This window comes from Bufo bufo, chromosome 8 (genome assembly GCF_905171765.1).
Source record: "Bufo bufo chromosome 8, aBufBuf1.1, whole genome shotgun sequence".
Classification (NCBI taxonomy): Eukaryota; Metazoa; Chordata; class Amphibia; order Anura; family Bufonidae; genus Bufo; species Bufo bufo.
In genome coordinates, this window is record NC_053396.1 from 137,825,769 (window position 1) to 138,051,106 (window position 225,338).

Consider the following 225,338-nt stretch of genomic DNA (forward strand, 5'->3'; position numbering starts at 1 on the left):
AATAGGCCCAAAAGTTTATCACAAAACAAACCTCTCTAGGAGGTAACACTCTACTGCCACCCAAAGTGATCTGCTGGAGAGTTTTAAAGCAGCCAGGAGGTGTGTTCACTGGCTCACTCAAAGAGTGAGTTAGGAATTAAAGGGATACAGTAAAAGAGGGAGACAGATGCTGGGTCTCTTCCCCTGAAGCGTCCCTATATCCTAACTATTGAAGCAACACCCCTCTCTGTCTGTCCCTAGGTGTCCCTTAAGGCTGAATGGTGACTGCCCAGCTTCGTCAGAAACAAAAGGACCAGTCACACCCTGGGGCAGACAGACAATTACAAGGCAAAGAAATGTCCCTACGCGTTTCACTGGCTGTAGGCCAGATCATCAGGGGACCAAGAGATACCCGGACTTCAAATAGAACACACAGTAAGCGCTTGTTCCAGCCTCAGTTACCGGCACTGGCAAGTAAATTACAAACTTGTAAATAAAACAGAGTGTACTTAGCTCGCCGAGTATGTTTGTTTTCTGGGTCCGCTCCTCTCCTGCGTGTGGCAGTGGGGAACGAATACTCGCGCTGGCGTTCTTTTTAAGCCGCGCGCGTCTAATTGGCTCCGCCCCTCAGGTCACATGAGCTATCACGTGAGTCGTGACGTAACTAGTCACGAGAAGACTCACGTCACTGTCTGAGATCACATGATCGGGGACGGCACTGCTGATGCCGCCCCTTTTCTGCGGCCAATCCTTCTCATTGCGAGGTTGGTCCAGCACTCTTAGGGGGCGAATCCATGATGAGCTTGTAGAGACATGGAGATGGGCTAACTCCAATTCCCACAAGCCACCAATTACTCCGGCAAAATTAGCCAGATGAAGGTGCGTCGCTACCATCCAATCACAGAGGCGCTACCTAGGGTATTTAAATAACAGATTAAATGTCATGGACCTGATGGATAACAACCAATGGTTTACACTTTTTTATATTATTGTTGTATGTTTATTGTAGACCAGTCTTGTCCGCACATATGCAAATTATGTGTGGACACTATCTAGCCAAGACGCCAAATCATGGAAAAATGAGGCCCCTAACATTTATACTAGGCCCAGGCAGAGGTGGAAAAATGAGGCCCCTAACATTTATACTAGGCCCAGGCAGAGATGTTGTCCTTCAATGCCTGGAATACGGGATTCAAGAGATATCTTTATCACTAGAGACAGATGGACAATGTTATGGGTTTTTTCAATTACATGTGTGGAGTCTAGCAGACGGAGTAAACCAGTCCCCCAAATCATCGGGTGGACCTTGTTTCCTCAATGTAGCAGCTAAACGAAAGCTGCTCATTGAGGCCAGTAGGGTGGAAGGTCTTTAACTCATATATCCACCAGGTCTCCCTCTGCAATATCCTCCTATCCCAATTACCCCTTCTCTTCACGGGAGGGATTACTTTGATGCCCATAAAGGTCATGCCCTTAGAATTTCCATTGTGGCTGGCTTCTATGTGTTTGGCTAATAGAGTGTCTCTTTTATGCCTTATATCTCCAAGGTGCTCCCCCACCCTCCTTCGAAATTCCCGGGTGGTTTTGCCCACGTACTCCTTGCCGCAATGACATGTGGCCTTGTATATTACTCCCTTAGATCTACAATTCAAGAATCCCTTGATAGAGTAGCTCTTGCCTGTTATATTGCTACAGAATTCACGGCCTTTAGTGATAAAAGGGCAGGCGACGCAACCACTGCAGCGAAAGCAACCCTCCAGTGGTTTGAGCCACCTTCCCACCTGCTCGTTGGTCTCGCTGAAGTGGCTGCATACTAGGCGATCTCGTATGCTCCGACCCCTGCGATACGTGATCTGTGCAGTAGGTGCGACAATTTCTTTAATGTCTGGGTCCAGCAGTAAAATGTTCCAATGTTTAGATAACACCTCACGCACTTCTCTTGCGGCCCAATCAAAGGTACCTATCAGGCAAATTTGCTTTTCCATTCTCTCTGTTTTATTGGGGTGGAGAAGTTCCGTTCGACTCCTCGAATGGGCTCTTTGGTAGGCTATTTTTAGAGTTGATTCCGGATAGCCTTTTTCCCTGAACCTCTCCCGTAGGTCATCAGCCTGTTGTTTGTATTCCTTTAATGTGGAGCAGTTCCTCCTCATACGTAGGTACTGTCCAGTGGGGATACCTCTTTTCAAGGGTAGAGGATGGTGGCTGTTCCAATTTAATAGGGAGTTAGTAGATGTTGGCTTTCTGTACGTTTTGGTCTGAAGTTCCCCCCGACCCCCTCTCATGATGACTATATACAGAAAGAGTAGGGTATCTTTTTGGGCTTCTGACATAAATCGCAGCCCCACATCATTGATATTAAGTCCCTCCACAAAGTGTTGCAATTGGCCAGCCTCCCCATTCCACAAGAGAAAAATATCATCAATGAATCTGACCCATGTCCCCACATGTGCGACCACATGGGCCAAAGATTCACCGAAAACAACTGTCTCCTCCCACCAGCCCAGGAACAAGTTGGCGTACGATGGGGTGCAGGGGCTCCCCATCGCCGTGCCCCTGAGCTGGTGGTAAAAGACGCCATCGAAGAGGAAATAATTACACGTGAGCGTGAATTCTAGAAGTCTTAGTACCAGACAATTGTGAGCATAATACTGGCGGCCCCTAGTCAACAGGAACGTCCCTGCTGCTCTCAGTCCCAGGTGATGTGGGATTGAGGAATATAGCGCCTCAACATCAATAGAGGCCAACCATGTGCCGTTATCCACAGAGATACCTTCCAACCGACCCAAGAGATCCCCTGTATCCCTAATGTAGGACGGTAGGATCCTAACAAAGGGGGCCAAGATGTAATCCAGGTAAATCCCCATGTTTTGTCCTAGACTGTTGACCCCGGACACTATAGGTCTTCCCTTAAGCGGGGTAGTTCCCTTGTGGACCTTAGGAAGGCTGTAAAAGGTCGGAATCGTAGGATGTTTTTTATACAGGAATTCAAATTCATCCACTGATATTAGGCCAGATATTTTTGCCTCGCAGAGAATAGTTTTCAATGCTGTTTGATAACCAATGGTCGGATCACTTTTGAGTCTCTCATATGTATCCTTGTCTCTCAGCAGATCAAGGCAAAGTTTTTTATATTTCGGTGTGCCCAAAACCACCACATTGCACCCTTTATCGGAGGATTTAATCGTGATGTTTTTATCTCGTGCCAAGATCTCAATTGCCTTGTATTCTGCTTTGGAGCAGTTGAATCTGGGTTTCTCCAGAGTCAAATGCTCCAATTCCCGAGACACTTGATTCAAGAACACATCTATACAGGAAGGGTCGCCAGCTGGTGGTATTCTGGTGCTTCTATTTTTAAGCCCAGAGAAAGGCCCTTTACCCTCCTGCATAGTGCTGTCACTCAAATGAAATAGAAGTTTGACATCCTGTAAGATATCTGATGGAATACCTAATTCTCTGCTTTCCCGTCTATTGGTCAAGGCAAAGTGTTTATGCCATTTGAGTTTCCTGGCAAATAAACTCAAATCCTTGATCCAATTAAAGAGGTTAAAAATGGATGTCGGCACAAATGATAGCCCTTAACCGAGTATTGCCATTTCTGCCTGTTCGAGTCTTCTGGACGAAAGATTTAATATCTGCCCGAACTGTTTTGGTTTGGGGTCACAATAACAGCTTTTTTAAAACAAAAAAAAATGTTTTATTGTCTCCATATTCTGAGCCATAGTTTTTTTATTTTTTGGCGATTGTCTTAGGTAGGGTCTCATTTTTTGCGGGATGAGGTGACGGTTAGATTGGTACTATTTTGGTGGGCATACGCCTTTTTGATCGCTTACTGTTGTACTTTTTGTGATGCTAGGTGACAAAAAAAATATTTATTTAGCACAGTTTTTATTTTTTATTTTTTACGGTGTTCATCGGAGGGGTTAGGTCATGTGATATGTTTATAGAGCCGGTCGATACGGACGCGGCGATACCTAATATGTCTACTCCCCCCCCCCCCCCCTATTTTTTACCAATTTTTTTTAACTTTATTTGGGGAAAATGACATTTTTGTTTATTTTTAATTTAAACTTTTATTTTTTTGGGGGGGGGAACTTTTTTTTTACTTTATTTTTTGTCCCACTTTGGGACTTCAACTTTTGGCGGTCTAATACATTTTACAATACATTCTAATACTTCTGTATTGGAATGCATTGGCTGTATGAGTAATACTGTGTGTATTACTCATACAGCTCCAGGCCTGTGAGATCCAGGGGGCTGGATCTCACAGGCTTGTCACCAGAAGGCAACGCTATGCCTTCCTTAGGCATTGCGCTGTCTTCCATGCTATCAGGTCCCCCCTACAGCTCCACGGGGACCCGATGGCACGCCCGATCACCTCCGCAACCACAGGTAAAAGCCGCAAACCGCAGGTCTGGATTGACCTGCGGTTTACGGCGATCGCCGACACGGAGGGGTCACGGGACCCCCCCGCACATTTAGCCAAGGTGCCTGATCAATGATTTGAGCAGGCACCGGGTTCCGATCACCGCCCGCTGAGCGACGGTGATCGGAAATACACAGGGCGTACAGGTATGCCCTGTGTCCTTAAGTACCAGGACATCAGGGCGTACCTGTACGCCCTGTGTCCTTAAGGGGTTAAAAGACACTGGATTAATGATATCAAGGATTTCATAAGGACCATCAAGGATATCAAGGATTTCATAAGGACCAATAAATCGAGATGCAAATTTACCAGAAGGTACTTTCAGAGAAAAATTCCTGGTAGATAACCACACCTTATCTCCTAACCCAAAATCTACCCCTCGAGAGCGCCTCTTGTCAGCATTAATTTTTTGAACCTCCTGGGCTTTTTTCAGGTTCAACTGAACCTGGACCCAGACTTCCTTACCCACTAGATCGGCTTCTGGAATCTGAGAGGAAGATGGCGAAAATGAGTTAAAACTCGGATGAAACCCAAGATTACAAAAGAAAGGAGACATACCAGTAGACGAGTTCACCTGATTATTAATGGCGAATTCAGCCAAGGACAAATGTTTCATCCAAAGATGTTGGTTGTCGGAGACGTAACACCTCAAATACTGTTCAAGAGACTGATTAAGACGTTCAGTTTGACCGTTGGTTTCCAGGTAAAAGGCCGAAAAAAAAGACAGAGAGATATTAAATTTATGACAAAAGGCCCTCCAAAACTTTAAAACGAATAGAACGCCTCTATCCGAACTACATTCTCCGGAATTCCATGTAAATGTATTACATGATCCACAAACAGGGACGTTACACTCTAAATTTTGCCAGAGGAACGAAATGAATCATTTTGCTAAATCTGTCAACGATTACCCACACAATTGATTTACCCTCCGAAACCGGTAGGTTGGTGGCAAAATCCATGGAAATATGAGACCACGGTCTACTAGGGATGGGCAGCGGTCGTAACTCACCCATCGGACGGGACCTAGGAGTCTTGGACCCGGCACAAACTTCACAGGAGGATACATATGACTGGATATCTATAGACAAAGAGGGCCACCAGTAAAACCTGGACATTAGTTTCTTGGTGGCATTAATACCTGGATGCCCACTGAAAACAAAATTGTGGCACTCACCTAGCAGCCAAAGACGCAAATGACCAAGGACAAACAACTTATCTTTAGGGGATTGTACTGGAGCCAAGTGTTGACCTGCAGTGATCTTGGTCGTCAAATCGGAGGAGACCAAAGCCACAATGATACCTGGCAAAATAAGTTCTGGAGGAGTATCAGGAGACTGAAAGGCACAAAAACTCCGGGATAAGGCATCAGCTTTAACATTTTTACTTCCTGGCCTAAAAGTAATGCAAAAATTAAGACGTGTAAAGAATAATGCCCACCTAGCCTGTCTGGGATTCAAACTTTTAGCAGATTCCAAAAATATTAAATTCTTATGATCCGTAATTACTGTAACCTGATGTTTATCCCCCTCCAAAAAATGGAGCCATTCCTCAAAATTCTCGATTACCAATGTCATAATTTCTCTCGGTAGAAAAAAATTTACGAGAAAAGAAAGCACAAGGTCTCAGGTTAGTGAGAGTTGATGACCCCTGAGAGAGTACTGCCCCAACTCCATCCTTGGAAGCATCAACCTCCACCACAAAAGGCCGCTCTTGGTGAGGTTGACTAAATACTGGGGCGTTAACGAAACACCTTTTGAGTGTTTCAAAAGCCTTTATGGCCTCTGGTAACCAATTCACTAGATCAGCTCCCTTCTTAGTTAGGTCCATGAGAGGCTTGGCAATAATAGAAAAGTTCTTAATAAATTTTCGGTAATAATTTGCGAAACTCAAGAAGCGTTGTAACGCTTTAAGAGAGGAATGTCTCACCCACTCCAAAATGGCCTGTACCTTCACTGGATTCATCTTAAAGGATTGGGGTGTGAAAATATATCCTAAAAACTACATTTCCTGTACTCCAAAAACACACTTCTCACGCTCAACGAACAATCGGTTCTCCCGAAGAACCTCCAGTACCTGTCTGTTGTGATCCACGTGAGAATCCCAGTCAGGCGAATAAATAAGGATGTCATCTAAATAAACAATTGCAAATTTTCCAATAAATTGTCTAAAGATATCATTGACGAAATTTTGGAAGACCCAAACGGCATCACCAAATATTCATAATGAGCCTCTGGGGTATTAAAGGCCGTTTTTCACTCATCCCCCTCCTTAATTTGGATAAGATTATAGGCCCCCTGAGATCAAGTTTAGTGAACCAGTGAGCTCCAAGAATTTGGTTAAACAGGTCTGGAATCAATGGCAACGAGTACTGATTCTTAATAGTAATCTTATTCAACTCTCTATAATCAATACATGGTCTCAATCCACCTTCCTTCTTAGCAACAAAGAAAAACCCACCCTCATAGGAGACACTAAGGGTCTAATATGTCCTTTTTGTAGACTCTCCTTCAAGTAGTCCCTCATAGACTTCCGTTCCGGACCTGACAAATTATAAATACGACCCCTAGCGTACTTAGATACCGGAACAAGGTCGATGGCACAGTCATAAGGTCTATGAGGGGTAAGGAAATCAGCCTCGGACATAGAAAAAACATCAGCAAAGTCACTAATGTAAGTGGGAAGAGAGTTTGACTCTGCAGAGACTCCAGCCTGAATAACAGGTAGAAATATCTCTCTAAAAGTCAACTTTTCCCATTTTTTTTATACAAAGTTGTCATTTTAGAGAGATATTTCTCTCACCCAGCATGGGTATATGTAAAAATACACCTCAAAACACATTGCCCTACTTCTCCTGAGTACGGTGATGCCACATGTGTGACACTTTTTTGCAGCCTAGGTGCGCAAAGGGGCCCAAATTCCTTTTAGGAGGGCATTTTTAGACATTTGGATTCCAGACTTCTTCACATGCTTTAGGGCCCCTAAAATGCCAGGGCAGTATAAATACCCCACATGTGACCCCATTTTGGAAAGAAGACACCCTAAGGTATTCCGTGAGGGGCATGGCGAGTTCATAGAAGTTTTTTTTTTTTGGCATAATTTAGCGGAAAATGATTTGTTTTTGTTTTTTCTCACAAAGTCTCCCTTTCCGCTAATTTGTGACAAAAAATAAAATCTCCCACAGACTCAATATGCCCCTCAGCGAATACCTTGGGGTGTCTAATTTCCAAAATGGGGTCACATGTAGGGTATTTATACTGCCCTGGCAATTTAGGGGCCCTAAAACGTGAGAAGAAGTCTGGAATATAAATGTCAAAAAAATTTTACGCATTTGGATTCCGTGAGGGGTATGGTGAGTAAATGTGAGATTTTATTTTTTGTCACAAGTTAGTGGAATATGAGACTTTGTAAGAAAAAATAAAAATAAAAAATGCCCCTCAAAAGTGAGGGGCATGCCCCTCAAAAGTGAGGGGCATGCCCCTCAAAAGTGAGGGGCATGCCCCTCAAAAGTGATCTTTTTATAGCGCCGCAGCGATTTTACGGTATTTTTGCAGTGATCAGAAAAAAAAAATGCGCACAAGATCAGCCCTGATCGGGCGAACACTGCGTTTTTTTGTAGAGCCTATAGAACATGTTTTTTGTAGAGCCTATAGAACATGTCCTATTCTTGTCCGCAATTGCGGACAAGAAAATACATTTTCTATATAGTTCTGGCAATGTGCGGATCCGCAAAATGCGGAAAGTACATTGCCGGTGTCCGTGTTTTGCGGATCTGCGGTGTCCGTGTTTTGCGGATCCGCGGATCCGCAAAACACATACGGACGTCTGAATGGAGCCTTACAGGGGGGTGATCAATGACAGGGGGGTGATCAGTGACAGGCGGGGTGATCAGGGAGTCTATATGGGGTGATCAGGGGTTAATAAGGGGTTAATAAGTGACGGGGGGGTGTAGTGTAGTGGTGTTTGGTGCTACTTTACAGAGCTGCCTGTGTCCTCTGGTGGTCGATCCAAGCAAAAGGGACCACCAGAGGACCAGGTAGCAGTTATATTAGACGCTGTTAACAAAACAGCGTCTAATATACCTTTCAGGGGTTAAAAAAATCGGATCTACAGCCTGCCAGCGAATGATCGCCGCTGGCAGGCTGTAGATCCACTAGTTTACCTGCCGATCCTGTGAACGCGCGCGCCTGTGTGCGCGCGTTCACAGGAAATCTCGCCTCTCACGAGATGACACGCCGGCGCGTCTAGAAGGAATGAATTAGCCGCCTCCGGAACGCGATCCTGCGTTAGGCGGTCCGGAGGCGGTTAATTAATGCTTAGAGCATCAGATTGTTATGTACCTGGACAGTGTCCATGAGAAGGGTTCGGGTGGCCCCCTGGGCATTTGCCCACTAGGAAATTTCCCTGTAGGGGCTATGGCCATTCCGCCTCTGGCCAGTTTCATAGGTACAAATCTGCTAACAGATGCGCTTTATGAGTTTCACATCTGTAGTCCAGAGGCACAGTGAGTATAACAGTTCTCATATAGAGGTACTAATTCTAAAAGGCAAGCAGGCTTGGATGGTGCCTCATTTTATTCTCTTCTGGGTAGTGACATGCTGGTCAGCGTTACTGCTCGTGTCATCAGTGGTGGCCAGCTCTTTGCTGTTCTGCTTTGCCTCTCCCAATGTCCAGGAGAGAGATAAATGAGAGCAGCGCCGCAGTACCATCCTTTACCACTAGTTGTGCTCTTCGGGTGCCTTTCCATGTAGTGTCTAATTAAAGGGAATCTGTCACCTCCCTGGAGCACTGATAGGAGCAGTACTACATGAACAGTATTGCTTTTGTTGAATCCGGATCGACATTCCTCCTTTCCCGTGTGTCCACAAACCGGCACTGAGATGCATGAGAGGACTAAGGCCCCTTTCACACGGGCGAGTATTCCGCGCGGATGCGTGAGTTGAACGCATTGCACCCGCACTGAATACCGACCCATTCATTTCTATGGGGCTGTTCACATGAGCGGTGATTTTCACGCATCACTTGTGCGTTGCGTGAAAATCGCAGCATGCTCTATATTCAGCGTTTTTCACGCAACGCAGGCCTCATAGAAGTGAATGGGGTTGCTTGAAAATCGCAAGCATCCGCAAGCAAGTGCGGATGCGGTGCGATTTTCACGCACGGTTGCTAGGAGACGATTGGGATGGAGACCCGATCATTATTATTTTCCCTTATTACATGGTTATAAGGGAAAATAATAGCATTCTGAATACAGAATGCATAGTAAAATAGCGCTGGAGGGGTTAAAAAAATAATAATAATAATTTAACTTACCTTAGTCCACTTGATCGCGATGCCCGGCATCTCCTTCTGTCTCCTTTACTGAACAGGACCTGTGGTGAGCATTCATTACAGGTCAAGGACCTGTGGTGACGTCACTCCGGTCATCACATGATCCATCACATGATCTTTTACCATGGTGATGGGTCATGTGATGACCAGAGTGACCTATAATTGACCTATAATGAATGCTCACCACAGGTCCTGTTCAGTAAAGGAGACCGAAGGAGATGCCGGGCATCGCGATCAAGTGGACTAAGGTGAGTTAAATTATTTATTTATTTATTTATTTTAACCCCTCCAGCGCTATTTTACTATGCATTCTGTATTCAGAATGCTATTATTTTCCCTTATAACCATGTTATAAGAGGAAATAATACAATCTACAGAACACCTAACCCAAGCCCGAACTTCTGTGAAGAAGTTCGGGTTTGGGTACCAAACATGCACGATTTTTCTCACGCGAGTGCAAAACGCATTACAATGTTTTGCACTCGTGCTGAAAAATCGCGGGTGTTCCTGTAACAGGAACACCCGCACATTTTCCCGCAACGCCCGTGTGAAAGAGGCCTAATTCCTTTCCATTATGTGCTCATGGTTCAAAAGTTCTGGCAAGGTATTATTACAGCACCAGTTTGTGGGCACACAGCAGGGGAACGGGGGAGTATATAAAATATAAAAAATTGGAGATTTGGACTAAGCAGGAGCAGTACCTCCAGGGAGGTGACAGACTCCCTGTAGCATATGACTAGATACTATTTACATATAATTACCGGGTTCAGTGTATGCATATGTCCATTTCCCATTCAGCAAACACCCTGCCCCAGGCACAGGTATATCATGCATATAGCTAAATAGGATATCCAAGCTGCATTCAAGAAGTATATGACTTTTGTAGATAATGTGGTGAATATGGTTGTTGCAGTCTTGATCAAAAGTTTAAGACCACTTAAAAAATGGCAAAAAATCATATTTTACATTGTTGGATCTTAACAAGGTTCCAAGTAGAGCTTCAACATGCAACAAGAAGAAATGAGAGTGAGACAAAACATTTTTTGAGCATTCAATTAATTGAAAATAACTAGGGATGAGCGAACCCGAACTTTCGTAAAAGTCCGGGTTCGGGTTCGGTGTTCGGCGTTTTCTTGGCGCTTTTTGAATGGCTGCAAAGCAGCCAATCAACAAGCGTCATACTACTTGCCCCAAGAGGCCATCACAGCCTTGCCTACTATTGGAATGGCTGTGATTGGCCAGTGCAGTATGTGACCCAGCCTCTATATAAGCTTGGGTCACGTAGCGCTGCACGTCACTCTGCTGATTCAAGCATAGGGAGAGGTTGCAGCTGCGACATTAGGGCGAGATTAGGCAGATTAACTCCTCCAAAAGACTTCATTCTGTGATCGATCTGCAGCTGTGGATCATTGAAGTGCTAATATCGACTTGCTCACTTTTTTGAGGCTGCCCAGAGCGTTTTTAGATCACTTTTTTCTGGGGTGATCGGCGGACATTTTGTGACTTGTGGTGCGCCAGCACAAGCTATCACCAAGTGTATTTAACCATCAATAGTGTGGTTATTTTGTGCTATATCCTACATCAGCTGCAGGCTGAGCCTGTGTCACCGAAGTGCATTTAACCATCAACAGTCTGATTATTTTTTGGCCATATACTACATCAGCTGCAAGCTGAGCCTGTGTCACCGAAGTGCATTTAACCATCAACAGTCTGGTTATTTTTTGGCCATATACTAAATCTGGTGCAGGCTGAGCCTGTGTCACCCAAGTGCATTTAACCATCAATAGTGTGGTTATTTTTTGGCCATATACTACATCAGGGGCAAGTTGAGCCTGTCACCCAGCGCCTAAAAAATAGACCTGACATTTCTATTCAACCAAATCTGTACTGTTTTAGCTGGTCAAGTTATTTGTAGTGACCGTAAAAGCACACTTTTTGGGTTGAAAAACTATTCCCAAATTTGCCATTCTCAAAATAACTAGTTTCTGCTATATGAGGCCAACTTGAAATCTATCCCAAAAAGGATATCTTACATTGAAGGTGCTGATAGTGTCATTCAGAAAAACCTAAGACACACGCTACCGTGCAGATAGAAGTCTGATTCTGTGATTAAACCTATACCTGTCACACAGCGCAAAAAAAAACAGGCCTCACATTTCTATTCAACCAAATCTGTACTGTTTTAGCTGGTCAAGTTATTTGTAGTGACCGTAAAAGCACATTTTTTTGTTCTGGGTTGAAAAACTATTCCCAAATTTGCCATTCTCAAAATAACTAGTTTCTGCTATATGAGGCCTACTTGAAATCTATCCCAAAAAGGATATCTTACATTGAAGGTGCTGATAGTGTCATTCAGAAAAACCTAAGACACACGCTACCGTGCAGATAGAAGTCTGATTCTGTGATTAAACCTATACCTGTCACACAGCGCAAAAAAAAACAGGCCTCACATTTCTATTCAACCAAATCTGTACTGTTTTAGCTGGTCAAGTTATTTGTAGTGACCGTAAAAGCACATTTTTTTGTTCTGGGTTGAAAAACTATTCCCAAATTTGCCATTCTCAAAATAACTAGTTTCTGCTATATGAGGCCTACTTGAAATCTATCCCAAAAAGGATATCTTACATTGAAGGTGCTGATAGTGTCATTCAGAAAAACCTAAGACACACGCTACCGTGCAGATAGAAGTCTGATTCTGTGATTAAACCTATACCTGTCACACAGCGCAAAAAAAAACAGGCCTCACATTTCTATTCAACCAAATCTGTACTGTTTTAGCTGGTCAAGTTATTTGTAGTGACCGTAAAAGCACACTTTTTGTTCTGGGTTGAAAAACTATTCCCAAATTTGCCATTCTCAAAATAACTAGTTTCTGCTATATGAGGCCTACTTGAAATCTATCACAAAAAGGATATCTTACATTGAAGGTGCTGATAGTGTCATTCAGAAAAACCTAAGACACACGCTACCGTGCAGATAGAAGTCTGATTCTGTGATTAAACCTATACCTGTCACACAGCGCAAAAAAAAACAGGCCTCACATTTCTATTCAACCAAATCTGTACTGTTTTAGCTGGTCAAGTTATTTGTAGTGACCGTAAAAGCACATTTTTTGTTCTGGGTTGAAAAACTATTCCCAAATTTGCCATTCTCAAAATAACTAGTTTCTGCTATATGAGGCCTACTTGAAATCTATCCCAAAAAGGATATTTTACATTGAAGGTGCTGATAGTGTCATTCAGAAAAACCTAAGACACACGCTACCGTGCAGATAGAAGTCTGATTCTGTGATTAAACCTATACCTGTCACACAGCGCAAAAAAAAAACAGGCCTCACATTTCTATTCAACCAAATCTGTACTGTTTTAGCTGGTCAAGTTATTTGTAGTGACCGTAAAAGCACATTTTTTGTTCTGGGTTGAAAAACTATTCCCAAATTTGCCATTCTCAAAATAACTAGTTTCTGCTATATGAGGCCTACTTAAAATCTATCCCAAAAAGGATATCTTACATTGAAGGTGCTGATAGTGTCATTCAGAAAAACCTAAGACACACGCTACCGTGCAGATAGAAGTCTGATTCTGTGATTAAACCTATACCTGTCACACAGCGCAAAAAAAAACAGGCCTCACATTTCTATTCAACTAAATCTGTACTGTTTTAGCTGGTCAAGTTATTTGTAGTGACCGTAAAAGCACACTTTTTGTTCTGGGTTGAAAAACTATTCCCAAATTTGCCATTCTCAAAATAACTAGTTTCTGCTATATGAGGCCTACTTAAAATCTATCCCAAAAAGGATATCTTACATTGAAGGTGCTGATAGTGTCATTCAGAAAAACCTAAGACACACGCTACCGTGCAGATAGAAGTCTGATTCTGTGATTAAACCTATACCTGTCACACAGCGCAAAAAAAAACAGGCCTCACATTTCTATTCAACTAAATCTGTACTGTTTTAGCTGGTCAAGTTATTTGTAGTGACCGTAAAAGCACACTTTTTGTTCTGGGTTGAAAAACTATTCCCAAATTTGCCATTCTCAAAATAACTAGTTTCTGCTATATGAGGCCTACTTAAAATCTATCCCAAAAAGGATATCTTACATTAAAGGTGCTGATAGTGTCATTCAGAAAAACCTAAGACACACGCTACCGTGCAGATAGAAGTCTGATTCTGTGATTAAACCTATACCTGTCACACAGCGCAAAAAAAAACAGGCCTCACATTTCTATTCAACCAAATCTGTACTGTTTTAGCTGGTCAAGTTATTTGTAGTGACCGTAAAAGCACACTTTTTGTTCTGGGTTGAAAAACTATTCCCAAATTTGCTATTCTCAAAATAACTAGTTTCTGCTATATGAGGCCTACTTAAAATCTATCCCAAAAAGGATATCTTACATTGAAGGTGCTGATAGTGTCATTCAGAAAAACCTAAGACACACGCTACCGTGCAGATAGAAGTCTGATTCTGTGATTAAACCTATACCTGTCACACAGTGCAAAAAAAACAGGCCTCACATTTCTATTCAACCAAATCTGTACTGTTTTAGCTGGTCAAGTTATTTGTAGTGACCGTAAAAGCACATTTTTTGTTCTGGGTTGAAAAACTATTCCCAAATTTGCCATTCTCAAAATAACTAGTTTCTGCTATATGAGGCCTACTTAAAATATATCCCAAAATGGATATCTTACATTGAAGTGGCTGATAGTGTCATTCAGAAAAACCTAAGACACACGCTACCGTGCAGATAGAAGTCTGATTCTGTGATTAAACCTATACCTGTCACACAGCGCAAATAAAAACAGGCCTCACATTTCTATTCAACCAAATCTGTACTGTTTTAGCTGGTCAAGTTATTTGTAGTGACCGTAAAAGCACACTTTTTGTTCTGGGTTGAAAAACTATTCCCAAATTTGCCATTCTCAAAATAACTAGTTTCTGCTATATGAGGCCTACTTAAAATCTATCCCAAAAAGGATATCTTACATTAAAGGTGCTGATAGTGTCATTCAGAAAAACCTAAGACACACGCTACCGTGCAGATAGAAGTCTGATTCTGTGATTAAACCTATACCTGTCACACAGTGCAAAAAAAACAGGCCTCACATTTCTATTCAACCAAATCTGTACTGTTTTAGCTGGTCAAGTTATTTGTAGTGACCGTAAAAGCACATTTTTTGTTCTGGGTTGAAAAACTATTCCCAAATTTGCCATTCTCAAAATAACTAGTTTCTGCTATAGGAGGCCTACTTAAAATATATCCCAAAAAGGATATCTTACATTGAATGTGCTGATAGTGTCATTCAGAAAAACCTAAGACACACGCTACTGTGCAGATAGAAGTCTGATTCTGTGATTAAACCTATACCTGTCACACAGCGCAAAAAAAAACAGGCCTCACATTTCTATTCAACCAAATCTGTACTGTTTTAGCTGGTCAAGTTATTTGTAGTGACCGTAAAAGCACACTTTTTGTTCTGGGTTGAAAAACTATTCCCAAATTTGCCATTCTCAAAATTGTGGTGAACGGGAACAATGAGGAAAACATCTAATAAGGGACGCGGACGCGGACGTGGACATGGTCGTGGTGGTGTTAGTGGACCCTCTGGTGCTGGGAGAGGACGTGGCCGTTCTGCCACAGCCACACGTCCTAGTGAACCAACTACCTCAGGTCCCAGTAGCCAGCAGAATTTACAGCGATATTTTGTGGGGCCCAATGCCGTTCTAAGGATGGTAAGGCCTGAGCAGGTACAGGCATTAGTCAATTGGGTGGCCGACAGTGGATCCAGCACGTTCACATTATCTCCCACCCAGTCTTCTGCAGAAAGCGCACAGATGGCGCATGAAAACCAAGCCCATCAGTCTGTCACATCACCCCCATGCATATCAGGGAAACTGTCTGAGCCTCAAGTTATGCAGCAGTCTCTTATGCTGTTTGAAGACTCTGCTGCCAGGGTTTCCCAAGGGCATCCACCTAGCCCTTCCCCAGGGGTGGAAGAGATAGAATGCACTAACGCACAACCACTTATGTTTCCTGATGATGAGGACATGGGAATACCACCTCAGCACGTCTCTGATGATGACGAAACACAGGTGCCAACTGCTGCGTCTTTCTGCAGTGTGCAGACTGAACAGGAGGTCAGGGATCAAGACTGGGTGGAAGACGATGCAGGGGACGATGAGGTCCTAGACCCCACATGGAATGAAGGTCGTGCCACTGACTTTCAGAGTTCGGAGGAAGAGGCAGTGGTGAGACCGAGCCAACAGCGTAGCAAAAGAGGGAGCAGTGGGCAAAATCAGAACACCCGCCGCCAAGAGACTCCGCCTGCTACTGACCGCCGCCATCTGGGACCGAGCACCCCAAAGGCAGCTTCAAGGAGTTCCCTGGCATGGCACTTCTTCAAACAATGTGCTGACAACAAGACCCGAGTGGTTTGCACGCTGTCCCATCAGAGCCTGAAGCGAGGCATTAACGTTCTGAACCTTAGCACAACCTGCATGACCAGGCACCTGCATGCAAAGCATGAACTGCAGTGGAGTAAACACCTTAAAAACAAGGAAGTCACTCAGGCTCCCCCTGCTACCTCTTCTGCTGCTGCCGCCTCGGCCTCTTCTGCTGCTGCCGCCGCCTCGGCCTCTTCTGCTGCTGCTGCCGCCGCCTCGGCCTCTTCCTCTGCCTCTGGAGGAACGTTGGCACCTGCCGCCCAGCAAACATGGGATGTACCACCAACAGCACCACCTGCGTCACCAAGCATCTCAACCATGTCACACGGCAGCGTTCAGCTCTCCATCTCACAAACATTTGAGAGAAAGCGTAAATTCCCACCTAGCCACCCTCGATCCCTGGCCCTGAATGCCAGCATTTCTAAACTACTGGCCTATGAAATGCTGTCATTTAGGCTGGTGGACACACACAGCTTCAAACAGCTCATGTCACTTGCTGTCCCACAGTATGTTGTTCCCAGCCGCCACTACTTCTCCAAGAGAGCCGTGCCTTCCCTGCACAAACAAGTGTCCGATAAAATCAAGTGTGCACTGCGCAACGCCATCTGTGGCAAGGTCCACCTAACCACAGATACGTGGACCAGTAAGCACGGCCAGGGACGCTATATCTCCCTAACTGCACACTGGGTAAATGTAGTGGCGGCTGGGCCCCAGGCGGAGAGCTGTTTGGCGCACGTCCTTCCGCCGCCAAGGATCGCAGGGCAACATTCTTTGTCTCCTGTCTCCTCCTCCTCCTACTCAGCTTCCTCCTCCTCTTCTTCCACCTGCTCATCCAGTCAGCCACACACCTTCACCACCAACTTCAGCACAGCCCGGGGTAAACGTCAGCAGGCCATTCTGAAACTCATATGTTTGGGGGACAGGCCCCACACCGCACAGGAGTTGTGGCGGGGTATAGAACAACAGACCGACGAGTGGTTGCTGCCGGTGAGCCTCAAGCCCGGCCTGGTGGTGTGCGATAATGGGCGAAATCTCGTTGCAGCTCTGGGACTAGCCGGTTTGACGCACATCCCTTGCCTGGCGCATGTGCTGAATTTGGTGGTGCAGAAGTTCATTCGCAAATACCCCGACATGTCAGAGCTGCTGCATAAAGTGCGGGCCGTCTGTTCGCGCTTCCGGCGTTCACACCCTGCCGCTGCTCGCCTGTCTGCGCTACAGCGTAACTTCGGCCTTCCCGCTCACCGCCTCATATGCGACGTACCCACCAGGTGGAACTCCACCTTGCATATGCTGGACAGACTGTGCGAGCAGCAGCAGGCCATAGTGGAGTTTCAGCTGCAGCACGCACGGGTCAGTCGCACTGCGGATCAGACACACTTCACCACCAATGACTGGGCCTCCATGCGAGACCTGTGTGCACTGTTGCGTTGTTTCGAGTACTCCACCAACATGGCCAGTGGCGATGACGCCGTTATCAGCGTTACAATACCACTTCTATGTCTCCTTGAGAAAACACTTAGGGCGATGATGGAAGAGGAGGTGGCCCAGGAGGAAGAGGAGGAAGAGGGGTCATTTTTAGCACTTTCAGGCCAGTCTCTTTGAAGTGACTCAGAGGGAGGTTTTTTGCAACACCAGAGGCCAGGTACAAATGTGGCCAGACAGGGCCCACTACTGGAGGACGAGGAGGACGAGGATGAGGAGGAGGTGGAGGAGGATGAGGATGAAGCATGTTCACAGCGGGGTGGCACCCAAAGCAGCTCGGGCCCATCACTGGTGCGTGGCTGGGGGGAAACACAGGACGATGACGATACGCCTCCCACAGAGGACAGCTTGTCCTTACCTCTGGGCAGCCTGGCACACATGAGCGACTACATGCTGCAGTGCCTGTGCAACGACAGCAGAGTTGCCCACATTTTAACGTGTGAGGACTACTGGGTTGCCACCCTGCTGGATCCCCGGTACAAAGACAATGTGCCCACCTTACTTCCTACACTGGAGCGTGATAGGAAGATGCGCGAGTACAAGCGCACGTTGGTAGACGCACTACTGAGAGCATTCCCAAATGTCACAGGGGAACCAGTGGAAGCCCAGGGCGAAGGCAGAGGAGGAGCAAGAGGTCGCCAACGCAGCTGTGTCACGGCCAGCTCCTCTGAGGGCAGGGTTAGCATGGCAGAGATGTGGAAAAGTTTTGTCACCACGCCACAGCTAACTGCACCACCACCTGATACGGAACGTGTTAGCAGGAGGCAACATTTCACTAACATGGTGGAACAGTACCTGTGCACACCCCTCCACGTACTGACTGATGGTTCGGCCCCATTCAACTTCTGGGTCTCCAAATTGTCCACGTGGCCAGAGCTAGCCTTTTATGCCTTGGAGGTGCTGGCCTGCCCGGCGGCCAGCGTTTTGTCTGAACGTGTATTCAGCACGGCAGGGGGCGTCATTACAGACAAACGCAGCCGCCTGTCTACAGCCAATGTGGACAAGCTGACGTTCATAAAAATGAACCAGGCATGGATCCCACAGGACCTGTCCATCCCTTGTGCAGATTAGATATTAACTACCTCCCCTTAACAATATATTATTCTACTCCAGGGCACTTCCTCATTCAATACTATTTTTAATTTCATTTTACCATTATATTGCGGGGCAACCCAAAGTTGAATGAACCTCTCCTCTGTCTGGGTGCCGGGGCCTAAATGTGTGACAGTGGCCTGTTTCAGTGGTGGGTGACGTGAAGCCTGATTCTCTGCTATGACATGAAGACTGATTCTGCGCTGACATAAGGCCAGATTCTCTGTTACGGGACCTCTCTCCTCTGCCTGGGTGCCTGGGCCTAAATGTGTGACAGTGGCCTGTTCCAGTGGTGGGTGACGTGAAGCCTGATTCTCTGCTATGACATGAAGACAGATTCTGTGCTGACATAAGGCCAGATTCTCTGTTACGGGACCTCTCTCCTCTGTCTGGGTGCCGGGGCCTAAATATGTGACAGTGGCCTGTTCCAGTGGTGGGTGACATGAAGCCAGATTCTCTGCTATGGCATGAAGAGACTGATTCTCTGCTGACATGAAGCCAGATTCTTTGCTATGGCATGAAGAGACTGATTCTCTGCTGACGTGAAGCCAGATTCTCTGCTATGGCATGAAGAGACTGATTCTCTGCTGACATGAAGCCAGATTCTTTGCTATGGCATGAAGAGACTGATTCTCTGCTGACGTGAAGCCAGATTCTCTGCTATGGGACCTCTGTCCAATTGATATTAGGTCATTTTTATTTTTTTTATTTTTATTTTAATTCATTTCCCTATCCACATTTTTTTTGCAGGGGATTTACCTACATGTTGCTGCCTTTTGCAGCCCTCTAGCTCTTTCCTGGGCTGTTTTACAGCCTTTTTAGTGCCCAAAAGTTCGGGTCCCCATTGACTTCAATGGGGTTCGGGTTCGGGACGAAGTTCGGTTCGGGTTCGGATCCCGAACCCGAACATTTCCGGGAAGTTCGGCCGAACTTCTCAAACCCGAACATCCAGGTGTTCGCTCAACTCTAAAAATAACGAATAAACTGAAACAGGCTGTTTTTCAGCTGATCCAAATTTTAGGACCACATGCCTTTAAAAGGCCAAATCTGTGCAAAGATGTGGATTCTTTGTCCTTTTCTGTCAGGTAGTCACACGTTGTGATGGCAAAGGCAAAAAAACTATTTTTGAACGTGGTCGGGTTGTTGAACTGCATAAGCAGGGTCTCTCACAGCGCGCCATCGCTGCTGAGGTGGGACGCAGTAAGACAGTCATTTGGAATTTCTTAACCACCTCCGGACCGCCTAACGTACGGATGCGTCCGGAAGGTGGTTGATTCATTCCTCCTGGACGCATCCGTGCGTCATCTCGCGAGACGCGAGATTTCGGTCAGAGCCGGCCTGCGCATGCGCATCGTGGGCCGGCAAAAGTTAAAGTACAAGTTCGTCACCAGCCTGCCAGCAACGATCATTGGCTGGCAGGCTGGCGATTTTCAAAAAAACGAATCACAAGCCATATAACAGATCATATTAGTAAATATGATCTGTTATATGGCTTGTCTGCTCCTCTGCTGGTCCTTTTCGTCGGTTGGATCCAGCAGAGGAGCAGAGATCACAGTGAGTAGCACCAACACTACACTTTAGCCCCAGATCACCCCCCTGCACCCCAATTAACCCTTTGATCACCCCTTTGATCGCCCCTGTCAATCACTAGTGAAAGGAAAAAAGTAATCAGTGTAAACTGTCACATTTTTTTTTCACTGGTATTGACTGTTAGGTTTTAGGGATAGTTTAGGCCCCTTGGTTAGGTAGTTTAGGGATCAGTTAGCGCCCAGCCCACCGCACCGCAGTCACTTATTCGCTGTTTAGCGTATCGCTAATCAGCATTTGTACTTTTATAGTATCTGTAAGTGATCAGAACTGATCACGGTCAGATCTATAATAGTATTAGTGTCACCTTAGCTCGCCCTCCACCCAAAACGCAGTGTTTGCCCGATCAGGCCTGATCGGTCGCCCACACGTGCGTTCACCCACGCCCGCCCCACCGCAGTGACAAAATTTTTTGTTTTTTTGATCACTGCACATTCACTTTACACGCGCTGCGGCGATAAAAAAATCAGTTTTGATAATTTTTATCAACCGCAGCGGCCTCAGGTACTTCGCTAGCCTCCCATTTGTAAGACAGGCTTGCTTTTTTTCTTGGGTAGTCTCAGGGAATACCCCTAAATTTAGTTGCCCAAATGTCAAACAGGGGGTATTCTTCTGAAGAGGCCTACAGGATTCTGACCCAGTCGGATGAGGAGTGGGAACCCTCATCTGATGAATCTAGCGGGTCAGAATATGAACCTGTAGAAAGCAGTGGCTCTCTGACCCAAAGTTCGGACGAGGAGGTGGAGGTCCCTGATAGAACCAGGCGTACCCGGCCCCGTGTCGCTAGACCACAGGTTGCGCAGGATCCGCTTCAAGAGCAGCAGAGTGGGGCTGGCGCTGCCGGATCACGTGATGAGGCATACACCAGCAGCGCAGCCCTTCCTGGACCTAGTACCAGCACTGCCATACAACATGGTGAAGTAGCGAGCACCAGAAGGGCAGTTGAAGCTGGTACGGTGGCACGTGCAGTAGTAACCCCGTCGCAGCCACCGCACAGACAGGCCCGTAGAGCCCCTAGAATCCCTGAGGTGCTGGCAAACCCTGATTGGCAGTCACCAACTTCAGCCGCACCATTAGTTCCCCCTTTCACCGCCCAGTCTGGAGTTCGCGTTGAGACGGCTCAGATCGGTTCGGCCCTGGGATTTTTTGAGCTGTTCTTGACTGCGGAGCTCTTAGACTTAGTTGTGGCAGAAACAAATCGGTATGCCACACAATTTATAACCGCCAACCCGGGAAGCTTTTATGCCCAGCCTTTCCGGTGGAAACCAGTCCAAGTTTCCGAAATTAAATTTTTTCTGGGCCTTCTCCTCAACATGGGTCTAACTAAAAAGCATGAATTGCGGTCATATTGGTCCATGAACCCAATTCATCACATGCCCATGTTCTCTGCTGCTATGTCCAGGACACGATTTGAGACCATCCTGCGTTTCCTGCATTTTAGCGACAACACCACCTCCCGTCCCAGAGGCCACCCAGCTTTTGACCGGCTCCACAAAATTCGGCCCCTCATAGACCATTTCAACCAGAAATTTGCAGATTTGTATACCCCAGAGCAAAACATCTGCATAGACGAGTCCCTAATATATTTTACCGGGCGCCTTGACTTCAAACAATACATCCCAAGCAAGCGTGCCCGGTATGGGGTCAAATTGTATAAGCTCTGTGAAAGGGCCACAGGCTATACCCACAAATTTCGTGTCTATGAGGGAAAAGATCAGACCCTGGAGCCGGTCGGTTGCCCTGACTACCTGGGGAGCAGTGGGAAGACAGTCTGGGACTTGGTGTCACCCTTATTCGGCAAGGGGTACCATCTTTATGTGGACAATTTCTACACAAGTGTGGCCCTCTTTAAACATTTGTTTCTAGAACAGATTTGCGCCTGTGGCACCGTGCGACCTAGTCGCCGGGGCTTTCCCCAACGGCTCGTTACCACCCGTCTTGCAAGGGGGGAGAGGGCTGCCTTGTGTAACGAAGAACTGCTCGCGGTGAAATGGAGAGACAAGCGTGACGTTTACATGCTCTCCTCCATTCACGCAGACACGACAATCCAAATTGAGCGAGCAACCCGTGTCATTGAAAAGCCCCTCTCAGTCCACGACTATAATGCGCTCATGGGAGGGGTGGACTTCAATGACCAGATGTTGTCTCCGTATTTAGTGTCCCACAGAACCAGACGCTGGTATAAGAAGGTGTCTGTATATTTGATTCAATTGGCTCTGTATAATAGTTTTGTTCTCTACAGTAAGGCTGGGAGAACACGATCCTTCCTAAAATTCCAGGAAGAGATCATCGAGAACCTCCTGTATCCAGAAGGTTCCGTTGCCCCATCCACCAGTGTAGTTAGCCGTCTACACGAGCGACATTTCCCCAATGTCGTTGCCGGTACCTCAACCCAACCGTCACCCCGAAAAAGATGTCGTGTCTGTAGCAGGAGTGGAATAAGGCGTGACACCCGCTATTTCTGTCCTGACTGTCCTGACCACCCTGCCCTATGCTTAGGGGAGTGTTTCCGGAAGTACCACACACAGGTACACCTAGCATAGGGATCACATCTCACCAGGACAGGCACACAGGGCTATTAGGGCCCATTCACTCACAGCTGCTGCAAACGTCTCCTTTCACATGGGACAAAGTGCATAACGTACTTCGCCACATCTTTGGGCTATTTGCGCTTTGCACATTGACCCATGGGGAAGGAGAGGTTTGTTCTATAAAGGTAAAAAAAAAAAAAAAAAACACCAGTAAGCAAAAAGGTTAATGTTCAGTTCAAAAAGTTTAAGTTTATATGTTCTGTTCCAAAGTTAATAAAATTATTGCGTTGCGGCCTGTTTTTTTATTTTTTATTTTTACCTTCCAGGTGGACCAACCGATCGACTAGCTGCAGCACTGATGTGCATTCTGACAGAAGCATTGCGCTGCTGTCAGATTACACGCAAGTCGGTGTATGCAGCGCTGCAAGACGAGATTTCTCCTCTGCAGTAAAAGATACGTTTGCCAAGGCATATGAGCTGAGGAGGTGGCGGTGTTCCTATGCTTTGGCAAACACTTTGTATATAAAAAAAAATAAAAAATCCCGGCAATGATTTATTCATCCACATCAATTGATGTGAATGGAGAAATCTGGTTTGCCAGGGCATACGAGCTAAGTGGGTATGGATGTTGGGCGGAGCTCCTATGTCCTGGCAGATGCCTTTCCCCTCCTTTTTTTTTTCTGGCAGAGATTTTTTCATCCACATTGATCGATGCGAATGAAGAAATCTGTGCCGTTCATTTTTTTTTTTTCAGCCCAGAGGCTGAACGGAAAAAAAATATCTCATTACCTGTATGCTCAATATAAGGAGAATAGCAGAAACTCCTAATGCTGGCCATACATGTAATGATTGCCGAGACCCTCAAATGCCAGGGCAGTACAAACACCCCACAACTGACCCCATTTTGGAAAGAAGACACCCCAAGGTATTCGCTGAGGGGCATATTGGGTCCATGAAAGATTTAAATTTTTGTCCCAAGTTAGCGGAAAGTGAGACTTTGTGAGAAAAAAAATAAATAATCAATTTCCGCTAACTTATGCAAAAAAAAATAATTCTATGAACTCGCCAGGCCCCTCATTGAATACCTTGGGGTGTCTTCTTTTTAAAATGGGGTCACATGTGGGGTATTTATACTGCCCTGGCTTTTTAGGGGCCCTAAAGCGTGAGAAGAAGTCTGGGATCCAAATGTCTAAAAATGCCCTCCTAAAAGGAATTTGGGCCCCTTTGCGCATCTAGGCTGCAAAAAAGTGTCACACATGTGGTATCGCCGTACTCAGGAGAAGTTGGGCAATGTGTTTTGGGGTGTCATTTTACATATACCCATGCTGGGTGAGATAAATATCTTGGTCAAATGCCAACTTTGTATAAAAAAATGGGAAAAGTTGTCTTTTGCCGAGATATTTCTTTTTTGCAGCCTAGGTGGGCAAAGGGGCCCACATTCCAAAGAGCACCTTTCGGATTTCACCGGTCATTTCTTACACATTTTGATTTCAAACTTCTTACCACACATTTGGGCCCCTAGAATGCCAGGGCAGTATAACTACCCCACAAGTGACCCCACTTTGGAAAGAAGACACCCCAAGGTATTCGCTGATGGGCATAGTGAGTTCATGGAAGTTTTTATTTTTTGTCACAAGTTAGTGGAATATGAGACTTTGTAAGAAAAAAAATCAAAAAAAAAATCATAATTTTCCGCTAACTTGTGACAAAAAATAAAAAATTCTAGGAACTCGCCATGCCCCTCACGGAATACCTTGGGGTGTCTTCTTTCCAAAATGGGGTCACTTGTGGAATGTTTGTACTGTCTGGGCATTGTAGAACCTCAGGAAACATGACAGGTGCTCAGAAAGTCAGAGCTGCTTCAAAAAGCGGAAATTCACATTTTTGTACCATAGTTTGTAAACGCTATAACTTTTACCCAAACCATTTTTTTTTTACCCAAACATTTTTTTTTTATCAAAGACATGTAGAACAATAAATTTAGAGAAAAATTTATATATGGATCTCGTTTTTTTTTGCAAAATTTTACAACTGAAAGTGAAAAATGTCATTTTTTTGCAAAAAAATCGTTAAATTTCGATTAATAACAAAAAAAGTAAAAATGTCAGCAGCAATGAAATACTACCAAATTAAAACTCTATTAGTGAGAAGAAAAGGAGGTAAAATTCATTTGGGTGGTAAGTTGCATGACCGAGCAATAAACGGTGAAAGTAGTGTAGGTCAGAAGTGTAAAAAGGGGCCTGGTCATTAAGGGTGTTTAAGCTATAGGGGCTGAGGTGGTTAAATGATCCTGAGGGTTATGGAACAAAAAAGTCAAGTAGAAGAGCCAAAAAAATTTCATCAGCACTGAGCCAGAGGATCCAATTGTCTGTCCGTCAAGACACTGGACGATCCTCGACCCAAATTAAGGCCCTTACTGGGGCTGACTGCAGCCCCATAACCATCAGACGGCATCTGAGACTGAAGGGCTTCAAAAACAAAAAACGTCTTCAAAGACCTCATCTCCTTGAACGCCACAGAACTGCTCGTTTGGACTTTGCCCGTTTGGATTTTTCAGATAAGTCTGTTTCCTTTATTTGTGTTTACATGCTGGCTTGATTGTAGGTGACCATGACTCCGTCCGTATTAAGTGCATGGAGCCGGTGGTCGTGTCCCCTCACTATTATAGGGTTTTCAGGTGTCAGATAGTATAAGGTATGTGAACATGCAATCCTCTACCATAAAGATCTTTGTATGGGCATAGCAGTCAGGGAGAGCTCTAGGGGTTTTATAGGGCTCACCCATATGCTCCTTAGTTTGGGATCAAGCCAGTCGGATGTTTATTTATAAGTTACAGCTTTCTGCAACACCATCCGTGACATTATAAACCGCCATAACCGTCTTAAGCATGGATCCGGTTTCAGCCTTGATTGACCGCATGCAAGGTCTTTCACTGGAGGTAGCAGATCTCCGTAAAACTGTGTCTCAGTTTCAGATGACCGGTTCTGCTTGCGTTCATGGAGCTTGTTCCGAGCCTAAGATCTCGCTTCTGGATACGTTCTCCGGGGGTAGTGAGAATTTTGTTCGCTTTAGAGAGGCTTGCAAACTCCATTTTCGCCTACTTCCCCATTCCTCTGGTGATGAGGAGCAGAAGGTGGGGATCATCATCTCGCTGTTCAGGGATAACGCTCAGTCTTGGGCCTTTTCGCTGCCGGTCGGGGCACGGCCCCTCCGATCGGTGGATGAATTTTTTGTAGCCCTAGGGCAGATATATGATGACTCGGATCGTATTGCTCTGGCTGAATCTAAACTGCATCTTTTATGCCAGGGTAAACAGTCCGCAGAGATATATTGTTCAGAATTTTGGAGATGGGCAGCTGATACTGGTTGGAATAATGCTGCACTCCGAAGTCAATTTTGCCATGGTCTTTCGGAAAGATTGAAAGATGCATTTGCTTTTCATGAGAGACCAGCCTCATTAGAATCTGCTATGTCTCTAGCTGTTCGTATTGACAGGCGTCTTAGAGAGAGAGAGGAGACTACTCCTTCCTGTCATATTCAGTCCAAGGACAGTGGGGCTGTCTCATTCAGTGCGAAGGGGTCTCAGTCTCTCTCAATCCCCTCTGAGGAGGAGGCCATGCAGCTGGGTTTGCTTGTCTCTGATAGTAGAGGATTCAGCTCTCAGAAGAGGGTTTGTTTCTGTTGTGGGGGTATAAATCATTTGGCTAATGTTTGCCCCTCTAGGAGATTCATGGAGTTTTCTGAGGGTAATAAAACAAAAACAAAAAGAAGAAAAAACCTCTAAAAACTTTCCATTTGCTACTATTGGCAAGCTTGATGCGGAAATTGAAGGTTTGCCATTTACAAACCGGATTCCAAAAAAGTTGGGACACTATACAAATCGTGAATAAAAACTGAATGCAATGATGTGGAGGTGCCAACTTCTAATATTTTATTCAGAATAGAACATAAATCACGGAACAAAAGTTTAAACTGAGAAAATGTACCATTTTAAGGGAAAAATATGTTGAATCAGAATTTCATGGTGTCAACAAATCCCCAAAAAGTTGGGACAAGGCCATTTTCACCACTGTGTGGCATCTCCCCTTCTTCTTACAACACTCAACAGACGTCTGGGGACCGAGGAGACCAGTTTCTCAAGTTTAGAAATAGGAATGCTCTCCCATTCTTGTCTAATACAGGCTTCTAACTGTTCAATCGTCTTGGGCCTTCTTTGTTGCACCTTCCTCTTTATGATGCGCCAAATGTTCTCTATAGGTGAAAGATCTCGACTGCAGACTGGCCATTTCAGTACCCGGATCCTTCTCCTACACAGCCATGATGTTGTGATTGATGCAGAATGTGGTCTGGCATTATCTTGTTGAAAAATGCAGGGTCTTCCCTGAAAGAGATGACGTCTGGATGGGAGCATATGTTGTTCTAGAACCTGAATATATTTTTCTGCATTGATGGTGCCTTTCCAGACATGCAAGCTGCCCATGCCACACGCACTCATGCAACCCCATACCATCAGAGATGCAGGCTTCTGAACTGAGCGTTTATAACAACTTGGGTTGTCCTTGTCCTCTTTGGTCCGGATGACATGACGTCCCAGATTTCCATAAAGAACTTCGAATCGTGACTCGTCTGACCACAGAACAGTCTTCCATTTTGCCACACTCCATTTTAAATGATCCCTGGCCCAGTGAAAACACCTGAGCTTGTGGATCTTGCTTAGAAATGGCTTCTTCTTTGCACTGTAGAGTTTCAGCTGGCAACGGCGGATGGCACGGTGGATTGTGTTCACTGACAATGGTTTCTGGAAGTATTCCTGAGCCCATTCTGTGATTTCCTTTACAGTAGCATTCCTGTTTGTGGTGCAGTGTCGTTTAAGGGCCCGGAGATCACGGGCATCCAGTATGGTTTTACGGCCTTGACTCTTACTCACAGAGATTGTTCCAGATTCTCTGAATCTTCGGATGATGTTATGCACAGTTGATGATGATAAATGCAAAGTCTTTGCAATTTTTCGCTGGCTAACACCTTTCTGATATTGCTCCACTATCTTTCTGCGCAACATTGTGGGAATTGGTGATCCTCTACCCATCTTGGCTTCTGAGAGACACTGCCACTCTGAGAAGCTCTTTTTATACCCAATCATGTTGCCAATTGACCTAATTAGTGTTAATTGATCTTCCAGCTCTTCGTTATGCTCAAATTTACTTTTTCCAGCCTCTTATTGCTACTTGTCCCAACTTTTTTGGGATTTGCTGACACCGTGAAAATTGGAATCAACGTATTTTTCCTTTAAAATGATACATTTACTCGGATTAAACGTTTGATCTGTCATCTACGTTCTATTACAAATAAAATATTGACATTTGCCATCTCCACATCATTGCATTCAGTTTTTATTCACAATTTGTTTAGTGTCCCAACTTTTTTGGAATCCGGTTTGAACTTGTAGTTCCCGTTTTCTCCTACCTGCCAGGGTGGCGCTAGACAGCAAGAACATTGTTTGTGAGATTTTTGTAGATAGTGGAGCAGCTGTCAATCTCATTGATAATCAATTTGCAATAACGCATGGTTTCCAGGTATGCACTTTGGAAAAGGATATACCTGTTTTTGCTATCGATTCCGCTCCACTTTCTCAAAGATCGTTAAAGGGCATAGTTCACAATATCCTTTTGACTGTGGGTGACGCTCATGTTGAGGATATGTCATGTTTCGTCTTAAGCGGATTACCTATTCCTCTAGTGTTGGGGCTACCCTGGCTCACTAAACATAACCCCACCATTGATTGGCAAGCAAGGCAAATAAATGGTTGGAGTGAGTTTAGCAGAGAGAATTGCCTCACGGCGTCTCTTTCAGAGGTTTCTACCAAGACTGTGCCATCTTTTCTCTCAGAATTTTCGGATGTGTTTTCCGAGAGTGGTGTCCAGGAGTTGCCCCCGCACCGGGAGTACGACTGCCCTATTAATCTCATCCCAGGCGCCAAACTGCCAAAATCACGTTTATACAATCTCTCCCAACCTGAAAGAGTCGCTATGCGTACTTATATCTCTGAGAGCCTGAGAAAGGGACACTTCCGACCCTCGAAGTCACCTGTTGCCGCTGTTTGTTTTTTTTGTTAAGAAAAAAGATTGTTCTTTAAGACCTTGTCTGGATTTCAGGGAGCTGAACCGTATCACGATTCGTGACCCATATCCGCTTCCTCTGATCCCGGACCTGTTTAACCAGATTGTTGGGGCTAAGGTTTTTTCTAAGTTGGATTTAAGAGGGGCATACAACCTAGTCAGGGTCAGGGAAGGGGACGAATGGAAGACGGCCTTCAATACCCCTGAGAGTCATTTCGAGAATTTGGTTATGCCCTTTGGTTTGATGAATGCTCCGACCGTTTTCCAACATTTTGTGAACAGCATTTTTCATCATTTAATGGGGAAATTTGTACTGGTGTATCTGGATGACATTTAGATTTTTTCTCCTGATTTCAAGACTCATCAAGACCACCTACGTCAGGTCTTGCTGATTCTGCGGGATAATAAATTGTATGTTAAACTGGAAAAATGTGTATTTGCGGCTCCGGAGATTCAATTTCTTGGTTTTCTTCTCTCCGCTTCTGGTTTTCGCATGGACCCTGAGACGGTTTTTGGGTTATGCCAATTATTACAGAAAGTTAATTTTGAATTATTCCTCTGTTGTTAAGCCACTCACTGATATGACTAAAAAGGGGGTAGATTTTTCTTCATGGTCGGTAGATGCGCTTAAAGCCTTTTCTAGTATCAAAGAGAGTTTTTCTTCCGCTCCCATTTTGGTACAACCTGATGTCTCTCTACCTTTTATTGATGAGGTGGACGCTTCTGAGGTGGGTGTGGGTGCGGTCTTATCTCAGGGTCCCTCTCCTACCAAATGGCGACCGCGTACCTTTTTCTCAAGGAAACTCTCCTCTGCAGAGAGAAATTACGAGATGTGGGAGATAGGGAGTTGTTGGCCATCAAATTAGCTTTTGAGGAATGGTGCCATTGGTTAGAGGGAGCCAGACACCCTATTAACGTGTTTACAGACCATAAGAATCTGGCCTACTTGGAATCGGCCAAGCGTCTGAACCCAAGACAGGCCAGATGGTCTTTGTTCTTTTCTAGATTTAATTTTATTGTTACGTTCCGCCCTGGGGTTAAAAATGTGAAGGTGGATGCCCTGTCACATTGTTTTCCGGGAGGGGGGAACTTTGAAGACCCGGGTCCCATTTTGGCTGAAGGGGTGGTCGTCTCTGCTCTTTATCCTGATTTGGAGGCAGAGGTTCAGGCAGCCCAGGCAGAGGCTCCTGATCTTTGTCCCCCTGGGAGGTTGTTTGTGCCTCTCGCTTTACGACACAAGGTTTTTAAGGAACACCACGATTCTGTCCTTGCTGGGCACCCGGGGAGCAGAGCCACAGTGGATCTCATTGCTCGGAGATTCTGGTGGCCGGCTCTTCGTAAGACGGTTGAGGGTTTTGTGGCAGCCTGCGAGACCTGCGCTCGTGCCAAGGTCCCTCATTCACGGCCATCGGGTCCTCTCCTCCCGTTACCCATTCCTTCCCGTCCTTGGACGCATCTGTCCATGGACTTCATTACGGACCTGCCTCGTTCCTCGGGGAAGACTGTGATTCTGGTAGTAGTGGACCGTTTTAGCAAAATGGCGCATTTCATTCCCTTTCCTGGGTTACCCAATGCTAAGACGCTGGCGCAAGCGTTTGTTGATCACATTGTTAAATTGCATGGCATTCCTTCAGACATTGTTTCTGATAGGGGCACGCAATTTGTTTCCAGATTCTGGAAGGCCTTCTGTTCTCGCTTGGGGGTTCGGTTGTCGTTCTCTTCTGCTTTTCACCCGCAGTCGAATGGTCAGACCGAACGCGTCAATCAGAATCTGGAGACATATCTGCGCTGTTTTGTGGCGGAGAATCAGGAGGATTGGTGTTCTTTTTTGTCCCTTGCTGAGTTTGCTTTAAATAACCGTCGCCGGGAGTCCTCTGATAAGTCACCATTTTTTGGTGCATATGGGTTTCATCCGCAGTTTGGGACATTCTCTGGAGAGGGGTCTTCTGGTTTACCTGATGAGGAGAGATTTTACTCGTCTTTGTCATTTATTTGGCAAAAGATTCAGGGTAATCTGAAAAGGATGAGTGAGAGATATAAGCGTGTGGCGGATAAGAGAGGTGTGCCTGGTCCGGACCTGAATGTGGGGGATCTGGTGTGGTTGTCTACAAAGAATATCAATACCCTCCTGGAAGTTGGGTCCTAGGTTTATTGGACCTTACAAGATCTTGTCCGTCACCAATCCCGTTGCCTTCCGTCTTGATCTTCCTCAGACTTGGAAGATCCATAATGTTTTCACAGGTCCCTATTAAAACCTTATGTCCAACTCACAGTACCCTCCTCTTTGCCTCCTCCTCCGATTGTTGTTGATGGTAATCTTGAATTTCAGGTCTCTAGGATTGTGGGTTCTCGCATTATCCGCGGTTCTCTCCAGTACCTCGTTCATTGGGAGGGTTATGGCCCTGAGGAGAGGATGTGGGTCCCAGTGGCGGACATTAAGGCCACTCGTCTCATCAGGGCTTTCCATAGGTCTCATCCTGAGTAGGTGGGCTCTGAGTGTCCGGAGTCCACCCGTAGAGGGAGGGGTACTGTCACCGCCAGCTCTGTGAGAAGGTCTGTTAGACGTTCTTCTCTACCTCTTGCATGAAGTTCTTTGTTTTGGTTTCACTTTGTCATCTCCTTTCCTTCTCCCAGCTGTCATCTATTTGCACTGATTGTCTCCCTTTATATTCCCTCCCATACTGCCTCACTTTGCTGTTTATACTTCTTCCTGGATGAGTTGTTCACTGCTGGATGCTCCTTCTCCTGATTTTTCAGATAAGTCTGTTTCCTTTATTTGTGTTTACTTGCTGGCTTGATTGTAGGTGACCCTGACTCCGTCCATATTAAGTGCAGGGAGCCGATGGTCGTGTCCCCTCACTATTATAGGGTTTTCAGGTGTCAGATAGTATAAGGTATGTGGACATGCAATCCTCTACCATACAGATCTTTGCATGGGCATAGCAGTCAGGGAGAGCTCTAGGGGTTTTATGCTCCTTAGTTTGGGATCAAGCCAGTCGGATGTTTATTTATAAGTTCCAGCTTTCTGCACCACCATCCGTGACAACCAAACATGGGACATTCAAAGGTGGAAGAAAGTTTTATTCTTTGATGAGAAAAAATTGAACCTTGATGGTCCTGATGGTTTCCAACGTTACTGGCATGACAAGCAGATCCCACCTGAGATGTTTTTAACGCGCCACAGTGGAGGGGGCGCCATAATGGTCTGGGGTGCTTTTTTCTTCAGTGGAACAATAGAGCTTCAGGAAGTGCAGGCGCGTCAAACGGCCGCTGGCTATGTCCAGATGTTGCAGAGAGCATTCCTCATGACTGAGGGCCCTCGTCTGTGTGGTAACGACTGTGTTTTTTAACAGGACAACGCTACAGTACACAATGCCCGCAGGACAAGGGACTTCTTCCAGGAGAATAACATCACTCTTTTGGCCCATCCTGCGTGTTCCCCTGATCTAAATCCAATTGAGAACCTTTGGGGATGGATGGCAAGGGAAGTTTACAAAAATGGACAACAGTTCCAGACAGTAGATGGCCTTCGTGCGGCCGTCTTCACCACTTGGAGAAATGTTCCCACTCACCTCATGGAAACACTTGCATCAAGCATGCCGAAACGAATTTTTAAAATGATAAACAATAACGGCGGAGCTACTCATTACTGAGTTCATGTTTGGAAGTTGGATTTCTGTTTTTGGGGGGGGTTTCGTTTTTTTTGGAGGTGTGGTCCTAAACTTTTGATCAGCTGAAAAACAGCCTGTTTCAGTTTATTCGTTGTTTTCATTAAATTGAATGCTTCTTGTTGCATGTTGAAGCTCTACTTGGAACCTTGTTAAGATCCAGCCATGCTGAATATGATTTTTTGCCATTTTTCAAGTGGTCTTAAACTTTTGATCAGGACTGTATTTGCAATGTTACAAGAGATAAGAATATGGCACAACCATGTTTGAAGGTATAAGAAATAATTCCATTTGGTTATGAAAAGATTGTGATATTAAGTTCTAATCATAAATTATGTAATTCAAATACACTTCTTAATGTATTTTCACTCATTGGGGTGTGACTTAAAAGAAGAATATGGTGAAATGTTTCAATTTTAAATGAAATGTTGTGAGGCCTACAAGTTGTTATGGCAGTGGGTGTGGAACCACTGTGTCAACCAAACAGATTTGACTTGGGGCTACTCCTAAAGGTGTCCTCCTGGCTGTCCCCTGGTTTCACCCGTTAATCTCTATACAGGGATCTGAACTTTGCTGGAGGGAACCACCAGGCCGCTACCTCCTAGAGTAGTCTCTGTATGGTTGACAGCTGACCCACAGGGTCAAGAGACACCACTGCAGAGCACAGAGGGATAAGGCAAAACCGTAATCAGGGTCAGTACAGAGATCAGGCAGCAGAGGGTCAAATCCGGAAAACAGGCAGAAGTTGGCGCATGGGCAACAGACAGAACTATGGCACACCTTTGCAGGGAACTAGCAAACTAGGCAACCTATTCCTCAGCACCTCCCATAGGGGAAGGTGCCTTAACTATCCAAAGGTTGCCAGCCCTTTGCTGTTGTGAAAAAGGGTGTGTGCTGGCCCTTTAAGAGCCAGAAGGAGAACGTACTCCCTCTGGAGGAGAGGCCTTGCGACAAGCAAGCCATAGCCTGCCTGAGGGGACAGAGCTGCCCCAGCGGCCAGACTCCACGGAAAGAAAAGGACGGTGGGTCCATGCCACTGGGAATGAGAACACAGATGCAGGTAAGCAGAGCAGCACTGGCCGTGGGACGCTGCTGTAACCAAAGTATTTACTCCATTATCATGACTAACCAAACCTGGCAGATTGGTGCATTACTTTTTCATCGGTGCTGGCACGTCACTTCAAAGCTTAATCCTATTACTGTGCACAACTTTTGTTTCAAGAGGGACCCCACAGAATAGCCATATTAACCCTTTCATGAACGGGCATAACAATGGCCTGAATGTTCAGGCAATTTTTTGTGATTTTGTGCACATGGTGGTTTAGTGACCCTAACTTTTTTAATTGTTTGACTACCAAAATAATTTTTGCAATGTTTTTTACTTGTCACTAAGGACTTTTTATTAGCATTAGGGTTTTTTTAAAGATTTTTTTCCCTTTTTTTAGGTTTAATTTGGGGGAAAACCGCTAATTCTTATTAAAAAGTCATTTTTTTTATTATAGCTTTTTATTTCTTAAATATTAAAACTAACACAAAAATTAAATGGGTTCCCTACTTTGTGATGATTGTTTTGATATATAACATGTATAGGTTTGAGTAAACGGGGCGGCTATGGTGACTGTTTCTGTTAGCGATGTCAAAATTGCGGAACGGATGCGGACCCATTTTGCGGACGTGTGAATGGAAAAGATATCCCTCAAAATGAAAATAAATTTAATTATTAAAGTTAAGCAAAAAGCATAGATGTGGTCGGCAATAACAAGTGCTCGGCGGCACCAAATCAGAAACCATATGTCCTACCACAATCCGGGGGGTTCCAGTGCACATCGATGAATCCCGGAGGAAAAGCAAAAAACATCTATCCCTGGGCTGGATGATGATGTGGTATTGAAGGACAGGGTGGGCAAAGAACTGTCCCTGATATTGCCCTACAGGGGGTGCTATTCTGGCCCTGATAGCCTAACCACAGACCACCCGCCCTGATAAGAGCGACCCCGTCTGGAACCTTACCCTATATAAAAATGGCTCTAGTAAGCCCCTAGCCCCTAGGCCCCTGACTTCCGGGCATCACTATATACAGTATGTGTTTTTGACTTATTATAAAAGTATATTATAAGTATATCTCACCCCTCAGTATATCACACCTATCGATAGCACACCTATACCAGTCCTTAAAAGGACTTTTGTGGCCCTATTAGCTAGCGTTTGGTGTCCCTAACAGCCTGTCCCTGCTCCACACAGCAACCTCTCCCTACACTGAATGTAAAATGGCGGCCAGGTCAGGTTTATTTATAAGGTAGGCGGTATGTCCATGTGCTGAAACGTCTCAATTGGCTGTCCTGTACCACCTGATGGATGTGTCATAGGTCAAAGTTCTTCACAATATAAAAGAATATGGCGGGCGCGAATATCTCCATATGTTTGCATGTTCGGCGAATCGTGAACGCGCAAAGTTTTCCGCGAAACGACCGCCGGGCGAACCGCAAGACCATCTCTAATAGGCACCTCATGGTGTGTGGTCAGCATGAGGAGTGGTCAGATGTGATACCCCCTTTGTTAATGCTAACTGTAAAGAAATGGCATCATTGTGTTCGTAGCATCAGCCAGAGACGTGAAATAAACCCATCAGGTTATCAGGGCCTGAATTAAAGCTGAGGACGCCATGATTTCACACGTTAGATATCTGATGTTGCAGTAAAACCATCTCCTTTTCTATTAGCATTCTGCAGACATTCTTCAGCAGTCATAATGAATTAGCCAAGGGGCAGAGAAACAATATATTCCAGTTGTCTAATTGCAATCCTGTCTGCCCATGCTTTATGGATGCAATCTTAGAAATGCATGTTTACAAATTCCTCTCTTTCTTGATGCCCCTGGTTGGAAAATGTGTGTATTTCACAGAAATGTCCGCTTGTAAATTACTAAGGAGAAAAATAAATGAATTGTATCATCTGTAAACCTGTTAACTGCCAGCAGTGAATGTACATATTCTTGATTTGCCATTTACGTATCAGCATTGACTTAGATTTTCGTTTGCTTTCAGTGAAGTTTATTGCAGACAGAGACAATGCATCTTTGCAGATCAGCACTCTGTGGGAGACACAATGGGGAGTTCATGGCAGCTTTGTGACTGCACAGAATATTCGGAAAGGTTTGTAAGGGTATGTTACACACATTTCTGCTGTTCTCTGTGTAAGGTGGATGTGATGTTGTATCCAGGTGAAGACCTGATCCATAGATCTCCGGGGAACTTGCAAGTAGGAAAACCTGGATATACTCTATGGCCCTGATTTATCAAGGTCGGCTCGCGTGCTATGTCGGCCTTGATAGGGCCTGTTCTGCCAGAGGAGGCATGTAATTTATGACGAGGCGCAGGCCTCATTATAAATGACCTGCCTTCTCCAGCTCTCTGTGTGCCAGGATGAAATCTACTGCAGCTTGGAGCAGTCATTATTAACCCCAGTTTGTGGCATAAATAATAATGAATTAGGGCTCATGCACGCGGCCGTTGCCCGGACGTTCCCTATTGCGGCCCGCAAATAGCGGGTTCGCAATATGCGGGCACCGGCCGCGTGCTCACCACATCACGGATGCGATTCACTTGAATGGGTCCACAATCCGGAAGATAGAGAAGTCACAAATGCATTGAAAAGTCGCAGATCCACCAGATTTTCTTCACCACAGGGGCTGGCGCAGACTTCAGCTATAATTTATGCCAGTTTCTGTCGAAAGTTATAGTAAATCCGGTGGGCTGCACCAGGCCCTGCTGTCCTACTAAGCCCTGCCCCTTTAGAAAAGTGTCGAGAAGCTTCAAAAGCCGCAAATTATGACGCACACATAGTGTCCACCATAACTTGTGACTTTTTTACCCCACTGTTGTGGCGTGAATGCATTAGTAAATATCCCTCCATGTGTTTTGGTCTATCCTGTATTTATTGTACCAGAATAATAAGCTAAAAGTGATAGTCAATAAATAGTAAGCTGAAAATTATGTTCTGGAATGGAAAAAAAAGCAAAAATAAAATCCCCTCCACATATTTGGTATCACCGCATCTGTATTAACCCCCACTATACAATTATCACATAATTTCCTGCACGGTGAACTCAGAATGCCAGAATTGTTGTGTTTGCATATTTGCCACAAAATGGAATAAAAAGTAATCAAAAAGTGTTAACTTACCCAAAATGGTACCAATGAAAACTACAAGTTGTCCTTCAAAAATCAAGTCCTGACACAGCTCCATAGAAAGTAAAATAATAAAAAGTTATAGGTCTTGTTAGGCGGCGATGGAGAAACATTTTCTTTTTTTTTTTTAAAAAAAAGGGGTTTTATTGTGCAAAAGCAGTAAAACTTAAAACTCTATATATTTGGAATTGATGTAATCATACTGACTTATAGAATAAAGTTATCATGTTATTTATGCCAAAAAATGAATACCGTAAACTACCGTATATAAAGTAAAAACTCAGTGGTAGTATTGCTGGTTTTTCTCATCCTCCCAGAAAGAGTTTATAAAAGTTAAAGGGGTTATCCGAGATCTATAATGCCCCCGCATATGCCCGAGCCCCTCACACACATAGTTCTTACCTCGCTCCCCGATGGTAACGAGCCTCCCTAGCGTCACCCTCGATGCTAGGGAGGCTCATTCACGTCGCGGCCTGCTATTGGCTGACCCCCACCCCATGTTTTCATCAGCACAACGAAGAGGTGCAGCGGCGGCCGCGCTGGCATGATAAGTGACGTGGGTGTTGGGATGCGAGATAAGTACTATCTGTGTGATGGGCCCGGGCATATGGGGGCCATAATAGATCTCGGATAACTCCTTTAATCAGTGAGTTATGTGTATCCCAAAATGGCACCATTAAACTACAAGTTGCAAAAAACAAGTGGCTGCATCGACGAAAAATAAAAAAAGTTATAGAGCACCCGATTAGCATTTTTGGGAATCGCACACAGACCCATTCATTTCTATGGGGCCACAAAAAATGCGCAGACAGCACACAGATGTCATCCATGTGCTGTCCGCAGTTCTGCTAATTATAGAACATGTCCTATCCAATTCTATAATAGAGACCGAGGAAAGTGTAGGATGCATACGGCTGGTATCTGAATTTTGTCAGTCCGTGGTTGCCGGACCAGAAATTACATATGTTCATATGCATGTAGCCTAAGGGCTCGTTCACACGAACGTGCGAAGCCCGTGCCCGTGCTGTGGACCGCAAATTGCGATCCACAATGCACGGGCACCGTCCGTGGGGCAGGCGCATGGGGATTGCAAACCCATTCACTTGAATGGGCCCGCGATCCTTCCGTTCCGCAAAAAGATAGAGCAAGTTTTATCTTTTTGCGGTGTGGAAGCACGGAACGGAACCCCAGAAAGCACTCTGTAGTGCTTTCGTAGTGTTCCGTTCTTCCGTTCCGCACCGCTCCACATCTCCGGATTTGCGGACCCATTGAAATGAATGGGTCTGCATCCGTGATGCGGAATGGCCACGGAACTGTACCGTGTCTTGCGGATCCGCCCTAAGAGTCAGTACATATCAATACCATGGTCCTACATATCCTTGGTGAAAATCTAAAGATTAGTATGTGATGGGGAGGTGGTTATACTACAGTTTGGGCTCCTTATTACACTTTGTGACATATTTAAAGAGGAGCTGTCACCTCTCCTGACTTGTCAGTTTTAGTATCTACTTGCATTCCTTGTGTAATAATAAATCTGGAGCATCTATTCTTATAGGCCTCTTTCACAGGGGAGTCGCGTGTGAGGGGCGGATAGGATGCGGAATTTTTCTGCGCGAGTGCAAAGCGTTTTAATGCGTTTTGCATGCTCATGAGAAAAATCGGCATGTTTGGTACCCAGATCCGAACCCGGACTTCTTCACAGAAGTTCGGGTTTGGGTTAGGTGTTGTGTACATTTTATTATTTTCCCTTATAACATGGTTATAAGGGAAAATAATAGCATTCTTAATACAGAATGCTTAGTACAATAGGGATGGAGGGATTAAAAAATATATATATATAAATTAAACTCACCTGATCCACTTGTTCACACAGCCCGGCTTGTCTTCTTTCTTCTTCTTTGATGACCTGGGAGGAAAAGGACCTTTGGTGACGTCACTGTGCTCATCACATGGTCCGTCACATGATACATCACCGGGCAGCGCAAAGTGGATCAGGTGAGTTTAATAATTTATTTATTTTTTCTAACCCCTCCATCCCTAATTTACTTAGCATTCTGTATTACAAATGCTATTATTTTCCCTTATAACCATGTTATAAGGGAAAATAATAAAGATCGGGTCCCCATCCCGATCGTCTCCTAGCAACCATGAGTGAAAATCGCACCGCATCCGCACTTGCTTGCGGATGCTTGCGATTTTCACGCAGCCCCATTCACTTTTATGGGGCCTGCGTTGCGTGAAAAACGCACAATATAGAGCATGCTGTGATTTTCCCGCAATGCACAAGTGATGTGTGAAAATCACCGCTCATGTGCACAGCCCCATTGGAGTTAATGGGTCCGGATTCACTGCGAGTGCAATGCGCTCACTTCACGCATTGCACCCGCGCGGAAAACTCGCCCGTGTGAAAGGGGCTATAGATTGACTATTATGCAAGTGCTGGCAATTTATTAACACATTCTAGAAGGGATAATAATCATAAGGAATGAAATTAGGTACCAAAACAGAGGTCCTCTTGGGCAGCAGATTATCATAACAATTTCTCTGAGGTATTCGAACAGACAGAAAAAAAATATTGTAAGGTGAGCGGTCTTTAAAGAAACCATTCTAGCAAAGGCTTAGACTTAAAATGTGACTCCACTCGAGTTGTCCTACCAGCAGTTGCAATGGGCCTACTAAGTGTCTAGGGTAATCCCTCGCCCCTTAAGAGGTATTTTTGATTATATGGCCCTCCGTTAGAGCAAGTTGTCGTGATGCCAGTTGCAGTTAAGCAACGAGGACATGAAGTCCCATTTGTAGATGGTAGTGTTGGTACCCAGGTGTAGGATTGCCAGAGTGGTGTAGAGTGACCTACAGTGTCTCTGAAGATGTTGTATGCACGTGTCACGGTGCTCCTACCTGGATATCCTGGATCCCTAGGCATTGTAGTCCGAAGCAGTGTAAAAAGGGGTGAGTAACTTGGATGATGGAGGAATAATTGAGTCCAGACTTGTAGTAACGTTGAACACAGCTTTACTTGGCATAAACTTTATCAAGGAACAAACTTCCAAACTTTATCTTGGTCATCAACAGGTATTGGCTTAACTCTGGCAGGCAAACACTTCTGAAACAATCTCAGCTCTGCTATGCTGTAGCTTTCTCAGCTCTGCTATGTAGTCTGTCTCGTACTTTAGTCCTAGGAATCTTTCTTCCTGGTTTCACGCTCACTTAGCTTGGATGTAGGCAATGCGAGCCCAGGAGGGGACAAGCAACCATATAGAACTTGCAGGAAGGGCCTGCAGGCCCAGTAAAGCAGGCAGTTCTCTTCTGGCCAACACACAACCTCTCCCTAGGAGGGGTAGACTAGACTGACTAACACTAACTACACTAAAACTCCTCCATCTCTAAAGAGAATGGAAGGAAGGCTCCATCCCAGAGAAACTAGCTCTGCTAAGATTGCCGCCACCTGCTGGTAAACCAGGCATACTACATGTTAAACAGTAATTTGCAAGGAAATATATATACACACACATTGCAGGATATGGTAATTAAAATAAATGATGACACAGGTCACCAATAAAGATAGTGGGGGTCTAAAAGAGGTGGTAATGCCACTCTGGGGTATTACACAGTGCTGCACTCCTGGTGCTCAAACAGCTCGCCTAGGGTGAGATCGCAGGAGTCTTTCATTTGCTATGGCAGCCTTGGACCTTCTGAAGATTCCTAAGCCTGCCATAACAACATTCCTATCAGTCCCTGCTTGATAAGAAGGTAGCGATTTTCCCATAGACTGCAATGGCAAATCATTGCAGCCCATGGGAGAAGCAATCAGAAGAAAGCATGTTAAAGTCCCTTAGGGGCACTAAAATAAGAGTAAAATAAAGAACATCAGTAGTATTGCCGTGTTCCAAAATGCCCATACTATAAAAATATAGAAGTATTTATTCAGTATGGTGAATGCCATAACGGGAACAAAAAATAAAAATGGCCAATGAAATAATGGTCATTTCACCCCCTCCAATAGAATTGAATAAAATTAAATCAAAAATTCACACACACCAAAATGGCATCAATGAAAAATATAGATCGCCCCACAAAAGAATGAGCCCTCACACAGCTCCGTAGATGTAAATATAATAAGTTATGGGGGTCTGAATATGGGATTGCAAGGGGAAAAAAATTATTTTTTTTTCAAAGTTTTTAATTTTTAAGTACTAAAACACAAGAAAAACTATGAAAAATGTGTGGTATCTCCAGAAAAGAATTGCAGAATTGCGTGTTTTTCCATTTCCATCCCATCTGATGTAATAGTAAATGGTGCAACTAGAAAGTAAAACTTGTCCCGTAAAATATAGGCTATCATACATTTATGTAAAGAGAAAAAATGAAAAAAGGTTATGCAGAAAGTAAAAGATGAAAATGAATAAAATGAAAATGGCTGCGGTAGGAAGGGGTTAACGTGGAATCCCGCGTTCCAAGCATTTATACATTCTTTAATGCATAAAAAAGCTACAGACAAATCCAGGTTACAAATGGTTCATTGATCCTTCTGGAGGGCTTTTTATACCACTTGTAGTAGAGTATTGTGATATTAAGATAATGGGGCGAATTAATCAGAACTGTTGTAGGAATATGCCTTGGGCTTATGTAAAAACTGTCACTAAGAGTAGGTTCTAAGAGTAGGTTCACATTTGCGTTAAAGGGATCCGGCAGGCTGTTCCGGCCGTTCATAGCAATGCAATCAAAAATATACCACTTTTTTTATTTTATTTTTTGTGGCCTATTGGCAATGTATGCAACCATGAGCCCAGGGAGGCATTAGGCCTCTCGCACACGCCTCTTCAGTATTTTGCGGTCCGCAAAAAAAGGATCCGCAAAAAATACGGATGACGTCCGTGTGCTTTACGTTTTTTTGCGAAACGGAATAGCTGGCCCCTGATAGAACAGTCCTATCCTTGTCCATTATGCGGACAATAATAGGACATGTTCTATCTTTGAACGGAACAGAAAAACGGAAAAACGGAATCATATGGAGTACCTTCCGTTTGTTTGCGGATCCATTGAAATGAATGGTTCCGTATACGGAACGCAAAAAAACAGAATGTAAACATAAAAAAAAAAACGTTTGTGTGCAAGAGTCCTTACTCTGAGACTAATAGGGTGTATGTGCATAAGACATTTTGGCTGAAACTGCAAAAACACATCAATAAGGCCTCATGCACACGACCGTATTTTGTTTCCATGTCCGATCCGTTTTTTTTGCGGATAGGATGCGGACCCATTCATTTCAATGGGTCCTTAAAAAACACGGACAGCACACCGTGTGCTGTCCGCATCAGTATGTCCGTTCCGTTGGTCCGCCAAAAAAATAGTGCATGTCCTATTTTTTTCTAGTTTGCGGACAAGGATAGGCATTATTACAATGGATCCGCAAAAAAAACGGATCCGCAAAAAAACGGATGCCATACGGAACCTCATCTGTTTTTTTGGCGGATCCGCAATTTGTGGACCGCAAAACACATACGGTCGTGTGCATGAGGCCTAACAGGAGAAACATATAACCACATGGTCAAAAACCGCATAGCAAGAACGCAGCAGCCAAGTAAAAATATACTGACAGGGAGGATGGGAGCAACAGCTATAACGGCAGGGGGATTTAGCCTATGAGTATGCTTACATTTATTATTTTATAACATGTCACTTGGGCAAATTCTCCTGCAACTCGGAAAACCCTTTAATCACTCCCACTGAATGAAAAGTATTGCTCTTGAAGCTGTTAAACACAAATGATATGACAAATGTTGAATCTCCCGCCTAAGGCTACTTTCACACTAGCTGCAGCCTTCTCCGCCAGGCTGTTCCGGTGGGTGAACAGCCTGCCGGATCCGTGCTGCCGCTAGTGCAGTTCCGGCGGCAGCACAGCAAACATGCCGAGAGGCGGCTGGAGTAAAACTAGCGGGACCCGCCGGAACAGCTGGCCGGAGAAGGCTGCCTCTAGTGTGAAAGTAGCCTCAGGCCTCATCATCACATGTGTTGGATATGCTGCATATTTTCGCAAATTTGCGTGCAGAAAATCTACTGTGTATTAGGATATAGTCACATAGCAGAGTAGTTTATGCAGATTTTCTGTACTTATTTTTGTTGTTTTTTTTGCATCATGTGCCCGTTCCGTTTTTTTTTTTGTGGACCGTATGCGGAATCATTCACTTCAATGGGTCTGCGAAAAAAACGGAAGTTACTCTGTGTGCATTCCGTTTCCGTATGTCCATATTTCCGTTCCGCAAAAACATAGAACATGTCCCATTATTGTCCACATTACGGACAAGTATAGTACAGTTCTATGAAGGGCCAGCTGTTTCATTCCACAAAATACAGAATGCACACGGATGACATCCGTATTTTTGGCGGATCCGATTTTTGATGACCACAATATAGAAAATGCAGAAAAATGCAGAAAAATGTTTGCACATGAAATTTTTAAAATCCCATCTACTGGTAATGTATTATGTTGCGGGAAGCTCATGCGTATCAGTCTTCTGTACCAGTCTGTTAATAAGTTCTTGCTTACTGTAGTTGTGTGTCATATTATCTATGTATCCCCCTCCTAGATGTATAAAAGAAATAATAAAAATCCATGCATAATACACATGCATATGACGACCATGTGCGATCCGCATTTTTCTCAGTTCCATTTATTAGAAATGTCTATTCTTCACAGCAAAACGGACAAGAATAGGACATGTTCTATAATGTGCTGAAAGGGCACACGGATCCACAACGAAATGCAGATTTGGACTAGGTTACAGCCTATTTTTGACAGCTGTTATTCAGAGGCTGTCAAAAAAACTGCTGTGTGAATAACCCATAGACTACCCTTGTGCTTAAAATGGTTTAATGACGGACGTTAAAAAAATAAAACGCAGTTTTTCACTGTGTTAATGTAGCCCAACAGTGCCAGCAAAGTGAGATTTTATGTTTCACTTATTGATGCAGGCACTTTCCATTTAGTGTTTTTGTTTTTTACTCCCTCCTTCAAAAAGCCATAACTTTTTTATTTTTCTGTTCACGTAGCTGCACGAGGGCTTGTTTTTTGCAGGAAAATTAGTACTTTCTAATGACTACTTAATATTCCATATGATTTATTGGGTAGATGACAAAAAATTATTAATGGTGTGGATTTGGAAAAAAGTGCAATTGTTCATTTTTGACGGCGTTCACTGTGTGGTAAAAATGACATGTTATCTTTATTGTGCAATTACAGTGATACCAAATTTATATAGTTTTTCTCATGTTTTAGTTAAATAAAATTGTATTAAGACTTCAAAATAAATCAACAAAGAGTACAATCCAAGTACCAGTAATAAACAGTAAAGAAATACAATCCTTGTAGTAGTCCGGTCAAGCAAATACTCCCAAATAATTATGAAAATGGCAAAATCAAGAGTCCAGCTAGCGTACTTTCACACTAGCATTTTTCTTTTCCAGAACTGAGTTCCGTCAAAAGGGCTCAATGCCGGAAAAGAACTGATCAGGCATGTCCCCATGCATTCTGAATGGAGAGCAATACGTTCAGGATGCATCAGGAGGTCTTCAGTTTAGTCATTTTGACTGATCAGGAAGGAGGTAATACCGCAGCATGCTACGGTTTTATCTCTGGCCAAAAAAACTGAAGACTTGCCTGAATTTTTTTTCCATAGGAATGTATTAGTGGCGGATCTGGCATTCAAAATACCGGAATGCCAGATCCGTTGAAAGGTGAAAAAAATAAATGCCGGATCCGTTTTGCCGGATGACACAGGAAAGACGGATCCGGCATTTCAATGCATTTTTCTGACTGATCAGGCATTTTTAAGACTGATCAGGATCCTGATCAGTCTTACAAATGCCATCAGTTGGCATACGTTTTGCCGGATCATGCGATGGAACTGCTTGCCGGATCACTCTGCCGCAAGTGTGAAAGTAGCCTTAACCAAAGGGGGAAACACAAGGACAAAAAACACACATTAGGCCTCGTCCACATTTCGGTTTGTTCTTTGAACAGAACACGTACCCTTTGATTTAAATGTGTCTGTTCACATTCCAGTATTTTTTTACTGACTGTGGGACAGTAAAAAAAAAATCACGGAGACATGCAATACTTTGATCTGTGATGCGGTCCAAGCACGCCCATTGTAGTCTATGGGTCCGTGAGAATCACTGACACCCATCTGTGTTGTGTCCGTGTTGCGTTCCTTTTTCACTGAAGACTGATAGGATATTCTTTGTAAATAAATTTTCAGCTGAGCAATGTCAGTGAATTAAGGATGACACACGGATGGTAAAAACGTACACACAGACCAACCACGGATCTTTCACGGACATCTTCACGGATGAAACATGTACGCTTTTTTTCACGGACGTGACACTGACACAGAAATGTGAACAAGGCCTTAGGGAGGGTTCTTTGGCATCTGTAGCAACTGTTTTGAAGAAAGTGATGAGTGGACTGCCTTCAAGTAAAATGTGATTACGAATAGGAGGTCCAGGGGAGCCACGTGGATAGGAAAGATTGACAATTTCCCTTTTTCCAATGCAATCAAATCCTCCATATCCTTAATTCTATAAAGTTCATCAGCCCAATTCGCCCTGGAGGGGGAGACAATGGATTTAGAAGACTTAGGAATAACCAGTTCTCAAATCTACTACGAAATATCGAAAAATAGTCTTCCTAATTCGATGGACTGGAGCAGGGAACATGGACAGCAGGGCCACCTCTAAAGATATTGGTATAGATACCTGGAATGAAGCATTGTTAGCGATTATCTGGCGGTGTAAAAGTGCCGCCTATCATTTATGCGGTCACCTATATTGTGCAGATCGTACTGTGTAATCATGATCTGCTGCCGGCAAACAACGAGTCTGTATGGGGATGAGTGATGGCACTGTGGAGGAGATCGCTGCATGTAAATGTCTTCTTCTCTGATGGGCAGGTGCTTGCTGAGAAGGAACACTTCCTTCCCGACAGTCACTTGCAAAATTGGCCTGTGTAAAGGGACCTTAAGTTGGTAATATTAATAGTTGTTTGATCTGAGGACAATGCCACCATACATGCTCCATGGTCTCCACCTCACTTTGACATCAACAAAGATCAGAGCATGTAGGTTACATTTGATGAAGGCGAGATCAAATACCATCTGGTCAGCATTTTATAACATTTAATACTTTCAAAAGAAAAAAAGAATTCTTCCTATCGCCATATTCTGACACCAATCATTTTTCTTTCATTTCCTTCTACAGAGCTGTTTAAGGGCTTTTTTGTCAAGCTATCTTCAGTTTTAATAGATACCATTTTGAGGTATACATGGGTTTTTGATCACTTTCTATTTTCTACGAACAAAAAACGGCAATTCGACAAGATATCTGGCTCTCATAGCAAGCGAATGGCTCTACTGATCTTGTTGTGGGGGGCCCCTCCCTCCAAAAAAACACTCCAATGTCATGGTCACAGAGGTGCAGCCTAGTGCCTGTCAGTATTCCACTGAAAGAATATAGTACACTGTACTATACAATTCAAAAATACACCTTTTTCCATTGAAAAAATGCCTTTCAATGGATAAATTGCAAAAATAAAAACTATAAGGACCCGTACTACACAATTAGCATGTAATTTATCCCACACAGTGAACGCCATACAAAAGAATGCCAGAATTTATGTTTTTGCTTTTCACCACCAAACACATGAAATAAAAAGAGATCAAAAAGCGGTAACAAAGCAAACTAAAAGTCGTCCTTGTTGTCAAGCACTCACATCTCTGTAGAATGAAAAATAAAGTTATGGGTCTTAGGATCCTTTTTTTAAAAAGGATTTTTATTGTGCAAAAGTAGTGAAATGCAAAAAAAACAACCTAAATAGCTGTATGTATCACTGTAATTGTACTGACCCAGACAATAAAGTGATCATGTTATTTCATGCTGAAAAGTGAACGTCACAAAATTCCCAATTTAAAAACTGAATGGTGGGATTGTGTTTTTTTTCCCATCCTCATCCAAGAAAGCGTTAATTAAACTTAAGCAATGAGATATATGTACCCCAAAATGGTGCCATTAAAAGATACAACTTGTCTCGCAAAAAAACAAGGTCTTATACTGCTACATTGATAGAAAATTAAAAACGTTATAGCTCTTGGAATGCGGATAATATGAAAAAATTAAAAAAATTCCTTTGTCACTAAGGCCCCTAATGCATACAGGGGAAGAGGTTGATAATTCATCATTTTTGGAAGTGACAATGCCAATAATGTTTATTTTTGTAAATCTATTTTTATATGATGAAAGGGGGTGATGTGTTTTTAATTCTTTTTTGCTTGTTTTTTTATATTTTCTGTAAATTTTTTTACTTTATTTTTAGCCCCTCATAGGGAGTTTGAACATGCAATGATTAGATTACTTATACCATACATTGCAATAGTTTACCACTTCAGTCTATGGCAAAATCGGAGGTAGCTCTTTATAGGAACCCAACCTAATGGCTCATTTACACTGCCTTATTGTTGGGCAGATTATCGGGAACAAGTGTTCGAACAAGGGTTTGTTCTCAGTAATCTGCCAGTCTAAAGGTTCCACAGATCATCCGATGGGCAACGGATTGTGCTGTGTGAACAGTGATCTGCTGCCCAGGAACAATGAATTTGTATGAGGACGAGATATGGCAGTAGCCATCCCTTGGCCTCATACAGTGGAGGTGATTGCTACATGTGAATGCATCTCTTCACCTCCACTGATGAGCAGGCAGTTATCGGGAAGGAACGCTTCCTTCTCTATAATGGTCTACTCATGGGCACTGTGTAAATGTGCCTTAAGGTTGGTGCAACACAGCCATCTTGGCCGCTACACCAGTATACTGGGGTCATAGTGTGGCACACAGATTGCAAAACATACAACACTACTGGATTTTGTGCAGTTTCGGGGTCGCGGTGACTTGGGAGTCGTGCTAGGAGGCTTTTCATTTCAGTGGCTGCATTGCTACACAGCGACAGGTGGCAAGGCCACGATCTCTATGTAGCCCCATACTAATGCCAAAAATATTTGGGCACCCCTAATAATGATTGAGTTCAGGTGTGTCAGTTCTCTTCATTACATACAAGTGCACTAAATAAAATGATGCACACAACCATGCAGTCTGTATAGACGAATCATGGCAGCAGTGCTGGTTGCACTGAACTTTAAACATGGCGCCGTCATCGGATGCCACTGTTGCCACAAGTCAGGTTGTGAATTGTCTGATTGGCTAAGCGCTATTAATGTGAAGTGGAAGCGTCTAAGGCCTCGTTCACATCTATGGCCGGATGTCATGCCCGGCTCAGACAGTGTGCGGAGGTCTGTCAGATTGGCAGCACGTGTCTAACCTTTTGTTTGTTTTGGAATCATGCTGGATCCGCCTTCCTTCAGGTGCTCTGGGTGGGGTCATTGGCTTAAATTGCCTTTAATCCCAGAGGGCCGTGCGGGTTATAGCTTTCAGTCTGGCCTTGGATTCAAGGAAGGAAGGATTGTCTGTTCCAGCTCAGATAAGTTTGATTTCTGTTTGTGTTGTTTGCAGTCCAGGCACGAGGACACTTCATTCCTACCATTAAGGTCTGAATGTGGGCTTAGCAGCATAGGGAGAGAAGTCAGGGATGTGCTAGGAGGTGACCTGTCCCCAGCATCTAGCCTAGACACTTGTGTATTTGGTTGTCTGTGTATCTGAGTTCCTGTCCGCCGTGACACCGGAGTTCCGACCTGCAGACAATGCTTGGAAATGACCGGACAAAAAAAAAACTACACGCAAAGGTTTTTGTGTGGCCAATTCTCGACATATTTGCCAGGTAGCAGCCAGATCTGTGCCGGAACCCATTATAGTCAATGGGGGTCTGACGGGAAAGCGGTAGCATCCAGCAAGATATGGATACAGAGAACTCCAGCAGGCTGGATTTACCCACCGCAACTGTGAAACTAGTGTAACAGCTCAGCCGTGAAGGCTTTATAGCAGTAAAAAGTTGTATAGCTCCATTGATACCCATGGTTTTGGAATATCCAACAGGATTATATAGGCGTGATGGTCTGGTTTCCATGTACTTCTGGCCGTATAGTGTATTGTCCTGCATGGCGTTTACAGGCCACACGAATGCCTCCGTCATCTCCATATGTTTCCTTTCCTTTGGAGTCTGCACCATTGACAAAGTACTGGAATTCTCAGAGTTTTTGCATTTATATGTGGTAAACCATTAATTACAGGAAAGTGCCAGTCACAGCAATCCGCAAAGCCATTATTACTGGCACAATGATGCAGACGTCTTATACAGTGAAGCGTGAGACTGATAATCCTGTCCTTACATTATATGACAAGAAATGAAAACACAACTAACGGCTTGCTTCTTTTCTTGGATTGCAGCCGCAGTAAAAGAACATTATCCAATGATTAATGTAAAAAATGAAAATCAGAGGAGTTGTATCGTATTCAACTCTCTCTGTGTGTCTGGCCTTAGGGTTCAGCCACGCAGCCTTGCAGCTGAGTACCGTGCAGCCATATAAGCTGCAGCAAGCTCAAAATAGGTAATTAGAACCAAATTGTTTATTAAGCGTTCATTGTTAATGGCCATGCGGTAACCTGCAAAATCATGCAGCCTCTAAGGGGTCATTTATGGCATATCGCTTGGATATGTCATACATGTCAGATGAGATAGGTGCCCCAAAGTGAAGGGAGAACAAGCCACGCATGTGCATGTCCATTTACCTTTATGGGACTTTCAAAAATAGCTGTCCCATAATTAAGAATGGTGGATGGTCATGACTTCTTTTCATTCACTCCTATGGAACTTCTGAAAACAGCCAAGCATATTCACTCAGCTATTTTGCAGTGAATAGAGAGGATGCCGAGCACTCTAGGTGTGCTCTACACTGACTTTGGGTTCCAATCTGGAGATAGAGGTGGGTCTCAGAGGTTTGACCTGCACCTATCTGACATTTATGGCTATCCTAAAAATACACCATAAATGTCCCAGACTGAACAACCCCTTTAACAATGAATACCGAATGCAGTTCTATTTAGTTAAAGGGGATGCCTCACTTCAACAAATAGCATTCATCATGTAGAGAAGGTTAATACAAGCCACTTACTAATGTATTGTGATTGTCCATATTGCCTCCTTTGCTGGTTTGATTCATTTTTCCATCATAATATACACTGTTCATATCCAGGGATTACAACCACCGCTGCAAACTATAGGAAAAAGGGTCGGCCTCTCTGGTGGTTGGGTCCGCGCATAGACACGCATGCGCAGCAGCTCGTATCTGCACATCAGCAATGGCAAAAAGTCCTGCAAACGATTAGTGTATAATGCAATGGAAAAATGAATCAAGCCAGCAAAGGAGGCAATATGGTCAATCACAATACATTATTGTGCTGAGGATAGACCACCAATATTAAACTCCTACAAAACCCCTATGTTAGTGGTAAAGCAGACTCGGACCGTCTGTGTATTACATAGGCGCCCATATATCTGCTTGCCAGGGGTCTGTAATCTTATTTGAAGAGAGTTGTCTGTTGTGAGGTTCCCCCTTTACATATTATGATAGAGAACATCAACTCCCTCCTACAATGTAATTAATGGAATTGCTCCCTTTACACAGCACATTGATACTCTCCTATTAATAATGCAGGACAATGAGGAATATGACATTTGCTGTGATGCTGAATGTATAACTTCCCACAGCATTATAGTGGTATAATCATCAAATTGCTCTATTCTGATAATGACAGCATGCAAGTGCAAAAATAATGCCCAATTCCACTCCACGTAGCATGCATCACACACTGCTCCAGGCTGCCCTCTGCTGGACTAGGGGGGTTTAACTGCATGGCTTATTACATCACCCACAGCCATGGTCTCCAGCAATGTTTGATGTTCTGGTGAAAAGTCATATTATTATTTTTTTGCTATCCAACAATGTGATCACACTATAACGATGTATGAGAAGTGACAACTACAACACAAAATAAACAGGATATTGGCAAGAAAGACATTGCAGAATAGCCAGAAGCGTACTAGAGATATCATAAAAGGAACTAGAGAACAGGTCTAGTATATCACATACAAATGGATAGCATTTTTTTCTGGAAAGCTCCAAAGAATCATTATTTAATACAAATGTTTACTGTTCCTGGGTTTTCTGGGATCTTACTACTGATTGCCCATCCTCTGATAGGTCATCCGTATCTGATAGGTGGGGGTCTGACACCCAGGACCCTCGACGATCAGTTTTGAGAGGCACCGGTGCTCCTGTGAGCGCCGCACCCTTCTCCATGCTTACCAAGCACAGTGCCGTACATTGTATAGCGGTTATAATTGGTATCGAGCTCAGCCCTATTCACTTTAATGGGGCTGAGCGCGATATCGAGCACAGCCGCTATACAATGTACGGCGCTGTGCTTGGTGAGCCGCGAGAAGGCTGTGCCACTCACAGAAGTGCTAGTGCCTTCTTGAACAGCTGATTGGCAGGGTTCCCAGGTGTCGGACCACCACCAATCAGATAATGACGGTCTATCCTGAGGAAAGGTCATCAGTATTAAAATCCCGGAAAACTGCTTTAAAGGGGTTATCCCAAAGTCTTACTATGCAATGAATAGAACATTTTAAAGGGCATCTGTCAGCAGATTTGTACCTATGAAACTGACTGACCTGTTACATGTGCGCTTGGCAGCTGAAGGCATCTGTGTTGGTCCCATGTTCATATGTGCCCGCACTGCTGAGAAAAATGATGTTTTATTATATGTAAATGAGCCTCAAGGTGCAATGGGGGCGTTACTGTTTCTCCTAGAGGCTCTGCTCTCTCTGGAACTGTGGCCCCCTCTGAAGTTTGATTTACAGGGCCAGGCAGTGAAAATGTGATCACACCTGCCTGGCCCTGTCAATCAAATTGCAGAGGCGGCGGCAGTTGCAGAGAGAGCAGAGCCTCTAGGTGTAACAGCAACGCCCCCGTTGCTCCTAGACAATAATTTGCATATAATAAAACATAATTTTTCTCAGCAATGCGGGCACATATGAATATGGGACCAACACAGATGCCTTTAGCTGCCAAGCGCACATGTAACAGGTCAGCCAGATACATAGGTACAAATCTGCTGACAGATGCCCTTTAAATAAAATATTATTGCAATACAAATGCAATAAAAGTAGTGGGGGTCATTTTTCAAAGACCTGCTTTTTACTCTGGTCTTGGTTTCCCCTTTGAGCTGTGAAGGATGCAATTTATGATGAGGCATGCACCTTGTCCTAAAGGAGGCCCATCCTCCTGCTGTGTACGTCTATCCCTGAGTGGAGTCGTTTTTCGACTACTTTCACTCCTAAAAGTGGCATAAATATAAGTAAATATGCTGGGGCTGATAGTGTTCCCAGCCTGACCCCCGCCACTCCCAAATGACGAGGACGACGCAAAGATGCCCGTGCAACAAAATATTGTCGCAAGGGTGTCAAAAAAGTCACAAAATGAGGTCTTGCACATTTTTTGGGGGGGATTGTGCGCTTTGTAAATGAAACCCATTGTCTGTTTTTTTGGTTCATTACACTTACCTCTCTGGTAGCGTTCCTTGGTACCTCTCTGGTCCATCCTTCTAGTCAACCTTCTCCTGCATTTGGAGGTGGACTAATATGCTTAGGGTGCTTGCACATAGCACAGATTTAGCGCAGAAAATCTGCCCCAAAACCGCATATAAATCCATAAATCTATTTATCGTGTTTTTTGTGAAGTTTATTTGCAGGTTTTGGTTCTGATTTGATGTGGTTTTGCTGCAGATCTCATGAGCTCACTTCAGAACATTCTGGAAGACTGTCCTGGCGCTGGAGCTGGTTTTCTGATTTCCTGTCACATCGGAAATGGCGGTAAAATCAACCCTAAAAGGCCCACAGGTCCGGTGCCGGTCTCTATTTGCCCAGTAAGAGAGCTGAAGCGCTCCTCCCCCCTACTTTTATGAACTTTGATTTTCTACTCGCATGCTTTGTTAGAGGGATGGGTTATCCCAGATGTTTGGCTGGGTGAAAGGTATATTGGTCAGGTATTGGTTATTGGGCTCGAGTCGATATGGCTGAGCCTTCTGGTTTATTTATCATAAGCTCTTGAAGGGGCTGGCCACTTTCTGGTTACTGGTGACCAATGTGTAGGTAAAATGACTATATCATTCTACCCCATTTTCTATATTTCATGAGATATACCCCTTTTTTTGGGCAAGTCTTTCATGCCAGTGTTCCTCAACTCCGGTCCTCGGAACCCACCTACCGGTCATGATTTGAGAATATCCCACAGAATGAATACCTGGGGTAAGTCCTGATGCAGAGGCACTAATTATATCACCTGCTCAATACTAAGGAAATCCTGAAAACATGACCAGCAGGTGGGTCCTGAGGACCGGAGTTGAGGAAACTGTTTCATGCTGTCCATATGGAGGTTCTGTCAATAAAATGGCTGCTGATGAAGGGTCATGTGACCAGACAAATAACTGATTATCCTCCAATACATTACTCTGCACCTGCCATCTCCACTTGCACTGTTAGGAGTTTAGTTCAGGTACAATGTGCTGGAGGAGGCTGAGTGATGTGTCTGGTCGCATGACCCTTCATCAGGGGCCATCATATGGACAGGAGCGCTGTGTGAAAAGCCTAGAAGATTTGCCCAACAAGGGGACATGACTTATGAAATATAGCAGATGGCATAGAATATCAACAAAGGCTTTATTAGTAAGTGCCATATAGTCACCTTACCTACACATTGGTCACAAGTAGCCAGCAAGTGGCCAGCCCCTTAAAGCACTGCAGCCTGGTTATCCAAAGCTTGTGTTTGGTCTTTTAATTATTATTGCTAACTTTATTGTTAATAGTGTATATATTATCAAATAGCACATGTTTCCATGCTGCCAGCCACAGATTCCACTAGCAGAGCCTTCAGCAAGATAGAGAGGAAAGAGGGACATAACTCCCATCATTGCCTAAATCCATACACCGCTATCTGGGAGAGAATTGCACTGTGTACAGTTGGAACTATGACTGCTATAATTGGATGTATTACAACCCCCATTTTGCACTGGAGTAAAGAGAAACGTTTATTTTTCTACCTCTAGCCTGGTTTTCTGACTCCTACACCATACACTGACCATTGTACTCTACACGCCCTGCCTTGCACCCATACAGATACTTAACATAACTAGCACCCCAAATACTATCAGCCAGGAGTCCCAGAACCAGGGTGAGTCCCGGGGGATGAAAGGGTACTCCCTCCTTTCAGTGCACAACCCTAGGGTGCAACAGTATAAGAAAAGCCATTGTGATTGTAACAGCCAGAGCACTACCACTCCCATCCTCTGCTCTGGCTCTTCAGGGGCTCGCTGCACATACATATCTGGTTACCTCACTGTTGAATGGCCAAAAGAGCATGTGTCACCATGATCAATGTGTGTCCTCACCCTAAGGGTATTCAACCACTGAACGTATTTCATTACAAAAAATCCACTGTGGATCTGCAATAACATCCACATGAGGCTTCATGCACACGGCCGTTGTTTGGGTCCGCATCCGAGCCGCCGTGTGCTGGCCGCATCCGTTGCTCCGTTCCAAGGCCCCGCAAAAAAATTATAGCATGTCCTATTCTTGTCCGTTTTGCGGACAAGAATAGGCTTTTCTACAATGGGCCGCCCGTTCCGTTCCGCAAATTGCAGAAGGCACATGTGCGGGTTCCGATTTTTTGCAAAAAACGGAACGGCTGTGTGCCTGAGGCCTGAATCACATGCAGGCTATGCCACAGCTTGCACTCCATGCATTGCAAAGGGAGAAATCCACAGTATCAGTTGTCATGTTGTCGATGTAAAGTTCTCTCTGCAGGTCAGTCCATGTATGGGATTTGTAAATTATCATCCACTTTGCTGCTGCTATAAAAGCTGCAGATTTCCCCCACAATTACGACAACTAACCCAACACTAAGTCTCCATTATCACAAAGACACAAAGGACAAGAAAATGCAGAAGTGAGGAGCTGAGCTTTTATTGTAAGAAATGTCCACAGATTCATAGATTTCACCAACATTTTATTAATGTGCACAAAACTTGTGTAGAAGGAGAAAGCGGTGGTTACATACATGATTCACCCATCCTGGCAGTATATAATCCCTCCAGACCCACCTCACCTCTAATACTATATGGATACCCTGTTGTCACTGATTCCTCCCCCATTGCTTCTCCTCGGTAATTCATAGATTACCCCTCCTGTCCAATAGCTGGTCTACCTCCATCCAACTGTCTCTTCTATCCCAGTCCCAGAAAAGGAAAGAACTAGATGACAGTAATACCCAGCACTTGTATAAGGTTACATGGATTGTGCTTCTTACGCTTAAAGGGGTTGTCCGCTTTCTTTATTTTGATGACCTATTCTTAGCTGTTAGAAGAGAAAGCAGTGCTCGTACGAGCTCTGCCTTCTCCTCGCTGTTTACCCGCTCGCCGCAGTGAGCAGGTGTAATTACAACTAAGCCGTCCCATTCACGTCAGTGGGACGGCTCCTTGCTATTCACTTGAACAGTACGAGCGCTGCTTTCTCTTCAAACGGCTAATCAGCAGGGGTGCCGGGAATCGGGCCACCAGGATAGGTCATCAATATAAAGAAAGCGTAAAACCCATTTAAAACCACCAATCAGGTCTATCAATCACAAGACTTCTTATGAACATGACATAATTTTACATTCATCCCATTTATCACACAACAAGGCATCCTCCGCATGATTTACTAGATCACTACCATTCCTGTAGCCAGGGCCGCCATCAGGGGGAAGTAATCAAGGTTTATATATATGGGCCAAACTCTACGGCACAGCTATGTAGATACTATCATACCGCTCCAGTGGGGACACTATGTTATGTGGCTATATGCAGCTCCCTATACTTTACAATATGGGAACATTTGTCATGGGTATTATTTTAGAGGGGTCATTTTACATTTTGAACTGGGGATAAGGTGTCACCCTTCTATAATATAATTGTTTGGAAGGTACAAATCACTGTGCTTTATAGGGTAAGTTTAGCTGCACAGGGTACCTCTGCGAAGTTATGACAAACAGAGGGTTTTATTTTAATATTATAGAATACAATTCATTTAGGGCTATTTTAGTATAAACCGTATCCAAATGCTGGCTGATCAGGGGTACATGAGAAGCTCAGAAATCGGCCATAAGTTACATATTGTAATATCACCACTAGGTGGAAGGGTGTATATTATACCCCTGGCCTACAATACTCTTTATCCACCACTATCCATACTTACACAGGGCTCTATAAGAGGTTATGTTACAGAGGTTTAGAAACTGTGACTATATGAGAATCTCTGATGGCGACCCTGCTTTTACCAATCCTACAGGAGGGGAGCCAAACCGTACAGAGAGTGGGAAGGAGCACATTTATATGAACAGCACCACCCCCGCCCCTGGTTGTGCCAAACCTTACAGAGAGTGTGAAGGAGTACCGTTATATCAACAGCATCACTTCTACCCCCTTGTGGCACTAAACCTTACAGGGGGCAGGAAGGAAGCATCGTTATATAAACAGCACCACCCCCACCCCGGTTGTGCCAAACCCTACAGAGAGTAGGAAGGAGCACCGTTATATCAACAGCACCACTTCTACCCCTTTGTGGCACTAAACCTTACAGGGGGCAGGAAGGAAGCACCGTTATATGAACAGCACCAACCCCGCCTCCCTTGTGCCAAACCCTACAGAGAGTGCGAAGGAGCACCGTTATATCTGTAACATCCTGAAGTATGTCACTAAACTTCTGTTCCCCTGCTTCATAATGTTAAGTGTGAATGTATTGTCATCTAGTGTAACATAACTGTGCATTGCCATTATCTATATTTCTATGCCTGTTTTATATATTTGCTGTAATGTCAATGTACACCAGCAGGTGGCAGCAGTATGCAGCAGGTCATAGGTAGTATCTAGCCTGGAACAGTCCATTTCAGTCTAGTCTTCCCTATATGAGCAGAAGTGGGATGTCCCATGCCATGCCTCATGAGGAGGAGAAGGAAGTTAGGCAGTGTGAGCCAGCCCCCTGTTGGGGTAGGCTGTGTTAGTAGGAGCTCCCAGAAACAGGGATCCCAACCTAGGATCCAAGCCTCTGCTGAGGCCCAAGATCAACCTTCCCAGCCTGAGTCCTCTACCTCAGCTGTGGACAAAGAAAGCAGCACTATAGATCTCCAGGAAGACGACACCATTCCCTGCGAGCAGTCCTGTAAGTACAGATCCAAAGACAAAGAGAAGCTAAATACCTCTTCAGCTAGTCAGACCCAAACTAAGCAGACTAAAGACAGAGCAGAAGATAGATACCTGCCAGATTCTACTAGGCGTATGTATAAGAAACAGAATACATATAAATTCCTGCCACATATTGCCAATACCTGCTGGGATCCTAGACTATTGCTGTAACTGTATGGATCAAAGCTGCAAGCCACTAAGTAAACACAAGTTGGACCCTATTATTTGTGTGGATTTCAATTATTCCTCAAGTACTCCTGCTAACCACACTCAATTTATTACATGTGAGCCAGGATACAGGAGTCCAGCCGTACCAAGGTAGGAGACACCGTTGACACTACAATATCTACCACACAGAGATAACATTCCTCACCTGGTACGTGAGCTATAACATCTTAAAGGGCCCTGCTACAGTACCTGCGCAAGCTGCAATTGGCGTCACAAACTCAAAACCATTAATATTGCGCCAGTGTGCATCTGTCCCAATCCGGCTTACTGCATATTAACAGCACCACTCCTACCCCCCCCTCGTGGCACTAAATCTTACAGGGAGCAGGAAGGAAGCACCGTTATATGAACAGCACCAACCCCACCCCCGGTTGTGCCAAACCCTACAGAGAGTAGGAAGAAGCACCGTTATATCAACAGCATCACTCCCATCCCTTCGTGGCACTAAACCTTACATGAGGCAGGAAGGAAGCACCGTTATATAAACAGCACCACCCCCAGCCCCGGTTGTGCCAAACCCTACAGAGAGTGGGAAGGAGTACCGTTATATCAACAGCACCACTCCTACCTCCAGTGGCACTAAACCTTACAGGAGGCAGGAAGGAAGCACCGTTATATGAACAGCACCACCCTCGCCCCCGGTTGTGCCAAACCTTACAGAGAGTGGGAAGGAGCACCGTTATATCAACAGCATCACTTCTACCCCTTCGTGGCACTAAACCTTACAGGGAGCAGGAAGGAAGCACCGTTATATGAACAGCACCACCCCCACCTCCAGTTGTGCCAAACCCTACTGAGAGTAGGAAGGAGTACCGTTATATGAACAATACCACTCCCACCCCCTCGTGGCACTAAACCTTACAGGAGGCAGGAAAGAAGCACCGTTATATGAACAGCACCATCCCCACACCCAGTTGTGCCAAACCCTACAGAGAGTAGGAAGAAGCACCGTTATATCAACAGCACCACCCCCACCCCCTCGTGGCACTAAACCTTACAGGGGACAGGAAGGAAGCATGGTTATATGAACAGCACCACTCCCGTCCCTGGTTGTGCCAAACCCTACAGAGAGTGGGAAGGAGCACCGTTATATCAACAGCACCACTCCTACCTCCTCGTGGCACTAAACCTTATAGGAGGCAAGCAGCACCATTATATAAACAGCACCACCTTCACCCCCTCATGGGGCTAAACCCTAAAAGGTTAAGATATTATTCCTTAATTATTTATCTCCTTTCTTATCTCTGTCCAAAGCTACTTTTTGAGACTGTATGGACACAGCGCTGTCTTCTTTAAATAGGAATAGATGGGTGGTTGGCTCTCACCTAGTGGCTATGACGGGTGCTGCTAACTCACAAATCGGGTGCCCGACCCCAAAGTGATATAAATATATAAGAAGAAAAAGAAGGGAGTGAGCACTCACAACACTTGGACCATAGGATATAAGAATGTATTTATTATAATAGGACCTGCTGTGTCCAATAAATAGATCAATTACTGTAATGACCGGCGTCACGCACAGGGAGGGAAAAGGGAAAGCCCTGCCCAAGGGAGAGGGAAAGGTGGTGACCCCTGACTCACCTTGCGGCTGGCACCTGACTGCCCTGACGTCCCTAGACGGGTTCCTCACCCGTGCGGCGATCACGTGCCTAAACCCTGGCTTTCCCTAAAATAAGCCCTAGATAGTGAACGGGCCGGTGGGATCGCTAGTCCGCACCACTGACACTAAGAGGGAAACACCAGGGAGAGGACAGACAATACAGACAAACACATAAACCCAGGTGGGCGACCACAGCAGACCACAAAGGTCCAACAGGGATTCGGAGGGTAACGTTCTGGACCAACAACCAAAGAACGCAGCAACACAGCTCCAGAGGGTCAGTATAGATGTCCAGGCAGGAAGCTCTATATCTGGCAACCAGAGAAGTGTGAGAGAGGAATATAAGGAGGTTGGGAGTGCTGGACAAGGAACAGCTGAGGAGAAGGAGCTACGGATCCCTGAGTGAGCCAAAAAGGGTTTGCTAAGCAAACCCAGAAAGCTACCATAAGGAAAACAGCCCTATCTTACATAGAGCGTGCAGCCAACCGCTGCGACTTCCTGACCCCGGGTATAACGGAGTTAGGCGTGGTTCTTGACACCCTCGTGACAATTACAATCACACATAATTCATACACTAAAATGCAATAAAAATTACAATTGGTACCAATACATAAAAGTATACTGATATCGGGGTGGGAACCCTATTGCCACAGTCACTGGACAATTGGTGTTCCAAAATGTCTCTTTAGGGCACCTAATTCCTAGCAGTCAGAATCACTTGCATTAGAAATCATTGGTAGTGCTTATGGTGCCACAGACCGCAAGTCAAATGGAAATGTTCCAGAGGTATCTATACCAAATCACTCCAAGCAATGTTGGTTTATCTCCTAGTGCATACAGATAGTCGATGGTTCTAACACTGTAGCACGATAAGTCCCTCCAGAGTTATCTTCTTTCAACTGTTATGACCGCCCAAAACGGTGAATTTCTAAAAGCCACTCCGTGCTCGGATTAATAATTCAGGTTCCTACCTGGTTCTTAGTACCGCGTCCCGCTGTCGCGTCTCCCGGTCCTTCCACGAGAGGCGAGCGTTGCCGGCTGCTTCGGCGTCTCGGGCCGATGACGTCACAATATCGCGGGACTAGGCAGGCAGGAATAGTGCTTTATCAGCGGCGTCCGTTGCTGTGTGCTGGAACAACAGTTGTAGCTGGAGATTTTTATCGCATGGCCATGCAATACTTTAGTGGAGGTCCAGTAAATTATGGTTGAGTCCTCAGCACTGAGTCCGTTAGCCGGCGCATGCGCATTAATTACTGTGATGCCGTACCAGGAATGGACATCGCAGTGCGCATGCGCCGGCCGATGGACTCGGATGGGATCTCGGCGAAAGAAGAAGTAAGAAGATGGGCGGGCAGAGGGAAAGACTGGGCGGGGGGAAGCGACGATAAGGCAGAGCTGCCTGGGCACCTACGAGGTTGAGGCCGCCCCTGGGCACTTGCGAGCCCCTTATTTGCATATCATACTAAGATGATTTTTGCCAGTTTTATAAGTCCACGATTGCTTATAAAGGTAACGTTTTTATCAACTGAAATGCTGCTCGAAAGCTATGGGAAGGGATAAAAAGGTGAAACGGTGATGACAGACCTTTAAGCAACTCATTTAGTTGATAACTGTATCCGTTATTTACAGTCAGTAGTTTGGACAGCAGTCACACGTGGACATTCCATGTCCTAGATGAACCACCCAGTCCCCCAGCCTAAACAATATCCAAAGTGAAGGAAATGTTTCCTTCATATTCAAAAGGATACGCTTATTGAAGTGCTCACAGTAGTGCCCCGGCCTCCTTACAGCTCACCAAGCTCAGCGCCGTACATTGTATAGCGGCTGTGCTTGGTATCATGTTCAGCCCCTTTAACTTCTATGCAGCTGAGCTGCTCCTAGGCCACTTGATCAATGAACGTGACGTCACATGGCCCAGAAAAATCACAGAGAAGGGCACAGGGCTCATAGGAGCCCCGGTACCTTCTCAAACAGCTGATCGGCAGTGGTCCCAGGTAGGGATCGATCGATTATCGGATTTACCTATATTATCGGCCGATATTCAGGATTTTCAAAGTTATCGGTATCAGCATCTAACCTTGATGATATGCCGATAACGAATCGCGAACATGGATCGCGCTGCTATCAACACGATCAATGTTCCCTCAGCAGCACAGGGGAGAAGGAAGCAGTCCCTCCCCCCTGTGCCGCTGCTGCCACCAGTGAGAGGCAAGAGTAGAAGAGGAGGGGAGGGGCTGTGGCCATTGCGTCACCAATGATGTTAACTCAGTTATTAATTCAAATATAGGAGGCGGGTGAATCATATAGCTGCACCTGAGGGGTTAACTGCCGTGGATCGCAGCTACCTCTCATAGAGGTCAGGTGTTGCTATATTTGAATTAATGGGCAAGTTATCTTCATTGGTGGCAGTGGCAGCTTCTGATCAGAGCCCAAGCAGTGTAATTGCGGGGCTCTGATCGGTTACCTTGACAGCCAGGACGCTACTGACGCCCTGGCTGCCATAGTCAGCTCCCTGCTGCTGTGTGTACTATGCACAGGGCAGCAGGGAGAGTGTGAAGTCCTATTCACCCTGATAGAGCTCTATTAGGGTGAATAGGACGAGGGATCCATGTTCTAGCCCCTAAGGGGGAAATAGTTATTAAATAAAAAAAAACACACCAAAATATTAAGTATAAATATTTAATCTTAGATATATAATGGCATCTCTTCATTTAACAACAGATTTGTGTAGGAATTATTTATTTTTTTCAAAAATGAAAATGCACAAAATATTGGTATAAATTATCGGCTATCGGCCTGAAAGTTCAGAGGTTATCGGCTCTAAAAAAATCAATATCGGTCGATCCCTAGTCCCGGGTGTCAGACCCCCACCAATCAGATAATGATGACCTATCCACAGTCATATGTGACTGATATCAGCCGCTCCTCTTATAACGCTCCAGCACTGATATAACCTCCAGAGACATTACATCACATGTGACTGATATCAGCCGCTCCTCTTATAACGCTCTAGTACTGATATACCGTATTTTTCGCCCTATAAGACGCACCTAGGTTTTTGGGGAGGAAAATAAGAAAAAAAATATTTTTAACCAAAAGGTGTGCTTTTGGTGGGTTTGGAACTAATGGTGGTCTGTGGATGGCACTATTACTGGGGATCTGTGAAGGACACTGTTATGGGGGGGGGGATCTGTGAAGGACACTGTTATGGGGGGATCTGGGGATGGCACTGTTATGGGGGATCTGTGGATGACGCACTGTTAGGCCTCATGCACACGACCGTTGTTTTATTCCCTGTCCGTTGTTCCGTTTTTCGTGATTTTCTGCGGACCTATTGACTTTCAATGGGTTTGTTGAAAACTCGGCTAATGCACCGTTTGTCATTCGCGTCGGTGATCCGTGGTTCCAGTCCGTCAAAAAAATATAACCTGTCCTATTTTTTCCACGGAAAACGGTTTGCGGACCCATTCAAGTCAATGGGACCGTGAAAAAACGCGGAGGCACACAAGATTGTCATCCACGTCCGCGTGTCCGCGTCCGTTTTTTTCCTATCATTTGCATGGCAAACTTGACTTTTTTTTACTTGATTTTTTTTTACTTTCCTTCATGCCTGGTGATCCTCCAAAAATAAAGGAAGTCACACGGAAACAAAAACGGAAACGGATCACGGAACAACGGAACCCCATTTTGCGGAACGGAACACAACAACGGTCGTGTGCATGAGGCCTTATGGGGGGGGGGGATCTGTGGATGACGCACTGTTATGGGGGGATCTGTGGATGGCACTGTTATGGAGGGGGATCTGTGGATGGCACTGTTATGGAGGGGGATCTGTGGATGGCACTGTTATGGAGGGGGATCTGTGGATGGCACTGTTATGGAGGGGGATCTGTGGATGGCACTGTTATGGAGGGGGATCTGTGGATGGCACTGTTATGGAGGGGGATCTGGGGATGGCACTGTTATGGGGGATCTGTGGATGGCACTGTTATGGGGGATCTGTGGATGGCACTGTTATGGGGGATCTGTGGATGGCACTGTTATGGGGGATCTGTGGATGGCACTGTTATATATGTGCCATCACAGAACCCCCACCCCATTACAGTGCCATCCACAGACTCCCCACCCCTTAACAGTGCCATCCACAGATGTCCCCCATAAAACTGTCATCCATAGATCCCCCCGCCACCGCTCCAGTGCTGCAGTATACAAATATAAAATGTCTCATTCAATTAAAAGTGATTAAACATGCCCCCTCACTCCTAATATTACCGTACACTCTAACACCTTCTGTACAACGCAGGCAGGCAGGCCGGGCAGCCAGCGCGTCACTCACTGACGTCACGTGCCTGCGCCGCCTGCTTGAGTCATAAAGTAGGCGGCGCAGGCACGTGACATCAAGGAGTTATGCTGACGGCCGCCCGGCCTGGATTCTACAGAAGCTGTTAGGGTGTACGGTAATATTAAAAGTGGGGGGGGGGGGGGGCATGTTTAATCACTTTTAACCACCTCAGCCCCCAGTGCTTAAACACCCTGAAAGACCAGGCCACTTTTTACACTTCTGACCTACACTACTTTCACCGTTTATTGCTCGGTCATGCAACTTACCACCCAAATGAATTTTACCTCCTTTTCTTCTCACTAATAGAGCTTTCATTTGGTGGTATTTCATTGCTGCTGACATTTTTACTTTTTTTGTTATTAATCGAAATTTAACGATTTTTTTGCAAAAAAATGACATTTTTTCACGACATCCATATAGAAATTTTGCTCTAAATTTATAGTTCTACATGTCTTTGATAAAAAAAAAATGTTTGGGTAAAAAAAAAAAATGGTTTGGGTAAAAGTTATAGCGTTTACAAACTATGGTACAAAAATGTGAATTTCCGCTTTTTGAAGCAGCTCTGACTTTCTGAGCACCTGTCATGTTTCCTGAGGTTCTACAATGCCCAGACAGTACAAACACCCCACAAATGACCCCATTTCTGAAATTAGACACCCTAAGGTATTCGCTGATGGGCATAGTGAGTTCATAGAACTTTTTATTTTTTGTCACAAGTTAGCGGAAAATGATGATTTTTTTTTTTTTTTCTTACAAAGTCTCATATTCCACTAACTTGTGACAAAAAATAAAAAGTTCTATGAACTCACTATGCCCATCAGCGAATACCTTGGGGTCTCTTCTTTCCAAAATGGGGTCACTTGTGGGGTAGTTATACTGCCCTGGCATTCTAGGGGCCCAAATGTGTGGTAAGGAGTTTGAAATCAAATTCTGTAAAAAATGACCTGTGAAATCCGAAAGGTGCTCTTTGGAATATGGGCCCCTTTGCCCACCTAGGCTGCAAAAGAGTGTCACACATCTGGTATCTCCGTACTCAGGAGAAGGTGGGGAATGTGTTTTGGGGTGTCATTTTATATATACCCATGCTGGGTGAGAGAAATATCTTGGCAAAAGACAACTTTTCCCATTTTTTTATACAAAGTTGTCATTTGACCAAGATATTTATCTCACCCAGCATGGGTATATGTAAAAAGACACCCCAAAACACATTCCTCAACTTCTCCTGAGTACGGGGATACCAGATGTGTGACACTTTTTTGCAGCCTAGGTGGGCAAAGGGGCCCATATTCCAAAGAGCACCTTTCGGATTTCACAGGTCATTTTTTACTGAATTTGATTTCAAACTCCTTACCACACATTTGGGCCCCTAGAATACTAGGGCAGTATAACTACCCCACAAGTGACCCCATTTTGGAAAGAAGACACCCCAAGGTATTCCGTGAGGGGCATGGCGAGTTCCTAGAATTTTTTATTTTTTGTCACAAGTTAGTGGAAAATGAGGATTTATTTATTTTTTTTTTTTTCATACAAAGTCTCATATTCCACAAACTTGTGACAAAAAATAAAAACTTCCATGAACTCACTATGCCCATCAGCGAATACCTTGGGGTCTCTTCTTTCCAAAATGGGGTCACTTGTGGGGTAGTTATACTGCCCTGGCATTCTAGGGGCCCAAATGTGTGGTAAGTAGGTAAATGACCTGTGAAATCCGAAAGGTGCTCTTTGGAATGTGGGCCCCTTTGCCCACCTAGGCTGCAAAAAAGTGTCACACATCTGGTATCTCTGTATTCAGGAGAAGTTGAGGAATGTGTTTTGGGGTGTCTTTTTACATATACCCATGCTGGGTGAGATAAATATCTTGGTCAAATGCCAACTTTGTATAAAAAAATGGGAAAAGTTGTCTTTTGCCAAGATATTTCTCTCACCCAGCATGGGTATATGTAAAATGACACCCCAAAACACATTCCCCAACTTCTCCCGATTATGGAGATACCAGATGTGTGACACTTTTTTGCAGCCTAGGTGGGCAAAGGGGCCCATATTCAAAAGAGCACCTTTCGGATTTCGGATCCGTAAAAATCATGCGGACGTCTGAATGGAGCTTTACAGGGGGTTGATCAATGACAGGGGGGTAATCAATGACAGGGGGGTGATCAGGGAGTCTATATGGGGTGATCAGGGGTGATTAGGGGTGATCAGGGGCTAATAAGGGGTTAATAAGTGACGTGGGGGGGTGTAGTGTAGTGTAGTGGTGCTTGGTGCTACTTTACTGAGCTGCCTGTGTCCTCTGGTGGTCGATCCAAACAAAGGGGACCACCAGAGGACCAGGTAGCAGGTATATTAGACGCTGTTATCAAAACAGCGTCTAATATACCTGTTAGGGGTTAAAAAAAACACATCTCCAGCCTGCCAGCGAACGATCGCCGCTGGCAGGCTGGAGATCAACTCTCTTACCTTCCGTTCCTGTGAGCGCGCGCGCCTGTGTGCGCGCGTTCACAGGAAGTCTCGCGTCTCGCGAGATGACGCGTATATGCGTGACTGTGCGCAGTGCTGCCACCTCCGGAACGCGATCCTGCGTTAGGCGGTCCGGAGGTGGTTAATTGAATGAGACATTTTATATTTGAATATTGCAGCACTGGAGCGGCGGGGACGGAGTACAGTGACTGCACCGGCCCCGCCGCAATTGCCGGCCCCCAGCTCCTCCTCCCAGTCCCTCCCTGCTCTCGCATATATCGCAGCCTGTGATGTAAAAATGTCAGCATTCGCCCCATAAGCCCAGTGTTGCGTTTCTGCGCTGCAGTGCCAGGCCAGGCCAGCCCTACCCTCCTTGAGTGAGAGTCTCCTCCCCCTGATTCTCCTCCCCGTGCGGGTGTGGCGTGCCTAGTCATTTCCTGTTGGGCGGCCGCACCGGACATGACGTTTCCCTAGGCTGCGCAGGCGCACAACAACGCCGAGACGCAGCAGGGAGAAGGCGCCGGGAAAGCTTTCGGGAGAGCGCGAAGAAGCCGGTGCTGGTCCGGAAGTGAAGGTAAGATTTGTAAAAAAAAAAAAAAAAAAGTCTTCAGAATTGCTCACCACATTAAGGCTCCATTCACACGTCCGCAAAATGGGTCCGCATCCGTTCCGCAATTTTGCGGAACGGGTGCGGACCCATTCATTCTCTATGGGGACCGAATGGATGCGGACAGCACAAAGATAGAGCATGTCCTATTCTTGTCCGAAGCTTGTGGACAAGAATAGGCATTTCTATGGGGGTGACGGGCTGGTGTGTTGCGGACCCGCAATTTGCAGGTCCGCAACACACCACGGACGTGTGAATGCAGCCTTATGGTCAGTGAGTTCAGAGTAGACTCAGAGTAGGGTCTGATGGGGCCTGGCTTTATAACTAGCTCTGCTATATTTCTGTAGCCTGCAACCTCTGACTGCCCAGTTGGGCTGAAACTACTACACCCAGCATGTTCTGGCAGGAATAGTAAATGGATATTGGTGCAATTCTGAGCTACTAGTCTATATAATACATAATATTATGTATTATATAGACTAGTAGCTCAGAATTGCACCAATATCCATTTACTATTACTGCCAGAACATGCTGGGTGTAGTAGTTTCAGCCCAACTGGGCAGTCAGAGGTTGCAGGCTACAGAAATATAGCAGAGTTAGGCTACTTTCACACCTGTGTTTCTGGGTCCGCCTGTGAGATCTGTTTCAGGGCTCTCACAAGCGGCCCAAAACGGATCAGTTTAGCCCCAATGCATTCTGAACGGATAAGGATCCGCTCAGAATGTATCAGTTTGCCTCCGTTCAGCCTCCATTCCGCTCCGGAGGCGGACACCAAAACGCTGCTTGCAGCCAAATGGATCTGTTCTGAATGGATACAAGCATTTGCATTATAGGTGCGGATCCGTCTGTGCAGATACCAGACGGATCCGCACCTAACGCAGGTGTGAAAGTGGAGGGAGGTTGGGGGGGCCCATGGTTCAGTTTTGTGGGGTAGTTATACTGCCCTGGCATTTTCCAGGGGCCCTAATGTGTGGTAAGTAGGTAAATGACCTGTGAAATCCTAAAGGTGCTCTTTGGAATATGGGCCCCTTTGCCCACCTAGGCTGCAAAAAAGTGTCACACATGTGGTATCGCCGTATTCAGGAGAAGTTGGGGAATGTGTTTTGGGGTGTCATTTTACATATACCCATGCTGGGTGAGAGAAATATCTTGGCAAAAGACAACTTTTCCCATTTTTTTATACAAAGTTGGCATTTGACCAAGATATTTCTCTCACCCAGCATGGGTATATGTAAAATGACACCCCAAAACACATTCCCCAACTTCTCCTGAGTACGGCGATACCAGATGTGTGACACTTTTTTGCAGCCTAGATGCGCAAAGGTGCCCAAATTCCTTTTAGGAGGGCATTTTTAGACATTTGGATACCAGACTTCTTCTCACGCTTTGGGGCCCCTAGAATGCCAGGGCAGTATAAATACCCCACATGTGACCCCATTTTGGAAAGAAGACACCCCAAGGTATTCAATGAGGGGCATGGCGAGTTCATAGAAATTTTTTTTTTTTGGCACAAGTTAGCGGAAATTGATATTTTTAATTTTTTTCTCACAAAGTCTCCCGTTCCGCTTACTTGGGACAAAAATTTAAATCTTTCATGGACTCAATATGCCCCTCACGGAATACCTGGGGGTGTCTTCTTTCCGAAATGGGGTCACATGTGGGGTATTTATACTGCCCTGGCATTCTAGGGGCCCTAAAGCGTGAGAAGAAGTCTGGAATATAAATGTCTAAAAAATTTTACGCATTTGGTTTCCGTGAGGGGTATGGTGAGTTCATGTGAGATTTAATTTTTTGACACAAGTTAGTGGAATATGAGACTTTGTAAGAAAAAAAAATAAAAATTCCGCTAACTTGGGCCAAGAAAATATCTGAATGGAGCCTTACAGAGGGGTGATCAATGACAGGGGGGTGATCAATGACAGGGGTGGTGATCAATGACAGGGGGGTGATCAATGACAGGGGGGTTGATCAATGACAGGGGGGTTGATCAATGACAGGGGGGGTGATCAATGACAGGGGGGGTGATCAATGACAGGGGGGGTGATCAATGACAGGGGGGGTGATCAATGACAGGGGGTGATCAGGGAGTCTATATGGGGTGATAACCACAGTCATTGATCACGCCCGTGTAAGGCTTCATTCAGACGTCCGGATGCGTTTTGCGGATCCGATCCATCTATCAGTGCATCCGTAAAAATCATGCGGACATCTGAATGGAGCTTTACAGGGGGGTAATCAATGACAGGGGGGTAATCAATGACAGGGGGGTGATCAGGGAGTCTATATGGGGTGATCACCACAGTCATTGATCATGCCCCTGTAAGGCTTCATTCAGACGTCCGGATGCGTTTTGCGGATCCGATCCATCTATCAGTGCATCCGTAAAAATCATGCAGACGTCTGAATGGAGCTTTACAGGGGGGTAATCAATGACAGGGGGGTGATCAGGGAGTCTATATGGGGTGATCACCACAGTCATTGATCACGCCCCTGTAAGGCTTCATTCAGACGTCCGGATGCGTTTTGCGGATCCGATCCATCTATCAGTGCATCCGTAAAAATCATGCGGACGTCTGAATGGAGCTTTACAGGGGGGTAATCAATGACAGGGGGGTAATCAATGACAGGGGGGTGATCAGGGAGTCTATATGGGGTGATCACCACAGTCATTGAACATGCCCCTGTAAGGCTTCATTCAGACGTCCGGATGCGTTTTGCGGATCCGATCCATCTATCAGTGCATCCGTAAAAATCGTGCGGACATCTGAATGGAGCTTTACAGGAGGGTAATCAATGACAGGGGGGTGATCACCACAGTCATTGATCATGCCCCTGTAAGGCTTCATTCAGACGACCGGATGCGTTTTGCGGATCCGATCCATGTATCAGTGCATCCGTAAAAATCATGCGGACATCTGAATGGAGCTTTACAGGGGGGTGATCAGGGAGTCTATATGGGGTGATCACCACAGTCATTGATCATGCCCCTGTAAGGCTTCATTCAGACGTCCGGATGCGTTTTGCGGATCCGATCCATCTATCAGTGGATCCGTAAAAATCATGCGGACGTCTGAATGGAGCTTTACAGGGGGGTAATCAATGACAGGGGGGTAATCAATGACAGGGGGGTGATCAGGGAGTCTATATGGGGTGATCACCACAGTCATTGATCACGCCCCTGTAAGGCTTCATTCAGACGTCCGGATGCGTTTTGCGGATCCGATCCATCTATCAGTGGATCCGTAAAAATCATGCGGACGTCTGAATGGAGCTTTACAGGGGGTTGATCAATGACAGGGGGGTAATCAATGACAGGGGGGTGATCAGGGAGTCTATATGGGGTGATCAGGGGTGATTAGGGGTGATCAGGGGCTAATAAGGGGTTAATAAGTGACGGGGGGGGGGGGGTGTAGTGTAGTGTAGTGGTGCTTGGTGCTACTTTACTGAGCTACCTGTGTCCTCTGGTGGTCGATCCAAACAAAGGGGACCACCAGAGGACCAGGTAGCAGGTATATTAGACGCTGTTATCAAAACAGCGTCTAATATACCTGTTAGGGGTTAAAAAAAACACATCTCCAGCCTGCCAGCGAACGATCGCCGCTGGCAGGCTGGAGATCAACTCTCTTACCTTCCGTTCCTGTGAGCGCGCGCGCCTGTGTGCGCGCGTTCACAGGAAGTCTCGCGTCTCGCGAGATGACGCGTATATGCGTGACTGTGCGCAGGGCTGCCACCTCCGGAACGCGATCCTGCGTTAGGCGGTCCGGAGGTGGTTAATTGAATGAGACATTTTATATTTGAATATTGCAGCACTGGAGCGGCGGGGACGGAGTACAGTGACTGCACCGGCCCCGCCGCAATTGCCGGCCCCCAGCTCCTCCTCCCAGTCCCTCCCTGCTCTCGCATATATCGCAGCCTGCGATGTAAAAATGTCAGCATTCGCCCCATAAGCCCAGTGTTGCGTTTCTGCGCTGCAGTGCCAGGCCAGGCCAGCCCTACCCTCCTTGAGTGAGAGTCTCCTCCCCCTGATTCTCCTCCCCGTGCGGGTGTGGCGTGCCTAGTCATTTCCTGTTGGGCGGCCGCACCGGACATGACGTTTCCCTAGGCTGCGCAGGCGCACAACAACGCCGAGACGCAGCAGGGAGAAGGCGCCGGGAAAGCTTTCGGGAGAGCGCGAAGAAGCCGGTGCTGGTCCGGAAGTGAAGGTAAGATTTGTAAAAAAAAAAAAAAAAAAAAGTCTTCAGAATTGCTCACCACATTAAGGCTCCATTCACACGTCCGCAAAATGGGTCCGCATCCGTTCCGCAATTTTGCGGAACGGGTGCGGACCCATTCATTCTCTATGGGGACCGAATGGATGCGGACAGCACAAAGATAGAGCATGTCCTATTCTTGTCCGCAGCTTGTGGACAAGAATAGGCATTTCTATGGGGGTGACGGGCTGGTGTGTTGCGGACCCGCAATTTGCAGGTCCGCAACACACCACGGACGTGTGAATGCAGCCTTATGGTCAGTGAGTTCAGAGTAGACTCAGAGTAGGGTCTGATGGGGCCTGGCTTTATAACTAGCTCTGCTATATTTCTGTAGCCTGCAACCTCTGACTGCCCAGTTGGGCTGAAACTACTACACCCAGCATGTTCTGGCAGGAATAGTAAATGGATATTGGTGCAATTCTGAGCTACTAGTCTATATAATACATAATATTATGTATTATATAGACTAGTAGCTCAGAATTGCACCAATATCCATTTACTATTACTGCCAGAACATGTTGGGTGTAGTAGTTTCAGCCCAACTGGGCAGTCAGAGGTTGCAGGCTACAGAAATATAGCAGAGTTAGGCTACTTTCACACCTGTGTTTCTGGGTCCGCCTGTGAGATCTGTTTCAGGGCTCTCACAAGCGGCCCAAAACGGATCAGTTTAGCCCCAATGCATTCTGAACGGATAAGGATCCGCTCAGAATGTATCAGTTTGCCTCCGTTCAGCCTCCATTCCGCTCCGGAGGCTGACACCAAAACGCTGCTTGCAGCCAAATGGATCTGTTCTGAATGGATACAAGCATTTGCATTATAGGTGCGGATCCGTCTGTGCAGATACCAGACGGATCCGCACCTAACGCAGGTGTGAAAGTGGAGGGAGGTTGGGGGGGCCCATGGTTCAGTTTTGCACCGGGGCCCCATGGATTGTGTGCACGCCACTGCTCCAGAGACATTACATATTATGTGGGGGTGAGGGGCTGGGAAAGTGTGAAATGCCACTGATGAGAGGGAAGAGGGGGACACTGGGAGATATAACTTCTTGCTCTGTATAAAGTATAGGTGAGATAGTTGGTGGGCAAAGGTCTGTGAGGGTCTGGAACAACAGGGGGACACAAGATGTGCAGGGGCAGCAGCTTCAGGACTCTCCTAACTTCCCAGTTCTGCTGTGGGGAGTAGTGAGAGAAGAGGACTGAACTTTATACTGGAGCCGAGTAGTGCAGGGAGTCTAAGAATAGAAATGATTCGAATGAGTCACAAGTTAAAAGAATCTAAAGATCCGATTAGTTAGAGACTCATTAGATTCTTTGAGTTAAAAGAGCCGTGAGTCAGACTCTAGAACAGGTTACACTGAGGCTCTCAGACTCTAGAACAGGTTACACTGAGGCTCTCAGACTCTAGAACAGGTTACACTGAGGCTCTCGGCTGATGCTTTTGTTGCAGCAGTGATAAGGTTAAGGGACAGGAGCAGAGAGATAAGAGAAGTGACAGAGGACACAGAGTTTAGATTACAGGTTGAATTAACCCTTTAGGATCAAATTGGCTTCTCAGGAGATATATATGTTAAAGGCATCTCATTCAGTAGCTATATAACTAAGGGTGGGTTCACATCTCCTTTATGGATTCCGTTAAGTGGGGACTATTTTATTATCAGCCAGTGACTGTGTTACTGTAATACTGTTATCAATTCAGCACATAGTTTTCCCTGTGCATTCACATTTCACTTCACTTGGTTCGTTGTACTACTGTCAGTGTCAGACTGTTGTCACTGTGGGTAACAATGCACAACAGACAACAATGCACACCACAGTGACAGCTCCTGAGTCCTGTCCGGCGTCAGCCTCAGCTTCCCTTCACTATCACTATAATCAATCACTCTTCCTGATCCGGACTCACTCATTAGAGAGCTGAAGAGCCGACTGAGTCAGCAGCAGCAAGTGAATCGGATGGATAGCATCTGCGCATGCGCACCGGCACCTAGAGTCTTCGGTTCACTTGCGAGTCAGCTCAGCAGTCAGCGACTCAGCAAGTGAACCGAAGATCTGATTCATGAATCGGTTCATCTGAATGATCCGAACTTCCCATCACTAGCCACAGTGACTCAGAGAGAGCAGCGTCTCCATCATCTCCTGCTGCTGCCTCGGCTCCTCCGGCTCCGCCCCCTCCTCACACATGATGGAATATCACACTGCAGAGAGGAGGGGGGGAGCTGTCCACTCATGTCGGGTCGGTGAAGTTTACTTTGAAGAAAGGAACAAGCGCTGCAAGGTATTGTGCTGTCCCTTTCACCAAAGATGATATGTGTGCCAGTGCTGCAGTCCAGCACCTGATAACAGCCAGGCGCCTGAAAGTATAGTAACTGCCCCTGCTGGTGGCTCTGGCTGTAGTATAAGCAGACAGGCAAGGGGCCCACCGGCATTTCACCGGCTTCCCGGTGAGCCAGTCCGACCCGGTCTACCAGTAAATAGGGGTCTGTATGAGTAACTGTAATGCAAGGCACCAACGAAACAGACCAGTGAGGGTGAAGTAAAAGGGGTTTATTAACAAAATAAACAAAGTCCAGGTAAACGTCACTGGGCAAACAAAAACCAAAGGAAAGCCAGGAGTAGTCCCGATTCGTGCAGAAGTCTCTGTGCAACTTGCCAGGTAAACGGATGCGGTGCCAGTGGAACGGACGGAGTCCCAGCAAACTTCAGTCAGTAGCTAGCAGTCCTGACCTGCACCTGGATAAGGAAGGATAACAGTGGGCACTGGCCGACCTGGGAGGCCACCTGTTATGTGCCTGCTAACAAATCCCAGGGCGCCAAGTGTCCACTCCCCATAGGTCATGATCCTGCCCTACACCTGTGTACAAGGCTTCGGTCGGTCATTAGTCAATTAGACATTGGAGATCCCAGAACAGTTGCTATGGCGATGTCATTTTTTATTTTTATTTTTGCGTGTTGTTCATTGGGGACGGGGCCTGTATAGAAATGTTTATTTCTTAAAGTATTGTGGTGAAATGTATTATTATCACCTTAAATTCTTGATTACAGAGCTGTGCCATATCTACAGACAACAGGACACTGAACATTATGGCGGAGATTTATCAAAACTGGCTTAGTGGCCCATAGCAACCAATCAGATTCCACACTTTTATTTTTCGGAGCTCCTTTGGCAAATGAAAGGGTCAATCTGATTGGTTGCTATTGGCAACTAAGCCAGTTTTCCTTTACACCAGTTTTGATAAATCTCCGCCTATGTTCTAATATTTAAGGGGCAACTCCCCCTCCTGCAAAAGTGGCTGCCAAAGGATACAGTTAATGGGGGCTCATAAACCAAGACCCCCCCCCCCCCCCCCCCCCCCCACTGATTCTCATAATGAAGAGGACATAACACCAAAATCCCTTTGGCATGGCCAAGAAATATGGATATTTCAGAACAGCACCAAAGGGGGAACACAGGCTCCACTAAGAGCGGCTGCCAGGAGATAGAGATTTCCTAAGGTGTAATTCCCCTTTAAGTTACTGACAACCCAGCTCTCCCATGTGACCAGTAACTGCCACCGTCCAGTGCCAACTGGCATCCTATGCCCGGCGGATGTGCCTGTACTGTGCAGCGTCTCCTCCTCACACCAGTGACTGGATCTATATGAACATCACTCATTACATTATATCTGGTCAGATCAGAAATGTAGGAAAATAAAGAACGAGACAATTCTTGATAATGAATATTGTGTCAGTGATTTTCTTTCCCGGGCACAGGTCTAGCGCCCGCTGCTGTGACGATCCAGCCATGATATAGTCATCAGGGTGAAGATCTCTGGGTCTAGGGGTGATGATCGGACTGTATCAGACCAATGCAAATCTGCTCCAATCTTTCAATAATTGATGGGAACTGCTGGGCGTTATAGCGCCAACATATCCTGCGGCATTGTACAGGGAAGTCACTCAGTATAGCACTCACAATCACACCCCACACTAGGGACCATTTCATAGAAGGTCAATTAATTTACCAGGGTGCATTAGGTGTAACTGGATTTAATAAATATGGAAATATGTTTTATTTCCAAGCATTTTAGAATTCTCTGTGGCTTATTCATTTCCAAACAAATAGAGGGGAAGGGGCCAAAGACATCTTCATCTGCTAAGAAAATCCCAGCCACATATAGGGATGGGGTGTTGTTCAGGGCAAATGAAATACGCCCCTCCTCCCTGCCAAAGCACACAAAGGGCCCCCCGTGCCATCTAGTATATAAAGCTAAGTGTATGTGTGTGTGTATGTCCGCTAAAGGAATCCGCACCGTCGCATTTAAAATCACGAAATTTGGCACACATGTACATCAGGTGTCCGGGAAGGTTTAAGACCAGATCTCAGCTCTCTAGGACGTACCGTTCCTGAGATATTCCCCCCCAAAAAAATGCATGGTCACATGACCCTTATCAGCCAATAGAAGCTCGCAGGTCCTCCAGTCTCCAGATACAGTTTTACTCCAGGTTTCCATAACAACCCAGCCATTTATCTTCACTGCTGTAGGTGAGCTTTAAAGGAAATCTGTCACAAGGATAATTGCTATTGAAGTAAAGCCATGGCCTAATAGCAATTAGTACCTTATTTCAAGATGTGCTTTTGTTCCAGCAATATATGTTTTTATCCTCTGAAAATCCAGTTTATTTGGTATGTAAATGAGCCAGTAAGGTGCCCAGAGGAGTGTTACTCTTGCAGGAAGGAGCCCAGACACGCCCCCTGCCACAATGTGTCCACTCTCAAAAGACTTAAAACCCTGCCCCAGGTCCTGCTAAGCCACTCCCCTTATCTGGTTAGGCCACGCCCCTCCCACTCCTGAGCCGACGGGGATTGAAAAAAATTAAGGTAAACATCAACTTCTGCAGGGGTGGGAGGGAGGGTGACTTTCTCCCCTGCAGCTTACACTCAGAAAGCACAGTGCTGCTGTCTTAGAGTGAGCTGTTCAAAAGGACACGCTCCCGACCCAGTTAGGCCACGCCCCCTCACACTCCTCAGCCGACTGAGATTGAAAAAATGAAGTTAAAAATCAACTTCTGGGTCCCGCTAAGCCACGCCCTGATCTGGTTAGGCCACACTCCCTCCATTCCTCAGCCGACGGGGATTGAAAAAATAAAGGTAAAAATCAACTTCTGTCAGCTGCAGGGGTGGGAGGGAGGATGACTTTCTCCCTGCAGCTCACACTCAGACAGTACAGGACTGCTGTCTTAGAGTGAGCTGTGCAAAAGGACACGCCCCCGATCCAGTAAAGGCCACTGTTAAGGGGACGGGCCCCTGTGGAGGTCACTGTCAAGGGGGTGGTATGCTGTGAAAGTCACTGTTAAAGGGGAAGGCTGCTATAAAGGTCAAAGTTAAGGGGGTGGGCTGCTGTGGAGGTCCAATTTTAAGGGACGGGGCACTGTGGGTGGGGGGGGGGGGGGTCAGTGTTAAGGGGTGGGGGGCTGTGGAGGTCACTGTTTCTGGGGCAGGGTGCTGTAGATGTCACAGTTATAGTGGATAGTGTTCATATCTTTTACACACAAACATTAAATGAAATAGATTAAATATACCCGAACAAAGCCGGGTCCTTGCTAGTAAGTAATAAACCTGACCCAATGTAATTGTATTACAAGACTTCATGGGTCAGTAGTTTCAGTTTTTACTTGCAGCGCTGAGGTCCCGGCTGTATAAAGCTGATATTGTACCTCTGTTTGCAGGGGTTAAAGGCTATTGGGGCATTTTTTATTTATTAGTGTATTGTATTCATCATGAACTAAAAATAATTTTTTAATTTGGTCTTTAATAAAAATATCCTTTTCTGAGGACTGAGATGCTCTAATAGAGGGATCTATTTTCTCTCTGCTCCATCAGACAGGGAGCTGACGGGCTCCTTATCTCTGCTTTCAGACCTTATAAACACTCATCAAAGCTCAATCTTATCTTACTGATAAGATTGTGGCTTAAATAATAGTTTATGACCTTTTAGTAATTTAGAGATAAGGGTTATTAGATGACTGGCACAAAGTGAAAGTAGGATGCACACAGCTAGAAAAACAGTTACCCATTTGTGATAGAATGGCTCAATATTTTTTAATAAAGACCAATTGAAAATATTATTTTAGCCCCAAATGAGCAAAATAGAGTCTTAAAAAAAATACCCCGAAGGTGCACTTGGCCTTGAAATACACCTGGTAAATAAATTGGTCTTCTATGAAATTGTCCCTAGTATGGGGTACGATTGAGAGTGTCATGGTGAGAGACTATATTCCCTGTACAATGCTATAGTATATGTTAGCTCTAAAAACAAAAAGAGTCAGGAGCTCCCCATACACATTAGGTTGTACGCCAAACCCGCCATTCTTGGCAGGTTCAGCTGACCTGGTGTCGCACATGCTATACATAACCTAATACACCGCATTAAATAAATAACACATTACTCTGCTTATGAATAAAAACTGGCCATAATCCTTTATAAAATTTAACATAAATTACATATCACATAACTGATTTTATTAAAGGTAAGTTGGTAAACACATTAAAAACCCCAAACTGTCCATAAAAAGCAGTAAACATACCCCCCAGCAAAGCTGGGTGACTAACCCATCCCTCTAATCCAGGACCATATTGAAGGACGGGAGGGTGGGACAATGTCTTCTTCTTGTTCTTCTCACAGCCGGACGAGCCTCAGGACCGCTTGTAGGGGAGATATATAACCCCGTTGCCCGCCACAGCCGACCATCCTGCCAATTGGTAAAGAGGGCAGAAAGCAACTGCCCCAGCAACAGGTAGGCAACCAAGCCCTCCAATGGGATCCTTAAAAATCAGTCACCTCACTCGGGACAGCAGGGGTACAAACATACCAAAGCTCAGAAACCCCATGAAACCTCACCGCTGAATAGCTATGTGCCCCCCTGATCATGGTGTAGCACACGCAATACATAATGCACGGCATTAAATAAAACAATTAAATTAAACACATAACTGCTTATAGAGAAACGTTGGCTACACTCCTTTATTAAGGGTAACATAACTTACATATCAAATTACCAATTTACCTTTAAAGAGTAACTAAACTTTTATTGAACTTTTTTTTTAAATCTCCCAAATGCCCATAAAATATTTTTTCTAATATACTTTATTAATTGATTTGGACTTTTTACTAAATAAATTTGCAAGTCCTGATTTAAGCCACGCTTTAAATTCATTATTCTCGCACACCGCTGACTTCTCAGCCAGTGGCGTACATAGAGAAATAAGGGCCCCATAGCAAGGATCAAACCAGGCCCCCACACAGGACAGGAGGGTTTCCGCCTGAACCCCTTTCAATGACCCTTGGGCCATTTTTTCCACTACATAAATCAATTAATAAAGTATATTAGAAAAATTATTTTTAGGGCATTTGGGACATTTAAAAAAAAAAAGTTGAATAAAAGTTTAGTTAGTCTTTAATAAAATCAGTTAACACATTAAGGGGCACATTTATTAAGACTGGCATTTTAGTCTCCAGAACTTCGGTGCATCTAACACCAGTTTTAAATGTAAGACATCTTCCTTGCTCTCTTACGCTTAGGGTCCATTCACACGTCCGCAACTGTTTTACGGTCCGCAAATTGCGGATCCGCAAAACACAGACACCGGCCATGTACGTTCCGCATTTTGCGGACCGCATATGGCCGGCATTATAATAGAAATGCCTTTTCTTGTCCGTGGCTGTGGACAAGAATAGGAAATGTTCTATTTTTTTGTGGGGCTGAGTAATGGAAGTGCGGATGCGGACAGCACACAGTGCGGCCCTATTGAAAATGAATGGGTCCGCAAAATTGTGGAACTGAAGCGGACCCATTTTGCGGACGTGTGAAAGCACCCTAAGACCATTTTCTACACCAAAAACAGGCGTAGAAACCACACCACTCCCACAATTTTAGACCTGCGTGAGTGGGGAGAAGTTGCAGATAGCGGCACAACTAACCATTGCGCTACCATCTGTGCCTAAAATATGCCTAATATAGGCATATTTCATTATAATAAATGACCCCCTAAAAGTACAAAACTGTCCATAAAAAGCATTAAACACGTCCCCCTGCAGCACGCCAGACCTGCAGGGTATTGCGAAGTGAGGTCACGGTTATGGGCAATCGAGGGTTACTCACTGTATTGGAGGAGAACCCTGGGCAGGCATGCGGCAGTGAAGGAGAGGTAGACACAAGTTCCTCTGGGGCACACTCTGTATGTAGGAACCAGGCCTGATGGTGGATGAGGTGCCCTGGATGTTACAGGTATTTTGAGTGCCTGGGGCAAGGTCCCTTGTGGAATTCGTGACGCCAGTGCCTGTAACGGTGGCACACCGATTTATAGTGGTAATAAGTGAGGTACACAGGTGGTATAGTGAACCAAACGTTGCTTTACTTAAACAGTCCAACTTTGTACATCAAGATGGTAATGCAGTCCTTTATATCAAGTGCTTCACAAGCAGGCTTATTACACAAGATGGCAGGTATTAATCATGCAAGATACTCAGAGGGTAAATCCACAACACACTCAGAATCAGGTTGTACCTTTCCTCAGAAATAGTGTACACTGTTCTTTTAGAACTCCTGTCTGGTTTCTTATCCCAAGGCCGGATGCCTAAATGCTGGCTTAAATCCTTGGTAAATATATATCTTCCTCCCGTATTAATTCTTGCTTTGCTTTACAGTTCCTCTGCCTATCAGTTTACTTATCTTGGCTGGAAATATCCTTACTTGGCTTGAAGGTAACTGCAGGTTTCTCCCAGGAGGTCCTGTCCTTCTACTGGGGTGTCTCAACTGAGCTAATCCCAGCCTCAGGAGCTTCAGGCAGACGAAGTAACTCCTCTAGTCCCCTGGAATGAACTAACTTCCCCTGTCTGGGCCTACCTATATATAACCAGGGCTCTCTGGCTCCCTCTAACGCCCGGGAGGCTAAACTGCACCCTGACAGGCCTGACACCCAGTTAACACAGGGAAAATGCATACACATGACATTAAATGCAATTAAGACACATTAACCCCTTTTGTGTAGTGGCCACCTTTACCTAGTGGGACACTACATACAACCACGCTATAACGTTGCCCGTCCTCGGCGCAACATGGAGGGGCCCTGCCCGGCTGGATACTGCAGCCTGAAAGACAAAATAGAGAACCGGCATACATGGCAATTATCACAGCAACAATATAAAGATTAACAAACAGTGTAACTGAAAGGAATGGTGAAAAGGGGCGTCGTTCTCTTTTCTCAGGATAATGTAAGGGAACAGGGGCGCTGACCTGGTGCAGCGTATCAATAAACCAGGATAGTCCATAAAAATGCAAACAAACATAAGTCCTTGGAGGCTCAAAGGATCACATGAGTCCGTACCCAGGCTTGCAAAAGGGTTAAACAGGGGTTTCCCGTGAGGGGCTACCTGGGCCCATGATGTAGTCCCCAAACCTCACAGGTAGGTGTCCCCTGGTAGAACGAGTGGACCTCCTTAGTGGCAGGGATTCTTCCTGCCTGGACTCAGGAAGGTCAGGGGAGCTCACCGCCTCTGGAGCCACTTCAGGAGCTCTCTGGGGTAAGATGTCCTGAGGCGGAGGACTAACAGGAGCAGGAGCAGGAACCAGTAAATTCAACCAAGGCGTGAGGGCCCAGTGGAGCGGCTCTTTATCATGGATCAAGTTCTCCACAGCCTGCATAGGGTCTATAGGTGGAGCCGGCAACTCTTCCTCAGAAGGCTCAGGCTCCATCTCCTCTGCTGCTGGTTCTCCTTCTATACAGGGCTTGAGGTGGTTCCTGTGAATGACTTGGGGACCTTTTCCTTCTCTGGAGACCTGGTAAATGTGGGCTGCAGCATTGGGTATGGCAGTAATAATGTAGGGAATTCTTTCCCATTTGCTGTCCAACTTGCTGGTCCGGTGGTTGTTTTTTTAACCATACCTTGTCTCCAAGAGCCAGGGGTCCCGCATGGGCCGTCTGGTCATAGTCTTTTTGCTGGCGTTCCCGGACATTTTCCATGCGTTCTTGCACGATTTCCTTGGCATTAAGAAGACGCCTTTGGTGCTCCACTACCCAATCAGTCCTGGGCATGGGGGTTGATCACATCCGGCACTTGTACCCCCAGGGAGTGATCCGCAGGTAATCTCCCTTGTCGCCCAAACATCAGATAGAACGGGGTGTAACCGGTGGAACAATGGATGGTGTTGTTATAAGTGTACATAAGTTGTGGCAACAGAGTAGGCCAATCACCCCTCGTATCAGGGGGTACTGCTCTCAGCATTTCAATGAGAGTCTTATTCATTTTTTCACAGAGTCCGTTACCTTGCGGATGATAGGCGGTGGTCCGGACTTTCTGGTAGTTGTGCAGCAGGCACATCTCATGGAATAGCTGTGACTCAAACGCAGACCCTTGGTCGGTGAGGATCCTTTCTGGGCAGCCGTAGGGCAACAGGAAATGCTTCCAGAACGCCTCCGCTGTGGTCTTGGCTGTCAGGTCTTTCACAGGCACTGCTACGACAAACTTGGTGAAGTGATCAATTATAGTCATGGCATACGTATACCCAGAGCGACTCGGCTCCAACTTCACATGATCAATAGCGACAAGTTCTAAAGGAGCTGTACTTACAATAGGATGGAGAGGCGCCCTCTGGTCATGGCGTTTAGTCCGCCCCACAGCACAGGCAGTGCATTCTCGGCACCATTTCTCAATATCTTCTCTCATCCCAATCCAATAGAATCTTCTCCGTATGGTGGCCTCAGTCTTTTGCACACCGAAGTGTCCGGACTGGTTGTGGTACATGTTCAGTACCAGGCTGGCATCCCGACGTGGCAGGAGAATTTGGTAAACTCTATCACAGGACACTGGATCCAGACTCCTTCTGAGCAACAGGCCTCTTTGAAGGAATAGTTGGTGGCGATGTCTCCACAGTCTCACTAGTTCTGGGTCTGCACTCTTCCTGCGGATTCTCTCAGGGATTTTCCCACTGGTAAGGAAGTCGAGCAGTTCACCGAGGACTCTACTTTCGGACTGGAGCTTAATCCATCTTTCTTGATCGCCTCTGGACTCAGGATCATCTGATGAGGGAGGATCAGCAGCAGGGAGATTTTCAGTACGGATATTATCCTGCTGGGCAAATTTATTGTAGAACGCGGGCATTTCCACTTCTTCCCAGGCATCTTTCGGTTCATCTGGGGCCTCTGTAGTGGGAAGCCGCGACAGAGCATCAGCGTTATCGTTGGAGCGGCCTGCCCGGTACTTCACAGTAAAGTCATAGTTGGCAAGGTGAGAGGCCCATCTTTGCTCCAGTGCCCCTAATTTGGCTGTATTCAGATGTGCCAGGGGATTATTGTCCGTGAAGGCAACAAATAGTGTGGCAGCGAGATAGTCTTTAAACTTTTCGGTCACAGCCCACACTAAGGCAAGAAACTCCAGCTTGAAAGAACTGTAATTCTGGTCATTCTTTTCAGCTCCCTTCAGGGATCTGCTGGCGTAGGCAATTACCCTTTCTTTGTTATCTTGCACTTGAGCCAACACGGCCCCCAGGCTTCTTTTACTGGCATCTGTGTAGAGGTGGAATGGCTTCTGATAATCTGGGTAACCCAGAACAGGGGGTTCAGTCAACTTTTTCTTTAGGAGTTGAAAGGCAATTTCTTGTTCTTGGTTCCATTCAACAGGAATAGGAGTTTTCGGGCTCTTCTTTGGATGCCCCCTCAGGAGTTCCTGGATGGGATCCGCAATTTGTGCGAAATGCGGGATGAAACGCCTGTAGTACCCTGCAAAACTGAGAAAGCTTCTCACCTCCTTCACGGTCGTAGGAGTAGGCCAGTTGCGGACAGCAGCAAGTTTATCAGGATCAGGCTGTACTCCTTCGGCACTGACAACGTGCCCAAGGTATTTGACCGCTGGTTTCAGCAGGTGGCACTTGGATGGCTTGATTTTGAGGCCATATTTAGCAAGAACTTGAAACACCTCACCCAGGTGCTTTAAATGGTCCTCATACGTCTTGGAGTATACAATGACGTCATCCAGATATAAGAGTACAGTCTCAAAATTCCTATGGCCTAAACAACGTTCCATCAGCCCCTGGAACGTTCCTGGAGCATTACACAGTCCAAACGGCATATAATTGAATTCAAACAGGCCAATAGGTGTAGTGAAAGCAGTCTTTTCTCGATCTTCTGGGGCCATGGGTACTTGCCAGTACCCACTGGTTAAGTCCAAGGTGGAGAAATAGGCTGATGACCCCAGGGCAGTCAAGGACTCTTCAATGCGTGGCAGTGGATATGCATCTTTGTGGGTGATTTGATTAATTTTTCTGTAATCCACGCAGAACCTTATGCTGCCATCTTTTTTCCGGACAAGTACTAGGGGCGCAGCCCAGGGACTATGACTGTCCCGGATTATGTTAGAGTCTTTCATCTCTTGTATCATCTCTTTCACAGACTGATAGGTAGTAGGCGGTATGGGTCTGTGCCTCTCCTTAATAGGAGGATGAGAGCCAGTGGGTATGGTGTGTTTGATTACACTGACCTCTCCGTAGTCCGTGGAGTGCTTGCTGAAAGCCTGGTGGTGCTCCTTCACCAGCTTCAGGACTCCCTCTACCTGCTCCTTTGGGGTGGATTCGTCCCCCACATGTAGTTCTTCCCACCAGGATGTTGAAGGGGTGCTGCTGCTCTGAGTGGTCTGGAAAGCCTCAGTGGCAGGCAGACGGATCACATCCTGGAAAGACACCTGGAAAAGCTGAGCAACGGGGCAGTGTTTAAGGAGAGTAACGGGATGATCACCAAAGTTAATTAAGCGGACAAGCACTTTACCTTGAGACACGGTCACCAGGCTCTTGGCTGTCCGTACGAAGGGATGATTTTCAAAGGGAATAGGTTCCACTAGGGCTTGATAGTCCTGGCCCTGGATCCCTAACACCGCACGGCACCACAGGATGATCTGGGAATTTGGAGGCAGAATTACCGTCCGGTTATCCCGGATCCGGACAGTGCAAATTTCCCCTTTCTTGTTGGCGAACCTTTGTTGAGCACACAGCACACTAATAGTCTTTTGAATAACTCTTCTGGAAGCAGGTGAGGCTGAAGATATAGTTTGATTTAATGCGTCAAGCACTTCAGAGTAACAATTTTTTAGAACGTTAGTCCCTAATATCACAGGGTGTCCTCCTTTATCTCCTGCTTGTACCACAATCACGCCTTGCTGTGGCAGGGTGGCTTCTCCCACCTGAAGGGTAGGCTCCCAATACCCATGCACTTTCACTGGCTTACCGTTGCTGGCAATGATATCTAGCCAGGACTCTGGTGGCTGGGTGAGGAGACTTGGATCCCAGAACTTGTCAAAGGCAGGCCGTTGAATGGTGGTGACCTGTGACCCAGTGTCCAACAGGGCTTCAAAGGATATCCCGTTGATACATATATTAATTTTTGGACGGGATCCTACATACTTAGGCATCCAACTTGGATCCTCTGGACCTACTGTTCTACCTCCCGAGGGGCGGTCCTCTGCCTCAGGGGTTGCCCGTTTAACTGCCAGCACATTGATTCAGTATGTCCATATTTCTTGCAATGGTGGCAGACAGGCTGTTTTCTACTTTTGGGCCGGTACTTTGGTCGCCCATCAGGCTCTTTTGGGTATACGTCTCCATAGGCAGACGGGAGCCTTGGAGAAAAAGGACCTTCATCCTCCAGTAACAGTGGTCTCTCCCACTCCTCTATCTTCTTACACACCTTCTCTAAGCTTAGAGTAAGATGGTTCACTTGCTCCATGAGGGCTGCCACTACATCTGTGACTGGAGCTTGGGTGGCCTGACTGACCCCTGCAGACCCCATATTCACAGTCTTGGGCTGACAAGCCTGGGGTTCATAGGAGGCTGCTGGCCCTGGAGCAGGGTTCTGGCCTAGTATACTGATGGCCAATTCCTTAAAATCCAAAAATGTACAGTGGGGGTGTTGAGCTGACAACATCCGTAGCTGGCCCTTTAAATGCTCAGTACTTATGCCCGCAATGAACTGTTCTCTAAGAGTCCGGTCCTGATCCTCAGCCTCCTTGGGATCCACTTGGACTACAGCTCTCAGTGTCTCTTGTAAGGAAAGGGCAAAATCGCGGAGCGACTGTCCAGGCTGCTGCTTTCTGCTGAAGAAACGCATTTTAACTTCTGACACCGTTCTGGCCTCAAATGTGGTGCCCAAGCGATCAAAGATCTGTTCCAGGCTACTTTTCTCAGAGCGGGGCCACGACATGACTTCCCTGCGGGCGGCCCCTTCCAACTGAGCTAGGAGGATCTCCATTTGTTGTTCAGCAGTTATGGGATAAAGCCGGAACAAGGCCAGTATCTGCTCCCTAAAGTCCTTTAACTTATGGGCTTCCCCTGAATAACGTGGGAACCAGTACGGCATAGTTAGCGGCATCAGGCTTGGCGGTGCCGCGGCGGCAGGGGCCCTAGGGTCGGCCGGGGATACTTCAGAAGGCACGACGGGGGCCACCTGTCCGATTTCCTCAGGTGTAGACATGGCGTTGCTAGGTGGGTATGGCCCTTTAAATGTAGCGGAGCGGACCGGAGCGGCAATGGTAATAACAGAAAAGTCTTTAGTACTAACGGGGGTCCCTCCGGTGCCCTGGCAGGGGTCAGGAAGATTCCGGTAAGGTGATCGGGGGAGCCGGCAAAAGTTTTAAGTCTGTACTTACTCCGGTGATGCTCTCTCCAGGTCTCGCGAGATGCGTGGCTACGGGCGTTGAGCGTCCTGCGTACAGCGTCAGTAGGTGGGCGCGGCCTCTCGTAGCTCCGGGACTCAGGTAGGCGGCACCTTTTCTTCCAGACAGGGCGGCGTTCTTCCTCCTTGCTGGCCGGGCGATGACTCCGCCTGGTCCTTTTCGCGCCAAAGTCCTCTTTTTCGCGCCAAACGGTTCACCAGGCGCACTTGCAATCCACCTCAGGTTTAAGTGGTAAAATCGCTGTCTATTCACTGACAGCAAGCGGTGGCTCAAATAAGCAGCAAACAGTCCAGAAAATATTATCTTCACACCACTAATTTTCCAGTTCTTTGGCCCAGCAATTTTTAATAAAAACGATTAGGGCTTAGTCACTTTAAGGCAATTTTCAGCACACAGTTTTATATCCTCAATGGCGCAGGAATGTTCGTTATCCTGTTCGTGACGCCAATTTATGCAGCACGCCAGACCTGCAGGGTATTGCGAAGTGAGGTCACGGTTATGGGCAATCGAGGGTTACTCACTGTATTGGAGGAGAACCCTGGGCAGGCATGCAGCAGTGAAGGAGAGGTAGACACAGTTCCTCTGGGGCACACTCTGTATGTAGGGACCAGGCCTGATGGTGGATGAGGTGCCCTGGATGTTACAGGTACTTTGAGTGCCTGGGGCAAGGTCCCTTGTGGAATTCGTGACGCCAGTGCCTGTAACGGTGGTAATAAGTGAGGTACACAGGTGGTATAGTGAACCAAACGTTGCTTTACTTAAACAGTCCAACTTTGTACATCAAGATGGTAATGCAGTCCTTTATATCAAGTGCTTCACAAGCAGGTTTATTACACAAGATGGCAGGTATTAATCATGCAAGATACTCAGAGGGTAAATCCACAACACACTCAGAATCAGGTTGTACCTTTCCTCAGAAATAGTGTACACTGTTCTTTTAGAACTCCTGTCTGGTTTCTTATCCCAAGGCCGGATGCCTAAATGCTGGCTTAAATCCTTGGTAAATATATATCTTCCTCCCGTATTAATTCTTGCTTTGCTTTACAGTTCCTCTGCCTATCAGTTTACTTATCTTGGCTGGAAATATCCTTACTTGGCTTGAAGGTAACTGCAGGTTTCTCCCAGGAGGTCCTGTCCTTCTACTGGGGTGTCTCAACTGAGCTAATCCCAGCCTCAGGAGCTTCAGGCAGACGAAGTAACTCCTCTAGTCCCCTGGAATGAGCTAACTTCCCCTGTCTGGGCCTACCTATATATAACCAGGGCTCTCTGGCTCCCTCTAATGCCCGGGAGGCTAAACTGCACCCTGACAGGCCTGACACCCAGTTAACACAGGGAAAATGCATACACATGACATTAAATGCAATTAAGACACATTAACCCCTTTTGTGTAGTACCCACCTTTACCTAGTAGGACACTACACCCCCAGCAAAGCTGGGTGACTAACCCACAAGCCATGTAGGGTAACCACCTACATGGCGCCTCCTAAAACACCACAGCCCTCTCAATAATATCCTCTGTGAAAATGTCCAACCCAATGTCCGATAAATTTATCATATCTTCCCTATAAATGCCTGGCAAAAACCCTCCAGTTCCCTACGTCAAAATGATCTTCTATCTTCAGTCAGCAGGACCTGCGCTGACGTCACCACGTGCTGAGTGCGATTACATCATCAAAGGTCCTTTTGCAGGTCGTGAAAGAAGAAGGAAGAAGACTATACCGGCTGCGTGATCAAGTGGATGAGGGGAGTTAATTTTTATTTATTTTTTTTAATCCCTCAATCAACATTTTACTAAGCATTTTGTATTAAGAATGCTATTATTTTCCCTTATAACAGAAAATAATAAAATCTACAGAACACCTAACCCAAACCCGAACTTCAGTGAAGCGCGATAAAAACTGAACAACGCAATCGCAGTCAAAACTGACTGAAATTGAGTGCGCACTCGCACTGGTTTTCCGCAATGCACACGCAATGCATCCGGAGCAAATCCAGGACGCCTGTGTGAAAGAGGCCTTAGGGCTCATGCACACGAATATCGGGTCTGCAATCTGCAAGATACGGAGCAGTGTGGAGCGGAGGCACGGAGCAGAAGTTCACGGAAGCACTATGGAGCTATGGAGCACTTCTGTGGAATTTCGGTCCATGCCTCCATACCGCAAAACTATAGAAAATGTTCTAATATATATATAACTGAAAAATAGAGCAGCACTCCAGGATTGCGGTAAAAAAAGCGATGTATTTATTCACCCATAAGTGACGCGACGTTTCGGCTCCAACATGAAGCCTTTCTCAAGCAATGTGAACAATGCAAAATAGACATATATAGTGCAAGGAAGTGACATCATCAAATTGAAGTGCTTACAAAAAAAGGGATGGCATTAACCCATGCTGGCGTGAATAGCAATATAAATACATCGAGATGTTACAATTCATCATAAAACATGTTTAATTCATTCATAGTACAGTACAATAAAACAATATCATAAGTGTCCATACATGATAAGTGCAAAATCAATGTGTACATAAAGTGCTTTAACAATTGCTCCCAGCAATAAATGGTTAAAAAAGTTATCTCAATTCATTGTGTATGAGGAATGGCAGGAACACATGATGGTGGGCGTGAGTGAAGGCACATAACAAGGCAACTTACATACCCCCATTGCGAATCGACCACTGAGCACGGCGTGCCCGGTCCTCCAGTGCGCATGCGCCAAACGGCACGTCATGCAAATGTCATATACAAGAGTCACCACAGACATGCGCTTGCGCTGTATTCAGTTCTCCTCAAGAATCGCCATCTTGGACTACCATTCAGAATGTGGCAAAACCATGCTATACATACATTCGACACACTGTTACTTATAAGATCATCTGTATCCAACTGAAGATACTGTCAGGCACCAACTATTGAGTCACATACAGGGAAGCACCATGTGGGAGCAGCCGGGTTACCAGCGATTCCACACAGTGTTAACCCTGCTGATCCCGTAACTTACGAGGGATCTCCTCATGTCATCACAATCATACTAAGGAGACTGAACTACCATATTATCACAGGCAATAACGCATTAAAAAAGACGCATAGAAAATAATTCTGGGGTTCAAGTTGCGTTGATTGTACATCACACCGTCCATCAGTCATGTGGTCCTTGGCTATTCACCACAACAATCTATGTGTAAAAAAAGAGAGAAAAAGTAATATAAATATACCCTCCACATATTACAGTATACGGTAATGATTACATTACAACCTAACTCGAAGGTGAAGGGACGAGCGAACCTACAGTGGGACATGGGGCAAAGCTAGCATCCAAATACCTATCCCAAATTAAAGTCTGCATTGAGGCCATGTTGTCTCAAAGAGTTGAGGGTGTATATCCAACATATTTCTTTTTTCTTTAGCAGTGAAACTCTATTGCCACCCCTCCTGGGCATTGGTACATGATCTAGAATCCAGCATTTGAGGTCTTTCCTTGTGATCAAGATCTACAAAATGTTTGGAAACAGGTAAATCCAATCTTTTTTGTCGAATACTTAACTGATGGTTATTCATTCTGGATTTAAAATCCGTGGAAGTTTCCCTAACATATAAGATATTACACGGACAAGATAATATGTACACTACATAATCCGAAATACATGTCAAGTGAAAACAAATGGGGTAATTCACACCTGTAGATGGATGAGTGAATGTAGTAGATTTGCACATGTATCTACAATTGACACAACCTAGATAACATCCCAATCCAGGCCGTGTCAAAGTAGACTGTCTCAGTGCTTTTTTTGTTCCAACATCAGCCCTATCTAACGGATCCCTCAAGCTCATGGATTTCCTATAGGAGAACAATGGTGGACTACTGAATTCTGGTACATCTTTAATAGACCCAGCTAAGGTGGGCCAATGTCGTCTGATGATATGGCTGATATCATTACTTGCCTCTGTATAAGTGGATACAAACGGGATCCTAGATATTGTACATTTCACTGTTGGGTTAGACAGGATTTTCTTCCTGTCCAATTCCATCACCGTATTGCTATGTTCATTCAATAGTTTGTAAGGATAACCACGTTTTTGAAATTTCCGAATCATGTTATCCATGGTTTGTCTGGATTCCACATCATCAGGAAACAATTCTCTTGGTGCGAAGCATCTGTGAGTATGGAAGAGAGCGTATCATTTTCCTAGGGTGGTAACTGCTGTACAAAAGTGTGGTGTTCTTATTTGTTGGTTTAGTATACAATTGTGTGTGGAAAATTCCATACACAATTAACACCTTAGTGTCCAGAAATTGCATTTCATTGGTAGAATATACCAATGTAAATTGCAACGATGTATGAACACTGTTAAGAAACCTATGGAAATCCATCAGTTGATCCTGGCTACCTGTTCAAATGAGGTATATACCTGAAGTGGCTAGATAGATAGATGACGTCCTCCTCAAACACACGCATGTATATATTAGCGTAGGTGGGTGCCATGTTCGAACCCATGGCCACACCCCGCTTTTGGATATAAAAAGTATCCTGAAACAAGAAGTAATTGTGTTCTAATAAAATAGTGAGTAAACTCAGAATGAAGTCCACAGCCACATCAGTCCTTGTGGAGGTGGACAACATTCTCCTTACTGCATCAATCCCCATATGATGTTCGATTGAGGTGTATAAAGACACCACATCAAATGATGCTAGAATCACATTCTGAAGATCAGAGATATCCACTTGATTTAATCTAACAAGAAAATCACTGGTGTCACGAATATAAGAGGTACCACCGGTAGCAAAACCCCGTAATAATCTATCAAGAAATGTAGCCGGATGACTGAAAATGGAATCAGAGCCAGATACTATTGGTCGGCCGGGTGGGTCGACCAATGTTTTGTGGATCTTGGGTAATACGTATAATACAGGGGTTACAGGATGAGCCACAATGAGATAATTCATGAGCTCAACATCTCTAACCCCTGATGTACAAGCATCAGTGAGGCACTGTCAGATGATGGTGCCTATACGAAATTTCAGGTCACCATCCAAGATTCCATAAACCTCAGTATCCCCCAATTGTCATAGTACCTCAGCCACATACTTTTTAGAATCCATAACAAGGACGGCACCACACTTGTCCGCAGGCTTGAAAACAAGGGCGGTGTCGTTCCTGTGCTTCATCCCTAGTAAGATTGGGGTGTTTGAAGGTGGAATCATTATAACTGGATTTCAACCTCTCAATGTCCAACCGTACACCTTTGATAAATGCGTCAATAGCAGGTTCACTCGTATCAGGAGTGAAACTGCTCTTGGTATAAAGATACGTAAAGATAATTCACTCATTTTACCAGTAGCTCTATATGTTTTACCGCTAAACCAGGTTTTTAATTTGATCAAACGAAAGAATGAAAACAAATCATATTCAAGTTTCAACCAATCAACATGCATGGTGGGACAGAAAGAAAAACCTTTGTTTAAGACACTCACTTGAGTTGCGGTGAGTTCTCTAGAAGAGAGATTAACCACAGTCATTTCTTCTTGTTCATGGCTTTGTTGGACGTGCCTCGGGTCTTGAAAATGCGTAGTTTGTTGGTTTCGTCTGTAGCGTCGACCGCCACGTCTGGTTCTGTGTTTCCTTTGGGTTATTTCTGTGTCCTGTCGCCTAAAAAAAATCACCCTCTGATGAAAAAGTTGGAATCCGTCGCCTTTTTTTTATTGTTATCCCTGGAATACGATGTTGTTGAATCACTGTGCCATGTATATACTGAACCCCTCTTGTAATCATCAGAGTCCCTATTCCATTTGATGCGTTTACCTTCCTCTGATTGGATTTGGAACTTTGACAAATGGTACTCAATATTCATCAAAATAAAATCAAACTCATATTGATTGGAAAGGATTTCAAATCTTTTGGAAAAAAGTTCATCACCTGAAAACAAGTTGGGACGTACATTTGAGCGCATACCTATCAGTATCCTGCGTTCCTTAAAATATTCCCCCAAGGTGGTCATGTGCAGATGTAAATGAAATGGATCTCCTAGCTAGAAATTCATGTTTCCTCTTTAGATCTTTAAAGGGGTATTCCCATCATCAGTTTTCACACTTACCTGCGTCCAGCGCGACGTTCACTTCTTGGATTCGGCTGGGCTTGATTGACCTCTTCTGCAGGAGACTGAAGTTTTTCTCCCGGCTGGGCAATGTCCTGAACGCGCAAGCCGCCGCGCATGCGCCATGGTGACTTATTCCTGGCTTGTATAGTACAAAGCCGGCGTGCGCGATCGCGCCTCTGTACTATACTGGCCAGGAAGAAGTCATCATGGTGCATGCGCGGCAGCGTGCGCGTTCAGGACATTGTGCGGCCCGGCGAAAAACTTCAGTCTTCTGCGCAAGCGTGGCCCGGCCGGATTCGACAGGAGAGGTGGCCGTAACCAGGGGAGACGAAAGACAACAATCAGGTAAGAGGGGACTTATTTTCTCAAAAAGAGTGGGAATTGGGTAATAAAATGTATTTATAAAAATGATCACTGTCAAATCATTAACAGATTTAACAGTGATCATTATGATGGGAATACCCCTTTAAGTGATGTTACATTAAAGGGACACTGACAGGCCCAATAAGCATAATTAGCTGTATATATGCATGCACAGGTCTTCCATTGAGTATTAAAAACATATAAGTCTAACCCCTTATAAATACAACAAAATGATGTTTTATAACCTGATGTAATCGCCTGTCTTTCTGCCCAAGGGGCGGCGTTTCAGCTTCACTTCTGCCCAGCCAGCCTTCCCCCAACCGCCGTTTTGAAGTGTCGCCCAGCTCATCAATATTCACTTTGCTGGGCGGCTTCTGCTGTCCCCGACATTCCGAGATCCGGCGCATGCCCAATAGAAAGCTATGGGCATCGGACTCACTTTCAGCTTCTGCGCATGCGCCCGGCACCCATAGCTTTCTATTGGGCATGCGCCGGATCTCGGAACGTCGGGGACAGCAGAAGCCGCCCAGCGAAGTGAATAAAAATGCCCCTTCTAAGTGCCACCATCTGCCCCAATAGTGCTCCACTCCCCCATAGTGCTCCCAAATATTGCCCCATAGTGCCGCTCTCCCCTATAGTGCCTCCCATAATGTGCCAGTAAAAAATGCCCCCCTTAGTGCCACCAGATGCCATAATGCCCCCCATAATGTTCCAATAAGAAAAAAAGGCCTCTTTAGAACCCCCACTTCCCCATAGTGCCCCCAAATAATGCCCCTATAGTGCCACCAGATGCCCCATAGTGCCGTTCTCCCCTATAGTGCCCCCCATAATGTGACAATAAAAAAAAAGCCCCTTTAGAGCCCCCAGATGCCCCCATAGTGCTCCTCTCCCCCATGGTGCCCCTCCCCCATAATGTGTCAGTAAAAAATGCCCCCAGAGTGCCACCCCCCCCCAAAAAAATGGGGCTGTAAGAATTGTCAGATGCCCCCATAGTGCCAGCTCCCCCCCTCCAAAAAAAAAAGAAAAGAAAACACATACTTACCTCCTTCAGCAGCGATGCGATGCAGGCCTCTTCCGGCCTGTGTCCCCCGCTGTGTGCTGCCCGGCTCAGGCGACGCGATGATAATGACGTTATTGCGCCGCCTGAGCCGGCCTCTGATAGGCTGCAGGCATTAGTGCCTGTGGCCTATCAGAAGAACAGGGATGGGACACACCTCTCCCTCCCCTGCTGCAGCACAGGCATCTGTATCGCTGTCCTGAGGACGGCGATACAGATGAATATGGAGATGAGCGCTTCCACAATGGAAGTGCTCATCTCCTACTGCCCACCGCCACTGCTGCCGCAATTACATCCAGGGTGATCGGCGGAGCAGCCCTAAGGGATAAAAAAAAATATATTGGCTGGTTGTTCTAGGGGGGGGGGGGGTCCAGACCCGCTGGACCCCCCCTGTAGGTGCGCCACTGGCACCAACCAATAAAGGAAATGGGTGTTAGCTCCAAATGAGAGGCTTACCCAAATTGTAAAACTGAAAAATAGAGCAGCACTCCAGGATTGCGGTAAAAAAAGGGATGGATTTATTCACCCTACAGGGGGCACGGAGGAGCACATCTCACAAAACTGAGCACATCTCTAACATTTTAGGGCTCTTTCACACTTGCGTTGTCCAGATCCGTTTACTCCATTTTCGGAAGTGCCCGCCGGATCCGTAACACCGCTAGTGAACTGAAAGCATTTGAAGATTGATCCGTCTTCAAAATGCGTTCAGTGTTACTATGGCACCCAGGACGCTATTAAAGTCCTGGTTGCCATAGTAGTAGTGGGGAGCAGGGCACGGACGGTAAGTATACTGCTCCCCCGCTCCCCACTACACTTTACCATGGCAAACAGGACTTTAGCGTCCTGGGAGCCATGGTAACCATTCAGAAAAAGCTAAACGTCGGATCCGGTAATGCGCCGAAACGACGTTTAGCTTAAGGCCGGATCCGGATCAATGCCTTTCAATGGGCATTAATTCCGGATCCGGCCTTGCGGCAAGTGTTCAGGATTTTTGGTCGGAGCTAAAAACGCAGCATGCTGCGGTATTTTCTCCGGCCAAAAAACGTTCCGGTCCGGAACTGAAGACATCCTGATTCTTCCGGCATAGAGCCCCGACGACGGAACTCTATGCCGGAAGAAAAGAACGCAAGTGTGAAAGAGCCCTTAGTAAATATTTTATGCTATCTTTTCCTGGGACAACACTGAAGATCTGACACTTTGATACAATGTAATGTAGTCACACTGACAGCTTGTAAATTTGGGTTGCCCTCAAAGTAACTCAACACACAGCGATTAACCGCTGGCAACAAAAGTGCGGTAAAAACGGACACACCGACGAAACACGGATCTTTCACAGACTTCTTCACGGATAAAAGACTGACTGATTTTTGTCACAGACGTCAAACGGACACGGAAATGTGAACGAGACCTAAAGGGTGCAACGTCAGTCCCATCAGTCAGCGCCAAAAGCACCATAGGAACTGGAGGTACTGCCATTACTTACAATGTGATCAGATTTCTTAGGGAATTGCTCTTTGTGCAATTCCCTAAAATATTTGATTTAGTCCAAAACCAATTCAAAATGACCATAGCAAAAATCCCTCTGCAATCCTGTGCTGGGCATCTGGGCATGGGAACATGTGAGCTCTTTATAGCACCACTATTTATAGCTGACCCATGTGTGGGAGGTAAGTGTGACCGGTATGTGCCCTCCAGCAGCCGGCCGGTACCTGCACACACGTGCCCCCCTATAATGAAGGTCCCCCCCCCAGTGTCAGTGCGGCACTCGCTCCCCTCAGCGTACGGCTCATTGGTTTCTGTCAGGTCCATTGCGCTGCAGCCTATCAGCCCTCTGTCAGCGCTGGGCGGGGACTGAGAGCTCCCCCTCCCGCCGCCGGAGAGAATCACCGCCGCTCAGTGTCTGCCCTGCGGCCGCAGCTGCGTCTCCCCCTGTCTGCTGCGCCCCACTCTGCGGCCTCTCCTCCTCACTACTGTCCCATAGGAGCTCAATCAGGATGGCGCCGTTCGGAGTCAGGCTGGTGCTGTCCCTGGCGGTGGTGGCTCTGGCGTGGAGGGGTAAGTGGCACTGCTTGTCTGTGGCCCCTGTGTGCAGGTGCTGTCTGCAGCCCTCCTGTGATGGGGCCGGGTGTTCCCTCGGGTCTGCAGGGAGCCTATTGTGTCTTCAGCAGATCTTCTAGAGGGGCCCCATCTTCTTCCAGAGCTAAGTATAGGGCAGCATGTGTACTGCAGATGGGTTTTATATGGGAGAATATGCTGTATTCTTATACAGAGGCTTTATCAGGTACTATGTAGTATATTGTAAAGAGGTGCACATAGGGATGCTATCTATCTATCTATCTATCTATCTATCTATCTAGTCACTGGTGGGGGTGCGCCTATATCCCCTGTCACTGGTGGGGGTGCGCCTATATCCCCTGTCACTGGTGGGGGTGCGCCTATATCCCCTGTCACTGGTGGGGGTGCGCCTATATCCCCTGTCACTGGTGGGGGTGCGCCTATATCTCCTGTCACTGGTGGGGGTGCGCCTATATCCCCTGTCACTGGTGGGGGTGCGCCTATATCTCCTGTCACTGGTGGGGGTGCGCCTATATCTCCTGTCACTGGTGGGGGTGCGCCTATATCTCCTGTCACTGGTGGGGGTGCGCCTATATCTCCTGTCACTGGTGGGGGTGCGCCTATATCTCCTGTCACTGGTGGGGGTGCGCCTATATCTCCTGTCACTGGTGGGGGTGCGCCTATATCTCCTGTCACTGGTGGGGGTGCGCCTATATCCCCTGTCACTGGTGGAGGTGCGCCTATATCTCCTGTCACTGGTGGGGGTGCGCCTATATCTCCTGTCACTGGTGGGGGTGCGCCTATATCTCCTGTCACTGGTGGGGGTGCGCCTATATCCCCTGTCACTGGTGGGGGTGCGCCTATATCTCCTGTCACTGGTGGGGGTGCGCCTATATCCCCTGTCACTGGTGCGCCTATATCCCCTGTCACTGGTGGGGGTGCGCCTATATCCCCTGTCACTGGTGCGGGTGCGCCTATATCCCCTGTCACTGGTGCGGGTGCGCCTATATCCCCTGTCACTGGTGGGGGTGCGCCTATATCCCCTGTCACTGGTGGGGGTGCGCCTATATCCCCTGTCACTGGTGGGGGTGCGCCTATATCTCCTGTCACTGGTGGGGGTGCGCCTATATCTCCTGTCACTGGTGGGGGTGCGCCTATATCTCCTGTCACTGGTGGGGGTGCGCCTATATCTCCTGTCACTGGTGGGGGTGCGCCTATATCTCCTGTCACTGGTGGGGGTGCGCCTATATCCCCTGTCACTGGTGGAGGTGCGCCTATATCCCCTGTCACTGGTGCAGGTGCGCCTATATCCCCTGTCACTGGTGCGGGTGCGCCTATATCCCCTGTCACTGGTGGAGGTGCGCCTATATCTCCTGTCACTGGTGGGGGTGCGCCTATATCCCCTGTCACTGGTGGAGGTGCGCCTATATCCCCTGTCACTGGTGCGGGTGCGCCTATATCTCCTGTCACTGGTGGGGGTGCGCCTATATCTCCTGTCACTGGTGGGGGTGCGCCTATATCCCCTGTCACTGGTGGAGGTGCGCCTATATCCCCTGTCACTGGTGCGGGTGCGCCTATATCCCCTGTCACTGGTGCGGGTGCGCCTATATCCCCTGTCACTGGTGCGGGTGCGCCTATATCCCCTGTCACTGGTGCGGGTGCGCCTATATCCCCTGTCACTGGTGGAGGTGCGCCTATATCCCCTGTCACTGGTGGGGGTGCGCCTATATCCCCTGTCACTGGTAGGGGTGCGCCTATATCCCCTGTCACTGGTAGGGGTGCGCCTATATCCCCTGTCACTGGTGGAGGTGCGCCTATATCCCCTGTCACTGGTGGGGGTGCGCCTATATCTCCTGTCACTGGTGGGGGTGCGCCTATATCCCCTGTCACTGGTGGGGGTGCGCCTATATCTCCTGTCACTGGTGGGGGTGCGCCTATATCTCCTGTCACTGGTGGGGGTGCGCCTATATCTCCTGTCACTGGTGGGGGTGCGCCTATATCCCCTGTCACTGGTGGAGGTGCGCCTATATCCCCTGTCACTGGTGCGCCTATATCCCCTGTCACTGGTGCGGGTGCGCCTATATCCCCTGTCACTGGTGGAGGTGCGCCTATATCTCCTGTCACTGGTAGGGGTGCGCCTATATCCCCTGCCACTGGTGCGCCTATATCCCCTGCCACTGGTGCGGGTGCGCCTATATCCCCTGTCACTGGTGCGGGTGCGCCTATATCCCCTGTCACTGGTGGGGGTGCGCCTATATCCCCTGTCACTGGTGGGGGTGCGCCTATATCCCCTGTCACTGGTGGGGGTGCGCCTATATCCCCTGTCACTGGTGGGGGTGCGCCTATATCTCCTGTCACTGGTGGGGGTGCGCCTATATCCCCTGTCACTGGTGCGCCTATATCCCCTGTCACTGGTGCGCCTATATCCCCTGTCACTGGTGGGGGTGCGCCTATATCCCCTGTCACTGGTGCGGGTGCGCCTATATCCCCTGTCACTGGTGGGGGTGCGCCTATATCTCCTGTCACTGGTGGGGGTGCGCCTATATCTCCTGTCACTGGTGGGGGTGCGCCTATATCCCCTGTCACTGGTGGGGGTGCGCCTATATCCCCTGTCACTGGTGGGGGTGCGCCTATATCCCCTGTCACTGGTGGGGGTGCGCCTATATCCCCTGTCACTGGTGGGGGTGCGCCTATATCTCCTGTCACTGGTGGGGGTGCGCCTATATCTCCTGTCACTGGTGGGGGTGCGCCTATATCCCCTGTCACTGGTGGGGGTGCGCCTATATCTCCTGTCACTGGTGGGGGTGCGCCTATATCCCCTGTGACAGATATAGTTATAAGGATGTGTATACATTATTTGACATCTTTGACAGGGAGTGCCTGTGCTTTCTGCCCCCTGTGATGGGGGGGGTCCTTGTGTCGTCCGCCCCCTGTGATTGGGGGGGTCCTTGTGTCGTCCGCCCCCTGTGATGGGGGGGGTCCTTGTGTCGTCTGCCCCCTGTGATGGGGGGGGTCCTTGTGTCGTCTGCCCCCTGTGATGGGGGGGGGTCCTTGTGTCGTCTGCCCCCCTGTGATGGTAGAGGAGGGGTGCCCTGTGTCGTCTGCCCCCCTGTGATGGTAGAGGAGGGGTGCCCTGTGTCGTCTGCCCCCCTGTGATGGTAGAGGAGGGGTGCCCTGTGTCGTCTGCCCCCCTGTGATGGTAGAGGAGGGGTGCCCTGTGTCGTCTCCCCCCCCTGTGATGGTAGAGGAGGGGTGCCCTGTGTCGTCTCCCCCCCCTGTGATGGTAGAGGAGGGGTGCCCTGTGTCGTCTGCCCCCCTGTGATGGTAGAGGAGGGGTGCCCTGTGTCGTCTGCCCTCCTGTGATGGTAGAGGAGGGGTGCCCTGTGTCGTCTGCCCCCCAGTGATGGGGGGTGCCCTGCTTTGTCTGTGCCCTGTGTCGTCTGCCCCCCTGTGATGGTAGAGGAGGGGTGCCCTGTGTCGTCTCCCCCCCCCTGTGATGGTAGAGGAGGGGTGCCCTGTGTCGTCTGCCCCCCTGTGATGGTAGAGGAGGGGTGCCCTGTGTCGTCTGCCCCCCTGTGATGGTAGAGGAGGGGTGCCCTGTGTCGTCTCCCCCCCCTGTGATGGTAGAGGAGGGGTGCCCTGTGTCGTCTGCCCCCCTGTGATGGTAGAGGAGGGGTGCCCTGTGTCGTCTGCCCTCCTGTGATGGTAGAGGAGGGGTGCCCTGTGTCGTCTGCCCCCCAGTGATGGGGGGTGCCCTGCTTTGTCTGTGCCCTGTGTCGTCTGCCCCCCTGTGATGGTAGAGGAGGGATGCCCTGTGTCGTCTGCCCCCTGTGATGGTAGAGGAGGAATGCCCTGTGTCGTCTGCCCCCTGTGATGGTAGAGGAGGGGTGCCCTGTGTCGTCTGCCCCCTGTAATGGTAGAGGAGGGATGCCCTGTGTCGTCTGCCCCCTGTGATGGTAGAGGAGGGATGCCCTGTGTCGTCTGCCCCCTGTGATGGTAGAGGAGGGATGCCCTGTGTCGTCTGCCCCCTGTGAAGGTAGAGGAGGGGTGCCCTGTGTCGTCTGTCCCCTGTGAAGGTAGAGGAGGGGTGCCCTGTGTCGTCTGCTCCCTGTAATGGTTCTGTTTTTTGCAGGACGGCCATGTGGTCATATGCACACGGAGTATATTCCATTTTTTTTGTAAACCCATTGAAGTGAATGGATCTTCATAAAAAAAAAAGAAAAAAAAAAAAGAATACGTTTGTGTGCATGAGCCCTAACACTGTTCTCTTACTGTGACTGTCACTATAGTGCGGGTTTCGTGTGTATTCTTCACAGTGTGGCACAACCTCTCTGTATGAAGCGACTAGTCTAGAACAGAGGAGCGCCAGAGGCTGTGGTGCACCTGTGCCGTGGCCCGTTCATGCGTGTACCTCAGTGTGTGTGGCCTGATGTTCCTCAATGGCTTTGTACGAGTTTATCCTAAGCAGAGTTTAATGCTCTTTTTTTATTATTAATATGGATGGAGCAGGATGTGCAGCCACCTCCCAGATGTTCCCAAATCCCTCCAATGTGTCCAGATGGCACTGAAATAGCCGCGGCCCATGCCATTGTCATGCTAAGTGCATTGGCAGCTGGGTGAGCGCTCCTGTGTGCACGGAGTCTGATGCTCTGTGGTTTCATGGAGATAGAGCGCCAATACCACCGCCATGGGGCACATATCACAAAGTGTGTCCTGTTTCAGTCCTATTCACATATTCCTATGTGTAGATTGTAAGCTCACGTGTGTCCGGCTCACCCTTGGACACTGTTTTGGCAGTCTATAATGCTTTTAGTCTTCTCGAATAGATCACGGCAGCTACAGGCGGAATTACGCTGTCATGGCCTCATGGGTCAGCAGTGCGGCTGCGGAATGTAAAGGATGCCCCCCCCCGGTAGAATATAGCCCCTTAAAGGGGTTGTCCCATCTCAGCATTTATGGCAGGTCACTGTGCCATCAACATCAGATAGCTGCTGCAGGTCCCACCTCCGTGACCCGTTTCTATCTGCAGAACTGGTCCCTCAAAGTGAAAGCAGTCGCACCTTCGTGACCCCCCCTCTGTTCACCTCTATGGGAGTCCCAAAATTTGCGAAGTGCAAGCTGGACTATTTCCTGCAGTCCTATAGCGGTGAATGGAGAGGTGGCTGTGCATGCAGCGGTTTTTATCCGGCCGCCGGATCCCATTATGGGCAATAGGGTCTGTCAGTATCCAGGCTACGCCGGATCCGGTAAACTCCGGCAGGTTGTTAAATGGAGGTGTGAGCCTATCCTAACTCATAGGCCCCTTGCAGACGAGCGTGTCCGGATGCGTTGCGTCTGCGATCAGAGAAAACCACGCGAGTAGGTACGCAATTGCAGTCAGTTATGACTGCGATTGCGTTCCGATGTTCAGTTTTTATCGCGCGGGTGCAATGCGTTTTGCAGGCGCGTGATAAAAAACTGACTGTGGTAGCCGGACCTGAACCCAGACTTCTTCACAGAAGTTCGGGTTTGGGTTCGGTGTTCTGTAGATTTTATTATTTTCCCTTTATAACATGGTTATAAAGGAAAATAATAGCATTCTTAATACAGAATGCTTACTAAAATGTAGATTGAGGGGTTAAAAAATAAAAATAAATTAACTTACCTGTTCCAATTGATCACGCAGCCGGAATCCTCTTCTTCCTTCTTCTTTCAGGACCTGCAAAAGGACCTTAGGTGACATCATCACGCTCACCACGTGGTGAGCACGGTGACGTCAGCGCAGGTCCTGCTGAATGAAGATCTTCTATCTTCATTCAGCAGGACCTGCACTGATGTCACCGCACTCACCACATGGTGAGCGTGATGATGTCACCGAAGGTCCTTTTCCAACCAGGTCCTGCAAGAAGAAGAAGAAGAAGAAAGAAGACGAGCCCGACGTGCGATCAAGTGGATAAAGTGAGTTACATTTTATTTATTTTTTTAACCCCACAATGGACCTTTTACTTCGCATTCTGAAATAAAGAATGCTATTATTTTCCATTATAACCATGTTAAAATGGAAAATAATATAGTAAATGGGGTCCGGGGTCTAATCCCTCATCTCCTTAGCAACCATGCGTGAAAATCGCATTGCATCCACACTTGCTTGCGGATGCTTGGGATTTTCACGCACCCCTATTCATTTCTGTGGGGCCTGCGTTGCGTGAGAAAACGCAGAAAACACAGAACAGGAGCAGATCTTTCCCTTGTACCTTATGTCTGTGGAGGCCCCAATCCTGGTTTTGGCTCACAATCACTGATGGAAATCACTGACCGAACACTGACGTGTGAATGAGGCCTTAGGGGTACGTGTTTACATATAGGTTTTCTGCATGGATTTTTTGTGTGGATTTCTCTGCATTTTTGCACCAGAATCCGCATACGTTACTTGCAAATTTTGTTGCAGCTTTGCCTCTGACTTCACCCTTTGCAGTGTAAAAGATGAAATCCGCACAAAAAACTAAGGCCTCATGCACACGACAGTTGTTTTTCTCGGCCTCCGTTCCGTTTTTTTTGCGTATAGGATGGTGACCCATTCATTTCAATGGGTCAGCGAAAAAATGCTGATAGTTCATCCGTTTGTGTTCCACGTCCGTTGTCCGTATTTCCCTTCAGCAAAAAAAATAGTGCATGTCCTACTTTTTTCACATTTGCGGACAAGGATAGGCATTTATTACAAGGGATCTGTGGAAAAAAACTGATCCTCCAAAAAAAAAACGGATGCCGCATCAGTTTTTTTTTGCGGACGCAAAAAACAACTGTCGTGTGCATGAGGCCTAAGGCCTCTTTCACACGACCATATGGCTTTTTCAGTGTTTTGCGGTCCGTTTTTCAATTTTTTTGTTTGTTTCTATTCCGTTTTTCTGTTCCGTTTTTCCGTATGGCAGTATACAGTAATTGCATAGAAAAAAATTTCAGTAGATGGTTCCGCAAAAACGGAAGGGATATGGAAGACATACGAATGCATTTCCGTATGTGTTCCGTTTTTTTTGCTTACGCGGGTTTTCTGATCTTGCAGTGCGGATCATGGACCCCATTCAAGTAAATGGGTCCGCGCCCACAGACGGCGGTGCAGCACGGGCACGACCGGCACATGGTCATGTGCATGAGGTCCTACTTGTGGCCAGTTTAAGATGTAAGTGTCTGGAGCAGGCTGGTCAGTATCTGGCTGATCCTGACGGGTGACACACACGGCTACACGGGCCTTGTGACATTTGGCTATTGTTTCCACTTATGGAGAAATCTGTTGCATCAACATTTGCTTTGTTCTCTACAAACAAGGTAGCTAATCCTCAGTGACTGAATAGCATTGGGATTATGTAGTAACCGCATCAAACCGTTTATCTGCGGCTGTGGTTTCAGATCTGGGCTTGTGGAATTATGTTATTAAGATGAGATCTCTATAATCCGCAGCGTTCATTGCATTTCCGTACATTTATTATATTACCTTTTCCATTGTAGACAGTATTTTGGCCCATATGTATCAAAAGTGGAATCTGTTTGAAATCACAATTTTGGCGGGCGATCGTCCTCTCGTAGGGCGTGCAGGGTTTTTTGGGTTCCCTTTACACAGGCCGAGAATCCCAAAGATAATCGCTAACGAGTGTTCATAGGAGCTCTCGTTAGCCATTTTCTGGCGGTGTAAATGTGCTGGCGATTACCCGATGGACGAGTGAAACACCCGTTCATCGGTTAATTCAATAGTTTATGCATACCCAAAAATTATCGTTTACTGGCCGCAGATTGTGCTGTGTAATCGCGCTCTTCTGCCGGCAAACAACTAGTCAGTATAGGGACGAACAATGGCATTTACAATCGCTCCTCCCTAGGGTTGTAGCGGGTATCGAATTATCAATACCCAATCAATACTTTTGTACCGGTATCATTTCGATACTGGGATCTAGCATTTACCGATACTAGGCTGCGCTACTGCACAGCCTAGTATCAGAGAACATGGCGCACGCTGCTCTCAGCGCGCACCATGTTCTCCTCAGCAGCACAGGGGACAAGGAGTCTCTCCCTCCCTCCCCCCCCTGTGCCACTGCTGCCGCCGCCAATAAGAAGGAAGGAGGGGGGGGCTGTGGCCACTGCGCCACCAATGAAGATAAGTAACCTTTTAATACAAATACAGGAGGCGGGTGCCGGCGGCAGAATCACGTATCCGGCACCCGACTTCTATTACAGGGCGCTGCGGTCCGCGGCAGTTAACCCCTCAGTGTTTGGTCAGTGATTTCCATCAGTGATTGTGAGCCAAAACCAGGTGCGGGTCTAAACACAGAACAGGTGCAGATCTTTCCCTTATACCTTATGTCTGTGGAGGCTCCAATCCTGAGGGAAAACACTGACCGAACACTGATGTGTGAATGAGGCATAAAAAAAAGCTCATCCGGTCAGTTTATGAGGAAAATTTGCAAAATATCATTAAAGTGTGAACTTACTCCTAAAGTGGGAGTCTAGGGCCTGAAGCAGCAGAATTTCACTGGTAGTTTTTTCCATGTCGGACACAGGATCCCACTCTGGTGCCACAACGTACCGTTCTGTAGCAGGGAATGTGGTTTTGTGACAAACTATATTTTCTGTTGCACAGATTAGTTTTTAGTTCTGCAGATGTGCTAAAAAAAAGGATTTACAGTGCAGGGAAATATTATTTAAGGTGTAGGGAAAGGATAGGGAGGATTCATGCCACAGTATTGAAGCAGAACAGGGTTCAGTAGGGGAGTTTACAGCCTGGGTAAGGGTTCTTTCACACTTGCGGCAGGACGGATCCGACATGCTGTTCACCATGTCGGATCCGTCCTGCCGCTATTTCGCCGTGCCGCCGGACCGCCGCTCCGTCCCCATTGACGTTCCTTCTCCCTGGCCTTAGCACTGTCCCCCAAAGCGCAGAGCGTCACAGCCTGGGAGAAAAAAAAACCTCCCCTTCTCCCTGGTTGTGACACTCTGCGCTTTGATTGGACAGTGCTAAGGCCAGGGAGAAGGAACGCCCATTGAGAAAAAGGGCAGTCTCCTCCCCATTGCTCTGATGCCAGCAATTGGCATACAGAGCTGGAGAATATACCGGGGGCCACAGCGGGTGAACGGAGCGGCGCCCAGGGGTAATAGTAAGTGCAGTGAGATCTCTGGGCGCTGCTCTACATATCATGATTGTTAGTTTACAATGTTTGCACCCATGAAAGGTCCCCTATTATCATTGTTGGCGCAGTGCGCCCGTCCCTCCTCCACCCCCTCTTCTTATTGGCAGCAGCACGGCACAGGGGGGATGGAGAGAGCAACTCCTTCTCCCCTGTGCTGCTGAAGGAACATCAGCGCGCTCATGTTCTCTGATGCTAGGCTGCGCAGTAGGGCAGCCTAGTATCGTATCGATCCCTACATATCCTGATAGTTAGTTTACAATGTTTGGACCCATGAAAGGTCCTCTTTAATACAGGAGGCAGGTGCCGGCACCCTGCCTCTGATAGGGAGCTGCGATCAGCGGCAGTTAACCCCACCTGAGGGGTTAACTGCCGCTGATCTGCTGCCGGCACCCACCTACTGTATTAAAGGTTAATTATCATTGGTGGCGCAGTGTGCCCGTCCCCCCTCCCCAGTATCAAAATCATTGGTGGCGCAGTGTGCCCCCCCACCAGAAAAAAATGAAAATTGGTGGTGCAGTGCGCCCCCCCAGTATTAATCATTGGTGGCTGTGGACACAGGGTCCCCTCCTCTTCATTAGTGGCAGTTCTGATCGGAGCCCCAGTAGTGTAATCCAGGGGCTCCGATCGGTTACCATAGCAGCCAGGATGCTACTGAAGCCTGCCATGGTAACCTCCCTGCTGCTGTGTGCACAGGGCAGCAGGGAGAGTGTGAGATCCTATTCACCATAATAGGGCTCTATTAGGGTGAATAGGACAAGGGATTAAAAGATCCCAGGTTCTAGCCCCTAAGGGGGGAAATAGTTATTAAATAAAAAGTAAAAATTTTAAGTTTTTAAAAAAACACACCAAAATATTAAGTATAAATTACCCCCTTTCCCAATTTTGCATATAAATAATAAAGAAATAAACATATCACATATGGCCACGTCCAAAAAGTCCAAACTATTAAAATGTAAAAAAAATCTGCTATGCGTTGAACGCCGGAACAGAAAAAAAATAACTAAAAACTTTTTAAATGCGGAATGCACGTGGCTTTTTTGGTGTTTTATTTTCCGCGTGGAATCTAATGGTATTGAGTATCGCAATACTTTTTTTATGGTATTGAAATCGAATCAAAATTTTGGTATCGCAACAACAATACTTAAGACTGATATGACCCCAGCGTGCTTGGTTCAGGAAACATGGTTGATGTGATGGCCGCTTTTTCCAGACTGGACACTGCTTCTCTGGCCCGAACTCGCAGCATCATCATTACTTATGCTGTGAGTTCCTTCCTGGCTGTAGGTCTGCCGTCCGGTACTCATAGCATTATGGGAGTACAGTACAATAGACTTGCGCTTAAAGGGGTTTCCCTATGAACACAACTTAACCCCCATTCAACGGGATAGGCGATAAGCGTCTGATCGGTTGGGGTCTGACTTCTAGGGCCCTGACCACTCACTGTAATGGGGGCCTATGCTCCCCTGTTTGAATGGAGCGCAGACCAGCCTTCAGACGGTGGACACTGCCCCTATTCTGGTGACTGGTGGGGGCCCCAGTGGTCGGACTGCCGCTGATCAGGCACTTATTCCTTTATCCTCAGGACAGTCCCTTTAAGTCATTATGATGCTGTGAGTTCAGGTCAGAGGAGCAATATTTGGTCTGGGAAATGCAGCCGCCATACGTAGCATGTTTCCCAGTCCTATCACGCTGTCGTGAAATTAACCATTGGCCCGGGGGTCACACGTGACTGATTAGCTGTGGATTTGCTGTTGTGGATTTTCGGATGGCAAACCCGCAGCGTTGTACAGTAGCAGCTAAGAGAATAAGACTTTCTGAATTCTCATCCACATGCTGCGGTATTGCATATTTGAAACACGGAGCATGTCAATTTATCCAGCGGATTTGACCCTTCACAGTGAAGAGGGTGAAATCCGCTGGCTTTTCTTCAGCAAAAACTGCTTATAATGTGCGCAGCTTTGTTGCTTTTTTATTTCTTTACTGCGGAAGCAACAAAAACGGCAACGGATTTTTCTGCTGCCTTTTCAGTCACTTGTGAACCCACCCTTTAGCAGGGTTTCCACATTGCGGCCACGGATGGTTGTTTGCTATCTGACTGAGAACTGGCATCTTGACACCACATCAAGTACAGGTGCGGCCTGGCATTTAGCGGTAACCCGCAGCTCTGCCGTTAGTGTGCCAGCACTATAAGGTTGGGTTCACAGGTAGCAGTCGTGTGTCCAGCGGCCACCTATCTCAACTGCATACATTTTACCATGAATTGCTGTGTTTTTACGATGCCTTTATTAGCTGCGTGATTTTCACACTTGCGCTGTTGTTTTCCGGTATTGAAAAAAAAGCGTTTCCGTTTAGTCCTCTTCCATTCCGGCAGCATTCTGTTTTGTGACCGATGCAAGCTGCGATTTTGTGTCTGGTCATTGAGTCTAAAAAAACTGATCCATCACCGATTGACTTTCGATTATTTTTTATTTTTTTTCCATTTTGATTTCATACAACTGCATCCTAATAGAACGGATGCCTCCTGATGTGTAAAATAAAAACGGGTCCGTTTAATTCCGGTATTGAGATCCGCCAGAGGAATTAACAATGCAAGTGTGAAAGTAGCCCTAGACATGTTTCACATCTCAAAACTGATTTTACTGCGCAGTAACTGGCCATGTTGCCCACTATGTGTGAACCCGGCCTAAGGAATGACTTTTACAAATGCCACCAGTACAGACCCGCTGAGCAGGCAGCCCTTCTGATAGCTCCGGCTGGCAGCGCGTGCGAGTAGATTTCTGCTTAACTGAGAGAATCAAGTTATTTTAGCTGTCAACCTCAGGCAAGATGTTATTCAGTGCGAGACCAAACATCCGGTTAATAGATTCTCCTGCTGCCGCGATAACCAGTCCGCCCGTTCCGGGGAATACATCACGTCTCTTGTAATCGCTGGTGATAGCGGATATCTTTTTCACGTACTTGTAGATTAATATAAATTAGGGATCGACCGATATTGTTATTTTTAGAGCCGATACCGATAATCTGTGAACTTTTAGGCCGATAGCTGATATTTTATATCTCATAATAAATATATATATATTCAGAAAAATGAGCGGCACTCCAGAAATAAAAGCAGTGAACCCTTTATTCCACCAGGGAAACCAGTCTATTCCCTTTGGGACGTGCACCCGCCTTCTCTCATTGGAGCCAGTGCCGCCATTTTTCACTATAGTCACTGAGGTGGTGGAAATTAGCATTTGGCACTAGTATATTATAAATGTAAATTATAAATTAATAAAACCCTTAGTTGGTAGTAAATTTATAATTTACATTTATAATTTACCAGTGCTAAATGCCAATTTCCACACCATGCCCCCCTCCTCACTAACTTTAATAACCTCAGATCAGACCTTTATTAACCCCTATCAGACCTCAGATCAGACCTTTATTAACCCCTATCAGACCTCAGATGAATAAAATAAACTCCTCACCTCTTCTGCGCCGCGGCTGCTCTTCATCTCCGGGTCCGGCGTCTCGCTCCCCTGTGTTCTCTGGCCCGCGCTGCACTGTCACCTGACAGCGTGTAGCATCAGGTCCTAGTGCGCGCACTACGTCCTGACTCTGTACGGGGTCAGGACAGTGCAGCGCGGGCCCCATCAATGAAGACTAGGGAGGGTGAGTATCGGAAGCGCTTGCTGTGCTTCTTCCCCGCTTCCGACACCCTATGCATACTAGTGCGCGCTTCCATAATGGAAGCACTCACTAGTATTCGCTTTATACGCATTATCGGTATATCGGCAAGGTTAAATGCTGATACCGATAATGTGCATAATGCTGAATATCGGCCGATAATATCGGTACTTCCGATAATCGGTCGATCCCTAATCTAAATCATAGTTTTTGATTTGTAGATCCAAGGAGCGAGGACTTATGGTGTCCTGAGTAGTATTCTGGTCACTGCCCTTGCCTTTGGCAAGGCTAGCAGTTAAAAAATGTATTCTCAGTGTATATGTTTAAGGCCTCTTGCACACTGTGTGCGCCCCGTGGCCGTGCTGCGGCCCGCAAATTGTGGGCAACAATGCACGAACACTTACCGTGGGGCAGCCGCAGCGGATCGCGGACCCATTCACTTTAATGGGTCCGCGATCCGGCCGTTCCACAAAAAGATAGGACATGTTCCGTAGTGGTTCCGTTCCGTGCTTCTGTTCCGTACCATTCTGCATCTCCGGATTTGCAGACCCATTGAAGTGAATGGGTCCGCATCCGTCTGCATTACGGATCACGGATGCGGACCCATTCACTTCAATGGTGCCTATAGCAGCGCCGCGGCCTTCTCACTGTTTACCGCTGGCCCAGTGACGTCACGACTAGTATCAACTAGCGTGGGCGGGGCTAAGCTCTGTTCACTTGAATGGAGCTTAGCCCCGCCCACGCTAGTTGATACTAGTCGTGATGTCACTGGGCCAGCGGTAAACAGTGAGAAGTCCGCGGCGCTGCTATAGGCACCATTGAAGTGAATGGGTCCGCATCCGTGATCCGTACGGAACATGCTGGAGTGCCGCTGCCTTCTCAAACAGCTGATCGGCGGGGGTCCCGGGTGTCGGACCCCGCCGATCAGATGCTGATGATCTATCCAGAGGATAGATCATCAGTTAAAACAAACTGCAGAACCCCTTTAAGGACCCGGCCATTTTTAGCAAATCTGACATGTCATTTTATGTGGTAATAACTTTAAAACAATTTTACTTATCCAAGCCATTCTGAGATTGTTTTCTCGTCACATATTGTACTTCATGACACTGGTAAAATTGAGTCAAAAAATTTTCATTTTTATTTATAAAAAAAATTAGCAAATTTAAATTTCTCTACTTTTATAACAGATAGTAATACCTCTAAAAATAGTTATTACTTTACATTCCCCATATGTCTACTTCATGTTTGGATCATTTTGAAAATGACATTTTATTTTTTGGGGACGTTAGAAGTTTATAAGCAAATCTTAAAATTTCCAAACCCCAATTTTTTTTCAGGACCAGTTCAGTTATGAAGTCACTTATTGGGGCTTGCATATTAGGAACCACCCATAAATCACCCCATTTTAGAAACTACACCCCTCAAGCTATTCAAAACTGATTTTACAAACTTTGTTAACCCTTTAGGTGCCCCACGAGAATTAAATGAAAATGGGAATGAAATTTTAAGATGTAATTTTTTTTTGTGCAGATTTTTAATTTTTATCTATTTTTTCTGAAACACATCAATAGTTAATAGTCAAACAAAACTAAAAATCTATTACCCTGCATCAGGAGTTTACAGAAACACCCCACGTGTGCTCAAAAAACTGATGTATGGGCGCACAGCATGCTTCAGAGTGGAAGGAGCACCATAAGGCTTTTGGAGAGCGGATTTAGCTGGAATGGTAATTGGGAGCTATGTCGCATATGAAGACACCCTGAGGTGGCCCTACAGTGGAAACCCCAAAAAGTGACCCCATTCCGAAAACTACACCCCTCAAGGAATATTTCAAGGTGTGTAGTGAGCACTTTGACGCATCAGGCATTTCACAGAATTAGGAAACGCTTGGCTGTGAAAATGAAAAATGGAATTTTTTTCCAGAAAAAGTTGCTTTAGGCTGGGTTCACACGAGCGTGTCCGGATTAGTTCCGGATGCGTCCCGGTGTGTTGCGGCAAACCCGCGCGAGTAGGAATGCAATTGCAGTCAGTTTTGACTGCGATTGCGTTCCGATGTTCAGTTTTTATCGTGCGTGTGCAATGTGTTTTGCACGCGCGTGATAAAAAACCGACTGTGGTACCCAGACCCGAACTTCTTCACAGAAGTTCAGGTTTGGGTTCGGTGTTGTGTAGATGTTATTATTTTCCCTTATAACATGGTTATAAGGGAAAATAATAGCATTCTGAAAACAGAATGCATAGTAAGTGATCAGTTGAGGGTTAAAAAAAATAAAAAAAATTAACTCACCTTCTCCGTTTGTTCGCGTAAGTCCCGGTCTCTTCTTTACTTCTCAAAAGATGAACTATGGGCTAAAGGACCTTTGATGACGTCAGATCACATGCTCCAATCACATGGTCCATCACCGCGGTGATGGACCCTGTGATTGGAGCATGTGATCTGACGTCACCAAAGGTCCTTTAGCCCATAGTTCATCTTTTTAAAGAACTAAAGACCGGGAGAACTACGCGAACAAGAGGAGAAGGTGAGTTAATTTTTTTTATTTTTTAACCCTCAATTGATCACCTACTAAGCATTCTGTATTCAGAATGCTATTATTTTCCCTTATAACCATGTTATAAGGGAAAATAATACAGTGTATAGACAGTCACCTAGCAACCGTGCGTGAAAATCGCACCGCATCCGCACTTGCTTGCGGATGCATGCGATTTTCACGCAACCCCATTCACTTCTATGGGGCCTGCGTTGCGTGAAAAACGCAGAATATAGAGCATGCTGCGATTTTCACGCAACGCATAAGTGATGCGTGAAAATCATCGCTCATCTGAACAGCCCCATTGAAATGAATGGGTCCAGATTCAGTGCGGGTGCAATGCGTTCACCTACCGCATTGCACCCGCGCGGAAATCTCGCCCGTGTGAACGCAGCCTTACACCCACATTTTCACAAGGGGTAACAGGACAAAATGCACCCCACATTGTTCCCCATTTTCCCCCGAATACGCCAACACCCCATATGCACTCAAAAAATTATGTATGGGCACATGGCAGGGATCTAGAGTCAAACAGCTAAATATGGATTTTGCTGACCTGAATTGGCAGACATGTATTTTAGGTGCCATGTCGCATTAAATAAATTCCTGAGGTCCCCAGAAATGAAAAGCCCCAACAAGTGACCCCATTTCGGAAACCGCACCTCTGTACGAACATTTTAAGTGGTAGAATGGGTACTTTTCAGCAAACAGTTGTCTCACAGAAGACAGAAACACTTGTGAAAGCATTTCAAAGCACACTTTTGTGAAAAAAATAAAATAATACTAGCATACTACCCCCAATTTTTTTTTAACAAGTGGTTAAAGGAGAAAATACACCCCGGGATGTGTTTCCCATTTTCTACCCATTCAGGAAACACCCCATATGTGCTTCTAGCCTGCTGTATGGGCGCACAGCAGGCAAACTATAAAATATGAATTTTGATGACAGGCCTGAATTGGCAGACATGGATTTTAGGTGTCATGTCGCATTAAATAAATTTCCTGAGGTCCCCAGAAATGAAAAACCCCAAGAAGTGACCCCATTTTGGAAAGGGCACCCCCATACTAACATTTTAAGGGGTGGAAAGGGCACTTTTGACATAAACAGTTTTCTCACATAAAAAAATATGTAGTGGTTGTTGGAAACTGGATATGCAAGCGAGGTGGACTAAATCAGAGATATAAAGTGAAAATATTACAGGGAGCATAAAGGATGAAATTAAATTAATACTCCATGGATGTGTGGTAGTTTCTGAAACACTACTGCATGCACAGGCCAGGTTTTTCAGGGCAGGTTTCGCAGTGGTAAATTGTGTCTTTCTTTATCCCCCTTTTGGAACACACCCTGCATCTTTTTTGGGTCCTTCCCTTCCTTGCTGTCTGGGGGACTTGACCTTGGAAAATGTTGCCCTGGTACAACACGGGCACCATGACTTTCAGAAGTACTAGGACCCTCCCCGGCCTGGGTTTGAAATATTAGGGCCTTGATTACCACCTCTTGGAACTGAAGGAAAGTTCCTGTGTGGCCTGCAGAATGAAATGGCACGTACGCATTGTACATTGCCATCTGTACAATGTGTACGGACAGCTTTTTGTACCACACTTTCATCTTTCGTGTGGCACTGTAGGGCTTCAGAAGTTGATCTGAAATATCCACCCCCTCCCATGTGCCTGCTGTAGTCCAGGATGCAAACTGGTTTGGGAACAGTGGAAGTGGTACCTCGTACAGTGGCAGGGGAGCTGGCATTAGTGTGAATGGTGGTCAGTCCCTCTTGTCCTTGTGCTTAACCACCAGCATGTTCTCATGGAGGAGAGCCCTACTTTCACCCATTCTCAGTGGTTGCCCTACTAGGGATCTAGGGAGGCCTCTCTGATTTTTACGTACTGTGCCGCAAGCCACAGTACCTCTGGCAGTTAGGGACCTGAATAGGGGTATGCTGGTAAAATAGTTATCCACCTAGAGGTGGTAACCCTTATCCAGCAGTGGGTGCAGGAATCCCATACGATCTTCCCACTAACTCCTAGGATGTGGGGGTATTCTGGGGGTTCTATCCGGGAATCTTTCCCTTCATTAACGTGGAATTTGTGGGTGTATCCAGAGCTACTCTTACAAAGTTTGTATAACTTTATGCCATACCTTGCCCGCTTGCTAGGCAGGTACTGGCGGGATCTAATCCTCCCTTTGAACAGTAATAGGGACTCATCAACACATACATTTCTATCGGGGTTGTACACCTTGCCAAACTTTGTGTTGAAGTGGTCAATGACAGGCCTCTTTGAACAGACGGTCAAATGTCGGGTCATTTTGGGGTGGGCACTGTGCATTGTCGTTGTAGTGTAGGAATTTGCTAATTGACTCAAATCGCTTCCGGGTCATGGTCTGACTGTAAATTGGAGTCTGGTAGAAAATGTCTGAACTCCAATATTGCCTAATGGTTGTTTTTTTTTACAACGCCCATATGCAGCATGAGTCCCCAAAATGTCATCATCTCTGCTGCACTTACTGGGGTCCAACCTAGGGGTCTAGTGTATGGCGAAGTAGGGTTCTGGGATATAAGCTGCTGGACGTATAAATTTGTTTGGGTCACCATCAAATTTATAAAATCTTTTAAGAAAAAGATTTTAAAAAAATAAATTAATTTCTGTGAACCCCGTGCAGTCAATTTGGATTCCAGAGTTTTCCACAAACTCTGGAATTTGGGGCTGATAATCATCATGGGATGGGGTCACTGGGGGCCTGCCTCCCCTGCTACCCTGGGGCGCCTTCTAGAGGGTCCCTCATCAGCGGATGATGATGAGGGGGTAGAGGAAAGTGGCATCCTCTTCTCACTCGCTGGCAGTCTCAGTATCGGAGACCAGTATGGCGTATGCCTCTTTAGCTGAGTATAGTCATTGGGATGGATGGGCCATTTTTATTTTATTGGGTGTGACGTGTGAAATGTGGAAACCTTTTAGTATGAGGGGTGTGTATGTACTGTTTTCATACTTGAAGGGGCTTGTAATAAATCTGAAATTAAATTTAGAAGAAAAGTTGAAAAAAATTATATATATATTTTTTGCACAAAAAAAAGTCTTTGCTGCACAAAAAAAAAGGCTTTTCTGACAAGGGATGGGGGGTGGTTTATGGATCTGGAACAGCTGCAAATGAGAAAAAAATCTGTCCAGCTATTCCAGATGTTCTTCTTTCTTCTATTCAGCAAGAAAGGGGTTAAATCGCAGTGGTGTGCACCACATGTCCCAGCAAGCCACAAGCAGCACAGAAAGGCACAGAACCTCTCTGCATGCAGTCACCAGCTAGAATGGATGCATGCAGGGAAGTTCTGCCTCTTCCTGTGCAGCTATAGCGCTGCCATTGGCTGGAGTGTTGTTCCAGCCAATCGCAGCGCTGGCAGGGGACCCAAAACACTGGTGTCCCCTGCCTCACCTCGGAGGTGACCGGTGCTGACCAGTTCAGCACCTGCCACCTCCTCCTGCCCCTGACCTCCTCCTGCCTCGCCCCGATGCTTCTTACAACTGCCTGCTCTGCGATGTGCCGGTCTCATTGATCGGCCAATCGCAGCGCTTGGAGCTGCAGAGGGGCGGTGCAGCACCATGCTGCCCTTACCCGGCATGGCTGCCTGCGGGTAAGAGCAGGCATGGTGCCGCAACTCACCCTCGATCCTTCCCGAGAGCCCCGCGGACCTCGCGTCGTACATGTACGGCGCAGGTCGTTAAGGGGTTAAAGCCAGACAAGTATTTTAGCAGGATTGGCGCTCTTCCACACATGAATATGGCTCGGACGCATTTTTAAACCCCGCCAGAATAAGCGCTGATCACCTGCAGTTTTTGTGGCTTCTTTCCTGCTGAATTTGGGAGGTTTACCAAGACGGGCGGTCCTGCATGCCAGTCTCCTGTGCGCTGGAGTGAGATTAGGGCTAATTTATGCCTGTTAATAAATGTGGCGCATCTCTGGCCCTCTGTGTGCCAGAAACTCAAATCTACGCCAGTTCGGGGCTGTTGACAAGTTTATGTGCCATCGCCACTTTAAAAACGTGTTGAGAAGCAAAAAAGTGGCATTAAAGCATTCAAGGTGTTTTCCGAGATTTTTTATACCAATGACCTATCCTTAGGAGATCAGTACCTGATCGGTGGGGGGCTGACACTCGGGACCCCACTGATCAGCTTGGTATCACAGCTCAGCCCCATTCACTTCTGTGAGCCTGAGCTGTGCCTAGGCCACGTAACAGATGAACGTGACATCACTGGCCTAGGAACAGCTAAGAGAAGGCCGCAGCGCCGCTGGGAGCGCCACATTTTTTTTTAAAGTAGCAAAAAAAGACAAAAAAAGTAATCTAATGAACAAAAACATTTGAACACTTGTGTGTCTTGCAATAGATAATTCCCATAGACCTTCAGCTAAAATCTGGAGCTGGTTTATCACAAAAGAACGCTGGTACAAAAAATTAAATAAACTGAGCAAATAATGCAGAAGAATGTCAGAAAAAAAACACTTGTATGAAAACTGTTAAAAGTATTAAATTGATTGTCCAGGATTAAAAATGTTTTTTTTTTCTGGTATTGGGTTATGTTCCTGGTATTGCAGCTTGTGCCACAGTCATTTGAGACAAATGATGGTTAGGAGTGGCACGATTTCTGGGTAAAAAACCTCATTTTCTAATACTTGACAACCCATTTAATTACATTATTTTTAGGCTACTTTCACACTGGCGTTTTGGCTTTCCGTTTGTGAGATCCGTTCAGGGCTCTCACAAGCGGTCGAAAACGGATCAGTTTTGGCCTAATGCATTCTGAACGGAAAAGGATCCGCTCAGAATGCATCAGTTTGCCTCCGTTCCGTCTCCATTCCGCTTTGGAGGCGGACCGTTTTGGTGTCCGTCTGATGAAACTGAGCCAAACTGATCCGTTTTCTCTGGCACAATAGAAAACTGATCCGTCCTCCATTGACTTTCAATGGTGTTCAAGACGGATCCGTCTTGGCTATGTTAAAGATAATACAAACGGATCCGTTCTGAACGGATGCAGACGGTTGTAAACTGAATAGTCTGTGCAGATCCATGACGGATCCGCACCAAACGCGAGTGTGAAAGTAGCCTAAGGGATTATTTGGCTGGGAGGAATAAATAAAAAAAAAGGGTCAGAATTATAGATGAGGAGATCAATTCTAATGAATTGAATTAGTTAAAAATCACCCTTGCGGAGCACGGCGGGGCTGGCCCGCGGCTCAGGAGGCTTCTCCCTCCCATCAGGTCGCAGCAGTAGATCTCTGCACCAGGCGAGAAGTCTCTTGAGCAGTAGACCCAGCCCCTCGGTGCTCCAAAACAAATGTAATATGTTAGATTGATTAGATATGATGATAGATATGATTCGCTCATCTCTAGATAGAATGATCCCCTGCTGCTCCTGTTCAGCCGCTTACAGGTCCCTCACTAGTCTCTACTACTTGGGTTCTCTTGGCATAAAAATGTGACTGCTCAGCCAATCACTGGGCACATGGTGACCGGTCTCAACCAGTGATTGGCTACATTAGCCATTTCCTGTGTGTCAGGAGGGACCTGGAAGCAGAGACCAGTGGAGGAACCGGGAAGTTTCAGAACAGGAGCGTTGTGGGATCGGTAAGTGAATATTAGTGTTTTTTTGTTTTTTAACTTATAATAGGATTGTATAAAGGATTCTATAGAAGGAACAATTCAGTGAATTTTCTTTTAATTTGACATCTGATACTCCAGAAAGTCAGCATTTTTCTTCAGCACAGAGGTGCAATATAATGTGGAATTTCGCAAGAAAAAGATGGCGACTGAGCACAGTCGAGCAATTAGGAGTTCATCTGATTTAGGCGATTTCGGATTAGGGAGCATGAGGAGTTTTGGTCATGCACCTTTTTCAGTTCTGTACAGCTGCAGTCCAGAGTAGTGGACAGAAGTTGCATGAAAATGTCATTTCTGTATAATATTAAAATAGGTTATTTATCTTTACACAGTATTACGTTTTATATACTTTTCTATGACTCTTTGATATTTCACAGTATTTGATAAGCTGCCATCTATTCAGTCTCATTGATGCTGAATTAAAGGAATATAAATTGCCTGTAATTCTACTGGCAGTTCCGTGGGAAGGAGTATGAAGCTATAATATACAGTAATTGTATATGACAGCCATAATCAATGATTGATAGAACTACTTACCCAGGAATAATAAGACGATTGATGTGTGTGCAGTTTCAACATTAGGAAATAGTTTCTCAATCGGCCCATGTATTAGATCACTACCTATAGTTCTGGCACAGGGTCAGAAATGTATACACTGTTATTGGCTGTTGGGCCCCTTTCACACGAGCGAGTTTTCCACGCGGGTGCATTGCGTGACGTGAACGCATAGCACCCGCACTGAATCCTGACCCGTTCATTTCAATGGGTCTGTGTACATGAGTGTTTTTTTCCACGCATCACTTCTGCGTTGCGTGAAAAACGCAGCATGTTCTATATTCTGCGTTTTTCACGCAGCCCTTGCCCCATAGAAATGAATGGGGATTCAGTGAAAAACGCATTGTATCTGCAAGCAAGTGCGGATGCAATGCGTTTTTCACTGATGGTTGCTAAGAGATGTTGTTTGTAAACCTTCAGTTTATCATGCGCGTTAAAAACGCATCAAAACGCATTGCACTCGTGCGGAAAAAAATGAACGCAATCGCAGACAAAACTGACTGAACTGCGAGTTTCACTGAACGCATCCGGAGCCAATCCGTCATGCTCGTGTGAAAGGGTTAATTACTCTTCCCGGTAATTGGATTTTCCAATAGCCTCCCCAACGGCACTCAACAGGAGGGTGTCCTCGACCCAGGACAGGAAACAACACAGAAGCTTGAAGCATAAAAGGCCTCCTCTCCTTACCCAAGTCAGTAAATAACAGAGTACACGGTAGAGATGCCAAACAAAAAAAGATTTATATATTAATTCATATACAAACCACAAGACACTCAGAAAACATTGCATAAGGGAGGGAAATCCCAGTGCCGTTGGGGAGGCTATTGGAAATCCAATTACCGGTAAGAGTAATTAACCCTTTTCCCGGCGCCTCCCCAACGGCACTCAACAGGAGGATTATCAGAGAAATAAATCTAGGGAGGGGGACCACTGCAGAAAGGATTCTGCGTCCAAAAGAGAGGTCCTGGTTATGGACCACATCCAATTTTTAATGTTTGAAGAAAGTCATCAGATTTGCCCTTGCTGCTGCTCTACAGATCTGTTCGATAGAGACGGACGCAGATTCGGCCCAAGAAGCTGACACAGCTCTTGTTGAATGGGCTTTAAAGCCTGCTGGAGGTTCTTGATTCTGCTGAGTATAACATAAGGATATAGTGTCCTTGATCCATCTGGCAATTGAGGCTTTGCTGGCTGCTTTACCTTTATTAGGTCCCTGGTACTGGACAAGGAGATGGTCTGAATTCCTGAATTTATCAGAACACTTTAGGTAGGCCAGAACGCATCGTCTTACATCTAAGTTATGAAACTTTTGCTCTTGATCAGATGAAGGCTTGGTACAAAATGATGGTAAGGTAATTTCTAGGTTACAGTGGAAACTGGATATCACCTTCGGAAGAAAGAACGGGCAGTGCTTCAGTATGATGCGATCGTCAAGAATCTGCTGATAAGGAGAACGGCAGGAGAAAGCCTAGATTTCCCCAATTCTTTTGGCTGTAGTTATTGCCAGAAGGAAGGTAGTCTTCAGAGTCAGGAGCTTCAGGGAGATTTTTTCAATGGGCTCGAAAGGAGGATTCATCAAGACCGAGAGGACTAAATTTCAGTCCCAAGGAGGGACAGAAGAACGGATAGTAGGAGAGTCTCTGATTGCCCCTATGAAACGTTTGATTAAAGGGTGCTCCGATAACTTAGTGTCCAAGAAGACCCCTAGAGCTGTAATCTGGACCTTAAGAGTTGAAGGCTTGAGGCCTTTCTCCAGGCCTGATTGTAGAAAATCTAGTACCTTGGGGATATTATCTAAGGCTTCCTGGTGGATCTCATCTCCTGCAAACAGTAAAAAGGCTTTCCAAGCCCTGAGGTATATTTTAGAGGTTATTTTCTTTCTGCTTTTTAATAAGGTGGATATTACAGCGTCAGAGAGACCTTTGTTCTTCAGACTTTCCAGGCAGTCAATCTCAGATGAGCGACCTCTGGATGAGGGACCGGGCCTTGGTGTAGGAGACCTGGACTCACAGGAAGGGTCCAGGATGTTTCGGACGATAGACTCAGAAGCAGCGGGAACCATGCCCTTCTAGGCCAGTAAGGAGCAATCAAAATTATTTGTGCATTTTCTTCTACTACCTTCATTAAGGTCTTTGGAATCAGGCTGAAGGGAGGAAATGCGTACAGGAGTCCCTGAGGCCAAGGGCAAGACAGAGCGTCTAAGATATCCGGATGGTCCTGAGGAGATAGGGAACCTTGTTTGCGAACAGGTCTATAACGGGCATGCCCCATTTTTCTGTGATCTGAAGAAATACCTTGATGTTTAAGGACCATTCGCCCTCTTTCAGAGTCTGCCTGCTGAGGTAGTCTGCTATTAAATTGTTGCTCCCTTTTAGGTGAACCGCCGTAAGAGAAAGCAGGTGGCTTTCTGCCCATAGAAATATTTTTCTTGTTATTGATGCCAGAGCTTTGTTTCGGGTACCGCCCTGTTTGTTTAGATAGGCCACGGTGGTAGTACTGTCCGAAAGGACCTTTATGTGACCAAGAGGCCTTCTTTCCTGAAGTGCTAGAAGGACCTTGTGAACCGCTGTTAGTTCTCTTAAATTTGAAGAGGCGTCTACCATAGAATGGTCCCAGATGCCCTGAACTAGGGATCGACCGATATTGATTTTTTAAGGCCGATACCGATACCGATAATTTGAGAACTTTCAGGCCGATAATGTATACCGATATTCTGGGTATTTTTATTTTTGAGAAAAAAAAAATTTCCTACACAAATCAGCTGAAAATTTATATGTTTATTGTTAACGTGTATTTTATTTTTATTTTTGTAAATCTTTTTCATTTATACTTAATATATATATATATTTTTTTTTTTTACTAACTTTTAGCCCCCTTAGGGACTAGAACCCTTGTCCTATTCACCCTGATAGATCTCTATTAGGGTGAATAGGAGCTCACACTGTCGCTGCTGCTCTGTGCTTTGTGCACACAGCAGCAGGGAGCTGAACATAGCAGCCAGGGCTTCAATAGCGATCGGAGGAGCAGGGGAGAGGGGATCCTGTGGCCACTGCCACCAATGATTAATACTGGGTGGGGGGGCGCACTGCGCCACCAATGTTTTTACTATTGGGATGGGGGTGGGGGGGCGCACTGCGCCACCAATGATTAATACTGGGGGGCTTGGGGGGGGGGCGCACTGCGCCACCAATGATTAATAATGGGGGACTTGGGGGGGGGGGGGGGGGGGCGCACTGCGCCACCAATGAAGATAACTCTCTCATTCATATACAGGAGGCGGGAGCTGGCTGCAGAATCACATAGCCGGCTCCCGACCTCTATGAGCGGTAGCTGCAATCCGCGGCACCTAAGGGGTTAACTACCGCGGACCGTAGCTACCGCTCATAGAGGTCGGGAGCCGGCTATGTGATTCTGCAGCCAGCTCCCGCCTCCTGTATATGAATTAATGAAAGACTCCTCTTCATTGGTGGCGCAGCGGCCACAGCCCCTCCCCTCCTCTTGTCTTCTCTCCTGTCATTGGCGGCAGCAGCAGCACAGGGGGAGGAGACACTGCTTCCTTCTCCCCTGTGCTGTGGAGGGAACACAGAGAGCGCTGAGAGCAGCGCGTTCTGTGTTCCCAATACGTTATCGGTATATCGGCAAAATAGATGCCGATACCGATAACGTTCAAAATCCTCAATATCGGCCGATAATATCGGTAAAACCGATAATCGGTCGATCCCTACCCTGAACCACCATATGTTGGGTATAACCTCCCCAGCCTCGACTGCTGGCGTCTGGAGTAATAACAAGCTGATCTTCCTGACGCCAAAAGACCCCCGTCTGAAGATTTTTCTTTATCTTTCATCAGGCCAGAGAGTACTTCACCTGGGGGAAAATAATGACTCTTCTGTCTAAGGAACCTTTCTCGCCGTTCCATGTATCCAGTAGGAAAGCCTGTAAAATTCTGGTGTGGCTTTGTGCCCACCTGACTGCAGAAATTGTTGCTGTTAGTGATCCCAACAAGGTCATGACGTCCCTGATGGTTGTGGCTCTTAAATCGCAGAAACGAATGACTTTCTGATACAGGGCTGTCTGCTTTTCTTCGGGGAGAAAGGACATTAGTGAGCGGGAATCGAGAAGGACTCCTAAAAAAACCTTTCGCTGAGAAGGAGAGAAATCCGATTTTTTTAAAATTTATTACCCATCCCAGATATGTGAAGGTAGCCTGGACCATCTCTAGATGGGAGATGAGACGGTCTTCCGAGTCTGCTGCAATCAAAAAATCGTCCAGGTATGGGACGATTAAGATACCTTGTAGATGCAGGTGAGCTGTTACTTCTGCAATAACTTTCGTAAAGATTCTTGGGGCCGATGCTAGGCCAAAGGGCAGAGCCTGAAACTGAAAGTGTCTGAGGTGGCCTCTTAAAAAGACTGCAATTCTGAGGAATTTTTGATGATCTTCGGATATGGGAACATGGTAGTAGGCATCTTGCAGGTCCATCGCTACCATGTAACAAAATTGAGGAAGAAGATTTTCTGTCGATCTGATTGTTTCCATCTTGAACCTTTTGTAGGTGAAGGATTTGTTTAGATTCTTCAGGTTTATGATTAGCCTGAAGGAACCTCCTGGTTTCTGGACCAAAAAGACTGGGGAATAAAATCCCTGTTGATGTTGGTGCTCTGGAACAGGAAGCAAGACTTCTTTTTGGATCAGGTTCATTATTTCGGATTCCAGACATACAGTTGCAAGAAAAAGTATGTGAACCCTTTGGAATGATATGGATTTCTGCACAAATTGGGCATAAAATGTGATCTGATCTTCATCTAAGTCACAACAATAGACAATCACAGTCTGCTTAAACTAATAACACACAAATAATTAAATGTTACTATGTTTTTATTGAACACACCATGTAAACATTCACAGTACAGGTGTAAAAAGTATGTGAACCCCTAGACTAATGACCTCTCCAAGAGCTAATTGGAGTGAGGTGTCAGCCAACTAGAGCCCAATCAATGAGATGAGATTGGAGGTGTTGGTTACAGCTGCCCTGCCCTATAAAAAATACACACCAGTTCTGGGTTTGCTTTTCACAAGAAGCATTGCCTGATGTGAATGATGCTTCGCACAAATAAGCTCTCAGAAGACCTACGATTAAGAATTGTTGACTTGCATAAAGCTGGAAAGGGTTATAAAAGTATCTCCAAAAGCCTTGCTGTTCATCAGTCCACGGTAAGACAAATTGTCTATAAATGGAGAAAGTTCAGTACTGCTGCTACTCTCCCTAGGAGTGTCCGTCCTGTAAAGATGACTGCAAGAGCACAGCGCAGACTGCTCAATGAGGTGAAGAAGAGTCCTAGAGTGTCAGCTAAAGACTTACAAAAGTCTCTGGCAGATGCTAACATCCCTGTTAGCGAATCTACGATACGTAAAACACTAAACAAGAATGGATTTCATGGGAGGATACCACAGAGGAAGCCACTGCTGTCCAAAAAAATTGCTGCACGTTTACAGTTTGCACAAGAGCACCTGGATGTTCCACAGCAGTACTGGCAAAATATTCTGTGGACAGATGAAACCAAAGTTGAGTTGTTTGGAAGAAACACACAACACTATGTGTGGAGAAAGAGGCACAGCACACCAACATCAAAACCTCATCCCAACTGTGAAGTATGGTGGTGGGGGCATCATGGTTTGGGGCTGCTTTGCTGCGTCAGGGTCTGGACGGATTGCTATCATCAAAGGAAAAATGAATTCGCAAGTTTATCAAGACATTTTGCGGGAGAACTTAAGGCCATCTGTCCACCAGCTGAAGCTCAACAGAAGATGGGTGTTGCAACAGGACAACGACCCAAAGCATAGAAGTAAATCAACAACAGAATGGCTTAAACAGAAGAAAATACGCCTTCTGGAGTGGCCCACTCAGAGTCCTGACCTCAACCCGGGTGAGATGCTGTGGCATGACCTCAAGAAAGCGATTCACACCAGACATCCCAAGAATATTGCTGAACTGAAACAGTTCTGTAAAGAGGAATGGTCAAGAATTACTCCTGACCGTTGTGCATGTCTGATCTGCAACTACAGGAAACGTTTGGCTGGAAGTTATTGCTGCCAAAGGAGGTTCAACCAGTTATTAAATCCAAGGGTTCACATACTTTTTCCACCTGCACTGTGAATGTTTACATGGTGTGTTCAATAAAAAACAGGTAACATTTAATTCTTAGTGTGTTATTAGTTAGGCAGACTGTGATTGTCTATTGTTGTGACTTAGATGAAGATCAGATCACATTTATGACCAATTTGTGCAGAAATCCATATAATTCCAAAGGGTTCACATACTTTTTCTTGCAACTGTAGTTCTTCTCTTCTGGGTAATGGACTGTTTATAATGAAATGTTGCGGTGGGTAAGAATCGAATTCCAGTCTGAAACCTTCTTGAATGGAGGCAAGTATCCAAGGGCAGGTTCCGATTTTTTCCCAACTTGGGGCGAAACTTCTCAGTCTTGCCCCTACCTGACCTTTGGTGTCATTGGGAGGATTTGGATGATTTTTCTGGATTAAAAAGGAACCTTTTTCCTCTACCTTTCGAAGCCTGCCATCTTCCTGAGGATTCTCTTCTTTTTTGGTCCCCTCTGGGCTTGTTTTGGGAACGAAAGGACTGTCTCTGGTGGAAATATTTTGGTTCTGAAGGGAAACCTTTTTTCTTGTCAGACGCTTTTTCCAGTATGTCGCCCAGGACAGATCCGAAAAGTCTATCCCCCTCACAAGGGATTGAGCACAGGCGATTTTTTGAACCTGTATCACCTGACCAGGATCGAAGCCATACAGCTCTGCGGGTGGCATTTGATATAGCAGCGGATCTTGCGGGAAAGCTTTACCAAGTCAGCTGAGGCATCCGCTAGCAAATTTGAGGCTTGTTCGAGTACGGAGAGGGATGCCAGGATCTCCTCTCTGGGGGTGCCCGCGGCCAAATGATCTTCTAGTTGAGACAACCACACCGATAAGGAATCTTGCGGTACAGGTGGCCTGAGATACTAGGCCTGAACATGGCTGTATTTGTCTCCCAGGCTCTTTTTAGCAGACTCTTGCACTTTTTATCCATTGGGTCACGTAATAAGACTCATGTCTTCAAATGGTAGTGAGGATTTCTTTGAAATTCGAGCCACGGGCCTATCAATCTTGGGGGTTTTATCCCAAAGGCTGGAATCAGATTCAGCGAATGGGTATTTTCTTTTAAACGAACCTGAAACAGGCGTACGCTTTTCAGGGTCCTTCCACTCTCTGGATATGAGTGATTTAATATTGTTGTGCAGTGGAAAAACCCGCCTTTTCCTCTCCCCCAGACTTGGAACATCTGGTCCTGTAAGGAAACCCTTTCCTTGGTATCTTCCAGGTTCATAGTAGCACTTATGGTTTTCAAGAGACCCTGGGTGTCTCTGGGAAAAATAACGGCCTGCCTGATTCGTCTTCTGAGGAGTCAAGAATTGTTACTAGAGGCAATCTCTCCCTTGTCTAACTCTGGCTCATAACAGGATACGAGAGGCCTGGGGGGATGAAGGCGGCAGCCTGGATTCTACTGCTGCATTAACTTCTTCCTTAATAATATTGCGCATAGATTCCAGAATGGAAGGGGATGGGGCGTGGCCTGACCGGCATGGAGTGAGGACGCAGGTTGCTTCAGCTCCGGTGTTATCCTGAAATTATCCTGACCATCCGTTCTGGTGGATCCTGATTCTTTGACTAAAAGACCCTCTGAGATTCCTAGTACCTGACCTCCCTAAAGACTGACTGGCTCTCTGCCCTGCTGCCGCTGCCGGATGGTATCTTTAAGCGGGGCCTGCACGCGGACAAATCCCTGTCTGCAGACCTGTCGGTGAGAGAGTCGGAAGGAGGTGATCTCCTGTTATACTTGCCTACGCCGGAGGTTGAGCGGGGCCTGGAGGTTCGGATCAGTGTGTCTCCCTACATCTTTCCCGGCCGGACGGCTAACTTGTGATCCCTGCACGTGCGATTAATACAGGCGTCATCTTGGCCGCAGCACTGAAGGCTGCCGCGCTCCTTTCTCTGTAGCCCGCGCTCCAGGTAAAGACAACCTCTCTTCTCCTACACTACGAAAGAGACATTCCTGGTGTGGTGTGACGCTGTGTTGGGACATTGTGACTCCGTTCCCTCTGTATAGAGAGGCCTGGCTCATGTACTAGGCCACAAGCGGTATTGCTGAGGCTCTCTTTTAACCTCAAAGAGAGGTGTTTGCTGGAGGCTTTATGGGCCGTAAAACGGGCACCTCAGGGCCCTTCTCTCCCGCCTAAGTTGATGCTGGACAATATGAGCCAAACGGATGACCGGGAAGCTGGGCCTCTTCTGAACGTTCAGAGGTGGATCTTGCAAAAGTTATGGCGGCCATCACTAATTGCCAAACGGCGCTCACGGTCAAAATTGACCATGTCCAGGCCGACCTCACTCTCCTCAGGCATGATATTGATAATATTTGGGAGAGAACAACTGAGGTGGAGAGGAGGCTGGGAGAGGTGGAAGATAGCGTTTCAACGTGACGACTCGGCGGTCTGTGCTCTGCAAAATCAAGTTAAAACCCTGATGGCAAAAGTGAGGACGCGGAAAATCGTATAAGAGAAATAACATTCGGATTATGGGATTACCAGAGAGGGCAGAGGGCCCTTCCCCTGAGGGAATTGCGGAGCGCCTTATCAAGCAAGTCCTGGACCCCATTAGCCTTTCGGGACTTTTGCAGTGGAACGGGCACACAGGATCCCTACCCGTCTTCTACCCCCAGGGGCCCCGCCACGTCCTTTCATCTTCAAAGTTCTAAATTATAGAGATCGTGATGCTGTACTGGCGGCGGCCCGTCGTCTGAAGGACATTCATTTTGACACGCCCGGATTTCCTTCTACCCGGACTTCTCTACAGAGGTCCAGAAAACAACGTAGGCAATTCACAGCAGTGAGAGTTCGGTTGCGGGAGAAAAGGACTTGTCTACGCCATGATGTATCCAGCACGCTCAGAGCCAGGATGGAGAACTGGTGAAGTTTTTCGCTACCCCAGAAGAGGCGTCTGACTGGCTCGACCGCAGGGGCTGAGTATATTGGGACTTGTGTATTGAGAGTCTTAACTTATGTTTAGGATGGTCACATTATAAGATTGAGCTGAATGTGCCAAAATTAAGTTGGCCTACTACCTAGGTTCAGTTCTTTGGTTACCTAGAGTGGTGGGTTGCAGAACGGGCCTCCCCGTCCTTATCTACTAGAGAGGAAGATTGAATATGGGGTATTTAGGCTTGGATATGTTGGGCTATCTGGGCAGGGTGGGTGGTTTTGCCCGCGGGTTCTGGGCATATTGGGATTTTTTACTGTATTCTTGAAGAATTGGTGTGACTGTGTGTATGTATGGCTTGGGTGGTGCAGTATCCTCGTGGGTTATAGCTTTGCCATTCCGCCATAATGGCAGTCTGTCGGTTTGTCTCCTGGAATGTCAGGGGCCTAAATGATAAAATCAGAAGATCCCTTGTCTTCAATTTCGTAAAGAGCCATAACCCTGATATATTGATATTGCAGGAGACACATCTGCAGGGGCATAAACTTCTGGCCCTGAGGAGACCCTGGGTGGGGGCGGCTTACCATGCGGTGTATAATTCCAGGGCGAGAGGTGTGTCAATCCTGGTGGCGAAGTCCCTTCCCTTCCGATCTTACTCTGTTCAAACTGATATGATGGGGCGTTTTGTGATCCTTCACGCTGCAATCAGAGGCATTGATTACCTTGTGATAGGGGTCTATGTCCCCCCCCCCTTTTCAGAGGGAAATGTTGGACGAAATTATGAAACGAGTAGCGGCGATGCCTCCGGTGCCTCTGATTGTGCTTGGGGATTACAATGCGGTTCTAGACCGGTCGATGGATAGGCTTCGCCCTGGTGGGTCACATACTGACGCGTTGAATTCCTGGGCAGAGGTGTTTGCTCTAACAGAGGGCTGGAGATATATGCATTCTGGACTTCGGCAATACTCTTGCTATTCGGCTTCTTATGCAGCGCTCTCCCAGATTGATTTAGTATTTCTTAGTAGGGAGATGTTGCCCTCGCTAGTGGCCGCTGAATATTTACCGAGAGGCATTTCTGACCACGCCCCCTTATTGGTGATTCTGAGACAGCCTCTTGCGCCTGCTGAAAGGTTATGGAGACTCAATAGCAAATGGCTAGAGGTCCTACCAGTGGTTTGGGCTGCTGGAGTGGGAGGCCTTTAAAGTTGTGTTGCGTGGTACCTTGATCCAGGCGATTGCATCATATAGGAAAGAACTGAGCGCCACTAGAGTTAAATTAGAAGATGAGGTAGTAGGGAAAGAACAGCTTATATCACAGAACCGAATGTTGTGAACCGTAGTCTATGGGACGAGGCACAGAGGAAGCTTAGTTTGCATCTCACAGAGTACACCCAGAAGAAGTTACTATTCCAGAGGCGCCTAGTCTTTGCAGATGGAGAGAAAAATGGGAGTGCCTTAGCTTTCCTGCTAGAACTGTTTGTGAACAGTTGCTCAGTTCTATACAGACCTATACAGTTCTAAATCATGCTCTACTCCGGATGAGATCCGTTAATTTCCTTCATCTCCATCCCCCTTACACCTTTAGCTGCGGCTGATAGTATTTGGAGAGATCTATTGATGAAGGGGAAATCAAGGCAGCAATTGAGGATATGGCGCCTGGGAAATCACCTGGCCCAGATGGCTTACCGATTGAATGGTACAGGTTGGAGTGTCAATTTGCAATCTGCACGTTACTTAAACTTCTTAACTGTGCATATGAGTCCGGAAAGTTGCCTTCTTCCTTTTGGGGAGGCGACCATTGTGGTGATTCACAAAGTCTGGAAGCCTCCGGATCAGTGTGCATCGTACAGGCCAATTTCCCGGTCCTTCAGGTTGTATAGAGGCACCAGACATTGTTGTTCACCTTAGTAATGGAACCCTTAACACAGTTGATAAATAATAGCTCTCTGATAGAAGGATGGACGATAGCGGGGATTCAGGAGAAGGTGTCACTGTACGCGGACGACCTGTTAGTTTACTTGGCAGACCCTGGCCCTTCCTTAGAAACCCTGCTAGATGTGGTAAATGAATATGGTAGATACTCAGGATTACGGGTAAACTGGGCCAAGTCTAGTTTATGCATAGTAGACGTGGATGAAGCCGTAGATATCTCCCCTGAGAGTAGTAGAAAGTTTTCTTTACCTAGGGATTTATATCCATAGGGACCCTCGACAATTCTGTCAATTGAACCTGAGACCCACCATGGAATATATCACACGTAAGTTGGAGGCCTGGGAAAACCTTCCTTTGACCCTAGTTGGAAGAATCAACATTGTTAAAATGGTGTTGTTACCCAAACTTTTGTATGTATATAGAGCAGCTCCGGTAAGGATCCCTAAGTCCCATTTCGACATCTTAGATAGAACCATGTCCCGTTTCTTGTGGCACCATCAGTCCCCCAGATTAGCAAGGAAGACACTGAAGTCTTCTTATGCACAAGGAGGATTGCAGCTCCCAGATATGTATATTTATTATATAGCAACTCGCCTAATGTATGCATCTTGGTGGATTAGGGCGGATGCCAATAACCCAGCTGTGGTATTAGAGGCGGCGCTGGCTGGGTCCTATGAAGCTCTAACTAATCTGGTGTATAGGGGGGGCGGGGCTATAGGTCCTGGGAAATATACGGACACTATGGTGACGGTTATTGAGGCTTGGGTAAGATTTGTGGCGATACATACCGAAAATCAGACAGGTGACACCTGGTCCCCATACACTCCACTGTGGCGCAATAAGCACCTTCCGGAGCTCTTACACCTTTCAGATTTAGAATTCTGGCCTAGGAAGAGCCTTAAGTATCAAACACAATTGTTCCATGAAGGGGTCTTCCGCTCCTTTCGAGCCTACGAGCAGAGTTCCTGCTGCCCCAGACGAGTTTTTACCGCTTCCTCCAATTGAGACATGCCTGTGAAAAACAGTTTAAATCCCTGACCCTAAATTTAGATTGCGGCCCACTGGAATCAGTAGCCAGGAGGAAACACCCATACAAACCAATTTCTTCCTTTTATGCTGAAATTGTTAAAATGCAAGAATCTCCTATTAGGCGATCCTTTGTTAAATGGTCAGAGGATATCCCTGAGTTCGAGGATTCTAATTTGGAGGAGTGGCGTCTGAGGTGGAGGATGTCGGTTATAAGTGCTAGGGATCAGCTCATTCAAGCTAAATGGGTGCATAGAGTGTACTTGACCCCATTGCGTCTTTATCAGATGCGGCAAATACCGAATCCAGGATGCGATAGATGTGGAGAGGCTAGGGGCTCTTTCTTCCATATGGTTTGGCTCTGCCCGGTAATGCAGACATATTGGAAGGGAATATGCAACTTTATTAATGTTAAGCTGGGGCTCCCAGGGATTTGTAACCCGGTAATATGTATGTTAGGGTTAGTTTCTGAAGCAACTCCTTCCAAATATAATAGAATACTGTTACGAATGTTGATGTTCTATGGGAGGAAGAATATACTTCTGAACTGGAAACCGCCCAAGTGTCCTACAGTGAACCAATGGGTACACCTCATAAATAAGGACCTTCAGATGTATAAATTGACATACGAGGCAAGGGGAATGCCTGATCGATTTGATAAAATCTGGGGCCTTTGGGTGCAGGCTGAGGGTACGACTTGAGGTTATCGGCGATGGAGACTGTATCACCCAATGTGTGTATGTGGATTGAGTGAGTTCTAGAAGCAACTTAGTGATGACAGTGATATTTTGTATTAAAGTCACATATATGTCTTTTACGGTCAGGATATATGTTAATGATGGACTTGCTAATGCGAGTGAGTGTGTCATGAGGAATTGTTTTTCCTTTATTTTTTGTTCTCCCTTTGGGAGTGTTGTATTAAATGCAAAAATGTTAAATGCTATTAAAAAAAAGAATGGAAGGGGATTCTTCTGACACAATTTTCTCAGTGCACTTTGAACATAATGATTTTTTGCCTTTAGAGACAAAGGATTTGCGCCAAATTGCACATTTTTTGCGGTTAGATTCCTACCCAGGTGCCTTGGCAATGGAGGTTTCTCTGCCCTAAGAGGAATCACAAGGGGTTAAATGGAAATATAAGAGATTTCCTCCAGCACCAGGCACCCAGGGTGAAAAAAGGTATAATCCAGACATAGAGAGGAGGCTTACCGGGCTAAGGGCGACAGGGGCTGGATCCATTGGTTTGCGGGCAGCATCTACCTCAATAGGGGCCGACATCCCAGACCTGGAACACCACAGGGAGGAAAAACGCCAGGTTCCCGGTCTTTATTTCAAATGCTGGCATCGCGTGATGTCACGGCGCACACGACGCAGAGCCGACGTCATCGCGCATGCGCCGCCGCTCTGCCAATAGGACCAGGCATAGGGAGACGCCGCCACTGCTGAATCCTTGCTCCGCTTCAGGGAGCAAGCGACTTGAGCCCGGGGCTGCCTTCCAGGGAAGGACTTACGCCGAGGATGGAGAAGGGAGGCGAATGCGTCCCCGAGGCCCCCTATCACGGTCCTCCCAGACTGGGGAAGAGACCAGACCGCGCACCCATGTTAGGATCCTGGAACGTATCAGGAGGAGCTTCCGCGCGACCCGGGGACAGCAAACAACACTTACTTAGGTAAGGAGAGGAGGCCTTTTATGCTTCAAGCTTCTGTGTTGTTTCCTGTCCTGGGGTGGGGACACCCTCCTGTTGAGTGCCGTTGGGGAGGCTTTATCTTTGACCTTGACCCGTGACCTAAACTGGACTTTCTATTGATCTGGTGCACAACGGATATTTAGATCTTTGAAGTATTTCCAATGACTGTCATATAATTATATTTTGCATACTTGCCAACATTTACAAGTGAAAAATTGTGACATTTCTAGCCAATGTACACCTTTGTGGATATTCTTTTAATTATTTCATTGTACTCTTTTTGATCTAAAATTCATTTTTCAATTGGTCTTTATAAAAAATGTTGAGCCCCTTTCTCTGTACAGGCTTGAGATTCTCTAGTAGCAGGATCTGGATTTTAACTCTGTCCCTTCAGGCAGCTCAGCTGACAGCTCCTTGATCTCTGACCTTATAAACACTCATTATAGCTCAATTATTAACTTACTGTTAAGAATATGGCTTAAATAAGTGTTTATAACCTCCTTAGAGATAAGGTTTATTAGATGACCGGCCACTGATAAGGCCTCTTTCACACGGGCATCATGGTTTTGGGCCGGATAAGATGCGGGTGCGTCGCAGGAAAATGCGCGATTTATCTGCTTGAGTGCAAAACATTTGATTGCGTTTTGCACGTGCATGAGAAAAATCTAAATGTTTGGTACCCAAACCCTAACTTCTTCAAAGAAGTTCGGGTTTGGGTTTGGTGTTGTGTAGATTGCTATTATTTTCCCTTATAACCATTAACTCTCCTTAATCCACTTGTTCGCGCAGCCCGGCTTCTCTTCTGAGAAAAAAGTAGTAGGAATAGCTCACTCTTATGTGACAGGGAACTAGTCCAAATGGCTGTATCACCCGTACAGAGAAAAATATTGGAATTACTTGTAAATTGTGGACTGGCACTCTGTATGTGTGGCTTCAAATGAATACACAATAATTATGGTGATCACACTCAAATTTAATAAATGAAAAACAATCGTAATGACACTATAAAACTATAAAAAATTCATAAAAACATCAAACATATGCATGCTCACACATATTAAATATTGTAGGAAAAATACGTCATAAATCGTATATGCATGTAGTTCATAAAATAAATGAGTAATTTTCTGATGAAACTGAACTGAATCTTTATATTTGATTTAAAAGTTCGCATAAAGTGCATTCAGCTGTTATTGTGGCTTGCGGCTTGCAGGCCAAGATGTTCTTAAAAGGGATGAAAAGCAATCCTGAATACTGTTCACCAGTTACTGCTTGATTATAGTTTGTTTGCGGTTTAAATGTCCAGACCTTAGTTTATGTCTATGATGGAAAAACAAGTACTGGTATGTACAGTCGTGGCCAAAAGTTTTAGAGAAGAATTACATAAATATTGGAAATTGGAAAAGTTGCTGCTTAAGTTTTTATAATAGCAATTTGCATATTCTCCAGAATGTTATGAAGAGTGATCAGATGAATTGCATAGTCCTTCTTTGCCATGAAAATTAACTAAATCCCCAAAAAAACTTTCCACTGCATTTCATTGCTGTCATTAAAGGACCTGCTGAGATCATTTCAGTAATCGTCTTGTTAACTCAGGTGAGATTGTTGACGAGCACAAGGCTGGAGATCATTATGTCAGGCTGATTGGGTTAAAATGGCAGACTTGACATGTTAAAAGGAGGGTGATGCTTGAAATCATTGTTCTTCCATTGTTAACCATGGTGACCTGCAAAGAAACGCTTGCAGCCATCATTGCGTTGCATAAAAATGGCTTCACAGGCAAGGATATTGTGGCTACTAAGATTGCACCTCAATCAACCATTTATAGGATCATCAAGAACTTCAAGGAAAGAGGTTCAATTCTTGTTAAGAAGGCTTCAGGGCATCCAAGAAAGTCCAGCAAGCGCCAGGATAGTCTCCTAAAGAGGATTCAGCTGCGGGATCGGAGTGCCACCAGTGCAGAGCTTGCTCAGGAATGGCAGGAGGCAGGTGTGAGCGCATCTGCACGCACAGTGAGGCGAAGACTTTTGGAAGATGGCCTGGTGTCAAGAAGGGCAGCAAAGAAGCCACTTCTCTCCAAAAAAAAACATCAGGGACAGATTGATCTTCTGCAGAAAGTTTGGTGAATGGACTGCTGAGGACTGGGGCAAAGTCATATTCTCCGATGAAGCCTCTTTCCGATTGTTTGGGGCATCTGGAAAAAGGCTTGTCCAGAGAAGAAAAGGTGAGCGCTACCATCAGTCCTGTGTCTCATCCAAGGGAGTGGGTTCACTCACAATTTTGCCCAAAAACACAGCCATGAATAAAGAATGGTACCAAAACACCCTCCAACAGCAACTTCTTCCAACAATCCAACAACAGTTTGGTGAAGAACAATACATTTTCCAGCACGATGGAGCAAAATATTGATAAAAATAAGGCAAAAGTGATAACTAAGTGGCTCAGGGACCAAAACGTGGACATTTTGGGTCCATGGCCTGGAAACTCCCCAGATCTTAATCCCATTGAGAACTTGTGGTCAATCCTCAAGAGGCGGGTGGACAAACAAAATCCCACTAATTCTGACAAACTCCAAGAAGTGATTATGAAAGAATGGGTTGCTATCAGTCAGGAATTGGCCCAGAAGTTGATTGAGAGCATGCCCAGTCGAATTGCAGAGGTCCTGAAAAAGAAGGGCCAACACTGCAAATACTGACTCTTTGCATAAATGTCATGTAATTGTCGATAAAAGCCTTTGAAACGTATGAAGTGCGTGTAATTATATTTCACTACATCACAGAAACAACTGATACAAAGATGTAAAAGCAGTTTAGCAGCAAACTTTGTGAAAACTAATATTTGTGTCATTCTCAAAACTTTTGGCCACGACTGTACTATAATCACCGCCTATACAGGTCTTACCTGCTTCTAGGTGGATAAGAATATTCGTGTTCCAAGATATGGCATTACATACCCGACCTAAGAGTTGCTGCTGTGTTTGTTTCTCCACGCTATTCAGGCAGACGCCGGCATGTCACGTGGTCTGTATCAGGAAACAGGTTTGTATCTCGCAGCAAGGTATCGCGGGAACTTGGTGTTGAAAATGGGATCCGAATTTTTTTTTTTCTTATTTGGAGCGCTCCAATTTTTAGTAAGATTGATTTTAATAGATCATCCGTATAAAGGCCTTTTCTTAGGACCTCTTACCCCTTCCTCAGTGGCAGCTGATCTCCCATTTTTGGACTGGCTACTTATAGGCTGCCCAGGATAGCCCACAGGTGTAGGGCGGATTAGGCTGCCCAGGATAGCCCACAGGTGTAGGGCGGATTTAGCAATCAAAAATTCAAAGGTTTAGCTCTGTTATTGGACATGCGGTTTTACTTGCGGTTCTGTTGCGATTTTTTTCGCTACTGGTGCGTTTTTTTGTTATAATGTGTGTTATGATGTGATCTTTCTATTTAATAAAAAATAAATATTGCAACATGTTGCAATGCATTAAAAATTCAAAATATTGATAAAATATCACATATGATGACATAAAAATTTACATATGATAACAAAAAATCACATATGATGACATAAAAAACCAAATGGGACATAGATATTGCAGTGGATACATATATATAAGACATCTTGATAAACTCTTGATATAATAAATATATTCTTTTATATCATTATTCCTTGCTTAATTTTATTTTGTCTGGTGGTATAGGAGTGCGTGTTTGTCCCCAAGGGAGAGTCTCAGTGCTGATAAACAGCCAAACATGAGACTCTCCGTCGGATGAAAAACACGCAACCCCAGAAGATCACAAGAAGCCGAGGTTCTTCATCTGTGAGGCTGCGCGAACAAGTGAATTAAGGTGAGTTAAATTATTATTTTTTTTAACCCCCTCCAGCCCTATTGTACTATGCATTCTGTATTAAGAATGCTATTATTTTCCCTTATAACCATGTTATAAGGGAAAATAATAATGATCGGGTCCCCATCCTGATCGTCTCCTAGCAACCGTGCATGAAAATCGCACCTTATCCGCACTTGCTTGCGGATGCTTGTGATTTTCACGCAGCCCCATTCACTTCTATGGGGCCTGCGTTTCGTGAAAAATGCACAAAATAGAGCATGCTCGATTTTCACGCAACGCACAAGTGATGCGTGAAAATCACCGCTAATGTGAAAGGGGCCTTACTCTGGTCATTCCTGATGGACAATAAGTCTTAGGTCGGTAATACTAAATGTTTATAGTGAAAGCCCTATGAGAACTTGTATACCTTAAAGGGGTGGTGCAGTGGTATAATATTGAGGATAGGTCATTAATATCAGATTGGCAGGGTTCTGATTCCCTACACCCCAACCGATCAGCTGTTTAAAGGAGCGCTGCATCCTCTTCAAAATTTTAAGGAAACCTGTTAGGAGCTTCATGCTGCCCATGGTGAGCCAGGAACAGGGAATTGTCATCTGGGCAGCTTCCCACCAGCTTATCCATGCTTGGCTTGATTGACAGGTCTATCCTCGTCTGTCTGTAGAAGACGTGGCACATCACTGCTGAACCAGTCATTGGCATCAGCGGAGCATCGGACCATGCAGCACCGGATGTAAACACTGCGGGTACCGGAACATAGATGCGGAGGACTGGAGCAGCGGGAAGCAGGGAGGTTTGAATTTTCTGTTTACGGAGGCAGGCTGCGGGATTTAGATAGAAAGCAATTATTCCTGGAAAACCCCTTTTAATGGCTTTTTTTCCCCCCTAAATTGAGAGGGGGCTATCCTGTGTGGCTTGGTAGATTTAAAGAGGACCTTTCACCTGAAAATGCAAGTTAAATTAAAGATATACCCTTACTTGCCGGCCCCCGGTGGTGCTTATTAAGTTGTTCATTTTGCACTCAGTGCCCCCGTTTGTCTGCGGTGCCCCTGCGTTTGTCTGCGGTGCATCCAATCAGCGCGCTCCGCTCTTAGCCAGGGAGAAGAAGCTACAGTTCTCGTGAGATTTTCGCGGCTCAGAATGGATGAAATCGCTCCAGTTCTCGCGAATCTCGCGAGAACTGGAGCTTCTTCTCCATGGCTAAGAGCGGAGCACGCTGATTGGATGCGCTCCGTGCCAGGGAGAAGAAAGACACGCCCGGGAGAACTTTTGCAGGCCCGCCCAGTTGAGCCGAATGGCTCATTAGCATAGAAGACGGGAAATATTGCGGGGGGCACCGCGGACAAACGGGGGACACTGAGTGCAAAATGAACAACTGAATAAGCACCACCGGGGGCCGGCAAGTAAGGGTATATCTTTAGTTTAACTTGCATTTTCAGGTTAAAGGTCCTCTTTAAGATGATGTCTGAAAACTTGCATAAGTAACACCTGAACTCGTGGATGTAAGTTTCAGCTTCCGGTCCACAGACCTCCTGCGATCACCCAAAATTATGGAGAGGTGCAGGCTGCGGTGTAAACCTAGCCGTCGATAATGAGGGAGCCTGTCAGAATGTCATTCTGCCCATGGTTTGTGCAGAATGATCCTCCTGATGGGTTCCTTTTACCAAAGCGACTTCTTATTCATAGATAAGTCACGCAGCTTTTTCTGCGCACACATCACAAGCTGTAATTAGTGCTGTGCACATACATTGCCGGATACATTTCATGGACACACAGCATTATTCATGAGGAACACCTTACAGTTCTCTTATAGGATGTATCATATATTCAGCTGTTGTCTTATATCACCCAGCAACGCCTTCTTATATATCATCTGGCAGTCATTAATATTGCATTGTACTGTCTGGTGGCATCAATCTGTGCAGCTCTGCCCCTTACTAAGTCATCAGTATTAAAATCCCGGAAAATCCCTTTAAAGGGGGTATCCCATGAAAAGTCTTACTATTCAATGAATAGAACATATTAAAGGGCATATGTCAGCAGATTTCTACCTATGAAACTGGCTGAGCTGTTGCATGTGCGCTTGGCAGCTGAAGACATCTGTGTTGGTCCCATGTTTATATAGTTGGTCCCATGTTTATGTTGGTCCCATGTTTAGGAGCAATGGGGGCGTTGACATTACTCCTAAAGGCTCCACTCTCTCTGCAACTTCTGCACCCTCTCCACTGTGATTGACAGGTTCAGGTGTGATCACGTTTTCACTGCCCATCAAAGTGCAGAGGGTGCAGCAGTTGCAGAGAGAGCAGAGCCTCTAGGAGTAATGGCAACGCCCCCGTTGCTCCTAAAGTCTAGTTTGCATATACAAAAACATAATTTTTCTCAGCAATGCGGGCACATATGAACATGGGACCAACACAGATGTCTTCAGCTGCCAAGCACGTAAGATGTCCTAACTTAATAAATACCGGATCCGTTTTTCTGGATGACACCGGAGAGACGGATCAGGTATTTCAATGCATTTGTCAGACGGATCCGTCTACAAATGAGATCAGTTTGCATACGGATTTCCGGATCCGGCAGGCTGTTCCGGCGACGCAACTGCCTGCCGTATCCTCGAAATGCAAGTGTGAAAGTAGCCTTACAGGTCCTCTTCAGTATAATAGCCATGTATAGGGAATGTTTCCAGAACTGCAATTACCATCATTGTCCAGCATCAGGCAGTTGGTGGTTGTAGAACAGCCGGTAAATGCAGCATGTTTGTGTGAAGTCCAGGAAAGCAGCAGAGGAGAAAATAGATGTTAACCTTTCTGTTTAGCGCTGTGGCAAGCAGGAATAAGACGCAGCATTAATCTCTATTTCTGTCACAGTCCATTACAGTAAAGTGTAGAACGTGGCACCCCACCGAAAACCTCATCTGAGCGCTGCCGGGGAAGACCAGATGTGCAGCTCATGAACTGACAGCAATGCACTTTTACTTTTCTCAGTAGCCGTTTCTGGGTTTGTTAAAGATGTCACAAGTTTTTTTTTTTTCTTTTGTAAGAAAAAACTAGAGATGAGCGAATTTCATATTTTGAAATTCGTTCACGCTTCGTTTACTGGTAAAAGGTGAAATGCGTTAAGGATTCAGTTACCACGGACCATAACGCAATTCTATGATAGCGCATTTCTTTGTAAGTAGTGGGTGCAATGACGGGGAGCGGTGATTGTGCTTCTCCCCGTCATTTTACTCCTCAGATGCTGCATTCATACATGATCGCGGCATCTGATATAAATAACAGAGTGTAAAATTAAATTAAAAAAATACAAACCGGCTTCCAAAAAAGTTGGGACACTAAACAAATTGTGAATAAAAACTGAATGCAATGATGTGGAGATGGCAAATGTCAATATTTTATTTGTAATAGAACGTAGATGACAGATCAAACGTTTAATCCGAGTAAATGTATCATTTTAAAGGAAAAATACGTTGATTCCAATTTTCACGGTGTCAACAAATCCCCAAAAAGTTGGGACAAGTAGCAATAAGAAGCTGGAAAAAGTAAATTTGAGCATAACGAAGAGCTGGAAGACCAAATAACACTAATTAGGTCAATTGGCAACATGATTGGGTATAAAAAGAGCTTCTCAGAGTGGCAGTGTCTCTCAGAAGCCAAGATGGGTAGAGGATCACCAATTCCCACAATGTTGTGCAGAAAGATAGTGGAGCAATATCACAAAGGTGTTACCCAGCGAAAAATTGCAAAGACTTTGCATCTATCATCATCATCAACTGTGCATAACATCATCCGAAGATTCAGAGAATCTGGAACAATCTCTGTGCGTAAGGGTCAAGGCCGTAAAACCATACTGGATGCCCGTGATCTCCGGGCCCTTAAACGACACTGCACCACAAACAGGAATGCTACTGTAAAGGAAATCACAGAATGGGCCCAGGAATACTTCCAGAAACCATTGTCAGTGAACACAATCCACCGTTGCCAGCTGAAACTCTACAGTGCAAAGAAGAAGCCATTTCTAAGCAAGATCCACAAGCTCAGGCGTTTTCACAGGGCCAGGGATCATTTAAAATGGAGTGTGGCAAAATGGAAGACTGTTCTGTGGTCAGACGAGTCACGATTCGAAGTTCTTTTTGGAAATCTGGGACGCCATGTCATCCGGACCAAAGAGGACAAGGACAACCCAAGTTGTTATCAACGCTCAGTTCAGAAGCCTGCATCTCTGATGGTATGGGGTTGCATGAGTACGTGTGGCATTGGCAGCTTGCATGTCTGGAAAGGCACCATCAATGCAGAAAAATATATTCAGGTTCTAGAACAACATATGCTCCCATCCAGACGTCATCTCTTTCAGGGAAGACCCTGCATTTTTCAACAAGATAATGCCAGACCACATTCTGCATCAATCACAACATCATGGCTGCGTAGGAGAAGGATCCGGGTACTGAAATGGCCAGTCTGCAGTCCAGATCTTTCACCTATAGAGAACATTTGGCGCATCATAAAGAGGAAGGTGCAACAAAGAAGGCCCAAGACAATTGAACAGTTAGAGGCCTGTATTAGACAAGAATGGGAGAGCATTCCTATTTCTAAACTTGAGAAACTGGTCTCCTCGGTCCCCAGAAGTCTGTTGAGTGTTGTAAGAAGAAGGGGAGATGCCACACAGTGGTGAAAATGGCCTTGTCCCAACTTTTTGGGCATTTGTTGACACCATGAAATTCTGATTCAACATATTTTTCCCTTAAATTGGTACATTTTCTCAGTTTAAACTTTTGTTCCGTGATTTATGTTCTATTCTGAATAAAATATTACAAGTTGGCACCTCCACATCATTGCATTCAGTTTTTATTCACGATTTGTATAGTGTCCCAACTTTTTTGGAATCCGGTTTGTATATAAAATCATACTTGCCAGATCTATTTGCTCGCAACGGGCCAGCCACCACCATCTTGCCTGAAGATCTGGTGCGAAATCTTGTGTGAGACGTGATGACGTCATAACATTTTTCCATCGCGTTATACACTGCTTGTTTCCATGGTTACTATGGACCTCCCTGCAGTCCATCAGCAGTGGTCGTGCTTGCTGGCCTATGTGCACTTCCGCAGTCCTGGTCCGTTCCTATAGTGTGCATGCACGACCACCACTGCTTTATTGCTGGGTGATCAGAACCATGGAAATGAGCAGTGTATAATGTGATGGAGAAATGAATCTAGCAAAGGAGGCAATATGGACAATCACAATACATTAGTAAGTGCCTTGTAAAATGCCACTAGCTGAAGTGAGACAACCCCTTTAGGAAAAAGGATTCCATAAATGTGTGTTGGCTGAGACTGCACAATGAGGTTTTCATCCCGCTGGGTGTTTCGTCACTTGGAATTCTGTATGTGGGTGTCTGTTGTGGTAGTGCACATAACAGATAATCCTACTGATAGCTGCTAATTATGGGATGAGTATACAAGAAGTTTTAGGGTGCACTCACACGTGGTGGAATTTTCCACATTTTACATATTTACATGTTACATATTTTTTTTATTGTGAATTACGGTGATGATTTTGGTGCGTTTTTTTTTTTTTCTGCAGTAATTTTTCCGCAGCATATTCCACTGAAGAATTGGTTTCACATTGATCCTCTACCCAACAATATCTACGCTGGGGAATACAACACAAGGCCTGACCATTTTCAGCTCCTTAGGATAACATAGTCTTGATATTGCATGGTGGAATTTTCCGCAACAAGATCCACGTGTGTGGATACAAAGTTGGAATTTTTGTTTGCAGGTTTTTCCGCAACTTAATAGGATGGGTATTTTCTTTCTGAATAAATTGCGGATTTCTGAATTACATCCCTATTGAAATGACATTCGGCTACAGGAAGTCTGTAACAAAACATAATTTGCGTCCGGACGGATTCGTTAGGCAGGCCATAGACTTCTATTATAACGGAAGGCCTCTCAAGGCATTCTGTTATACATTCCGTCATGGAATTGTGTTATGGTCCGTGGTAACTGAATCCATAACGCAATTCAGTAAATACCGCAACACGAACTTCAAAATATGAAATTCGCTCATCCTTAGTTAGGACATCCTAGGATCAGACTGGTTTCCTGCTGTTATATATGTGTACAGTGATTTAGGCATGTCTAGCCTGTCCAATACTTAAAAAAAAATCTATCCCCCATTATGTAATGTGCAGGTCAACTGCTTTCCACCCTGTGCTGCATCAGCAGGTTTTACTTTATATTTTCACTAATTTTCGCTACGTGATCTCCTTCCATACAACCAGTAAGCAGCTCTGCTTCCTTTTCCAAGCAGGAACTGACAGCATGGCTTGAGGCACAAATAGGCTGACCGTAAATAATAACTTGTCTCTGTTTGCACCGATATCCTGGCTATATACTTCATTTTCCTGACTGCTATTTCCCCCTTCTCCCTCATAAACAACCAGGCTCAGATCAGCTGAGAGAGAGCCCACGTTCCTTAAAGGGAATGTGTCATCAGCAAATGACCTGCTGTTTAACCTCTTCACGACACAGGGCGTACCAGTACGTCCTGAGAATTTCCGATCACTGCAGTGCCGCCTGCGGTGATCGGAACCAAATGCCTGCCGAAATCATTCGGCAGGCACTCTACCAATGCCCAGGGGGGGTCTTGTGACCCGCCAATGTCGGCGATCGCAGAAAACCGCTGGTCAGTTCAGACCTGCGGTTTTCTGCGTTTCCGGGTTATTCGGGTCTTTGATGACCCGATTAACCCGGAAAGGACGGTGATCGGATGGTGTGATTAGAAAATTCAATAATCCGCAGCACTCGCCAGTAGTTGGTGAAAAAGCAGTGATTTATTCACTCAAGCAGCTAGAATAAGGTATTCTAGCTGTTTAAGTGAATAAGTCACCGCTTTTTCGCCAACTACTGGCGAGTGCTGCGGATTATTGAATTTTCTGGAAGAGTTGGGACCCCCAGCCAGGATCCCTATCTGCGCGCACCATCCGACTTGCAAGCCCCTTCACTGGTCTGTACCCAAGTGTGTGGGATGAGTAGTGCTGCCAATCTTTGAGTTTTTCTACTCGGTGGTGTGATTATACACCACCAATCACCGTCCTGCGATCCTGTGAGGTGGCAATCACGTCACCTCTCAGGATCGCCTGCGATTGGTCCCCATGCGGCATGTGGGCGGAGCGCGGCAAGTTTGAATCTCTGCCGCTGCTTTCCTCCCTCATTCCGGTTTGTGGAGCGGGGAGAGCAGCAGGAGATCGCGCTGCCCACCAACTTGTGAGTTTTTGGTGCCATCAGGCACCTTAGGAAGCAGGGGCAGGCAGGTAGTGGGAGGTGTAGGCAGGGGTAGTTTGGGCAAGTTTAGGGTTAGATTAGGTAAAAAAAAAACTAAAAACTTTTTTTTTTGGTCTGTGAGCCCCCTGATCGGGTGGCTGGGGTCCACAGCAGTTAGCTGTGTGACCCTAGACCCCCCCCCAGGGGTGCTGCAGCTTGGGGGTGCAAACACTTTTTGGGGGTGCAAGTTTTTTCTTTTTTTCATTTTTCTTTGCATGCGCTATCTGTGGCAGGCACTCTTTGCGTCCGGCCACTGTTAGCGCATCGCCCACCCCACCCCACAGCGCATTTTGCATTTTCTTTTTCCTTTTTTACACTTTTTTTAAACTTATTTTATTTTATTTTTTTTATTTTTTTTATAGCTATAGGGTAACTGCGTGAACACCCGTGCCCCACACACACGCACACCTAATAAAGATTTACACACACGCACATACACACGCAGACACACACTCTCCCCTATGGCCCGCCGGACGTTCTCGGCCGAGGAGGCATACACCCTCCTTGCCTCCGAGTCCAAGAGCCCCAGTGAGGATGAGGATGACCCCACGTTCCTGTTGTCATCATCATCATCCTCCTCATCATCAAGCGATGATGAGCCCCCAAGGCGGCGGAGATGCCGCCAGGCGGATCGAGGGGACACCCATGCTAGGGACCCTGTGGCCCAGCCTAGTATGAGCAGCTCTGGGGCTCGTACTAGTTTTCCGGCCCACCAGGTCAGTCCACCTGAGCCCCCTGCAGGTGGACTTGTCTGGTGTACCTCAGAGAACTTTGAGCCCGCAATTCCTGATTTTGTTGGTGAATCAGGAATCCAGATTTACACAGTGGGCACTCGCTGAATACGACTTTTTCAGTCTTTTTTTTTCAGTGAGGAACTGGTAAATCTGTTGGTGGAGCAGACGAACCTGTACGCCCAACAGTTCGTCGCTCAACACCTGGGCTCGTTTTTAGCTAGGCCCGGTGGCCGGACCCCGGTCAGTGCAGCCGAGATGAGGACGTTTTGGGGCCTCGTGCTGCATATTTGCCTAGTCAAGAAACCTAGTGTCAGGCATTACTGGAGTGGGGACATCCTCTACCAGACCCCACTCTACAGTATGGCCATGACACGTTCCCGATTTGAGGCCATCCGGAAATGCCTGCATTATGCAGATAATGCAGCATATCCCCCCAAGGTGATCCTGCCTATGACAGTCTGTATAAGATACGGCCGGTCATCGATCACTTTGGGGCCAAATTCATGGAGGCCCATGTACCTTGAAGGGAGGTTGCGGTTGATGAGTCTCTCATTGCGTTCAAGGGGAGACTCATTTTCCGCCAGTATGTTCCCTCAAAGCAGGCGAGGTATGGCGTGAAGCTGTACAAACTTTGTGAGAGTACCTCAGGGTACACTTACAAGTTTCGTGTGTACGAGGGGTGAGATTCCCGTATTCAACCCCCAGAATGTCCCCCCACTCTGGGTGTTAGCGGGAAACTTGTGTGGGACCTTATGCACCCACTGCTAGATAAGGGTTACCACCTGTACGTGGATAACGTTTATACTAGTATCCCCTTGTTCCAGTCCCTCACCGCCAGATCCACGTTCGCTTGTGGGACTGTGCGGAAAAATCAGCGCGGCCTCCCTGCCTACCCCCTCCAGGTACCTATCCCCAGGGGTGAGACCCGTGCCCTTACCAGTGGTCAGATATAAGGACAAGAGGGATGTCCTTGTACTGTCCACAATTCATGGTAACGGCATCACCCCTGTCCCTGTGCGAGGTACCGCGGCAACGGTCCTCAAGCCCGATTGTATCGTCGACTACAATCGGTATATGGGAGGAGTTGATCTCTCTGATCAAGTCCTCAAGCCATATAACGCCATGCATGCAAACAGACCACATTTGTAGACTGATCCGGATGCGGATCCGTCTCACAAATGCATTGCGAGAACAGATCTGTCTGTCCGTTTGTCAAACGGATCAATTTCTATTTTTTTTCCACATTTTTACCGGTCTGCTACAACTTTGCCCACTCCTGTATAGAATACATTTTTTATTATCATAGTTTTTTTAAGTATACTTGAAAACACTATTTACTTTGGACTATATTATTTGTATATTCTATACATATTGGTATATTGCTATAATTTTTATTCATATATATTTTCATAGCTTGTTATTCTTCTTACCCATGTGACTTAGAACTTGTGTGTTAAGGCTCATGCACACGAACGTATTTTATTTCCGTGTCCGTTCCGTTTTTTTGGCGTCAGATGGATCCGCAAAAAAAAACCCGGAAGTTACTCCGTGTGCATTCCGTTTCTGTATGTCCGTATTTCCGTTCCTGCAAAAAAATAGAACATGTCCTATATTGTCCGCATTATGGACAAGGATAGTACTGTTCTATGAAGGGCCAGCTGTTCCGTTCCGCAAAATATGGAATGCACACGGATGTCATTCGTATTTTTTGCTGATCTGTTGTTTGCGGACCATAAAATACATATGGTTGTGTGCATGAGCCCTTAGAAGGTCTTTGGGGCCACTATACAGTTTTTCTTTATTGGGATTCATTTTTAATGATTTTATTTTTTTCTATGGGATTAACAAAGGATTTGCATTTTTCTCTCTATTTTGGACAGTAACAACTTAATTCTTTATTGGTTCTTGTTTGTCCACTATTATATAGTTCTCTTATACTTCTAGAGTGTTATTTGGGTATACTGTAGCTTTTTTTTAAAGGGAATCTGTCAGTATTCTGACCATGCTAAACTGCTGACAGCACTAGGTAGGGGCCTGGGAGGCCACGACAAACATACTTGTGTGGAGCTTTTATTATCAGGAGTAGTGTAAATATGAACTTCAATTACAATGGAGGCGGAGCTTTACTGTGAAGGGCTCTCTTCGTTGAGCTATTACATAGCTCCTCCCTTCTGCTCTGAGTGACAGCTGTAGTTGTCTCCTGATTTGTAGTCTACCGCTTCATAGATAAGGCTACTTTCACATCAGAGTTTTTCCTTTCCTGTATTGAGATCCTTCACAGGCTCTCAAGGCTTCAGTTTTGTCCCCAAAAACTGAACGGAGCCGAGTGCTCCAGAATGCATTCCATTCAGTTTGGTTGTGTTCCCATGCCGAACAGAAAAACGTTACAAGTAGCGTTTTTGAGTGCGTCATGGGATGCGGAGCAAGACGGATCTGGTATAAAACACAATGTAAGTCAATGTTGCCGGATCCATGTTCTAGAACACAAATGAAAATGGATCCAGCACCCATTAACTTAAATTGGTCCATCATTGCTATTTTAGAGATAATACAACTGGATCCTTTCATAACCGATGCAGACGGTCGTATTATCCTAACGGATCAATAATGGATCCAGCAAAAATGCAGATGTGAAAGTAGCCTAAGAGAAGATCTGCCTCTATTGCACTTGCAGGAGCAGAACCTGACAGAATAAAATGTCATATTCACACCACTCCTTACTATGAAACGCCTTTTACCTACTGCGGTGGCATTAGATGGGAGGTGCTTTTTGAGAAGTTATTGCAAGCACAGAGATTTTGTAGCACTTGCAATATAATTTTCTATAGTAATTTATATTTTGCTGACATGCATTTGTTTTTTGTATTTTAGCTTATGGACAGGATGACTTCAGTCTGGAAGATGCTTTTGATGATATCCCAACTCAGAAGCGTAAGTGTTTCATTGGTAAACGACAAATGTAGGATTCACATTGGGGTTGAAATATGCAAATATAGACAAAAAAATCACAGAGAAAACTAAGATAAAAACATCCTGCACGATATGATATACAAATGTGCGGATGTCCCTGGTTATATTATTAAAGAAAACCACAGAAATAAGATAATAATGCACTTAGTAAAGTAGATGCAAGCATTATATATGGACAAAGTCCTCACTCTGATCTGATAATATCTGAGACACTTAGTCAATATATTTTGATCAAAACACATCTAAGCCCGCCTACCAAGCGCCAAGGTGGTCTCAGGTCAGGCGGGTCCTATGCTAAACCTACCTAAGCCATTGGGCTTCCATGTTCAGGAGCGCAGACGCCGCACATATGGTGTGCTGCTCCCAGTCACCTCCATGTGCATCAAGCAACCAATGGGAGGAGGAGCCAGCACACCTATATGTACCACCTAATCAAGGCGCTCTATTGGATAGGAGGGGCAAAAGTGCAGAGGAATGCTACTCCCAAGATAAAATAGGTGCGCATTCACACTTGAAGGTGCCACTCCCTCAAGCAAATACTCCATAGACAAAAAAATCACAGAAAAAACTAAGAGAAAAACATCCTGCACGGTATGATATACAAATGTGCGGATGTCCCTGGCCATATTATTGAAGAAAAGCACAGAAATAAGATAATAATGCACTTAGTAAAGTAGATGCAAGCATTATATATGGACAAAGTGTATTATTATCTTATTTCTGTGGTTTTCTGAAATATGCAAATATGTTACACATTTTAGCCATAATCCTCGCTTTTGTGCTGAGAACGTAAAATATAAAGAAAAGGATAAATTTAGTACCCTGTACTAAATAGTATATACTAGATGGAAATCTATTAAAGCCATTGTCATCATTTTGCAAAGATATTCCAACAACACTAAATTAGTGGGTGCAGTAGGACACTAATCAAGGAGCCATAAATTAACACACAATTCTTTTAAAACAATACTTCTGTCTAGTTTACTGGCTAAGTATGATCACATCTGATTTGCTTGTTTTCTTTTATTTTGAAGGAGTCTTAAATGTTATGTACACTTTTGGGGACAATTTCTTTATGAATGCATTGCACTTATTTTGAGCTAGAAATCATTTTTTCAATTGGGCTTAATTAAAAAATGTTGAGCCCCTTTCTCTGTACAGCCTTGAGATTCTTTATTAGCAGCTCTGTATTTCTACTGTTTCCCCTCAGGCAGCTCAGCTGACGGCTCCTTATCTCTGACATTATAAACCAGGGGTAGGCAACCTTCGGCACTCCAGCTGTTGTGAAACTACAACTCCCAGCATGCATACTTTTGCTCTTTTCCGAACTCTCCTGGAAATGAATGGAGTATGCCGGGTGTGACGAATATCGCACCTCACGGCTCCGCCGGACGTCAACCACGTCGAGCTCACGAGATACGGTATGGTCACTGGTTACCAAGATATGATGTTACGCCCTCCTGGGAGTATGCAAGGTCCGCTTGGTACAGTTTACACAGACGCCTCCTGTCCACGCGGGCACAGAGAGGCCACAAGCTGAGAGAGCCTTTTCACTGCCCCAGTGAAACACCGCTTTCTCAGCCCGGGTAGACTGCCACCAGCTTCTCATTTGATATAAGCCCAGTCCACTAACAGGATTATATAGGGTGAGAAACCAACCCGCAGTAGCGTATAACTAGGCCGAAATTCGGACGTGGGAATTTGTGGATCGAGATACCAAAACAGCACAAGATTAAATTATATATTTAATTGCCTTAAGGGAGCACTAGATATAACACTATACACACAGAGAATATATACAGTGATCTGAGGTTGCAAATACAGATGATGTGATACAAACAGGGTTAAACAGAAAAGGGTCAGTTACCAGTATTCCTTTGGGTGGTGATGAATAATGGATTGGTGTAAGGCTTGGCTGTAGTCACATGGGGGCAGTGATGTCAGCAGTTTGTCCACGGTCCCTCCAAACACGTTACATGACGTGGCCCCTCCCCTCCCTGCTGGATGTCTTCAGTTCCGGAACGGAACGTTTGTTGGCCGGAGAAAATACCGCAGCATGCTGCGCTTTTTGCTCCGGCCAAAAATCCGGAACACTTGCCGCAAGGCCGGATCCGGAATTAATGCCCATTGGAAGGCATTGATCCGGATCCGGCCTTAAGCTAAACGTCGTTTCGGCGCATTACCGGATCCGACATTTAGCTTTTTCAGAGTGGTTACCATGGCTGCCGGGACGCTAAAGTCCTGACAGCCATGGTAAAGTGTAGTGGGGAGCGGGGGAGCAGCATACTTACCGTCCGTGCGGCTCCCCGGGCGCTCCAGAGTGACGTCAGGGCGCCCCAAGCGCATGGATCACGTGATCGCATGGATCACGTCATCCATGCGCATGGGGCGCTCTGACGTCATTCTGGACCGCCCCGGGAGCCGCACGGACTGTAAGTATACCGCTCCCCTGCTCCCCGCTCCTACTATGGCAACCAGGACTTTAATAGCGTCCTGGGTGCCATAGTAACACTGAAAGCATTTGGAAGACGGTTCCATCTTCAAATGCTTTCAGTACACTTGCGTTTTTCCGGATCCGGCGGGCACCTCCGGCAACGGAAGTGCATGCCGGATCCCAACAACGCAAGTGTGAAAGAGGCCTTATGCCTGTGATGGACGGGCGATTCATAATTCCTTGCACTGACCATGAAGTTGAATCAAATCAAAATAATGGCTGAAATTAAATCATAATTTCCACATTCCTCACACCTTTGTAAGTTTCACAGCAGCTGGAGTGCCAAAGGTTGCTGACCCCTGTTATTACTGACTCATTATAAGGTAGTTAAATTCTTTTCTAACTGATAAGAATGTGGCTTAAGTAAGTGTTTGCCACCATTTAGTAATTTAGAGATAAGGTTTATTAGATAAGGCACAAAGTGAAAGTAGGATTAACACAGCTAGACAAACAGTTAACCCTTTGTGACAAAGGTGCTGAATATTTTAATAGTGCAATTGAAAAAATATATATTTTTAGCCCAAAATTAGTAAAATCAATTCATAAAAAAATGTAAATTGCCCCCGAAGATGTACATAGCCTTTAAAAGGAGTATTCCCATCACATACAATGGGGGCATAATAACGCTAGGATATGCCCCCATTGTCTGATAGGTGCAGGTGCCACCTCTGGGACCTGCACCTATAACGAGAACAGAGCGGGGAGAGCTGTGGCTGGAGGACCCCGGATCTCCCATGGTCCGTCCACCACCAAGCGCTGCTCCCATAGAAGTGAATGGGAGCGCGCCGCGCACACGTGCGGCCCCTGCTCCCATTCATTTCTATGGGGCAGATGGAAATAGCCAGTCAGCGCTTGGCTATTTTCGGCGACCCCAATAGAAATGAATGGAGGGCAGCTGAGCATGCGCAGTGTGCCCTCTGTTCATTTCCCTGCTCTGTTCTCAAAGGTGGGACCTGCACCTATCAGACAATGGGGGCATATCCTAGTGATATGCCCCCATTGTCTGTAATGGGAATACCCCTTTAAGGCCCCATTACACGGGCCGACACAGCAGCCAGCTATCGGGAACAAACTATTTACATGCATTGTTCACCTCCCTTGTATGGAGACGAGTGATCACTGCATTAATCGCTTGTCACCTTATACCCATTCATTGTTTCTGGGCAGCAGATCGTTGTTCACACAGCACAATCTGCTGCCTAGAAACGATGATTTCGGTGACCGCATCAATGATGCTTTCGGCCGATGAACGAGTGTTTTGCTTTTCATGGGATAGCGAGCGGGACCTTTACACAGGCCAATTATTGGAAATTATCATATCTAAAAATACTTCTTCCCCATAATTGCCGCAATCATTGGCCCACGTAAAGCGCGCCTATGAGTTGATCCCTGTGGGGTGCACTTTGATTACACACAAGAAAAGATCTATGTATACGTACCCTGCAAACCAAGAGGGGTAACATATCTAAGTGGGCGTCCCTCTTCTCCCTGTAATATTACATTTTATATTAACACTGGAAACCTTTCAGCTTGACAAATATACGGTATTAGGGGCCATATATATTTTTTATTTTTTGCAGTTGAAATTTGTATTATATTTTTGACAGCAAAACAGTACAAAGCAATTGGGGGGGAAAAAAAAGCGGAAAGTACAGAGGTAGCCATACATTGTACATGGACACCGGTGCAAAGAACCCAGTAGACTATAAATTCCCCAGTGTCGCACAGATTACGTATTATGAGTAATAGGCTCTAGCATTGCAGAGTGTCGTGAAATGTAAACCAGAACAGAAATAACACAAACTACAATTGTCCGTGTAATAAACTTAAGCTCACACATGCCCAAGGTGTATTACCGTACAGAACTGGTCTCATGGGGATCGTCCGCAACGTGTTTTGCGGATCCACGGAGCCGCGGATCCGCAAAACACGGAAATCGGCAATGTGCGTTCTGCATTTTGCGGACCGCACATTGCCGGTACTAATAGAATATGCCTGTTCTTGTCCGCAATTGCGGACAAGAATAGGACATGTTCTATTTTTTTGCGGAACGGAAGTGCGGACGATGTGCTGCCCCATAGAAATGCGGAACGAAATTGCGGGCGTGTGAATGGAGCCTAAACTGACCTTAAGGCCTTGTGCACACGACCGTTCCGTTTTTTGCGGTCCGCAAACCGCGGATCCGCAAAAAACGGAAGCTGTCCGTGTTGCCTTCCGCAATTTGCGGAACAGAACGGGTGTCGGCAATATAAATGCCTATTCTTGTCCGCAAAGCGCGGACAAGAATAGGACATGTTATATTTTTTTAGCGGGGCCGCGGAACGGAGCCACGGATGCGGACAGCACACGGAGTGCTGTCCGCATCTTTTGCGGCCCCATTGAAGTGAATAGATCCGCATCCGAGCCGCCAAAATGGCGGCTCGGATGCGGAACCAAACAACGGTCGTGTGCATGATGCCTAAGGCTACTAGAAAGAAAGATGGAAAACCAAGAAGATGAAGCCGGTCACAGTGCTGCTGCAGGAAGAGTGTCCGCATGGGGTGCTTCCTTCTAAACCCTCCAGGGGCCATACTTTTTCACAGTGTTGTAAATAGGGCGGTGGAGCTGCTGCCTGGCTTCAGACTGACATTATTATCTATGATATATTATTATTATTATTATTATTATTATTGTCCAATTACCGTATTAAATGCTGAACTTGTTGCATATTTACTTTTATAGGAATTTAGGAAAGTTTAGATATTCTAATATAAATTTATGTAATGTCTATTGATGGCCCTGATTTGTCAAAAACAGTGATCTCTTGCAGGGCTGTTAAAGGGGTCGTCTCTCTTCAGCAAATGGCCTTTATAATGTAGAGAAAGTTAATACAAGGCACTTACTAATGTATTGCGATTGTCCATATTGCTTCCTTTGCTGGCTGGATTCATTTTTCCATCACATTAGGCTACTTTCACACTAGCGTTTTTCTTTTCTGGCATAGAGTTCCGTCACAGGGACTCAATACCGGAAAAAACGGATCAGTTTAATCCTAATGCATTCTGAATGGAGAGCATTCCGTTCAGTATGCATCAGGATGCATCAGTTCAGTCCCTCTTACGGTATTTGGCCAGACCTTTAAAAATGTGAAAATAATGAATATCGGTTCCTTTTTTTGCGGATGACACTGAAGAGACGGATCCGGTATTTCAAAGCATTTGTCAGAAGGATCCGCATCCGGATCAGTCTACAAATGATATCCATTTCCATACGGATTTCCGCATCCGGCAGGCAGTTCCTGCGACGGAACTGCCTGCCAGATCCTCACAACGCAAGTGTGAAAGTACCCTTATACACCGCTTGTTTCCATGGTTACACCCAACCAGCAATCCATCAATGGTGGGTCTTCCTGCACACTATAGGAAAAAGTGCTGGACTACGTGCACTGCCGCAGTCCCAGCCACCAGACAGGCCTGTTTTTTTTTTTCAATATTGTGCAAGCACGACCACCACTGATGGATTGCAGGGTGGTCATAACCATGGAAACGAGCAGTGTATAATGTGGTGGAAAATTAATCTAGCCAGCAAAGGAAGCAATATGGACAATCACAATACATTAGTAAGTCTCTTGTGTTAACTTTGTCTATATCATAAATGCCATTTGCCGAAGTGAGACATCCCTTTAAGTTTAAATCCGTTTTAGGCCTCATGCACACGACCGTATTTTTTTGCGGTCCGCAAAACGGGGTTCTGTTTTCCCGTGATCCGTGACCGTTTTTTCGTCCGTGGGTCTTCCTTGATTTTTGGAGGATCCACGGACATGAAAAAAAAGTCGTTTTGGTGTCCGCCTGGCCGTGCGGAGCCAAACGGATCCGTCCTGAATTACAATGCAAGTCAATGGGGACGGATCCGTTTGACGTTGACACAATATGGTGCCATTTCAAACGGATCCGTCCCCATTGACTTTCAATGTAAAGTCTGGAGTCCCTTTTATACCATCAGATCAGAGTTTTCTCCAATCCGATGGTATATTTTAACTTGAAGCGTCCCCATCACCATGGGAACGCCTCTATGTTAGAATATACTGTCGGATATGAGTGAGATCGTGAAACCTCATTTCCGACAGTATATTCTAACACAGAGGCGTTCCCATGGTGATGGGGACGCTTCTAGTTAGAATATACTACAAACTGTGTACATGACTGCCCCCTGCTGCCTAGCAGCCTCCGATCTCTTACAGGGGGCCGTGATCAGCACAATTAACCCCTTAGGTGCCGCACCTGAAGGGGTTAATTGTACTATCATATCCCCCTGTAAGAGATCAGGGCTGCCAGGCAGCAGGGGGCAGATCCCCCCCTCCCCAGTTTGAATATCATTGGTGGCCAGTGCGGCCCCCCCCCCCTCCTCCCTCTATTGTAATAAATCGTTGGTGGCACAGTGTGCGCCCCCCATTGGCCCCCCCTCCCTCTATAGCATTAACAACATTGGTGGCCAGTGTGCGGCCTCCCATCTTCCCCCCCCCCCCCCCCGATCATTGGTGGCAGCGGGTTACTAGCAATAGTACAATAGTAAAGATTCATACTTACCTGGGAGCTGCGAGGTTCGTGTCCGGCCGGGAGCTCCTCCTACTAGTAAGTGACAGTTCATTTAGCAATGCGCCGCACAGACCTGTCACTTACCAGTAGGTGGAGCTCCCGGCCGGACACTAACATCGCAGCAGCAGCCTGGAGCAGGTAAGTATGAATCTTCTACTATTGTACTATTGCTAAGTAACCATGGCAACCAGGACTGTAGTAGCGTCCCGGTTGCCATGGTTACCGATCGGAGCCCCAGCGATTAAACTGGGACTCCGATCGGAACTCCGCTGCCACCAATGATGGGGGGGGGGGGGGGGGGGGGAGAGATGGGAGGCCGCACACTGGCCACCAATGTTGTTAATGCTATAGAGGGAGGGGGGGCCGATGGGGGGCGCACACTGTGCCACCCACGAATTATTACAATAGCGGGAGGGAGGGGGGGGGGCGCACACTGTGCCACCAACGAATTATTACAATAGAGGGAGGGGGGGGGGGCCGCACTGGCCACCAATGATATTCAAACTGGGGGGGGGGGGGGAGGGTCTGCCCCCTGCTGCCTGGCAGCCCTGATCTCTTACAGGGGGCCGTGATCAGCACAATTAACCCCTTCAGGTGCCGCACCTGAAGGGGTTAATTGTGCTGATCACGGCCCCCTGTAAGAGATCGGGTGCTGCCAGGCAGCAGGGGGCAGTCTTGTACACAGTTTGTAGTGTATTCTAACTAGAAGCGTCCCCATCACCATGGGAACGCTTCTGTGTTAGAATATAATGTCGGTTCTGAGTTTTCACGAAGTGAAAACTCAGCTTTGAAAAAGCTTTTATGCAGACGGATCTTCGGATCCGTCTGTATAAAAACTAACCTACGGCCACGGATCCTACGATTCACGGACCCATTGACTTGAATGGGTCCGTGAACCGTTGGCCGTGAAAAAAATAGGACAGGTCATATTTTTTTCACGGCCAGGAAACACGGCTCACGGATGCGGCTGCCAAACGGTGCATTTTCCGTTTTTTCCACGGACCCATTGAAAGTCAATGGGTCCGCGAAAAAAAACGGAAAACGGCACAACGGCCACGGATGCACACAACGGTCGTGTGCATGAGGCCTTAGGCGGTTGGATTCGGAGTGGGGAAAAATAAAGCAGTCAGAGTTGGAAATTCAGCTTAACGACTCCACTGCTCTGATGCTGTTGAAGGCTGTTTTCTGAGCTCGTGACTTGTTCTGATGCTCTCGTTTATAACCTCTGCTTGATATGTGGTATTACAGCAGGGGAAAATATTGAATACAAGTGAAATACATTTTTTTCGTCTTGAATTAAAAAGACAGTTCTGTGCAGAGATATTGTAAACTTCATAACTAGTGTTTTTTTTGTCGGTTTTCTGAAATAGCTAAACCTGCACCGAAACCACCAAAAATTCCAACACACAACGTGGGTAAGAATATTTATTTCTACTTCTTTAATGTAATAGTTAAAGGGGGGTTGCTGTGCTTTTATATAAACATATCATTAGGATAGGTGATCAGTATCTGATCTGTGGGGGTCCGACACCTGGGACCCTCGCGATCAGCTGTTTTGAGAAGGAACCGGTGAGTGCCGCAGCCTTCTCTCAGCTCACCGAGCACAGCGCCATACATACATAGTATAGCGGCTGTGCTTCACTTCAATGAGACTGGGGTGCGCCTAGGCCATGTGACCGATGAACGTGTTGTCACTGGCCTGGGGAAAGCTGCGAGAAGGCCACGGAGCGCCGGTGCCTTTGTAAACGGCTGATCGGCGGGGGTACCGGTTGTTGGACCCCCACCAATTTAGTGCAGAGTTTCTGAGCAGTTATAGGTCTGATAATATGCAATCATTCATGACTATTAAAGCAGATGGCCACTTTCTGGATACCAATGTGTATGTGAGATGACTATCTGACCTTACCATTTTTATACTTTATAAGGTATGTCCTCTTTTGGGCAGGTGTTTTGTCCTGTCCGCACAGAGATCCTGTCCATAAAATGGCTGCTGATGGAGGGTCATGTGATCAGACACATCACTTAGCCTCCTCGATTTACAGACCTACCATCTACTCTTGCACTTGTGGAAGTTTAGTGCAGGTGCAGAGTGTGGAATGGAGAAGACTTAGTCATGTGTCTGGTCACATGACCCTCCATCAGCAGCCACTTGGAACTGAACCAGAGTTCGGGAAATGTTTTTTTTTTTTTTTTTTACAGAATATCAATAAAGGCTATATTAGTAAGTATAATATATATATATCGTGGCTCACCCGTATCTGATAATATGGTAAAGGTGCTCTGTTTTTTGGATGATTCACCTATTCATCCCGTGTAGCGAGATATATAAAATATAAAAGTAAAAACAGGCACTCACCAGCTGGCAGGTCTATAAGTAGTAGCTTTATATAATACTAAAATATATATAAAATTGTGCATAGAAATTTCACATAAAAATACATAAATCGTTTAAAAAACACATAAATTGTTTGAAAAAAACATGAAATACACTGAGGACAATATATCTGTGTATACAGTTATATTCCTATATATTCCCTGTAATGGCTATCTAAATGGATATAATGATCTTGGTCATTTCATACAGATGTGCAGTATAATAGATGTGCAAATAATACAAATCATACACTTATAAGTGAGTTGAGGTAGATATCCTGTGAAAAAATATAAGTGTCCTGTGAAAAATATATATATAACCTGTAAAAGGTATAATTGTGCCAAAAAAAGAAGAAAAATGACAATCCTGTGAGGTTGGTGTTTGGTGAAGAAAGTCTTATGAAGACCTAGTAGCAGTTCCTTAAATAGGAAGGTGTAATTGTTTCCATTCAATATGGCATTTTTGTATCAATTCCTCTGTGCATCAGATATATAATTAGGGTTAGGTACAATGTGGTCGGGTTTTTAAAACTGGGGCGTCCCCCTGGTTCTTCAAACCCTCTTACCTTCCCCTAGTTGTGACTGTCCTCTATGGGGGTGCCACTCTGAAAGACGCTGGATTGTTTGTGTCTCCCGGATTAACACGGGATCCGACACTGTAGAATTGCCGCTCGCTGATCTCGGCGTTCCACGAGGATGCTTCCTTGCGTGTCAGCAAACAGGAAGTAAACTGCAGAGTTCGCGTAGTCTCGCGATACCTCGGGCCAGCTTTGATTGCACTGGAATCTTCCGAACTGTATAGTAAACTTCCGATGGTAGATATATTCGGGTTAAGGTGGGTAGTTTCACACTCGCAGGACCAGCCAGACGCGTTTCGAGGGTCCGCCCTCTTCCTCAGTGGCTATAATGCGAGTACTACCCTTCTTCCTTATATACTGCGATTCTCAAGAATCCCACCAAAACCCGTGATGGATTCCTCCTATTCACATTTTGCTTATATCCTCAGTGCAAGCTACTACATATGTGTATAAATATATATACTCCTTAACTTTAATTTTATACCGTTAAATACTCTTTATTTATTAAAATACATCTAAAAATATATCTAAAAATATGTCTAAAAACATAAATAAATCCAATATAAGCCACACCTAGAGGACTCCCAAAACTATTTTTCACAGGATATCTACCTCAACTCACTTATAAGTGTATGATTTGTATTATTTGCACATCTATTATACTGCACATCTGTATGAAATGACCAAGAGCATTATATCCATTTAGATAGCCATTACAGGGAATATATAGGAATATAACTGTATGCACAGATATATTGTCCTCAGTGTATTTCATGTTTTTTTCAAACAATTTATGTGTTTTTTAAACGATTTATGTATTTTTATGTGAAATTTCTATGCACAATTTTATATATATTTTAGTATTATATAAAGCTACTACTTATAGACCTGCCAGCTGGTGAGTGCCTGTTTTTACTTTTATATTTTATATTAGTAAGTGCCATATAGTCATCTTGCATACACATTGTGTAAGACTAGCCAAAAAGTGGACAAAACCTTTAAGGATTGGCATGTACAGCAATTATCTGAAATGTTCCTATTACCCTAGACAATTCTTTTGTGAGCCAAGGTGTTCCTTAAAGGGGTTATCCCATGATTAATGTAAAAATGAAAATCGGACATCATATAGTACATGACAATCTCTTTCTAGCAAAGCTAGAACCAGCCCCGTACCCCACTTAATGATCTGTTAGATTTATATCGAGCTGACCGCTCAAGGGGAGTATCTTTTCTGGTGCAGCTAAGGGGGCGTGTCTCAGCTCTCCCTATCACAGCTCAGGAGGCGTGTCTCAGCTCTCCTATCACAGCTCAGGAGGCAGTTGAAGGATGAAACTGAGCATGTGCGGCCATCTCAGTGAGCAGGTCAAAGAAATAATAAGAAAAAAAACAGCAGGTGGCACTATACAGATACTTTTTATTGAATAACTGTGGCTGTACAAAATTTTTAATTACATGCAATTACAAAATTATTGAGTTCCAGGTGCTGGTTTGAAAACTATAGAATATTTCTCATGGGACAACCCCTTTAATATGATGATACCATCAAAATCCTTCCCACTTATGAGAATGATATGAATGTACTACTGGATGCAGGGCAGTCATGAAACCCTCCACTCCAAACTACGGGTTTAAAGAACGACAGGAGAACTGCACTAGGCACTGAGTTTGGAGATCAGTGGGTTTAATTAGTGATCTGCTGGGTCAGAAAACACTGGGTTAAGATTTTGCTCCCGATCACTGACCGTTCATATGTGTTCTGCAGTTCTCCGCATTCAGCCTGTGATTTGGAGGTGAGCTGCATTGCTGACAGCTGATCTAATATTCTACAGCATAAGCAACAGAGTGATGAGTCTGCAGATTTGCAGCACAGAGGCTACAAATGGCTTTGGATTTCTTCCATATCGGCTTTTATAGACACTCATTTATTAGGTTTTGTCTGCTGAAGTATTCTTCACTTTACATGACGAAGAAATAAGAAACAAGGGTACTTGTCCAACCAGCAGTTTAAGCAAGTTTTTTTTTTATCTTGGGTAAAGATTAGGAAAACCCCCAACGCTGCTCGTTAAATTGAACTCCACATAGTATTGTTATACCACACGCGTACATTGTGCTGCCTTATCATAAAGTGTGTAGTACTGCTATACTGCACACATATATGCTATCTGTATACCCTAGTGTAGAGATATTAGATGTCAAGGATAACCACTACAAATGGCACATTTGTGTATGTGACTAAGGGATACAGCGGGCTGTTCTGGCGGAGAGCAGTCTGACGGATTTTGCTGGATTCCCATTGACTATAACGGTGCATTATATGGTGTTGCGTTATGAGACCTGATACATTTCCGTGAGTGATAAGGGTGATATTTCTGCTCCATGGGCAGGACTGAATTTTTTTTATTTATATAATATTAATCTTATTTTTCCTTTTCCTATGCAGATGATTTTGACTTGACAGACTTCTTTGATGCCACACAACCACCCAAAGTTGTCCCCAAACGTCCAACTAAGAAGCCAGGTAATTCTGATAGCTGTACTATATGCACAGGTGCTTATGTGCTTGCAGCATTGGTTTTAGGAGAAAGAAGGTAAAATGAGTGGTAACAAAAGCCTCTAAATATATAAAATAGTAAAAAGTAGTGTAAAGCAGTGCACACAGAGAAGACAAGAAAGGAAGTGGTTACTCAAAGACTTGTGATATTCAAACCTCAAGAATTAAAACCACCATCAGTTTTGTATTTTCTACATTTTTTTTAAAATGGTTTATAGAAACTTTGTGTTGTACTAGTCAAGTAAAAGCTTCTCCTCCTAGAATGCTGCTCCAAGTACATAATATAGTGTTACCATGAGCATTCTTAGTTGTATTCATCTCCTCTCTGACATATGGAGTTCTTGGCTCGTCATTCTTCAAAACAAAGTGACTTAACCACTTCCCATCTGGGCCCTTTGCCCCCTTCCTGACCAGGCCAAATTTTGCAAAACGGACATATCTCACTTTATGTGGTAATAACTTTGGAACGCCTTTATTTATCCAAGTCATTCAGAGAGTGTTTTCTCGTGACACATTGTACTTCATGATAATCATAAATTTGAGTCAAAATATTTCACCTTTATTTATGAAAAAATCCCAAATTTACCCAAAAATTTGAAAAATTTGCAATTTTCTAAATTTCAATTTCTCTGCTTTTAAAACAGAAAGTGATACCTCATAAAATATTTATTATTTAACATTCCCCATATGTCTACTTTATGTTGGCATCATTTTGGAAATGTCATTTTATTTTTTTAGGACGTTAGAAGGCTTAGAAGTTTAGAAGCAATTCTTCAAATTTTTAAGAAAATTGCCAAAACCCACTTTATAAGGACCAGTTCAGGTCTGAAGTCACTTTGTGGGGCCTACATAGTGGATACCCCCATAAATGACCCCATTGTAGAAACTACACCCCTCAAGGTATTCAAAACCGATTTTACAAACTTTGTTAACCCTTTAGGCGTTCCACAAGAATTAAAGGAAAATGGAGATCAAATTTTTAAATTTCACTTTTTTGGCAGATTTTCCATTTTAATCAATTTTTTTCTCTAACACATCGATGGTTAACAGCCAAACAAAACTCAATATTTATTACCCAGATTCTGCGGTTTACAGAAACACCCCACATGTGGTCGTAAACTGCTGTATGGGCACACGGCAGGGCGCAGAAGGAAAGGAACTCCACATGGTTTTTAGATGCCATGTCCCATTTGAAGCCCCCTGATGCACCCTTACAGTAGAAACTCCCAAGAAGTGACCCCATTTTGGAAACTAGGGGATAAGGTGCCAGTTTTATTAGTACTATTTTTGGGTACATATAATTTTTTGATCATTCAATATAACACTTTATGGGGCAAGGTGACCAAAAAATTGGTTGTTTTAGCACAGTTTCTATTTATTTATTTTTACAGCGTTCACCTTAGGGGTTCAGTCAAGTGACATTTTTATAGAGCAGATTGTTACGGACGTGGCGATACCTAATATGTATACTTTTTCTCATTTATTAAAGTTTTACACAATAATAGCATTTTTGAAACCAAAAAATTATGTTTTAATGTGTCCATGTTCTGAGAGCTATAGTTTTTTTATTTTTTGAGAGATTTTCTTATGTAGGGGCTCATTTTTTGCGGGATGAGGTGACGGTTTTATTGGTACCATTTTGTGGGACATACGCGTTTTTGATCACTTGGTGTTGCACCTTTTGTGATGCAAGGTGACAAAAATTGCTTGTTTTGACACATTTTTTTTTTTTTTTTTTTTTACGGTGTTCACCCGAGGGGTTAGGTCATGTGATATTTTTATAGAGCTGGTTTTTACGGACGCGGCAATACCTAATATGTATACTTTTTTTTATTTGTTTCACTTTAACACAATAATAGCATTTTTGAAACCAAAAAAATTATGTTTTAGTGTCTCCATGTTCTAAGAGCTATAGTTTTTTTATTTTTTGAGAGATTTTCTTATGTAGGGGCTCATTTTTTGCGGGATGAGGTGACGGTTTTATTGGTACCATTTTGTGGGACATACGCGTTTTTGATCACTTGGTGTTGCACCTTTTGTGATGCAAGGTGACAAAAATAGCTTGTTTTGACACAGTTTTTTTTATTTATTTTTTACGGTGTTCATCTGAGGGGTTAGGTCATGTGATATTTTTATAGAGCTGGTTTTTACAGACGCGGCAATACTAAATATGTCTATTTTACTTTATTTTTTCTATTTTAATTTTTTTTTTTTTATTCCTAACTTGGGAACTTTTTTTTTTTTTTACATGTGAAACTTTATTTTATTTTATTTTTTCAACCCTTTATTTTTTTTATTTTTTTTACACTTTTCGTCCCCCATAAGGTCATACAAGACCTCTGGGGGACATTTGCTTCACTTTTTCTTTTTTTTTTCACAGTTGATTTCTCCTGTAACTGGGGCTGAGATAGTAGCCCCAGTTACAGGACAAATGCACCCCTATAGAGGCTGTACAGCAGCAATCCTGTGCTGTACAGCCTCACAGCAGGGCTGATCGAGGTCTCTGAGAGACCTCACACAGCCCCTGCACTCTCCGGTCACGGCGGTCACATGACCGCTGGGCCGGAACAGGAAGCGCACAGCGCTTCCTTCTCTGCAGACACAGCGCTCGGTGAGCGCTGTGTCTGCAGCGATCGTGAAGGCAGGGACACCTGGGCACTGTCCCTGCCTTGTCTTAGGGTTGCCCTGCTGTCACTGACAGCGGGCAACCCGATCAGCAGCTGCACGATTAGCGTGCAGCTGCTATTTCTGACAGGACGTTTTAAAACGTGCTGTCAGAAATAGACGTCCACCAATAGGACGTTTATATCCTATGGGCGGACGTGAGGCGGTTAACATTGGACTATTGGATTTTGTTGGTGTCACAGTGAGTTAGTTCAGATCGAGGGTATGACGCCCATGTAGCTTGTGCCTAGCTGCCCAAGACTTCCTGTGATGTTGCTGTGTATGAAATTAGACTCTGACACACACACATACTACTCGCAAAAAGTTAGGGATATTTGGCTTTCAGGTGAAATTTATGTAAAATGTAGAAAGTTCACGCTACAGTGATATTATATCATGAAAGTCGGGCATTTAAGTAGAAGCAGCAATGGTGATTTCCTCATCTCAAACAATTTATTGAAACAAAAGCCAACACCAGTGGTAGTTGTACCCCCACAAAAATGTCAGTGTCTCAAAAACTTGTCACGTGGCCTTGAGCATTAATTACAGCTTGACAACAAAGTCATATCACTGTTCACAAGTCGTCTTATTGTCTGCTGAGGCATGGCATCCTACTCTTCTTGTTGGGCGGCCCTCAGGTCATTGAGGTTCTGGGGTACAGAGTTACGAGCCTCTACATGACGACTCAGCTGATCTCATAGGTTTTCAATGGGATTCAGGTCTGTAGAAAGTGTAGGCCACTCCATTTGTGGTACCCCAGTCTCCAGCAGCCGTTCCCTAATGATGCAACCTCGATGAGCTGGTGCATTGTCGTCCTTGAAGATGAAATTCCCTGTGCTCTTCATGCAGAGGTAAAACTGGATTAATGATGTTATTCAAGTAGTATGGGCTTGTCACGGTACCATTCACCAGACACACCATATAACAATACCACCACCAAAGGCTCGTCTGTGGCTGCTGCATATCGCTCTCCTTGATGTCTACAACATCGTTGGCGGCCATCATTTCTCCTCAGCGTGAATTGACTTTCATCAGCGAACAGCACTGAGGCCCAGTGGTCCTTCATCCAGCATAGATGCTCCCTGGCCCATGCAAGACGATGACGCCTGTGCCTGGTGGGGTGGTCAGATACCCTTGCAGGTCGTCTAGTACACAGACCACAGTGATGTAAACGGTTTTGAATAGTCTGACGTGACGCTTGGCTGCTCCCATCCTCCTTAAATGTGCCTGAAGTTCAGTGGCATTCATCATCCGGTTCTTCAGAGCATTGTTCACAATAAAGCGGTAATCCAGTGTGGGACATGGCCAAAGGACATCCACTTCTATGCCTTTCTGTGACTCTTCAAGTCTCTCTGTATCTGTGTTGCAACCTACTGATGACACTCTGTAACACTCTAAGATCAGTGCCCACTTCTGTCTGAGAACATCCTGCTTGAAGCGCTCACAACGAGGTACTGATCATCAATTGTTAGGTGTCATCTTGGTCTCATGATGTCAAAATGTGAACAACATGATGAGGAGGACTGTTTAATACAAATTCTAATTGAACCAGGAAATTTATTGGTCGATTCATAGATCAAACACCTGTTGTGAATTTTGCCGTTAAGCTCCTTGTTAGAGAACAGCAAGTTGTGCAAAAAGTACTGAAACATTGAATAGTTGGACATGTGCATTCAAAAGTTTAGAGCAGGTCAAATTAAGTTCACCTGTAAATGTCAGAGTCTTTTTTTAGGTTCAGCCTGAAATTTCACCCACATGCAAAACTTTTTGTGAGTAGTATGTGTGTGTGTGTGTGTATATATACCGTATTTTTCGCCCCATAAGACGAAAAAGTGTGGGGGGGGGCAAAGGCAGTGCGTCTTACGGGGCGAATGCTGCCATTTTTACTTTGCTAACACTGATACATCGCGGGCCGCGATGCGGCCTGCGATGTATCAGCGGGGAGGGAGGAGGGGCTGGAGGCCGGCAACTGTACTGTTGGAATCGCGGCGGGGCCCGATGCAGTCACTGTACTCTATTACACTGGGTTCCGCACAAAGCAGTATTCATATGTAAAGTGTAGGTAATCCATATGTAAAGTATAGCAATCCTCTGTGGTAGCGCAATCCACGTAGTACTCACTGTGAAACTCCCATACTAGCAGGCAGTCTGGCCGGTCACTCACTTCATCACGCGCATGCTTCATTAATAAAGTGGGAGGGGCATGTGTGTAACGAAGTGAGTGACTGGCCAGCCTGCCTGCTAGTACGAGAGTTTCATAGTGAGTACCTTGTGGAGTGCGCTACCCCAGAGGATTGCTATACTTTACATATGGATTGCCTACACTTTACATATAAATACTGCCTGCTGTGGGCGGGGCTCGGTTTAATAGAGTACAGTGACTTCACTGGGCCCCGCCGCGATTTCAACACCAAATGCCGGCCTCTACCCCCTGTATTGAGGGTCACTATTTACACAGGGACACTGTTATGGGGGGGGGGGAGAGAAATCTGTGGATGACACATATATAGCATAAGATGCTATATATGTGTCATCCACAGATCCCCACCCCCCCATAACAGTGTCATCCACAGATCCCCCCCCCATAACAGTGTCATCCAAAGATCCCCCCCCCATAACAGTGTCATCCAAAGATCCTCCCCCATAAGTGTCATCCACAGATCTTCTCCCATAACAGTGCCATACACAGATCCCCCATAATAGTGCGTCATCCACAGATCCCCCATAATAGTGTCATCCACAGACCACCATTAGTTCAAAACCCACCAAAAGCACACATTTTGGTTAAAAATATCTTTTTTCTTATTTTCCTCCTCAAAAACCTAGGTGCATCTTATGGGCGTCTTATAGGGTGAAAAATACGGTATATGAAAAAAATTATAATATGTTTGACACAGTAAGGGGTTGTGTCTGGCAAGGCAGGTATTTTCCTCTCAGCATGTGCGGCTGGGCTGGTTTCCAGCCAGGTGAGGTCAAATACCGGACCGGAGTTTAAGTGCCGGTCCGGGTTTTGGCAGCACCTGGCTGTCCTTAAATAGGCAGCTGGGCTCAGCAGAGATGTCTCTGTTTTTGGGATCTTAGGTTTTGTGCCGTGCTGGAGGGCTGAGAGCTGCATGCTGGGGAAACAGGCCCCCTAAAGCCTGCTGTGGACTACTGGAGGCAGAACTGCCAGCAAGTGGACTCTGTACTGCGCCCGCTTACCCGATCTACCAGAGCGAAACCCCACAATATATATCTATTTACAGTGGATATAAAAAGTCTACACACCCCTGTTAAAATGTCAGGTTTCTGTGATGTAAAAAAATTTGACAAATCATTTCAGAACTTTTTCCACCTTTAATGTGACCTATAAACTGTACAACTGAATTGAAAAACAAACTAAAATCTTTTAGGTAGAGGGAAGAAAAAATATAAAAATAAAATAATATGGTTGCATAAGTGTGCACACCCTTAAACTAATACTTTGTTGAAGCACCTTTTGATTTGATTACAGCACTCAGTCTTTTGGGTATGAGTCTATTAGCATGGCACATTTTGATTTGGCAAGATTTGCCCACTCTTCTTTGCAAAAACACTCCAAATCTGTCAGATTGCGAGGGCATCTCCTGTGCACAGCCCTCTTCAGATCACCCCACAGATTTTCAATCGAATTCAGGTCTGGGCTCTGGCTGGACCATTACAAAACTTTAATCTTCTTCTGGTGAAGCCATTCCTTTGTTGATTTGGATGTATGCTGTGGGTCGTTGTCATGCTGAAAGATGAAGTTCCTCTTCATGTTCAGCTTTCTACCACATGCTTTTGGGAGACTTTAGATGTGTTTTTGCAAAATGTAGCCTGGCTTGGATGTTTTTCTTCGTAAGAAAAGGCTTTCGTCTTGGCACTCTACCCCATAGCCCAGACATATGAAGAATACAGGAGATTGTTGTCACATGTAACACACAGCCAGTACTTGCCAGATATTCCTACAGCTCCTTTAATGTTGCTGTAGGCCTCTTGGTAGCCTCCCAGACCAGTTTTCTTCTAGTCTTTCCATCAATTTTGGAGGGACGTCCAGTTCTTGGTAATGTCACTGTTGTGCCATATTTGCTCCACTTGATGATGACTGTCTTCACTGTGTTCCATGATATATCTAATGCCTTGGAAATTCTTTTGTACCCTTCTCCTGACTGATACTTTTTAACAATGAGATCCCTCTGATGCTTTGGAAGCTCTCTGTGGACCATGGCTTTTGCTGTGGGATGCGACTAAGAAAATTTCAGGAAAGACCAACTACAGCAGCTGAACTTTATTTGGGGTTAATCAGAGGCACTTTAAATGATGGCAGGTGTATGCTGACTCATATTTACCATGATTTTGAATGTGATTGCTTAATTCTGAACACAGCTACATCCCCAATTATAAGAGCGTGTGCACACTTATGCAACCACATAATTGTTTTTTTTTTTCCCCCCCTCCACCTAAAAGATTTCAGTTTGTTTTTCAATTGAGTGGTACAGTTTATAGGTCACATTAAAGGTGGAAAAAGTTCTGAAATGATTTTTCTTTGTCTCATTTTTTTTTTTACAGAACAGAAACCTGACATTTTAACAGGGGTGTGTAGACTTTTTCTTGAGGACTGATGGACTCGAACCCTGTAGTAGACATTGGGCATAAAAAAAAAAAAATTAACTGGTATACATAGCACTAGTGAGATTTACCACTGCACATTCCCAGCATCAACTCTAAATACAGTTTATAATTTACGATTTTATTTTTCCTAGATGTATTTATCCCAACTAGGAAGCCCCGTGTAACTCCTAAGCCACCAAAAAAGCAAGGTAAGACTTTTTGTGTTTTCTATATAATACATTAATCTCCAGAACTAGTTGAGCAATAACGGGTAAGTAGAGCGGTTGGGATTGATCCACCTTACAGTCATTCTCCACCCTTTAACACCATCATGATTTTAGGTTCAAAGTTGTGTGCTGATTAATTTCTTAGAGTCAAATACACTACGTAGATGTAGATTTAAAGAAGTTGTCTTACAAAAAGTATTTATCCCCCTATCCCCAGGATAAAGTATTGGATCGAGGGGGAAGGGGGGGGGGGGCTGATCCCTGGAACCTTCAGTCTTTAGACTTCCCTCTCTGAATGGAGCTGCAGTGCACGTGTTAATCCACTGCTCCATTCAGTTCTATAGGACTGATGGAGCATTGTCTGCGTCTGGAGTGGAGGACTAATAAGTGCACTCTATTCAAAGGACTTGGGGGGGCACCTACTAGAAGAGATCCCTGCCTATAAAAGCTTACAATATAAATTGCCTTCTTGACCCATCATGAAAGTAAAAAAAAGAGAAACACTATTGGTGTGTAAGGTGTCACACTAAATGCAAGAAGCCAATATCTAAGTGATGCCAGTATGCATAAGGAGGGATCGCTTGAAGAGGACTAGTGTGGGATTAGAGTCATATAGATGTCTTGAAGGGGTCGAACAGAAATGTGCACACAAATCTGTCATCTCCTTTCTACCTTGCTTCTACCTGTGCTGTGCTCCGGTCTTTACTGCTGCTGTTTGCTTTCCTGGCTGCAGCGGTGAGATCCCGCACACACAGGTCACAGTGCATCTGTTCCCTGGCCTCAGCAGTACATGGGACATCACTGCTGAAGCCAGTGATTGGCTGCAGAGGTGACCTTTTTGTACAGGATGTCACTGCCGCAGCCAGGAAAGCAAACAGCAGCAGGTAGGACCACAGCGCAGGAAGAAGCAAAGGAGAAAAGGGATGAATATTGTCCCTTATCGGCCAATAGAAGCTTGCAGGCCCTTAGTCTCCACATACACACAGTTTTACTCCAGGTTTCCATAACAACCTAGCCATTTTTCTTCACTGCTGTAGGTCAGCTTTAGGCTAGGGCTATACGACGACAAGTGTTGGGCGACAATAAGTCTCACAACACATAGGGCACAACTACACTGCGACATGGATGTGCACGCAAATTTTTATAATGATAGAAAAAAACATCTTGGATGGATTTTTTGCGACTGTCGTGTAACAGTCGCATGTCGCAGTGCGACACCATAGCCTATCATTATAAAAATTGTTGAGCGACATTTGTGCGACAAAATCTAGCTCGACACATGTCGTCGTGTAGTCCTAGCCTTAAAGAGGTAGGGCGCTGTGGAGGTCACTGCCCCACTGTTGTAGGGGCCACTATTAAAGGGGCAGCTGATGTGGAGGTCACTGTTAAGGGGGCAGAGGCCACTATTACAGGGGCAGGCACTGTGGAGGTCACTGTTAAAGGGGCAGGCCGCTGTGGAGGTCACTATTAAAGGGGCAGCTGCTGTGGAGGTCACTGTTAAGTCAGCAGGGTACTGTTAGGTCACTGTTAAGGGAACGGAGTACTGTGGCAATTACTGTTAATAGGAGGGGTGCTGTGGAGGTCTCTGTTAAGGGGGCAGGGAACAGTGGAGGTCACAGATAAGGGGACGGTCCCCTATGGAAGTCAGTGTTAAGGGGCGGGGTGCTGTATAGGTCACTGGTAAGGGGTGGGCCCCTGAGGAGGTCCTTGTCAAAGGAGTGGGGTGCTCTGAAACTCATTGTTAAAGGGGCGGGCTGCTGTGAAGGTCTTATTTTAAGGAGGCGGGGCACTGTGCGGGGGAGTCAGTGTTAAGGGGTCAGGGGCTGTGGAGTTCACTGTTAAAGGGGCAGGATGCTGTAGAGGTCACTGTTATGGGGGATACTTTCGATTTCTTTTAACGACGCACACAAACATTAAATTAAATAGATGAAATATACCCGAGCAAAGCCAGGTCCTTCTGCTAGTATATATATATAAATTTATATAAGTCGTACATACCCTAAAAATAGTCTTGATTAAAAAAACTACTGTTATCCCTGAAAAAAAACAAGTCCTTATACAGATGGAAATATTTAAAAAAGGTATGGATGTCAGAAAATGGCGATGTAATTTTTTATAATTTTTTTAGTAAAACAAAATAATTTGGTATTTCCATAATTGTACTGACCTGCGGAATAAGAATGTCATGTCATTTTTGGCTCGCAGTAAACGCCATAATATCAACACCCAAAAATCCTTTGCCCATTTTTTTTGCACATTTTCCAGTACAAAACATGGTAAATCCAATGATTTCATTAAAAACTTGTTCCACAAACAAGAAGTCTTCATATTGGGGAAAAAAATAAATAGGCCTGGTCCCTAAGGGGGTAAAGGGGTTGCAAAGATATTGATGACCTATCCTCAAAGTAGATCAGATCAGATCCTCAGGGGTCAGACTCACTGAACCCCCGCTGTTTAGGCTACTTTCACACTTGCGGCAGTGTGATCCGGCGGGCAGTTCCGTAGTCGGAACTGCCTGCCGGATCCGCCGATCTGCCGCTGACTGAAAGCATTTGTGAGAATGATCCGGGTGCGGATCCGTCTCACAAATGCATTGCAAGGACGGATCCGTCTCTCCGCTTGTCATGCGGACCGACGGATCCGTCTTGTACATTTTTTCACATTTTTACCGATCTGCGCATGTGCATGCCGGAGCGACGGATCCGGCATTCCGGTATTCTGAATGCCGGATCCGGCGCTAATTCATTCCTATGGGAAAAAATGCCGGATCCGGCGTTCAGGCAAGTCTTCAGTTTTTTTCGCCGGAGAGAAAACCGTAGCATGCTGCGGTTTTCTCTTTTGCCTGATCAGTCAAAACGACTGAACTGAAGACATCCTGATGCAAACTGAACGGATTACTCTCCATTCAGAATGCATGGGGATAAAACTGATCAGTTCTTTTCCGGTATAGAGCCCCTGTGACGGAACTCTATGCCGGAAAATAAAAACGCAAGTGTGAAAGTAGCCTTAGCCGTTTGGATGGGTAGTTGCACTTGTGCCAGTGCTGCTTCCTCTTCAGAATTACCAGTGGACCTTCTCATTTGCAGCAGTCGTACAGTGTAGTTACAACTTTAAGCAGTTGGAATTACATTGCGTCGTCTATACAAAGGAGATGACGCGCAGGTGATTTTAAAGCTGAAGCAGAGTTTGCAAGAGCACCTCTACCCATTCAAATCTCTGATCGGCGGGGGTTCTGGGAGTTTTTAGGACATCAGAAGGCTAAGTTTTAGCAGCAATTTTTCAAAATTCTAAAACTTATTTTTTTTTTTTACTGTTCAGTTATTCTCTGAAAAGGCCATTGGGAGATGTAATATATTTTAATCCTCCCTCGTAAATGAACTTATTTTAAATATGGCACCTCTTAGAATATTCAAAACTACATTTTGTTACCCCTTGAGAGGGGGGGGGATTTCCCTCTCCGTCTGAAGGGCTTAAAGGATTATCCCCATCTTGTAAAGTTATTTCATATAGTTGGATATGCTATCACTTTATGAACCCCACCGAGTCTGTGACTGAAGGAGCTTCAGCACTGAACACTGAATCTCCTTCTAACGGTGGGTTTACTCGTACTAAGGAGCAGCCGATTATCGGGAAGGAAGCGTTCCTTCCTGACAACTGGCTGAACGTTCAGTGGGGGTTAAGTGCTGTATTTACATTTAGCGATCACCTTTACAGTATGAGATCGCTTGTCCTCATACAGCTGCTACAATCTGCTGCCCAGAATCGATAATTTACTTGCCCGCACGAACGACAGGATTACCCCATAAATGGGCGTTTTGCTCATTCATCGGGTGATCGGCTGCACATTTCACCTGCACCTAGACGGCAGGTTGTCGGGAATGAGCATTCTCAGGAACGTTTGTCCCTGATAATCTGCTCGACCATTTAGATGTAAACCCGCCATAACTTTACTCTGCACACCTCCCGGCCACCCTGCTTTGCCAGGAAATCCCTATAGGCCTTCTTTGACTTGAGTAAAACAAAGCGTAGAAGGTTGAGAAACACAGGTCTGTGCCACTTTTGTCTATAGCGGTGCCCAATATTGCAGCTTTTTTCTGTGTAGATCTTTTAAAGTCTTTGCCATGGCATGGTTTTGCCCCTTTATTTTTGCCTTTGATTTTTTTTTAAGCTGATTTTGTATTTTTATGCTATAACTTCTATTATGCATTACCTGAGTTCCATATCGTATTGAATTTTCAAAGGTTATGATGATTTTAACTTGGAAGATGCCTTGGATGGGAGAAATGACCCAAAGGGAGCTGGTAAGTAGAGATGATAAAAGATCATGGTCACCACATGACCTGTTATGTCAATGCCAATGGATATTAACCATCATTTGTAATGACCCTTAAGATTGCATTAAACAAGATAAATTATTAAAACAGTAGCAATAACTGATTGAGCAGAGCTATGTAGCACATATTTTCTGTACTGTGGTTCTTAAAGGGAAACCGTCACCATGTTTATGCTGTAGGCAGCATGAGGCGGTGACAGAAGATTTTAGCAGTGCGTGGTTTAGTTTTTCTGAAGCTTACAGTTTTATTTGCAGCCTGATGATGTTTAGCGTGTCGCTAAGGCTTGAAGGGCTTGTCCCATCTCGACTCTTTCACTCTGCTTATGGTCAGAACTTCCTGCCTCCAGTCCTCTGGGGGTCGGTGTCTTTTTTTTTTTTTTTTTACATTGACGGCCCATGCAGGCGGTGCTTTCATGACATTCTGCTGCTTTCCTGTGTGTATGCCTTCCCAATGCTGCTAATGTTTTTTCATTAGTAGCATTGGTACTAGCTCTGTAGAACAGCTCAACACATGTACAGCAAGTCACTGCTGCAGCCAATCGCTGTCCTCAGTGGTAGACAGCGGTCATGTGCCATATACCGGCTTGTCACCAGTGCGGCAGGAGGATTGAAGAGGGAAATATCATTAATTTCTTTTTTATCTTAGCATTCAGGGACTTGTCCGAGATTTTTAATTATCTTGGACAACCCCTTTAAGCTGACTGCTTCTAACGTTTTAGCTTTTAAAAAAAGCAGTAACGTATGAGTTAAAATGTACCTGCACTTTGAAAAAAATGTTGATATGTCATAGCAACATATCAAAAGGTTTTGATTGGTGTGGGTCTTAGTGCTCAGACCTCCACGATCACTAGAAAGAGGAGAGAGAAGCCCTCTCGCTGCAGGAGAATGATTCGAGAGACTTCTATTGAGTCCGTCTCACTTCAGTCTTTTGTAGTGAGAAGAGAGAGTTTGGTGCTTCTGTCTCCTCATTCTAGCGATTGGTGGGGGTCTCAGCACTCATACCCCCATTGGTAAAAACCTTTTGATGTCTCTCTGATGTCAAAAGTTTTATTTATTTATTTAAGGGTCCATTCACACGTCCGTTTTTTCTTTCCTGATCTGTTCCGTTTTTTGCGGAACAGATCAGGACCAGTTCTGGACCCATTCATTTTCAATGGGTCCTGGAAAAAATCGGACAACACAATGTGTGCTGTCCGTTTCCGTTGTTCCGCATGTCCGATTAAATATAAAACTTGTCCTATTCTTTTCCGCAAAATTCGGATCCTGGTACAATACAAAGTCAATGGATCTGCAAAAAACGGAAGACATTCGGATGTCATTACGTATGTCATCCGTTTTATGCGGATTCCGTTCCTGGAAATTACATTTTTTATTTTTTTATTTTTTTCAAAGAAATCCAAACAACTTTATTTGCTTATTGAAATTTATACATGTTTCCGTTTTTTGCGGATCCGCAAAACAACGGATGACATACGGATGACATACGGAAACATTTTCCGGAACAACGGATCCGCAAAAAACGGACCGAAAATCGGGATATAGAAAAATACTGACGTGTGAATGTAGCCTTATACTGAACCTAAAATGAGTTGGTAATTTCTGTTGCTTTAAATGTCAAAACTGTTGGTTTTATATATGAAGGGTGAGGATGAACTCCTCCTCTGTGGTTGTTGGTATAAAGCATATACTGTTGACATTTCCATGACTTTAGGTTCCACCATTAATGATAACGATAAATCCCAGGGTGGTAGAAACGCAGGTGAGACATTCTTCATTTGACACCAGCTGCTGGTTTCTCTAATTCTCTAATCTCTTAATTTTTACACGAGTTACCCTCTGAGGCTCTCCTGCTTAAAGTCTAAGCTTGGCTGGAATGTATGTTTAACATATATTAACAAAAGAAACTGGTTGATCTATGATGACTATTGGTTTCTGCATGTGCCACAGGCAAGAAGGGCAGAACTTTAAGTAACATGGAGATTTTATTATTTATGTTCATTTGGCCTAAGAATGATTCCCCATCTCCCCCATTAACAGGTCAGTGTAGCCTGGTACTTATTTGGAGGCAAGGCCATTAGGGAGTTCAAATCCCATGTCTCTGACCATTACCTGTCCAGCATACATAGGGCAGCATGGTGGTTAGCACTTTACCAGGTTTTAAATGCAGCTAAGGATCCTCTGCATGGAGCATGCATGTTCACGTATGCGCTTACTATCTAAGGGCCCCCAAAATCATGAACATAAACATCAGTATATTGTTGACCAAACCTGCGGTTTTCAGAGGAACCAGCTGACAATATAATACAGTGTGCATGGACAATCTTACCCGACAGATGATGTCAAGGGAGAAAAGGACTGGGCACATTTTTTGGCCAATGCTTTTGTTCTCCTGCAAGTATACAAAGAGGTATCTCCCAAGAAGGAGAACCATCTCGCCAGTCAAAATCTGACTTTCTAACAAGCCTTGGGAGTTGAGAAGGGAATAGAGCCAAACTAGATATTCACCCGTAGACAACTGTTTTGAGGTGCTTGTACCTCATCAGTACAGAGTAGCCTTGGATGAGGCTTATGCAGGGTGCTGAATCTCCTTACAGAGACCAGTCCTGTATGGATACCTACTAGAAGTACTCCATGGTAGGGAGACTTATTGGCAATGCTTTATAGGAAATGAATATGAAAGGAGGTGTCTCCCAAGAAAGAGAACCATCTCAACAGCACCACCGATTGGAAGTGGCCCCTGTGAGTCAAAGCCACCGCCAGAAGTGTCTGGCAGCAGCTTTCTCCTTCCTCCTCATTAGAAACATGTGCACTCTCAGCCAAACAGAGCATGTATGTGAATGAGGGAGTTAGAACAGAGTCAATCGAGATAGCTGCGATTGAAGGTGTGTGGGACCTTCAAGGACAGGATGAGTTTTACTATTCTTCCCAACCAGTTCAGGGGTGTTCTGCCTACGCTGGGGGCTTTCTGGAGGCGTTTTCCTTACTTTCTGGATTCTGTACAGATGCTTATGAAATTCCGGTGTGTGGCTTTTCCTATTTTTTTATATTCTAAAACTTCTTTGTCTGTGGCTTGTTCTCAAAATGACACCAGTGTATAAGCCAGAGGTGGTTGTGGAGAGAAATATACCCTCCAGAAGACCAACAACCACTTCTCATTTCTTTTCAAGGTAAAGGTTTTGATGACTCTGATTTAGAAGGCGTGGTAAATGGAGGCTACAAGCCAGATAAAGGAAAAGGTAAGAGTCCACCCATATTTATTTATAAAAATATCACTCGTACCTACAGACTAGGCTTCCTGCACGTGCCACCCGTCACCACCTTTCCATAAAAAATAATCAAATGAACACAATTTGCCAAAGTAAAGTGGTAATCAAGGTGTTATACATGATGAACGAGAGGCCATAACCAAGTTATTTCTATTAGGACTGTTTATAGCATGTTTTTTCTCTATAATCTGCAATTTCAGGTGTAGAGTGCAACCGATGGCACGCCCTTCAGTAGGGTTAATCCTCATGCACATCACCATATATTTTTTTCAGCGTGCTGTCTATTTGTAAAATGGATAGCACACTGACCCTATACAAGTCAATTCACACTTCATTTTTTTCACGGATCCATGATATGAGAAACTCACTGCAGGTCCTATTCTTGTCGGTCTTTGTGGATCAGAATAGTCCCTTCTATGGATGGGAATGAGGAAAAAACTCAATGCACTTGGAAGCTGCCGTTTTTCAAGGATCCTTTTTTTGCAGAGCTGAAATTAAATATGGCTTCGTGCACGGGGCCTTAATTGTCCACACGATCACTACTTTATCTCACGTATCTACAGGTTTGAGAACCCCCCCCAGAACATTTTACATACATGTGTGAATAAAGCCAGCAGCTCTTTTAATAACCTCCAAAGCTACAGAATTCAGAATTCAGTTTTATACTTAGGCCTCTGGGTCATGTTATTCCTCCTGGAAATAATGAATAACTCAACTTATTACCAGATCCCATGTCAATAGGATCCACACTCTGACACTATCCAATCAGTGCGGGCGGTGTCTGACTTAGTAGGGGCATGTCCTATTGTTTTGGGATTGGTACTGTCTAGTTTTCTACAGAGGAACGGCACAATGTAGGCTAGAAAAAATACACCTTCATATAGAAATGCAAGGATTTAGTAAAACAGACATACGTATGCTGGACAGGTCCCCTCCAGGGTGCTGACACATACAGGATAATGAGTATTTTCTTTCTCTATTGTGCTGTTCCTCTGCTGATCCTCCTGGTAGTTTATGAATAAGTTAACAACTAGATGTTACCATTTAAAGAGATTTTCTAGGAATAATTACTTTTTATCTAATACCACAGTTTGCCTCCTGATATTAGGAAATTCATACTTGCCTGTTCCCCTCTCCCTGCTCCTGTCCTCCTTAGCCTCTGATGTGTCCATGTTCCGGTGTTTGCAATGTTTACATCCGCCACTGCATGGGCATCGTCACATGCTCTGCTGCAGCCAATGACTGGCTGTAGCGGTAATGTGGCCACATGCGGTACATCATGGGTGGAGCTCGTTATTAGTTGCAGTAGCACAATTGACCATGCAGCTCCCGATATAAACACTCCAGGGGACCAGAGTGGCGGGGAGCAGGAAAGTATGACATTTCTGATTTAGGGGGCAGGCTGCCAGCATTAGATAAAAAATAATTCATCTTGGACAGCCCCTTTAAGGTTGTGTCACTGTACCCTTTTGAACTGCTTGGAACTAATCTAGAAGTTGTTTTTAATTTTGTAAGGACATGTCCTTTTTAGAGGGGAGTGTCATTTTATTTCTGCCTGAGGAATAACAAAAGAATGGCCTAGTACGGAGTTCTAAGAAAGGTTCTCCATCAGTATTTACTAAATCGGACATGTCCTGAGTGGAGAAAGGCCTCAATCATATCCTCACCGAAACTCGCATGACGGAAGTATGTAGCTGAATGTATTTACTTGATGCATATTTTTAGGTGGGAGTCCTGGAGGTCGAGCTGCTGACAATGAGAACTACGATAACTCAGGTATGTTCTGTTAGTGATTACAACGTATTATAATAATCATTTTACTTACATTGTATTCTACTGTATGTGAGTAAAGAACAACAAAGGAAATTGTGTATAGTGAGGGAAGATAACAAAATGTTATGGATCAAATCTTATTTTTATTTTTTACTTGTAGTAACGTTCTGATACATAGGTTGAAAAGAGACACAGCTCCATGGAGTTTAAAGTGTCACCATTGCTCTTGTTGCCCCTAAGTAGGGCTGAAACAATTCATTGATGTAATCAAGGCAAAAAAAATCCTTGATGCAATTTCCCTGCATCGAGGATTCGTTTAAATCACATGACCATGAAGTGAATACTCTCACTCACCGCTCCGTGGCCTCCTGACTTGGCACCGTGCTGCACTGGCTAGGGCCTTGCGTGCACACATAGTCAGCGAGCTGGCTGACGCTGTGTGTGACATCAGGTCCCTCACAGTGCATACTGGGAAGAAGACGCGGTCCGTCTTCTGCGGACTCCATGTCAGCGCACTGCCAGGAAAGGTAAGTATAAAGTTAGCGGGAAGGGGGGGGAGAGGTTGAAGGGGGCACCTGTGATTTGAAGGGGCTGATGGTGCTGGAGGATATGGATGACAATGGCATGGAGGGGCTGATGGTGCTGGAGGATATGGATGACAATGGCATGGAGGGGCTGATGGTGCTGGGGCAGTAGGGGACGTGACATGGATAGCATAGAAGGGCTGATGGCGCTGGGTGGGGGACATGGCATGGAGGGGCTGATCTGATGTGAGTGGGGGACATGGTGGATGGCATAAAGGCACTGGGGGAGTGGGGCACATGGTGGATGACATGGAGGCACTGGGGGAGGGGGACATGGCAATGGATGGCATGGAGGCACTGCAGAAGGGGGACATGGCATGGAGGAACTGGGAGAGGGGGACACAATGTATGGGCATGGAGGGGCAGACGGCACTGAGGGGGTGGGGGACATGCCATGGAGGGGCTGATATGATGGCACTGGGGGAGTGGGAGACATGGCAATTGGGCTGCAATGGATGGCATGGCAGAAGAACAGCCTGCTGGAGTATACCGGATTGGGTATAGCCGGATACAGCCAGCTATATGCTCTCATTGACTATAATGTGGTCCAAGGCCTTCTGGCTATGTTTCGGCCTACATGCTGGGTATCGTCCAAAGCGGTTTTTGTTTTTTTTCGTCCGGCCAAAACCCAGCTTGAATGCTGTAACAAGGCAGTTTCCAGCTATACCCGATATGGTACATTCTGGCTGTTCTTCTGACAAGAATGTATATTGCAGCTGTGAAAGAAGCCTTGTGTGTGCAACTATGTGCTATACCACTGTAAGAAATAAAAATATAGTTTTTATAAAGCAATACATTATTTTTAAGAAGGTTTTTCTTATTAGAGTACTTGATTAATCGTAAAAATAATCGGTAGAGTACTCGATTGCTAAAATAATCGTTTCCTGCAGCCCTACACCCAAGCTCCGTTCCTTTCTTTGGCCAGTTCCCCCGCGCTGCTTTTCCACTGCCTGACCCCATCAATCAAAGCACCAAGGTAGGGGCTGGTCACAGAGAGGAGCAGAGCATGGGTGCAACAAGGGCAATGGTGACACCTTAATTGCACCAAAGGTGTAACCTTCATTTAATATGCAAATATTTTAACTGAACCTCATATCAATAAAAGAAAAACTGTTTTAATCAGGAGGACCACAGCTATGTGTCTATGCAGAGAGTTGGGGTTTGTGTGTGTGTGTGTGTGTGTGTGTGTGGGGGGGGGGGGGGGGGGTTATTGGTGACAGATTTCCTTTAAGTGGCAACCCCTGACTGTATGTAAAGAATATTTCAGATTATGGCATAAATGTCCATTAAAATGTGGTTATATCTAATGGAGTCCTACAGAGTAGTTGCTCTGTTTTGTACTTTGTAGAGGGGCAATCCAAAGCAGTCCTTTTTAACTCCTTGACAACCTGCCCTGTAAATGAATGCTCTAGATGCTTGTGGTGGGTGCCCAGTGGTGTACATTTACAGCAGTATGATCCCAGGGGCACATCAGTTGTATCTGTACAATAGTCGCCATCCTATGATAATGAGTAGAGAAGACTTCAATGCCAGCCGCTTAAAACGTTTCTCCAGACTTTTACTATTGAAGACCTAGCCTAAGAATAGGTCATCAATATTAGATCGGCGGGGGTCCGACCGTGGGCACCCCTGCCGATCAGCTGTACGAGGAGACCTGCTGTTCACCGCTGCTGTTGTCTATGTCAAAGACAATAGACCTCAGCAGCAGACAGGAAGAGAGAAGGGAGACGGCACGTGTGCTCTGCGCGCAGTCTCCTCATACAGCTGATCGGCAGGGGTATCCGGTGTCGGACTCCCACCAATCTGATATTGATGACCTATCCTGAGGAACATGTTATGGAGCATAAGGAGATGAGCAGACGGATACATAGTCTTGTGGAAAAAGATTCTGTAAAACTTTTAGTTTATTAATGTATACCTGTGCTCATTCTGGACGTGGACGTCCAGGAGACGGTCCTTTCAGTGACTGATAGCTTTTTCTCTATGACTGTGTATACAGAGATAGCTGTCAATCACTGATAGGACTGGCTGCTTGACCTCAAAGCCCAGAATGAGCAAGAATTTAAATTAATAAAATATAGATTATACTGAATCTTTTCCCTAATAACTGCGGTATATGGCAATCTGCTCAGCTCCTCCTGCTCTATAACATAATGCCTTCAAATTAATTTGCATTTTAATGTTGACAGGCTCACTTTAAGAAATCATCAAGAATGTCAGAATCATCTTTCCAAAACTTAGTATTGGTTATAATACCATATATTGAAGGAAACAACACAGTCATGCAGCCCTTGATACCAGCAGGCCAACAGGTATCTGCATTTTCTGGCAATGGGAAGATCTTTTCAAGATCTTAAATTTATAACTGTGATGTGTGATCCCTGTACTACCTCTGAGTCCAATGATTCCTATATTGCAGCACTGAAAGAAGAATTCTGTAAGGTAATCAGTGTTTTACAAAGTCAAAATCCTATTTAAATATAGCCTAAGAAAGTTGGATAGTGCTGGAAAAGTAGCCAAGAAATTATATATTTGTGAATTACGCTATAATTTTTTTATACGTTTTGTATGGAATTGTGCAGTCTGTGCTATTCCAGGCTATAATCGGACACTTTTATTTTTAGTTTCAACTAATTTCCAAACAATCCACAGGAGAGCTAAAAGGTTGTGGAAATTCTCAAATTGTGGTGGTACTTTCATGGCAAATGTGCAGATTTCTAAGGCAGGCAACTATAGTTCCCTGTCAGTGTGAATTCCTTATGGATTATGTTGGAAAATATGGTCGAGTGTCTTTTTTTTTTTTTTCCTGCCACATCATACTTCAAGTTAGTGGAAAACTTGGGTCAATATGTTTTACCTTTCTCTGCTGTTAAGACAGATCGTGATTCCTCATAAAATAATTATTAATTAGCTTTAACCATATGTCTACTTTATGTTGGCATAATTTTTTTAATTACATTTTTCAAGAACATTTCCAAAACTAGCTTTAAGGACCAATTCAGTTCTGAAGTCACATTGAGGGGCTTACATAATAGAACTCAGCCCTGTAAATGACCCCATTTTAGAAAATACATCCCTTAAATTATTCAAAACTGATTTTAGAAACTATGTTCCACAGAAATTACAGCAAAATGGAAGTGAAATGTTAAAAATTTAATTTTTTTCCCAATCATTTCAATCTATTTTTCCTGTAACACAGCAAGGGTTAACAGCAAAACAATCCAATAAACGATCCGGAGGTACCCCTAAAATTAACCTCCCTAAAAATGACCCCATTTTGGAAACTACCGTACTTCACCCCCCCAAGCAATTATTCAAGGGGTGTAGTGAGCACTTTGACCCAACAGACATTTTAAAGAATTTAGAAACACTGTCTGTAAAAACTGATAAATAAAAATTTTTTTTACAATAAAATGTTGCTTTAGTCAAATTTTATTTTATTTTTTTCACAAGGGGTAAAAGGAAAAAAATTACCCCACACCCATTTTAAATACAGCAACACCCCATATGTGGTCGTAAACTGCTGTATGGGCACACAGCAGGGATCAAAAGGGAAGGAGCTCCTTATGGCTTTTGGAGGGAAAGTTTTGCTACAATGTTTTTTGGGTGCCATGCCACATTTGAAGGGACCCTGAGGTACCCCTGCAGTGAAAAAATCCCCCAAGAATTTACCTCATTTCGGAATCTTCACCCCCTCAAGGAATTTAGAAACACTTGGTTGTGAAAATTGAAAATTTCATTTCTTCCAATAAAATGTTGCCTTAGCCCCAGGGCTCCAGAGTAAAAGAGTACCTTGTGCATTTTAGGCCCAATGTGGTGATTTGTTCAGCCTATGCTGACAACTTTAAAGGCTCTGGGCTGAAATAATAATTGGAATGCTGAGAAGTGACCTAATTTTGGAAAGTACGACCCTCAAGGTATTTATTAAGGGGTGCAGTGAGCATTTTGACCCCACAGGTGTATTGCAAAAATTTATGCACAGCATTTTTTCCACATATATGGTATTTCAGTGCTCATCTGGTGCCATCTGAGACTTGCACGACACTTTTTAAATTATTAGAAGTGTTTTCTACTGGGTACGGAAATGCCATAGATGTGAAAATAATCTGCTGTATGGGCACGCGGCAAGGCTCGGAAAGAAAGGAGTGCTATTTGTCTTTTGTAGCATAGATTTAGCGACCATGCTTGGTATTGTGCTCGGCCCCATTCACTTGAATGGGGCTGAGCTGCTCCTAGGCTATGTGACTGACGAACAGGTTGTCAATGGCCTAGGAGAAACTGAGGGAAGGCCGCGGTGCTCACTGGAGTGCCGATACTTTCTCAAACAGCTGATTGGCAGTGGTCCCAGGTGTCAGACCCCCACCGATCAGATACTGTTGACCTATCCAAAGGATAGGTTATCAGTATAAAAATCTCAGAAAACCCCTTTAAATTGTTAGGTGGGCTCTACCGATTATGGAACTGCCATAAATGTGGACGTAAACTGCTGCTTGGTTATGCTTCAGGGTTCAGAAGGGAAAGACCACCTCTTGGCTTTTACAGCGCAGATTTTGATGGATTGGTTTACTGGCGCCATGTTACTTTTGTACAGCCTCTGGGGTACCAGTACAGCTATTTTCTGACAAACATACATTTATTTTTCTCTCAATCGAGCTGTGTGAGGTTTTATTTTTTGCAGATATGAATAAAAGGCAGCAATTCTTTCATTGCTTTTTGGGAACAGGTTAACTTTATTGTGCTAGTCAGTTAGTCTTAGGGTTAGTATTTCAGATTAGGGTTTTCCATAAAGGGCAGTGATGATCAATGGTGTTTGGTGTTGGGACCAGTGTTCAGGAATGGATCTAGGGTCAGTTATCAGTTTACCATATCACTCCCATCATCCATCTTTTTCATCATCTGACTGCCATTGTGCACCTATTCCAGTCATCCATTGATGAGTTCCTATTTCCTTGCCTCCTTATTAGGGTACTTTCACACTTTCGGCAAAGGAATTTGGCCGGAAGTGCCTGCCGGATCCGTCAAAACGTATGCCAACTGATGGCATTTTAAGACTGATCAGGATCCTGATCTGTCCTACAAATGCATTGCAAGAACGGATCCGTCCGTTTGTCATACGGACAAACTGATCCGTTTCTATTTTTTTCAATTTTTTTCGGACGGATCCGGCACTAATACATTCCGATGTAAAAAAAATGACGGTTCCAGCATTCCGGCAAGTGTTCAGTTTTTTTGTCCGGAGATAAAACCGTAGCATGCTGCGGTATTACCTCCTTCCTGAACAGTCAAAAAGACTGAACTGAAGACATCCCGATGTATCCTGAATGGATTGCTCTCCATTCAGAATGCATGGGGATAAAACTGATCAGTTCTTTTCCGGTATTGAGCCCCTAGAATGGAACTCTATGCTGGAAAAGAAAAGTGTGAAAGTACCCTTATCTGCTAGTGTTGTCATACATGCTTCATATTATTGTCCATGTGTCTGTCCAGCTATTAAACTGTTTGGTCCTACTGTATCTGAGTACTGGGAGACACTGTTAGTACCCAGGAAAGGCAACTCCAGATGTGGCAGCCATTGTTCAGCTATCGATGTTACAGAGGATCCTAAGGCCGAGTTCACATCACCATTTAGCTTTCCTTTCTGATCCGTCACAAGAACAGAAATTTTTTTCAAAACCACATCCGTTATTTTGACCAGCTGTTATGTATCAGTTTGTGTCTCTTCCGTCAAGAGATCCGTTATTTTTGAAAGGAGAAAAGACTTTTTCTTCCTTCAAAAATAACAGATCGCTGACACAGACTGGTGCAAACTGATCATAATGAATGCTCCAAATAACGGATCCTTTTTTTTTTTTTTTAAGTTCTTTTGTCCAATCAGAAGAACGGAACGCTATATGGTGATGTGAGCTCATGCATACGATACATTGCCTGTTTTGTTTTCCGCAAATTGCGTATCCGCAGAACGCGAATACTGGCCGTGTGCATTCCGCATTTTGCGGAACGACCGGCCCCTAATAGAGCAGCCCTATCCTTGTCGGTCTCCGTGTGCTGTCTGCATCTTTTGTGGCCCCATTGAATTGAATGGGTCCACATCTGACCCGTAAAAAATGCGAACCAAAAATGTTTGTGTACATGAGCCCTAAAGAGAACACAAACCTTACTTTCATTGCATTGTCATTGGCTGAAGCCATTCCCTTTGAAACTTTCAAACAAAAAAAAAATGCTTTTTTTAATTACCGTTGTTGAGTTGTGGAAAATGCCTTTGTCATCACGGCTCACTGATTTTGTCTTTTCCACAATACTATCAATCTGTTACTGTTGAAAATTGAAAAAAAAAAGGATGGTTGCTTGCTGTTTTACACACTTATGTCGACATGAAGACTGGTGTGTGACTATGCCTCTAGAAGCCGCGAGCGGTGTAGACTAGTCTATCTATCACATAGCACAATGCTCCGATTTGAACGCACTTTACACAGGATATGCTGATACACAAATTCTAATACCACGGTGTTTATATTTTCTTGTTAAAAGCCTAAAAAATGCTAATTTTGACTTTTATTTGTATGTTTTCCTTGAATAAAATCGTCCCCTTGTTTCCACAAAGCATAGTGGTGTGTTGTATCTGCTTTCTTCTGTCCCTTGTCTCCCTCCATTTTAAATAATGCAGCTACTATGGGGAAAATAAAGAAGTAATGAGTTGTGCACAGTCACAGCAGCATCAACAGCATATTGGAGTGGAACATATATATACATATAGAGTTGTGTGTGTGTGTATATATACCCCTACATCCTATTCTAAATCCATACATTAATATAGAGTTGGTCTCCTATTTACTAAAACAGCTTCCACTTTTCTGGGAAGCCTTTCTACCAGATTTTCTCGTGTCTGTGGGAACTTTTGTCCATTCATGCACAAGAACATTTCTGAGGTCAGACGCTGATGTTGGATGAGATGGCCCGGCTTGCAGTCTTTATTCTATTTCATCCAAAAGATGTTCGATGGGGTTGAAGTCATGGCTTTGTGTTGGTGTTCCACAGAAAATTCCCCCACTCAACCAACCCCTTTGTGCACTGGGTCACACTCCTGCTGGAACACAAAGATCCTGCCCCATACTGTTCCCACAGTCCAAAATGTCTTGGTATGCCGAAGCATTATGCTTTAATGTCACTGGAGCCTAGGCCAACCCCTGAAAAACCACCCCATAGCATCATCCCTCCTAAAAGAAGCGTGATTTCTGCTGCTTCAGAGTCCAGTGGTGGCATGCTTTACACCCCTCTATACTACGCCACACTCACCGCTCCAGACTGCAGGGCTAGGTACTTGCTTTTATACACCTGTGGCAATTGGACTGAATGAAACACTTGAAATCCAGAATTAAAAGGTATGTTCCAAAACCATAGTTAATGATGCATCATATGACTCCGAGCAACATTACTGAAGTGCCAGTTAGGCCTCATGCACACGACCGTTCCGTTTTTTGCGGATCCACAAAACACGGAAGCCGCCCGTGTGCCTTCCACAATTTGCAGAACGGAACAGGCGGCCCATTGTAGAAAAGCCTATTCTTGTCCGCAAAACGGACAAGAATAGGACATGTTATATTTTTTTTGCTGGGCTACATAACGGAGTGCTGTCCGCATCTTTTACGGCCCCATTGAAGTGAATGGGTCCGCACCCGAGCTGCAAAAACTGCGGCTCTGATGCGGACCAGAACAACGGTTGTGTGCAGGAGGCCTTATACTGTGAAGAAAACATGGTGATTTTTAGTTTTGTTATAAAATGAACAATTAAAAAAAACTGGTCTCGCCGTGTCCATAAATATTAGAACTATTAAAATATAAAAGTATTTATCTTGCACGAGGAATACCATAATGGATGAAAAAAAAAAATCTAAATGCCTGAATCGACTTTTTTTTTTTTTTTGTCATCTTTCCCCTCCCAAAAGTAAGGGGCAGGTTCACATTGACGTTATGAATTTCGTTATTGCTTTCCGTAATAGCAGAAAATACCGAAATTCATAAGACGGCATTCGAAACGGAAGCATTTAGTGGCATTCCGTTTTGATCCGTTATAATAGATGTCCATGGGTAAGCATAATGGATCCGTCTGGTTTCAGTTATGCAGGATGGAAAAGAAAGTCCTGTCGACAGGGGAACGAAGAAATAAAAAAAGTTATGGCTCTTGGAAAGTGGGGAGGAAAAACGTGAAAATAGTTTACTGCGCTGAGGGGGATAAAATTGTTATCAGCGTGGCTTGTTTGGTATAGGAAAGGTACACTTAACTATCATAGGTTTTGTGTTTGTAGTAACAGTGACGTTCACCTTTATCAGGCATTTCATATCTACGTGAACTTCTGGGCACACATAGGTGGTTCCCAGGTGTGACGTCCTTCAAACCTCTGTTCGCTGTGGACGCATGAATTCAGGCAGTTCTTTCGTACGTCACGTATTAATCACTATAGAGTCACATGACGGAAGCGTTCCATTTTGTTACAAAAATGACTTCTCTGCTGGATGCTGAGACTGCAATGTTGGTCCAGTTAATGGACCAACCTGATTGACATGTGCGACGTCCCGAAAACATGAAAGGCGAACCTAATGAAGATTTTTATGCACGTGTTGGAGTGAGAATTTCATGTTCGAAGGACAAAAGAGGAGTTACAGAACAAATGGTCTGACATGAAAGATCCACACAAGCTAAGGGAGATCAGACAAAACATCAGAAGGAAGAAAAAAAGTAAGTATTTACATGTATACTGTACTGTGCGTTATGTACAGTCGTGGCCAAAAGTTTTGAGAATTACATAAATATTGGAAATTGGAAAAGTTGCTGCTTAAGTTTTTATAATAGCAATTTGCATATACTCCAGAATGTTATGAAGAGTGATCAGATGAATTGCATAGTCCTTCTTTGCCAAAAATTAACTTAATCCCAAAAAAAACCTTTCCACTGCATTTCATTGCTGTCATTAAAGGACCTGCTGAGATCATTTCAGTAATCGTCTTGTTAACTCAGGTGAGAATGTTGACGAGCACAAGGCTGGAGATCATTATGTCAGGCTGATTGGGTTGAAATGGCAGACTTGACATGTTAAAAGGAGGGTGATGCTTGAAATCATTGTTCTTCCATTGTTAACCATGGTGACCTGCAAAGAAACGCGTGCAGCCATCATTGCGTTGCATAAAAATGGCTTCACAGGCAAGGATATTGTGGCTACTAAGATTGCACCTCAATCAACAATTTATAGGATCATCAAGAACTTCAAGGAAAGAGGTTCAATTCTTGTTAAGAAGGCTTCAGGGCGTCCAAGAAAGTCCAGCAAGCGCCAGGATCGTCTCCTAAAGAGGATTCAGCTGTGGGATCGGAGTGCCACCAGTGCAGAGCTTGCTCAGGAATGGCAGGAGGCAGGTGTGAGCGCATCTGCACGCACAGTGAGGCGAAGACTTTTGGAAGATGGCCTGGTGTCAAGAAGGGCAGCAAAGAAGCCACTTCTCTCCAAAAAAAACATCAGAGACAGATTGATATTCTGCAGAAAGTTTGGTGAATGGACTGCTGAGGACTGGGGCAAAGTCATATTCTCCGATGAAGCTTCTTTCCGATTGTTTGTGGCATCTGGAAAAAGGCTTGTCTGGAGAAGAAAAGGTGAGCGCTACCATCAGTCCTGTGTCATGCCAACAGTAAAGCATCCTGAGACCATTCATGTGTGGGGTTGCTTCTCATCCAAGGGAGTGGGCTCACTCACAATTTTGCCCAAAAACACAGCCATGAATAAAGAATGGTACCAAAACACCCTCCAACAGCAACTTCTTCCAACAATCCAACAACAGTTTGGTGAAGAACAATGCATTTTCCAGCACGATGGAGCACCGTTCCATAAGGCAAAAGTGATAACTAAGTGGCTCGGGGACCAAAACGTTGACATTTTGGGTCCATGGCCTGGAAACTCCCCAGATCTTAATCCCATTGAGAACTTGTGGTCAATCCTCAAGAGGCGGGTGGACAAACAAAAACCCACTAATTCTGACAAACTCCAAGAAGTGATTATGAAAGAATGGGTTGCTATCAGTCAGGAATTGGCCCAGAAGTTGATTGAGAGCATGCCCAGTCGAATTGCAGAGGTCCTGAAAAAGAAGGGCCAACACTGCAAATACTGACTCTTTGCATAAATGTCATGTAATTGTCGATAAAAGCCTTTGAAACGTATGAAGTGCGTGTAATTATATTTCACTACATCACAGAAACAACTGAAACAAAGATCTGAAAGCAGTTTAGCAGCAAACTTTGTGAAAACTAATATTTGTGTCATTCTCAAAACTTTTGCCACGACTGTATACCCGCTGTGTGAATGTAATATACAGTATGTAGTCTACTTAGTACAACATATTTTTTTTAATTCTCATGCAATCCTTAGTACCTTTTAGTTATTGCTGCCACACTATTTGTCAGCTGCATGTCAAACTGCTTATAACTATTTTTTGCTACCATAATTAGCCCCAATTAGGCTGATTTCACATCACCGCTGTTCCTTTCCTGTTAAATAAATAAATAATAAAACAAAAATGGAAAAACAGAAAGGATTGCTTTCATATAAATTCCAGTAGAGTACACTGAATTTATTTGGCATCCGTTGTTGCCTAGTCTGCCTCCTATCCGTCATGTTTCAGTTTTTTTCATGACAGAAAAAGGCATGCAGCTTTCCGTTATTTTTTTATTTATTTATTGTTACATAGAAGCCAATGAAAGATCCTACAGAGGAGTGTTGATCCCACAGAAATGAATGGGAGTGTTGGATTTTTTGTGACTCGCACTGCAATCCCTTTAATTTCTATGGGATCACCACTACTGTGTGATCCTGGCTGCACCAGTTGTCATGCGACCAGTGCTGCTGTGTAGTCCTAGCCTTAAAGGGGTTGTCCTGCTTCAGCAAATGGCATTTATCATGTAGAAAAAGTTAATACAAGGCACTTACTAATGTAAAGTGATTGCCCATATTGTCTCCTGTGCTGGCTTGATTAATTTTTTCCATTGCATTATACACAGCTCGTTTCCATTGCGCATGCGTTCCTATGTGCACTCCCACAATCCCACGCTGGCGCCTTTTCCTCTAGTGTGCAAGCACAACCACCACTGCTGGATTGTAGGATGGTCAGAACTTTCCCTACATGATAAATGCCATTTGCTCAAGTCAGACATCCCCTTTAATACTGATGTGAACTTTTGTATTTATTTTAAATTTTATTTATGTTCCGCCAAAGATCATTGGGGACTTATTTTTTTATTATCATATTATTTTTTACACTATACTCTCCCACAGTAACTGGGGCAGCACAGCACACAGTTGCAGTGACTATTCCTGGGTCTAGTTAGACCCAATATCGCCTCCTAGCACCAGAATCCTGGCGATCATGCGACCAGTCCCATAATCACGAAGAGGAATAGAGGCAGCAGCACATGATGAGATGGGCATGGTGATTATTGGAAGTAAAATAAATAGTAAATATTATATACTTTACAATACCATGTACAGGTAAAATTATATGACAGTTTACCAGATTGGTTCCTTAAAGGAGTTGTCTCACTTCAGGAAACGGCATTTATCATGTAGAGAAAGGTACCATATTTTTTGCCCTATAAGACGCACCTGCCCATAAGATGCACCTAGGTTTTATAGGAGGACAATAAGAAAAAAAACATTTTTCGTTAGACTTCAGATCAGGCCTCATCTCACAGCCCCAATCAGACCCCCAACGTTAATAAGACACTCAATCAGACCACTAATGTTAATAAGACCGCAGATCAGACCCACAATAAAACCTCAGCTTAGACCCCAATGTGAATGACCCCCAATCAGACCTAATATAAAAGCCCCAATATAAATAAGACCCCCCCATTCAGACCTCAGATGAGACCCCCATGCCTCAGATTAGCCCTCAGCCTCAGATCAGCCCCCCCCCATGCCTCAGAGGAAATAAAATTTGAAAAATCTATTTGCCTCTCCTGCTCCAGACGGCGCGTGCTCCCAGGAATCCAGCGCTCTCTCTTCTTGCCGTGTGCTGTGATCTGACGTGCACAGCGTGAGGTCACAGGACAGCCGATGGCAGAAGACCAGGAAGCAATGGGTACAGAGCCCAGGGAGTGCTGCATTCACCACTTCCCGGTCCTCCAATACGAATGAGCGTTTCCATAATGAAAGCGCGCATTAGTATTCGCCCCATAAGACGCAGTGACATTTTTCCCCCGCTATGAGGGGAAAAAAAGTGCACCTTATGGGGCGAAAAATACGGTAATACTCTTACTAATGTATCTTGCTGGCTTGATTAATTTTTCAGTAGCATTATACGTGCCTGTGCACACTCCCATGCACCACCACCGCTGTTGGATTATAGTGGTGGCCATAATCTCTGGAAACTAGCATTTTACAATGAAATAGAAAAACGAAACAAGCCAGAAAAGGAGGCAATATGGACAATCACAATACATTAGTAAGTGCCTGGTATTAACTTTCTCTACATGAAAAATGCTATTTGCTGAAGTGAGAGAACACCTTTTTGTGGCAGTTTTCTAATCCCAAACAAGTGGATCCAGCAAGAAGGAAAAGTCCTTCCTTTATATTTATTATTGGTATTATTGTCCTTGATGACAATGAAGTTTTGATAATGGGGCCAGTGTGTGGTAAGTATACTGTTTTGTACATTATTTAATTTTAAAGGGAATCCCCTCATTTTCTTGTGCTATCCCTGGTTCCCTTCTCTGTATGACTCAGTAGTGGACAGAAAGTGAAGGAGCCTCTTATTTCATTCAGACAGTGCTTCATACAACATAGACATGATGGACAGTTAACATTTAGATCATCTTTGGCCTATATAAATCCAGTAAAGGTGCACCTAAGCAAAGCCTTTTTTTTTTTTTTTTTTTTTTGTTTGTTCTCATTCACAGAAGGAAAGGATCCTGCCAGGGCCGGCTCCAGGTTCATGTGGACCCTTGGGCGATAAAGACTCAGTGGGCCCCCTTGTGGCATTTTGCACGGAGCTTACAGCAATGAAACTGCATGTATTATAGATGAAATACCTTACTCAGAGCATGCTATAGAGTGGATATACAGCCAGGTCCATAAATATTGGGACATCGACACAATTCTAACATTTTTGGCTCTATACACCACCACAATGGATTTGAAATGAAACGAACGAGATGTGCTTTAGCTGCAGACTGTCAGCTTTAATTTGAGGGTATTTACATCCAAATCAGGTGAACGGTGTAGGAATTACAACAGTTTGCATATGTGCCTCCCACTTGTTAAGGGACCAAAAGTAATGAGACAATTGGCTTCTCAGCTGTTCCATGGCCAGGTGTGTGTTATTCCCTCACTATCCCAATTACAATGAGCAGATAAAAGGTCCAGAGTTAATTTCAAGTGTGCTATTTGTATTTGGAATCTGTTGCTGTCAACTCTCAAGATAAGATCCAAAGAGCTGTCACTATCAGTGAAGCAAGCCATCATTAGGCTGAAAAAACAAAACAAACCTATCAGAGAGATAGCAAAAACATTAGGCGTGGCCAAAACAACAGTTTGGAACATTCTTAAAAAGAAGGAACGTACCGGTGAGCTCAGCAACACCAAAAGACCCGAAAGACCTCGGAAAACAACTGTGGTGGATGACCGAAGAATTCTTTCCCTGGTGAAGAAAACACCCTTCACAACAGTTGCCCAGATCAAGAACACTCTCCAGGAGGTAGGTGTATGTGTGTCAAAGTCAAAAATCAAGAGAAGACTTCAGAGTGAATACAGAGGGTTCACAACAAGATGTAAACCATTGGTGAGCCTCAAAAACAGGAAGGCCAGATTAGAGTTTGCCAAACGTATCTAAAAAAGCCTTCACAGTTCTGGAACAACATCCTATGGACAGATGAGACCAAGATCAACTTGTACCAGAGTGATGGGAAGAGAAGAGTATGTAGAAGGAAAGGAACTGTTCATGATCCTAAGCATACCACCTCATCAGTGAAGCATAGTGGTGGTAGTGTCATGGCGTGGACATGTATGGCTGCCAATGGAACTGGTTCTCTTGTATTTATTGATGATGTGACTGCTGACAAAAGCAGCAGGATGAATTCTGAAGTGTTTCGGGCAATATTATCTGCTCATATTCAGCCAAATGCTTCAGAACTCGTTGGACGGCGCTTCACAGTGCAGATGGACAATGACTCAAAGCATACTGCAAATGCAACCAAAGAGTTTTTTTAAGGGAAAGAAGTGGAATTTTATGCAATGGCCAAGTCAATCACCTGACCTGAATCCTATTGAGCATGTATTTCACTTGCTGAAGGGAAAATGCCCCAAGAACAAGCAGGAACTGAAGACAGTTGCAGTAGAGGCCCGGCAGAGCATCACCAGGGATGAAACCCAGCGTCTGGTGATGTCTATGCGTTACAGACTTCAGGCTGTAATTGACTGCAAAGGATTTGCTACCAAGTATTAAAAAGTGAAAGTTTGATTTATGATTATTATGATGTCCCATTACTTTTGGTTCCTTAACAAGTGGGAGGCACATATGCAAACTGTTGTAATTCCTACACCGTTCACCTGATTTGGATGTAAATACCCTCAAATTAAAGCTGACAGTCTGCAGTTAAAGCACATCTTGTTCGTTACATTTCAAATCCATTGTGGTGGTGTATAGAGCCACAAATGTTATAATTGTGTCCATGTCCCAATATGGGCGAAGCTTATGCAGAATAACGGGCTGCAGGCTCCTCCCACGCCAGCCGGCAGCTCGATCCCTGCCTGCAGGCTGAATGGTGGAGCAGGGAGAAGTCTTCCTGCTTCACCATTCAGAGCGCGGCTGGCCTGAAGAAGGGGAGGAGCGCGGAGAGCTGAGCAGTGAGTGACTGGACCAGCTCCCTGAGCTCCAGCAATGAGCGTTTCCATCTGTATTGATGGAAGCGCTCATTGCTTCTGGCCTCTGGCAGCTGTGCTGTGGGCCCCCACAGGAGCTGTGGGCCCCAGCACTTGCCCAGGTATGCCGGGTGCTGACGCCGGCCTTGGATCCTGTAAGCAAGCCCAAGAATCCAGACTCCTGCACCAATGTAGCCATAAAAAGCAGGACACTCCGCTCATTTCTGCTGCTTAACACCGTAAGTCGTCTCTGTAAGCCGTATCTGATGAAAGTTCATATTCGAAATGAAATGTCATGTACAGTATTAATTAATGGACTGCCTCTCAAATAAAACACTAGTGTCCACAAAGCCTTTCTGAGTGCCATGTACTTTTTATTCCATTTGTATGGGGTAAGACCATGCTTGGACACCAGAAGAAGATGGTTTTCCCTGTTTCTGATTTTTAAAACATTTAAAGGTTCAATGGCCTTTAAGGGCTCATGCACACGGCCGTTGCCTGGCCGTGGCTGTATTGCTGCCCCCATACAGTGGGTCAGCAATACACGGGCACACGGATGCGGACCCAATCTGGGAGATGCGGAGTGCTTCCGTGGTGTTTCTGTCCATGCCTCCACACTGCAAAAAAATAGAACATGTTCTATTTTTTTACGGTGCGGACGGATCAGGGACCCATTCAAGTTGAATTTGGTCTTGATCCGTCCCAGCCGCTGAATGGATGTTGCCTGTGCATTGGGGACCACAAATTGCGGTCCCCAATGCACGGAACGGCTGCACAACGGCCGTGTGCATAAGCCCTAAGGATTGAGAAAACTGATAGACTATAAGTAAGCTATCAATATCAGAACCACATGGGTTCATCTATTTCTGCTCCTACTTGAAGTGGGTAATGTTGAAAATGACCCAACACCGCAGCTACCATGTGCAGGACATGCTGTTGTGAGCCTGTTATATAGAGTCTAGGGAGCCTGTCCACAAGAAACTATGTATTCAACCAAGCACACTGCCGAATTAAGGTTAGCTCACCTTATTAAAACTGTACCTTTTATTAGTTAATCTATGGCTCCATTGCAAAAAAAATACTGTTTTAATGTGTATGCAAATGAGCTATTAAGTGCATCAAGCGTGGGCCCAATCCCATCAGTCCACCCACGCTCTGCTCCTTTCTTTTTCACAGTTGTCTCCATTACAGCTTACCCATTGATCCCTTTGCGCCCCCCCCCCCCCCCCTCGTTTGGACAGGAAAACGCGCAGAGAGGTTTAAAAGGCCTCTCCTCATCCTCCACTTTCAGTGTTTTTCCTTTCCCCTGTACAGAACAAAAGCTGCAGAGAGGTGAGTTTCTTAGCCCTGATGTAATGAAGATTAAAGTTCCATTCACACGTCCGTAGTATATTGCGGATCCGCAATACACCCGGCCGGCACCCCCATAGAACTGCCTATTTTTGTCCGGACATGTTCTATTTTTTTACGAAGCCGCGGACCAGAAGATCGGGGGCGCGCCCCGGAAATGCGGATGCGGACAGCACTCTGTGCTGTCCGCATCCATTCCTGCCCCATGGAGAATAAATGGGTCCGCACCCGTTCCGCAATTTGCGGAATGGATGCGGACCCATTCTACAGACGTGTGATTGGACCCTTAGAAGAAGCTTTGTGAAAGGAATGGTTCACCTGTGCAGGTTGAGGTCGGATCCAACAGGGACGGCTCTTCCTATTCTCTAGGCCGGTGCCGAGGCTCTGCAGCGAAGTTCCCTCCATGACGGCTCAGGTGGGCTTGATGTGGAGAGAGGTAGCATTGGATCAGAGCGACACTCCCTCCGGTCCTAAGCTTTGGGGCTAAATGAATGTACTGTTGGGAAGAGAAATCATTTTTCATTTTCATGGTCCAATGTTAATACATTTTATGAAACCGCTGTGGAGTAAAAACGCTCTTTAGACCCCTAGCTTATTTCCCTGTGGGTGTAGTTTAAAATAATGGGGTTATTTTTGGGGGTTTCCACTGTACTGGTACCTCAGGTATTGGCATTTGACATGACACCCAAACCCATTTGAGTAAAATCTGCACTTCAAAAGCCAAATGGCGCCCCTTCCCTTCCAAGCCCTGCTGTATGCCCAAACAGCAGGTTTCGACCACATATGGAGTAATCCTGTACATGGGAGAAGTTGTAACAATTTTTGGGTTCCTTTCCTCTTGTTAACCCTTGTAAAAATGAAAACATTTCAGCTATATATTGTTAACATGTAACTATGGTTTTTATGCCCCAGTGCTCACTGCACCACTAAATGAATTCCTTGAGGGGGTATAGTTTCCAAAATGGGGCCTTTTAGGGTGTTTTCTTTTATGCTTTAGCACCTCAAAGCTTCTGAAATGGTCCCTGAAAAACTTGAGACTTTAAAGTCCTCAAGATCAAGATACTCCTTCAATTCTAAGAGTCAATTAGCACTCTAGGACGACATATAGGACATTTCTAAAAACTGCAGAATCAGGGCAATAAATACAGTCGTGGCTAAAAGTTTTGAGAATGACATAAATATTGGAAATTGGAAAAGTTGCTGCTTAAGTTTTTATAATAGCAATTTGCATATACTCCAGAATGTTATGAAGAGTGATCAGATGAATTGCATAGTCCTTCTTTGCCATGAAAATTAACTTAATCCCAAAAAAACCTTTCCACTGCATTTCATTGCTGTCATTAAAGGACCTGCTGAGATCATTTCAGTGATCGTCTTGTTAACTCAGGTGAGAATGTTGACGAGCACAAGGCTGGAGATCATTATGTCAGGCTGATTAAGTTAAAATGGCAGACTTGACATGTTAAAAGGAGGGTGATGCTTGAAATCATTGTTCTTCCATTGTTAACCATGGTGACCTGCAAAGAAACGCGTGCAGCCATCATTGCGTTGCATAAAATGGCTTCACAGGCAAGGATTTTGTGGCTACTAAGATTGCACCTCAATCAACAATTTATAGGATCATCAAGAACTTCAAGGAAAGAGGTTCAATTCTTGTTAAGAAGGCTTCAGGGCATCCAAGAAAGTCCAGCAAGCGCCAGGATCGTCTCCTAAAGAGGATTCAGCTGCGGGATCGGAGTGCCACCAGTGCAGAGCTTGCTCAGGAATGGCAGCAGGCAGGTGTGAGCGCATCTGCACGCACAGTGAGGCGAAGACTTTTGGAAGATGGCCTGGTGTCAAGAAGGGCAGCAAAGAAGCCACTTCTCTCCAAAAAAAACATCAGGGACAGATTGATCTTCTGCAGAAAGTATGGTGAATGGACTGCTGAGGACTGGGGCAAAGTCATATTCTCCGATTAAGCCTCTTTCCGAATGTTTGGGGCATCTGGAAAAATGCTTGTCCGGAGAAGAAAAGGTGAGTGCTACCATCAGTCCTGTGTCATGCCAACAGTAAAGCATCCTGAGACCATTCATGTGTGGGGTTGCTTCTCATCCAAGGGAGTGGGCTCACTCACAATTTTGCCCAAAAACACAGCCATGAATAAAGAATGGCACCAAAACACCCTCCAACAGCAACTTCTTCTAACAATCCAACAACAGTTTGGTGAAGAACAATGCATTTTCCAGCACGATGGAGCACCGCGCCATAAGGCAAAAGTGATAACTAAGTGGCTCGGGGACCAAAACGTTGACATTTTGGGTCCATGGCCTGGAAACTCCCCAGATCTTAATCCCATTGAGAACTTGTGGTCAATCCTCAAGAGGCGGGTGGACAAACAAAAACCCACTAATTCTGACAAACTCCAAGAAGTGATTATGAAAGAATGTGTTGTTATCAGTCAGGCATTGGCCCAGAAGTTGATTGAAAGCATGCCCAGTCGAATTGCAGAGGTCCTGAAAAAGAAGGGCCAACACTGCAAATACTGACTCTTTGCATAAATGTCATGTGATTGTTGATAAAAGCCTTTGAAACGTATGAAGTGCGTGTAATTATATTTCACTACATCACAGAAACAACTGAAACAAAGATCTAAAAGCAGTTTAGCAGCAAACTTTGTGAAAACTAATATTTGTGTCATTCTCAAAACTTTTGGCCACGACTGTAGGTTTTAATTATATTTTATCACCTGCTGTGGTCCAAAAAAATGCATTAAAGCTGAAAATCATCAAAAAAAATTATATTTTTAAATTTCACCTCCATTTTGCATTTATTCCTTTGGAAAAACCAAAGAGTTAATAAACTTCCTAAATGCCATTTTGGATACTTTGAGGGTGCTGTTTTTAAAATAGGGTGATTTATAGGGGTTCCAATATATACAGTTAGGTCTATATATATTTGGACACTAACACAAATTGTGTTTTTATTACCTGTTTACTAAAACATATTCAAGTTATAGTTATATAATGGACCTGTACATAAGGTCCAGACTTTTAGCTTTCATTTAAGGGTATCCACATTAAAATTGGATGAAGGGTTTAGGAGTTTCAGCTCCTTTACATGTGGCACCCTGTTTTTAAAGGGACCAAAAATAATTGGCCAATTGACTCAAAGGCTGTTTCATGGGCAGGAATGGGAAATTCATTCATTATTTAATTCTCAATTAAGCACATAAATGGCCTGGAGTTGATTTGAGGTGTGGTGCTTGCATTTTGAAGATTTTGCTGAGAAGTAAACATGCGGTCAAAGGAGCTCTCCATGCAGGTGAAACGAGCCATCCTTCATCTGCGAAAACAGAAAAAACCCATCCGAGAAATTTCTACACTATTAGGAGTGGCAAAATCTACAGTTTGGTACATCCTTTGAAAGAAAGAAAGCACTAGTGATCTCAACAATGCAAAAAGACGTGGACGCCCACGGAAGACAACAGTGGTGGATGATTGCAGAATAATTACCATGGCGAAGAGAAACCCCCTTCACTACAGCCAACCAAGTGAACAACACTCTCCAGGATATAGGCGTATCAATATCCAAATCTACCATAAAGAGAAGACTGCATGAAAGTAAATACAGAGGGTTCACTGCACGCTGCAAGCCACTCATAAGCCTCAAGAATAAGAAGGCTAGATTGGACTTTGCTAAAAAATCTTAAAAAAAACAGCACACTTCTGGAAGAACATTTTTTGGACAGATGAAACCAAGCTCAACCTCTACCAGAATGATGGAAAGAAAAAAGTATGGCAAAGGCATGGTACAGCTCATGATCCAAAGCATACCACATCATCTGTTAAACACGGCGGAGGCAGTGTGATGGCTTGGGCATGCATGGATGCCAGTGTCACCGGGTCCCTAGTGTTTATTGATGATGTGACACAGGACAGAAGCAGCCGGATGACTTCTGGGGTTTTCAGAGACATACTGTGTGCTCGAATCCAGCCAAACTGATTGGTCGGCGTTTCATAATGCAGATGGACAATGACCCAAAACATAAAGCCAAAGCAACCCAGGAGTTTATTAATGCAAAGAAGTGGAATATTCTTGAATGGCCAAATCAGTCACCTGATCTGAACCCAATAGAGCATTTTACTTGTTAAAGGCTAAACTTCAGACAGAAAGACCCACAAACAAACAGCAACTGAAAACCGCTGCAGTAAAGACCTGGCAGAGCATTAAAAAGGAGGAAACGCAGCCTCTGGTGATGTCCATGAGTTCAAAACTTCAGACAGTCATTGCCAACAAAGGGTTTTCAACCAAGTATTAGAAATTAACATTTTATTTATAATTATTAATTTGTCCAATCACTTTTGAGACCCTGAAATGAAGGGATTAAGTTTAAAAAATGTTTTAGTTCCTCAAATTTTTATGGAATCATTTTGTTCAACCCACTAAATTAAAGCTGAAGGTCTGAACTTCAACTGCATCTGAATTGTTTTGTTCAAAATCCATTGTGGTAATGTGCAGAACACAAATTAGAAAAATGTTGTCTCTGTTCAAATATATATACGGACCTAACTGTGGCCCGCTCAAAGCCACTTCACAGCTGAATTGGTTCCTAAAAAAATAGGATTTGGAAAATGTCTTGCAAATTTATATAATTGCTGCTAAACTTATAAGCCTTTTAACCTGTCCAAAAAAAAAGGTACGATTGAGCAATGATGCCAACATAAAGTGGAAACATGGTAAATAGTAATTATTTTGTGAGCTATGACTATTTTAAAAGCAGAGAAATTCAGATTTAAAAAATAGTAGTTTGTTAAATTATCATTCATTTTAGGATATTTTTTTTTATAATTAAAAACCATCTATAGACCCAAACTTACCACTAACCTAAAGTACAATGTGCCACAAAAAACATTCTCAGAATGGTATGAATAAGTAAAAGTTATTACCGCAAGTGATGTGTCCTAATTGAAAATTGGGGCAGTGTTCTGAAGGCCAAAATAGGCTTCATCCTTTAGGGGTTAAATGCTGTGACGCATAGGCAATAGCTCCTATTGTTGATGTAAATTGCCACATGTGTAATATTGGTGGTTTAAATGCAACCCCGCTGTGATCAGCAGATTGCTGCTCCTATGTCTCCACCTTTGAATGGATCAACAGATGTGCGTTGGAGATGCATACATGTGTATGGGAATAATGGAGGTACCAGAGGACAGTGCTAGCTTGTAGTAAGCAGGGCTATAAGCTGTAAATTCAGCCACATACAAGACATGACCGCACCGGTTTGTTCAAGGTGGTTTTAGGGGAGCACCATTCACTGTATTTGTTGGTATTTGCATCCCTCATGATCTGCCATTTGTTACAGAACATGTTGACATATCATAACCAGATTCTGTGGGCATACCCCCTTTAAGTGTAATGTGGAACATTAACATGAAAAGTATGTAAATGGTCTATAGCAAAGTCTGTGACGTATACTATAGTTACAATATAAAGAAAAAAAAATCTTGTTTTTTTCTTACATACAAAAAAGCACATTTGGTAAGAAAAATATTTAAAGGCTATGTACACCTTCGGAGTCAGTTTTTTTTTTTATGATTGCCTGTTACTCCTTTTTGGCTAAAAATAATTTTTTCAATGGGCTTTTGTTAAAAATATTGATACTGTCACAAAGGGTTATCTGATTTTCTAGCTGTGTGACTGGTACTTTTACTTTGTGCAGGTTATCTTATAAGCCTTATCTCTACACTATTGAGTAGAAGATAAGAACTGAACTATAATGAGTGTTCATAAGGAGCCCCTCTGCTCCTGGTCTGATGGAAAATACAAAGTCGGGGTGCGTCTGGAGTATTGTGAGAGGCTTTATTTCTCTATATATATGTATTTTATTACTCTTTTTGGTCCACAAGATGTCAGCTAACCAGATGTGTGAGCCTTGTGTGCATTTCTTTGTCTTAAGGTCACTGTGGGAGGGGAGGGGGAGTTAGGTTGTGTTTTTCCTATGTGCCAATGAAACTCAGAGATAAAATTGTCAAACTACTCCCATTTTGTCAAAGAGCCAATAATGTTTCTAGAAGTACCACCCTTTTTGTCTACCTCTCATCTTCTATATAAGTGTATGTTACTTGAATAAAGGATGGCATATTTTCCATGATACCAGCCTGTATTGGTCTCATTGAGAAAGCTGTATGAGCTCATACTTAAAATCCTAATTGATTTGGCACCACTTAAAGAAGAAGGAAATCGCATGAATTGCGATAACAGTATGTCAGCTCTGTACAGAAAAAAGGACACCATATTTTTAATAAAGACCAATTTGAAAAATTGTTTTTAGCTCAAAATCGGTGCAATAATAAAAAAAAAATTGCCCCCAAAGGTGTACATAGCCTTTAACTAGAAAACCAATAAAACTGGTTAATTGTGTTAAGCATAGCAAATGTAAAGCTTTTAACAGGTTTGTATAACTATATTTTGTTTTCTGACACTTGTGCAAGTTGGGAAACGATGATGTTGGTTGTAGTCATAATGGTATTCAGCACTAGGAACAGCTAGTTCCGTAGGTGATACGATATGCCAGGGGTCAGTAACCTTCGCACTTAGCCTGCTGTGAAACTACAACTCCCAGCATGCACACTTGGCTGTTCTTGTAAGGGCTCATTCAGACGGCCATAGTGTTTTGCGATCCACAGATTGAGGATCTGCTAAACACTGATACCGGCCCATGTGCGTTCCGCACACGGCCAGCACTATGATAGAAATGCCTATTCTTATCCGCAATTGCGGACAAGAATAGGGCCTCGGAACAGAACTATGGATGTGGACAGCATGTGGTATGCTATCCGCATATTTTTCGGCCCAATTGAAATGAATGGCTCCGCACCCCTCCTGCACCTGTTGGATTTTAAGTCTGGTAGACTTATTAACAATGTCTGCTTAAGGGCTCATGCACACAAATGTATTTTTGTTCAGTTTCTGTTCTGTTTTTTTGCGGCACCTATGCGGAACCAATCACTGCAGAAAAAAAAAAAAAAAGGAAACGACTCTTTGAGGACCTCTATCAGTAAGAGCAGAGAACTGCTACAAAGCCTGTTTCTCGTTCAGGAGGACCTGGACTTCTGTACACTGCAGGGGAAATATCGACTTGCCCGATACCCATAGAGGCAGGACCCCTGTCATCAGCGTCTTATTTATTTGTTCAGTGTCTTGCATGAGGAATAAGACTCTATAGCTGTGATGGCTAACCTCCGGCAGTCCAGCTGTGGTAAAACTACAACTCCCAAGATGCACAACTGCTTGGCTGTTCTCAGAACTCCACAGAAATGAATGAAGCATGCTGGGAGTCGTAGTTTCACCACAGCTGGAGTGCCGGAGGTTAGCCATCACTACTCAGCATGTGTAAAAGTTTTTGCAGGACCGCAAAACACAGCGCGGTCGTGTGCATGAGCCCTTAGGGTAGGGCCACATACGCTAGAGTTTTTTTGGGATGAGTTTTTAAAGCAGGTCTGCCTGCAGGATTTTATTCTAAAGCAAGAAGTCGGTAGGAAAGGAATCAGAAATATAAAGGAAACCCGTATACTTCTCGATCCTGGTGGATCGACTTCTGACTTTGGCTGAAACTCCTGCAGGCAGATCTGCTTTAAAACCTCCAAAAAACCCTTGTGTGGCCATACTCTTAACCAAGGAACAGAAGCAAAAAAATGGTGGAATAGAGTATTAATGGGGTTATTCAGGAAATGATAACCTGTTCTGTCAGGGAGGGTCCGTGTCCAGGCGCTCACGCCGATCAGCCACTTTAGGGAGCTGCCGCACTTGCCGGAGCTCTGGGGAGTGCTGTGGACCCTAAGCTGCTTATCCAAGCAGAGTGCCGTACATGGTTCACCTTGGTATTGGAGCTCAGCCCTATTCATCTCAATGTACAGTGGTATCGCATGTCCTAGGAAGAGCGCCCAACCTCTTCTAACAGCTGATCAGCGGGGTCCCGGGAGTTGAACCCCTACCGATCAATAATATTTCCAGGATAACTAAGGCCACACAAGAGAAACTCAGAAACCTGTCTGTACCTGTGATTTTATTTTAGAGAAAATGCTGCTTAACATGAACATTACATTATTGACTTAATGACATTTTTCTTATGACAGGAAATTTAGCTGAGACTGGAACCATTGCAGGGATTGCAAGCGCTCTGGTGATGGCATTAGTTGGGGCCGTATCCAGTTACATCTCCTATCAACAAAAGAAATTCTGCTTCAGTATTCAACGTATGTGCTTTTCCATTTTCTGTTCCAGGGTTTGGGTGCAAATGATCTAGAGCATATAGGGAGTGTTATACAGGATGACGTATAGTGGGAGGCGTATTGAGTGCAACCCAATATAACGCCGGTCTTAAATGACCCCCAAAGTCTTTATTAAAAATGTATTACACAGTTGCTAGGCAGGCCTGTTTATCTCCATAGTAACATACTATGGAGGTAATTTATCAAACTGGTGTAAAGTAGAACTGACTTAGTTGCCCATAGCAACCAATCAGATTTTACCTTTTCCTTTTCCAAAGGAACTGTCCAAAATGAAAGGTGGAATCCGGGCAACTAAGCCAGTTCTCCTTTACACCAGTTTGATAAATGATGCCCTATGTGTAGTCCGATCCTGCTACCATTTATTATTCTACTCCCTAAGTTCTCTTTTTGCTAACTTGGTCAACAGAAACTTTTAGGAAGATTTCTCAAGATTATTTTCTAAAATAAAATTTGAACAAATGGCATTTAAAAAGTTGCAAACATGAGTTTCTGGTGTCTGATAAATCTAGGTCTGCTTTGGAGTAGGGATGAGTGAACCTGAACTTTACAGGTTCGGTTTTCGGTTGGGTTAGGAATTCAGTTATGGACATAAAATGGAATTCGTAGACGGAATGCAAAACGGAAGCCTTTAAGAGGCCGTTTAGATCCATCATAATAGAAGTCTATGGCCAAGCATAACGGATCAATTTGGTTTCCCTTGTGCAGGACTTTGTTTTCCGTACTGCATAACGGGAACTAGACGGATCCGTTATGCTTGGCCATAGACTTCTATTATGACGGATCAATGCCTCCTTAAAGGCTTCCGTTTTGCATTCCGTCTACGAATTTCATTATAACTGAGTCCATAACTGAGTCCCCTCACCACCCAAACACCGAACCTGTAAAGTTTGAGTTTGCTCATCCCTACTTACGAGCTGTAGACACAAAGGGGGGCATTTATCATGACTGGTGCATCCATACGCCAGTCTTGATCTCCCTGCAGATGCCTCTCAACAAATCAGGCACATCTCTGCCCTGCCGTTCACTGGAAACTAAGGTCTACGCCAGTTACAGGCTGGTGTAGTCTTCAGCTATAACTTCCACCTCTTTCTGACAAAAGTTATAGTAAATGCGGTGGGCAGCGTGAAGCCCCGGCCCCTTTCTTACCACTTCAGAAGAGTGAAAATTATGGTGCACATATGGCATGCACCATAATGTGTAACTTTTTACGCCACAATAATGTTGTAATTAGCTTAATGAATGTCCCTCAATTTGTGTGAACACACCTGTGCTGGCTGGATCTTTAAAGCTTCGTAAAGGGGTTTGTTTGGTTGTATTTTTAACTCCGAGGATGCTCCAGTCCCCACTGCTCTATACCTTCTGGTCTCAGTTCGATGTGCTGGAATTGGCAAGAGATGCCTGCTCAATCAGTCACTGGCTAGGCCGGTCAATGCTACAGTCTTGCAGTCTCATGCTTCTTGCATTTATCCCCTACCTTTTGCCAGCTTACATTTAGCTGATAGAAGATAATATGACTGCAGGATCAGACTACACACAGTCATCTGTTGTCTGTTACTATGGAGATACAGTCAGCAGAGTAACTGTAGAAACACAATGGTAAGATCTGTTGCAAAACTGCTTTATTCTTCAATTTATAATCATTAAAAAAAAAAATTAAGAAAAAGATTTGAAAATGGACACAATCTCTAAATGCTGTCTGGACACGGAGAAGGCCTGTGAGCTCACACAGAATGATTGACAGCTCCTTATATACAAATTCATACAGGAAAAGCTGTAAATCACAGGGTATGGAAGGGGAGCAGGCCGCTCAGACTTTCTCTATCTGTTCTGACAGCATTTGAACAGCTTTTACATGGAAATCTATATATCCATGGGATCAGCTTCAATAATGCTGGGCTCCACTGTAACCAAGTATGCATTATTAATGTGCTATTCTATACATTTACAAGAAGGGGTGCAGTACCATTGTGTGTTATCTGTAATGAGGTGGACAGGTGTATAGTCAATGGGTCGGGTTTATAAGTTTTCATCCAACAATAAGATTTAATTTCACATTTTCTCCTTCCGGAACTTTTCCAGCGATTAGTTAAGGGGGTGCAAACAGAATGCTAATGGACAAGTTGTCAGCTCCAAACGGCTGCCATCACTGAATTGGCGCATGTGACATGAGTCCGATCACAGAACAGATGCTGTTTATACAGTAACACCTCTCAGTACAAGTGGTGTAGGCTTTCATGCACTATGTGGAAATTATCATTTCTATATTGACCAGAAGGCCTAAGACCCGATGACACAACTGTAAGGAAATGGTGTCTAGCGTTGACGGGATCGACAGCTGCAGGAAATTCCTTCAGGCAAGAGGTCCTCATTGTCCTCCTCATGTGGTGACCCTAAAGGTGGATTTACACATCCAGATAATCAGACATTGCTGCGAACGCTCGTTTCCCATCCAAAGAAGCAGCCGATCACCTGATGAATTAGCGAAATGTGCAAGCACCTAAATGATTGTTTTTGGTCAGCAGAACATGTTGGGTAGACAGCGATCTGCTGCCCAGAAACAATGCAGTAGCCACTCGTCCTCATACTGTGGAGGTTACATGTAATGCTTCACCACCACTTAATGAGCATACAGTAGGTGTGTGCGCCCTTAGTGTCCCAACACAGTAGAAAGCAATGCTCCCTTACAGCAGTGAAGCCTGTATTGTTAATAAAATAAAAAAGTAACTCTCACCTAGCCCCATTCCTCTGGTGAATGGAGCTCATCCTGCTCTCTCCAGCAGCAAGTGCAATGAAGTCATTGTGCTGAACACAAGAATGCAGAGGCTGGGGAATGATCATAATAAGGGTCTATTCACACGTCCACAACTGTTTTGCGGTCCGCAAATTGAGGATCCGCAAAACACGGACACCGGCCATGTGCGTTCCGCATTTGCAGACCGCACATGGCCGACACTATAATAGAAATGCCTTTTTTTTGTCCTTGGCTGCGGACAAGAATAGGACATGTTCTATTTTTTTGCAGGGCCGCGGAACGGATGCTGTCCGCATCTTTTGAGGCCCTATTAAAAATGAATGGGTCCGCAGGAACGGATGCAGACCCATTTTGCGGACGAGTGAATGGACCCTAACCCCCCACCATGCACTGTTATTCAGTGCTGCAGGCTAGGTGTATGGTGGAGCAGGGAGATGATGGCAAAACACAGAAACAGTTTAAATCGGGACATACCTCTGCTGTCCTGGGACCGCAGGACAGCCAACGAAATCCTTTGTGCGACTTCAACAAAAACTGACTTTATTCATGCAGCGCTGCGGTCCTAGGTTTAATCCAACAAAGGACAACATTTGCATGGAGTTTGTATGTTCCCAACGTGTCTGCATGGGTTTCCTCCGGGTACTCTGATTTCCTCCTAAACTCCAAAGACAAACTGATAGGAAATTTAGATTGTGAGCCCCATTGGGGACAGTGTGATGCTAATGTCTGTAAAGCGCTGCGGAATATGTCAGCGCTATATATGTGAGTAAAATAAATAATAAATAAAGACGTTTTTCCTGATTAGAAGCTGTTACAGCATACAAATAGTACTCAGAGGAAAGCGCGCATGGGAGGATCCTCGGGGGGGGACAGTATGACACTACAGGCTTGCTTTTGTTTACAGCATTTAAAAAATAAGTCTAAATTGACCAACCCCTTTAAATGGAGTTTCCATAGAACAAAATATTTAATCCATCTCAGCTGGGTCAAAAATAGTTATACTCCCCCTCAATGATCCCTATTCGCTTCCATTGTAAGGATGCCCGGTTCCCTGCTGCAGCGATGATGTCCTGACACTGGGACACGTGCAGAGGTGGTCGAGAACTGCAGACTATTCGGCCCCCTTGGAACAGGAGAGGTGGGGGATTGTTGAGCTACGTAAACTTCTTTTTTTTTTTTTTTTTACCCGAAGATGTTTGAAAATGTTTCTTCTCCCTGGAAAACCTCTTTATGTACTAGTTAAAGACCAAAAGACATTCTGGCCATGCAGTCTCTGGTGCAGACACATCAGCTGACCGTCACATGGCAGTCAGGCCGTCGCACTGCTAGTCATATAAATTGTGCTCCATTCACTATGGCGCCCTTTTCCTGCTACGGTACTTTCAGCCATGCATGATTTTACCGCCACAGGATTAAACTTTGTGTTGAGCTCTCTTGTGGAGTGCTTATTAATACCATGTCTCTTTCAGAGACAAACCTCAGTGCATTCACTGCTCATCTAATTCTATTCTCTCATTTACTTCCCCATGATGTAATCTCGTCATTTACAGTTTGCACCATTCTGCACTACTCTGTATTTGTGAAGCCTTTCATAATGGTGTCTCCATACTGCTACACAGCATCATTCTGTCCCTGCAACAGAAAACATCAAATGAGGCGTGCAGAAGAGTTTGATTTTTTTTGTTGCCTCCAGCACAAAGAAACTGATATGTGAAGCCAGCAAGGACAGCTGTATTAATGCTGCTCAGAACGCGAGATAATGGGCCTCTGTGGATCAGTATGCGGAGGTCTGAAGTGACACAACCGTTCCACTGCTGCTCTCTTTAGTAGCGGTCTCCTCTGATACAGACCTGTAGAGCCGCGATTGATAACTGTACCCTATTTATTCCACAGAGGGACTTAATGCTGAGTATGTGAAAGGAGAGAACATGGAGAATGTGATGACAGAAGAACCTCAAGGTGAGACTTAAAAGGGGTATCCACAGGATATAGGATAACGGTTAGATCAGTGGGGATCCTACCGCTGGAACCCCCACCGATCACAAGAACGGAGGCCGCACACCCACTGGAATGAATGTAGCAGCCGGTCAGGCATGCCGTGCGGCCATTCCATTCATTTCTATGGAAATTCCGGAGATGGCCGCTCTACTTGGCTATCTCCGGAACGCCCATAGAAATGAATGGAACGGCTATGCGCATGCCCAACCCGGCCGCTCCATTCATTTCAGGGGACTGCAGGGGGTTCTTGTCACTGGTGAGGGTCCCAGCGGTAGGACCCCCACTGATCTAATAGTTATCCCCTGTCCTGTGGATAAGGGATAACGTAAAGTAACTGGAATACGCCATTTAATGTTGTAATCAAATAAAAAAAATGAATATGCACCATATTTTTTGCCTCAATATCGTTGTAGAATAGGTCAGTGATGAGTTGGTTTAAAGGATCACTGAGCTTTCACAAACTTTTGATACATCATAGAGACATATCAAAGGTTTTGATTGGTGAGGGGTTGAGTGCTGAGACCCCCGCTAACTCCCATAGCTCTCTCTCATTCCTCGCTCACACAAGTGGGAAGGGGCCCATAGACTTTCTATTGAGTGTGTAACGCTTCTTTTCCTGCAGCAAGGAGAGAGCGGGGCTATGCAGGTGCTTCTGTCTCCTCGTTCTAGCGATCAGTGGGGGTCTTAGAACTCAGGCCACTATGACTATGACATACCAAAAGTTTTGTGAAAGCTCAGTCACCCTTTAAGCAAAAACGTCCGAGTTGTATCAAATTCTGTGTGCACCATTTTGACAAATTGACCACATTGCACCATTTCCACAGTCCAATCTCCCTGATGCAGTCACAATTATCTCTCTACTATTTCTTAGGGAATTGTGCATTCGAGCAACCTAAAGGTTTCCACACAGTTGGATAAGGTTCTGTTCACATCCGTGATAGAGCTTCTGTTTATAATGGAAGAGGAAGCCATAACCCTAAGGGCTCATGCACACAACCGTATGGATTTTGCAGTCTGCAAAAAATATGGATCATATCTGTGTGCATTCCATATTTTTCGTAAACGGAACAACTGGCCCCCAATAGAACAGTCCTATCCTTGTCAGTTATGCGGACAATAATAGGACATGTTCTATTTTTTTGCAGAAATAAGGAATCGGAATGCACACGGAGTAACTTCCTTTTTTTTTTTTGAGGACCCACTGAAATGAATGGTTCCGCGTATAGTCAACAAAAAAAAACGGAACGGACACGAAAAGAAAATAAGTTTGTGTGCATGAGCCCTCAGCCTTATCCATCATATGGACTTTATAATAAAGTTATAATGGGGTTCCATTATGGTTTCTTTTGCTGTACGCTGCACTATTCTTGCAATTAAAATGACTGGAATCCTAGACAGAACCCCCCCATAACAGGTCGTAATGCACATGTGAACATAGCCCAGCAGGTGGGCAAAATGGGTTTGATAAGATGTTGGCGATGACTATGTGAGCCTTGTGGTCTAACAGATTTACCTTTCCTTTTTCAGTGAAATATTCAGCTTTGGAGCCTCAGTCTGCTGCAGCGCCCACGGGAGACCCATCAAAAGTGTGAACAACGCAGCCAGACAGTTATATTACCCATGGTATCCGTTATGAAAACAGCTGAGGAGGAAAAGTATTTCCTATAGCTGCCTAATAGCTATTATCTCACTACCGAAATGACAGAATCTGATTACTATAGGAAAATCCATTTGGTTTCCTTGCCACTCACTTGGTTGTACATTTTTCTTATTTATTGGGGATCACATCCATTGTATTTGGATGATCCCTTTAAATGTGTTTTACATTTTAGCTTTTTAGGTTATTTTAATTTATTTTATATGGCTTTCTAATATGCCGAACAAACTAGATGTAAATGCTATGTACTCCCTTTATTTTCTGCCCAAATGCATCAGTTTGTTTCTATAGCTCCTATGCAGACAAACGCACCCATGTCTATGGTAACAGACAACATACTCTGCCTTGTCTGATCCTGCAGCCATACTCCCATCATCTGATCCCAAATTCTTATTTATTTGCCTGTTAGGTTAGCAAGAAGGATCTGACTACAGGGCGTGTTGTCTGTTACCATAGAAACACACAGATCTCAGCAGAGGAGCCCAAAACACAGCAATGGGAAAACTTTTGATTAGGAATATTTGCGCAGATGCTTCATTTTAGATACATTGGAGCAATTTAAAAATGGTTTGTGAAGTTGGACACAGCCTTTAAAGAGTCACCAAGTTTTCATGTCATAGAGACATCAAAAGGTTTGATTTGTGGGGGGTCTGATCTCTGACCCCACCAATTTCTAAAACAAGGAGAGAGAAGAGCTTGCACGCTCTCCTTGCTGCAGGGGACGGAAAAGAGAAGGACTCATTGACTTCTATTGTAGTGAGGTTGAGGGAGTGCCTTCCGTCTCGTTCTAGCGAGTGGCAGGGTCTCCGCACTCCCACTAATAAAACCGTTTGATATCTCTCTGCCATATCAAAAGTTTTTTTTTTTTTAAATCAGTAACCCTTTAAAACGAAGCTTCACCTTTGATTAATATTGGCTATATAGTTATTCAGTTAGGGCTCACGCACACAACCGTATGTATTTTGCGGTCCGCTAAAAATATGGATGACATCCATGTGCATTCCGTATTTTGCGGAACGGAACAGCTAGCCCCTAATAGAAAAGTACTATCCTTGTCCGTAATGCGGACAATAATAGGACATGTTCTATTTTTTTGCGGAACGGAAATACGGACATACAGAAACGGAATACACACGATTAAACTTCTGTTTTTTTGCGGACCCATTGAAATGAATAGTTCTGCATACGGTTCGCAAAAAAAAAATAAACGGAACGGACACGGAAAGAAAATACATTCGTGTGCATGAGGCCTTATTATGGCTTCACTCTTATTTATGATTGTTAATACCAGGACTTGTCTGCTTAACCGCCTCCCGACCGCCTAACGCAGGGATGCGGTCGGTTTGTTCCTCGTAGACGCATCGACGCGTCATCTCGCGAGAGGCGAGATTTCACGTGAAAGCGCGCGCAGCTAAGAAGATGATCTACAGCCTGCCAGCAGCGATCATTCGCTGGCAGGCTGTAGATGCGATTTTTTTTTTTAACCCCAAAAAGGTATATTAGACGCTGTTTTGTTAACAGCGTCTAATATACCTGCTACCCAGTCCTCTGGTGGTCCCTTTTGCTTGGATCGACCACCAGAGGACACAGGCAGCTCTGTAAGTAGCACCAATCACCACACTACACCCCCCCCCTGTCACTTATTAACCCCTTATTAACCCCTGATCACCCCCCTGTCATTGATCACCCCCCTGTAAGGCTCCATTCAGACATCCGTATGTGTTTTGCGGATCCGCACATTGCCAGAACTATATAGAAAATGCCTTTTCTTGTCCGCAATTGCAGACAAGAATAGAACATGTTCTATAGGCTCTACAAAAAACGCAGTGTTCGCCCGATCAGGCCTGATCTTGTGCACACACTTGCGTTCAGTCCGCCCCACTGCAGTGACAGGATTTTTTTTTTCTGATCACTGCAAAAACACGGTGGCGCTATAAAGATCACTTTTGAGGGGCATGGCGAGTTCATAGAAGATTTTTTATTTTTTTTTGGCACAAGTTATCGGAAATTGATAAATTTTTTTTTTTTTGTTTTTTCTTACAAAGTCTCATATTCCACTAACTTGTGACAAAAAAAAAAAAAATCTCACATGAACTCACCATACCCCTCACGGAATCCAAATGCGTAAACATTTTTAGACATTTATATTCCAGACTTCTTCTCACGCTTTAGGGCCCAGGGCAGTATAAATACCCCACATGTGACCCCATTTTGGAAATAAGACACCTCAAGGTATTTCGTGAGGGGCATGGCGAGTTCATGTAGAATTTTATTTTTTGTCACAAGTTAGTGGAATATGAGACTTTGTAAGAGAAAAAAAATAAAAATAAAAATTATTTTCCGCTAACTTGTGCCAAAAAATAAATATTCTAGGAACTCGCCATGCCCCTCACAGAATACCTTGGGGTGTCTTCTTGGAATCCTAAAAGTACTCATTGGAATTTGGGCCCCTTTGCGCACCTAGGCTGCAAAAAATCACACATGTGGTATCGCCGTACTCAGGAGAAGTAGGGCAATGTGTTTTGGGGTGTATTTTTACATATACCCATACTGTGTGTGAGAAATATCTCTGTAAATGACAACTTTTTAATTTTTTTTATACAAAGTTGTCAATTTACAGAGATATTTCTCTCACCCAGCATGGGTATATGTAAAAATACACCCCAAAACTCATTGCCCTACTTCTCCTGAGTATGGCAATACCACATGTGTGACACTTTTTTGCAGCCTAGGTGCCTAAAGGGTCCGAAAGTCCAACGAGTACCTTTAGGCTTTACAGGGTTGCTCACAATTTAGCCCCACCCAAAATTCCAGAACAGTAAACACACCCCTCAAATGACCCCATTTCGAAAAGTAGACACCCCAAGGTATTCGCTGAGGGGCATATTGAGTCCATGAAAGATTGAACTTTTTGTCACAAGTTAGCGGAAAGGGAGACTTTGTGAGAAAAAACAAATAAAAATCAATTTCCGCTAACTTGTGCCAAAAAAAAAATAATATTCTAGGAATTCGCCATGCCCCTCACGGGATACCTTGGGGTGTCTTCTTTCCAAAATGGGGTCACTTGTGGGGTATTTATACTGCCCATGCATTTTAGGGGCCCTAAAGCGTGAGAAGTAGTTTGGAATCCAAATGCGTAAAAAATGCCCTGTGAAATTCTAAAGATACTCATTGGAATTTGGGCCCCTTTGTGCACCTAGGCTGCAAAAAAGTGTCACACGTGGTATTGCCGTACTCAGGAGAAGTAGGGCAATGTGTTTTGGGGTGTATTTTTTACATATACCCATACTGTGTGTGAGAAATATCTCTGTAAAATGACAACTTAGTATAAAAAAAATTGGAAAAGTTGTCTTTTACAGAGATATTTATCTCACCCAGCATGGGTATATGTAAAAATACACCCCAAAACACATTGCCCTACTTCTCCTGAGTACGGCGATACCACATGTGTGACACTTTTTTGCAGCCTAGGTGCGCAAAGGGGCCCAAATTCCAATGAGTACTTTTAGGATTTCACAGGGCATTTTTATGCATTTGGATTCCAAACTAATTCTCACACTTTAGGCCCCTAAAATGCAAGGGCAGTATAAATACCCCACAAGTGACCCCATTTTAGAAAGAAGACACCCGAAGGTATTCCGTGAGGGGTATGGTGAGTTCATGTAAAATTTTATTTTTTGTCACAAGTTAGTGGAATATGAGACTTTCGTAAGAAAGAAAAATATATATATCATTTTCCGCTAACTTGTGACAAAAAATAAAAACTTCCATGAACTCACTATGCCCATCAGCGAATACCTTAGGGTGTCTGCTTTCCGAAATGGGGTCATTTGTGGGGTGTTTCTACTGTCTGGGCATTGTAGAACCTCAGAACACATGACAGGAGCTCAAAAAGTCAAAGTGCGTAAATTCACATTTTAGCACCATAGTTTGTAAACGCTATAACTTTTACCCAAACCAATAAATATACACTTATTGCATTTTTTTTTATCAAAGACATGTAGAACAATAAATTTAGAGAAAAATGTATATAGAAATGTAGTTTTATTTGACAGAAAGTGAAAAATGTCATTTTTTTGCAAAAATTTCGGTCAATTTTGATTAATATCAAAAAAAGTTAAAATGTCAGCAGCAATGAAATAGCACCAAATGAAAGCTCTATTAGTGAGAAGAAAAGGAGGTAAAATTCATTTGGGTGGTAAGTTGTATGACAGCGCAAAAAAACGTGAAAGTAGTGTAGTGCAGAATTGTAAAAAGTGTTCTGGTCATTAAGGGGGTTTAAGCTAGGGGAGCTGAGTTGGTTAATAATACACAAATTCCTAATCTGCATTAACACAGGCGAATATCTAATACATGACCCGTTTTAAAGAGGAGCTTCACAGAACATGTTTTTTCTACTTGTTCCCTGATCTTTTTCATACCACTTTTATCACTATATTTTAGATACTTCACACTGGGATTCTGAAATATCACAGATTTATTTTCACTAGTTACTGAAGTCCACACAATTGGATGATATTTCCTGTCTTCAGCGGCTCTGTTTTTCAGTGTAGAATGGGACAAGGTCAGCAGAGTCATCTCATTATCATTAAAGGGAGGAGTCCCAAGTTGCATGTCTACTAGTATGAAATAATAGGATTTTTAGTGTTAGATTGGAATTGGATCCACTTGTGAACAGAATAAAAGCAATTATGTCTTTGTTATTTGTAGCTAGGAATGTTATATTAACTAACTGGATTGTAAAGGAACCTCCTAATTTGATGATGAAATCCCTGGTAAATGAACGTCTAAGAAAGGGAAAAGAACTGGGCTAGAAGAAACGGTTGATCATTTTTTTATGGATATGAGAGGCATGGTTGAAACATGAGGGATACAAAGATTTTTCTCCCCCTTTACCAAATAGTGGTGTGGTGATAGGGGATGGATGCTTGCTAGAAAATGGTTTGTATTGTTGGTATTTCTATAATAAAGATTTTTTTAAATCATTAAAGGGTAGGGAATTTAAATGGGTTGTCCACCCTAGTAGCTGACCACTTCAATTGTCGTAACCTGTGACCAATTAAAAAACAAAATTCACCTTTTGATGGTCCAGCCTATTCCTGCACACGTCCTGTCTACGCCAGACTGTAAGCAGCTTGGTCCCATGAATGGTGTGGTCAATCAGCGGGCACGTTCTAGAAGGACATGTCACTAGCAGTGATGTGCCGTTGAGGCCAGTGAGTGGCCACAGAGAGATGTTTTTTTTATTTTTTTGTGCTGCAGGTTACAACCATTGGGGTTGTTGTCCCCTAGGCCAGACAACTCATTTAACTGCTCTGCTGGAGGCCTAGGTAAGGCAGGGGCCTAAGACTTACACAGATAAAGCTCTGTATGCCTCTTCCCTATCACTCCCTGGTTTCTGGGCTGTGCTTCATCTTTTCCTGGAGACTGCCGATCAATACTTTTCTGATTGTTAACACGAAAAGCAGTACACTCTCTATACATGGAGTACCACCCAAATAAATTCTGTTCTTAAAAATAATAAAAAAAGGTTACCTTTAAAAAAAACATATTTCACTTGTTCAATCAAAATCCTAAGGCATTTGTCTCGCCATGTAATGACAGCACACTTTGTAAAAATTGTCTGTACCAAATCGCCTCAGTGATGCATACTCCTGCTACAAAGGATTATGATAATAATTAGAGCCGGAGACACTGCTGGCATAAGAATTAGATAAACGTCGAGCAGCTTGTTGACGGTCTCCAAGCAGCAACACAGAAAAACCAACTGGAATTATAAGTGAAGGCAGCAAACATGTTATTATTCTGTATTACAAAGGTGCTACATCCTACATTTGCTGGGTATACAATTAGAAGTTGATAATGGTTGGCTCTGACCATGCCTTTTGTAATGCACTATTTTTGCATTTAATTGCTGAAGTTCGTATATACGGTACATATTTAACACTGCAGACAGCTTCATTATATCCTTGAAGGGGTTGTCCAAGTTACTATCCTCAGGATAGGTCATCAATATCAGATTGGCTGGCGCTGCCTCCCCTTCACGGTTTACCTTCTAGCCGTTGCATCTGCAGCGGTGAACAGGTGTAATTACACCCAAGCCGTCCCATTCATTTCAATGGGACGGATCGCACCTATACAAGTGTATAGAAGCGATCCGTACCATTGAAATGAAGGTAATCAATGAAGAGGAGGCAGTGCTGGCACGGCGCGCGCCTTTTCTTCAAACAGCTTATCGGCCCCAGCCAATCTGATATTGATGACCTATCCTGAGGATAGGTCATCAACAAATATAACTTGTACAACCCCTTTAATTTCCTCCAACCACTTTCTGGTTACAGCATTAAGTAGATTCTGCTCTCTGATGATTAACACTGGATGCCACCATTACATACAGGTTTTGCCAGCTTGGCCATTTTTAATCCCTTAATACCAAAGGTATTCTCCAGGATTAGAAGAAAGGGTCATGTTGTTTTTTTCCTCCAGACACAGCACCGCTGTGGTCCATGGGCGGGCTGTTTATGGTATACCAGACACAATCCATGGACAGGATTGACATTGTCTAAAGGGAGAGGGGAGCAGAAGCTACGAAGAAGTCTTTGATTTCACCCTTCTTTTAAAGAAGCACTCCCACAAAAATCTTTATTTTCTGACCTGTTAGAAAGGTGAATGATGTAAACTGTAGTGAAGGTCATTTTCTTACCAGTGAATGTATTTGTGAGTTATAACCTCTTTCCTTATCCTCAGCTGTGTCATGTGACCAGCACTCTAATCTCCAACAGACACAGGACAAGAAGTCAGTTACTTACTATTCATTCCTATGAGACTGACATTGAGGCTCCTATAGGCTTCCTGTCCACACATAAGATGCTGTGTTATTTGGAGAGTCAGGGTGCTGGTCACATGACACAGCTTAGGATCAGAAGGGAGGCTATAACAATAACAAAACAAATAAAATCTCTGGTAAGAAGATTACCTTCATTATAGTTTACATCATGTTCTAACAGGTCAGAGAATAACAATTTTAGTGGGAGTGATTCTTTAAGTGATGGATATTTCTTAATTTGGTGCCTTGCTCATTGGATCATCTTAATGAAATCAAATCTTTTATGTGTAAAAGCTGTCACCTTTTACTTTGTGTCACTGTCACAGCTGAATGAATTTGTCTGCTTTTGATGAACAAGATAAATGTTCCAATTTAAATAAATGGGTTAAAAATACATATTCAGTTTTTTACAGCTAAATTCATGTTTAACCTGTGCTTTTTCCCAACAGATGAACCACATTTATATGTATATATTCCAAGAATGAAAATTCTTGTTGCTGCTATACATGGAGTATTAACCCCTTAGTGACCACGCACATTTTTTAAAAATTGCATTCCAAGAGCTATAACTTTTTAGTTTTTTCATCAATATACCTTTATGAGAACTTATTTTTAGCAGGACAAGTTATAGTTTTTAATGCACCATTTTGGGTACATATGATCATTGATTAACACCAGCTATCTGTCTGAAACCCCCTTTGTTTATGTCAGTAAAAAGGCGTATTGGTAGGCTGAACACTGTTGCCCACCAAAATATAAGATTAAAGAGGACCTTTCACCGATTATTACACTATGAACTAACTATACAGACATGTAGAGCGGCCGCTCCATTCTCCTACTATGCCCTCCGGTATCTCTGCTCACTAAGTTATAGTAGGCGGAGATTCCAGTCACTAAGTTATGGTAGGCGGAGTCTGCCCTTGTTCTGCTCTAGCGCTGGCCAATCACAGCGCAGAGCTCACAGCCTGGGAGGTTATTTTCTCCCAGGCTGTGAGCTCTGCAATGCGATTGGCCAGCGCTACAGAAGAACAAGGGCAGACTCCGCCTACCATAACTTAGTGAACGGAGATACCGGAGGACATAGCAGGAGAACGGAGCGGCGCCCGGGGATAATAGTAAGTGCAGTGAGATCCCCAGGCGCCGCTCTACATGTCTGTATAGTTAGTTCATAGTGTAATAATCGGTGAAAGGTCCTCTTTAAGGGCTCATGCACACGAACATATTTTCTTTCCGTGTCCGTTCCATTTTTTGTGCGGACCGTATACGGAACCATTTATTTCAATGGGTCCGCAAAAAAAGCGGAAGTCCCGTATGCTCGTATTTCCGTTCTGCAAAAAAATAGAACATGTCCTATTGTCCGCATTACGGACAAGGATAGGACTATATTCTATTAGGGGCCAGCTGTTCTGTTCCGCAAAATACGGAATGCACACCGACGTCATCCGTATACATACGGTCGTGTGCATGGGCCCTTAAGATATGGAACAAAGTTGCACTTAAACATAACCTTTCCCCATAAATATGGGATTTCCAAAAATAGCTGAAGATACTTGCTCAGCTTTTTCAGAACTCCCATAGAAGTGAATAGAGACAGTCGTGCATGCCTGGCCACCTCTCCATTCTTGGTGCTAAGAGTGGGTTGTGTTCTTACGATAGGAGCGGGTCATGGTGGTGGGACCTTTATGGCATATCCAGTTAGATCAGGAAAAATGTAGCAATTTTTCAATTTGAATCGCTTGTTATGGTACCTTCTGGTGTTCTTCAGATTCCCTTTCAGACTGTCTACCTCATGGGTCCGGTGTCTGTAGTCACACACAGTACTACAGTCTGTATGGTCTTCTACACGACAGATGAAGTGATCGTACAGGCCAGCACAAGAGAAGTGACTTCTTACCGGCACTAATCACATTAGGTGGACGTTCTGAGGGGGAATACAAAGAACACCAGGGGTCGCCATAACCGGTATGTAACGGCAATATCTATTTGCATTATATAAGCTAATACTTAAAGGTGTAGTTTTTTAAACTGATGATCTATCCTGATCGGCGGGGGTCCGACACCAGGGTCCCCTGCCGATCAGCTGTTTGATAAGGCAGCGGAGCTGGCAGTAGCACCGCGGCCTTCTCGCTGTTTACCGCAGGCATAGTGACGTCATGACTAGTATCAACGGCCTGGGCGGGGCTAAGCTCCATTCAAGTGAACAGAGCTTAGCCCCGCCCAGGCCATTGATACTAGTCGTGACGTCACTGGGCCTGCGGTAAACAGCGAGAAGGCTGCGGCGCTACTGCCAGGTGTCGGACCCCCGCCGATCAGATGCTGATGATCTATCCAGATCAGTTTAAAAAAAACTGCAGAACCCCTTTAATGATGGGACAAAGCATGTAAGGCTAGATTCACATCACAGTTTCAAAACAAAAAAAAAAACAGATCTTTTAATTTGAGCATCCGTTTAAGCCATTTCTGTCTGAGATGTGTTATTTTAGAGGGAAAAAAAGTTCTCCATGAAGTGCTTTTTTTTTTTCTGTCTAAAATAACGGATTTCAGATGGAAATGGCTAAAACAGATGAAAAAAGCATAAGTGATGCTCAAAATAAAGAATCTTTTCTTTTTGTTTTCTGTTCTTCTGATGGATAGTTGCATTACTATTGTTTGAAGCCATCAAATGACTGTCTAGCCCCACCCTAGTGATGGTGATAGAAAACTGGTAGTTTGATTGCCACGTAACCATCCCTGTATAGGGGATAATATACACACTTTTGCTAAGAATAAAGTGAGTGTTGCCATCGTTACATAGCACATTCAGAATTGTGGGCAGGGTGCTGGAGAGCCATAGATATAAATGTAAGGCACAGGAATGGTATGCTGCTGCACAGGCACAGTAATGGTATGCTGCTGCACAGGAATGGTATGCTGCTGCACAGGCACAGGAATGGTATGCTGCTGCACAGGCACAGGAATGGTATGCTGCTGCACAGGCACAGGCTGCAGCATGTCACAGGCTCTCGGGAATGGGTTTCCTGCGTAGCAGAGCAGCTACCTTGCTGTGATCTATTGAAAGTCATCCCTTGAGCCAAGCATTTGTCATAGGCCAGAAAGCCTCCTCTCCACCCTCTGGGAGCCTTCTGCTGCAGTGGTATCTCTCCGGCAGAAAGCCGGCATTTGTAGTGAACTGGAATCCGACAGTGCCTGGCTATGCTGCATGCGGTAACTCCAGTAGTCTGTTCCTCTGCCGGAACAGACTACCAGAATTACAAAATGGATGTGAACATAGCCTAAAGGATTCTTTAACTCTGCATGATCAACCCTAACAGGCCGTAGGTCTGATTTAACAGGGTTGGTTATGCTTAGAGATGCTGTTTAACAATATAATGACCTGGTTTGTTGCCCCATAATGCATTCTTCATCATTTTTGTGCTTTTCTGCATAATGAAGGGCATATGGCTACATTCACACGTGGCAGATTTGCTGCAGAAATTTCTGCAACTGAAAGACTGTTCCATACAGCTGAATGGGGCTGTTTTTGCAGTATGTACCAGTCGTCTGAATAGGGTTTGCATTAGTCCACGCACAGCTACATGAATTTCAGTTAACAAATTTGCCATGTGTGAATAACACCCGATGACTGCAGTAAATACAGATGCGCCATTTCCCTCTTATTCACTTTCACTCAGGTCTCACTATGACGTGTGGTGGTTTTCGGCGTGTTGTATCGCTCCCTACGGTGACGGATGGATGCTGCAATATGCAACTAATTTTGCAGTCTGTATGTGCAAATCTGATCCTCTTAACAAGAACGTTCTGACTGTTAAGGAAATTATACGGATGTGCAGCCAAGAATCAATATTCTGCTTCACTTACTCGGGAGCAAGGTCACCAAATACAATTAATGCGAGTTTGTAAAACAGCTTCTGTTCAGGATGTGAAGAGCTTCTGTAGACAAAGAAAATGAAGTGTCGGGAAATGTGCCGGCCTGCCAAATAGCCCAGTCGTCATCGGTGTGACGGTTTTGTTTTTATTTGAAGTGCATCACCTCGAAGGCTCCGTTACAGTATTTTCTTATCTCATCTAAGGCGGCCAAATGTATGTGGACATCCCCTTCTACATAGTGGGCTCAGCCAATTCACTCTACTGATAACAGGTTCATAATAGCCCTGTGATGTCCATGCAGTAGAATGGGTCACTTTGAATAACTCAATGACTTGATAGGATGTATTCACATGTAGCATTTAAGGTGCAGTGCATTTTTTAATTATTTTTTTTACAGGTAAAATACATTTTACATGTTTCACCTGTAAAAACGGTGTGGCCACTTACCACACTGGGAAACATGGTAAAACCAAATGCATTTTTCGCTGATTACATTGATAGGATGTCGCCTTTCAAACACGTCATGTTGTCAACCTTCTGCCCTTTAAACGGGTATTTGGTTAGAAAAATATATCCCCTATACACAGGATAGAGTATAACTATTTGATCAGTGGGGTTTCTACAGCTAGGAGGAAAATGGCCCCCTGAAATGGACGCACAATTCCGACCTGGCACTCTATGCATTTCAGTGGGGGCCTCTGTTCTTGTGACTGGTGGTGGTCCCAGAGATAGGACCCCATTGATCTAGTAGTTATCTCCTATCCTTTTCTAACCAGAATAGCGTTTTTTTTTTTAAGTTGCCCACAAACCAGAAGGCCTCACAAGTCGACAACTGAGGAGGAACGCAGTGAGTAACCATCTGGATAATAACTTTGTCAGACATATAATGGGTATCCACTGATGAAGACCCAAGCTAAAGCCTGATGGTTATGGGAGATGCCAAATTTAGTCGATAAGCTTAAAAGGGGTTGTCTAGGATCTTGATGATAGGCCATCAATATCAAAATCCTGGAAACCCCTTCAAAGGGGTTGTACAGATCAAGAAAACCACCCCACTTGGCACTGCAGCTCAGCCCCATTAACAAGAGCAAAGATGCAACCAAACACAATAAATCATCAAGCTGATGGTTGTGTCTGGACTTAGCTTATGCTATAACACAATCCCTTCCTACATACATGGTGCGAACGGTAAAGTTTGCTGTTATAACGGTCTGAGGACATTATTTTATGGTTTCATCTTGCTAGAAGGTTCTGCTGATAAGCTGGTCATACTACATGGACCCCAATGATCTATGAAGAAAATTATATGCTCACGTTCTGATAGCAGAAGGCTGTTATTTCATAGCAAGATTTGCTCTAATCAAATGGTGGTACTGTAAAAAAAAAAAAAAAAAAAAAAAGCTTTCTATATAATCATTTCTTGGTGGGAGACGTACATGAGCGTCCTCATACCACTGCGTTTTCTCCAACCTACTTGACAGAAGGTGTTAAGCATTTCTCTAGCATTATCTGTATTGGGTTCTCCTATGTGATCAAAACATTTGTATACATTTAAAATAAAGATAAGGATGAGATGAAATGCAAGCAAATCAACTTGCTTAAACAGAGTCTAAGGCAGGGTTCAGCAACCTTCGGCACTCCAGCTGCTGTGAAACTACAACTCCCAGCATGCAAACATGCTGGACTGTTCTCACAACTCCCATAAAAGTGAATGGAGCATTCTAGGAATTGTAGTTTCAGAACATCTGGTGTGCCAGAGGTTGCTGATCCCTGGTCAAAGGAAAACAGGTGAAATTAGGGTTTCAAAGCATTTTTTTTTTTGTTTTGTTTTTTAAAACAAAAAGACAATATAATACTTTAGACTAAAACAGAAAAATAAACTGTTGGTGATCTCGGAATAATGTCTGGCCACTATAAAGATAATCTGCACAGGGGTGCGGGGCTGTCTTGTAGAAATTCTGTGCAAATTTTTGTTTCTGCCTGAAAAAAAACCCATGTGTTTTGAGGCAGTTTTTCAGAAATCCGTACTGTAGTTCATTTTCCGCACAGAAAGCAAAATGTACATGAGATTTGTCTGATCTCGTATACTTTGGTGGTATTGTATTGTATTACGCTGTTGTTTTTCCGCACAACAATCTGCAACCTGTTCAGGTACCGTAAAGTCCCCTCAATAGCCCTTGAGATTACATGGATCATAAGATGCAAAAAATGTAAAAAAAGCATGGTGTTCAGTAATATGGTGCCAAAAGGAGGGTTTACAGATCTGTACTTCGGTGCCTTACAGTGTTACTGTCATGTTTTCATAAAAATAATTTTTTTTTAGCATATGTTACTGCTGCTGCAGCATAAAACAATCTTTAGTTTCTTCACATACCACTGTTTTAGTTTTTGCCTTCGTTATGGCTGTTTTAACCCCTACAATATGAGGATCTTCTCAAGATGGCTCCTCTGCCAGTTCTCTGAGGCCAAAACTGCCTTCCCTCACTTTACATACTTTACATACACACTTGCTGTAGTCAGCAGCTTCCTGCTTTTAAGAGTGTGCTAAAAAAAAAAAATAATTGCCGTCCTATAACATATTGCAAATTATACATGTTTTTTTTTAAACTCTGCAAGCAAAAAAATGTGTGAGGTAAAGACTAAAGTTTTGAGGTATACATGCATTGTGGGAAAATACCCCTGAAGGCAATATAGACATTGCACAGGTTCCTCTCAATATGCTTCCTGTAGGGCAGGGTTTCCCAACTCTGGTCCTCGGGACCAACCTACCAGTCATGTTTTCAGGATTTCCTTAGTATTGTGCAGGTGATATAATTAGTGTCCATGCATCAGGAATAACCCCAGGTATTCATTCTGTGGGATATTCTCAAATCCTGACTGGTAGGTGGGTCCTGAGAACTGGAGCTGAGGAACCCTGCTGTAGGGCATGACATCCAGCTAGCATTATGATCCATCTTGTAATCAGCATAAAGTACCTTTGTTGGATGATTTGTTTTAGGGCTCATACACACAAACTTATTTTTGTCCGCATCTGAACCACATTTTTTGCGGGTTGGATGCGGACTCATTCACTCCAGTGGGCCCGCAAAAGATGTGAACAGCACACCTTGTGCTGTCTGGATCTGTTTGTCCTTTCTGTTTCACGGACAAGGATAGGACAGTTCTATGGAGGGCAGGATGTGCTGGTCCACAAAATGCGGAACACTCACGACCGGTATATGTGTTTTGCGTACTGCAAAAATGGCAACGGTGTGCACAAGCCCTTACAAAGATGGTTTAGGGGCGATAATTGCTGAACAATCTTAACAACTGAGTAAAAGTTCCCACTCATTGTCCCGTGTGAACAAGGGCAGCGGTTGCTGATAATTTGCTCACTTGTCATTGATCTAATTTTTTATGCTGAGCTAAAAATGATGGTTTGTGGGCAGTATATCCACAATCCAGGAATCTGTAGTAATGGAAGTAGCAGGAGAGGAGGAAAGACAAGTGACCACAATTTTTGTTAGGTGAAACTGCAAGTCTTGTTAGAATTTCTCTATCGATGATCAGCTCTTGCCTTTCCCAGCTTATCTACTCGTGTAAAAGGACCCTTGGGCTCATGCGCACGACCGTAGTCTTGTCTGTAAAACAGACAAGAAGACATATTCTATTGTTTTGTGGGTGCCGTGGAACGGGCAGACGGTGTGGTGTCTGCATCTTTTGTGGCCCCATCGAAGTGAATGGGTCCGCAACGTGGATCAGATGCGGGAATAAAGTTAAATTCGTGTGCAAGAGCCCTTAGACATAGGTGTCACACTCCTGAGGAATGCCTAGTTGCATCAATTTGTCTTCAAAACTGTAAATCAAATGCAAGAAGAGACAGAAAGAAATTGTGATAAAAAAAAAAAAAGTAAAAAAGTTTAACTACAGTACTGGTCCATGACCCCGGCGCTGTCTGAAGGCAAACTAATTGCAGCGTTGTCTTTGTATCAGAATGATTGCAAACATAATCATTAGTCTGGAAGATGAAAGTGGAAAAAGAGAAGTTTCTGTAGCGAAGTGGGAATAAACCTGCATTCATTATCTCCCTTTGTTTTTTTTTTATAGAAATATAAATGCTTCCTATAGTGCCAGATTCATGTTCCTAGGCCAGCCCCAGGTACCCCTCAGGCCTCTTGCACACAACAGTGTGTGTCCCATGGCCGTATTGCGACCCGCATACGGGTCTGCAAATCCGGAGATGCGGTGCGGAACGGAAGCACTACGGAGTGCTTCTGTGGTGTACCGGTCCGCAAAAAGATAGAACTTGTCCTATCATTTTGCGGAACGGACGGATCGTGGACCCCATTCAAGTGAATGGGGTCGCGATCCGCATGCGGCTGGCCCACGGTCGGTGCCCGTGCATTGTGGACCGCATTCGTGTGCAAGAGGCCTAATAATGGCAGCTGCATATGCCCCCAGGAAAGTCTCGCAGAGCACAGCCCGCACTGACTTCTTGGGCTGTGTATCACCTGGGAGTAGGACCATTATCACATCAAAACCAAATGTCTCCTGCGCAATTCCTCTGCACCAGCAGGATTTAAAGGGATTTTACGGAGAAGCCATTATTATCTGATCAGTGGGGGTCCAACTCCCAGCATGCCCACACATCAGATGTTAGAAGAGGCCGCAGTGCTCTGGTGAGCACAGCCACTATACAATGAATGATGCTGTGAGGAAACCGGAGTGCCCAGCCTCCTCAGATGATCGGTGGTGGACCCTGACTCCCAGGATTGGATATTGACAACCTATCCTGAGGATAGGTCATCAATATTCTACTCCCGTAAACCCCTATAAATGGGTACTCTGGTTAGAACAAATGAGTTGGGTCCCAACTAGCGATGAGCAAATCTCATATTTTGAAATTCAGGTTCGGGTGGCGGTATAATCTGAATTGCATTATGGATTCCATTACCAAGGACCAAAACGCAATTCCATGACAGAATGCCTTTAGAGGCATTCAGTTATTCATTCCGTTATAATAGTAGTCTATGGCCTGCATAACCGATCCGTCCGGTTTCCATTATGCTGGAGTCCTCTCCTGCATAACGCATCTGGACTTCTATTATGACTGAATGAATAAAGGAATGTCTCTAAAGGCATTCCGTTATGGTCCGTGGTAACGTAATCCATAATGCAATTCAGATTATACCGCAACCCGAACTTCAAAATATGAAATTCGCTCATCCCTAGTCCCCACCAATCACAAGAACGAGGGTCCCTGGTACCTTGTTTGAATGGAGTAGCGGTGAAGCATGCATACTACCATTCCATCTCTATGGGACTACTGGACATGGCCTGTCAGAAGGGGTTGGCTGGATTCACACATCTGGACTGCGGGTTTAATTACCTGAATTCATAGCATCATAAATCCCTAAGATGCTGCGAGTTTGAGTCAGCAACACATGTCCAGAATCCAGTCTAACTAAGCCCAGGTAAGTGCCAAAAGTCTTTGATGGAAAAGTAGAGCTTTGCAATACAGGCCAGCAGAAGCATACATGGTACCTGTGGACAATTTAGCTTGTAGCTAAAAACGAAAAGGATCTAAGGTTTTTTTTGCAACATAGAAAATGCTCCACATTTTATGCATTAAGGGTTCAGCTACACCGCTATCTAGTCATGTTATAGCCATCACGCCCTAGGATCGCAGTGTAGAGGTGCTGGCATAGAAACAAATGGCGTCGCCGCACGACACGTGTGTGCCATGACTGCAACCCCAATGCTGCTGGATTTTTTGCAATACTGGGGTCACAGAAAAGGAGTCGGGCTGTGACCCCATTCATTCTGCGATTCTTGGGCAACCAAGATCACTACATGGGGCTACTTGGACATGACACCTGATGCACAACCAAAGATCGCTGTGTAGTATTACAACCATTTGAACCGAATGGGGTCACAGCATGACTCCAGAATTGGAAAAAATGTAGCATTTCTAGGGTTGCATTAACTTGCAAGTTGTGCTGCAACCCCATTTGGTGGCTACACTGCCAGACAGCAATCTCGTTGTGAGACGGGCATTGTAGCCAAGATTGCCATAGGCTGGGGGCCTGTAGTGCACACTGGAAAGAAATGGAGCACTGCTCAAACTGAGAACGATTCTCATTTATTACAGTATGGACACCACAGGGAAGTCACACTTCTCAAAAGCAGACCCAGACTCTGGTGACGAGCAGTGTTTAGGAAAGATGGGTGACAATACTGTACCACCTTTCTCAGAAACTGATGTTTTTTTTTTTCTAACTCTAGGGAGAAATGTCATTTAAATAGAAACCAAAGTGTCAGTCACATAACTCTTGTCACCTTATGTCACATGAACAGGCAGGGTAATGCAGAGCCAGATAAATCTGATTTGCGGGCCACAAAACTGATATGGTCAAGAGTGCTGGTGGAGCTCTGGCTCCCGAGACCCCCAGCAACAAGCTGAATTTGATGGGGGGAGGGGGGCTCTCAGTTCCATGCACAGGACCGTAGCAGTTTTGTGGTCTGCAAAACACAGATACAGTCTCTGCGCATCCCGCCCTATTCCGGTCCATGAAACGTTCTATACTTTTTGTGGGGCAGCAGAATAGACAGTGTGCTGTCCGCATTTTATGTGGCCCCATTGAAATGAATGGGTCTGCATCCTATCCACAAAAAATAATAGGATGCAAGGAAAAAAGTGCAGTCGTGTGCATGGGGCCTAAAAGGGTGGCCTGTACTGAGAGAGCCCCTTTAATTCCACCCTTCCGGTTGAATCCTATGTTAAGCCATCTTTGGCTTCTAGCTGATGAATAAAACATGTATCAGCTCGTAGATCTCTGTGTCCGACAGAAAACCGTATTTGTAGTCTGGATGCAGAAAGCGTCATTCTGCATATATCCGAGGTCACTATTACACACCGTTGTGGCATTACAAAATAATATTAAAAGGGCCAACATCCTCGCTTTTAACTTCAAGCAATGACCTTCCAAGTTGCCAAGCAACATCAAACCTATTCAGCTAAAAATACGATGGGATAAAATGACTGGAAAAAAACATTAAATCCACACTTTGGCAAGCAGAGCCGTCATTAGCATTGCTGTAATGCTGCAGTAGAGAGGGCGGCTATAGCGGCGTCAATACAGATTACCCGTCTCATGCCCATCAGTAACAGGCTCCCGCTATTAGTACCTTCTCACGTATGACAAAGGTAACTAAACACAGCCAAGCCATCTTCTGCTGGTCTCCCCTTAATCTACAGCAGTGATGTCCAACCTGCGGCCCTCCGGCTGTTGTAAAATGCCGCTGCAAAATGCGTATAGCACACTGTGTGCTGTCTGCATCTTTTCCGTCCCCATTGAAAATGTATAGGTCTGCACTCGTTCCATAATAATTGTGAAACGGATCCGGACCCAAAGTGCGGACGTCTGAATGATGCCTTAGACTGTTGGTTGAACCTGCTGGTCTCAGTCCACAATACACTAAGGTGTATGGGGGCCTTAAAGGGGTTCTCTGTGAATTAAGAAAATAAAATTACTGAAAAAACTTAAAGTGGTGGGCTGCTTCCTAGTTACTATTGACCAATGAGTTTGTAAGGCTACTTTCACACTAGCGTTCGGAGCGGATCCGTCTGATGTTTCATCAGACGGATCCGCTCCGATAATGCAGACGTTCGCATCCGTTCAGAACGGATCCGTCTGCATTATTACTTAGAAAATTTTCTAAGTCAGAAAGTAGCCCGAGCGGATCCGTTCAGACTTTACATTGAAAGTCAATGGGGAACGGATCCGCTTGAAGATTGAGCCATATAGTGTCATCTTCAAGCGGATCCGTCCCCATTGACTTCCATTATAAGTCTGGACGGATCCGCTCGCCTCCGCACGGCCAGGCGGACACCCGAACGCTGCAAGCTGCGTTCAGGTGTCCGCTCACTGAGCGGAGCGGAGGCTGAACGCTGGCAGGCGGATGCATTCTCAGCGGATCCGCCTCCACTGAGAATGCATTAGGGCCAGACGGATGCGTTCGAGGCCGCTTGTGAGCCCCTTCAAACGGAGCGCACGAGCGGACACCCGAACGCTAGTGTGAAAGTAGCCTAAGATAATTATATGGCACTTACTAATAGTCTTGTTGAAATTCTGCAACATTTTCTAGATTTCATAAGATATGCTCCCCTGTTTGCCAAGTGTTTTGTGCTGTCCACTCCTTTACTCTTGAATAAGGAATCTGCCATCAGAGGCATCAGTAGGGATATTTCTATATGTACTGATTAACTCAACCATTTCATGCCCGAATTAAATGTGCATTAGGAACAGACATCCCTCATGTATTGTACACATTGCCATTAAAGAAACAATGTACACAGCCAACTACATTAAATACCTATATAGGCCCATTTTCTCCTTCATAAAAAATAAATAAATAAAAAACCCTTACAAAATACTTGCGGACTATTATTCTCATCTGTCCTCCAATTGTATGTTGTGAGGTTAAAACAGGTTGGATTCACCCCTTGCATGCACAGCCATGTGTATGGCCCAGCATTAGAGAAGCTGGACTTGCGGCTATTAGTTCATTACGGTACCAACATTCATCTTCTATCCCTTATTTCCTCTAATCATCTCAAAAGAAAACACAAAGTGATGTGAAAAAAAGGTCATTTGCTTCTCCAAAAGGATGGCATCACAACATGAATCCAGTGCATTGGTGCTGTAACAGCGATCATAACTCTTAAAGGGGTCTTCCAGGCTCTTAATATTCATAACTTATCC

The 225,338-nt window shown here is 44.8% G+C and overlaps 1 protein-coding gene across 2 annotated transcripts; it reads left to right on the top strand.

The window, feature by feature from the left end:
* The first annotated feature begins 94,683 nt into the window (after positions 1-94,683).
* On the top strand, positions 94,684-205,992 carry CD99L2 (CD99 molecule like 2). 2 transcript variants are annotated; one of them, XM_040405789.1, is made up of 12 exons: positions 94,684-94,856; positions 144,857-144,916; positions 153,394-153,438; positions 157,415-157,492; positions 164,950-165,006; positions 169,266-169,325; positions 171,069-171,116; positions 172,525-172,593; positions 174,349-174,399; positions 199,339-199,458; positions 204,140-204,205; positions 205,772-205,992. In XM_040405789.1, exons 1-12 carry the CDS (start codon positions 94,796-94,798, stop codon positions 205,834-205,836), a joined length of 780 nt encoding a protein of 259 aa, XP_040261723.1. In that variant the 5' UTR covers positions 94,684-94,795; the 3' UTR covers positions 205,837-205,992. The 2 variants fall into 2 exon arrangements, with proteins under 2 accessions (XP_040261723.1, XP_040261724.1); XM_040405790.1 differs by lacking the exon at positions 171,069-171,116.
* The last annotated feature ends 19,346 nt before the right edge of the window (positions 205,993-225,338 follow it).

What these genes read in the sequence shown, in the direction of transcription:
- CD99L2 (XM_040405789.1), top strand. Translation starts at nt 94,796, where the DNA reads ATGGCGCCGTTCGGAGTCAGGCTGGTGCTGTCCCTGGCGGTGGTGGCT. An exon ending in TAAGCCACCAAAAAAGCAAG is followed by an intron (nt 165,007 to 169,265) that starts GTAAGACTTTTT and finishes GAATTTTCAAAG; the next exon opens with GTTATGATGATTTTAACTTG. An exon ending in ATTCTGCTTCAGTATTCAAC is followed by an intron (nt 199,459 to 204,139) that starts GTATGTGCTTTT and finishes TTTATTCCACAG; the next exon opens with AGGGACTTAATGCTGAGTAT.